General features: G+C 46.4%; 5 protein-coding genes across 21 annotated transcripts; 3 read left to right on the top strand and 2 right to left on the bottom strand.

The window, feature by feature from the left end:
• Window positions 1-1,561: 1,561 nt before the first annotated feature.
• On the bottom strand, window positions 1,562-4,710 carry ZNF408 (zinc finger protein 408; the record flags this gene model as incomplete). The annotated part of the gene is made up of 3 exons (XM_080395729.1): window positions 4,458-4,710; window positions 4,146-4,384; window positions 1,562-3,459 (listed from the first exon to the last, which is right to left on the bottom strand). The coding sequence occupies exons 1-3, from the start codon at window positions 4,625-4,627 to the stop codon at window positions 1,562-1,564; spliced, it is 2,307 nt and encodes a 768-aa protein (XP_080251855.1). The 5' UTR covers window positions 4,628-4,710.
• A 23-nt stretch (window positions 4,711-4,733) lies between these two features.
• ARHGAP1 (Rho GTPase activating protein 1) lies at window positions 4,734-31,147 on the top strand. Of its 2 annotated transcripts, XM_080395774.1 has the most exons (14): window positions 4,769-4,842; window positions 6,796-6,927; window positions 9,632-9,803; window positions 10,582-10,674; window positions 21,326-21,413; window positions 21,658-21,789; window positions 22,289-22,375; window positions 22,980-23,078; window positions 23,821-23,928; window positions 25,144-25,220; window positions 25,615-25,692; window positions 26,241-26,369; window positions 26,531-26,634; window positions 27,323-31,147. In XM_080395774.1, exons 3-14 carry the CDS (start codon window positions 9,665-9,667, stop codon window positions 27,500-27,502), a joined length of 1,314 nt encoding a protein of 437 aa, XP_080251900.1. In that variant the 5' UTR covers window positions 4,769-4,842; window positions 6,796-6,927; window positions 9,632-9,664; the 3' UTR covers window positions 27,503-31,147. The 2 variants fall into 2 exon arrangements, with proteins under 2 accessions (XP_080251899.1, XP_080251900.1); XM_080395773.1 differs by lacking the exon at window positions 6,796-6,927 and having other exon boundaries at window positions 4,734-4,842.
• A 2,592-nt stretch (window positions 31,148-33,739) lies between these two features.
• Window positions 33,740-57,613, bottom strand: ATG13 (autophagy related 13). Of its 10 annotated transcripts, none has more exons than XM_080395744.1 (19): window positions 57,267-57,611; window positions 56,582-56,636; window positions 51,730-51,856; window positions 50,819-50,899; window positions 50,050-50,169; window positions 49,524-49,570; window positions 48,823-48,963; window positions 47,713-47,753; window positions 47,063-47,159; window positions 46,615-46,713; window positions 45,776-45,866; window positions 43,263-43,361; window positions 42,044-42,154; window positions 40,796-40,929; window positions 39,470-39,587; window positions 38,696-38,773; window positions 38,267-38,383; window positions 37,684-37,812; window positions 33,740-36,739 (listed from the first exon to the last, which is right to left on the bottom strand). In XM_080395744.1, the coding sequence occupies exons 3-19, from the start codon at window positions 51,796-51,798 to the stop codon at window positions 36,662-36,664; spliced, it is 1,650 nt and encodes a 549-aa protein (XP_080251870.1). In that variant the 5' UTR covers window positions 51,799-51,856; window positions 56,582-56,636; window positions 57,267-57,611; the 3' UTR covers window positions 33,740-36,661. The 10 variants fall into 10 exon arrangements, with proteins under 10 accessions (XP_080251870.1, XP_080251872.1, XP_080251874.1 ...); XM_080395746.1 differs by having other exon boundaries at window positions 51,730-51,811; XM_080395748.1 differs by lacking the exon at window positions 56,582-56,636 and having other exon boundaries at window positions 39,503-39,587; window positions 57,267-57,613.
• A 205-nt stretch (window positions 57,614-57,818) lies between these two features.
• HARBI1 (harbinger transposase derived 1) lies at window positions 57,819-60,268 on the top strand. Its single transcript, XM_080395781.1, has 2 exons — window positions 57,819-58,901; window positions 59,499-60,268. The coding sequence occupies exons 1-2, from the start codon at window positions 58,232-58,234 to the stop codon at window positions 59,873-59,875; spliced, it is 1,047 nt and encodes a 348-aa protein (XP_080251907.1). The 5' UTR covers window positions 57,819-58,231; the 3' UTR covers window positions 59,876-60,268.
• Window positions 60,269-61,378: 1,110 nt separating this feature from the next.
• AMBRA1 (autophagy and beclin 1 regulator 1) lies at window positions 61,379-198,599 on the top strand. Of its 7 annotated transcripts, none has more exons than XM_080395711.1 (19): window positions 61,379-63,329; window positions 73,905-74,160; window positions 74,402-74,460; window positions 75,197-75,380; window positions 76,047-76,219; window positions 77,000-77,066; window positions 77,656-77,802; window positions 78,961-79,115; window positions 96,829-96,915; window positions 104,303-104,485; window positions 117,507-117,590; window positions 118,127-118,227; window positions 145,838-145,948; window positions 153,921-154,109; window positions 154,540-154,694; window positions 169,380-169,519; window positions 186,706-186,798; window positions 188,417-188,610; window positions 197,035-198,599. In XM_080395711.1, the coding sequence occupies exons 2-19, from the start codon at window positions 74,026-74,028 to the stop codon at window positions 197,523-197,525; spliced, it is 2,748 nt and encodes a 915-aa protein (XP_080251837.1). In that variant the 5' UTR covers window positions 61,379-63,329; window positions 73,905-74,025; the 3' UTR covers window positions 197,526-198,599. The 7 variants fall into 7 exon arrangements, with proteins under 7 accessions (XP_080251837.1, XP_080251832.1, XP_080251834.1 ...); XM_080395706.1 differs by adding an exon at window positions 71,408-71,580 and having other exon boundaries at window positions 77,656-79,115; XM_080395707.1 differs by lacking the exon at window positions 61,379-63,329 and adding exons at window positions 63,370-70,171; window positions 71,408-71,580 and having other exon boundaries at window positions 77,656-79,115.
• Window positions 198,600-207,256: the final 8,657 nt, after the last annotated feature.

Raw genomic sequence — 207,256 nt, 5'->3', positions numbered from 1 at the left:
GGTTGTAAAAGTTTATGGAAAAAAATTGAATGCAGAAACCACAGAGTAGCTTTTCAGATTGCCACATTGCTGCAGCCGTAGTACCCCAAAAGGGAACAGTGTTACTGATGATCCCCCGGTGACAATATACCCTCCTCCTCTGCAGTGGGCATAAAAATATGCCCAGAGAATTTAAGCCCCTGAACTAAACTTTTGGGGAAATGCAGATGTTAGAAAGGTGCAAGACAGAGAGCAAGAACAGCTAAAACTGAGATGCAGCAAATGAAAGCAAGGTTTAACAGGTTAAAAAGGGAGTGCAAAGTGGGCAGGTCTGAAAGACCTGTTAGGTCTCTTTTCAGTCTCTTCCTATGAGGTCAAGTTCATGTGGCATCAGGAACTGTGCACTTCCTGAAACAGGACCAGTTCCTGTCAGCGTGCCTCAGCTGGCAGATGAGCACTGAAGACGGTGGAGTAGTGGGAATACTGGGGTGTAGTGGCAGTGGTGCTGTCTTTTATCTCTTTAGTGCAGGAGCAGGAAAGAAGTGTAAGAGAGGAAGCAAGCGTGCGAGAAAAACAAGGGGAACAGATCAATGAACCCAACTTGAATGTGGAGGAGAAAGACAAGATCTGAGCAGACGAACTGCTGAACCCTTACCTGGAGAGGTGAGGAGTCTGCTGGCTGGCAACAGTGAAAATTACACTGTAAAATGCTACTCGCACAGTGAGACACGAACCTATCCTTCCATGTCCTCAGATAGACCATCCAGTCACCCCAAGGCCAGGAAGCTGACAGCAAGCAAAACAGTAGAGAAGGAACACGCAGCCCTAGCCCCAAGGCAGGACTTCGCTTTTGCTAATTTTGAAAAATGTTCTTCAAAAAACCCACAAGCGACACCTTGTAAACACTTGGGAAGCTTCTACCCAGCAACGTCTGGCATCAGCATCACCTTCAAATGATCAGAAGTGCTACTGAGCTCCAAAAGTGAAAGCCCAGGAAAGTGCTTGAATAGCAACAATTAATTAAAAGAAAACTTGAAAGGAAGGCATTGTTCAAATCCACTGCTTTGAGATTTTTCCTGCCTTCCCTACAGAAGTCCCGCAGCGCCTTGCCACACACGGTGCACAGGTGGGCCTCGCCTGTGTGGGAGATGAGGTGTTGCCGCAGCTCTGGCAGCTTGGGGAAGGCGTCACCGCAGAAGCGGCACTTGTAGGGCTTCTCTCCCGTGTGCAGCCGGAGGTGCTCGCGCAGTGTGTGACCCACTGACAGCCTAACAGAGGCAGAGCAGAAGCACTGCTCGTTAATGCTGTGGGCGTCTTCTCTAAAAAGTGATTTCTACCAACAGCCAGTGCCTTCCCTGCACCAGGACTGGCCTGTGCCACGTGTAGGCTCATAGCTCCAAGGAGCAGCTACTGAAAAGACCTGGGTCTGCACACGCAGTCACCTCCAAGACTGCTAATTCTGCCTGGGGCTGAGCCGCAGGGCCTTATTACCACAGAGAGACAAAAGAGCTAGGTTTTTGGTTGTTTTTTTTTTACCCCACTTTAATAAGTACAGAAGATCAGCCAGGGCAGGCTGGGATAGTCAGGTCCCAGTCTCGACCTCCACCACTTCTGCCACTGCTCCAAAGCCCACCCCCTCCTGGATGATGACCACATCACTCAGTGAGCCCTCATCCTGCACTATAATGCATTTGTCCTCATGCTTGGAGATGGTGATTTCAATGATGTCCTTTGCTGATGGCAAATGTCCAGCGGCCCTCCCATGTGCCCCAGGATCTGGGGGGCTGCTTTGAGATGGGTAAGTAGCAACGCAGTGACCACTGGCTGTGATCAGCAGCTCAGGCTCATTCGCTGGTCCCGGCACCTCCACCATGAGCAAGGTGGGCTCTGCTGCAACCTCTTCCTGGCGGGCCTTCCTCTGATGCTCTTTCCTCGCTGCCTGGGGTAGAGCCACAGCAAGCGGGCCCACCGCAGTGGCGAGTTCCTGAGGGTCTTTTTCCAACTTGTGAGTCAGGACATGGCGTGCAAGGCTCTGGGGAAGGGTGTAGCCCATGCCACAGAGCTCGCATTTGTAGGGTTTGCCAGCCAGGTGGGATTTCTGATGGCGCCGCAGCTTCGTGGCCAGGGTGTAGGACTTGCCACACTGCTCACAGCGGAAAGGGCGCTCGCCTGTGTGCAAGCGCTCGTGAGCACGCAGCGTGTGGGGGTCCCGCAGCGCCTTGCCACACACGGTGCACAGGTGGGCCTCGCCTGTGTGGGAGATGAGGTGTCGCCGCAGCTCTGGCAGCTTGGGGAAGGCGTCGCCGCAGAAGCGGCACTTGTAGGGCTTCTCTCCCGTGTGCAGCCGGAGGTGCTCGCGCAGGTTGCTCTGCTGTCGGAAGTCCTTGCCGCAGTAAGGACAAGCGTAAGGGCGCTCCCCCGTGTGCAGGCGCATGTGGTTGCGCAAGGAGCCAGGGTTGGCCAGGTAGCGTCCACATATGGCACACTGGCATCCCTTGGGACCAGCTGGGCCAGTCCCAGTGGCCAGGTGGATCTTCCTGTGAATGCGGAGAGAGGGGCGGCGTGCAAAGGCCTTGCCACACTGCTCGCAGGAGAAGGGGCGCTGGCCAGTGTGCAGGACCTGGTGCTCCTGCAAGTCCCGTTTGGTGCGGTAAGCCTTGTCACACTGGGTGCACTGGAAGGGCCGCAGGCCCCGGTGGGCCAACACGTGGGCCTTGAAGCTCTCCTCTGAACTGTAGCTCTTGCCACACTCTGTGCACAGGAAGGGCTTGTGGCCAGTGTGGACAAAACGGTGCTTCTTGAGGTGGCAGAGCTGCAGGAAGGCTTTACCACACTCCCCACAGCGGTACCTGCGCTTGATCATCTCTTTCTGGGCCGGAGCTTTTGGTGGGGCGCCTGGGCTGCCAGAATGACCCCCCACCAGTTCCTCTGGCCCCTCCAGTGGGCCCTTCCCCCCATGCTCTGGGGATGCCAGTCTGGAGTCTTTGGAAGCTTTGCCCTCTTTCTCACAAGTCTCTACACTCTCTCCTTTGGAAGGACCGGGCTGCTGGGATTCCTGCCCAGCTGTCCCACCATTGCAGTCTTGCAGGCAATTCTGGAGCTGGATGGCCAGAGTATGCACCTTGCATGGCTTGCCAACCAAGGGAGCACCGAGCTGAACCCTGCTTAAGGGTGCCAACAGATCCACGTCTCCTGGATATGCTTCTTTATGCCCCATCTCCACTTTTTCTGCTGCAGATCCGGGATCCACACCCTTGTCAGATTCTTCCTTGCAGCTGCCGTTGACCTTAACGGTTGAGATGGTCTCAAAGTGCCGGTTCTCAGTCCTCAGCACCTCGGTTTGCCACAGCTCACGTTCAGAAGCTGTGCTTTCCTCATCTTGCAGCCTGTGGAAATGTTTGGCGGCAGGCCTGCTAACCGCAGCAGGGGCATCTAGGACTGAGGCTTCATCAGCTACTGCCTTGGAGACATCAGGATCCCCTGCACAAACACAAAAGCATGGCAGGTGAATTAACACTGGCTGTTGTTATATGACATGATTGCTGGTGGATCAAAGGAACATGAGCACTGGAGACAGATACTCTGCTACGCAGTAATCCTGGGGCTCTGGCATGAAAACCATTGCTTTTATGACCTTTTGTTCTTTTCAACTGGGGAAGGACAAGAGGAAACGGCCTCAGGTTGTGCCAGGGGAGGTTTAGATTGGGAATGAGGCACAGTTTATTCACAGAAAGCGTGGTCAGGCACTGACAGGCTGCCCAGGGACGCGGTGGCATCACCATCCCTGGAGGTGTTCAGAAACCGCACAGATGTGGCACCTGGGGACACGAGTTAGGGGTGGGCTGGGCACTGCTGGGGTCACGGTTGGGCTCGATGGCCTTACAGGTCTTTGCCAACCGGGACGACTCTGTGATTCTAAGGTGGGGGGGTGTCTGTGCTCCCTCAGCACAAACGGCGCCCGTGCAGCACTCCGGCATTCCAGTGGCGGCATTCCTAGGAGGTGCCACCGTGACCAGCCCAAGACCGGGGCCGTTAACAGCGAGGCCGGGCCCGGGCGAGGGCGCACAGGCACCGGGCACAGCCGAGGCCACCCGGCCGCCGAGACCCGGGAGGCCAGGGGGCTCCTTCCCCCCGGGCTGGGCCCCGCGCCCCGGCACGGCACCTACCTGCGGGGGACTCCGCCGTCCCGCCGGGGGCGGCCCTGGGCCCGGCGTCCCGCGCCGCCGCCGTCCCCTCGCCGCGCTCCGGCCGCCGCTCCGCCGCCGCGGCCCCGCGGGGCTCCTGGGGCCAGTAGAGCAGCTCCGCGCCCGCCGCGATGGGCCGCCGCGCCCGCAGCTGCCGCCGGCCGCCCGCCCAGCCCAGCGCCACGTTGGCCTCGGCCTCCTCGGGGCTCCGCTGTACCAGGCTGCAAGGCACGGGGCCGCTGCAAGGCACGGGGCCACAGCGGCCGCCCGCCCCGCCGCCGCCCCGCTACTCACCTCACCCAGCCCGCCGCCGCCTCCCCGGGCGGCCCCAGCGGCTCCCCGGGCGGCAGGGCCCGGCCCACGCACCACACGCCGGTCCCCCGCGGCCGGGACAGCGACGGCCCCAGCGCCAGCCCGGGCGGCAGATCCCGCAGCAGCGGGCAGGCCGCGACCGGGCGCTCCATACCGGCGGAACGGGGCGAAGGGGCGGCGGGCGCGCCCGGACGGCGGGCGGGCGGACGGCGCGGGGCGGGGCGGGCGGGCGGGGCTCCCTTGCGGGGGGCGGGGCTTCCTGGTGGGGGGGGCGGGGCTCCCTGGCGGCGGGCCGCGCTTCCGGCGGCGGCGGGCTGACAGGCGGGCGGCGGCGGGGGCACGGCGGGCTGGCCTTGGCGCGGCCGAGGTGAGGCGGGGAACGGGCTCTGCGGCGGGGCCGGGGCCGGGGCCGGGGCCGAGCGGGATGGCCGGGCCGTGGGGGGCCCTGCGCAGCTGGTGCTGAGTCTCCCGCCCGGGGCGGCGGTTGTTTGTGAGGGAAGCGGGCGCGGCCGGGCCCTCGCTGGGTGCCCCGGGTGGCTGCGGGAGACCCCCGTCCCGGTTGGGCGGCGGGGAGGAGCGGGGCTCGCAGCCGGGGGGGGTTAGTCACAGTTTTGGCGCCGAGGCCCGGCCCTGGCTGCAGGTGGGCTCCGGCCGGGGGCTGCCGCCCCTCAGGGTGCCCCGGGGCTGGGAATGGCCCCCGGTGCCGTGTGCGGGGGAAACCCGGGGGTGTTTCCTCGGACAGGGGAAAGAGCCAGGCTTGGAGTCTTGTTATCCCAGCGGTGGAGTTGGCTCTGGGTTGTCACAGGGGTGAAGGGAATGGGAGAGGCGAGGAGGAGGGTGAGGAGGAGGAGGGCCACCGCCGTTCCTCGCCCGCTCCAGGACGGGTGGATGGATCCTGCCGGGTGCTGACAGCAGCCTCTGTACCGTGTGCTCAGCTCCCAAGAGGAGGCAGTGCGCCCTGTCCGTGCTCCCAGGCCCAGCACGCAGCCCCCTGCGAGGAGGTTCCTTGCAGCTGAGGTGGATGTGCAGCGGCGGCCTTCCGCAAAGGGGTTGAGATGCCTGGGGAAGGAAGGCTGCTGGCTTAAAAAGCTGTTACAATAATGAAGGACCCAAGAGTTTCCCTGAGGAATAGCATGTCCAGCCTGAGTTAGTCGGTCGTGAGCCAGACAAAGCCACCTGGCTCTTGACCTTTCTGCTGTTTCAGGGTAGCACAGGGGTGGTGATGCTCTTGGTGCACAGGAAGACTTGGGCTGGACTCTCAGTGAGTCTCAGTCCTGCAGCTCATTCACGCCACTGGGTTCGTAAAAGGTTGGCTGCTGAGGAGCCGCTTGGTTTTCAGAGGGTTTTTTGCAACGTGCTTGATATTAAGACTCTGGCGAAGTGCAGGGACTTGATGGATATATACAGAAAAATGGTCATTTGTGCAAATGAAACAAAACTGGGAGGAGGTGCGGATGGCAGCGGCGTCAGTAAGATAACACAGGGCTTCCTTTCGGTCTGAGCATTGCTTGTTAATTAGAAAGGGAAGGAGGCCACTTGTCTTTTGTAATTCTTTATTGCATATAAGAACGTGTATTATATTGTCCAGGGCATGGTAATACATGCATGGACATATCTTGATGTGTAGATTTACTTCTGAATTAATAGTATATCTGGAAGAAAAGCAGAAGGCAACTGCTGAGCAGGTGCGGCTTAGAAATAAGCGACGGAAAGTAGTGAAACTGTAATTGTGGAAAAAAACCAGTCTGCGTGAACAGCACCTACTGAGACTTCATAGATAGAAGTGAACTGTCTTCCCTGGGTAAATTCTGGTGGTATCTTGTATAAGGAATCTCCAACTCAGAATCTGTGTGAGAATTGTGTTTTAAAGGGCTGTGGTTTCTTTCCTTCAGCAGAACGTGCTGTTCTCCGGCACATCTCTCTGTTACTAAGAAAGTTAATTTTTATTAGACAGCAGGCATTCAGGTCAACCAGCATAGGTGCAGAAAACATACTGAAGTGCTTGGGAAAATGGAAACAGTTGGGCCTTTAGAGCCTGGCAGTAAGTCAGTGCTTCTGATGTCGAGTGTGATTCTTTAAATGCTTGACTAGGCTTTTTACTTTTTTAACCTAGGTATGTCATTTTCCTCACCTTCTGATTGGCTATACAGGGTGTACCGCTTGCATCTTGTCATGACGTTTATCTAAAACAAGTGGGGTTCTTAAATTGTGTTAAATCTGGTGACATGCTGGTTTTTTGACAACTGTTTCACCCCGTGGATACAGGTGGACATTCTGTTCAGTGGCAGTCCTGCTTACAGGTTTGTTTTTGAGTACACAGGGAGAAATCTCATGAAGCTGCGCTGTTGGGAAGCAAAATATATACCCTGGTACTAAGATCTGCAAGTGGTTTCTTATACCCTAACTCCAGGTGTCTCCTTCTCCGTGCCTGCTAGTTCCCAGGCATTTAGAGGTTTGTATTTCTGAACTGTTCTAGGGTTACCTGATGTGAGACCCTGCACGTTTGTCTTTTGCGCTGTGGGGAAAGGGCTGGGAAAAATTCTGCAAAAGACCTTCTGTGGCTCTCTGGGAGCTACAGTCTGGTTCACAAGAAGGATCTGAAATCTAAGAGGTCTTCTGCTCTGGATCCTCCTTCCATTAACATTTCTGCTGTGGCTGTGAAAGCATGTAGAGCTATCTGGGGAGTCTGGTCTGCCTTTCCAAGGTGTAGGGCAGGTTTTAGCAAGAGCGCTATCCACTGGGCTCTTTCTCTAGCATGGAACTGTAAGGATCTGTAAGGATCCCACTAACAACTTCCTTCTTCCACATGGCGTGCCACGCTAGGATTAATTTTAAACCTAATGGGAAATCCCCCCAGTGCTGTCTAATAACCAGCTCTTCTGCCTCCGATCAAGCGCTGCAAGTTGACTGTGAAGCCAAGTCGTGATCTGTGTAGGGGATGCTTAGTGTCTTGCTGGCCCTGCAGCACTACCATCGCTCGGCTGTGGGAGGGTTTGGATTTAGTCCCCAAGCTCTCCAGGACCTTGCTTTGGGGATGCTGTTGCTACTGGGCATCCCCAAGAATCTCACATGAAAGGCACCTCGGTGGATGGTAGCAGTTGAATGTAGATCCTCTCTCCCCACCAGGGCCGGGAAGTCCCTGGGAGCTGGGGGTACTGAGGGGCTGCACTGGGGGGACGTAGATGCTTCCTTAGCATGGAGTGCTGGGTTGTGGGGCTGCTGAGCTGCAGTGGGGAATGCTTTAAGTGTACTGAGTCATAAGAAGAGTTGGTGCCTGGTGTTACCATAGAAATCGGATCAGCTGCTAGGGGTGGGGAGTCCTTGTCCCTTGGCTCTGCTGCTGCATGCTTCCAGCATAAGCTCACGGTGCAAGGGAACCTGGTTTCTTGCTTCTCGTCCCTTTGAGATTGGAGGTGGTCAGACAGCTCTCGCAGTCCTCACCGGAGGGCAGGGTCTCTGCTTGGCTGCAGTGGTGAGACCCTATATGTTTGCCATGCTGTCTTGGTGATCCGCTGCCCATGTCTGTCTTGCTCTTTCATATTTCAGGAAACTTATTTCATTTGCTTAGCAATAGCTCGCAGCCCCTGGGGAGCCCCAGAGAGGTTCAAACTGGTTGTAAACTGGTGAGTAGTAGATAAGGGAGGGCAGGAAGTAACAAGCATGGAGTGATCCAGAGGGAGGGGAAAACTGAAGATCCAGTTTCCTGTATCTCAAAATGCATCACCAAGCTTGGTCACGAGTGTTGCCCTGAGCTTGGACGTGATGCTGTCCAGTGCTCAGTCTCTCACAGGTTTTGTCCTCTGTGCTCATATCCGAGCAACTGTTTCATCGGCTTCTCTGGATAAATATACACAATCAGGCTCTAGGGATGGAAGATGCAAAACGGCATTGCTCCCCTCCATTCTGTTAAAGGAAATAGCTTTACTATGAATATAATCGTATGACGCAAAGGTGTTGTGCCTCCTCAGATCGTCTTTGAACTCTGCTCTCCTCGTAATGTGAAACAAGCACAAGCCTGTCTGAGAAACAGCGTTACAGAGTCTTGCTGATGCAAGGTGTCATTTTGTTTTGCTACAGTTCCTCTTGGCTTGCTGCCTGTTGGCTGCTGAATTACTGTCCGTGTGGTCTGTGTGAGCGATCCAGATCTACATACTCGTCTTTTCCAGCGTTTCCTTGCTTACTTTCAGGACGCTGACTTTAGAGGATAACAGCTATTTCCTAGGGGTTGTCCCTAAGAATTGGTACCCTTAAGAGGTGCTGTGTGCTGTGTTAGCTCAGTCCTGGGTTTGACACATCTTCTGCTCCAGGTGAGAGGGAGAAGTATTTGCAAGCAGCAGCAAGCACACTGAGCTGTCTGTATCCTGGACCCTCTTAATTCCATGGTCTCCTCACTATTATGGCATGCTTGGTGAAAAATACTCATTCTAGCAATATGGCTTTAAATTAAAGAGGTGATTACTTGCTGCTTGCTGTCGTGTAGGAGAAGGGAATTGCTGGGTGATGCTGAAAGGAGATGAGGTTGTATGTGCATTGTTCCTCCCTGTTTTACTAGCTCAGCCTATGAAATCCTGTTTTAAGAAGCTGTTCATTTCTGCGTTCAGATCCCAGCACAGTGAAGCACCCACTTCAGCGCTGTTGAGAGCTCTGGCCCTCCCTTATGGAGGGGGGGGTGCGGGGTGGGGGGAGAAGGGGGGGTGATTCCTGGGAAAGCTTCCAGCACTGGGCCAACTGTGGAAACAGCTGGGCTTTGTGCCAGCCCTTCGGAGGGAGGGGGAAGCTCAGAGCTGGTACAGTGAGTGTATCAGGCAGGGGCTGGCATAGCCTGTCGCCTTCCTCAGCGTCTTGCTGCTGCTCCTGTTTTGGGAGAGAAACTGCTCTGTACAGAGCTGTGGTCAAGCAGAGACTCACTGAGAGGGTTGGTACAGGCTCCTGATGGCCTTCTGATAGCACTTGGCACAAAAGAATCTGGCATATGTTGGTGCTTCTGGCTCGGAGGAGGAGTTGGCTGTGTTAAGGGGCGGGGGGAGGAAGTATCTCTGGATAAGTATAGATAAGGTAGGATTTGGGGAAAATCAGTGAGGAGAGAAAGAGCCGCTATGGGGAGGTAAACTTGGGATCTCTGTCTCACCTAGCAATCTCTGCTGTCCTCATTCTAGACGCTGCAAAATAAACTGCGGTATTTGGGGACCATGGCTACAGATCCACTCTCGGAGCTTCAGGATGACCTGAACTTGGATGATACCAACCAGTCCCTCAGCCAGCTCAAACTGGCCTCCATAGATGATAAGAGCTGGCCAGCAGATGAAGCCCCTGCTTTTCCTAGATCAGGTAAGTATCCTGCCTGTTTGGGGTCTGGGTTTTGGCCAAAAAGGGATTGTTTGACCTGCAGCGTTGTGGTCATATCTACATATACAGAGAGCCCTAGCTCCATTTGAAAGCTCCCTAGACACATTAATCTTGCACCACACCCAAGCGAATTAGCCCTGTGTTTGAACAGCACTAAAAAGCTCAGAGCCAGCTGATGTAAATATGCTCTTCTCAGTCCTGTAGCTGGCTGCACTTCGGTGCTGATGGTACAGACACGCTCGGAGTCCTTGAGTGTCCTCCATTATGGTCTGTTGCAGGATAGTTTGGCCTTTCTGAGTGGTAGGGTCTGGAACTTCCATGTGGGAGGTGGGGTTGGAGATCTGAGTTGTTGCTCTGAAATCCTGTGCTATGGACTGCTGCCCAAAGAGGTCATGGAAATTTGCTAAAGGGCATATGGGGCGGGCAGCCATCATGAGACGATGTTAAGATTCTCCTGCTCTAGCAAGCCATGGTGATGCCCTTGGCGCTTGGGTTTTGTCTTTGTGAATGAATGTCTGAACAGACATTTTCAAGAGGGTGTACGGTCTGAGGGACACATACAGACCTCATGGGATTGGTGGGTCTCTTCTGAAGTCATTGCTGCTCTTACCCACTCAGAATTTCTGAGGTGAACAGATGCTTACATCAGTCCCGCCCACGCTGAAGAGCCATTTTTTCTCATCCCTCTCTCTCCATTGTACCCCTCACCAGGGTGCTCAGATCCCTTCTTCTGAGTGCTTGTTCTTTGTGTTTTGCGCAGAGGACTCCAAAGGCTCCCCTGAGCCCGTCACTCACCTGCAGTGGGACGATCCCTACTATGATATCGCCAGGCACCACATTGTGGAAGTAGCAGGTAGTGGTCTTTCTGTTTTCTTCTTTAATGTCTTTGCAGCTGGACTGAGGAAGGGTCTTTCTAATGGGGTTGTGGGGGCATCTGCTATACACCAGGCCCAAGTGGCAATGGCAGCTGGCATCGTAAAGAGAAGGAGCACCAGACTTCTTGAATGTTTGCGATATGTGTAATTTTCCGTTGATCTCCGTTAAACTTGCATTCCTTCTGGGCTCTTACTGTCTTGATTATGTTATTAGTGGGACTTGGTTGCTTTTGCTGAATTTTTTTAGGTGGGGCTCTTGACTATATCCTGAGCACAAGATGTGGGTTTTGCATGATAATGCCATGGAATTACGTAGTTTTGCAGTAGAGCTGCAAGGTCCTCAGCTGACTGAATAATCCACGGTGGGTCCGGCAGCAATCTCGTATGGGAAAGACCAGAGCTTGCCATCCTGTCCAGAAACAGCATTTACAGAAATCTGAAATAGGGGCAATAGGCCCATGTCCCACTGCAAGGAAAGACCTGATCATTCAGGGTTACCAGCATTTGGATTTTCCCTGTGTGGTTGTCTTACCCAAATTATTTTAATTACACTAACCCTTAGTGATTTACTGCTGGGACCTCCTTAAGAAAGAGCTTTGGGGGTGTTTTTTAAGTTGCTGTGGTAAGCCTGAGGGAAGGGTGATTCCAGTGTACCCCGCTTTCCTTGTTGAAAAAAAGAGCGCCTCTTCAACCTGTTTTGACTTGATACACACTTCCTCCTTGATAATCTCTATAGCCACCTCCTACCCCTCCTACTGCCATTTCTCTGTACCTTGGTCCCTGCCCCACATACGAATTTGCAGTGAAGCAGAGGCACAAGCTGGAAAGCTCCTGATTCGGGGTTGTTCTGCAGTAGGGTTTGACCACGGAGGGAAGAATCTCAGGCACTTTCCTTGGTAAGCGTTGTCCTGACATCATTCTTTTCTGGGGTGTCTTCTAGAATGAGCTTGCTTTCTCCTGACCTCTCATCTTAGGTCTTTTTGGGAGCTAAATGATAATGGCAAACTCGAAGCTTTGTTGTCCTTTGCCTCCTGTGTGTCTCTGGCTGCTCAGGTTGACAGGCCAGGTGTTTTTAGCATTTGGGTCATTATGCCTCGTCCATCGCCACAAGTGCTTTCATTTGCAAATGTGTTACTAACCTTCTTTTCCATGGGGCTGGAATTTCAGAACTGGCGTTTGTAGAGGTCTACACCCTGGTCTCTGCTACTGCTGAAACTGGGAGGGGACAGATGTTTGGACTCCACTGTTTCAGAGATAATAGCTAGAATATTTGGAATGTGAATGGCAGAGGTAAATGTGTTTCTGGACTCTGGGAGCTGGCGAGTTAAGTGATCCTGTTGTTCACTTCAGACAAAGCTTCAGACAAGGTCCTTAGAAGAGAGCTTAGATCAGAGACGTTGATAAGGCTGGAATGTCAGCCCAAACCGAGGACAGACTTTGTGCCCTGCCTCCTGCCTCAAGCACCAGTCTTCCTGCGGGATTTCTGTTCCGAGGTAACATGACCCTTCTTTTCAGAGCTCCCTGTATGGAGTATCACTCCAGTGGAGGTGTGGCTCGGTGGGTGGAATGCAGCCATTTGACACGTTGACTGGGATAACAAATGAAGAATTCTCTAACTTCCTGAAAGGATTTCGGGGGGTGTGATGGCTGACTGGGAGGCTGCCTGCATTCTGAAAGAGATCTCTGCCCCGTCGGGGTTTAAATTTGTGTTTCTACTGAGCTCTCTGTCCCTATCGTGTCTCTATGGTGCAGAAGTAGCACGAGAAGCTTCTGTCGTTGGCTGCTTCTGACCAGTTTTCCCCACTAACTGGTTTAACTGAAGGCACGTGATGGTCCCAGACACAGAACTGGTGTGATGCCTTTCTTGGCGTTGGAAGACCTAGTAGCACAGCTCGGATAGTGGATTTGCTGCCCCGTAGTTGTGAGACTCGCTGGTCTCTCGTCTCCTGGAAGCAGGATTTATGAAATTGATCGAAGGGGCCCAAGTTGGTGGTCAGGGTTCTGGAGTGAAGCTGCTTGTTCAGTTTTCTTCAATAATTCTATCAATAATTCAGGTCAATTATTAATAACACTAATTGTTTGGAGAATCAGGCAGGGTAATGTTCTCTGGGTTGTTGTTGGGAGGCAAACAATCTGGGAAAATCCGGGAAAATCTTATTAGAAGTAGCCTAGAGAATCAAAATCTCATTGGAGGATTAATATGAAACTGTTTGGATCTGGCTCTACTGACAAGTTGTGCTTGTCAGCACCTTCAGGTGCAATGAACGCTTGCCATGGTGAGCCTGAAACTAAATAGCTCCATGCTGCTTCTCTTGTAAATATTACCAAATGGCAGCAGATCGAGGGTGGTTTTATCCATTTTGCTGATTTATGAGCTTTCTGTTCCCTGTCCTTCCCTGTTCTGCACTTCAGAGCAGAAAGCATATGGCTAACTCTGTTCCTGCCTTCCCTGAAATATATTCTGAGGAGATGATGCTATTTTGAGACAGGAGCAGAAGGCTGGTTCTCATCCTCGGGCTGAACTCCGCGATCCCAGGGTTATCCTGTGTGGTCAGAAAAGTAATTGCTTCTTACAAGATGGGTGTACGGTGTTAATAACTTACTAAAAGCCCAGTTTTGATGACAAAAAGCGCACTCATTTTCTAACTGACCTTAATTTTCATTTAGTTCAAGGCATGCTGGATTTGAATATCCTGGCTGTCTGGCCTAAAGATGGAAAAAAAATGTTGAAAACCATTCTGCAGAATTTGGTAGATAAATAAGGAGTTTGCATTTGTTTTTCACTTAAAAATAGTGCAGCAGTCTCACGGAAACTTTCCTTTGTGCCTTATGGTCCTGTCTCTTCTGGGGACTGGGGTCTCCCTGGAAGAAACTGTCTGTGGGGAAGGAGCAGGCACGTCATTGCTGATGGCAGCAAAAGGCATCCAGGCCACAGTTCTGAGAGAGTACTATGGCATTGTTATGAATCACAATATTTTAGTTTTGGGAAGCCTCTTGGTTTGAGATTCAATGCTTTTCTGAAGGAAAGAGTGATACACTGCCTGTCCTTTCAGACCTGCCTTCAAGTGTGTGTTTCTGGAGTGTTTTACGCAGGCTCTGGAGAGGTCTCCGCGTGCTTGTGCTTGTCTTGGCTCAGAGTTCCTTTTTTTTTTTTTTTTTTTTTTTTTGTGAGCATTGTAGCAGAGAAATTAATCTTCACACGTGGCTAGAAGCTGGAGCAGAGGCAGCTCGATTTCACTGCACAAACCACTTCTGCAAAATGTGGGTTTTTTCCTTCCTCACATCACAGCGTTCGGAGGAGGCATAGGCTTCTGGTTGAAGGCTGTTGAGGAGCTATCCCAGATTTCTGTTATGTTTAAGCGTTTCTGTATCCTCCTACTAATTCTTATATGGCAAAGGTGCTGCTTCCATCTCCTTGGGGGCTGAGGCAGTCTAGTATGTGACATAATCTTGGCCTTGACTTTCAACAGAGGTTGAATTGCAAGAATATGGCAGATTAGTTAATAACAGTCTAAAGGAGGGTTCCAGAGATGGCAGCTCCTACTGGAAACCTGGGGCTGTGTGGGAAGAGCAGGGCTCTTGACGACTCTCTGCCAGTGTTCCTTCCCCATTCTTCTGCCCAGTCCGAAATAGTGGTCTTACCTTTATGATCCATATGCAAACTTATGGCTGTGAGGTGCATCAGCATTCCCATTTAACACAATAACTGACTTTCTTCCTTTTGGGATAAGAAAACTGGGGCTTAACGTGTGGTAGATGTATGAATTTTCCCCTGCTGTTGAGGCTAGAGGTTGGCATAGCAGGTGTCAGGAGAGTGGCCATCACTATTTACTTCAGCTCTGTGGTCTCTGCTCAGTGACTTCAAAGCTTTGCTGAAACTCAGAGTGTGTTTCTGCTAGTTTTTGTGGGAAATCTGCTGCCTCACACCATAAATTGGAAGTCTCAGGGCTGCCCTTGCAGAGAAGGCGTGATGCTATTGTGTGTAAGACCTGTGACTGAAGTGGGAAAGCAAGGTGAAGAGCTGGGGGCGTACCTTCTTGCATGTTACTAGAATGAAGCTGCAGTTTCAATAGTGAATTTTTTTCGTGGTGAATCTGGTACCAAACCTACCTGAAAAGCGTTGTGGCTGGCCGTTGGCTGCAGGTGCCGAAGCTGGAACTAGTGCTGATGATTTGCTGTTGCCCTGTTGGTGATTAACATGGGAGGGGGGGGTGCGGGGGGAAATCAGTCTTGGGGTACCAGTAGCTGTTGTATCCCTAAGCAGGCAAAGGCAGAAGTTGCAGACTGAACTTGTGTTGAGAGTATATTAATGCAGTGTGGGTTTTGTCTTTGGTGGCGAATGGGCTCAGCAAGGTCCTTTGCTAACAAGGGTCCTTTTCCCTTCCAGTACGGTCCATTTTTATTGGCTCCATTAATACAGAGTGCCTGTATTTCTGCTGCTTTTGGATGTAGTTTCTGGCTTTGACATTCTTTTTTTTTCTTTTTCTTTTTTAACGGTATTTGTATGATATAGAATGATGAACGAGTTCTGTAGAATTGGGCCCAACCAAAGCAAGCCCAGCCTGTGCACCATGTTTTGACATGCAGTATCAAGGGAATGGAGAGTTTCCAAAGGATTCTACATTTCTAAGGGAGATCAAGGGAATGGGTTTCTTTCCAGAGCCCTGCTCTGTGCAGGCTCCTGTCTTGATATGTCTTGTATGTAGCTGTAAGAGTGATGGAAAGGGGCTTAGCTTGGTAATAAATGCCTTTGTAGACCCCTCTGAGCACAGAGACACCTTTTTTCTAATTAGTAGTTGATTTTTTTAAATTTTATTTAGAATCTACTTAACTTTTTTTTTTTCTTTTAAAGCTATGGGTGTGTTGAAGATCTAAATTGCCCCTGTCTTCAGCTTATTAGTGAAATTTAGCTTCTGGCTAAACAGTCTTTTGGATATATTATTTATACAGCATGATGCCATTCTCTATATGCTTCTGAACTTGTTCAGAGGACCTTGACATTCAGAATTGTGTTTAACCCTTTTAAAAGTGAAGTGTAACAATAAGCGCCAGAAATTTGACTGTGATTATACAGAATTAGTTGCAAATCAAAGAAAGATTTGGAAACCCTGGGTTGCTGTTACTGCCTCTGATTGTTAGATAAGGTTGCTTTAGACAGGAGCATGGGGGAAAGCTGAAATGGAAGGAGCTTGACTGCTGCAAGAGGGCGACTAAACGCATCCCAGTGGCAATCTGGCTAGGCTCTGAGATTTTATACTCAAGATTACTTTCTGGGAAGGGCTGCGAAGCTTGGCTTGCTATAACTTTGTTTCTGTTCCTCCAGACCAGGGTGCACTTGATGGGGCCCAACCAGGTAGGTAGATTTTTTTTTTTTTTTTTTGTGGCACTAACATGGTACTGTAGATCATGGTATTCTTTTAGCATGACCGTGGCCTGTAGCTGGACTGTCTCAGGGGAGCCCAAACTTTGCTCAGCCTTAGGCTGCACTGGCAAATCTTCAGGAGTCCAAAGGCTACACAAAATTGTCATCTGAGGGCTGCACCTCTGCCTCAGGCACAGCAGAATCATCTGAGCCAAATCTGTCATGTGGGCTTTACTTTGGGCACTTTGGGGCTCTTTGGTCTCAATGTAAATCCCGTTCCTCGTCTGTCATGGTGGTGGCCTGCTTGGACCAATTCAGTTGGAACTCAGATTTACATCCTTGTCACGTGTGTTTTGGAAATTTATCCTAGGATTGCTTCCTGTTCCTTCATATGATCCAGTGCTGCACTCACATGCTAAGCAGCTGGCACTTAAACTGGGATCTCCAGCTGAAAGCAACTGTTACCTATTTCTTCTCCATTTGGCTGCAGAGATGTTGTGTTTTGGTGACTTGTTCCTCGTTCTAGCCTGAAGCTGTGCTAGACTGCTCAGTGCTTGCTGAGCATTTGTTAATACTCTCTGGACTTCAGTTCCAAGCCTTAAGAATTTGGCTGCCAGTGCTTTCACGCTTCTCGATGTACATGAAAACTTCTTTCGGTGTGAAATTCTTTCTGCTGTTTCTGAATAGCAGGTCAAGAGCTTCACACGTTCTGTGGAAATGCTGATCCTCACTGCCTCATGACGTGGGCTCTTCTCCCTGATTTGCCATGCTCTCAGGCATCCTCCCGTATTATGTTCTTTAATCTGACCCTGTAGTATTTTTTGTGTCAGTTAGAGCTGTAGTCACTTGGTAAGGCTTTATGCTTCTGGCAGCGTTTGGATATTGGGAATGTCTAGGTGGAAGATGTCATGTATTAAAATACTTCTACTTTAAGCTCCTTACCTTCTTTTCCTGGGGGACTAAATCCATTTTGGAGTTCAACAGGCAGCTAAAATCTATGATACTTAAACACTACCCAGCTGTATCATAAGCTTGGCTGGAAATTACATTAGAGAATTTTTTTTTACTGACCGTGGCCCTGATAACATCCTAAGATTTATGAAACTTGTGTAGTAATGTCACAAAATTATGTAGTGGTGGCCTCTGCTTGACCTTGAATTCTGTTAACTTTGCTGTTTACCTGTAATGTTATCTTTTGGTGGCAAGTTTTATCCATCTGCCTTCTCTCGGTATCAAAGTACCAGGATATTCTCATTTGAGTCTTTCATGGAGGTGGGCCCTCAGCCAAGGGCACCTGATGAAGGTAGGAATAAACAGGGTCCCTGGACTGCAGTTACGCTGCCGGTGAGGTGTGACAGCCTCCAATCATGGCATAAAGGCTAACGGGTATTATTTCAGAAGAAATACCTAGAAATACATACCACGATTTGCGAGTCAGACATATATTTTCTGTGTTGGCTGTATTAATAGAGTCCTGTCTAAGGACAGTACCGCTACATCGATATGAATTTCTGCTCTGATACGTTTGTATTGCTGTAGGTTTTGATCTGAAACATTAGCCTCGGTATTCAAACTTCAGCCCTTTTAGGAGTATGGTCCTGCACTGATGGTTTGGAACCACAGCAGTGACATTCCTCGCCCCTTGTCTCAGAAGTGCACTGGAAACACTGCTCTTTGTTTGAGAGGAAAAAGAGTTTGGGCCTTAAAAGCACCATAAAAATCTTCAGGAGAATTAGCATGTCCATCTGTGCTGCAAGTCAATATCTCATTAGATGAGCAGCTGTCTTGACTGGAAAGGCTTTGCATATTGGCTGCTCTTTGTTGTTAAAATATATATATATATGTCTGAATTACATCCTATAGGGAGGTAATTTAATTCCAGCATAGATTGAAAATATTTATGTATGAACTTACAAAAATATGCACATTGTTGGGGTGCTCTGTGAGTACAGATGATATATAATTGCCTCTTTGTTGGTTTGTTGTTAAGTATCAAGCCTTCCTCATCTGGGAGAGTAGGAGACAGCCTGAGAAGCTGATTACTTCATGGTCTATAGTTGTATTTCATGGAAACTCGAGCTATTTGCACTTGCAAACAGGGTGAAAACCTAGATACCTAAGATTAATATTGTGAGCAGGAAAGCAAACAGTACAAGGGATGGGGCGTCTGGGAAAGCTCAGACCCGGTAAGAATCTGGTTGGAGGCAGAGAGGCCACCTGCAGGCAGTTTCTTCCTGCAGCCGAGAATGCGTGCAATGGGCTTTAGGTTCTTCTTTATAAATTGGAACAACTGATTGTTCAGCTTTGATGCTGAATTTTGAATTTCATCGTGTCTGGAGGAACCAGACTGGTCTGATGTATGTCAGGTGGAACCAAGATTGGCAGCTGGTTGTACTGAAGGTGTCTGTGCTGACAGGCTGAGCTCGGTGTGATGAAACTGGAGTGGAACCCAGCACTCACTAATGAGCATGCTGGTTCCTGTGTAGGTCTCATGCATAAATTCATTCTGATTTGAAAGGCAAAACAGGCCACTCCTTTTTTTTTTTTTTTTTTTTTTTTTTTTTTTTTTTTAGTCATCCAGAGGACTATAGATTATCTTTCTGTACTTGGTCCTGGAAATTATCCAGGGGAAACATGCCATCTCCCCTTCGGCAGAATCATGGATTGTCCATTTTTTTCTTTACCGGCGATCCCAGACCTTTTCACCAAAGCTATATAAGGAACGAGATTCTAGACTTTGCATAGGCCCTGTCATGGTCTTTCACGTCGTTCCTGAGGAAGGTGTTTAAGCTGTGTTGTTCCTGACTTGTGACTTGTCGGAGCTGGAAATCAGCACCTAGGAGCCTGAGCTGAGTGTGTAGCCACCCACAACATCGCATGAACGTGGTGCTGTGCTGCAGTTTTTCACAAGCAAGGCCTGCTTTGATCAAGCCTGCAGTCTGCTTTTGGCCCTCAGACCATCCACTCTGGCATGAAATGCAGCTTCTCCGTTAGCTGAAGATAGCACCTATTCTGACTTCAGCACAGAGCCATGATCTGCAATCTTTCTGACTGTTCTCTTTCATCACTACAGAACTCAACAGGTTCTCAGATGCTGCCATCTTCTTACTGCTCTCTGCAGGCAAGACCCTTTTTCTTCCAGATGGAGCCATAAGAGTGGCTCAGGACCACTGGGAGGAGTCACGATATGGCATATTCCTTGCCCAGGACTTTGTAGCCTGCACCTTTGTTTTATAGACAGCTTATGTGCATTAGACCCAGCCCTAAAGCTTGTAGCAAGCTACCAAGAAACTCTGGGCTAGGCAGAGAGTGGGCTACCGTGGGATATGCAGTGTGATGTTGGTCTTGTGGCCTGGCTGTGACTGTATCTGGTTGTTCCAGATGAGCCTTGCATCACTCTCTCCTAGTCCTGCATTCTGGGTCATGCGTCCTCCCTAACTGCCCCTTACCTCCGCATGTGTATGTCAATGTGATGGCCTTTGCCCACCCGTTTCCTGGTCTGTACCTAGTGCTGCCTCAGTGTCCCTAGCTTTTGTAGAGGTTCTGGCTTGTGTGCATCAGTAAATCCTGTCTCTTGTGTCGTCTGCTGGGTGACTTGAAAATGGGACTTGCGAGGGCAAAATAGAAGTGAACTAAATAGCAAGAGAATCTGTTCTTCTGGCTGGGATGGGGCTAAAAGAGGATTAGTGGGATCCTTATGTCGTGGCTGGTGTACGTGATTTCTCTGGCTACCGTTTGCAGCACCAAGTGGTATCTGTTGCTGGCAGGCAGTGTTGCCAGAAACCTCAGGTTTGCTGTTCTGGAGTTCAGTTTTGAGATCTCGGTTGCTGCATGGCAAGTGCAACCAAGTGGTAGTTGAGGGCCAGAGCCCGTGCAAAGGTGAGAAAATGGCTGCATGCTCTGAATATTGTAAATCAGTGGGGGAAAAATAATATATTTCAGGAGGAATGATGTACGGCAGGGCTGTCCTGCGTAAGTAGCGATCCTTGCTGCTTCTCTGTGCTGTGGTCTGTGTGAGATGGTTGTGCCGTAGGGGAAGGAGGAGGGTGGTGTTCAGTATAACCTCAGTAGCCCCTTCCACTGCTCCGTGCTCCTGCTTGACAAGAAAACATGGCACTCGGGGCAGGGTGAGTAGCAAGAAAGGAAAACTTTAACCCTTCACACTAAAGGAACCATTTCATCTCCACTGGTGCAAGTCATCCTTATGGAAATGGATTGGGTGTTGTGTCTTTCCCTCAAACTCCATATGTCCAAAAGGTTTGTGACTTTGTTCTTACTTACCTAAGTCTCTCGATTCCCCTAGCATGTCTGCTAAGCTTGTCCGTGCCTATCTGCTTGGGTTTTGTTCATGGGGCCGAGATCCCTGCTGGCAGAAGTCCACTGACGTATGAAGACTTGCTTTGGGGAAAACTTGGCTCGTTGTGTGTGAAGCCTCCAGTGGTGGTTGGGAGTGTCCTCCCCGAGCTGAGGGTGCTTGATGGGTCATTTGGCTGCAGTGGGCTGGGGACCGTTCTCTGCTGGGGTTTTACCTAGAATGCTTTGTTGTGCCGTGCATTGCAGCTGCTTCCAGCTCAGCTGGAAAAATATCTCTGTGGATGGAAGGTCTGGGAAGCAGCGAACAGCTTGTTCTGCAATCCCCCTGGGGAATCCGTCTGTAGAAGAGGCTTATGGTGATGATTGCTTCTCATCTCTGGAGGATGGCTGGGACTGCCCTGGTTCTAGGAATTTCTTGGTTTCCAGGGTATGAAAAGGCTTTGTTCTGCGTGCAGGACTAAGCTTCAGGTGAAGCAAGGAACAAATGCACCAGACCACAAGCAGCCTGGACTGTGTGTAGGGTGGAAGGAGTGGTTATTTTGCCTGTAAGGGACACTTTTTTTCCCTTTGCCTTCCTGGGCACTGGTGCATCAGGAGCAGCGCCCAGAGGCAGTGTTGCAGGATTAATGCTCTGAGCACTCTGCTCTGTACTTGAGGCCTCCGTCTCTGTGCTCCGAAGCATCCTGGCTTCCAATCCTTCCTCTTCTTTCAGGGCTGGAGCATGGACTCTGTTTTCCACTCGCATTGTTGACTTGCCAGGCCCTTGGTGTTCAGGTTTCTGCTTCCATACTGGGCCCATGGTAACTGCTGGGAATCAGATTTAGCTTTGCTGGCAGCTGTGGCAATCCAGACTTCTGCCTGGAAATGGGGTTTCCCATTTTCTGTTACCCCTTGCTGCCAAGACCACCACGTAGCCCTTAGTCTTTCTGTAATCTCTGGCATTTCATCTGCAGGTGATGACAAATATGGAAGGAAAGTCATTTTGTTCAGTGCCTGCCGGATGCCCCCAAGTCATCAACTTGATCACGTGAAACTGCTGGGGTGAGTAGTGTCTTAGGAGGCTGCTGTTAACTTCCTAAGCCTGACATAATTCCCAGGTGCTGGTTTCCTGGGGCCAGATCTATCTGCAGTGGCTTCTTTAGCTGGACCTTTTCCCCCAGAGTGCTTACTTCCATTGCTGGGGATGCAAATCCTCTTCAATGGCACACGAAAATGAGTCCCAAAGGGAGGAAGAGCCTCTCCGTGGCAGGGGCATGAAGTGAGTTCAGCAGCTGTCTCTTCTCAGGTACCTGAAATTCACGTTGGACCAATACGTGGAGAGTGATTACACACTGGTGTACCTGCACCATGGCCTGACCAGTGAGAACAAGCCATCCCTGAGCTGGCTGCGGGATGCCTACAGGGAATTTGATCGCAAGTGAGTAAGGCTGCATCAAGCAAGGATCTAACATGCTGTTCTGTGGTGTATCATAAAAAGATCTTCCCCAGGTCCCCCATGTAGCTTGTTGATCATAATGTACTGTCACTTATTTCCGCTGTTAAAGCGGTGGGTTGCTTTTTAGTGCAGGCTGAATTATGGGCTGAACAGCACCTTCTGTAGTTACATCCTTTAGGCCAACGGGCAAACAGCAAAACCAGGTCCTAGTGCACGTGTGTCAGCTCCATCGTGTAATTGTTACTTCCTGGTGAGGCTGCTCACTGCTGCTTGGTGAATCTTGGAATACAGCGGAGTGTGCCCTTAGGCTGCTGAGCGGCCTGACACAGCTACAAAGCACGGTAGAGCAGAGACCGTGGGTGCTGGGGAGCGGTGAGGCTCCGTGCAAAAGGAATGGAGCACCCAAGGTGCCTTAATCTTGCAGAAAGATTGTTTCCTCTGCTTGAAGTGCAGTTCATCCTTACTTAGCTTCTCTTGGCAGGTACAAGAAGAACATCAAAGCCTTGTATATTGTGCACCCAACCATGTTCATCAAGACTCTGCTGATTCTCTTCAAGCCTCTGATCAGGTAGGAAATGCTATAGGGAACCTCACCTGCATCCTCACGTTGCAGGGGAGTAATGGGGCATTCTCAGTGGGGCACAAGATGAGCCCAGGCTTCCAAGCCTACCTGGAGTCTCTCACCCTGTGCTATCTCCTCCTGTTCCTGAGCCCAGAAACAGTCACAAGAAGTACTGCTTTGGGAACCTACAGAGTTTGCAGCTTTGTGCTGCTCCCTTTCTGTCCAGCCAAGAAGTGATGTAGGCTCTGCTAATAATGAAAAAGGAAGCGAGAGCATCAGTCCAAATTAAATTTAATTCACTGTGGTGATGCTGAAATCCTAACTCTGCAGAACAACTGAAAGCAAAACTTTCTTCAGCCTACTGCTGAACTTAGGAAGGAGAAATGCAGCGGTTTAGGATGTGCTAGGGCTTCTAATGTGACTTGGAAAGTCTTGGCATCTCCTGGTGAAATGCATGGAGCTGGAGAGCTATGTGGGCGACCTCTCTGCTGCTCAGCCATACCTGCCCCCTTGCCCCATTGGTGTCTCTTGCTGACCCCTGCTCTTCTTGCCTGTAAGGTCTGTTCTGATACTGGATTCCTCACATACCTACTTTTCTCTTGTTTTTCAGCTTTAAGTTTGGACGAAAGATTTTTTATGTGAACTTCCTTAGTGAGCTGGAGGAGTATGTGAAGCTGGAACAGTTGGGAATCCCAAGCCAAGTGCTGAAGTGAGAGTGCTGCCTATCTCCCATTTGCTTAGGGCTCTGGGAGAGGGAACTTTTCTGGGGGAATGGCAAGGGGAGGAAGAGGTTGTTCCACTCAGGCAGTGGTTTTGGAGGGAATGGTGACACATTGCCTTAAAGAGTATTGTTTCTCTCTGTGCTCCTTCCTGTATGTCCTTGGTCCCAGTGCCCAGTTCTGCCCTTGAATTAATAATCCTCCGCCAGTGCAGCACCAATCCCACCCTCTCCCACTCATGCATCAGGGGCTTTCTGCAAGGTGCTGACCTTAACACTGACCTGGAGCTCATGGTGCACATCTCCTGAGTCTGGGCACCTGCTTTGCTCCCTCTGCACAGTTCAGCTTGTTTTTTTTGGGGCTTCCCAAAGTTGCCACAATCTCTGTCCTGCCAGATTGATTCCCTGTCCCTGACACACACACATGCAACTATCTCATTACAAGCAGTGCTGTCCTGTCCTGCTGCCCATGCTGGCTGTCATCCTCAGCTACTCCAGCTTCTGATTCCAGTTAGGTATTCCTTTCTCCCTGCTTTTTTTTTTCTGGCAACGAGACATTTGTTCTTGTTGCCCCTGTGCTCCAGAGCTGCCTGTCCTATTTTTGCATAGCTGGAATCAACCATGCTAGGCTGGAGCTATTACCAGTGTATGTGCAGTGGGTCACGTGCAGTGCTGGGTTCATGCTTTTTCTGGGAGGCGGAGTGGCTTTTTACTAGTCTGTGTTTTGCCACAGATACGATGAATATCTGAGATCCCTGCAGAAACCTTCACAAGTGCCCCAGAAGCCAACACCCCCACGCCCACCGCTGCCAAACCAGCAGTTTGGAGTCTCGCTCCAGCAGTGAGTATCTATGGATTGTGTGGCTCTTGCCCTGACTGTGTTGGTACAAGGTCACTGTATGTATAACTGAACAGCAGCAAAAGTGGCTGTAAAATTTCTTGCAGTTCAGACTTCCTACGAAGCTTTAATCGTTCTTCTGAGGAACTCTGCACTCATGTCCAGTTCCTGACTGACTCTGTTTAGTCCTACCCTCTTGATTCCCTGGCTAGATTATATCTAAATTAGGATGAGATCATTTCTTCAGCTAAGGGTCACTAAAGGAGGAGTACAATAAGGGCCGTGGGGACAGCTTTATGCCACTAGAAGCTTCCTTTAAGCAAAGGAAGTCTGTAGGAGGCTGATGGAGGGGTCTTCAGGGCTGTGCTATTTTGATTGAGCGGTGCTGCAGATCTGTTTCTTAGTTTTCTTTCATATCATACATTCTATTTTAAAAGCACTTCTATTCACCCTTGTACTGATTCCCACCCCCCATTCCTGCATGGTGACACAGGCAAACACAGATGCTGGCAAGGGCTAGCGATACTGGCTAAGTGTGGAAGGTATTTTTAGCTTTGGGTGTGATTTTTGCCTCCCCGGGGAATGAGGAGGAGCCAGTACTGTGTGGCCAGACAGATGCTCTGAAGCAATCTGGAAACACATTCCCCAGCTCCAACACAACATTTCCAAATGTAAACCCCATGGTGCTGCATGGCTGAGCTCGTTAGTAGCCTGAGAGGGGTGGTGTAAGCAATCGAACGTGAGGGTGGCAGCGAACGCCTCGGCATCACTAGGTCGTTCCTGACAGGCATTGGGTTGACGTATCTTCCGTTACAGGGGTGGGGTGGGTAAACTTATTCCATATATATTTCTCTCACATGACAGCTTCTTTCTGCCCTTGTTCCTGTGGGGAAGGAAAAAGGAAGCTTAAGCCTTTTCACCTGATTCTTAACTAGCAGCTTTGAGTTCTGGGAACCCCTTTGCCTGGGCATCTACAAGCTATGATTTTTACAGAAGACAGAGAAATATTCCTGTGGTGTAGTAATGAGTTCATACTTGCTCCAGGGAATGATGTGGCATGACGGGTGAGGAGGAGAGAAGGCTGGAGTGATGGCTGAACCAGGGACTGGGATGGCAAGACCCTATGTAGTAGAGCTTGTGTGGACAACTTCGAGACTGAGGAGCTGCGTGCAGGGCAGGGAGGACCAGCCACTTCTAACCTTTTGTCTCTTCCCGCAGTCTCAGGGAGAAGAGCCCTGACCAGTCGCCTGTTCCTCTGGTGGTCAGAGACACCATTGCTCATTTGCAGGAGCATGGTAAGCGTTCAGGGGAAGCTGCAGTCCCTCTTGATTTCATGTCAGTGGCCTCTCCTCCACCCAAGTTCCCATCCAGAGTGTAGTAAGATAAAGAACAGCAGTCTACAATAAGGTGTAAAAGCCTGCACTGGGTGAGTTCGCCTCCCAGAGAAACTGTGCGGGGCTTAGGAGACCTCTTTCTTCCAGTCATCCATACTCCCACTTGTATAAGAGCAGCAAAATGGTCCTTGTGCCCTTTGCCTGGCAGTGGAAGCAGAAAGCATTGCTGTTCTCTAAAAAAGGGACTGGCTGACGTCTGTCTGGATGCCCCACAGCACGGATTTGGGGTTGGTAAGACCAGCATTTTTAGAGACTCTCACATGGCTGATCTTCTCCATCTGCTCTCACTTCACAGCTCTTGCTACAGAGGGGATTTTCCGGAGGTCAGCAAATACACAGGTTGTCAGGGAGGTTCAGCAAAAATACAACATGGGTAAGTGCCCACACTCAGCAGAGCTGCTCTCCTTACCTAACTACTGCTGTCCAGCTGGGACTCTGGTGGAGCTAGTCTGTGGTGGCTCCACTCTGCTGACAGGCCCCTGGGTGAGGCCCCATCAGGGTATGACCTCAGTTGCAAGGGAGAAGCACCTGATAATTCTGCTGTGCGGAAAGCATATTCCTTCCCACTCACGTTACCCTTGCTGCCCTTTTCCTTCCTGAAAATTTCGCTGTTTCTCAGGGTGAGATATACCATCTTAGTCTGGTTATACTGGGGGGACTGAAGGTGACCAGGAAGAAACTTGGTCATCTGTTTCATTTGATGACTTCTAAAGATGTAGTGCTGGATTCAGCAGTGCTTTGCATATGCTTTTGAGACACGTTTTTCCACTCTGCTAGATGCGGTGCTTTAGGGCCATCTTTGTGTTCTTCCTTAAAACACTGCTTCCCTAGTTCGGGGCTCTCACCACCATGTCCCATTCTTTGTCTGGAGGAGGTCCTGCTTTGGCCAGCGAGCACTCAGTCTCCGCTCTACTTTCTCAGGTGTGCCTGTAGATTTCCAGCAGTATGAAGATGTCCACCTCCCTGCTGTCATTCTCAAGACCTTCTTGAGGGAGCTACCTGAGCCCCTCCTCACTTTCGGCCTCTACAGCCATGTTGTCAGCTTCCAGAGTGAGTTGTAACAAGAGTGCACTGGCCAAGGGCAAAGATATCTTGGGGTGGGGGGGGGGTGGCATGCTTGGGATACCCTGTGCCTGCAAACAGGGCTTTCATCAGGTTGGGTGCTGGGGATTCCTCATGGACCTGCTTGTCCTGTCTCCCTTGATTTTTAGGTGTAGAGGAGGGGAATCGTGTGGATGTTGTTCGCAAAACACTCCAGACTCTGCCAGAAGAAAACTATGAAGTGCTCCGTTTACTGACAGCCTTTCTGGTGCAGGTGAGCTGCTGCAAAGGCAGGCAGGTGTTTGCTAGGTCAGGTGCCAGTGTCAGCTTTTTGCCTGTCTGCTCCCTCTTTTTTCCTTTGAGAAGAAATGAGTCTCAGGCTATGAAACCACCTTTCTTTACCTTATGCTCTGGTTATACAGAGATCAAGAACGATTGTGATGAACCAGCCTAAGCAGCTGCTTCTCACGGTGCTGAGAGGTGCAGGCGGGCGTTAAGCCTGTGTGGTCTCTACCAGGGATGCTGAACGCTCCCCAGGGCGGAGGCACAACAGCAAAATGTCTGAGTAGATCAGACTAGAACAGAGGGGTCCCAGACCCGTCCTACAGAACTTTCTGCTGCCAGGAAAGCCACTACAAGGCTATTCTAGCAAGAAGGAAAATTGTTTTGAGCAGTGATGTGGGCTGTAGAGATACTGGCTGACAGTGCTTTTGGTCCTATTGCTACGATACCGGCCTGGTGCTTAAGCCATAGCAGCAAATGGCAAGATAGCGCTCCCCCGCTCCTGCGGGAGGATGCTGCCTGTCGTGTGTGTTTCCCCAGCTGTCTTCTGGCACTGAGCCTTCGGCTCCTCTCCTCCCATTTGCCCGTGGGAGCCTGTCAGCTCTGGTTTTGTGGGGGGCAAAGGGCAGCCACTGTGCTGTTCTGTGGGATTCACAGTGGTCTCTTTCTTTGCCACATAGGTCTCTGCTCACAGTGACAGAAACAAGATGACAAACACCAACCTGGCAGTTGTGTTTGGCCCGAATCTGCTGTGGGCCAAAGACGTAGCCATCACCCTAAAAGCCATCAACCCCATCAATACCTTTACCAAGTTCCTGCTGGACCACCAGAAGGAGCTCTTTGAGGACGTGGAGGCCTGAATGCAGGCCAGCCCACACCAGCACACTGTGCCCACCTTCCCACCTTCTTTCCTACCTTGTCTTGGAGCTGTGACCAAGCTGTCTCCGGTGCAAAGGGACCATTGATACTCTGGGTGATGAGCAGAGCGAGGGCTGTGGAGATGGTGGAGAAAGGATGTAAGTAAGCGAGCAGGAGACCTGCTGCTCCAGACAGGGAGGGGAGCCGGTCTCCCAGCTGCTGCGAGGGGAGTCCTAACCCACGTACCAGCCTGTGCAGCTCCTCCGGGGCTCATCACCAGTCTGCTGCCCTATCAGATGACCTGCCTTCCTTTCTTCCTTCCCTCATATGCGGTTTTTCTGCCCTCCTGCTCTCTTCCTCTTTTTTGTTTAAGCTCCCAACCGCCCCAGCTCGCTCCCTTGCCTCAGCTGGGTTGTCTGAGCTAGGGCAGGCTTGCTGGGTTTTGTGGCAGAGATGTTCCTGCTGCCAGTGCCATCTCTCAGCACTGAGCGCACGCCCTGCCTTTCCTCAGAGGCACCTAGAGCAGGGAAGGGAGCCTGGCAGCCCTTGTGCCAGGTAGCAGCGTGTCCTGCGCTTGCGAACACCACTCCAGACCCCCTGCTTTTGGCAGGCAAGTGACGGACAGGCTCGGGGCACACGGCCTGTATTACCTGTCAGCCTCCGATGCAAGGAAGCTGAATTTAGCCCAACCTCCTCTGGGGTCGCCCACTCCAGATACTACTCGGTGTTTGCCGGGGCGTAGGAGATGAGGCGCCTCCCACAGTTACCCCGCTCAGGCGTTTGTCCCTCCAGCAGCATTTTCAGCCTGGCTGGAAAGGTTCGTGCCAGACCTGGCTGTGCGGGAAGGGGGCTGGCGGGGGGCCCTTTGACAGCTGGGGAGCCTGAATGGCGGGGGGCAGGTGCCCAGGTGGCACTGAACTGCTGAACACTATGAGCATCGCTGCCTTGCCCTGTGGCAGCAGCACTCCTCCGTCGGGCATGTGCGTCTGTGCCAACGGGCACGGGCCACCTTGCCTGGTCGTCTTTTTGAGCAGAACTTTCCCTGGCACAGTGTAACCGAGAGCTTGGCCTTGAGGGGCGGTCTGGGGACTGCGGCTAACCCTCACCCTGGAGCGCACCAGGCCTGGATTAGGAATTTCTGCCCAGGTGCTGGGCATTCGTGTGCCAAAGCTGTGAGGGCACAGCTATTCCATGCTAAGGGCCTTCGCCCCATCTCCGCCTCAGTTCATGCCTGCCGTGCTACCGTGGCAGCCTGCTCAGAGGCACCCTGTGTGCCCTGGGCACAGCTGGAGCGGTCAGGTTGTCCTCGGGGCGGGTCTGGCACCTGCCCAAAGAGCTGCGATACTGTTAGGGCACCCCTGTTGGTTTGGAGTTGCAGCATTCCCGCTGAGATCCCTCTCTTGAGCCTGGGCCGGTAGGGTGTTAGCAGGGAGCTTCTAGCCTTACTTCACTGGTGTGTGTTCCATCTCTGTGACTTGTACCCCGCATGCCTGGGTCGGTCCCCCCCCCGCTGCAACTGGCGACGGGGACAAATCTTTTGGACCAAGCAGAACAGATTTTTAAAAAGCTTCTGGATGTTAAATAGAATTTGCTTTTTTATAATATTTTAGCCTGCCTTGAAACACTGACCGAAGGTCGGTGCCCCAGTTGTAAACAAAATAAGTGACATCTGCTGCAGGAATTATGGAAATGGCTCTTCTCTGCTAAGCCTTGGAATGGGGATGGGCGTGAATATAGGCAGCTCTGCGGGCAGCACAGGTCCAGCCAGCTGGCTCAGAGGAGGCACACCAACACGTGGGTGGGAACAGTCAGCGAGAAACTGAGCATTGCTAAGGCTGGAGCAAGAGATGTTTTAGAAGAGGGCTGGGTCTGGTCCTTGCTGGCTACCGGGGGACTTTGCCCTACAAAGGCTATAGGGCTGCTTAGTCCCCCTCTGCCAGGAGCAGGAGTCTTACCTGTCCGGCCAGGATGTGAATTGTTGCAGCCTGAACAACTGGCAGCGGTAACCACATCAATGTTTTGGAGGCAGAGAGATGCTCAGCTCCTGATTCACCTGTGCTCCCTGCTCGGGTAGGTTAGAAGGGCCGATGTGCTATGGAGGAGTAAGCTGGGATGGACCGTGTGGAGAGAGGCGTACCTGCCCCGGTGTTTGTTTCAAGAGGCAAGGCTTCCCGGACAGCCTGGGAGGAGCGTGGAGGCTGAGGGAGCCCAGCGCAGCCCCTCTCCCTGCAGCCACCCGGCTCTGCGAGGGCTTCAGTACGGGGGAGACGGTGCGCTGACTGTGTCTGCAGCTGACCCTGGCTTCGCTTATATTCCCCCCCCGAGGAAAGGCAAAGCCAGCTCACTTCTCCTGGGACAAACGAGCCCAAGGTCGGCAGCTTGGAACGGGAAGTGCCTGTGTGCCGGGGCACGAGGCCTTGGCCCTGTGTGCAGCCCTGGCTCCCCAGGGAGGGTGGCACGTTCCAGCCCTGCAGAGCAGCAAGGACCATTCCCTGCCCGGGAGAGATGGGAGCAGGGCTGGTGTAGCTTGGCCCCTCTCTGGAGGGACAGCAGGGATTGCTGCAAGTGCCCGTCCTCTTCTGGCTATAGTTTGTTTGGTGGGTGCTCTTTTTTTTTTGTTGTTGTTGTTGTTTTTGTTTGGTTTTTGTAGTGAATTCTTGAAATAATGTTTCCTTTTTTAGCAAAAATGGAGACTGGTGCATCCCCTGCAGGCAGGGATAAAAGCCTGCTCCAGTTCAGTGCCTGCAGGGAGCAGATTTGGAGGGTGTTCAGGAACCTGCTACTGCTCATGGTGGGAAAGTGCTCGCAAATCCTGGAAGGGACCCAGTGTAAATATCCCCTTTCCTCTGTGGCTCCTCATGCTGGAGCTGCCGGGGGCCCTGGAGCAGGCACAGTAACCAGGGTTGCTTTTGCTTCTGCAGTCTGCTCTCCAGAATGCCTTGTATTAAACTCTCCCTCCTGCGACTTGAGCAAGCGGCCTGGGCCTGCCTGCAGCCTGCGCTGGCTCAGTGGCCACTGGTGCCTGCGGCCGCCGAGCCCCAGGGCTACATTCCCTCCTGGCCTGGTCAGCCCGTCACGCAGGGCGCTGGCCGGGCTGGGTTTCTCCGGCTGCGGGCAGTGTCTGGTAACGTGCTGGTCGTTGGTTTTCTCCTTGCTGTAGAGCTGCCCAAGGGTCTCTTCCCTGGCTCATCCTCCGGGTTAGCTGTTAGCCGTCTCTCCCTAGGGGGGTACTTGTTCCACTTCAACCCTCCGCTTCTTAGCCCCTAGCCCATTCCCTCTGCTGAGCCTCCTGCCATCTTCGCGGCCTCTGATCGCTCCCCAGCCCGAGCTGTGTGCAGACACTGGAGCTCTCTGGCGCAGGGGCAGCAGGGGCTGGCTGGCTGCCTTGTGGCAGTGTTCGCTGATTCCAGAGAGAGCTGAGGGGGCCAGGTTGGTCCCCGTTTCCTCTCATGCACAGGGGCTCCTGTGCAAAATTTTTGGCTTTGCTTTTGTTGCTGGTGTTCCCTGCCTTCTTTTATGTTGATGTTCATCAGGTGCAGGCCTGAGGTTTTCACGGTTCACACTGTTTATTTTCTTCTGATCTGCACCAATCTTATATTTCATGGTTTGCACTTTTGTATTTCAATAAAAATCAAGATGTAATCCCAGATCCAGGTGTGTCTGTCCAGTGGCACAGCTGTGGCACGTCTACAAGGAACAGAAGAAAGGCCGGCCACTGCCAACCACAGCTGTGCACCGGGGGAGGAAGGGCAGTGTGAAATGCCTCCTCTGTGAGTAACTCTGGGAAGAAATACTAGTTTGCAGGAGCCTCAGGCTGGAAACAGAACTCAAAAATGAAGTATTGCGAGTTGGGCTCTTTCCTGAACGGGGTTGGGATTCCATGGGACCGCCTCCCTGCGAGGATGAGCCATCTGCCCAGGATTGCCCTTTCCCCGAGGCTGGCCCGGGCAGCCGCGCAGGTTGTGGCGTCTCCAGGGGCCAAGTGGGAGCCACCTGCAGGCTCTGCGGTCGGGCTTAGCTGGCTCCGTGGCTCCGCTTCTCCTGCGGCCGGGTGACTGTGCAGCAGAGGCCTGCACGCTCCCAGCTCAGCTTTGGCGGACCAGTAGCTCCTCCTCTGTGCACAACAGTCTCCTGGTTAGGACCACCGTGCTCCACCCCTTCATCCGCACACAGGTAACCACCCGTTCCCAAGGACGCTGCAGTTTGCTGGTTGCATCAGTAAAGTTTTTGGCTGGTAGAAAGGCTCTCACACCCAAAGTGATTACTACCACTAATAGCACAAGTGTAGCTATGGTGAAGCCAGCAGTGGGTGTGAGGACAGGAGCAGAACGGAGGGTGCTGGAGCGAAAAGCATCACCGTGGGCCAGCAGCCCTGGCATCTGGATGGTGTTAATGCTCATTTTGCACTTCTAGAACTGCGTGCTGCTGCTCAGTTCATAGTGCTAAGCCGCCGAATGAAGGGCTTCCCAGCACTGCCGGTTCTCCTCCCGCGTGCTGATGTTACTCGGCGTGACTCGTGACAAGGTGTCAGCCGCGTACCAGGAGGCAGAGCTGTTTGTGGCGGCTGGTCACAGGTAGCATGATCCTTACGGTCTGTATTAGTTTATTTACCTGCTGGATGTAGCTTAGTGGATGGTAAGTTTGAGAGTTGAGGGGTTTACAACTAATTTCTCTGGGGCTTCTTCACACAGATGGTGCTTTTGGCCATAGTCTGTAATTTTTCCACCCCTTGCACTGTGGTGGCCTCCTGTCCCAGGGCAGCATTGTTAATAGCCGGCTGTAACATCCCCAGCCTGCGAGTGCAGCAGCTGGTCCCAGCTGTGGGACTGGTCACAGTGACCTGCCGTGGCCACATCTGCTGCGGAGGAGCGGGGGAGCTGCGGTTGGCAGGGTGCTGTAGTTGGCAGGATGCGTGCTGTGTGCAGCCACAGGGACAGGACCCAACGCAGCGTAAAGGCCGTTGCAGCTACATGTGTTCTCGTGTAGCTGCCCTGTGGCCTTAAGGGCATTATTCTAAGAAACATTTTACTTCTTATAAACACATACAATCGTTCACAGTTAGATGGTGTTTGATGTTTTGTGACCTTGGTGATTAACCGTCCCGTGACTGTTCACTTTTTCACTTGTTTGCGGATGGTTTTTCCCAATCTCTGGCTTTACGGGTGACACAGGGAAGAGGGCAGATACTGAAGACCCTGTAGTAAGGCCCGGATCCCACAGGATGCTTTCTGTGAGTTTGCCAGCGATTCATCCCTCCCCACATTGTGCGGGGTCTTTTTTTAAGTCCGTGTGAAACGATGCCCGCGGACACGCACACAGGCATGCAGTGCAGGCGGGTCAGCATTGGGAAGGTTGCGGTGGGGTGCTGTTTACTGTGGTACCTCCTGAAGATAACATTAAGGAAGGATTGCTTTTAATAGTAGCTTTGTTCCCCAAGCTGGAATATTTCCGTTCATAGAAGCTTCTACTCTACCCAGCCATTTTCCGCCCCCCCTTTTTTTTTCCCCCCTCCTCTTCCTGCCACTTCATCCCCTGTCTCTTCTTTACAATAACCAGACACCCTTTACACTGCAGCTTAAATCAGCAGTTCTATTTACCCATCAGATTTTTACCGTCTTGTTTTTCCTTCAGAGGAAAGGGGTTAGCACCTGCGTAGGTGTTTATACAGGCTTAACTTCAAGCCATGCTCGAATGCAGCTGTTGGGTTATCAGACAGGCATGGGCTCTGTGCTGCAGCGCTGCTCCTCCACCAGCCCTTCCTGCTGCTGGGACACCCCCACTCCTCCTTTCCACAGCAGAGTAGTTACTTCTAACTCTTCTATCAGATCAAAACATTCTCACGCCCCTTTTAAGCACGTGGTACCAACCAAGTATGATGAAAATTCTGCTGGTGTTTGTGTTCCCTGTTCCCACCCCTTGCTTTTAGAGAAGAGTTAATATTCAGCTGCGGTAAAATATCCAGCTAATTCTGTTTCCCAGCTCACCAGGGCCAAACCCTGTGGGAACATTGCCCACGCCTGCCTTTGGCACCAGCCTCCTCCCGAGCTGCCTTCCAGTAGGGCGGTCTCGCCAGGATCCTACTGACTACTCCAACTGGAAGTGTTTTATTCTCTGGAGGCAGCAACCTGCTCCATCCTGTGCGGGCTGGCGGGCAGCTCTCTGACCATCCCATTTCCCCGAGGAGAAAGAGGGAGGGGCTGGGACCATCCCACACCTGTCAGTACACAAGAAAGCAGAGCGTTGCTTACGTAAAAGTTTTATTGGAAAGTTTTTGAATACTTGAACTACAGTGGAGACTGTTTCTGGAACAATACAATGGAAGAGCCTTCCCCTTCACCCAAGGTGTGTGTCAAGCAGCAGCTACACACATGGTGTCCGTACTACAGGAGTGAGCAGACAGCTGCTACAATAAACAGCCTTCCTAACGCCATCGATGGCAGGCACAGCAGCAGCTACAGCTTTCCTGAAGCAGAGCATTTGTGCAGCGGTCAGGGAACCCTGAGCCCAGATCTAGTGCCTGTGTATTGAAACTGAGGAATGTCCAGGCAAGAGGCACATAACGCAGCCCTAGAAAAATCTCTCGATTGCTCTGGCCGCCCAGCTCAGCGCTAGCGGCTTATACAGGCAGATTTCCAGCCTTTTGAAGTAGAAAAAAAGCGTGCCACGCTGATGTCATGCCTTATGAGATGGGGGAGCTGTAACCATGTTAGGAACTGCACCAACAAACGAGCACCCGGATTTGGCTCTGGGCCCTCCCGGACAGGACCAGCAGGACGGGGTGCTCCCGCCATGCGCCACCCGCCAGCGTGAGAAGGGGACAGCAGCAGCACCAGCCGCGTGCTTTGCAGCCCAGATGGTATCGCTGCCCCGCGCAGAGCTTGGACATGAGGAGAAGGTGACAGCAACCAGCCACCCGTGAGCTACTGCCTACCAGGGAGCAGAGCCCAACTTCCTGAGCAGGGCTGGCGGGAGCCAGCTGGTCCATCCATTCCTTGTGTTCCTGCACCCTTCTGCAACTCCTTCCACCTGTAAAACAAGGTGGCTCGAGTGTTTGTTAAAGCCCACGTAACTGAAACCCTCTTGTGAGTTGCTTACCTTGGAAGCTTTCTTCCATGTTCGTGCACTTGATTTTGCAAGGCCTGCGCAATTTCCGTGTGAGGCTGCTGACAAGGTGAATTGGTTGAGTAAGCTGAAGGGGGTCTGGGGGGTAGTTCTCCTCCAAGAAGGCTCTCGCCCAGAGTTTCAGAGCTCACGTGGCCTCCCACCAAACACATCGCTTGACAAAATATGTGGTTAAGTTCCAAGCATTGTGTTGCTCTGCCCTTACAAGGAGCTCTGTTCTGCAGTGGGTTCCTTGCTCTAGCAGTGGCACAGAACTAGCCTTCTAGAGGAGGTGGGGTCCCCGGTGGCTGCTAGCAGCCTCGTTCAATTAAGAATGCAGCGAAGTTGAAGAAGCTGCCACATCGCATTGACTAGAAGGCTGCTCACTCAGCCACTCTAAGGAAATGGAGATGGTTCCTCAGTGCCGAGGCAACACAACCCCACTTCTGGAGGAAGAAAGAAAGAAAAGGTCTTTTAGGACAGTAAGGGGTCTTGCAGTTGCTCACTCCAGTTACACATGGGAGGAGGAGGAGAGAGAACCACAAGACCACCTGCCTTAGATAAGCTTCTGCTTAGTGTCACTGTTTCTCCTCCCATCCTTACATCAGGCAAAAGACACGCAACAGCCACATCAACCACAGAGCACTGCCAGCCAGTCACGCTGTTGACAGCCAGATCATTACAAAAATAAAGTGTCAGCTAATCAAAAGCCAGCTGATTAAAAAGTACCATAAGCTCCCCAAAAATGTGCTTCTTTAAAAGAAGCTGCCTTCTGAACGGCTGAAGAACACCGCGCATTCACCCGTGCCTATCAGAATACAGCTTTTTACCAAGTCCCTGCCACTCCCCTCCACTGCTGTGTGCATTTCATTCTGTCAGAGGGCCCTGACTGGGTGTAACGGACACTCGGCCCCTAAACCAGAGTACTGTATTAGAATAATCCAGTCTGTCTTAGAAAATAAATATCTTGGATATTCTCCTGCAAAGAGAGACCAGTCTCACTGGCCAGGGTTCCATGGCACACCTGCTGTCTGCCGTGATCCAGGGCAGAATGACCCGCACTACTACATGAAAACGGAACATCTTTTAAATATAGGTTTCTTTAAAAGCAATAAATATTTCTTGATTCTTAAGATCATCTATTAACGATAAAGCAGGAGGGTTCGCAAGGGTTAGAGGAAAGAATCTTAGACTAAGACTCCTAGTTACATAACCCTAAAGAAACGGGATTCCTAGTATTTACAGGTACATTTCAGAGGCAGAGGCTATGAATTCAGCATCGTCACAGCTGCTGCGTGCAGGCGTGCCAACAGTCAGCACCGGTCAGCGCGGCACGGCCGAGTGTCGGCACGCTCGGGCAGGCAGTGCGGGAAGCGCTCCTGCGGTGTCATTCCTGCTGATCAGCCAGGTAACAGTGGCCTCCCCAAACGCCCGTGCAGAGACCCGGCTCCTCGGAAGCAGGAGAACCAAGGGAGCTGTGTGACGCAGGTCCCAAAGCTGACGCCTCTCCCCGGGCTCCAGGCACTCACGCTGAAGTCAGGATGGAATGCCCCGTTCTGCAGAATGGATCTCCTGGACTTAAAAACTGTTGAATCTGCTGAACTCACAGACCCTGGCAATGAGCCAAAGCTTTCTATGCTCTAACAGGGTTGGAGACTGTAGGAAAACGTCTGTTAGCAAGAAGCTATACCTAGGGAAACTACACCACAGGGCCTCTGGAGGAAGAATATGGCAACTCTTCACAAAGCCCCTCCACACAGAACAGAGACTGAGGAGAAAATAAGTTTCATACATCGGAGTCTGACTTCCCGTGTCCCTACCGAAGTCTTAAAATGCAGAACTGGCTGTGAGCAGGAAAAGCGGTCCAGAACTATGCGGTGGTGTAGTCAAGGAAGGTCAGCAGACAAGCTCTACCTGCTGTTGAAGAGAGCAATCTTGGTGGAAGGAGCTAGTCAAGGTGAGACAAAAGGCAGGGCAGAGGCAATAGGGAGAGTTGTTGACGTCATTCTCCAGGACGCCTTGAGGTGGAAGAACTACTGCAGCAAACCTGGGGAGCAGCTTCACTGCAAGGTTTCTACAAAGGCATCAAACTCTTTGACATTTTTCTCATGGACTGCCAGCTTCTCTGGCAACGAGTCCTAGAAGGGTGAAGAAGGGTGCGGATCAGGGCTCATTCACAGCAGATAAAAGGAAGCTTTTAATGCACACTCTAAGGTAAAAATTTTGTCTGGGAGTCACGCAACCCCTCTCCACCGCCCTGGGCTCCCCTTCCCACCGGCAGAAACCCAGGAGTCCTCCGGCAGCGTCCAGCAAGTGGCCGTGAGAAGGGCACTCTGCCCAGGGCGTGTTTGTTCTGCGGGGGCCTCGCCTCGGGCAGTTCCCACCACCAGCTGCAGCACAACCACCCGCCCGTGCCACTGCCTTCATCAAGTCACTCGCAGCTCTTGGCCTTCACCTTTCATTTCTCCCCACGCTGTGTTACAATGCCCGCGAGCCCAATGCAGCACGCACCCAGACGGGACTTTGGCCAGCCACACCAGGACGTTACCTCTGCTCAGGCTGCGAGATCAGGCCTAGTTTGCCACTGTTTGACACGCCAGAGGCAGGGTTAGTTTTGGGGCTTTCACTAACAGCCGCAACATGCATGCGGCAGCAGCAGCTTTCAGCTTGAAGATAAACACACCAGTTTCAGGGGCTTTGGCGCACCACAAACAAACTGGCATTCGTCTGCAGCATGCGGCGATAGGACAAGGGGCAATGTGAACTAAAAGAGGGTAGATATAATTTATTTTTTTTTTTAAACGATGAAGGTGGTGAGATACTGGCAGAGGTTGCCCAGAGAGGTGGTAGATGCCCCATGCACGGAAACATTCAAGATCAGGTTGGACGGGGCTCTGAGCAACCTCATCCAGTTGAAGATGTCCCTGTTATCGCAGGGGGGTTGGACTAGATGGGCTTTAAAGGTCCCCTCCAACCCAAACTATGCTATGATTCTATAAATATACTACTTTTTTCAAACTAGAAACAGGGAGAGCATTGTAAGTATATATGATTCCCACAAACAAATTTCAGGGTTCCATACCAAATCCTCTGCCATGGACTGTGCTCCAATGTCAATGGAAAGGCTGCTGAGTTGAGGGGGGTTCTGAAACTCACGGTAAAATGTCCCCAGGTCCATTGGAAGAATGTCATCTTTCGAAAATGCTGGTTTCTAGAATCAAAGATACTGCTGTCAATTCCCATTCTGAGACACTGCCTCCCCTTTTGCCACAATCTCAGGTAAAGTCATTACCTGCACTCAGTAAACATCATGGCGTCACAACTGTTACTGCAATAATGCAGATTAAATAACAGCCAAGATCTGCTCTTGCCTGAGCACCTAGAAGGGAGCATTTCCTTGGAATCTGGCTCCTTCAGGCACTAGAGGGAGGACACCAAGCCCAGGTGTTGGTAGGGAACTGAAAGAGTGTTTAATTTCTAGCTGTTGGTTCTGCATATCAGTGTCTTTGCAGTTTTGGGGCTATCAAGCTCTAGGTTGGGACAGTGCATCATGGGTTTTTTCCACCCCCGTTGAAAACTGCTCTTACACCATTTGCCATTGTACCGGCACCTGAAGCCCATTTAAGATGCAGGTGTGATGTGAGAACACTGATGAGGGCACTTACAAAGTCAATCATTACAAAGTCATCGTGGGTGTTCCCTGTGCTGCTGCCACTGGAACCCTCCGAGTGTAAGCTGCCTTGTAGAGGAGATTCAGTTTCTGGGGATTCAGGAGGATTGACCTGGCCAAGAAATCAGAGGTGGTGAGTACCGCTCTTGTGATCACATCTGTCTGTGCATTTTGACTGGGGGGGGGGGGGGGGGCGGCATTTAGGAGGTTGGATGATGAAGATACTACGGCAGGGGCAGCAGACACATACTGTTATCTGTATGTCTAGAGAGCCCAAGACTCAGCATGGGAAACTTCTCGAAACCAAACAAATCTGAGTAACTAGTCCTTTGCTCAAAAAACAAAGTGTATTCAAGGTAGGGAATAGCATGGATGTAAAAGGGATGCTGAGAAGGCACGTATTATACCTCTGGACGAGGCTTACCATGGGGTCGTTATCTTCCAGCTCAACATTCTTGGGAGCAAACATGGCAAAAGGAATGTCTAAGTTGGCCATGGTCACCTGAGGAGATTCAGCAAACAGAATTTCACTAAGATGCTCCGCTTACCCAGCACAGAAAAGGATACTGAAAGTCTTTGTCAGGCCTGCTAAAAATTGCCCAAGATCACGTCAGCAGTTACGCAGGAGGCTGACAACCTCATTTAAAGGCACGGAATAGAGAGATTGTACTCAGCTGGCCTAACGCCGATACATACCCCGAGGCAGGATTGCTTATATACATCTTGTGTAATATAGGCAAGGATTAATGAACTGCTGCAGATTCAAACAATTCTCTTTCACCCATCCGAAAGGCCTATAAGAGCAGCCCTAGGAACTGGCCAGACCAAGCTGCCCTAGCTCAGCTTAAATGCTGGCTTACTGGTGATGGGCTGCTCTACTGCACGTCCCTTCGAAAATGGAGCTTGCTACCAGTTTATGAACCTGTGGTAGCGGCAGATCACTGGGAGATTCACGTGGAGCCTCAAGTCTTCCGTACCCAAATAGGGTGTTGGCAAAATGGGGCAAATTCAATGGCTGCCACATCCCAAAAAGGATTTTAGGAAAACAAGCCTATGACAAGACCTCACAGGGAAATGCAGCAGGCAGGAATACACACTCCCAGTCTCTGGGGTTGCCCTGGCACTGGGGTGCTCTTTGCTCCTCTGCGTAGGCACAGACGGGAGATGGTGCCCTCTCAGAAGATCTGTTGCTAGTTACCTGGTTAATGGGTTTGTTGACAAAAGCTCCCACCTTCCGGATAAAGATGGTCTCCAAAAGGTCATGTGGGGAGCCACACTTCCCTTCGCTGCTGTTCGATACTGTTTCTGTGTCCTCGCTGGGGGAGGAAAATCGACTAATTAGTGACTCACGGCACAAACAATATAGACAAATCGCAAGCTTTACAGGACTCCTTGGTTTTTCTGGGCTTACTCCCGGTACTGGAAGAAGGACAACAGAAATCTCTGTCCGTGTACTACACATTCCTCCTCAGTCATGAGCACGAAAGGGAAGTGGGACGCTTGTGGAATCAGGTTTTTGTTTAAAGTTGGATGAAGGCTATTTAGTTGAACAAAAAGCTGCCACCAACAGAAATAGGCTTTTCTTTTTGGAGATGGGACTTTTAACTTCAGAATACGCGTGTTCACAGCAATTCCTGTTCATCACTGACTTTTTCAGTAAGCCAGTAGTCACAGATCTGTCAGGAGGTAAGGGCAAGAACCAGAATTGTATCTGTCGCTCTGTTACAAAGCCAGCAGCCTAATACATTGCAACAGCTGCTGCCACTATGATTCATTCACTGTATGGCTACTAGTTATTTCTATGACCTGGCTTTTTTTCCTCCCACAGCTATTCAGAACTTTAAATCAAACAAACAAACGCAGTTGAATTTTCTGGCAAGAGGACTAAAAGAGCACATCCAGGAAAGTGCTGGTGCTGCTATGATTTTTGGTTTCCTCATAGCAAAATCTCTGCTTAAGGTATTTGACTCAGAACTGTGTGACCCCAAAAGAGACTTCACAAGAAATAAATATGGTGAACAACAACAAAAAAATTCACTAGCTGAGAGGGAGATTTAAGATTCAGGACAGTTTGAGATTGCGTTGTTTCATTTTAAGTAACTTTGTGCCTAAAATTTCTTAGTGAAGCAGTGAACAGATTTGTGGTAACTAGAACTGGTTTTGCTAACAATTCAGGTTATGTGTCTGGAGAATTTAAGACTCACTTGTGAGTTTAGTTCACCGTGGTGTTTTACAATCAGGAAAAACAGTAGAAATATTAAGAAAGATAAAATTGACAAGAAAGTTGACATAACAGAAGTTGCAAGGATGTTACTGGGGTGAGCAGGTGTAAGTAGATGGGCAAGATCATTGCTTGGAGAAAGGCTGAAAAAGCCAATTGGAGAAAGCTGCTAGTTGTTTTGGAGGACGGAAAGACAGTAGTTAAGCTACAAGCAATAGATAAAAATGGGAAAACAAAAGGTTTTCTCTTAACAGCATTATACATGGGCTAGCACAAGTGCTGGATCATCTAAAACCAACCTACCTACTAGAAGGAGTAGCTGCTGAGTAGTGGACTCCATCCAGTGGGGTGCACATCCTCTCTTGGTCAGCTTGAGTGCCATGTGCTGGCTGGCTAGGAGTTGGGGGAACTCCCCCCTCTTTGCCTGGACCAATGAGCTGGGATGGAGAGAACAGTCAAGTTAGAACTCAAAAGCAGGCCAACACCGCCGTGCAACGCCTTCTGTCAAACTGGGCCTAAGTTGTGGGGGTCTGGGCATATGTCTGGGCTCTAGCCTCCACAAGGCTGACAGAGGTGTCAAGTAGGAGGTGATCACAACACAACCCTCCTTACTCCCTTCCTCTTCTACCACTCTCTATTTCAGGCCTGACTTATCCTGCAGAGCTCTCTGGCCACAGGTCCTCTACTGCAAGGAGAGGAAGGGATTAAAAAAAAAAGTAAAATAAAATCATATCCTCTTGCTACAACCTTATTTCTTCCTACAGCTTCCTGAACAGAGGAAGCGCAGAGGGAGGTGCCAACCTCTCCTCCCTGGTACCCAGTGACAGGGCACATGGGCATGGATCAAAGCTGTGCCGGGGGAGGTTTAGGCTGGGCATTAGGAAATGTTTCTTTACCAAGAGCGTGTCAGACACTGCAACAGGCTTCCCAGAGGGGCGGTCAATGCCCCAAGCCTGTCAGTGTTTCAGAGGCATTTGTATAATGCCCTTAACAACGTGCTTTAACTTTTGGTCAGGCAGTTGGACTAGATGATTGTTGTAGGTCCCTTCCCACTGAAACACTCTAGTCTATTCTGCCATCACTGTGTCAGCAAAACTGGCGTAGCAGCAGCATCACAGGCAGAAAAAGACTTGTGTCAGCTCCCCTTATTTGTCTGATGAATGGCTGCGAACAGGCCGACGAGGGCTGTCAGTGTATCTGTCCTACGCCTAGGCTACGGCCGGCGCTGTGCGTGGCCAGCTACGGGGGCAGCAGCTCTGCAAGACAGCCCCAGCCTGGACCGGTGACATGCTGGTGCAGGCCAACAGGTCTGGTGCCTGCTCTCCTGCCACAGTTTTTCCATACAACCCCTATCCCAGTAAAGTCAGCGATGCTGAGAAACCAATTCCCAGCTCCTGTGCAAGCTGTGCTTTCCCTGTATTTACCTCACATTCTTTTCATTCCTGACGGATGGGATACCCATGCATGTACTGGTTTCAAGGCCTCGCTCAGATGCAGAGTGACACACACTGTTGCAATACCGGCCACGCTTGTTCTACCCTCTACAAGTACCTGGTGAGGGTGTGCAGCATTCAAGCCACCAGCAAAGAGTACGGGATACCCCATGTCAGCTGATCCAACTCCCAGGGCAGCAGGCTGATAGGAAAGACGAGAGCTGGAAAGCTAAGAAAGAAGAGAAAAAACAAGAAGGGCAAAGGGAGAGGAGAGAGAAAGGGGAATGCCCCACAGCCTGAGTAGTCATCAGTCACTGAAGGAGGAACAGGAAAAGTCAGAGGCACAGCACAGTGTTTCAGGCTGGCAGAAGGACACTAGGTTTCCATCGGAATCAACAATGAAGGTTATTACTCTAAAAGGTTCTTGTTGCAGGGGACTAAGTCTGGGCCTTGATGAGCAAACAGGACTGGTTTGCTACGTGCACAGGAGAAGGCTGTGCAAGGTGTGACTGACATCCACTCGCAGGGAAGCTCTGCTCTACAGGCCTGTTTCACATACTGGAAAAAGCACAAATGCCATCACCAGTTACTGAAGAGCCAATATTTAATATTTTTCCCCCCCAAGCAACTGTGTTATCAACTGTTCGAACCCATTCCACATTAAATAGCTGATCTCAGAGGCCTGTTCAAACAGCTCTGGCCAAGGACTGTATACAGAGTCCCATAAACATGCTGGGTAAAGAGAATTGGGAAGCTAACCCCGGTGAGATTGCTTTAGGAATGAAGTGCTGGAAGCAGTGAAACCCAGGAGAAGTTCCTTATACACCCCAGGCAGAAATCTAGCTGGTCAGATTAAATACAACATTCCTGTTTTAGCTTGCTTGACCTCAAGAGGAACACTTCTTTCAGAGCTCTGTGTGTGATGCTCCGAGCAGCACCAACGCTGACACCATTTACAGGGGTCTGAATGATGAACAGCACCTTTATTCGTGTGAGGCTAGTTAGGCTGAATGGAGCGCTAATGACACTGCAGGTTCTAGGGACAACACAGGCTGTTGAAACGCTCAGCGCTGTGCCTTCCTACTCGTGCCTTCCACTAACGCTCCTTGCAACAGCCGTCGGTTATCCAGGGGTGCGTGTCCTGCCTCTGGGAGGCCTTCATCTACAAAGGCACTTAAGCAGCCAGCCTTAACAACGTGCCTGGCCCGTTTTGGGTTCACCAGCCTTTCCCATGCACAACACATGTTCCACATTGTCAGATTTGTACTTTCCTGTATTTGTTCTGTCACGCCAGGACTATATCTGGCCACATATAACGTATTCTATTGACAACTCACTTGATGTGAAAAGGCCAGTCCCATCACTGGGACCTTCAAGGTGTCCGTCACCACAGGAGGAGGGGTCTGAAAATGTGCCTTTGTGACAGTAAAAACAGACTGTGCACAGACACAGACACACAGAGGAAACAGGGAAAAGAGAAAGAGAGAGAGTGAGAGAGAAAGAGAGAGAGAGAAGGACTTCAGAGAAGAACTATGAAGAGTTGGATGAACTGAATGCTAGTGAAGAGGTTTTGGCTGCAGCAGCCACACCTACACATAGAGCAGAAGTCTCAGTATTGCCAGAAGCAGGTTCATTTTGTAAAAACCTGACTTTTCCAATCTCAGTGAACCGCTCAACACAAGGTAGTATTTTAGACTCCAGTGAACACTGACAGAAAGTAACTGCCAGAGACTCTGTTCCACAGCTAATTAGAATCAGCACCAGCTAATTAGCAATGAGAGGGCTGAGCAGATGCCAGAGAAAGCCAAGAGTAACTTTTTTTTTCCAGTATGTACAAATTACATATCTTTCAATATTCTCCATCCACCCATCCTCCTAATCTTCCAGCATTCTGAGGGATTGTATCTTGGCAGATCTGTGCAGATCCTACAACAAAGGGGACCCAGACTAAGGTGCAATTCAAACATGTTGATGTGAAGAGAGCCGTGTCAACAGGAGTGACGCTCCAGAAGTAAACACTGTCTCACAGAGGGTATTAATGCAACAAGGGCAATCCAGACCTGGTTCAGTCCCATACCTTCTCCCCGTCATTTTCCTACCGACGGTTTTCAGTTGTAGGAAAGCTTCGCTTCTGGGGATTACCCACGGCCAGACTTTCTCCTGCGTTTTGGGCTACTCCACAACACACAGAGACATACTATGCAAGCTCACAGGGAGAAGGTAACACGTACTCCCTTGTATCATGCAGGTTAGGCCTTGTTTCTACTGGGAAAGCAGGAATAGATTTGGAAAATTTGCCTACAGAACCCCACAGTTCCCAGTATCTTCCTACATACTAAGTTATATATAGAAAGCTGGAGAAAAATTAACCTTTTTTTTTCCCCCCTTCTAATTTACTTTAGAGACTATTCTGCCAAGACAGCCTTAGAATTTTAACTGTGGTAACAAGGACTGGCAGTTGCTTTCTAAATAAGTGCACAGCATATGGCAACTACGAGCCACAGGAAAAGCAAGAATGTGGGCTCATACTTAACGTGAATCCTTAAGGTTCATCTGGTTTCATAAAGCTTTTCCCCTCAGTGACAGCAAAGTTTCGTGTCCCCTGGGGAAATGTCAACTTCAATGTATTTACATACACTATTACCGTTAAGTAACACTGGCACGAGCAAGCCAGTGGAAATTGCCTTATGAAACCTTTTGCATTTAACCCATTTTGTGAAGAGGCAGAGCACGGTCCAGCCACAAACTCATCTCCTGAGCTGTGTATCGCAGAACAAGAAAAGCCTTACTCCACCAGACCAACTGTGAGTGCTGGCTGATTAATTCAACATTGCCTGATACCCTGGCACCCAAAATCCACTTGGCAGAAAAATGCTTCCTAGGAAAAGCTCATTTCTAGCTTATTCATACAGTAGAATACATTCGGCCAAAGCAGTCATACTAATTCCTCTGGAGCAGTGAAAAGACCCATAGAGAATTCCTGCCGTTTGGAACAGCATTCCAGTTATGCTTTAGTCTATGTTTCATACCAACAGCAAAAGAGTTTTAGAATCTTTAGATTGTCTTTAAGGATCAGTAGAGCCATCTGCTTGGCTGGACAACAAGGCAGGACATTCCTGAATATTTAAAGCTATAGGACAACTGCAGATCTGGCCAAGTCTTCAAAATACAGAACTGTAGAGTCAGATATCTAAGGGCAGCAAAAGGAGAAGGAATTGGAGTTTCTACTTTTTTAGATTCAGAAGGAAACAGTTATCTATTTATTTTAAAATTGAAACTTAAATTTGCACGGGTAGGTGGAAGTACAGAGTATTAAGTCTTTAGTTCAATACTGCGACTCTGTTTGTTTGCTAATACTTATTTCTGCTGCCCCAACTAGCTTTAGCAGCAAATACTGCTTTTGTCATTTTCCTGCTTTCCCATTCTGCAATGCAGAGAATATGACCGTGTTATAAGCTCCTTCCTGATATTTCAGTGTTTCTTTCTCAATGTGTCTGTTACCTCTACTTACACTGCCTGGCATTAATCTCTTGAATTCCTCTTCCTGCAGTATCGGTATGTGAATGTATAAGCACACTGCTATCCTCTTCAAGCACATCTCAGCCCAGCTACAGAAGCAGGTTCTTTCAGTCTCTCCCAGTAATTCAGTATTTCTAGTCCCCTAGCATTTTGTTGAAATTAGCATCTCACTAGGTTTTACTCGGAGTATAACAATATAGATAACCCCCACATTAAATTTTAATTAGCAGCAGGAGGCTGCCTGTTTGCACAGTAGTTGATGTAGGAGTATGCACACTACCCTAACAGTGACTCTTCTATCTAGGAGTAAAAAGAGCCTGGTTTCTCCTACCTGAGATGGAGGAGAGGTGGAAAAAGACGTGGTACACACTTCTTGGGAATCTTCTACTGAGGGGTATACTGCACCATTGTCCTCACCAGCTCTAAAGCAGCAAGAAAAGAAAAGCTTTCTAACTGAAGTATTCCTTAAACAAATGGTAAAACACACTGGGACAAACACTGCAGGGAGGTTGAGAGTATTTGGGTGGAGGTGAAAGGAGAATTATAATGCCAGCTCTCATCTACTTGGCAGAACCGAGGAAAACAAGGTGTGAAAACTTGAACCTTCCCCAGGTGCTCCTCTGCTACCCCCACATAGAAACACTTTTTTTTTTTTTTTTTTTTTTTTTTAACTAAAGGTTTTGTTACACCAGCTAATGCTACTGGCTTTGGTGTTTACAGAACAACTGTCAAACACTGCCACCAGTCCCGGTCTGAGTGCCCTCACTCACGTGCATTTTAGAGAAGACAAATGTCTCACCTACAAAGAGAAATTAAACTCTGATCTTTCCCCAGTGGAACTATCTGGAGATGCATGCTTCTGTACACACACTACAGCAGGATTAACTGTTACACTTTTAAATTCCCAAAGGCAGCTAAGGTTAAACATCCTTTGTGTCCAAATGCTTCTGTAAGGAATTGGGGAAAATACTGGGGCTTGCTGCACTCAGTCTTCTAGATGTGAGGAGAAAAATGTCACCCTTCCTCCTAGGCTCAGCCACGTCACTATGACTGACACTAATCCTCCAGGCTCCCTTCCCATGCAGTCAGCACACAGTGGAAAAGGCTCTGTATTTGGGCATAACTGATGCCTTCCCCACGGCCCGTGACTTCAGCTCTGTATTTCCTCACCTGTAATTGCAGGGGTGCATGGGTGAAGAGCTGGGATAGGGACGGTCCACAAAGTGATCAATGATAATCCCCATGATAGGAGGGGTCCTCTCAAACTGCCTGCAAGGCAACAAGCAATGGTGTTATTGGCTTTTTCTCTCTAGTCTCAACCCAATTCCTGGTGCCCTGACAGAAAACCCTTGTGCCTGCTGGTGGGACCACAGCATCTTTACAATTTGGCCCTGCCATTCCAAGCATACATCAACAATCTGGAGTTCTAGAGTCTGGCTCAGGGCTACCCAAATACTCCTCTGGCTGCAAGACTTAAGCATGAGAGAGAGTATTCTCCATGAAGGAGAATCTCAGCAGGAAAGGATAAGCAGAAGGGAAAGACCGAGGGGCTCATAATATGAGGGGTTTAACGGTACATTATTGTAAAGCAGTTTCTAGCATGATCGCGTTTTCTCACCTGGTGGACATGAAAGCGAGGTTGATTCTGTAGGCACAAGACAAAGTGATGGTGCCCACTGGGGTACCCACTGTCCCAACACGGACTGTCTGGAAACCTGTAAGGTTAAGGAATGATTATCTGTTTCACCAATTATTTATGTTCCATACTTTTCTATTCTGAGGCTACTCTATCTTATTTCTATAGTGTTTCCATTATCCCCTGCAATCTGAACTCTAAAGACACAGAGAACCTGTAACAAAATGGCAGCATTAGGTTGCCTGCTGGGGGGCTTCATATATAAAACTTGTGATGTCGCTTCCTATCTTGGTCTAAAACATTACTCTGAAAAGTGCTGCTTGTTCCCGAGTAGATCATGATCTCCTTTACCAGTCCTGCCCCTTATCAGCATGCTTCCATATACTCATTTCAGTTCCGCAACACTCAAGTCACAACAGCGATCACCCAATTTTGTCAATCACCCTATTTTGTTAAAGTACCACCATTATACTGGTCACCTTATGACACGACCCTTCACTGGTAGATCCAGATGAAAAGCATACCTAAACCTCAAACTTAATTTTTCCTTGCGGTACTTAGGAATAGAAATAAATAGCTAGCCAGTGTGGAAAACAGTTCTGCTCTAGTATGTGTGTGTTGCCTATTCATACCTTCTCCCAAGCCACTCAGTTGCACTTCACCAAAATATATCCTGCAGGAAAAGGAAAAAGAAAAGGTATTAGGTCCATTGGAGACATAAAATTAAATAAGCAATAAAGATATGTATAGCATTAAGAGTTGAAAGGCTGGAACCACTTTTCCTTTTTAGGAAAAAAGCGTCTAGAATGCCCACGTCAAAAAAACTTCCAGCTACTTCAGAGGAAGACATGTCAAGTAAAAAGAAAAAGGAAGAGAAAACAGTAGTCCAATCAGAAATTTCTCTTTTAAGTTTTTTAAGCCTCTGAGGCAAGTCTATGGTTCAGAGCAAAAATGTGAAGTGACATAAAACATCATGGACAGGTCTGAGTCTGAAAGCTGCCACTCATCACACCACACAGAAGATTAACTGTGCTGTAAAGAGACCTGCTCTTAAGTATATGCCAAACCAGCAATGGAGGCAAAAATAAATGGCTGGGATTTCTTTTTAAGTCTCTTTTTTAAGTTCTCAGCTGTGCAAACTTAGATTTAGAATCATCTACATTAGCTATGCAAACATGTCAAAGACTTTTCTCAAAGCTAAAAACAAAGGCTGGAAGGTGATAACCACGAACCACAAGCCAGTCAGATCTCACAGGCTAAACAGAGTTGAACTCAGTAGGCGGACGAGTAAACTGCAAGAACTTCATGAAATGGAGCTGAGGACGCATCTTTAAAATGGAATAGCAGGAGAGAGTCTGAAACTATGCTGCAAAAGCATGCAGTACATTTATGGGCAACATGGACAGGCATGTCTCAAATACAGGCCAGACACTGAAGAACTGGATGTGAATAAGCAATTTAACCAGTGCTTGCATGTAGAATTTTTGTGCTCTTCTCAACACAGTTGGAAAAAAACAATACTTGACAGCCTGTGCTTAAGTCCTTCTTTCAATGGCTCAGACGGAGGCTATGAGGTTACACACAGCCCAAAATTCTCTTCTGCCACTCGTGAGTAGTAGTTAAATCCAAATAGTTTAAGTATATTATCACTCATCCCTTTTTACCATGTTTGCAACTGCACTGTGCAAGTCTAGAGTCTCTGCTGTTTCTATTTCAGATGGGGAATTTCATATTCTGTTTACCTGTACAATATTACATATTCATGGCCTTGTTTCCTTGAGAGTCTGTAGGCTGGAGTTACCCTGGTTATAGCAAGCAAAGACTTCAGCAGCAGAGACAGCCTGTTGTATACGGTGTATGAAACTTTGATTTCTTTGTCACACCTACAGAACACAAAGGAAAAAATTAAGTCTTTTGCTCCCAACTAAGTTGTTTGGTTTTGTTTGTTGCCTTTATTTATTTATTTATTTTTTGTTCAATAAAAATGAGGCTGGGCCAATTGTTTAATGTCAGTTTTACTGCCAAAATGATAAAATAAAGCCACAGGGTGGCTACCTGTTATTGACCAATCAGCTGAGAGTCCTATTTCAATCTAGTCACCTGATGTAAAAGTATATGCTGAAAAATGCCATCCAGCCTTCTACTAGACAGAAACAACTTGTATTAAAAACATCTGTTGTTCCTGGGTATGTGAAGTCTTGTATCTGAAGAGGCATACTAGTTGCAATGGAAGAACGGGGAAGGAATAGAATTACTGGTTTATTTTCTCAACATCAACATTGACCAGTTTGACTGCTGCACTGGACCAAGAGATGACTTCCCTCTGAAGTGTCCCAGGACACACAGCCAGTATGGGCTCGTCCATCATCATGGATTGAGCACATTTCCCCATTTCACCAGCTACAACGAACACACACTAAGAAAGTGTGAAGGGTGCGCTTACTTTTCATTCATTTCTAGACACCAAATTTCCAGCTCCATGGAGTCCCCCTGGATCAGAAAAAGAACAACAAACAAAGGTTCATTTCAGAACACAAAACTTTCCACATCTCATTAATGACCAGCAACAGACACACCTCTCAATTAAGATGTTTCTCCTGGTCCCCACTTCCTTGTAATGCAACAACAGAAAAAGATGCAGTGGAAGTCTCACTGCACAGTTAGATGACCTGAGGGAACACCTTCCTCAGAATGGCTAAGCTCTTCATGGTCTAAGAAGCTAAATTGTGCTGCTCTATCATTTGTGCGTTTGGCCTCACATATTTACAGTGTATTGCTTCTGTTAAACAACACATATATTCTCATTTTTTATAGATGAATAAATATATATTCATCAATATATAAATGAAGATATTTTCACGTTGCCTTGAACTAAAGGGCAGGAGCTCTGGTAGGCGAGTTAAGATTCAAGTTAAAAAAAAAACAAAACAAACCAAAAAAAACCGGCATCATTTTGACTCAGTTCTCACCTCTGAGGTTTTGAGAGAAATCTCCACGCACATAGACCGTCCAACAGCGGGTAGTTGTCCTGCCAGGGCTTTCTTTGCTTCATGAGTAACTTCTGGTATATCTTTGATTGCTAAATTGAACTGCAGAATGAAAGAGAAGATTCAGGGGTTTTTATTTCTTTTAAAAACTGCCTAATGGTATACTGCAGACAGACTCATAGGCCCGTATATAACATACTAGGTCAGTGTCCACTGAAATATTTATGAAACAAAATTCCCACATGGGCTCAGGCTTTTCACATTTGCAGACATTTCCTCGGCTGCTAATTCAAACGTTTTTCTTGTTCCTGCCATAAAAATCATGTTCCTTTTCCCCCACTTGAGTCCCTATCTTCACCCACAGAGTATCCTGAGTCTCTTCAGTTTCAATAAAGCCCATTACTACAAAGTCCTGAACTGCAGAGTTGCAAACCTCTGACAGAAAAGAACTCATAGCCCCACCCCCTGCAAATCTTGGAAACGTGCCTTAGCTGGCAGGAGTTGCCGAGAGGTATCATTTATCTCTTCTCTAATCAGTCCCAAAAAGCCCAGACTGACATCTTGCATGTGAACAACAACAAAAAACCCCACACTGCCAATGAACATAATTGAATGCAGCAGTTATTCTATGAATAGTTATTACAGTCTGCATGACTATAACAACTGCATTGTGCTCTCAAAACATGTGCGCAGGAACACACACACAAAACCCCCAACAGTTATGGAGTTGCTTTGAAAAACATGACTTTACCCAGTCAGAGCCTGTTGGGGAGGATGACGATCGGGTACAGATTTTCTCTCCAAGTCGGGCCTGGACAATTACTTGTACCGTCTGGAACAGAAAGGTAAAGACACTCATGTTCTGAGCTTAGCAGAGCCTTCAGTTCAGAACCTGAGCTGGACAAATTCCAAGTAGAAAAAATGAAAGGGCTGACCAGGACGTAGAGAAGTAGAGTTTGCTATGCTAATCTTCATGTCTAAACAATTAAATTTTTTACTGTAACAGGTAAATTTATTCCAGACAGAAAACCATTTTAAGTCGACCTTTCTCTGGAATAACATGAAGAAACAAAGTCAATTTTGTGATCACAAGTTGCATAGTCTTCAGTAATACTGAAACAAAATTTTACAACTACACCCTGAACCTGGACACCTAAATGAAAGTGAATCTGTACCTTTATAACACAGCCGTTGTCAGACTATCTACTTACATCTACGTACCAAGTCAGACCAAATTTTGTAATTACTTATAAACATAACTCAAAAGAACATTCTGGTACTGTTGCTTTTGGATGTAATACAGAAATTTAGATAGGCTGAAAAGAAAGAGTGGAGTCCAACAGAAGGCACTACCTAACAGCTGGATGGTTAGATGTGTGCGAAGAACCCCAAAGCTGACAAGGTATTAAGTCTCTGTAACTGATTCTACAGCCAGATACTCTGGGGAAAGGAAGAGGATTTGAAGGTAGAAAAAAGGGGAAAAGATGTTTCTAGTTATTCTCAGGAATCTCCTAAATTTGACAGCAGCTTTTCTTGCTTTGGTCTTTAGCAAAAACAAAACAACAAAAAAACCCCAAACCCCAACCTTGTTCTCTAGCCACAGCAAGAACAGCTTTTCTTAAACAGGAAAGGCGTTTGCCCATAAGGAAAAGAAAAAGTTACCTTTAAAGCAAAAAATTTGATGAACTTGTCCAGGTCCTTCCTGTCCTGGGAACTGAGATCAGTGTCCATTGCATATGGCAATCTGAAATATAGCACAGGCGCGGCAATGAAGTCTTCCTTCAGGTTTCTGTTTGGATTTCAAGATTTCAAAAGATTTTGCCATTAGAGGCTACAACAAGAGAAATGATAAGCACCAAAGCCCTCTGCCTGTCAAAACCCTAACATGCCAAGAACTTTGGGGTGTGGGTGTGAGGTATAAATGCGCATTAATAGTTTATCTGGTCAGTGCAAGAGATACTAGAAAAGAGACAACAAAAGGGGCTCACAAATAAAACTGGGTATAAGTTCTGCAATTTTGCTAGCTTAATTAAAAAGAACAGAACCAAAAAAATCCAAAACACCCCAACAGCACGGTGACTGGAATCTATACCAAGTTATCCATCAGACATGGCGGCCTCTGCTTCAGAAATTACCTATCTTCAGTTATCAGCACTGGTCAAAACCAAGCCGAACAGTTTTCTTGAGTCTGAAACTCTAAAACCAGTACTCCAGTGGTATTTCAGCAGATATGGAAATCTATATAACCAAGCATTGTTAGAATGGGCTACACTGCTTCTTTACTTCCAACAAACAGTACTTGCAGTAAACCTGTACAGCTACAAATTTACCTACAACCAAATGAAAAGACATTTTTGCCAAGGGATTAGACCCAAATCCTTTGTTCACTTCTCTCGAGAGCTCTGACAACAAATACTTAGTTCCCACATTCACACTGCCTTGTTTTCCAAAATACGATTGTTTCCAGCAATACAATGAACTTGCACAGTGCCCGAAACGAGGCAGGGTGAAGCACTAATTAGATTTCTGCCACCATCGTGTCACATGGCCTAGGATAAATCACAGGTTTTCAGTCTCTCGGTTTCTTCACGTCTAAGTGAATAATCATACAGAGACCTTGGGGAGGAATGCCTTAATTAGCAGCATTAATTGTACTTCTTGCTCATAAGCCTTCCAAGTATTAATTCACTCTTAATTCCTGTCGCTGTTTTTGTTTTGAGACAGCTAATCAGCCCGAAGCAGCTTGTCAAACATCACGTATTTACGGAACGCGCTGCTCATCACAGAAATGTTGGCCATCTAAGGTCAGTGAGCACGAGTAGCTGCCACGCACAAGGTTACTCTACCCAGTGCTCACTTCTAAGCAAAGACTGAACTTGCAGCAAGGTATGCTGTTTATACAAATTAAAGCTTAGCAGGACGAAGGGGCTAATAGCCCTGTTCACACAGAAAAAGATCATCTTTCATGACTACATGCACATCCAGAAATTCTATTTAAAATATCTCACTTAATAGCAGTTTATGCCTACTTTATGTAATGCTTTAGAAGCATCATCCAAGAAGGGCTGCTAGATAACAGCACTGCAATTTATAGAGCATTTTGTAGAGAGTGTTGCTTTCTAAATGACTCGATAAAAAGCAAGCTGGACATCTAATACGGTTGCAAGTTCCTAGACTACATTCATACTGCATCTCCTAGCGCTGTACTGTTCTCATTACAAATTGTAATTTAATTTGAGAACTAACAACACAAGTGATTCAACATTAGATGCACTATCAAATTATCCTTTGGCTGTTTTAACCTCCTCATGAAAACCATTATACTTTCTTTCCTTGCCTTTACCTTCACTAGACAGAGATTACAGATCTTTTTCTACTGGGGGGGAGGGCTGTAAAAGGAAGTCAGCACTTAAAGCACTAGATACTTAACTGATGTGCCACTCAAAAAAAAAAACAAAAAAACTTTTAGTACAGATGCTTCCCAGTACAAAAAAAATAGGCAAGAATGACCCGTTGTTATTCTTTTGACTTAAACCAAGTAAAGCACTGTAAAGGTTGAGGGGACCCAAGATTTACAACAAAGCCTGACTGATATGGGCGATAAAATACTGCATTAAAAAAAAGAAACTTTTTCTCAGCGAAGAGAATGCTGACATTTAAATAGTACAAGAAAGCAAATTAGCTTTTAATGTGAAAAGGAGTGAAAGGCTATTTCTATGCAATCCCTGGAGAAAGATGCAAGGAAGTATATATAACCTGATGGTATAGGACAGCTGTCAAATGAAGCACCTACATTTGCCTTATAGGGCTGGAAAAGTATTCTGGTATCGACTACTGCAAGGCATTTGCGAACTAATGGAGGCTCACCGGTCTGTTAGGAAAGGAAACGAAGCAGATCATCAACGTGGTTCTCTGTGCAGTACAGGAATTAGTTCTAATGATTATATACCCAAACAATTCTAAAGAGGAGAGAAACAGCCACCAGAGCCACATCTTAGGTTCAGAGTTCAAAGCACGAGTGTTTCATCACTCTGCCCTGCTGCAGCACAATCGGGATTCTCCCTGCAAGATCTCGAACTATCTGTAACATTCATGAAACATTTGGAGATTCATACTCTTACCTCTCAAGCTCTAAATGCCAGCAACTGTTGACTCACCAGATCCTAAAGCAGAGCAGAAAGTATGAGGCAAGTATGTAATTTCAGGGGGAAACTGGGACCTTGGAACTCAGCTCCCTGACGTGTCTAAGGGCTGTTATTTGACGACCACCATCTCGTTTTTGCAGGAGAGCCTCTGGTGATTACCTGAGATCTGCTAAGGCTTAGAACAGTGTTCACCTTTAGAATCATTCTTGCTAAGAGTCAAGACATTCTTGCTAAGAGTCAAGATGGGCCCAGAATTACAGCAAACGTTTTATTTACAAAAATGCCTCAGTACCCTCACGTTAGCTGCCACCAGCTGGTCTGAACAGGAAGGAAATTCTTTAAACTTAGTTCCACCAAACTCATTCAGCTTCTCAGGTCCCGTAGTGTGCAGCACCAGCACGGCTCCTTGTTAAGTGCCAGTATCTGGGCACATGCTTAGCTCAAGGAAGACACTGTCTAATTTTACACCGAGTAACAACTAGAAGGAAATAACCTTTGGTCTAGGTTAGAAACCCACAGATGACTGATTCCCCCTCAACCACATAATCGCTTAAGTAAACTGATAACTCACTGCTTTAGCCTTACATGTAAGCTGTTCATGTAAACACAAGCACCTTGGCCACACAGCTTTTTGCTTTGTCTCCCTCTTCCTGCAACATCCATTTTCATACTTTTGCCTTTTTTACATGCCTGTCTCCACTTTCCTCCAAACAGAAAGGTCAGAGACAGATGTTCAAAGGAGAACTGCCACGTGTGACTCCTTCCGACTAAAGCCTTATTCTTTCTCACAGGCTCAGGAGGCAGAGAAGAACAGCAGGCTTATCCAACAGTTTAACATCTAAATATTGTGCCTTATATACTCTACCGGTATTTATACTCTCCTTCTCCAAGGAGGAGGACACATCAGCACAGGCTGATGGCACCGTTTGCATGATGCAATGAACTGCCAAGAGCCCTCCCCTTCATGCCTTGGTACAGCCCAGAGAAACTACAGCTACCAGCATGCCACGCTCAGCCCGAACCCGCACACACTGTAACACCTGCAAACCCTTGCATTACAGTACGCGTTTCATACGCGGGAGTTTAGCATGCGTGTCGGTTTGACACTCACGTACGTAAATGGGAAAGGAGCAGAAGCACCTCACACGTACCAGGCATTATTGTTGCTGCTGGGGAAAGTATATACAGGCTGCTTCCATCACTTCTCTCTGCGATTTCACCCTGAGCCACGGCAACTACAACTTGAAGTCACTGTGCTTTCCTTTCAAACATGTATTTACCAATGCAAGATAATTATTCGTGCTTCCTATCCCAAAGTAAAACTAAAAACCAGAAGGGCTGCAGCTGTAAGGAAAGAGCCGTAGGCAGCTCTCATCCCAGCTGTACATTCCTGGTTATCTGACTGTGACCCCAGACCTGGCTCCTTGTCCCTACTCTTCCAGAACTTCTTTGTTAATACAGGATGCAAATCCAGTCTCTGGGGATGTCTGATGTGAAGCTCCAGAAAATACTCATTGAATCATGCAGGTAAACAAGAAGCACATGGAAGTTCTTGAAGCTCTTAATAGAGTGCATTTGATAAATAGGCTCAACTGCCAAGAAAAGCTTTCCTAAAATAACATCCCCTTCAACGAGCAAGGAGCTTCACTGCAAGCAGGTATTTTGAGCACATTAACAAGCAAGCATAAAAAGTTCTCCATAAAGACAGTGCTCTGTTTTAAGGCTGGGCCTTACAAGTCAAACTCCAGTATCCTACAATTACTTAAAATTAATCTCCATTTTGCCTTCTTAGTAGGTTAGTCAGAAAACTGGGGAGAGGGAGGGAACAGTTCTAAATTTTAAGGTGTGCCGCTCTCATTCTTCAAAGTGTATGAATATTTTTTTTTTCAAGGAGAAGACTAGAGTAGATTCCAGCAGAAAAGCTGTTTCACATAACTATTCTCATGAAATCAAGAACTCTGTAGTTCACTATATGGTTATATTTTGACTGATAAAGAGGTAATTTTTCCAGCTGATCAGGAAATAGATTTACTTCATAACCAGTGACTTCCCAGCTTAGGAAATACCTTACTGAAGCCAGCACTGCCAGCTCCACTGGCTTAAAAGCAAAATTAAGTAATTCCAGTTGACCGGCAGTAACATCCTGTACTTCCCCATGGTCTAAAAATGGTGTCAGTTCAAAGGTCCATCCTCTTACTTTGTTTGTCAGACTGAAGTATACTAAGACTAAACCAGAATCTGCTTCTACGTACCCTGTACTACAACCACCAACATAATCACCAGGTCTCAACTTTTGCGTGAATACATGTTCAGAAAAATAAGGTGATCCTCTATGATCCTTCTATACATCTAAATACAGCCTGGCTCACCTGAACGAGTTATTTCTTGCCACAAGAAGGAGGGATCCACCAGGTCAGGCCACTCCTGCAATAATTCAGAAATGCTCTAAACTTCATTTGCGCAGTCAACTAATTTTCAGCTGAGGCTGTAATTTACCACCGTTCTCCTCCTTACAACACGCCTAGTCACACCACTCTTGAGAGTTTTAGGTAGGCGGTTTGTAGGCTTAGGCCAAAGCATCCCTTTTGCACCTGTTCACAGCCATGGAAGGTCTCAGCTCCCACTGAACAGGTGGGAATGACGCTGGCGATGCCCTAAGAGCCACAGCTCCAGCCGGAAAGCACGATGTGATATTTGCAAACCCCTGATCTTTCCTAAGACAGCAAACTGACACATTACGGGAAAGCTATACAACAGACGGTGGGGTATGAAGGTCTACCATTTCTAAGGGGCTCTGAAGCACTTTAATTTTAAAGGACACCACCTGAGCGGGCCGCATCCCCCAGCGGCGGGGGGGGCACGGGCGGCCGCTAGACGCCCGCACGGCTGCGGCAGGCCCGCACACAGCCAGCGGCCAAGCCAAGCCACGCGGAGACACGCAGCCGCGGATGAACACCCGATCCCCTCCCCCGCCAAGGGCCGCCCGCCGCTCCCGGGCTCCCACCGCCTGCGCGCCCCCCCCGGCCCCGGGACCACCCCCCCGGCCCCCAGTACCTTGGCGGGGGCGGCAGTGCTGGCGGCGCGGCGGCTCATCCCGCGGAGGCCCGGCTGCCCGAGGGTCCCGCCGCCCCGCGCCCCCGCTCGGCCCCGGCGTCTCCTCAGCGCCTCGCCCGGGCACGGGGGGCCTGCGGCCCCGCTACCGGCGACTCCGAGCGGCGGGGGAGCTAGGGGTCCGGCTAGCCGCCCTCCTCCGCTTCCTCCTCAGCCCCGGGGCCCGGCGGGGGTCAGCGCCGGTGGGGACGCGGGGCCGGCGGCGGAGGTTGGGGCTGCCGCCGCCTCACAGTCGCGGCCTGCTCGGCGCCGCCATCGCGGCCGCTGTTTGTTTTTATCCGCTGCGAGCGGGCGGGCGGAGGGAGGTGCCTGCGTGTCCGCGGCGGCACTTTCCACACGGAGCCGCCCCCCACGCCCGCTGGCCGCGCCGCACCGGGGCGGGAGCCCGTGGCCGGGATAAGCGGGAGGCGCTCGCCGCCGCTCCCGCCGGGAGCCCCTCGCTGTGGTGAATCTGCCGCCGCCAACGCGGGGCTGGGGCGGCGGGGGCCGGGCCGAGCGGCGGGCGGTGAGGGCTGCCTGCCGGCGGGAAGGGCCCGGCGGGGCGGCTCCGCTGCCCGCGCAGCGCGCCGGGGGGCGGTGAGGGGCAGGGCCCGGGGGCACCGGGCTGCCGACGGGCCGTGGCTCCGCGGGGCCCGGGGCCGGCTCCCCAGCCCGGGCAGGCCCCGGCAGCGGCAGGCCCGCTCCCGCCAGGCAGGGCCGCAGGGCTGCCGGTGCCGCAGCGAGCCCTGGCCGGGCTGAGCAGCAGGTACAGAGAAATAGAAAGAGACGTGCTGGGGAACGTGAGGGGAGCGGGGAGGCTGCCCGGTGCAAACCGCGCTGAGTGAGGCTCCTTCTCCCTTGGCTTGGCGCAGGCGAAGGCACGGGGCAAGCCGTGTAACGGGGGCTCCACGGGCCCCCGGCCCCTCGCCATGGCCGTACCTATCGCCATTCTGGACTGCGACCTCTTGCTCTATGGCCGCGGACACAGGACTTTGGATCGCTTCAAGCTGGAGGATGTCACTGATGAGTATTTAGTATCCACGTATGGCTTTCCCCGACAGTTCATTTACTACCTGGTGGATCTGCTGGGAGCCAGTCTTTCTCGCCCTACACAGCGGTCCAGGGCCATCAGTCCGGAGACGCAGATACTTGCTGCCTTGGGTTTCTACACCTCCGGCTCCTTCCAGACTCGCATGGGGGATGCTATTGGCATTAGTCAAGCCTCCATGAGCCGCTGCGTTGCCAATGTAACCGAGGCGCTGGTGGAAAGAGCCTCCCAGTTTATTCACTTTCCTGAGGATGAAGCTACAGTCCAGAGCCTGAAGGATGACTTTTATGGGCTGGCAGGCATGCCGGGAGTGCTGGGGGTGGTGGACTGCACCCACGTGGCAATCAAAGCACCAAATGCTGAGGACCTATCCTACGTGAACCGAAAGGGTCTCCACTCTCTGAACTGCCTGATGGTGTGTGATGCCAGAGGAGTCCTCCTGAGTGCAGAAACACACTGGCCAGGCAGCCTGCCCGACTGCACGGTGTTACAGCAGGCGGCCCTCACAAGCCAGTTTGAAACAGAGCTACATAAAAATGGCTGGCTGCTTGGTAAGTCAGTTTTTCATCATTGTTTTCTGTGGAAAGTCTGTTGGCTCCTTATTGAGTCTAGAGCCTCTGGTCAAAAGCAATATAAAGTAAATCAAAATTTACTTTTGATTGCTTCCCTGAAAATGCCTTGAGATTTGTGATTCAGTTTGGACCATCATTCTCTTAGAAGTCTAGAACGGTAGCTTCCAATCTGTGTTTTATGCAGTCTGATTATTATGTATTAGCTTAAATTCATTCTGTTGAGCACCTGTTTTCAGAATCCTATGCCTTTCTAGGCTGAATTTTGCAATTTTTAATTCTGTGTTGGGTCTTAGTCCAGCTGTCTTTTGCTGTGTTATGTAGCAAATGGATTATCTTCAAACTCTTCTGTGTTCTTCCAGCATTTCCCTGCGTGAATTTGAATGCCTTTATTTTGGTTTTTGTGACATTTATAAATGTGTGTTATTGTTGCTCTTTCACGCTTTCTCATGCCTCCTGTTTTAGTGAGAGATATAAGTTATTTTGTGTCTGCAGTAGCAGAAAATCAAGGGTCAAGAGCTGAAATCTGTGGTTCACTCTAGGTGTGTAACCTGTCCTCCTTCTTTCCACTGCTAATAGGTGACAGCTCCTTCTTTCTCCGAACATGGTTGATGACCCCGCTGCATATCCCTGAGACACCAGCTGAGTATCGTTACAACATGGCACATTCTGCCACTCACAATGTCATCGAGCAGACATTCAGAACCATTCGGTCACGTTTCCGCTGCCTGGACGGGTCCAAAGGCACCCTGCAGTATTCTCCAGAGAAATCCAGCCACATCATTCTGGCCTGCTGTGTGCTTCATAACATCTCCCTGGAACACGGGTTGGACGTGTGGTCTTCACCGGCCACAGGACACATGGAACAACCAGAAGAAGAGTACGAGCAAATGGAATCAATGGACTCAGAAGCCTGTCGTATTCGTCAGGAGCTTTTACTTACTCATTTTAGCTAATGTTGTGACAGAGAGAAAGCTTCTGACGGTTCATCTGGGAGGATATATGCAGCAAATATGCCCCTTCCTCTTCTTTAAGTTTGTAAAGACTAAGGAGAAATTTTACCCTCTTCATTTCAGGCGGTATTCTGAACTTCTCTCAATCTCTCCAGAGATGCAATTTAATAGCTAAATTTTTACTGTCATGATGCTTAGAAACTCCCCTTTCTTCTGACTTGGAGAGCAATGTCTAATGTGAGAGCAGCGGAGAAACTTGGGAAATTGAGAATGATGTAAAGCCTGTAAGCCTTGCACTGTTTTACAAAGCAACAATTCTTTGCCACTTGGTAACCCAAGCCACTTATGATTGACTTTTAAACAGTAATTCACACAAATTAAACTTCCTTGTGGGCTCATGCTATGAATTCATAAGCAGCAAAGCAAACATTTACCTTTTTGTTTGCAGGTAAAAATTCTTGCTAAAAAAAAAAAAAAAAAAAAAAAAGACATTTTGCAGTTTTGCATACCTCAGAACCTAGCGATTCCTATTGAAAGCTGACAGCTGCATTCTGGGAGGGGTCTGGGTTTTTGCTGGTACACACCAGTGCTTGCACGTAGCTGGAAGGTCAAGAAGGGCTGAACATTTCTTCTTTCCCAAAGGGATGGGAGAAGATGTTAAGCTATGTTTGACTCTGCCAGTTACTTAACAGATAGCAGGAAATAGGCTAGTGAGTGTAAATCTAGTTCTTGCTAGATACGTCTGCCGTGACAGAAAACTACGTATCTTGTTGGCTGCTGTGAAAGAAATGGCAAGGGTCACAAAAATGGAACTGATTGTAAAAGTTCTCCATCTAGATCGGAGCTGAGGTACGGAAAGGCTGCTCTACCACTGCTGGCAATCTACCTGTTCAGTGGGAAAAGATGACTAATGCACGCAGTGGTTGCTGCCACAAGACTGGGAAGTTTCCTGGCAACATTCGCTTTCCAAAATGTGTGGGTGTTTTCCAAGGGTCACTTGACAGCAGTCTGAGAAAATTCTGTTTCTTAGATGTTGTTTACTAGGCAGTAAATGAAACAAAAGTGGTTGGGGATGCAGAATGCTGCAAAAATGTAGCTACTTAAAGTAGCAGTGCAACCATCTGGCACAGCAGTTCTGTCCTTTTAGAAGAAATAAGCCTGGATCCTGCCCCACGTCTGAAGAATAAGAAAGTATTGGACATGTTCTTAAGTGTAGGATGGAGATGCAGGATTAGATACAGTTTTGCCAGGTTTGCAGTGGCAGTAAGTGCTTACTGTCTGCAGAAAACCAAGCATGTGTTATGATGCATAACCGTTTTTGTAAGCCTTGATGAGACCTGTAAAATATTATGTACAACAATCGAAGATGCAATTCTATTTTCTTTACACATCTTCCCATGAGGTATCATGTAAGAACTATTATTGCTCACTGTGGCAAAACCTCTGCTCTTTCACCTAGGAAGAAGCATACAAGCATTGTTTTCTGGGAAAAAAAACCCAAACACCCCCCCCCCCAAATATTTTTAAGGTAAGAGTTGCTGCCATATACAGGGCCTGATGGCTCATAATCATATCTGACGGTCTATGCTAAAAATACTGATCTTTAGATGTAAACACCAGCGGACACTGAATGAGCTGCGTGGGTGACGCTAAGGTCAAGTGAGACTTGGACACATGTAGGTACAAACACTGTCTCGTAATAACGAGCTGGAGTTTCTCAACTTATGCTATGAATAGCTCTTCTCAGCATGTGCCGAGACCAGAGTGAACTCAACGTGGAGGCACTTCCCGGAACATGTTTGCTGCTGGGTTTTGTCTTCCTTCTGCCACCGTCACCCTTGGTAGAGTTTAATTTCAAAACTGATCTCACTGCCTATCAGTTTGGGCAAAACCTGCATCAGGCCACACCAGACAAAACCAATCCGCTCAAAACTACTCTTTTTCCTTGAGTCAGATTTAAGTACCCTTCAGTGCACTTGGGAAATGGAACTTCCTTATCTAGAGAACAGTTTGCCCCACGTACTCCTAAGCAGCTTCCTTCAAAACAATTCATCCAGGCTTCTCTCTTTTCTCTCAGGTTTAGGTAATATTTAAATTTGACAGCTGAGAGTCATGTCTCTTTTCTGCTTTTTGGCTCCTCTGTACTTTCACCTCATCTTGCCAGCTACATCCCGGAGTACTTACAAAGTCTGCGTATTGTCAGAGCTTTGAAAAATAAGGTCTGCCCTGACCATACAACATCTGATAAATTTCAGTCATCTGTTGGAGGATGACAGTGACTGACTGTCCAAGGTATTGCAGTTTTCACTGCTTGACTAAATTCCTTGTAAAATCCCATCATCGGCCCTTTCTAGTTTTCCTTTAAAATACCGACCTCCTTGAAGACTGTGCTGCAGGCTGCCTTTGCTCCCTCCAATCCTGTGTATTGCAGTAAACCTCAAGCCCTAAACATCACCTGTCTGGGCCTTTTGACTCTTCCTTTGCTGATTTACTGGTGCAAAGTGCCCTGCCTTGCTTAGATTTTCCTCCCACATCCAAGCTCACCTCCCTGGCGAGCTCTTACCTCTCCGATGTGGAGGGCAGCTCTGTGGGGCTTCTCCCTGTCGGGGGCCTGTCTTCAGGTGGGGCTGTGTACACGTTCTGTGGCTTCACTCTCTGTGAAGTTGGGAGATTAATATATAACAATAAATATTAATGCTGTCCTGTTGCAGAAAAAGGAATTTTTCCAGTTGTGTCTCATCTGATTGCCCTTCACTTTCTCTAAATGCGATTCACTCTGATCCCAACTCTTTTCTCGTCTGTTTTTAATTACATTTTTTCCCGCTCTGTATCAGCCTGAAGAGAAAGACAAAAGGGACAGACAGGAGGTGTGGAGGGCGGGCTGCCGGTGTGCTGTGAGCGGCACAGGCCCGGCAGGAGCGGGGTGCTGCCCCGGCGGCCTCCCCGCCCGGGGGCGAGGGCCAGGGCCAACCCCCCCGGTGCCAAGCCCAGCCGCAGCCCGGCCCGGCTCCGAAGGGTTTTGGGGGGCAGGCCGGCACGCCGTGATTCCTCCCGTGGCCGGGTGCCCGGCGCAGCGCGACCGCCGTCCCCACTGCCTGCCGGCCCGGCCTCCGCCCGCCACCGGCGCCAGCCTCCCATCCGCCCCCCGCCGCGCCTCCGCGCTCGACTGGTCTCGCCTGCTCTCTGTCGCCCCCAGGCGGCCGCGCGAAGAGCCGCGCCGCGGTGGACGACATCGTCGCTCGGCTGGCGAGGCCTGGCGGCGTTCTAGCCTCGGCTGCTCGGGCCTTGGTACCGCTCTCGGCGCCGCTTTTCGGGCTCGGCTCGGCGCTCGGCTGGGTCGCCTGGCCGGAGCTCGGAGCGGCGGCGGCGACGACCGAGCAGCGGGGGCCGCTCCTTCCGGGCCCGACCCTGGCCCTGGCCCCGCTCCGCCCGTCCGGCCCCGGCCCTTCCGCACCAGGTAGGCTCTGGGCCTACGCGCCCGGCCCGGCTCCAGGCCCGGCCCAGCCGCCGCGCTCCGGGCGGGCGGGCGCGGCCGGACCCGCGGCGGCGCCCCGGAAGGTGTCGGGCACCTGCCCGTGCAGGGCCGCGGCGGGCGGAGGGGCCGGGGCCGGCTACTGGGGCCTTTGTTTGGCCGCTGCGGGCCCGCGGCCTGCGGCGGGGGGGAGCGGGGAGGCCGCCGCGGGGACGGTTGGGCCCCGCTCCCCGCGCTGCCCCGGGCCGGCCGCAGGCGGGGGTGCAGCCCGCGACGGTGGAGCGGGGGGTGGGGGGGAGCTCTGAGGGGAGCTGCCCGCCTCAGCGCCCCGAAACCCGGGCTTACACCCGGGCCTGGGGCTTCCCTCGGCTCCCGCGGGCCGGTGCTGCCGTGCGCCCTCCGGCGCGGCCGGGCCGGGCCGCGTTCTGGGGCTGCTGCTCGGCGATAGTCGGTGCTGTCGCTGTTTCCCGGCTTCAGCCGAACAAAATGGGAACTGAGCGCTCCCTTCCCCAGCTCTCCTTCGGGTTTCCCCCGCGTCTGGCGGAACGCGCTTGTGCGCGTAGCGGTGCGCGCAGGATTATCCCCCCTGCGAGCGCTCCCGGCCGGGCGCCGGGGGTGGGACCCCCGTGCCCGCCGCCGGTGTTCGTCCCGCGGGGCGTGGGTTTCTGGGGTGGTCCTGGAGTTTGTTGGGATTGCTGGTCGTGTCGGTGCTGTGGTTTCTGCTGCCTTTGGAAAATAATGTTTGCAACAGAACCCCTGCGCCTAACGTGTTCCATCTTCCAGAGGTGCTCTAAGTGGTTACCAATAATTTTTCCCGATATGCACTTTTACAGGATTATTCTGGTGTAGGAGACCGATGCAACGATAGCTGTTATTTAGGGGCAAGCTAGTCCTTGGAGAATCAGCTGTATGAATGTGTTCAGCAAGAGTGCTCGGTGCTGCTCTATTTTCTCCTCTCTATGAAATGTTCTTAGATCTTTATATAGAAAAACAATCTCTTTTTTTGTATTTGTCCTTGTTTACTGCTCCACCCAGTTTGGTGTCCTCTGCAAATGTCATCTGGCTTCTTCGCCTTTGCCACTCCCATCCTCTTTCAAATTGCTAATGGGAATGTTAAAATGGGACCTAGGAATGACCTGCCGGTAACGTAATGCTCACTGCCAATCCAGTACCGGACTGTTTAATTTTGTTGTTGGGTCAGTTTTCAGAATGTGGTACGAGGTTAAATCCGGGCAGATTTGAATGTCTTATGGGTGATGTAGGCAGCAGTACCTGAGATTCTCTGCTAAATTTAAAACGCTTGTTTGTGTTCTGGAAGGCTGCTGAAGTGCAGTTTATAACATTCGTAACTCTTCAGTGTGGCTTGCTTACTCATTCTGTAGTCCGTACCTGGTTTTGCTGTAGATAACTTTTTTTTTTTTTTTTTTTTTCCAAATTGGTCCGTTTGTTTCAGCGGTTACAAATATCTTGTACTCATCTGTTGCTTTGCGGCAGCGTGGATGTTAATGAGTACAGCAGTCCATTAGCATTTAGGTTTTTTCTAATACTTGGCATGAAGAATGTATTTCAATCCAAATGTCTGGACTTGCCTTTTCAGATTTAGCTGCTGGGGAGTTGATGCTGAGTGTTTACTTTGCTGATGACTTCTTCTTAGTTTTCTTTCTTTTGCCCTTTTCTGAGTCATAACTGACCATCTGGATTGTTGTTTGGTTGTTTTCTACTCTTCCATTTTCTGTGCAGCACTTCTAACTTTTACGCAGCTGTAACAACGAGTTGTAGAGAAGGCAGGTGATGATACAGTCTGCTGCTATTCCCTTGCCACAAATTAGGCATTTCAATACTTCCCCCTTTTTTTGTGTCATAATTTCTTATGGAACTTCCGGAAAGTAACTTTAGTATCTTTTATGCCATGGTTAGCAAGCCAACTGAATTCAGGGCTCTTACAAGTTATTGCTGATGTTAATACTTACTCGTGCTATTAATACCGATGGCATTAAGGCACCTTTCCCCCCACACACACACTATTGAGTTTGTATTTTTGGACACCTGATACAGGGCATGCCTTGTGTGTTTCGGTGTTAGTGGCCTTGCACTAACCTAGCAAGGACGGTGATAAACACAAAATATTAATGAGTTGAGGGCAAAAAATTTGTGGTTTTCAAAAGTCAATAACAAGGTGATGTGCAGTGGAAGAGGATTAGTATTAGGGATATTTTGATGGAAAGTTGTTAAATGATAGTTGCTTAAAGAAAGACCCGTTGATTGGGTTGCTTAAAACAAGAGATCTTGTCTGCCTCTCAGGATTTAGGGTTGGTTGGTAAGAACTCTGACGAGGATTGTTGTCTAATAACTGTTATCTCCAGTTTTTGTAAACTGTTTGAAGGCGCGTGGGACAATGCGGTGCCAGGCCTGAGCGTGCTCCTAATCTGTGTTCGCCCTGCTCTGCTTTCAGTGCTCTGTGAGGTCTTTTGGGCTGTCCTGGCAGGGTGGTGGTTCCTGCTGCCCTCTTCCCGGCACGCAGCACGGATTCTCCACCTTGAGCAGCGCAGAATTGCTGAGAGGAGTCTCCAACCTGTTTTTTGGACATTTTCTCCTCTCGCTTTATATTTCTCCCACAGCCTCAGTCCAAGGCCGAGAAGGGAAAGGGCATCAAGAATTGGCTATGTTTCTTTGTCAGAGTCTAAATCTTCTTTGTCTCCCACCTCTTTAGTTCTGATATATCTGTGTGTGAAGACTTCGGCTTCTGCGTAGATCACTTCTGCTTTTTGGCTTGTTAGCTTATTTGATTATTTCCATGTGAGCAGGAAATTATATGAACTGCATTTTTAAAAATATGTTCTTGCTTCCAGTTGCTTTTTCTTTATTACTTGGATAAGGTATACATGCCTTGAGCGCAGCCTTGAACACATAAACAACTTTGTCTTTATCTTGTGGATACCCGACGCTGTTTCTGCAACCGTGTAGTGTTTGTGCTCCCAAATTTCTCGTGGGCGTATAATTTCACTAGGGGGCACTTGGCTGTGGCTCTCGAGCTGGAGGAACCTTGATGTGACTTCTAATGTAAATGCTGGCATTTTGAATTGAAAATGCCTTCACTTTCCTGCCTAAGTGAGAGTAATTCTCTTAAGAGGTTAATCTGAATTCTGTGTAGCTCTGTTTCTCTCTCTCGCTGCCCCTCATTTCCTGCTGTGTATACACTACTTGGCAAAAGGTGCCATGGTCTGAGTAGAGAGCTGGGGAAACCAACTCTTCATCTTCTGGATCTCAGTTCAGCTGCTTGTCTTACGTTACACCTTCGTGAAATTATATTTATTCGCTTCCTGTCATCTGGATTGGAACGAATCTCTCTCTTCTCGAGAATTCATTAAGTTTATGTGGCAGTTGTAATAATAGTCATGAAAGTGCTCCATATTCTCCTTGGTAAGTGCAACTGTCAGAATCCAGACACAGCTGATCACTTAGTTTTATTTTTATTACTTCCCTTTTTACGTTTACTATTCATTTTCTGACCTTTAGGAGTTGATACCTGCACATTTCTCTTCCACTACTTCATCATTTTGCCATAAATAACTAGCAATTTAATGTACTTTTTTTGACCGAAAAATTCTCTTAAGAGTGTTATAGCTCATTTAATCCAGACTGGGAAGACAAATTACGATTCTAATGGCAGTCAGCTCCTTGTTGCAGTCGCATAGGATCTTAAAGTGGCAATGTACTATTGACATCTTTGTAATGTAGTTGAATTTCCTGAGCTGTTTATAGTTCCAATTTGAAACATGACATTGAATTTTTTAATCATGAAGCACTAATGCAAGTTATTTTTCTTTAGGAATCCTATTCTGATTTATATGGAAGTGCTTAGAGTGTGGACGCAACTTAGAGCAGTGTATCTAGTGCATCTGTAGACGATGTGCTTTGGAATTACTTTCCACAGCTCTCTGGCCTTAATCAAGGGAAAACTTCAGCTTACGGAATAATACTTTGGGGAATATCTTTATAACTTTGAAGTCTAAAGCCAGGGCTATGTGATGAAAGCGCCTTCATGGTATTAGTTTTGGACTCTTGCACAGTTGCATCATAAACTTACTTTCTCTCCTCCTGAAGCTTTTTTTTAGTGGGTGTTTTTTCCATATGTAGGGGCACGTAGTTGAAGGGTGTGCTCTAATTTCAGGAATCTACATGATTCTAGTGTCTTAAATTATTTTTGCTTTTTTAAAACCATAATCAAGGATACAGAAGTAGAAGCAGAGTGAAAGAATGGATTCTGGTTTTGCATTTTTTGTTGTTTTGATTAATCATGCTTAAGATAATCTTTTGTTACACCTCTGTGAACTTTTTACTTTGTGGGTTAGCCTTGTTCAAAGATTCCAGTGCTTTATTTCCAATTTTCTATTCATTGAGATATCGCTGCAAGATAACTTAGTTGTGTCTGCAAAATGTTTTCTGGGTTGTTTGTTTTTAACCCAAGAAGGGCTAGAACCTCTGAGAACAGCTGATGTAGAAGTACCACAAATTTGAGAAGACAAATCATGTTGTTTGAGGAAAATTAATGCTCATCAGGTACATTGTCAGACATGCGTGTGGCCTGGTGGCTTAACACTGAACGTAGTCTGGTTCTTCCAACGCTTGTTTTAAGCTTTGATCTGCGGAACTAATCTGGATATGAGTCATGTCACTCATTTTTTACTGATTTTGTTGTTGTTATAGCATTATTCAAATTCCAGTGCTACGTAGTTCAGTTGCTTACCGAACTAGGGCTCTTTGCTTGGTTAGCTGAGTTGATGCAGTGCAAAGAGGGCAAATCAGCATTTTTGTTTTGGTTTTGCATAAACTTTTTTATTTTGATCTGTCTTTCAAGTAGAGACATGAAAAAGGTTAGTGGGAATGGCACAACACTTGGTATAAATTGCATCAATATTTTTAATGAAATTGTTAGTAGAATTCAGGTCTTCTATCTGGGATAGTGTTTCTGGGGCTTCTTACGTGGCAATGATTCCATGCAGCTTAGGAAGATGTTAGCATTGTAATCTCTGTTGCAGAGTGGGGGGGGGGGAAACTTGGAGTGTAAACAAGGAAGGGAACTAGAAAGTTCCTGGAGCTATGAGACTGCTCACATATATTCCAAATGATGTTTTAGGCATGTGGGTTGTCCTTAGAAATCTCCTGTCCGTGGGTCTCAGAACCAGGTTTTATTGCTGTGTCAGTGAAGCTGCTGTCCCAGAAGGAGGGCCTGTGTAGTCTGCAGTCACTGGCAAGATGACCGCTTGGCTGTCTTCAACATGCACAATCTTTTCTTTGCTCTTTTGAGCTTCTGAAAGACACAGGCGTCTTGATAAAGCAGTTTGCCTCAAAATTGAACTATGTAAAACACAAGGGAAACTGTAGAAAATACTTTGAGGAAATAGCATGTCTTGTGACTACAGCCTGGGTGAGGATCGCTGGTGGTGGATTCAGGTAAAGCGTTTGGCTGTACTGCTGCTATGCTCTCTTCACACCTGTCTGATGATCTTCTGATCGTTCCTGGAGAACCCACCCACATGTACAATAGTGGGAATGCTAAAATTATTGCTAATATTTATGAAATGACTAAAGCGTATTAAATACAATACAAAATGCTCTTGAACTGTTTAACATTTTGCTGATACTCAAAGCCTGAGAAACTGCAGTTTAATTTGGAGTAAATGAAACGGCATGCTTTGTTGTTAGTGCTGGACACTTCGCTTGAGAACAGGCATTTTGAAAACAGAAGTTTCTGACTTACACAATAGGTAGGCCCCCGGCCGGAGCTGGGATAGTTCAGAGTACTAATAATCTGTTTCTTGTCTTTTCTAGAGACAAATTTGCTTGTGGTTTTGCAGGTCAGTGGTGTGCCTCGTTGTTCACAGCAGTTTTGTTTTTGTTTTGTTGGGTTGTGGTTTTTTTTCCCCGTCTGTGTTCTTTTAATACAAAGTATACTGGTCCATAACCTGTGTGGATTATATCCATTTTACAGTCAACGCATTTGGGAAGTCTTAAAACTTGATGAAGGGACTTTGAGACAGAAACCACCAGCGCATGCTTTTCTCCCCTTTGGTCTTTTCTAGGGCAGCTTATACATGCATCCTCTCTGTGGATCCCAGATTGCAAAGCCAGAGACAGCTTTTATATTTCACTTCATGTTGCCTCTTTCTTCATCAGTCACTTGAGACCTCTTTGGGCAGAAAATTGTCTGAAATCATTGGGACATTTGTGTCTCTTGGATAGAACTTCTGTTATAAATAGCATTTACTGATGGTAGCTTTTTTTCTTTTCAAACACTGGTAGAGCTGTTTACTCTGTTTCTGTACACGCACATCAGGAAAGGCTTTTAGTCTTGGACTCAGCATGCAGCCAAGAAGTTCTTTGGAGTGGTAATAGATTTGTAGTCTGAGAGCTGAAGGCCACATGAAATAGCTTCTTTTCCCAATCAAGAATTGAATAACAGGAGGTAGTACTTTCGATACTATTCTTTGTATCAAAGCCAGCTGTGCTTCCAGAATGGTGGTACCGCATCTCCACAAAATTAATAGCACCAAAGATGTTGGGGGAGGCAGGGCATGTTAAGAGATGGGACCACCATCTCTGTAAAGTGGTAGAGGTTTTAACTGGATTGGTAAACCACTGCATGATGCATAAAATATCTTGATATCCTTTCTGTATGGCGATTTGAATGTGCTTTTTATTCCTCTTCTCTCCCTATCTTTTTGTCAGTGTTTTCATGGAGTCCTGCACCACTATGAAGTATCACCAGTTTGCTGCTTCACTTCAGTTTTCTAGAGGTTCAGCATCTGTAACAGTGACAATTACAAGTGAGCTTGTATTGCTTTGAGGCTGGGAGTTCTTAAGGCTTCTTCGAGGGGAGCTGGCACAGAGCAAGTAGAAGGCTTGAGGCTGGGCTGTGTAATGCTCTTTCCAAAACTGTAAACAGCCCAGCATGCTGTCCTGAAGTGCCCTGAAGGGAGAAAACTGTTGAGGAAAGCTGCCAATTATAGAAAAATTTATGACTCTCCCCTTTCAGAATTTCTGTGGTGCCCTGGACCACATCCAGGGCATCAGCTAATCTTCCAGTTGTTGGACTCCGCTTTTGGTCTTCCTAATTAAAAAAAAAAAAAAAAGAACCAGCCCCATCCCAGCCCCCCAACAAGAAGAGAACAGAAAAATACCAAACCCTGAGCAGTTCCTTGTTTTGGTGGTCAGCTGTTTATCAGTTGTGATAGCACGGGTATTTGTAATAGAAGCTGTTACTGAATCAGTCCACCTCTTGCCTGGACAGGTTTGATCCAGTGAGCTGCAAGTTTTCTTTATGCTGAGGCCTGAGAAGTATTTTCAAAGTTAGTCAGGTGGTTACCAAGCAGCTATAAATGTGGTTGGTACTGCCGTGGTTTATCTGCTAATGTTATTTAATAACATGCTGTCGTTGTTCAGTTGCTTATATTTGAGCAAAGTGTTTGGTGTTGGTGGGTAGCTTTACTAGATTACAGAAGGAACTGGCTCCTTAAAACAAGCTCCACCCCCCCCCCCAAAAAAAAAAAAAACCAACCAAAAACAAACTGAAACAAAAAAAACAACAAAAAAAACCCCAGCAGCAAAACAAACCGACCAACACTCCCCCAAAAAACCAACAAACCCAGCAAAAGAAAACACCACCCAAACCAATCCTGAAGGTATGATCCAATGATAAGGTTAAAGGCTTCCTGCAAAAGCGAGCAAAGGTAATGCCTGTGTCTGCACTGCATCTCTTTCTCCATTTGAAGGTTCTAATTTTTTTTGCCCGTCTGACATGTTGCTGAACGTGTCACCAGCTAGGGGAGAGCAGTTACTGCATTCAGGCTAATTCACAAAAAGGAGTAAGCTTTCCCCTTAGGATGCGTAGATATGGCTTGGCCCCCAGAGTGATCCCGGGTAGTGCTGGAGTGCCAGCCCCACTCAAGGAGGATACATTCAGTGTTCTCTAAAAAGATCCTAGCTTTAAAACTGTTGAGCAGGTTAGCCAGGGTGCTGTGTAGGCATTGGAGCCCTGAGTTTCTTTTGTTTTCTTTTCAAAGGGGATAAAGAGGTGAGTCAGAGGAAGCTGGAAAAATGAGGGACGGTCCCGGAGGGAAAAACATCAAGTTCAAACATGCTGGCTCAGGAGGTTCACATGTGAAGTGTTTGCTGTAGCCAGATTAGCTCAAGAAATTAGTATACATCCGCAAAGATTTAGATAAGCTGTTTCAAGGTAGGTACTTGATTTTATATAGTGAAGATGACTTGGTCTTTCAATAAGGTGAATATGAGAGGTTCGCTGACTGCAGTTGTAGTTGTTATCTGTTTCTTCGTTTTACAATAAGCAAACTTGCCTGTGTCATAAATAAACATAAAGATATTTGCTAAACTTCTTGATTTCCTTGTTGCTATTGTACTTCAGGGAACGTTAATGCTGATAGGACTGAAATGTTGCCAAGTTGTCAGAGCTTGTTCTTTCTCATGAGTAACTGGGTTATCCTGCTTGTAAATTATCAGGAACTCGTTAAGTTGGTTGTCCTTCACAGTTATCAAAAGGCTATTCCAAAGCTTAATGTTTGACATCTCCTCACACTTCCAGCTTATTCTGTCAGCAAGTCTGGTCTTCCGTTTGTCTGGTTTATATGTTTATTCTGGCGTTGTTGTCATCCTTACTTCTTGAATGCACCCATATAGAATATTCAGCTACTGTTTGCTTCATTTTACTAAATGAAACTACACTTAGCATTTCCTCCTGTAAAATAGGTTTTTTATTGCCTGTATCACTCGAAGCTGTCCTTCCCCTCCACGCTGTTTAACGTCTGAATCCAGTTATGTCTGAACATGGGTGTCTGGAGCTGTTTGCAGAATCCAGATGAGGATTTATTTGCGTTTAGTGATTCCTGTCTTATACTGTGCTTTTGGCTGTATCTACTCCAGCTATCCTTGTTCTAGCTTTTTTGGGTGTGGACTTTTTTAATCTGTACAGTTGCTCTTAAGAATCCGCTTGTAGCTGACATGTTTAGGTTTTGTGTTGCTTTTCAGAAAGGCTTTATTTTGTAGAATAATTCCTACTTAATGTTTGGCTGACTTTCACAGATTCTCGAAAGAAGGCTTATTTTACACTGCAGAGTTCAGCTTCTCTAAAATAGATGATCCCCATGCTGTTCACATTAAGCATCAGGGAATTTCCAGCTTGCTTGTATTTCTTTGTGGTGAATTTCTTTTCTAGGAAGATGGATGCCTCTACTTGTTCATCACTTGAAGTACCCTTTACTGTACTTTCACAAATGAAAACGGGTGTGCTTTATTAGAACTCATTTTCCTGGCTTATCTCTTCAGGCAGCTCCTCCCTGTAAGCAGCAGCTGTCTTAAATCATCTGCTCGGAAAGTTTTTTTTTGGGGGGGAAGAGCGGAGGGAAAGAAAGATCTGCTGATGACTGTTCTGAGTTCCATCATTTCACAATTCATCTCCTCTTGTGTAGGTGAACCTTTTTTCCCCTGTATGTGTGTGTTGCTTTTGTAAGTTGCCACTTCCTCCTCTATTGGATATTGATGGTTTTGTTCAGTGTAACGGACTGAGGAGGATTTCTCTTTAGATCTTTATGTTCTAAAGAGATGGCAGAGTAGTAAGGGCACTCTGCTGGGATCAGAAGGTAATAGCGTTGTACCAACGTGTCTTCACTCATGTGTTCTAAGAAACTTCCTATTTCTGGAGAGCTTTTGGTGGCAAACTCTGGTGTATGAGACCATTCAAAACCTGTGTAACTTGGTTGCTGTTAGGGTCGCTATATTTAGTTCTTTTAAAGAATTAACTTTTTTTTTTTTCCCTAGAAAACGGGTATTAATGCTTTCCTTAGCAGCTCAGAGTGTACCAAAAACATTAACATTTGGCATTGTGCTTTACTTGGATGAACTGTTGTTCTAAGAGCGCTGTAGATGGAAAGATAACGTGCAGACAGGCAAAGTGAATCATGTTGATGGAGTTGGCCAAGATGGCACTGCAGTGTAAGGTTTTGGTGTGATACATGGTTGTTTTTGTACACTGTAAGCTATTGTGATGGAATTGGAAGTAATTTGGACTTGAGGTCTATGATAATAATTACTATTACTGAAGTTTGAATAGTTTCCCAGAGACTGTCATATTGTCAATTTTTTTATCACCCTTGTCAGCCAGGACCTAAATCTTCAAGGTGTAAAGATTGTCTCTTCATATTTTCCTTTTTAATTTTTATATATATGTGTCGTTTTTTTTTCTTACAGAGTAAGAGGTAGAGGGAAGGGAAAGAGTTTCAGGGCAAATTTTCTATTCTCTTTTAAGTGTGGCATGCCTAGGGCATGTGTACAGGGGAAGGGCTGGATGCTTTTAAAAGCCTTTCAAAGTAATCTTTGGCTGCAGAAATGTCAAAATTGGGCCTTGATAATGGAAGAAAGTAGCGAAGTCTGCAGGAGAGGATAGATTTGTATTTAAAATCTAGTCTTTTGGGATTTAAAGCTTTTCATCTAGGTGATCAAGGTAAAAGCTGCTTTCCTTACCATTCTCTTTTCTTCTCTTTCTAGGTTTCCATGAAGATAAACAATTGAAATGTGGATAGCCTGTGTTTAGCTTCGTGGTGGTTCTCATCTGGAACCTGCTGGTGTCTTCTCCCAGTAGCTGGTATAACGTTGGCCACTGAGAGCCATGAAGGTTATACCGGAGAAGAACGCTGTTCGCATCCTGTGGGGTAGGGAACGGGGTACCCAAGCCTTGGGTGCTCAGCGGCTCCTGCAGGAGTTGGTGGAGGATAAAACTCGATGGATGAAATGGGAGGGCAAGGTAAGGTTGTGGGATAGAGGTGCATTGCTCGATCTTGGAGTGGGGGGAGGCAGGGATTTGAAATAAATTGTCTCGTGATTGTACATTTGATGTGTTGATATGCTCTCTGGCTCTGTTCAGTTCCTGCAGTGATGTGATACTAGATATGTTCCTGCAGCGGGTTCCCCTTGTCTGTGTGGCTTACAGTTAAAGTATGATCATATGACACTTGCAACACTTCCTGCTTTGTTGGCTTTTTCAGAAAGTTGAGTTACCAGACAGTCCACGCTCCACCTTCTTGCTGGCGTTTAGTCCAGACAGGTAATTAACTCCTAGTTCGTTCCCTGTTTCAGCAGTCTCCTTACACTTACAAAAGTGATGGAGGCTTGTGCCCATTGAGTTGTCCAGTCCTGAATAGCCAAGTGAAACTTCTGGTTCCTGACATGCATGGATGGAACGTGTGCACCTTCCTAATCTCACAGCTTCGAGCATAGTTGGTGTTTAATTTCTGAGGTACCCAAGCGATGCATAGTTCGAAGGAAAAAGGATCTGTGCCGCCACCGTGGGATTTCATAAGAAACTTGAGGGAGTAAAGGGTGTTTTAGCACAACGTGCGGAGTGATGTGGCACGCCCACTGGGATATCTAGGACTAAAGAACAGAGCAGAACGATGTGTGTATTGGAAACAGAAATGGAGGTGGGATCTCTCCTAGTGTCACTTGATTTGGCAGTGGTTGAGATGGTGTGGAGAATTGGGAATATTGAATTGCCCCAAACTGTCACTCAGGAGTTCCTTCTGAGCTGCACGTTCATTCTGACTTTCAAGGTCAAGTTTGTGCTTGCAGATCGGATGAGCTCATGTTTGCATGGACCCTGAAATCTGGCTACAGGAAGCTTTGTGGCCACTGGTGAAACAGTAGCCTCTTACCCTTTGAGCTCTGTGTGGGAGAGCTGTTGGGTTAGGTGTGAACAGACCCCGTTGAGATGAAACCAACCACGGTCTGGTTTTGCTGTACTCTTCTCGTGCTAATGTTTGTCCTACCTTCTGCATTCCCAGGACCCTGATGGCTTCCACACATGTGAATCACAACATCTACATCACAGAGGTGAAAACGGGCAAGTGTGTTCATTCCTTGGTTGGACATCGCCGCACTCCCTGGTGTGTCACCTTCCATCCCACCATCCCGGGCCTCATTGCTTCAGGATGCCTAGATGGGGAGGTTAGAATTTGGGATTTACATGTAAGTCTTTCCTGAAACGTACGTGCTTTTGGTATTTGGTGGGTGGTGACTTTTTTTTGGTCTGAATTGGTTTCCCAAATGTTGCCTGGCAAGAGAGCTGTTTGGAAGCTTTGCTGGGACCTGTCTCTAAAAACATAGAACAGATCATAGCCATCCTCTTCTGTCTAGAGAGGAGGTGACAGATTTTTCGTCCAATCCCACCAGGTAGGTCACGCTGCTTAGCTGTGCCTGTTTATTTGATTAGAGTGGCACAGATAGTGCTGGAGAACTTTGTGCAAGGTGCCTGTTTAGCTTATGTAAAAAACGTGCCATTTTTCATTCCACTGAGCACATCTGAACTCTTTATTAGAGAAGCTGCTGCTCTGCCAGCTCTGCTATTGGCACAGAGGCAAAACACAACATACTTACCTGGTCACTTTGAAACGCAGCGTTTTTACAGGCTGCTTGAGACACACTTGCCTACAACAATACGTCTGTGGTTATTGCTGCAAATAGTGTTCTGTTCTAGATATGACACGTGACCTCGTATGAGCGCAGCTGTTGTTGCCAAGAATGCATGTCGCTTCCATGCTCTAGGCAGAGTCTCGGAGAGATGGCACGTACATGGAAACCTAATGATCTCAAACTTTATGATAAACTGCTTGTGATTCTTGACTCCTCACTCAGGGTGGAAGTGAGAGCTGGTTCACAGATAGCAACAATGCCATCGCATCACTTGCTTTTCATCCTACGGCTCAGCTCTTGCTGATTGCAACTGCAAATGAGATACATTTCTGGGACTGGAGTCGTCGGGAGCCTTTTGCAGTGGTGAAAACAGCTAGTGAAATGGAACGGGTCAGGTGAGTTCCTGTTTCTGGGGGAAGAGAACGCTTGTATGTGAAAAACGGTCACATTTGGGGAATGTGGCGGGGTCCTCTGGGATGCTGCACCCTCCGCACTTGAGGCAGTGGAGAAAAGTGTTGCTTGCAGCTCCTTGACTCAGCTGGTAGAGAAACAGTTTTGTGGGTGGGAAGGCAGGCATTTGGACATAATAGATTAGCTTGGTGGTTCATATTTGTAATCGAACCTGTGCCCGATAAATGCCCAGAATCTGCTTCGTGTTAATTTGTAAGCTTAGTAATTAAACTTGTTAGCCATAAGGATGAGAGAACGCAGAAGCTGCTGGAAGAGAATGCTGAGCTATTACTTTGGTGCAGTTATAGAGAAAACTGGAAACTTGATGCCTACCTTTGAGCAATTTAAAATAAGACAATGATGTAACATTCAAGGCAAGTTAATCTCTCCCTTTGCACCAAATTCCCGTTGGTTATGTATACGTACATATTCCTTAAAATTTCATGGCTATTTCAATTGATACAGCAGTACTTGTTTCTAGCTTTTAACTTCTGTATAGTATTGCTGCGGACTATAAAATAGCTACAGCCTTTGCCTGGATAAGTATGTTTGCTTCTTAATGCATAAACTTTTTTACATGCTTCAGAAGATGATGATGGTAACACAATATTGTTTTCATTGCAAATATTTCATGTGGGGTTTTCTTTCCCGATGTGTCCAGCTTCCTGTGTGTCAATGTGGAATGTGAGCTGATGATTGATACTCTGGCTCTGCTTTTGTCTTAGGCTGGTACGGTTTGATCCCTTGGGACACTACTTGCTCACAGCAATTGTTAACCCTTCTAACCAGCAGGTAAGGGAAACGTCAGTACCTGTATATATAGCCTGGCTAATTACAAGGCACTATAATCATTAAATCTGGTCTGTTCCTAAGCAGCCTCGTGCTTTTCTGAAAACCTGAAGTCCTTCTAAGCCGAGTTCTGTCTTACCTCTGTTGGTCACTTGAATGCTCTCGTGTTATATGCAGGGCTGTTAAAAAGCTCTCTGAAGCATGTGGGTTTTTTGCCCTTGCTGTCTCATTAGTGGTGGGACAGATGTCCCCATGGCCTTGCTTTTTCTGTTCTGTTGTGACATTCTGTTGGATTTGAAGCTATGGGAGGTATTAACAATGCTCCCCACAGCTGCTGACCCTCAGATGCTGATGCTTCTGTTCATATGAACAGTGTATTGTCAAAGCTCACTAGGCTGTAGGCAGAGGGTGTCTGCATCCATGAAATGAACTTTGAAATAGTCTCAGCTGGTTCCCTGCAAGTCGAGGCCCCCAGGAAGGGACTTACCGCATCCTTTCATCTGTCTGGGGTGGTGGCTGGCTTTCTGCTGGTCTTTTGGAGGTACGGGATTTTGCTGTGAGGTGATTGAACTTTGATCGCTTCCTTCTGCAGAGCGATGAGGAAGTGGAAATCTCCGTGGACAGCACAGAGATGCCACATTATCGCCAGCGTGCTATCCTTCCGTCTCAGCCTGTGAGGCGCACACCCCTTCTCCACAACTTCCTGCATATGTTGTCCTCCCGCTCCTCTGGCATACAGGTGGGAGAGCAAAACAGTGTTCAAGACTCTGCTACCCCATCCCCTCCACCGCCTCCACCACCACCACCTCTGCCTCCAGCCAGTGAGAACACAAGGGCATCTGTCTATAACAGGCTCCGGGAGCGTGTCAGCTATCCCACAGCAGAGTGCTGCCAGCACCTGGGGATGTTGTGCCTTTGCAGCCGATGCTCTAGTGCAAGACTTCCTTCTTCTCTCTTCCCACACCAGGAAAATGCACCCTCCACGTCTTCTGGGGCCACTGGCACTTCCTTCTCCTCTGTGCAAACAGAGCCTTATCAACCCCCAGAGCAGGCATCCGTAGCGCAGGAGGAGCAGGGGATACTTAACAGGCCCTCTGCTTTCAGCACAGTTCAGAGCAGCACTGCTGGCAACACCCTGCGCAACCTTAGCCTGGGCCCCACGCGGCGGTCCCTCAGCGGGCCCTTGGCAGGCCACCAGTCCCGGTACCAACAGTCTGCGAGAGAGATGGCTTCGGGCTTAGGTGGGTCTGACTGGTCCAGGACAGTGCTGAACATGAGCTCTCGGTCAGAACTGGAAGCCATGCCCCCCCCTAGGACCAGTGCCTCCTCCGTCAGCTTGCTGTCCGTGCTGAGACAGCAGGAGGGAGGTTCCCAGGCATCGGTCTATACCTCTGCAACAGAAGGGAGGGGCTTTCTGGCCCCGGGGGCTGAGGTGGACAGTGGTAGTAGCGCTGGCCCGAGCAATCCGGCCAGCATCCGTAATGAGCTCCAGTGTGATCTGAGGCGATTCTTCCTGGAATATGACCGGCTTCAGGAGTTAGATCAGGGGATTGGTGGGGAGCCCAGCCAGGCGCAACAGGCTCAAGAAATGCTCAACAACAACATTGAGCCTGATCGGCCGGGTCCCTCCCATCAGCAGACTCCACACAGCAGTGAAAACAATTCCAATTTGTCCCGGGGTCACCTGAACCGCTGTCGCGCTTGTCATAACCTGCTGACCTTTAACAATGACACGCTGCGCTGGGAGAGAAGCACGCCTAGCTACACACCAGGGCAGGTCCAAAGCACGTTTGAGGGTGTGCCTCCAAATACCAGCCAGGTGCAGCCTGCAGAGAGAACCGAGGGCAGGGCTCCTGCCTCTAGCAGGCTGCAGCTGGGCAGCTCTTCCACCCCGCAGGAGGAGAGGACCGTGGGAGTGGTCTTTAACCAGGAGACGGGGCACTGGGAAAGAGTTTACAGCCAGTCGGCTTCAAGCAGACCTGGGAATGTATCACAGGAGGCCTTAAACCAGGAAATGCCTGAGGAAAGCTCAGAGGAGGATTCACTCAGGAGGTAAGATATATGCTTGGCCTTCCTCCTCTATTTTTTTCTTAAACCTTTCCCATCTAGTCTGAGTTTTCCAGTATTTTCAGAGTTGAAAACCTTTTATCAGCTGTTTATGTCGATGAAAACGGAGACCTTGCATTGATGTCCTTTCTAGCTGCCGTTGTCGCGCTGCAGATAGGTTGTGAAGGCTGTAAGGACAGAGACCAGACCTCTCAATGGGAAAGGAGGATGACAGTAGAGAGAGGGAAAAGGATGGGTTCTAGCAGCAGATCTCTGAGGTGAACTGTGCTCCTGGTGTTTACCAGCCGCTGCAGAAGGGCAGGAACACAGGATGGGCTACGCTGTCCTTTGGGCCCCCATACCACACACGTGCTGCACACAGAGAATCTGCCCAGGCTAGCATGGAAAATTGGCCAGGAGTAGCGAGAATTGCTTTCCCGAGTGCTGTGTCTTGTTGAAGCTGTAGTTGTTAAGCTGGAAGAGTTAACAGCCATTTCCTTGGTGTTGCTATAGAGGGCAAAAAACAGTCAGAGCTTACTGTCAGTGGTTTGTGCATATAACGTTGCTGTGAGTGTGTGGTCAAACCCATGCGGTTTGTTTGCCTTTTGTAAAAGAGGTATATTTTGAAAGCGGATGCTATTGACCTGAGTCTAGGGGTGAGCTTGTTGGGGGCAAGCTGATCACTGAAAATTTTAGGCTCTGCTGTACGTCTTGGTTTTAAGGGTTTGGGGTTTTTTTGTATACTTAGGTCTATTACAAGAAACAGAATGAGCCGAATCGAACTGGCACCACAAAGGACCTGTGCTTTGTGCAAAAGTGTCCCTGCTGGCTTGTATGGATGGTTCAGCTACACTGGTACTTTAGGCAGCGTTTCCCTACTGGGTTTCAGTTTGACATCCTCCCTGTCGAGTGATTTCTGCTCTGGTCAGAGGAAAGGTCCAGTCTTGCTGTTTTGTGGAAATGGATGCTTTGTGCTGTAGGAAAGCAAGGTTTCCAGGTTGGATGCAGATGTAACTGACTGAGAAGGCCTTGTACACAGGAGCGCCTGAGGAAAGGGAATTCTTTCCTTCTTCGGGCAGATAAGCTGATTATACTCAGGCTAGAACAGTAGCTGCCTTTCTTGTTGCTGTAGTTGCGTAGCAAATAAGTGGTGTGGTGGTCATGAAATTATTCATCTGCTTCTAAATCCTTGCCCTAGTTTTTTTTTTATAGCCTGCCATAATGAGAGTCCCAAGCTGATTACATGGTAACTACTTCTTTCTTGGGCCTGAACTTACCTGCCTTTAATTTAAATCAGATATCCTCTAGTCCTTTATCAAAGGGCAGAGAGGTGAGAAGGAGCTGACAAATTTAGCTTTAAAATGGCACTTGAGTGAGTCTCGCATTATCTTTCTTTTGAAATAGCTGTACACGCTGATGCCATCTCCACTGTGGAGCTTGTTCTCTGGGCTGAGTCACTGCAGTGTCAGAAATAACGAGGGGGGGGGGGGGAGCAAATAGCCTTTTTATTAATCAGGCAGTTGGCACATATTACTACAGTGAGGTGTAGTGGGATTTGTAGATGTGATCTTTTCTGTGACAGTTGTATAATTTAAAACTGCCCTGGGGTATATAACTCAGTCCACCCAGGCGTGCAGGAGCTGGACGCATTGCTGCCTAACAGCTGGAGTCCTGTGACTAAATCTCTGGGTCACTTCGTCGCCCATGGTGGTTGCTGCTGTCAGCTCTGTGGCTGTAGCATCTGTGCAGGGTTGGTTGCCTCCCTCATCGCCTCTGCAAGCAGGTGCTTTTTGCCGAGGCATTAATTTGGAGTGCATGAGCTTAATTCCAGAGGAATTCCTGCGAAGGTGAAACCTCTGGTGAAATCCTTTTGGCAGAGTTTGCAGAGACTCTCATAGGGACTCTGCTTCTGTTATCAGGCCTTTCTCAAGAACATGCACAGCATGTTCTAACTTTTAACTGAGTTAAGCTAACTGTGGAGTACTGAGGTAAGGGGGCTGGAAGCAGCGAACAGTCAGAGTTAAATGCTCGTAGCAATTTCCTTGAAGTAAAACTTAATTCCCTTTCCTGTTAAACACCTTGGGTGACGTTGGGAACTTCATGAAATCTTTCCCCTTGAAAGGAACCCTGTGTGTGGGATAGCTGTGTCCTGTGGGTGTAATTTTCTGCCCTTCTCAAATTAGCAGTTGCATTTTCCCTTATAGAGCACTAACAAGCCAGCGAGCACCTGCTGTACCTAATTTTTGCATAGAGTGAGCATTCTCACACCAAGTTGTCTTGTCTCCCAGACCTAGGGTGTGCTCCCGTAATGGAAAGTGCTGGAACCACTCCTGCACAGCAGAGTCCAAAATGTCTGTTAACCTTTGCTGCTGCAGAAGCGTGCAAAACTGGTGGCTAAGGCTCATGAGATGTAGGCTGTGTGATGCTCAAGGTGCTGGGGAAACAGGAGAGGGGAGGGTAAGCCTTCAAGCCCGGGGGTACAAGCAATAACTGCATACACACAGTCAACGTAGTTTCATGCCTGTGGACCTCAGGTTGGTTCTTAGCGTTGACTGTCCGTGTATCTGCCTGTGACCTGTCTTACCTTTTGTCCTTTGTCTCTCCGGTAGATGTCCTCATTGGGCAGCTGAGCTCTGTATTCAAAAGCCAGCTGAAAAACTTGGGATAAAAATTGCATCTGGGAACTGTGTGTTGTATATCCGCATTCCCTGTCTGTGGGCAGGATCCACTCATTGACCTGTCTTTCCTGGCTGAGAAGTAGCTTGCTGGGAAGACATTGCCAATTAAGTTAATTGGTAGTTTAATGAAGGCTGTTCTTTGAATTCCGTTGATGCAGCTGTGTCAGCTGGGTAGAGAGAGAATTCTGCTCTTTCTGATGGTGCTGGGCTAATTACCTTGGGCTAATCACGAAGACACTAATAAGCGTGTAATGAAGCTGTTCCTGACTAACAGCTCTGGCACCTCTTAGGAGGAACCTGTCGCTGGGAGCTTCGGCAGTACAGCAGTCTTGCTGCATTCAGCTTGGCCCGAAAGCAGCACAAGTGTTGAGCTGCGTGTTTCTTGAAGCTGTGTGAAATTGGGAAGGTTTATGGTCTGCCTTAAGCAGAAGCTGGTGAGACAGCTTCGGCTTCTCTGAGGTTCTCCAGGCTGATCTCATTAATTCAAATGTAGGGTTTTTTTCCCCCTGTGGATCTATCTTTGCCTCACTTTTAACATTAAAATGAAAAGAGCCTCAGAAATCCCTGAAGTTGCCATGTGAAATGTGCTGCATAAATTTGGTGAGAGGAGCTATTGGCATCTGTGGCTGAAGGAAAGATAACTGAGCAACAGGTGAACTAGTTTAACTTTTCTCTAACTTCCTGTTAATTAAGAAACGGGTTGAAGAAACATTGTGTTAATACTGTACTCTTAGTGAAGGAGAAGATCCTCTAAGCTGTTGTTGCTGTGTGGGCCAATTCAGGTTGATAAGGAGAAGCTGAACAGGGAATGAAAGAGGATTCTCCTAGTCAGCTGCTTGTTTGAGATGAGCTAGTGCCACTGTCTTAAGAAAATGATACATCGAGTCCTAGCAGTGGTTGCCACTGAATTTAGCTCATCAGTTAGTGACAGGTACAGTGCAATGCTGACTAATAAAACCGGTCCAGATCTTCAAATGCCACCTCTATGGCTATTTTAATGACACAAGTGATATCTACAGTGTGTTATTTCACAAAAAAAGAAATACCCTGGTTTTAAATCTTGTGGTGTTTCTGAGTTCTGGCATGGCAACCCAGGCCAGAGTCTTTCTAGAATGGATGCTAGGGGCAAGTAGTGCCATGTGTGTCCCTGTTGACATATTTCAAACCTTACCCTGTGAAACAGTCCCTAGAAAGGGGAAAAAATAAAACGCACAGGGGGAAGCTTGTCCTTTACCCATTCAAGATTTAGTTGCTCATAATATACTAAGTGGGCAATTCTGGTAGTGTTTACCTGCCTATTTTGACTAGAGATTTGAATGAATTACTGCAGATAAAAGATGAGCCCTGTCCTATTGCCAGGCAGGTTTGCATGAAACATGAGGAAATGCGTATTATTCTTATTTTTCCATTATGAAGCTTTGTCTGGCAATTATGTTAAACTTCTCTAACCACTCCATTGTACTCGTTCCAGAGGTCAAATTCTGTAGGTGGTGGTATGAGTAACTTCTGTGCCTGTGTTTCACGAATACATAATGTTTTCACCTTGCCTCACCTATTTAGTTTGGCAGACAAGGTAGACTATTGAAGTTATCTGAAAATCAGAGAAGTGTTTTAAACTGGCCTGGGTGATGGTTTTGCCCTGCACGAAGATAGGAAGGAGTGTATGTGAGGTGGGGAAGTTTGTATTGTCTGGGAACCTTTGTGTTTTGTATTTATCCTTTATTTTGTTTGTGAGGAGATAGAAATGTGGATTCCACAGTGCTGTGCAAATAATTGTCCTGCCAAGACTGCACAGCTTACTGAAGGCATTGCTTTTTTCCATGTATTTTAATCTGTTGGATGCATTGTGCACAAGTGATATGTGCAGACCAGCTTCCCTGGAACCGTGTATCAGGGTCCAGTGTCAAATTTCTGTCTTTCATTTTGTCAGCTCTCGTCTGAGGTCTGCGGTCCCTCCTGCCTGCATTCTTGCTGTGTGACGTGAACTCAGCCTTTCCCTGAGCTCGGATTGCGTTGCTCTTGGTCTGGATGAGAAAGCTATACGCGGGGTTGTGTGATCCAGGTGTCGGTGTACAGTGCAAGTGAGTTTGGCTGTGCTGTGTTACTCTTAGAAAAGCTTCAGTGCTGTACCGGTGGCTTCACCTATTAGCTGAACGCGGACCTTTGTGCCCTGCCTTCGACAGGGATAGAGGGGCCTGACAGAACCCCAGGTGCAGCAGTGTGAAGCGGTGGTACCATCCTCGCCTGCCGGGGCAGAGCAGGTCCTCCAGCTCTTACCGCTCCCTCTTCAGTCTTGGTGGCCTTTCTGACAGCACGTAGCACTCCATACTTGCCGCAGGTATGGAAAGAAACACCTAGTCTGTTCCGGTTTGAATTTCTCAGGATTTATTTCCATATTGCTTTGCTGCCACAAGAGGGTAATGTTGCTTCTGCTCCTTGCTTTCCCTGTCTCCTTGCGGAACCAGAAAGTTTCTGAGTTCTTGTATAAAAAAACAGAAGGTAGCTTGAAAAGCACCACGTGCAGACACACACACCTTCCCCCCCCCCCCCAGTCCTTAATTGCAGCTTATCTCCTTAGTTACCATACATTTGCAGGTTCTTCAGTGTTTGGAGAAAGGCATGAATGGGAATCGGAGGGGAAATGGCTCTGGTACAGAACGCAACCCAGGGAGGAGCTTATCCTCTTGGCTTTCTTAAGGGTTTGAAAGCTATACGTGTGGATCAGAGGCGAGAAGGTATTTCGCCTTTCTGATGTGCAAATGTCCGTGAGTTAGAGCTGTGAAAGACCTTACCAACTTCTGCTAAGCCTGAAGCAGACCTTTCCTTGGGGTCTGCCTTCTCAAAGGTTTTGTTTGCATTTAAATGGCTGCTCATCTGTCCTCAGAAGACTTCCATAATATGGGGCTTATTTTCTGGAGGAATGCTTTGCAGACGTTGACTGGAGACTTGGGCGGTCACCTTTTCCACGGGGTTTTGTTTATTTTCTTGTTCAAGTATGCCTCGAGCTATGACCTAAATTTTGGGCTTTTCCATAAGGAAGCTGTGAATATGTTTGGGCTTGTTTGGCTTTTTTGTCCTGATGCAAATAGGCATGGTTTACTCATGGCCACGAGGGGATGCCTCTTGTCCTACATTGATGACACATCAAAGCTGTATCTACAAACCGGGGGCCAGTCTGTCGTCTGAAAAGAGAGTTTGTTACCCAGTGTGTGAAATCAAAAAGTCTAAGAATATGAGATACTGCTTTTAATACAAAGTTGCATAAGTTTAGGTGCTTGGTGAACTAGCACGCCTTGGTAGTTTCTACAATCAGATTTATACACGATGACATGAATATTAATTTGTTAACTTCCAGCCCTCTAACACTGATTGGATGGTAGTCTACCTAATGGTTTGGTTAACTGTGCGTGCTCATTGAGGAAGGGTCTCTGTGGGCCAGGGTATCTGGTGTAAGGGGTGTCATTTTTAGTATTCTAATGAAGGTAGTTCACTTAAGGACACATCTTTGGCTATTTGTCCAACAAATATCAGATACATCTTGAATGCAAGCGTCTTCTGTTGCCAACTTTCCAGGATGTAATTATTCTTCAGAGTTGCTTTGTCCTCAGCAGCAATTACTTCAGTTAATCATTCTTGGTAGTGCTTTGCGTGGGACGTCCTGAGTCGAAGTAATTTGTGTGTTCTGTTTCTTCAAGATTATGTGCAGATTGTTAAACAAAACCGTGTGTCCGTATAGTATTTGTTAGTTAGCTTACGTGTTCTGGTTAAAAAATTTGATAATGTCTGTGGTTAAAGTAGATTGACAGGGTGGGAACACCCCCATTCCTGCCCAGCAACAGCAACTGCTGCATGTGAGATGGAGAAGAGTCCTGTCACTCTTACAGCTTGTTCCTGAGTTCGTGCTGGAGCCTGAGCTTCTGAGGTGCTGCTCTGGTTTTTGATTTAAATGACCAGGCTGCTCAGATCTCTGCGTGTATTGGCTTCTGATAGCTTTCTCGCTGTGTACAGCACTGAGTGAAAAGGTGCATGTCACTCATATCCTAGCCTTAAAAACAAAACAAACAGAGCATTTCCTTGCCCCCTGCTGCGGATTCAGAGTTACCTACTAGGAGACAGTTCTGTGACTGAAATTTACTGTCAAAATAAGGGAAGAAGGTAGTGCTACACCCTTTACTTTTTTAAGGGAACTAAAGCAGGAGGGCATTGCCTTACCTAAAGCTGCAAAATGTGTATTGTGGTGGAGACAAAGCACATACCTAGTGTATTCCGCCTTGGTTTGTACCATATTTCACAAAACCCACGTTGTTACTATTTTTTTCCTAATTGCTTACAGCAGTTGTGGCTTGCTTATTCAAGTATTTAATATCTGTTGCAGTGGTGACGTGCTGAGTTCACTGGAAAAGGGGGGGACTTGGGCAGGAGGAGGGCACAGCTCTTTGGTGTGGAGAAGAGAGGGGCAGCACGGCCGGCTGTTCGGGGTGCACGTCAGTGGGAGCACGGCCTGTGCCATGTCTGAATGGACCCACCACATTTCCCCTCTGCCCACCCCGTTACATTCAGGCCCATTACTTACGGAAACCTTGCTAGTCTGTGTCCTGGCATTTGTAGTTTGGGCTCACCATTTTGTTTAAACTTACGGTGTGTAGGCCTTACCTGTGCTGTGGGAAGAAGGATTTCTCTGGCAAACCTCTGTAGCCTCTGTCTGTAACGTGAGAGTTTTGGAACAATTTATGCTGTGCTGTTTTCAGGCTTAGTAAGAAATAATCGCAAAGATGCTTGCTACAATTCTTGAAAGTTGATGGTGATAGAGGTAAATATTACCTCAGTAGTTAGTGAGGAACTAAAATAGAAGTTACGAAGGGCTTTGCAAGCAGAGACAAGAGGTTTGGATTTGTGGTTGGGAAAGAGGTGCTTGAGGGGAGAAGGCCAACATCGTGGGGTGGTGGAATGATTTCTGGAATTGTTAGCCTGGCTGTATAGAAATGAACAAAGACCTAATTTGTCAGTGCCAAACATAATGTGAAGTGATAATGGGAAGGTGACCTGAACATTTAGACATGATAATTAGCTATTTTTATGGGTGAGATGTGCGGGCTGTGGACAAACGACAAGTATTGTTTGGCCTTTTCTAAAAATGGGAAATAAAAATTAGTTTTATGATGAGAATTTAACCACGTCCTGAACTGTAGGAGAGGCTGCCGTGATGCCTAAGTGGTCAGTTGAGTCTACATGAGCTCTGAGGTTATTGCTGCCACCCTTCCAGCTTTGTGGGTTTTTTCCAGATGGAGCCTGCTGCCTCTGTGTGGGCAGGAAAGACTTTTTTACTGGTGTGGTAGAAGTTTGAGCTTTTGAATTTGCTGATAGTTGTTATGTAGAACAAGTGAAAGAGGTGCCTGTTCTCTTGCACAAATTTTCCTCCCCCTGCCTTTGCTGGTTTCCTGATTTAAGAATAATATAAGGTTGCTAGAGCCCTTTTACTTCCTTACTGAGAGATGGTGGGGGAAAAAATTATGCCTTGTGCTTTCCTTCTTGCAGTGACTAATAGAGGTCACTCCCTGTTGCCGAGCTTCCCCAAGTACTTCGGAAAGCTGAGCGTGTGCAGTCTTCGCCAAACTTCCAGAAAGGATTAAGCTGCCTTTTCTTTTTCTTGGCCTGAATTTAAATGTAGAGCAATGACTGTAGCACACAAAATGAGATTCTTTTTCCCATGTTACTTTTGGAGCAGCTTGACTTGCAAATTAAGCAGGTATAGAACTAACTGCTTTCTCAAATACCATCATGGTGGTTCCCCAGTCAGACCACGGCCCTTCTCCCTCCTCTTTTTTCTCTTTTGGTAGTCCAGGCCTAGTAATGAGGAGTTCACCTATAAAAGAATCAGGTAAACTTTGTTTCTCTGCAGTCTCCAGGAAAGAGAGAGCTGTTTCCCTACAGGTGTGTCTGTCTATGGGACTGTTCTGGGACTTTGTGTTCACCTGCTCCAGCATGGCAGCAAGGGAACTTGTGGAAACTGGATTCCAGTGACATTAATGAGGGTGGAAGAGGTACATGCTTCCAAACTGGCTTACTTTTTTGCTTCTGCTCTAGAGTTGGGTGGGCTGTTTCAGTTTTTGGGATTTTTTTTTTTTTTTTGTTTGCTTGTCTGTTTTTCATCTTGGAGTTTTTTTGGAGGCAGGCTTGTATGAGATGACCATACAACAAAGATCTTAAGTAAACATAGTTTGCTTAGAAGTTGAAAGACAGCTGGCTTCAAACAGATAGTTATTTGAGGATACCATGAAACATATCAGTTCACACCTTTCCCACAGACCGGGAAGACCGTGAATAGCTTTCCTTGCTTGAAAGCTCTCCTTTGTTAGGCTGGCCGTCTCCTGTGCTGTCCGCAGGTGGCTTCCCTGCGGCTTCCCGACCCAGCTGCTGCAGGGCAACATGTCCAGACAAGCTGCCTTGACCTGGAACAGTTGCTCCTTTTCACATTTATTATTTCCATGCATTGAGTTCATGTACTTGTAGTATTCTGTCTAGGGGGTGATGCTCAGTTTATGATTAATGGTGGTCTTTGATATGTTTAAACTATCTAACTGTGATTCATAGAGCTTGTTGTCTGTCTGCAGATAAGTAAAGTTAAAGTTTTGGTTTGGTTTTGTTTTTCCTTTTGCTGAGAAAGAAACGATGGGCAGGCCCTCAGACCTTCTATTTCGGGACTGCTTGCTCAGCTAAAAGCTCTTCAGCTTTCCTGGATGTGGGGAGGAGCTGGAGATTTCGGCAGTAGAGCGTGCTTCTTTTTTTATGCTAATACAAGCCTTAATCATTAGATGTGCAGTCACTTACATATATTGCGTGCGTGCGCTCATTCTTCACGCTCTTCATAAAAGCACGCAGCATGGTGTGCCTGGGGACAAAGTGCCCTCATCCAATTATTCACTCCTTATTATGGAATCTGGGCTGGAGAACTTGCAGTAGCATGCATCTCCTCTGGGCCTGGAGCAAGAGGAGAGGGAGGGACCTGTGATCTGACTCAGTAATACAACTGTAACCAAAACAGTGATGACTCTATAGATTTCTCCAGTTGAGCTGTTCTGGTCTGTTGAATAGCTAACATGCATTTTAAACACTTTCCACATACATATTTAACTGATTGAGCCAAATGGCTGTTTGTGTGGTGATGTAACTGACCCCCTCCCTTGCTCTTCTTGAGAAAGCACCTGCTGGAACTGAAGGCTGTGAATAAACAGGGTTCATTATCTGCCAGGAAACTGACTCATTTTTCGGCTTGAAATGCATTAGTATCAGATCCTTCCCCTGGCTTCCTGATGTAGGACGGCTGGGGTAAGTGGCTGAACTACCCTGCCAGTCATCTGCTGACCTGACTCTCTTCGTTACTCCAGCCTGAACAAGAGCATTTTAAAGGAAGTGATTGATGTGTGGTGAGACCTCTGTTTTCAGAGCCTTAGAAGCCTATGGAGATAACTGTACGGCTTCTGCCCCCTCAGGAAAGACACCTCCTCTTCAATTCCCTATGGAGAAGCAGGAGCCCTATGTAATTATCCCAGAAGCTGACGCAGATCTGCGTGCGTGGGTAAGCAGAGATTTCTGCTGTCCACACAATCTGTGGAGCTGGGAACTCCCGGAACAAGGAGAATTTGAAGCAGACCTTATACATATGAAGGTAGGTAGAAGAGGCCTCAAAAGACTAAAGCTGTCTGCAGGCTGAGGGAGTGCAGTGTGGTGGCTCTCTTTTGGCCATGGTTTCAATTCGCTTATTATAACCATGATGACTAGGAACCAATTCCCTCTAGCTGAATTTCTGATATAATTGTATGCCGTTAAGGGTGCATGCGATTCCTCCTAGGTGGAGGAATGTGATGTCAGTTTTCAGCTTGCCTGTGGTGCCGGTCCCATTCTGAGCACTGGTATAAAACTGCCACTGTAGAGCAAAATAGGACATGCAGTAGCTTGAGCTGATATAAATATCTTCTTCCCTCCCTGCCCCTCAAGTTTTGCCCCTGCAAAATGAAAGTGCAAGATCTTTGATTGTTCTTTTCATGTTGGAGTTACTGCCAAAGTAATCAATGCTGCCAGAGCTGCTCTTGACCTTTTTTAATGTCTATCATGGATGTATGCTTCCTCTCACCTGCTGAAATAAGGCATTAGTCATTCCCTGGTGCTGTAGGATGAGGACCTCTGCATAATGCTCGCTCATCTCCTTGCATGGCCTGTGTCAGCACGTGAGGTAATAGATTAAGCGTGTGAGCTTGGGTCAACTTAAAAAAAACCTAAATAATTTGTCACTTTCCTCAGAACCACTGACCTCCTCTGTGATGAGCTTCAAAGGTGATGTGTAGCTCTTGTGGCATCAGGTGGTAAATGGAGGTTGAAGTTCCTAGTCCAAGAGCAGAGGTGCATTAATAGCATAATTAGTCATGTGATACTACTTTCTAGTTGAACTGAAGTAGGTAAACTTTAAAGGGTTAACCATGTTCTTCTTGAAACTGGCTCCCTGCTGTGTGATTAGGAGAAGACAATTCCCAATGTTTGTTTCTGCTGTTGGAACTCTTACTTGCAGTTCTTTGTTTGTGTAATTGTGATCCTTTTCCCTGCACTCCTTCCCAAAGGTACTTCCCATCCTGGCTGAAGACCTGATGTGCTGTCTGTTTGCTGACTGAGAAATCCTTACAGCTAGTTTTCTAGGTGATTCTTGCCCAGATTCAGTGAAGGGGGGAAAATGTTCTTTGTGATAACTTCTGTCCTGTATCAAACCTGCTTCTCTGACAGCTTCATATCTCCAGCTGCGAAGGATGTCTCCTCTGTCACCGATTGCTCTTCAGTTAGTGCAAGTTCTTTCTCAAGCTGGCCAAAGTGTTCTACAAAGGCTGTATTTGGCACGTATCTATGATCATGTATCTCATCTTTGCTGTTATTGCTTTCCCTAAAGAACAGAAATTTTCTTGCAAAAGGTGTTCATTATGTGGAATAAGTTTTTAAAAAAGAAAAGTGATGACAAGAATGCCTAACAGGGCCTGGATACTCGTAGGAAAGGCAGCCTACCCGCCCTTGTTCCTCACTGAGGGTAAGTTGTATGGCAAAGATACAAACAAGGGGATAGAGGAGCTAACTCGGAGAACTGCACAAGTGGGTGTTTTCATCAGTAGTTAGATCATCAGGGTATTTATCTCTTGTAGATGATCGCAACTGTCTTAAGGAAAGTTTCACTATTTTGTTTGACTGTTTCTTCTTTTCTGATCACCTGCTTCTGACCTGTCTTAATTCGGTTTTGATGCCAGGCTAAATATGTCTAACCATGTGAAAGCTGAAACAGTCTAGAAATGTTAGCTTAGAGGTATCAGAGCAGATTATGTTAAGGACTTAATTTTAGAAATCATTTTTTCAGGCAATCTTTAGAACTGCATACTGATTGCTTTTTTTATTTTAAGCTTGAATGTGAAACTGGTGATAGCAATAGTGTGTTTCTGTTTGACAAGAACCACAAAACTTTTATGGAAAATGAAGCTATGGAACAAAATGCTTGATGGTTTCTGCTTACGTGACTTCAATTTGCTCTTAGAAAGTAGGCAACACAATACAGACATGTTGAAATAATTTTTTCCCTATTCTTCTGAGAAAAGGGAAGGAAAAAAATCCCAACCCTACAGTCAGTGGATTGTGTTGGTTGAGATTTTTGTTTAGAATAGTTTTCCAGTGTTCTGTCAAGGCTTTAATTGATCTCCAAGAATTAATTGGGTTTGTTAACAGTTAATAATTGAGCCTCGGATTTGAGAGAGGGTAGCAGAGTTACTGGGCAACTGGAAAAAAATCAGCTGTCTTTAAGTTTTGGCTTTCTTCTTATTTTTAAGTTAAGTGTTGCCTTGCTGTAAGAGGACGATGACTGAAAGGAATTTGGTTTTAAACTGTTGCTGTTCATTACATTCATATGAGGAACCCCAGGAGCACTCGGGAGAACTGAGTGCTGGCTGTAAACTGGGGGGCTGGAAAAACAATGTATATGAAGCAGTGTGGTAATTTCACCTCCAAATGGGCAATATGGAATATAAAAACCTTTCCAGGGAAGATGGAAAACCAGAGGAGGAAGCTTGGAAGCTGCCAAATTTGTCAATATAACTTGTGCTTTGAAGGATAACTAAGAATTGCTCTGTCTTAAGCTGTTTTCATAGCTGAAGGCTGAGACTACGGAAGGGGTACATGTGCTTGCTGTCCTTAAGAGTGCTTCATTTTACTAGTTTGCTCTGGTGGCTGGTGTGCAGCAGCAGCTTAGGAGGATGGCTGCTGACTGAACACCCTTTTGGTTTTAAGGAAAGCAAGCCCTTCCCTCGGTGTCACGTGGAGCAGTGCTACTCAGTAATGTGCGTGCTGTGACAGCAAATTTAAGATGTGGTGTAGGAACTGCATATCCTTAGAAACTGAGAAGTTAAATTTGCTGCATTTAATGCCTTCTCAAAGCCTGTCGAGATGAATCACTCGGTCCCAAGAGGCTTTGGTGGTGATCCTCACCCCCGTGGGGAGAGTGTGAGTATAGTCCAATGGCTGATGTGCTGTGAGGAGGCTGCTTCATGGCTTCTTTCCCCCTCAGGCTGCAGCTTCTGGCATTCAGCTGCTTCATTTCTGAGAAATTTCCCTTTTCTGCTTGTAGTGTTTTGCGTGCGTGCACTCTCTTTCTCTCTCCCTTGTCTAAAGGTGTCCTGTAACTTGGACCTTGCTTCCTTTCCCCCATCGCTAGTGATTGCTGCTGTTTTCAGACCTGAGGTACCAGGCTGAGTGTAGAGCGGCAGTTCCATAGCTACTGGTGTCTGGGAGAGGAATCTGCTGAGATCTCTGTGCTGCTGAACAGAGGCAATTTTTATCTTCTTGCTTGCAGTAGTTTTAATAAAAAAAATAAACCAACAAAAAAGTACAATCCCCCTCCTCCTATTTTAGCAAGCTGGGCCAGAAGCATCTCTCAGGGTGAGCAGAATTAATCATCATGCAGCATTGACTGACAACCTGGAGGATGATAATGTGTGATTATTATATTATTTTTTTTTAATTTTTCCTGGTGAGCGGGGGAGGAGAGTGGAAATTGCAGTTTCTCTGCTAATTGTAGTTCAGATGTCATTTGTGACAATTTCATATTGTCTAGACAGAGATAGTGGAGCAATTGCTTCCACAGAGCCTAGTGTTAGCCTGTTACATATCTGGGTAACAAAAATGGGGGGGGATGTGAGAGGAAGAGGGTGCTGTAAGCTGCAGAAAGGATTCAGGAGTCAAACACCCTACTGAAATGTTTCAAAAGGAGGTGCAAGCGATACGTGTTTCTTTCTCTATTTGCATGCTTCTGTTGGAAACATAGATGTTTAGTGGCTAGCAGTTCCCTTTAACAGAGCTGCTTCTATTCGTCAGTGGATTATGTTTATCTTCCCTAAGAATTGTTCTCAGCCTCAGCATTTACTGTGGTAGGGTGTTGGGCTACCTTACGCTTTGGGCTTGCTGAAAACAAATAGTCTGTGTCACTTCTGGGACTTAAGTGGCAAAAGCTACGAATGTGGCACCTAAGACTTGATCTAGTGCAGCATGACTGACTTTAAAAACATTTATCTGCATCTTCCTGGGGGACAGTAGGTTACATTTCCAGTGTCACAGATGGGACACTTTATTGATGATTATAACAGTGTATCTATTATTGAACCCATTTGTCAGTAGCAAATGTGTTCAGATCTCTAACTTGGGCCTCAAGGGCTCAGTCTAGAATGAGTTAGTTAAATAATAGGTTTTATTTGTATTCAGTTGTACTGTTTTCAGTACAAGTATTGCTGTTCTCTGGAGCATTAACCACAGAGTTGGTCCATCTGGATCTCATGAGATTGCCTGTTGCCTTGTTTTGGTTTTCTTGCCTACTATATGTATTTATATCTACCTGTTTGTTGCTCTCTGATCTCAGAGGACACAGTTGTAGGACAATTAAGAGCTACCAGGCAGGCTTAAAATCAGCTATAGCTTTTAGCAGTTACTGTTAATTGAATTGTCTTTGTCCACCTGATCTGAATGTGGCCTTAGTATGTGGCTTGTGTGCCTTGATGGGAGGTAGTGCAGGGGCCGAGTCTGGTCTTGGCAGGCTCTCCTGGGAAGGCCGTTCTAGCTGAGACTGTTCTGCTCGGGCAGCGCAGCCTTGGAGAGGGTCCTCTTTAACAGAATGTGTTTGTCATCCTGGTCCCCACAACCCCATAACTGCTTGTCTTCCTGGGGAGCCCGTCTGGTGAAGGACATGCTCCTCAAACAGCAGCTCCTGTTGCTTCACAGGGTGGAGTTGCAGGCTGTTTAGGTAAAATCAGAGGGCCCTGAGGCTCAGGTAGCTCTTGGTTTGTATTTTACTACAGTAACATGTTATCAGTTCTCATCTGAGGTGCCAGGTACCTGGTAGAGCAAGGCTCTTCCAGTATTTGTTTCAAGGATCAGATGGGGTGGTGAGAACTATAGATTCCCCAAAGTGCTGTTCCCAAGCCAAGCAGACGGACTGCTGGCAGACCCGCGCCAAGTTACTGTGATGTGTCCCTGCTCCTGCCTCCGCACCCTTCTGGTGTCCTCTGGTTGGTATATATTTTGATTTTTCTCCAGTGCAGCTGCTGCCAGCTTTCTGAAGGTGATCCCTCTTAAGTCAATGCTGCTCTTGTGCAATTGCCAGCCTTTGCAAAGTTGAGGAGAGAAATATGGCTGGAGAATACCTGGAGATTCCTTTCTACCAGAGCCTGGCTGAGCCATGCAGCGTGTACTGGTCACCTTCCCTTGTGGCTCTGATTTTGCTGTGTTGCTTAGTGGATAGACCCTGAAAGGCTGGGAAAGAGGGTGGCATGTGTATCGTATAGGCAGCAAGACTTTTGACAAGGATGATGAGTTTGATGATTATTTGTGTGTGCACATTATCAGGACACCATAGGCATTGCAGGGAAATGGCATCAAACTTGCCACTTGTGGTGTGTAGGTTGCTCACATCTGTAAGGAGGCAGCCGCTCTTTCTAGCGTTGTGGCTTTGCCAGGGTCTGTGTGCTGTGGGAACTTCTTTCTCTCCCATTAAGCCCAGTGGTTAGGCAGGATGGTCCAGTAGGTTGGTAGCCTCAGCACATCCAGGCCGCTTGCGAACTGCTGGCTTTGCAGGGCTCTGCAGAAGCAGCTCGGAAGAGCAGACTTCTAAAAAGCATGTTGGTGTTGTGGTGGCCAGTAACCCAGTCCCTGAGCCAGTGGTTTAGAAAGGGGTGAGCTGATGTAATAGGTAGCATATTCCTTCTGCTAGCTTTATTCTGCCTACCTTTCCCTCTAGAAGGAATAAAACCAGTTTATATATGATGCAGGTGGTAGGTATCCCTTATAGGTGTAGGACTTCAGGGTATACCTCGTAAAGCTGTTGCACTGTTTGTTGTGGATTAGCTGCTTTTGCATATATTGATTTATGTATTTGGAGCACGAGAGAGGGTTTGGTAAAGCAAGATTGAAGTATGGTACCTTTCTGGGGAGCCAAGGGATTCCTAATATCTGGCAGTGTTGAAGGTTAGAGCTTTTGACTCAATAACCTGGGGAATTAATTCATCTCAAAGTCTCAGAGACTTATAACTCTTCTTGAATAAGACAAATGGTTGCCAAGCAACTTTGTGCCAGAGGGGACAGGATTTCATGCCTTCTGTGGAGTCCCAGTGCTTTTGCGGCCAGTATGGAGTCTCTCAAGATGGCACATGCCTTTCCAAGTAACTGGAGCGATCTCTTGCTGTTTTCGGTAGTCTAGATTTATAACACAAAATTGAAGTAACAAAAAATATCTCCTTTTGATTACTGGAAGGCACTGAAAATTTGTCTTGAGATCCTGATGGGGGGTTGCTGCTGGAAAAGAACATGTCTCATTTGCATTTCTACTGTCTTTAGCTAGCTAGAAATAGGGAGCTGAGTGTGGATTATATCTGGTCCTTCTTCCTGCTTCCTGTGTTGATGCTTGCTGTCCTGCCTTGCAAGTGCTAACTGCAGATTAGGAGTGTGGGCCTGAGGCTGATGGGTTCAAATCTTCCTCACCAATTGTGTGTGGGGGTGAATAGAACAGATGTGGTGTTGGGTGCCTGACTTTCAAACCACAACAGTTTTCATTAGAGTTAAGAAAGACCAGAAAACAAAATTTAGCAGGAGTTCCAAAGCAAAAAGACTTGAAAGGGAACTCAGCAGCCTTATAAACTTTGGCAGTTGATTTTTTTTCCCCTCTCCACACCCACCCCAAATCATTTCTCTTGTGTTAACCTAATGGCTGCAACAGGCTTGAATGAGTCAGTCTTGAAACAATTCCATCCTCTGCTTTATGACGCGAAGCTAGATAGGGGTGCATGTAGAAGCCAGGGTGGAGAACATGTTCCTGCTATATACTTTTGATTCTGCTGCCTTCATGACTCAGACTCACTTCTCGCATATTCAAGCTGTCTGGCTGCATTTGCATACATTTACTTCTTGCGTGAATATTTGGTATTTCTCCCTGTGGCTGATCAAGCTACAGAGGAGATGAACTTTTTTTTTTTCTTTTTTAGCTGAAAACCTTTCTTTCTGAGCCTTGAGACTAAGACTGAATATCATACTGTGAATAAGCACCAGCAGTGCCCTTAAGGTCCATGGGCTGAGATGTGTTCTTTGTCCCATGCTCCTTGGCCCATTCCTTGCCTAGCCACCTTTGAGTATGTAAGATTTTGACAAATAGCCAATGCAGCATTAGTGTTTACGGACCTGACAAATTGGGATGACTTGTCTTCAAAGGACTAGTATCATCTGCATCTTTCTCTTGAAACTTGGAAGCAGGTTTGGGACTGCTCCTCTTTCTTGAGGTGTTCTTTCTCCTGTGCAGTGAGAATATTACACTTTGAATAGCTGTGTGGTGAAAACACTTATGCCGTCAGTGAGTGATTCAGTGTGTTGCAGAATTCTCAGCACTGATGATAGAAATAGCCTTAAGAGACTTCAGAAAGTAGGGCATAAACAGGGGGGTTGTTCCTGAACGGTCTTTGACCTTGTCATTTGTTTTTACTTTCTAGGAGGTTACTGGAGTCTTCCCTCATTTCATTATCCCGCTATGATGGAGCAGGGTCCCGGGAACATCCCATCTACCCAGATCCAGCCAGGTAAGAGCTAAATGCAATCTAAAGGCATTTAAGTTTCATGGACAAAGGCACGACTTCGATATAACTCACTGAATCCCTTGGGATGGTTTTAATATTGGGCCCATCTCCTCCTCAATGCCTTGCCAGGGGGCAGGGTGCAAATCAAATGAGAAGATGCTGTTAAGTCTGGGGGAGAATGAGGAAATAAGAAAGAAATTGCTCTTATGGTAAGCACATAAGGATTCCTGAAAGCATTTGGGATGGAGAACACTAGGTGGCAAGCAGGTCCAACAGTAAATGAGATTATATCAGTATTTAAAATCTCTTTTGAAGAAAACTGAAGAAAAACCAGGGAACTGGGGAATAAGGGAGAATGCAGTAAAGGCAGTTAGGAGCTGGTGTGAGCAGACAATGTGCTTGAAAGAACGCAGTGTTTCCTTAAGTGTATCTGTATGAGAAAGCGTGTAACCAGGATGTTATGTATACTTAACTAAGAACAAAATACTGACAGTTATTTCTGAAGAGTCATGAATCATTGACGTTAGGCATAGAAACACCTGTAGTGCTGCTTAATCTTCAGAAGAGGTGGGAGTGTTTCAGAGGACTAGGAAAAGCAAACATGGCAGTTATCAAAAATGGAAAGGAGTGATCTTTGCAGTTTCTACTTAGTGTATTAAGAAAGCAACAGATGGGATAATGTGACCCACAGACTCTGTCAGAAGAAATGATAGAATCGTGAACAGCAAGCAGCTTTGAAAGCTTTCAAAGAATAAATTGTGACAAATAAGCTTTCTTTAGATGGATTTAACAAAGCTATGAATGAAGAAAATTCAGTAAGCGTAATATATATCTGATTTAGCCTCGTAGGCAACTCTGGCATAGCTGCATGAATTGACGGCTACTAGGATTTATCATAAAGGAGAGTAGAGGAATACCAGTACTGAAGTATGAATACCAGAATATGAAAATTAAATATTTAAGTTGCTGGAGGAGGTTTGTTGTTGTGTTTGTGGGATTTCTTTAAATCTCCTTCTTTTTTACGTCTTTAACCACAAAATCTGCATTTTTGGACAGATGATGTTCTAAGTACAAGTTCTGAAATGAAAGACTATGTTGCAAACTGGCCAGATGGTACAATTATGCTGGTAAATAACTCCTTGCTAACTATCTCTGTAGATAAAGCCTTGCAGAGGTGAAATCTTATGTTAGGGTTTTTTTCCATGTATTGCAAAGACAGTTGCTTTGTAAAGATAATTCAAAGGCTCAGGAGTGATGTAAATAAAACTGTTTGTAGCAAGTTGAAAGTAAGATGGAGTGTGTTGCTTTTATGTAAGGTCATTGGGAAACTAACCCAGGTGACGGCAGAAGGTCTGGGCAACTGCATGTCAGAATGATGCTGATAAATGTAAAAGCTTTCTAAATGGCAATTGATTAAATGACAGGTAAAGGGATTGATTTACCTGGAAAGATGAAAATGATATTTTACAAATGTTAATTAGAAGGTATTACTACCTGAAGGTCAACTTATGAATGCCACAAGTTGCTAAATGGCTGGAAGTACGTCATTCCTTATTTCTGGAATTTGTAATCCAAAGCAGTCAGATTTACTGAGCAGTGAGAACTGATTCTGGCTCTGGGAGCTGCCTTTCAGAAAGAAAAGGAGGAGGCCTGCCTGGGTTACTGAATTCCTCCTTTTAATTCTGTCACATCTGTGCTATGACGAAACTCAATAAAATGTATGAAAAGGGATCAATGCCCGAGTCATTTCCTAGCATAAGGAGCATTGTCAAAAATATTTGTCTACTTGAAGCCATTTTGAGCTGATACGATGATCTTCATGTGACAGTTCAAATGTGTTTAGGTTGCCGTAGCAGCTGTAGTAGTTTGAGTTTTTAAGCAGCTTTGGAATAAAAATCCAGTGTTGAAACCTCTTTTAAGAAGGCTGATTAGTTCCTGTAAGTGTCACTGCCCTTTTCAGAGCATAGAATTGTTTAGGTTGGACAAGACCTTTAAGAACATGGAGTCCAACCGTTAACCTGGCACCGTGAAGCCCAGCTCTAAACTGTGTTCCTAAGTGCCACATCTACATGTCTTTTAAATACATCCAGGCATCATCGCCTCTTAGATACTGAATCAGAATAAGCTGGAAGTTTGAGTGGGGCAAGGTTAGAGCATTCCTCCATAAACCTTACTGGTGTGCTAGGCGAGTAGGATCTTTTAAACTGTCCCTTTAACTTGTTAGAAACCGGGGATGTGATGAAAAGGAGTGTTACTGCATTTTTAGTTGTTTTTGTAGCATTGTAAGTTTGTAACAAAAAGTATCACTTGCAGATATTCTAAAATAACAACGTGGAAAAGTGAAACAGGTAAAATAAACATACCTCTGCATAGGTCTGGGTATGTGTGTTTACATATATAGTAAAAATACATATGCCTCCTTAAGTCGAGGCTGTATCCAATGCAGTCTTTTTTTCTTTTTTTTCCTAACTACATGATCTGAAGAGTTTTATTTTTGAGAGATGGTATGTGTGTGTTAGTTTTGTCTGTAATGGTGCTATATTTGAATAACCTAGGTCAGGAGTAAGGCAGGAAGAATATTTTTTGAAGTTCCCCCAGATTTAGAATTGGTATTCTGATGTAGAGTGCAGCAGTCTTTGTCAGTGGCCTTGCTGAACTTCTCTAAGGTCAGCGTGGCGGTTCTGTCATTCTCCACAGTTTGCATATGTACTAAGCTCAGAAAACAACTGCAGAGGAATCAAATAAAGCTGTCAACAAAGAACACCAATAAATATATATAAAAAATAATTTTTTATATTAGAAATACTCAAAGATGCTCCTAGACTGCATATAGAAAGCATCACAAGGGTGTTTGGTAGGTACGTCTCCAGAAAAAAACCCAAACCTAAGCTGCTAGAAAGTTACTGGTAAAGAGACCTTCAGGCTGAACGTTGCCTGTGAGTTGAAGGCTTAAGTGGAATTGAAGCAACCAAAAAAGTTAGTGTCTGCTACCAGCATTGCCTTCAGCTCAAGGATTGGTGGTATGTATGCCACCATAGGTACCACCAAGGAAATTAATGGAACCAGTCGGGTAACCCCTTTAAAATCTGTCTGCTGTTTAGAGGTGTGAGCTGTAATAATGTCAGTAAATGTCCTGGCTGTCGGCATCAAGGCAGAGTTGGTGAGTGGTCAGTTCTTCTGAAGTGTTAGGAAACTTGGGGGTCTGTGCAGCAGTATAGTGCTCTTGGATGCAGATGTACCGGTTCTTGTAGCTGTCTTGGGAACTGGAACTAAACATTCTCCAATTGATGTTCTTGTTTTTATGTTGGGTTTTTTTTTTTTTATTTACTTAGAAGTTAGTAAAATGGGGGAGGGTGAAGAGAAGCAGCCTTTACGTAAAGATTTTCATGTTGTCCATAAATAAGGCCAGCTGGTTTGGGTATCTAGCTGAGGACAATGCTGTGTAGTAGCTTGCTCTTCAGTACTCGTGATGCCATATAGAGCAAGATACTTTAACTTTACTAGTGCTAGCAAAACATTTATTTCCCTCAGTTCTACTTCTCACTGGCCAACCAGCAGCACTGGATGCCTAGAGAATGCACTGCCTCATGATGACGTGGTTGTTGGATGAGGCAGAAGCTGTTTGGTTCTGGTTTTTGCACTGCAGCATTTCTCCCACTCAGTGCCGCCTTCTGTGGCAGTCGCGTGTGGCAGCACGGGCTCTCCTCCTCTGAACTATCTGCTCCAGTAAATGGGGTCCAGTCACCTCAGGGACTAGGTTAGTGTAGCTCCTGTGGTGGTGTTACATAGAGCCTACTGTCCTGTGGGTGCAAACTTGGTTTCAAAATTACTGGATAGCCTCTATTTGTGTTTTGCCACTGCTTTGTCAGAAGAACAGGTGAGAAATAAGCACTCTAGGCAACCTGCTGTGTGTGACTGGTGTGTGTTCAGCCAGCTGGCTGACTAATTTGGTCAGGGGCTGATTTTAGAGTTGTGTTCAATAGCTGAATGAAGAGGTGTGCTCAGTGTTAACCAGTGTTTCTGATGCTGCTTTGCAGCCTGCTCTTCCCTCCAGGACAGCTAAGTCTCTTACGCTGGTTCTCAGCTCTGGTTCTGGTTTGTGTCAAAACTGTGTTCCGAAGACAGATACAGCCTGCAAATACAATTATTTTCTTTTTTTGCCCTGCACACACTCATCTGGAAATACTAATTCTTTAGCCTGTTGCTTTAAATACTTATCCCCTAGCCCTTTTGTATTTTATCCCTCACACCCTTTTCTCTGTGTATCAGACTTAAGCTTCTTGTCTTGTCTTTGGAAGGTTTTTTTCACAGTCTATCCATTCTACATACCATATGCTGTCAGGAAGGTGAACCTGGCATCTTGTCATCTGTTATGGCCAGTCTTTATTGCCTACTCTTTCTTGTTCTTCTGCATAATTTGAGAAGACTTAATGTCTGCAAACCTCATTCTTCACATCCTTCTGTAAAACTCTCCCTTGGTGTGATATTGGAAAAAAAAAGGTTACAGTGATTACACTGCTGGACTGCTGAGCCCACTGTTCATGCTTTCTAGTGTTGCCTTGTTTCCATGTTCCTTTCTTTATCTGTGTGCACATATTACGCCATAAATTTATTTTTAGGCATACACGGAGGCTTTGGCTTATGAAAAAGGCCAAAGAAGAGAACAGCTCCTCATTTATGAGTGCACTGCTGTAATGCCTTGCTTTTTTATACTTGGGCTATTAAGTCTTCAGGGAAGTAGAGAGAAGTGCTGTGTTTGTACAGCGAAGCCTCCTATGTTATATAAGCGTGAACAGCTTTAACTCATCAAACAGTGCATAAAAGATCCAGGAGGAATCCAAAACAAACTGTGTGTGTGGTTCCCCTTAGCCTTTTGCTGCTTATTGACTAAGTTTTTAGACCCCTGAGCCTGTAGCCTGTTCTGCTAAACTTGCCTCTTTATCGTGACGGCAGCTTGGTAGGGTACAGGGAGCTCACCTTGGGGAAGATGCTCTCTCTTTAAATCTGCATGACTTCTTGTCATGGTTTAACCCCAAGCAGCAACTCAGCCCCATGCAGCTGCTCGCTCACTCCCCCCGCATTGGGACTGGGGAGAGAATCAGAAGAGTAAAAGTGAGAAAACTCATTGGTTGAGATAAAGACAGTTTGATAAGTAAAGCAAAAGCAGCGCACGGAAGCAAAGCAAAACAAGGGATTCATTCCCCACTCCCCATCGGCAGGCATGTGTTCAGCCTTTGCCCGGGCAGCGGGGCTCCAGCACGCCTAATGGGAAGGTATGCCATTGCTGCACATGCCCCCCTTCCTCCTCCTTCCCCCAGCTTCATATAATTCAGCATGATGTTCTATAGTATGGAATATCCCTTGGGTCTGTTGGGGTCAGCTGTCCTGGCCGTGTCCCTTCCCAATTTCTTGTGCCCCTCCCAGCCCCTTGCTGGCAGGGCCTGAGAAATTGAAATAGTCCCTGACTTAGTATAAACATCACCCAGCAACAACCAAAACCATCAGTGTGCCAGCAGCATTCTCACAGCAAATCCAAAACACAGCACTGCACCAGCTAAGATGAAAATTAACTCTTACTTCAGCCGAAACCAGGACACCTCTAATTCCTTCTTTCTTGCCACCTTCTCTTTCACTTGCATGTCCTGAATGTGTGGCAGAATGGAAGACTGAATGTCCTCGACAGGTGTCTGCAGCCAAAATGACATTAATACAATCTGTACCTTGAAGAATTGGTACATTTTTCTTTCATGCTGCTCTAGAGAGCAGTCTCTAGAAATACTATTAAATGTAGTTTTCCACTGAAATACGGCTTTAGGGATAGCAGCAGAGCACTTTGAGACCTAGTCTGATTGTTTGCTGCTTATGCTGCTGTCGATGTGAAACTTATCCATATAGCAAGTCTTATTCCTAGTACATTCTCACAGAATCAGCACAGCTGTGGAAGGGATGAAAAGTAAAGTCTTCTAACAATCATATTATCAGAGGTGATGGTGGAGTTGCATTTTTGTTGCTGGTTGTCATGTAACACTGAAACTGTGTGGTATTGGTCACTATAAAGTTAAACATATCCTTAAAGTCTTCATGGCTGACAGCGAGGTCCTCTGTAAAATGAATTTAGCTTGAAACTCTGTTCTGAAGATGGGTAGCATTCCTGTAAGGCACACTGGCCACCTCTCTTTGTGACTACAAATGAGTATGTTTTCATCTCTAGACCATTCCCTGAGATTCACTGTTCATTTGAGATTTTTTTGTTTTGTTTTTCTTTGTTTAAAGGTGTTCACACTTTCATTTGTAGATTAAAAATTCAGGCTGCTCTCTCCGTTATTGGTCTCTTGCCCACGGTGCCTTTGCAGGAAATGAGATTGTATTGTCATGACCCTGGGAAGTACCAGTCTGGTAACTTGAATAAAAAAGAACAAAATCAAATGCATGCATGGAACGGGAAGCAGCAGGGAGGAAACTAGAAGTTAAAGGCATAGGCATCTTAGTATCTGATTACTTGGGGGCTGAGGGTGGGGTTTGTTTGAACCTCCCCTCAAATTAGACTTCAAATCTAATCCAAGAAACACTGAAGAAATTACTATTCAAGCATCTGATGTGTCTGGACTTTCATACTGAGTAACTGTGTCCCAGAAAGCATGTGCTAGGAGCTGTGGATGTATATGTATGCGGGGTAGGAGAAGAGAGCATGGATTTTGTCTGACGTCAAGGATAGCTGGTGCAAACAAAGGCAGAGTGATGCAAGAGAGGGTTAAGAGTTAATTGCAGAGGAAGGTTTTCCTTACAGGTGGGATGGGAGGCTTTTAGCTGCTCCTCTTAACATACCTCTAGTGGATCTGATGAAATTGCCACTATGTGAAATCCCTAGTTTGGATTACCGAGTAGTTAAATGAAGCTGTTTAACTTTTTTTTATTGATTTTTTTTTTTTTTTTTTTTCTTCTGCTTGATGGTCAACATCACCTTTTTTTCAATGATTATTGGAATGCTGCTGCCATTTGGTATTGCAAGTGGAGTTCACGTGGGGAGTGGGCTTGATTCTTGTCAGGGATGCTTGCTGGGGTTAGTTGTGTGAACTGGTAATAAATGAAACTATTGCCTCCAAAGAGTCCCGAGGAGTAAGCCTCTCTGTGCTGTGGGTGAGGTTATTGTCTGTAGGTGCTGCGTAGCGCTTCTGTTTGCACAACAGTGGAATCACGTGGGAGTGTAGCATATAAAGAGAAAACTACTTCTACTTGCTTGCTTTATTTACTCTATCTTACAGATATAATGCCAACAGCCAGTTTCGTGATATGCTGTTACTGTCCTGGCACTTGGAGCTCAAAAGGCAAAATAGGACTGGTTGTCACTCTATACATGTGTAACAAGTGACTGTATATCTCCCTTGCTCAGGTTGTCTCCTGCTGCATATTATGCTCAGAGGATGATCCAGTATCTTTCCCGGAGGGACAGTATTCGACAACGCTCTATGCGATACCAACAAAACCGCCTCCGCTCTTCCTCCTCCTCTTCTTCCACTTCAGAGAACTCAAGCCCGTCTGTAGAAGGAAATGATCTGGAATTTGAAGATTTTGAGTAAGTGTGCATGCTGCCTTGCCCTCTTGCTTGAGTCTGTTGTCAGTACAAGACTGCATTGTGGCTTGCTACTGTTTACCAGAGACACCTGAGGCTTCCTGTAGGAACAGGTTAAATCAATAATTAGAGCAGTGATTGCTACAAATGGGTCTTGTAATTTCTGTTACGAAAATGAAGGATGTTTTAGCCTACCTCCAACACATCAGGCTATCTGAGACAGATTTAAAAGACCAGTTAAATAAAGAAAAGGAGAATCTTTCTCCCATGGAACAGATGGAGAGCCAAGAATTTATTGGAGCTTTCAGATCTTGAGACAGAACAGGAACCACTAAGAGGCTTTGCTGGACTTAGTTCTTTGGTCTAGGGCTGTAGGAGAGAGCCAGACGTGTTCTGTTACTTGCATAATCTGTACAATTTTGTCAAATCAGCTGAAGTTTGTGGAGTGGTTTGTTTTTGCGGTTTGTTTTGAAGACTTGGTGATTGTGAACCTGTGTTAAGTTCAAGCTTAGTTTCCTGTAAGGAGAGCACAGGGCCTCTTGTATCAAAAAGTGAGGGATGACTACATCCAAACCTTAGAAGAGCAGGACTCCTGTAAGCCGCTATATTTCCTTCTGAGTGGTTCTCCTGTTCTAAAGTCTGCTCTCCAGCATCTGCTTTTGGACTTCTAGTGATACCTGGTGTAATCCCAGCAAACAAATTTATTGCAGTCTCTTTCCGATGAATGGAAGTATAGTAATGAATTCTTTAGATGGCATGGGGACCAAAAGCCCAGGAATTTAGATTAAATCCATTTTAGCAGAGAAGAATATGACCTTTCTAGTTTGTCTTGAGTAATTTCCTTTTATAAATGTGGGATTTTGCCTGGGTACTTCAGATATTTCACTGAATTTTTTCCCCCTTTGTGTGTATTGTGATTAAAACATGGGATGATTCTGAGCATTGTCATGGAAGTTGTCTACATTGGTAGTGTAGGTGAGAAGTGTGTTTGATGGGAGTTGTGAACTCCTCAAAACTCTAGGCTTTTATATTGCTGCTGCCAGCAGAGGATGCTGTCAACTTTGCTACTGTCATAACTTCCACTTTTACTCTTGCAGTGGCATATACTTGAGACGGCATGTTGTTAAAGCTCCATGCCCTTTGTGACAGGGTGAGGACCCTTTATGAAGGACACTGTTAACACTGGCTGTTCTCAGGAAAGCAAGATATTTATCCCTTTCTGACTTTTTTAGTGGTGGTAGACTTTTTTTTTTTTTTTTTCCCCCCCCTTAGAATGTTATTCTGTGAAGCTGTCATTTCATGCTCCAGCAATTAAATATTCAGAAGTGCAGAGTGAGAGAATGTCTTCCCCTGTCATTGTGGCCTTGTTTGTGTAGGATGTAAATGAGGGGAGATAATGCAGAAGAGTCACTGTCTAGTAGCTTTTCCCAGTCAGCTTCGTGGTCTGGAAGAGCAGAAATATGGTGGCTGCTGGGCCCATTTTGTGAGGTGGGAGCGTTGCAAGCATAGACCTTAATATTTCCATTATTCCATTTTATTTGTCTGAGGCAGCTTGTTCCGCTGGGAAAATAAAAGATGTTAAGTTGTTCGTTCCCAGAGCCAGGCAAATGCCTGCTGAGGAATGTGTTCCCCTGCAGATAATGTTCACATAGTAAGAGCACCCAGTCAGGGAAGCAATTCAATCAGCCATGCTAAGGTTGTCTTTCATTTCATACTGAGCAAAAAGAAGTGTTTATTCCTTAATGTGCAGTGGTTGAATTTATTGGTTGAATATTTCATGTTGAATTCTGGTCTGTGCACTGAAGACATGCTGTCTTTTTTCCTTCTCTGCTTCATTATTTCTCCTGGCTGATTAGAGGGAGCTGCTGTGCAGGTGTCCTCAGAGCTGGAACTTGTCTCACGATTCATTTGATTCCTTCTGCTGACGCTTCACCATTAAATCTCTTATACAGAGGTTTTGCCTCTCCTTTTGGCTCCTGTATCCCACCTCCTTTGTTTGCTCACCTGAGCAGAGTCCTGTATTTCTTCATGTGTTTCTTTCTTGCCCTGGTCCAAATGCTTTGGCTCCCCTGCTTCTCCAAATCTGGCACAGGACAGGGAATTGCTGTTGTCTAGCTGTCTGCAGCTCGTGCTTTTCTCCTGGAATCCAGTGAATATTTTTTTTAATGCAAAAGCCATAGCAAATTGCCTTGCTGCTTTATATTTCTAAATTGGTTAATGTAATTGGTGAATATTCTCTGTTCTTTCATTTTCCTAGAGACTGGGAGAAAGATGTAAGGGGCATTAAACGCCAGCTGGTTTTACTATACATAGAGCTCTGGGCAAGGAGCGAGCCCTGTGCTTGTGCAGGGTGCCTGGGAGACGAGCCTTCCCCATCTTCTGTGGGGTTCTGAGGCTTTTTCTTCTCTGAGATTAATTTTGTGTCTTTTTCAGCTTTGCTTACCTGATCATATAGAAGGGGTGTGAAAAATTTGACCTCTGCACTGTGTGCATATGGCTTCTGAATTTAAGCTAAAGCCTGTCCGCTTGTGTGTCAGTCTAATGGTGTCATTTTCCTCATGCAGTTTCTCCAGAATCTTATTTGAATTCATTCATAAATACATGTAGTTTATGATAGCAGTAGCAGTAGTGTTGGCCTAAGAATGTGAAGTAGCGTGTTTTTTTAAGTATTAGTAATATTCTTCTATTACACCAGCTTTTTTATGGACAGAGGAGGAGGGAGACGCAAGCGATACCTGTGTTACTTGGTCTAATAAGATGTTATCTCTCTCCATGTGCTGCCTGTGTTTAACCTGTCACTGTTGTCATCTTACTGCTTGTTGAATACAACTGACAACTGTAAACTTGGTCATGTCTGCATGAAGGCATTTAATTTGGTTTCTAATATATATACAGTTTGTAATATTAGGTTATTAACAGATAGATTGATATGAGTGGGCTTGAAGGTTAGCTTTAGCAGAATGCTAAGCTAAAATGAAAAGGCTTCTTGTATTCTGGGGTAAGACTCTGAATGGAGAATGATGTCACTTCAGTCTCCCAGCATAACTGGTAAAAATAGATTCTTTATAGACAAGTCATAGATGTTGAACTTTTTAATCAGGGTCTTTTTTTTTTTTTTTGAGTGTTTTGTGTTTGGATCACATAGTAAATTTAGATTTTTAGAGCAAAACTATTTTTTTCTTCTTCAACAAGCAGATGAATCTTGGCCTTCAATGTCCCTTTTTGTCTGCAGTAAGTGTGAGAACAAATGCACAAATACAGGTTCGTTTTATCTGTCAGACTCAAAAGCAGATATATAGGACAGCTCGCTGTCTGAAAGCCTTGCTCAAATCCTTCACTACGGTTCTGTAAAGACTTTCAAACCAAGGCTAAAGGTGTGACTGTGGCTGACTGCTTTGTCTGCTTTTGAGAGTGGGCTGCCTGGTAGAATGTAGATATGAAGGAGCCTGGAGATTACGCTGTTCTAATGTCTGCAGCTTTTCCCCTTCCTAGCCTGTCCTTTTTCCTTTCTCCCAAGAGGATCTGTGCTGGCGTGGATCCATTCAGTTGTGCCCTTGTGACAGACTGGGAAGGTCTTTATTGTGTCTCCGCACCAAGAAGGGCTTTACCTCACAGGCCTGAAGTCTTGTTTTAGTGCTTTATCTTTTCAGTTTCTTTTGAGACACCACTGAGCACCCAGGGAAGTGAACGTGAGTACTGCAGGCACTGTTTTACTGAGGCTGTAACGGGCATTCTGGTTTTGTGGAAGCAGGCTCTTGCTTTGCAGAGTTGATGAATCACTTACGGGAAAACTTACAAGATTCAGGGTGACATTATTTGGCTGTATTTGTCAGTTTAAAATCCTTTCATTTAAGGTGTGTTCTGGACCAAGACTTTTGGTTTCTTAGATAGGCATTTTGCAGGGGTCTCCTGATAAGTGTGTAGGATACATGAGTATCCACCATGCCTGTCTTCTGCCATTTTTGGCTGCTTTATTGACACTGTCACAGCAAGAAGTGCCAAATCGAAGTTCTTCCAATAGCTTCTCACCTTAAAAGGTTCTAAGATCACGACCCGCCAGCTGACTGCCACTGTGCAAAAGCTGTAAGCCTTGCTTCTGTTTGCTTGAATATGATTTTATTTGGTTTGAGTCTGTTTTGTTCATGGTCAGTGCTCCGGTTCAAGCTGGCACTTTGGTTTAACTTTTTTTGTGAATCAAGGCAAAACAGCACACAGCCGATTAGACATTCACGCCAGATATCTAAGCAATCACCCTTCTTGTGGAATGTCTTCATTTAAAGCATCTTTTCTTGTTGGCTTCTTTAAGAAAATTGACTTGTGCATTGGGGCCTGAAAATAATAATTGGGAATGGGCAGGAAGCGATTGTGCCTGGCCTTGTGCACTGGGGGAGCAGGGGAGGCAGTGGCTGCGGAGGTGTGGGTTACTCAGTAGTGTGCACTGGGGGAGCAGGTTTGGGTTTGGATTCTGTTCTCCCTGTTGCTCCTCAAGTAGAACGGTGGAACTGGGTTTTGGGGAGGGAATTGTGTGTCACGGTGAGAACAAGCACGTGGTTTGGTTGGTGGCTGAGACAGAAAGAGATTTTAGGAAATACTGAGTAAGAAGAGAGAGAGGTTGGAGATTACCAGTTTCTGAAATAATGTCCTCCTTACCCTTGTGAAGGAATTCCACGCGTGTGTTTAAATCCAGTCTCTACCTTTTCAGTCTGATTCTTTATCATTGTTTGCTAGAGACACAAAGCGACAGGAGCGCTAATCTGCAGAAATGCAATCGGTTCACAATACGCAGGCAGTTTTCTCTTAGCACACCAACTATTAAGAGCACAAGAGTAGAACCTGGAGTCTGTACAGCCAGTCTTGGTCTTTCGTGCCCTCCTTCCCAGCTGTTCACTGCGCATTTGTGTATTTCACAGCACTTTTTCCTTCCTGGGGCAACCTTCAACTTCTACATAAGAAACTCCTTCAAAGAGCAGCCGGGTTTTCTTGGCACAAGAAAGGAGAAATTAGAATGGCTGAAGTTTTTTGTGAGACTTGAAGTGTATGGGGCTTCTGATCTACAGCTCCAGAACAGCAGGACAAGCTCTGTCATTGTGGAGAGAGAAGCGCGGGGGGAATCCCAGAGATAAGGGAAGAGGTTTACTCTGTAGGGTGACTATAGCTTAAGCTGACACCTCAGGATGGATGGGATGCCAGCTGTTAAGTTCTGATATGGTGTAACAAAGGTGGGTAAAAGAGAGATTACTTGATCAATGGTGGCCTTTTGGTATAGTGGTAGAAAGGATGCATATCTGAACTACAAGGTTTTGAAAAGCAGTTAGGCTGAGTGTTTCAATTTTTCTCCTTACCATCCTGATGTTTACATTTGAGGTTAACAAAAGACATGGTAGGTATATGAGAATCTATATGAGCTCTTAATGTCATTTAAATGCCAATGGAAATGGATTTTTAGGATCCATGTCACATCCGTGTACTGCAGAAAAAGTAGCAGTTTCTTTCTGGAAGTCCTGGATGGGACAGTTTGTTATCTCTCTCTCTTACTTGAGCAGCTATAAATAATATTCTTGTTAGCAGTTTTCTGTTTGAGTTCAGATAAAGATATTAAAAGCAGGATTGCTGTTTGTTGTACGTACCTGCTTTTGTTGTTTTCTTCCCAGAACCCCTTTATCTGTGGTTTTGATGCTGTTTCCTCTGCCTCTGTTTTTTTGGATCACATGGCTCTGCATCGTTGTTTTGGATGAAGATGGACCTTCTAAAAACTGGCTTTCAAGGCAGACCTGAATTCTGTGGAACTTGGTGGTCACTTTCTGTTGGTATTTTCCCCGCCTCTTGTAGGTTTGTGAGCAGTTAACACTGGGATGTTGCTTCCTGATACATAGCAATTTATGTTAATTATATTCATCATCTTAAACACAGTTGCAGGCTAAGAATGCTAACAAGTCCTGGATGAATGGAAATGATATTGAATCTACTCTTTGAACTTCATTTTTCAAGGATTAGTGAGATTCTTAGCTCGGCTTGTGATCTACTCTAGTAGCCTGCAGCTTCATTTTCCCTATTCTTTTTATCTTTATCTTTTGTGACAGTCTTTTATATTCCCCTTATCTTGGTCTTAATGTCTAATAATGCTGCCTGGATGCAGTGACAGGCAGTGACCGTTTCCTTGCAGCAGTTCTGCAGGATATTGCTAACCTTTGCATCATAATGTTTCACCGTTAAGTCACATTCCAGCAAGGCAAGTGTCTTCACAGCAGGGCGGTGAAAGAATGAGTGCCTTTTGAAAGCTGACAGTTGCCAGAGAAGCTCACATCATATTCCGTACTGTTGGTTGCCTGGGCTTGTAGAAACAGTTTTGATGGCAGGATGGTACATCGGAGTTTTTCTGCTACTTCTGAACGGTGGTCTTTGTTTTCCTTTTAAGTGATCAGGAAGCAAGCCGTTACTAGTTTGTTGCTGGCCATGCAGAGCAGGCAGTGGTTAACATTCTTCAAGCCTGTAGGTCTAACAGATGAGTGGTGTTTGTGCAGTTTTTGCTTGGAAGACCAGTAGCATGACAGTGCAGTATAGTTGAAAAAGCTGGTGCTTACTTTTGGCTCTTTATTCCTGTATGGAAGCCTGATGGAGCAGCTGATTCCATGTTTGCACTACAAATTGTGCTCAATGAGTACCAGTTGTGAGGTTTTCAAGTGATTAGAATTAGCCTTAGTGATGTTTTCCCTAGTTGTGTTCACATGAATGGTTGAAAATGGCTAATTAAGGGGTCTCAAAGGAAGGGTAGTTGCAATGCTGGATGTCCTCATTTTTTATAAAATACTGAATACAGTGGTTTCTTTAATACCCAGGTGCCATGTCTAGGCTGGGGAGTAGGGATTTGCTACCTTAGTCTGGCCTCTGATGTTTCTGTTTTCTAGTGATCCACTGCAGTGGAGTGAATCAGTCTTACTCTAAATCGTATCATCCATTGGTGAGCCCACCACACGGTGAGGTAATTAGGGACGACTGGATACTGTGCCTGGATAAGAGTCAGTGCTTCATTTTGGTTCTGAAGCAATTAATCCTTGGCCTTTAATGGGCAAGTACAGCTGTTTCTCTTGACCAGGTAATAAATCCTTTCTTATGTGATGCTTCTCTGAAACACATGATCTTCTGAAGTGCCGTTTTCAATCTTGTAAATAAATTTTCCCCTGAGCAGCCCTCTGAGAGGTAATCAAGGCTGGCAGTTTGTTTCCCTCTGGTCAGGAGAGCCATTAGTAACTCAACAGTCCGCTGTTTTATAGGAAGTTTTAGCTGATAAATATACATAAGCTTTCCCTGGTGTTCCTTTGAAAAAGCTGCTAGTGAAGCCTTTTGAAAGAACATAGGAAGATGGAAAGGCACCATGTCTCGGGTGACTTATTCAACTTCTTCATCAATTGTTTTATTAAGTAGCTATGTTAAAAATCTATTCTTCCTAGCTCCTGTCTCTCCAGCTGGGCAGCATTGGTCTTTGCAGTTTCTCTAATATTTTTATTCAATTTTTTTGGCTTCCGATGTTATACTTGGAAGTTTGCTCTACGGTCCTAATACATTTAGTGTCAGGAACGGCTTTTTGTGTAGCAGATGCTTCTTTTGGCCTAAAATTTCTTGTTTCTTGTTGTCTCCTTCAGTTCTGCCTTAAGTACTTCTCCTTTGGTAATGGTCATATCCTTCAAAGATGGTTAGTTAAATTTATTTTTATACCTTTCATTTTTACCAGATTATGTATATTCTTTTTAAATCTGGTTATTTTTTCATTTTAATGTCTGTGGATGTCTGTGCTTGTACGCTTTTTGATAAGACCAGTGCTACTGGCTTGCTTATTTGTAGCTACTTGTGGAAAAACATCTCTGCTTGGAGATAAGTCAGCTGTCTTGAATCTTTTCTCTTAAACACGATCCTGGTTTTAGGTGACATGCCCTGTCCTCAGAGCCATAAGTAGGGTGGTCCCCTTTTCCTGGGTTGAGCTTACAACTTCTCCAAGTCTGAAGGACTATGAGTAAGGTAGCATATACTGGATGGAACCTGTATGGTTTTTGATTGAGACTAATCCTGCTGATCCAGGAGGTGTTATTCCAGCTACTGTGTGTTTCTGGAGAGCTACGATCATGTTGCAGTGTGACTTTTCATTTTGTCTTCTAGTATACCTGTATCTCACTGAAATATTCAGAATGTCAAGATTTTATTTTATTTCATGTCTACACCTCTATTTTGAGAGGCTTATTTCCTAGAAACACTCCTAGTTTTTCCTAACTTCGTTTGTAGGAGGTGCCCAGGATCTTGCAGGATCAGACAGAAGGAAAACTAAGGTTTTAATACCTTCTGGTATTTGCTGCTCCTTCACTTGTAAAGTTAGGAGTTAACTTTGGGTCATAGTGTTCCCACTGTATGTCCCTTACCCACCAGGATGGTGCTGGAGAGTGATTGACGTTCCTAGAATCACCAGCAAACATAATGTTTCCCTCACCACCTCTATGCTACTTCTGTACCCTTTGTAAAGCATTGTACACACTGTGTCTTGGAGTCCTATGCAGCTCTTGAGTGTGCCCTTCGCAGGATGTCATCTGTTTTCATGTAAATCAGCAGTAAATTCTGTGAAGTGCAAGATTTCAGGATCTGTTTCTTCTTTAGTATGGCGAGTTTAATATGACATCCTGCAGGGTACCCTCTTCAGAGGACCTGGGGTCAGACTTGACCAGTCTCTAACACAGAGTAAGTTTGCGTTTTTTGATAACCTCCTCTGAGCTCCTGATATGATCTTTGTGCTACTCCAGCCCTTCTTGCTTTGTGTGATTCCTGCCCTCTGTGCTAGCTCCTCTGAAGTAACCTCCTGCAGTCTTAAAAAATTGATAGCAAGTAAGTGGAGATAGTTAATGTTTGAAGTACCAAGAAAATGTTACTGTTTGTTAATGTTACATCAAGATGGTGCAACTGAATCCGGTGCCAGCCCTTAAGGGTATTAGTAGATGCCACTTAACCAATTATTTAGCATTTCTATTGTACGTAAGTGTCTAACCTCTGCAATAGAAATTGATTTAGCATTTTAAATTGGCTTGCATGAAACACGATAAAATGCTGAAAATAGGGAACAATTGGCTTGGTCTGATATAATTTGATTCTTACAAACTTGCATGGCTTACTGGTGCTGGCTCTGGTAATTAAATGGCTTTTCAAAATGGTCATTGTTGACCTAATTCTGTTGGCAGTGTGGTCAGTGGGAGTTTTAATATTGACTACAATGAGAACAGTTAGACCAACAGATTGCCTTAGAAATCCCATGCTGTGTGTTTAATTTCACTTCCTGATACAACAATCTCTAAATATTAAAGAGAATTCTTGCCAAGATAGAAAAGCAGAGCATAGCTGTTTTACTTTCTGACAGTCTTGACTATATTCTGTATCCACTTGGTTACTAATGTGCTAGCCAAGTTACTGGATGAAAAAAATGCCTTTTTCTCCAAACTGTAGGATGCAAAGTTTTGCATCTCCATCTCTGTGTTCAAAGCTGGCGTTGCCGCTCCATTATATTTACATTGGTCAACTCTTCTCTCAACAAGCAAACAAAACAAGAGCAGAAAAATCCAGGGAGATTTGACTGTCTTACCCAGTTTAGGATAATAGGCGTAAGAAGGATGAAAGTTTAAATGTCCATAAATCACGTGAATGTTTGGGAACACCTTTCTTCTCCTGCGCTGTTCTGTGTTAGCGTTAATGCTGTTTTTCCCCTACCAACTCTTATTCTCCATATCGCTGTTTTGATTTGTCCCACACTGGTATCTGAACAAATTATGAATAACCTGGATTTTGAGCCAGACCCTTAGAGTTGTTTTGACCATTTGTTGGTTCTTGCAGTTTTCCTCCTGAGACAAATTAGTCTGTTAATAATTATAGTATTAAGTCTCCCTTGTCACCTTACCTGCTGATTATTTCTGATTCTTTCTCTGCATCTTGCTCAATGGCTTGCTTAGTTGCTTCATTATTATTTTTTCCCTGCAGAAGTTTCCCTGTGCTGTTCAACTTTGCTGGTACACTTAAAACAAAGGGCATCGCAGGATGACCTTTTAGCCCTGTTAGAGCACTTGCTGTGGTGCAAATTTGCTTCATTTACTTTTGCAAGGTTATTGAGTTGCTTTACAGAAGAGGCTTTTTTTTTATGTAGAGAGGCACACTCTGAGTGATCCACTTTTGCAGGTTATGGTAATTAAACTATCCAATGCAAATAATTAGCTAATGAGCCTGTAGGTAGTTGACACTAAATAGAAAGTAGAGCATTAGATCTTCACCAGTACTTTAGAGAACTTTGGAAACTTTTCATCTCTTGCTGGAGTGCTTCACGCTGGCACTGCAGCAGTGCTAACATCTGCTCTCCTCCCTCTGTCAGCAGAGGCTGTGTGTGGTACAGAAATAACACAAAGTGCCACCCATCTTCACTGATCTGTAGGTTGGGTTTTTTATTTTCCTTTTTAGAGGGTGCAGAAATAATCTTCAGCTGGTACCAGGTTAATATCAGCTGTCTAGCTTTTCAGCACTAGATGCCTAAAAAACACACTTCCATGTAGTTGAGCATGGGAGTATAGATATAAATGACTCTGTAAATGAGTGATTCAGAGTAATGTTAAAAGACACTGCCCTGTGCTAAAGATGAATATATCTTATGCTTCCATGACAGTAAATAGGAATTTTAGCATTCTCAAAGGATAGTCACTGTTTCTCATTCCCAATTCTGCTGTTTGTGTTATAGGGCAGTGGGTGTGGTATATTTTAAATTTATTTCCTTTTTTTTAAGGGGATGTTAAAAATAGATTGCTGTCTCTGGAATCAGTAGAGGCTGTGTCTGTCATGGTGAAAACCAAAGATGAGTCCAGGCTCTGTTTTTTCCCTGTAGGCTTTTTGTATTGGGGAGGGTTCTATGCATGGTGAATAGGACAGTACAGGATGGAGTTCTTGCATCGGAAAGTTTCATTGATTAGAAAATTTGTGTCCTAGAATGTTTTTGTGGATGCTAAGAACATTGACTAGTGGCATTTTAAAAACCTCAAGCAATTAGTTGCTTTAGTTCTCTTGATTTGGACTGTGGGAGACTGCACCTTTATTTTCTTTTGTTTGCTGGACCTAATTGCTCATTCCTTTTGAAACCGGCTGCAGAGAGTGTCTTCAGCTGGAGAGTTCTGCAGGGTGCAGTCCTGCTGCTCTTCCTCTTGCTGGTATTCATCCCTTTCGAAAGCATCTTCTAATTCTAGTAATGTGCATAGCAAATGCCAATGCTGAAGACTGTTTTGCTGCATTTCTCTCAGGGCTGCATATCAGTATCATTTCAAAAACTGATACACGGACATTTAAAAAGTGTATTTCTTGCCTGACTTTAAATAGCTCTTACTGTGTGTGGCAGGATCTGGAACATCCACTTCTTTTTCCCTTTTGGCCTTTTCTCTTTAGCAGGAAAAGTTGATATGTCAGCACTCCGAGTACGCAGGATCCCTTCTGTTATTGATCTGCATCTTAATAGGTTGGAGGCCTCAGAGAAAAGAACAGCATCAGCTTTTACATTGCTGATTTCAGGAATCCTGCTGGTTGCACAGAAACCTCAGGGCGAGGTGCGGTTTTGGCTGTGAACTGCAAATGCTGCGTCTGCAGCAGGAGAAATGGAAGCTTTGAGCTTGGATTTCGATTTGGTTTTGGTGAAATAGCTTGAAATGCTAACGAGCTTTGCAGCACAACCTCTGTTTTCATGTTACTGGTTCCTCAAGTGTGTGGGAAAGAGCCATGTAATGGACTTTCTTCTCAGCCCACGTTTCTTGCTCACTGACTTTAAAAAAGCAAAGCAAAAAAAAAAATTTGAAATTGCACAGCTTGCTGGAGTGGGTTAGGAATGTGCTGCTAGTGTTGCATAAGGAATATTTTGTTTCCTAGTGATTCTAAGCCTCTGCAAGTAATATTATCCCCACAACTGCCTGGGAAGGGGACAAGTAGAGCTGCAGTTACAGATGGGGATCTGGAATCCGGGAAGAACAGACTTGCTACTTGCACAAGGTCACACAGAGTGAATTTCTGAGTGGAGAGTAAGGCACTACAGAGGTCTGTTTCAGAACTTCAGTCACCAATACTCATTATTTTCCTTGCACTTTTAATGCTGTATAATTACAGGTCCTCTTGTGACCTATGAATGCAATATCAGGAGTTTTGTTTGCTGGGGACTCTGGCAGTCCTCCGGTTTGCCCTCCTGCTTGTTGTAGAGTTGTTATTGCCAAAATCAGACTGGGTCAGTCATGGCTTTGTCGAGCTCCTGTCTTGAGACTTCCAAGGACAGCAGCTCTGTGACCTCTCTGGGTAACCTGTTCAGTGTTGCACTGCCACCCTGGGAAAAAAGACTTTCCCTGTGTCTGCTGTAGGGCAGGAGTTGTTAGACCCTTTCTCCTCCTTCCCTAAGGCTCAGACACTTATTGTGAAATAGAATTAGAGGTTTCTGAGGAGGTATGGTTTCGTCTGATACCATCTAACGTTTCTGACTTCACTGGGAAAGCTTGTGAAAAGTGAGATTATCTTAAACTGTGATGGTGCTGGACCTTGAGAGAAGGAGCGCAAAATAATAGTCTGCAGATTATGCTCTTTTGTTCGCATTAATGGAATGAAAAAGTGAAACTTAACAAATGTGACTAACAGAAAGTTCTCAGCTGTGCTTGCTTTTGCTCTCCTGGTCCAAATTCTAAGGTTTCTCCTTCATTTGCTCAGGTGCTGATACAGATTCATTTACTCTCTGTGGTTTTGTTGATACTTTTGAGACATTGTCAAACAGTGAAGACAGTGGATATTAGGCTGCCCATATGCAAAAGTGTCAGGGGCCATTGGGACAGTAAATTGTATCAATCTGGAACATTAGAAGCACATGACTTATGCAAGAGAACTATTAAATCTGTGCCATACGCTGGATGACTAGGTGATGTTGGGGTTTTCTTTTCTTGGAGAATGCTTTATTGCATAGTATTTTTAATGTACAGTAATTTTCTTTCTTTTGCTGAAGGGACAATGGAGACAGAGCCAGGCACCGAGCTCCCCGAAATGCCCGTATGTCTGCACCATCGCTGGGGCGCTTTGTCCCAAGGTAAGGCTTTACCTGTAAAAGGGTATAGAAATCCTGGAGGTACCCATTGCAGTACAGCACTCTGGTGCTTTCAGAGGGATTCCTTTTCTTGCACGGGGCTGCTGTATTCTGGATTTGCAATTTCTGGGACCTCCGAGATGACATGTCGTTATGATCAGCTCATCCTGTGACATTTGAAGGACAGCATGTTAGTGCTTTTTACCTGCAGGTTAGGGCTACGGTCTGAAGGCAGAATAGGAGGAAAAAATAATCTGGTTGGAGATTCTCAGTATGACACGCTGGTTTGAGATTAGGAAGCTATTGTGGGAAGTAAAGGATTTGGTTAATGCTGATCTTCACAGGCACGTTGATCAGAGGAGGATCTATTCCGTTGTTCGAAGCAGTGAGGTGGTTGGCTAAGCAGAGGAGTCCAGCCTTCCCTCTACTATAGTCTACTTTGAGGAAACACAACTATTCCAGCAATTGCAGTTGCTGTCCAGGGCTGTAGTATACTGGGATGTCTTTCTCCATGTAAGCTTACCCGCTTTGTTTTGCAGACGCTTCTTGCTGCCGGAGTACTTGCCTTATGCTGGGATTTTCCATGAACGGGGACAGCCTGGCTTGGCCACTCATTCCTCTGTCAACAGGGTTTTGGCAGGTAATGAGATTTCCTTGTTTGCAGTAGTCATGTATATTAGTGATATTTTTCTCATGAATCTGAGCAGAGGAGGATTGATGAGAAACAATCAAATTCCAACTTCTGAGGTTCTATTTAAGTTGTCCGAAAGAAGAGAAAGGACTGTTGAAGTGATGCGGTGAGCTGTCATTCAGGTGCTTGGGCATTGCAGATTCCCCAATTTGACGTATATGTATGGGACTGTCTGCATGAATTGGGGAGGGGTGCTGTTAACAGTTCTTTTTGTTTAATTTTCTCCCCTGTTCCTAAATGTCTTTTTCTTAACAACCTGACAGACTAATGATCAGCTTGCTGCAGGTCCTTCTAATTGAATTATAGGGTGCCTTGTTCGTGTTCCGGCTGGCAAGATGCATACAAGGCAATGCGGGATTCAATTAGGATCTTAATAAGTGCATATTAAAAAACTCAGCTGCCACCACATACAGCGCACAGGCATTTGGGAGCCTTAAAGGGCAGGCGGAGGTGGGAAGGGAGGTGGAAGGAAGAGGGGGAGTATGGCGCACTGGCAGTTCATGACTGAGATGGTTATAGCTGACACGTACTTTGAGGGTGGGTCTTTTTTAGCTGGGTCTGTGTTGCTCTGTAATTAACCCCAGTGCAGGGGAGACTTCTTGGAGCTTGGAGGAGGACAAGGGATGGTGTATGGACAGGTAGGTCAGGATGTGGTCCCTTCCTTCCTGTAGGTAATCACAGGACCACCGCTGAAAGGAAGGAGTGCTAAAAGCTTTCTCAAGAGGTTGCAAGACCCTTTATCTCATCCTAAGGCGCTATCAACTATGCCTAAACCATTTTGGACAGGATTTATATCTAACCTGTTCGTAAGAGTCTTCACTGGAGTTTTCCCAGCTGTTTTGGGGTGGAACTGTTGTTGGTTTTGCATGGCTGATGTAGTATGGCAGCGGCCTTGTCTTCGATTGATAACGGATTTCTGGCATCTCCTGGACTTCTGTTTCCCCGGACATTGTGGTTTGAGTGCATGGTTCATAGACCTTGCTGGTGCAGTAGTAGCAAGAGCTCAGCCAAAGGCTAGCCTCCAAAGCTTCTCTGCTTTTTTTTCCCTGGGGGAAAGAATGGAGCTAGCCTATAGCTTTAGCTGATGCATGTACTTTCCCGTGCTTGCTGCCTGTGTGGGCTTTGGCTGTTGGCACGTGGAAACAGCACACTGGCAGATAATTATTTGCTGCCAGGCAACACTGCAGAACTCTTGTGTGGCCCTGCTTTGCTGGAGACACCTGCCTTCAACCCTTCTCCAGCCCTCCTCACAGTTTGCCTGTTTCTTAGTGGCTGGGAAACAGCCCGGCTTTTTCGCCTTGCACGTTTTAGGGAATTTGAGCCCCAAAATACACGTGCTTGCTGTTTGTTGTGTGTATGCCAAGATTAACAAAAGAAGGCAGAAACTGTAATCATGGGACTTTCGAAAAACAAAATCAGTCTTTTCTGCGCGGAGCTGTGCTGAGCCCGCTTAAGGTGAGGTGTGTTGGCTCCTACAGTGTTGTGGAAGCTCATACTGGAATAGCTGGGACTCCACAGTAAAGGCTTTTATTGACTTAAATATTAAATTAATTTTCCTAATACAGCAGCTGCTTGTGACGCATCATTTTAATACTCTGTTTATTTTAGTCTGTACCTACACTTCCAGCTTTCAAAACGTTTCTTGCATCTGTGCTCAAAAACATGTTAATGTGTTGTAGAAACCAGGAGAGTTGAAGCTGTAAATATTAGGTGGAAGCATGAAAGATGAGAACTAGAAAATGAGGTTGCAGTTGTGGAATACTCAGAACTTCTTGTGTTCATTATGTTGGTCAGTAGCATTGTAATTTTCAATATTTTATTTCAGAGGTATTGAAAGTTGCATTGCTGATAGTATTTATATCCTTTTTAGTCAGCCTGTGCCAAAGCTTATAGTAGTTCACTATCACAGTGAAAAACCTCTGCTTGAGCTTAGAAGTACTTTAACCCTGGCTGGGTGGTCATGGGTGAGGTTCCCCATCTTGGCTGAGGGAACAACCAGTCATCTGTCTTCCTATTAACACAGACTAATCTAAGCTTGAGTGCCTTAAATTGCTTCATCCTTCTATGTATCCAAACTGTCATTTTTCAATTACGTTTAAATGCATAAATGCCAAATGTATTTCTTATGTAACCTCTACAGCATTTGAGAAAAAGATGCCTTTTTGAGAAAAAAACCCTGTATTCCTAACCTGACAGCTTTCTTAAAAGTGACAATAGACTTCTGTGGCCAAGTATGAGTGAGAGCTGTTGTTTGGGAAAATATATCCAAGTACACTTCTGCTCTTGTCCCCTGCCCCACCTACTGCTGTGTGCTGAGAGTAAGTCAAAGCAGCAGATGGGGATCTTACGGGTGTGTGAATTACTTCGGTGTAGTGACTAAATTTCTTAATGCCAGAGCTCTTGCTGTCCATGTTTACTTTCAGCTCTCTGCTTTACATGAACAGCTTTCTGTTTAAGTATCGTTCTCATACAACTGTTACAGGCAGTAGCTCCATGCTAGGGAAGACCACCTTGTGGTAAAATTCTTAGAGATGTCTGGTTTAATGAACAACTAAAAATTACAGGTTATCTAAGCAGACGGGCTAGTACGGCAGTGCAGTAGGTTTGGCAGAATGACGCTGACGTGCCAGGCAGGGCTTAGGTCAGGATTAGAGTCCTTGGTACCAGTCAGGGACTGGTGGCCATCCCTGCACCAAGGCGCTCCCAGGCAAAGTATAGGAAAGGTGGCAACAGATGGGTAGAGTAGGTGGGAGTTCAGGGGGAGAACGAAGCGATACTAGTCAACATGACAGACAGAGATATCTCCATGCCAGCAGCCTGATTTGCATGTAGCACTGCAACAACAACAACAAGTCCCAGTAGCACCTTCCTGCCCGACTTCTCATCTACTGGTGCAGTTTAGACCTATCAGCTGATACGATAATGCTGCATCACTGTGCTTTCTGTCACCAAGTAAAACACCACCTGAAAATATATTACATCAACATTGTTACCTTTTAGCGTTCAAACTTGTAATCACACCAAAAAGTGTTGGTAGTTTGACAAGTTATATTTTCCTGTAAAGTCTATGTTGATTGGCAGTAATTACACTGTCCTCCTTTAATCCTTTATTAACTGAGTCTTATATCAGCTTTTTCATTATTTTGTCTGGAATCAATGTCAGGCTGACAAGACTGACATATCTCATCCTATTTCAACCTTTTAAAATACTGGTATAACACTAGCATATTTCTCAGTCTTCCACATTCCCCTTTTATTTCAAGACTCATCAAAAAGCCTGGGAGTTGGTTCAGCAGCTCTTCTGTAAGGCTCTCGGTGTGGGGGCTGGAAGCTGCCCTCCAGGCTCTCCTTGGTGAACTGCTGGAAGTGGTGGGGTTGTGGTCTCCAAGGAAACATCCATGCAGTGAAAACTAGTTGAAGTAGCTGTTTGCTAAAGTGATGATGAAAGCGGTAAATACCTTTTGGCTTCTTGCTCGATAGGACTGGCTGATTGCATACAGCAATACAAGTGGAATACGGCATCTTGGGGCAGTTTCAGTCTTCTAGGCTCTTGGGTTCTCTGCCATTTGCATTTTTTTTTTTTCCTTTTTCCCTGTGCTTGCCGGGAGATACCAAAGAGTTGTTCTGTAGGATGAAGTTTACACCTTTTGTAACGGAAGTTACTACTTCTACAAAGTTGGGCATTGTTAACATGCCTGGCTCTGGAGGCAATGAACACACAGCTCAGTGTTGTGTTTACCACCTCCTGTGGTTGGGGGGGGGAGGTTTGTGTTCTACTTTAATATTTCTCCCACTGTTTTGTGTGTGGATTTTTTTGTTTATTTGGTAAGTTTGCTTGTTTATTACTTACGGTTTGGTTTGCGGATATTTTTTTTTAAATTATCTTTGTCCTAAGTCACGTTGTGAGCAGGACACTGCTAAGTAGTTTGAGGGCCAAGTCATGGATATTTTTATTGGCATCTGGCAGTAGGCAGATGTACACTTTAACTTTAATCTTTTTAAAAATCAGTAAGTACATTTTTTAAAAAAAAATCCACTTCATTGCCACTGAAGTGCCTGTGACCTCTTGTTCGCCTATGTGAACTTTTCCTTTAGGCTTTATAGTAATTGACTACTTCAGGATGGACAGAGACATGATGGTATGGTGGAACAAAGGCGGCTTTAGTTTCAGTTCAGTGGAAGCTCAGAGGAAGAAGAAAATCAGCGTTGCCAAGGAACTTTGCGGGAGGCTTTAAAAATTGACACAGATGCCAGTTTGTTGACACTCCTGCTACCCAGCAGCAGACCTGCATGTGAAATGTTACTGGCTGATGACAGTTACCTAGCTTTGTGAGATGCTTCTGTCTCACCTGGCTTTGTTTTAATGGGCATCGGTTCAGTTATGTGCATCACAGCAAACAAAATATTTTTCCTTGCATGAACACAGATCATGTTTGTCTGTTCTGGCTTTGCCACCAGACTTTTTCCTGTTGAAATGCAATCCAACACAGTTGCTTCAAGTCTTCCATCTCACGGGGAGATCCAGACTCAGCATGACTTAAGGGCTGAGTGGTACAACACTCGTACATGTACAGTTTTTGAGTGATTTTGTCGCTATTTCAGGGTAATAGATTCAGATCAGAGACTGAATGCTTACATGGGTTCAAAGAATGAGCTTGACATTAGAGATTTTTTCCATAGCCCACGCCTATTCAGAGTATGTATGTCCTGCCACAAGAGTAATGATGGTGCAGCTTTGGATATCCCTGCTGGGGTTGCCCAACAAAGCTGTCTGTGGCCTTGCTGCATTGGCTGCATTGGCATATAGGGCTGAGGCTATAGGTGATGCTAAGAATCAGTTGGTAGCCGGCCCTTAATTGGGATCTAGGACTTCAAAGTGTAATGTTCAGCTGCTGTTTTCCCAAAAATCACGTAAGCTATCCCATTCTTCAAAGCTTGGCTCCCTGGGAGAATTCTAGGTTGCGTATCTTCCAGTGAATTTCCATGCTTCAGGCAGAAACTGCTAATGCACAATTGTTAAAGCATTTGAAGTTTCTTCAGGATGAAAAATCAGTTAAGACGGTGGATAAATGCTGGTCCTTCTGTGACATGAAGATTTGTTTGTATATGATAGTTCTCCTAATCAGAATTAGGGCAGTTAGCTCTCAGTGGTCCAAATTTCAGACCAGACCCGCTAGCTGAAGTGCCTCCTGGTGCACCTTCCCGATCTGTTGATCACTCTAGCTGTGTTTAGGGCTAATGTTCAAACACAAGTGAGTGGCTCTAACCTAAAGCCAGTCAAAATGGATGTTGACGAGCCTGATGCATCCAACTGATAGAGTATTGGTTGCTGCTGCATCTAGAATTAGCCCAGTAACCTTTCACTTCTGCTCTAATAATGAAAGTGATAATGATAAGAGGCTGCTTTGTTGCCTTGGAAACCACATTGCAGGCAGATTCTCCAGTTCCTCTGGCGTTGCAGGTGTGATTGCCTCCTGTGCCCCAAGTCATCTTGACCTAATCCTCTTCTGTTGGGTACACTGTCAGTGAGCTGTGAATTCTGTTCTGAGATGCTCCCATCCTTCAGATGCGCTCATGGTGATGTGCAGCTGTACAGAGCAGGACTAAGATGGCTTGAGAGCTCTAGAAGACCGGCAAAAGTTGATAGGAAAACACATCTCTGTTGTCTCTCATGTACCCTTGTTTTTCTTACTGTTGGTACATATGTATTCTCTGGCAAGGCTTTCTGAGAACTGAGTGTTAGTTTTGAGTGTGTACCTTCAGCTGTCCATCACTGGCTTTTTGCTGTTAGCTTGCCTCTGCTTTTTCATCGAAGGCAACTACGTGAGTTTGGATTAGTATCCTGATCTAATCCTGCTTTTCACAATAGACAGACCTGGAGGAACATAGCCGTGAGGGTTTCTGTACAGTGTGTTTCTGTTATAAATCTGTGGGTACTGCTTAATACGGAAATATGTGAGTCTTTGAGTAACCTCATTTTCTGTGGTCTTTCTGTGATCTATGTCGGTGGACACCAGATGACGTAAGAGGCTTAAAATATGCCTCAGGTGCTTCTGCAGCTTGAGAGCTATAGATATCTGTCATCTTCATCACAGACTTCAGAACTGTTTATAATTTCTGTGTAAGTGCAGCCTTTCGTGCAAAAACGTAAGGAAGAAAAGAGGCTGTAGTGTTGAGCTGCAAAGGCACAAAATCATTACAGTCGGGACTGGAAAGTGCCTTTATGGAACTGACGAAGAGGTATCCTCAGAGCTGTTGGTTTCCTCAACATGGTGCTTAAGCTTCTGAAGACAGTAGGATTTTGGAAGCATGGAGAAGACTTTAATTGTGTGACATCATCTAATTTAAGTGTTCACTTATAAAATTGCTTTATATGTTCTAATAACACACTTGCAACCTGTGAGCTTTCATGAAGGTTAGCTGCTGGACCTCAGCTCTCATCTGCCTTCGCCCCCTCTCCAGCTGCTGCTCTCCTAGAGCAGCTTTCAGCTATGAAGGTTTTTAATGTTTTTTATGTTGCTGCTTGATCATAGTGGATTGCCTCATAAATAGAATCTCCTGAAAGTTTGGTGGTGTAGATGGATTTGATGAAGGCAGAATAAAGTGAGTTAACTTCATCTTAGATCCATTGTTGACTTCTGCTTCAATAGATTCTATAGCTGTTGCTACAGGGTTATACCACTTCATGGCTGTGGTCAGAAAGTGAACTTCTTGGCAAATGTTCTTCAAATGAAATACCACTCCCAGAAAGTAGAAATCAGTTTATTATTGCTTAAAAAACCCGCAAGCCTAGAAACCAGCTGGCAATACATAACTTCTTTGTGGCTACACGAGGATTGGATAGCTGATCTGCAGATGCTGCATTCTCCCTACCAGGTCTGTCTTTATAGTACATCAGTCGTTTTTCCACTGTATTGCAAGACACCCGTGAGTTTGTTTTTTCCGGCTCTGTGCTTTAATTGGCAGTCCAGCTGCCCCTTTTCTTGGCACAATGGAGGCTGATAGGTATCTGATGTCGTTAGCATTTGAATTACCTACAGGCCATCTCTTCTGAAATAGGAGTCCTGTGCAAGGACCCCACAAAAAAATCCTAAGCTGGGGGGATCAGTTTTGGTGCAGATAGCATTTAGTCTGAGCTCAAGTGGGTTTGGTTCTCCTGAAAGTGGGTGGTAGGTGGTGTTGAGAGAAAGCCATTAACATGTATTTATGTGATGGAAAAGATTGTGTGTTTTGTTTGCAGTTAGCCTTTCCCTCCCATCCCAGATATCAAATTCTGCAACGAGAATCGTTGCAGTTACTCATGCACATTTTGATGTTCGCTCCTGCTGTACACTATTGCATACAAAAGGCATAGACAGGTAGAAAACATCAGAGTACGTTGTGTGCTGGAATGGAAGAACGTTAATCTGGCTGGCTGCTTATAGTGCCCTGCTTGCTCTATGCCTCTGTTCACTTACTTCTTCCATTTAGCAGAACAGGTGCTCTGTGGGCACAAGCACTTCTCTGTTGCCGGCTACGGACAGATGCAGCTTGAAGTCTTCGGTTGGGATGTTAAGCATGCTAAGCGCTGGAGGTGGAAGGGCAGAGGGAATGAACATGCATCAGAACCCTTGCGAGATGATATCCCCTATTTGATTCTAGAGATTAGAGTACTCTCAAGGTTTGAGTGACTCAAAAACCAGTTTAATTTCAAAGATAAATTTTAATAATATTTTGTGTATCAATTTTTTTATACGGAAGGAGCTGCCTCTTCACACCTGAGAGCTGGAGATGGTCCAAAAGACTCTTGAGTACTGCACGATAAAAATGAACTTGAGTCATATTAGTGCTATTAGCACTTTAAAGTCCGCTTTTGCTCAGTCCTTGTTGTTGCTGTCTCCTTTACGCTTTTGCAGCTCAAGCCGTAGTTCATCTCAATCTGCTAAATCTGGGAATGTGTTAATTGAGAGGGATGTGAGTCAACTGGAAATAAGAATCCACAGCTATATGCACTATGGGGGGTATTTACGCTGTAATTTGGGGGGATTTGCCTGGGGAGGCTAAGCTTCCTGTATAGTTAGCAGAGAAAAAGAAGCTTCTGCTCTGATTCATCACCTGAAGTGAGCTGAACTTAGGTGCTCTGAATCTTCTGTGGAGCTGCCAGTATGTTTATCACTCATTGTATAGGGAGCTTTGGAAGAGTACCTTTCTGCTGTGAATACCTTAGATGCCTAAAATTAGGCAGGTTGTGTCCTGTCCTGACAGCTGAGTGCAGAAGGGGTGATGCCTAGAAGAGGAGCCTGAGCAGAAGGGATGAAATGAAAGCAGCAAAGGTGGTATAAAAACTAAGAAAGCAAGAACTCTGAGAGAAGGAAAAGCAACAGCTATTTGGTTTGTACGGAGGGTGTTCTTTCATGTGTGCTTTGCTTCCAGAAGTAAACACTACTTGGCAGAGGCTGTGCCAAGGCAGCATAGAGCTTTACTGTTCATCAGTGGTGCTGACTTGCTTTATTTTCTACATTTATCCTCTGAAAAGGTAGAGCTGCTCTCCACCTCTCCCCCTCCCTGTACACAAACTCTACCACTGTCTGCAGCAGGTAATTAAGTGTTTTTAGGAGGGGCTGTACCCTTACCCTTTCCCTGTTTCTGTAGCTTTGTTTTCTAGGTTTTATTGAGATTTTCTTAAAAAACTTATTCTGGACTGCAAGTATTAATGGATATTTTGAGACTAATCAGACAGCGTGTGCTTAACTCGCTGCTCAAGATAAATGAGCTCTGTGTGATAGGGATTTTGTTTTTCTTGTTTCAGTCTGTGCAGTCTGAAGCTGGTACTGCCACCATCATTCGGTGTGCAGCGCTATTGTAAATTTAATTCTGCTAACCAGGAGTAAGGAACTTGGTTTCACAGTGTGAGCGAGCGTGCCTGCTGCAGGAGCCCTTTCTCGGACTACATCGGTCTCAGATACTCAACAATAAGACTCACGTGGCTTCCTCCTGTGTTAAGCTTCTCAATGTTTATGCTATGTTGTGCAGTGCTGTGATCTCTCTATTAATTTCTTCCCCTTCCTACTCTGTCCCTTCTTGCTGTGTTATGCATTGATGTGATGGACTGTGGACCTGTCAACAACCTGTATGTAGCAGAGCAGGCAAGAAGCTCCAGTACTTGAGCAGAAGCTGTGCTAGATGTGATACAAAGACTTGTTGTAGGCGCACTCCTTGTTGCTACTCGGTGCTGTGTCTTTTCTCTATTTCATACTCAAAGCAAGGCTGCAGGACTCAGCAGGCAGGATTTTGAGAGGTTATTATGAGAATCAAAATGTAATGCCTTGATTTCCTACATGCAAGATGGTGATGCCGCAGGTTTGTTGATGCAGCAGAGCTTTTGGCAGCCGTTTTGCTACTCCCGGGTGCATTTAAAATATTGTTTCTTGTGCCTCACAAACATGTTAGCTAAGCAAATGCATGAGTACTGTAATCCAGTTTTATTTATAAGTGAATTAGCCTTATGTCTTGTAACTCAATGTTTTCTGGATCTTTTATCATGCCCTTGCTCTTCTGGTTTCATGACTCAGAATGGTTAAAAGGGGCCCACTTTGAGCGTGTGCAGATAAATAAAGAAGTACCTACAGGACAGCATTGTGGGGAAAGCTCTTCAGGAAAGCAGACTTTGGCCTGTTCAGGGATCTGCTTGGGGCCAATACATACTATTTCACATCTTCATTCATCACCTGGGTGATGTACCCTCAGCAAAACTGGGAGGAGTAGGTGATGAACCAGAAAGTTGTGCTGCTGTTCAGAAGGACTTTCAGAGTCTGGGAAATGGGCCAACGAATCTCATGAAGTTCAGTGAAGAAAAAATTCCAAGTCCTGCACCTGGGGAGGGTTGACCCTGTCCACCAGTACAGGCTATGGTCCTACTGGCTGGAAGCAACTTTGCAGAAAAGAACCTGGGGGTCCTGGTGGGCAACAAGTTGAACATGAGCCAGCAAATGTGCCCCTGCAGAAAAGGTCAGCGGTGTACTGGGTTGAATTAGGAAGAGCCTTGCCAGCAGATTAAGGGAGGTGGTCCTCTTCAGCCCTGGTAAGGCCACATTTGGAGTGCTTTGTCCAGTTCTGGATCCGCAGCGTAGGAAAGGCATGGACATACTGGAGTGAGTGCAGCAAAGGGCCACAAGGTTGAGTAAGGGCTTGGAGACTCTGACTTGAGGGGGGGGCGTGCTGAGAGAGCTGGAACCGTTCAGCCTGGAGAAGAGAGAACTCAGGGGTGGATCATGTCAGTGTGTTTAAAGAACAGAGGGAATGAAGACAAGAGATCCAGGCTCTTCTCAGTGGTGCCTAGGGAAAGGACAAAAGGGGGTGAACACAAACTGAAATTGCATTTGAACTGAAGATATATTTTTTATTGGGTGGTGTTTTTTTTATTTTATTGTGAGAGTGGTCAAATGCTGGAAAAGGTTGCCCAGGGAGGTTGTGGAGTCTTTTATATTTGGATACATCCAGATTTGACTGGAGATAGTCCCTGGTAGCTTGCTGTGGTTCACTTGGCTCTGAGCAGGGGGGTGGACTGGGGCATCTCCCGACATCCTTTGCACCCACAGTCTTCAGTGGTTCTCTGAATTGTATGAGTGCACTGGAGCACTGACATGATGTTTGGGTTTAGTGTAGGTGAAAATGGAGTTTGTAGTTGAAGCTGTGTTAAAGGCTGTATTTCAGCAGTAGGGACAGCTGCTTCTGGTTGCAAGTAGTGGTGTTATCTGTTGTAAAACCTTGTGATGGCTGTTACTGCAGAGGACTTGTGGCTCTTTCAAGGTTTGTCTGAGAGAGCAGATGTTACTGGAGAATGCTTTGTTCCTAGCTTTCCACGAGGATGCTTATTTTGTGCAAAGAGTCTCATTTCCAGTTCCTTTTCGGTAAGCTAAACTGAAAACCCCTCAATCACCTACTTGTGTAGCTTAAGTGTCCATAGAAAGCGTTGGTGTGGATCAGCGGCTGTGCGTTATGAGCATAATTTACAGTTTTGTTTGGAAGTGAGATTAGCATGAGCGTAACTTTTCTGATGAGGGTGAGTGCAGACCGCTTTGTTTGGCAGGATATGCTTGATGAGGTCTGAGGTGTCAGGGGATTTTTGGCTAGTGTCTGGAAATGTGACTGCACTGAGATTAGCAGTAGTTGGAAAGATCTGCATTTCCTCAAGCATGCCAGACGCTGTGACTGGCTGCATTTCAGGAGTTGTGGAGATGTTTGCGCTACGCTGTCCTTGGTTATGCTGCCCCATGAGAGAAGTTTGTTAGAGAAATGTTTATGACTTTGTCCTCCACATGAGAAAGTCCTGTTAAAGGGTTAAGAGGTCCCAAACACAGAGCCTTGAAGTGCTAATTGCACTTATACCATCATGTTTCCCCCCAAAGAGATGATGGTGGAGCTGCAGGGTGATTGGTACCAGCCCCTGTACATAGCCTACTGTATGCATTTGTGCATCTGTATGTTCAAATGGGAACAGAGTGGTACTCAAAGCTTTGAATTAAGCCGAAACAATAGGGAAAATTTTGACGGTTAAAAGAAGCAGTTTTATGGGATGACTCTATGGGACCAGAGGCAAGAGTTTCAAACAAGCCAACAGTTAAGTACTCTTAAAAGCCTGGAGTTCAGTGTTGCCAGTCCATTGCTGTTGGCCTTTCAAAGAACCAGGTGTTCGGGGTCTGGGGTCAATCCGCTTCTGTCTGTAGGCAGTAAAATATGGAGTGTGACGGTGGCAACCTCCAGGGTTTATTTGGAGGGCAGATCTTCCTGCCGTCACTTCATTCCCAGCGATGATGCAAGCACGGTATGTTGTGGGTAGGGGAATATTCTTCCAGCCCAGAGTGAGATTACATACCTTGGGACAAGTAATTTGCAGTTTGTGAAGGCTTGTTTTGGGCAAAGTAGTGACTCTGAATATGCCTTTGGGGAGTCACACGTGAACTAAGGGAATGTGAATTTCTGTCATGATGGCATAGCTTTAAGACCCTGTACAGGCAGGCAGTACCAGGGAGTATGAAACATTTGTTATCTTTTTATATGATCTCATTAATGCCATTCCAGCTGGTGCGCAAGTCCATGTGTGACTCTTGTGCCTACACTTCAGAAGGGCTTAAAGTAGCTGAGGAAGACTTGAGCTGTAGAATGATATAAGCTTAATGTACTTAGCTAATCAAAGAAGTAGTAGGTAGTCATAGTTGCTTCATTGGTCTAGATGTATCTCTGTGGGCGAAAAATTTCTGATAGAGCAGCCTTTAATTCAGTAGACAAAAGGCATGGAAGGGTGCACAAGCTGATGTCAGACCCATTTAGACTGGAAACAAATGGCAGATACTTGAGTGGTGGTGTTAGGGGTTGGTTTTTTTTTTATTTCCTGAAATCGTGCTGCATAAAGTTCACCACTTAAGGTAGCTAATTGCTGAAACAGGTGGGTTTCTTCTACTATAAAGAGCATTTAAATGAGCAACGTTGTTGCCTGAGCTCAAGGGGATGTTTATGAGCATAGTACAAGTTCCACAGTTTCTCATAGATGTGCAGGAGTCTTGATGTCTTCAGTGGTCCCACAGGAGAGGTCCCGCTAGCCGTTTGCATCATGTCACAAGTTGCGGTCTGTTCCAGTGTCACCTGATGGAAGTGAGCACTGAAACTGAGAGAGTTTGTATATCGTATTTGCTGATGCAGACTGTCCCAATAAGCCTTTCTTTGTGCTGGTGGCTAGGAAGCTAAAGCTGGCTTTGAGATTTAGAAAGGCATTGGAGAGAGATGATGATGATGTTCTTAAAAGTGAGGGGTACAGGCTGATGCCTTTTGTGTGCATTGTTAAAGCGATGAATTTCTAGATATCATTATATCAGAAGGGGTAAGGCTTTGCAGAAGTGCTCATCTCTTTGTGGGCGGTGAGGGCCCCTTGGGGACCTGTCTCTTTGTGGGTGGTAAAGCTCACTTAGCCATAAAAGTATTTTCCCACAGCTTGCTGCCTCCTTTTTAAAAGGGGGGAGGGGGGGGAGAAATAATTAAGAAGTTACCCACGCTCCAGAGCGTGGAGAGGAGGCAGGGACCCATGTGATCTGCCACGCGGAGGGGTGGGAATTCTTAGCGGCCTGCCGTGTTTGGCTGTCATCTTTGAAGAGAATAGTCGTAATTTTTGCTTATGTGTTTTACATGGGGGAGAACCTAACACCAGCACAAAGCAAACCCTGAGCCAGATTTGCTACACCCCATATAGAATACCTTCATTAATGATTTTATAGCCACCCTGGCATCAAGATGGAGGAAGCTCTTGCTGTGGCAGCGTAGTTGTATGTTGTATAAGGCACCTTGTAAGGATGCTGCATACTGATCCCCAGCTCCCATTCCCAGGTAAATAGGATTGTACCATTGGATCCTTCTGCTTGCTGCCCTGGAGGGTTTTTTTTTCTGTAACTGAGCATTAATGTATCAATCTGTTATGTATACGAATTGAAAGTTGTTGCTAGCTATTAGACTCTGCAGTGATAGTTTTCCCTCCACGGAGTATCGTTACCTCAGCTTGCTGTGTTGGTTTTGTGCTGCTGGCATTCCTTGATTATGGGGGAAGATGTATGGGGAGGTACTGTAAGGTTAGTCGTGACACTCTTTTGGAGTTACACTTTCGACTTGTGGATTTGCTCATCCCACATGGGTTTACTTTATCTCTGTGTTTTACCTTAACGTGAGCCACACTGAGAAATTGTCCCCTTTTTTCTGGAGGCTGGAGAAGTTTCGGGACATGCCCTTGGCAAGGGCAGAGCCTAGGGGAATAAGTTTAAGCTGTGGACTTTTCCCAGCATATAAAAGCTGCATTTGTCCATGGCTTTGGGGTGTTGAACATGTGGAAGATGGTAAGTGTCCTGCATGAGACGGAGAAAATCTTAAAGAAAACCAAGCAGAGGATCCAAAGGATATTTGTGCAATAGCAAACAGGCCCTAGTCAGGATGAGAGCACTGTATAAACCCATACCAGCTTTTTAACTCGTTGCCTGAGAACTTAATCAAAAGTAAATGCAGACAGCAGGAGGTTTTGTACACTAGCAAGTATAAACAGGAACCAAAGGTGGAGGTACACCTCAAATATGTCTTAATGTTTTCTTAAAATTCATATACCACCACCTCTGGAGTGGGGCAGAAGAGGGGACAGTCTCCAGTGCCTGCAGGAGCTCAGCGAGTTGGTTTTGAACTACGCAGGAGCTGCAAGGCAGTGCTACAAAAGGAAGCTGTGTTTTGCTTTCTGGAGCGGTAGGTTGACACACTGTCCTGCTGAGCTCGGTGTGGGCTGGAATCCAGCACCCTGGCACGCAGGACTTACCATGCCTCCGAGAACTCAGAATCAGCGGGAGCTGTGAGCCAGCCTCTACAAATGTGATTGCTGTGGGCGCTCAAGTCCTGCTGTGTTCCCTGGTAGCCTGCCTTCTGAGTCCAGCTCTTGCTGATCTGAGAACCAGGTTCACCTCTCTCTTTCTCTTGCTTTGATCGCTGCCTGAAACTGCGTACAATTTCAGCTGTATCAAGCTGCTTCAACCCACGTGTTTTTGCAGCAGTGGGTTGGAGGGTGTACATAGGTGTGGCTTATGACCCATTAGATAATGAGATCAGCGTGGAAGTAGTTGTGGTGATGTTCATAATGGCTTGGTTGACTCCTTCAGCATCCTTGGGGGTGGTGAGAGTGGAAGTGGTGGAAGTTGTTCACAGAAGGCAAGGGAGGAGTAATCCAGGAATCTCAAATGTTACCACCTTTGCTAAGTAACAGATAATGGTGGTTAAACTACTAGTCCTGAGCTTTGACCAGTAATGTGGTCACTAGAAGTAGAGCAGCTTTAGTAGTATTTGAGAGATGGAAGGTAGGCTGGAGAGGATCCTGATTGGACTTGGCTGAAAAAGAAAAATGACTGCCGGGAATTCACGTGGTGCAGTTTGAGAGCTGGAGATGAGAGGAACATGGGGGTGAGTGCATTTCCCCTTCTCACCCTAGACATCCAAACAGTGATCCAGAGTCTCTGAGGAATTTAGAGGTGGAAGGAGTTAACATATTTGTGGCATGAGAGGAAGGAGAAGAACATACAAATGTGTATGGTCAAATGGCAAGGGATGGAAATGGGCACGGAGTAGGGAGATGGGGATAAAACCATGGAGGCAGGTGGAGTGTTCAGAAGGGCTGGGAAGATGCTTCTGTATGTGATGGGAGGAATTGCGGGAGGGGAGGGGAAGGTTGAAAGGATGGAGGAAGTAATGTCACTTTGTAATTCTCTTATAAGCAGCTGCGATTCTGCACAGAGAGAAAATGGAGGCTGGAGGAGGGGAGAGTTTGAGGAATGAGTCGAAGGTGGTGACGAGGCAGCTGGAGTTGCAGGCGTGGGTTTCAGTTAAGCTGGAGAAACACTTCGTCTTCTTTCAAACAATTGTTCTTATTAGCATTCCTGGAGTGGGCATGCATGCACCCATCCATGTGATGTCTCCTGGTGTGCTGTACATACAAGTTGTTTGAGCATCTGTCTTTTGGTTCCTGATAGACCAACCCAGCGGGAACTCTCAGTCTTCCCTGAAGTGCCATAAGTAGTAGAAATAGAAAAGTTGTGTAGTGGGGGGAATTGGCCTGGTGACAGTTTTCATTAGTCTGGCGATAGGTGAAGGAATGGGAACTGGTATCAGCGATGGACCAGGCTCAATATCTAGTGGGGAGCATGGCTGGAGGAAGGGGGCAAACACCCAGCACACATGTATGCATTCATGTATGAACCCCTGTTATGAGGACACTGAAAAGCATGAGGGGAATCCAAAGTGACTTTGACAGAGTGGAAGGGAAAGAAGACACAGGAAAAAGAGGGCTGAGAGCAGACAAATAACTAACTGTGCTTGTAGGGTGGGAATCATGGCAAGGTGGCATGAAAGAGAAGGGCTGATGGTAAATGCTGGAAGTTGTGGTGGGGTGGGAGTCAGTAACAAAGTTTAGAGAAAGAGCTTACAGGCCCCATGAAAAGAACAGATTTGTAAGGATTTTAAAAGGAGAGAAAGCATGTCTCTAAGGATTTGATTGGGTTCTCTACGTGGAAGGCACACAAGGGGTGTGAAGGAAGTGTGTTTCTGTCTTTTCCTGGCCCAGCTTGGCCACTGAGGTTCTGTAGAAGACCCTTCGTTCGCTCGGTACATGCCTGTCTGTTGACACAGGGAACAATGAAAACAAAATTTCTCAGCTTGCATAGAAACTAGCTATAACTGGCTATCGGTCTCCCCACTCCTGTGATTTTGGTGAGCTGCTGCCTAACTTCTGCTGTCCTCTGACTCGAGACCTAATAAAATTGTCCTTTGGGACTCTTAATTTTAACACTAAGACCTAGGACTAAGAGGCTGACTTGCAGTGCTCATCGTCTAGGCTGTACCACTGCTGATTCTTTGATCTGGTAGGAGCTGGACCTGTGGCTCTGCTGCTGTGAGGATGAGATCTCGGAGCCTCTCACCACAGGTTGTTTGTTTTTTTTGTTTGTGACCCCTGCCTTCAGTAAAGCGTGGCCTGCTCCAAATCTCGATCATGTATAATCTCAGATCTTACCACAAACCAGTACATTTTGATTCCCCTACTTTCATAGTCTGAGTTTCCCTCCACTCTGGCTTATAAATGCTGTGTGTGGAGTAAGCTGTGGTAGTTATATTGTATAGCAGCTTCTTGGACAGGACTGCTTAGTATCCTCTGGAAGTATTAGGAGCTAATTCAAGCTGGATTAAGGTCAAGTCTGCCCTAAAAAGAAATAAAACCCATCTGAAGTGCGGCATAGGGCTTGCATGCTGAGTAGCTAGGATGTATTTCTTATCTTGAGCTTAGGTCTTAGTTTTACTGTGTGTGGCTTTGAGTTTGACATTTAATACTCCTTAAAATAACGAGATGAAGTGTTAGTCTTTTTTCATCTTGTAGTCACTTCTGTAACTGTGGTGGATTGGACTTGTCTGGGTTGAGCTCAGCCGTGGCACTGATTTACAGAAGTCACCACAAGGTGATGAGTTTGGCTGGACCCCTTGGTGGAGTCCTGCTGCCCTCTGGGAGCTCTGACGCTGTGTGGCTGCTCTGCACGTCGCACTGTTACACGTTGTTACACAGTGGTCCGTCAGGGTGCGGACCAGCGTGCTTTGTCAGTCCCGCTCCGCGTACGCTGGGATCAGGGTCACCCCCTGAGCCTGAATCTCCACTCTGGCTCTATGCAGAGATCCCTGCAGATTTGCTGAGGTGCTGGAACCTGCTTTGAGCATTAAAGCTAGTAGTGATAAAGGATGAGTCTTGTTTCCATTGCTGTCATCTAGATCATGCAACCCACCCTCAAAAGCTCCTCCACGAGAGCCAAGTGCTTTGTTTGCTGTAGGTTTCTTTTGCTTTGTTCTTTTCCAGTTGGAGCAGCGTGGTCTCCCCATTGTGTTCTTCCAGCCTGGGCTTCCTCCTTTCCATCTCACCATGCTTTAAATTTAAACTACCTTCCCATTAGTTACACTATTGTTAGATTTTGTGTTTTCCCAGCTTGCTCATTTTCTGCTTTATTTGGTTGTCTCCCGGTTGACTGCTTTACCCAGAAAACGGTGAGCCCAGCTGCCTATGTCCCAGTTCTTGTCCTGCCTTCCCTTCTTTGGCTTTGTTAGTTTATTATATGGAGTTTATTTAAGTTGTCAGGACCTGCATTCTTATTAATGGAGGTGCATTTCTCTCTGAGTGTCTGACTTCATCTTAATCTCCCTAGACGAGTACAGATTCAGAACAGACAAGTATTTCCTCAACAGATCTGTTCAGCTCGCAGGGTATTATAACTACCGAAATATAATCAGCCACTGAGTGTGTTTAGCTTAGTGCTCTGTATTGTGGTGGCATCTCAGTCCGTGTCCCTAAGCTGACACAGCATTTTCATTTCAAGTTTTGATGCCCAGGGGTTGTGCTGTAATATAGCAGTCCTGAAATGTGTTTAAGGATAGTAAGAATATTTGCAAGTCTTCAATTCACTGCCAAGTACAAGGCTTTGAATGTGTTTCTGTGCTTGGAGCTTTTATTAATACTGCGTACTGCTATTTCCACAATGAAAAGTGGCTCCAGTGTGGAAGCTTGGTGTCGTACTGATACACAGTTAAATCTCAGGAATTCAAACCCTTCTATGGAACATACTGCTTCTTGGATTAGTGAAAGTTTGTATTATTGCAATGTGGTGGTTGATAAGGCATGCATGTGCTCTACGAAGATACTGCTGAGGTTTTTTTCCACTGCAGATGAGTGTTTTGGCATAAGACACGCACATTTAAAGTTGTGCTAAGCACACATTCTTGCAGTAAGAGCTGCAGAGGCGGTAGCAGGCATTTGGCTTGCTGATTTGTTTGGTTTAGGAGGATTTCATGTAGTTAAAATGCACACTCACAATGAAAAAGGCTCTTCTGTGTAAAAACAGTTTCACTCATTATTTTTGCATCTATTCTGTATCTCTCTGTTGGCGTAGCTATATTGGTTGGATAGGAGTGCTGTTACAACACTATCTGAGCCTGTGCTCAGGAGAGGAATTACTCGCTGTGAACTGAAACTGTGGCCGTGCTAATTTATGAGCGATGGAGTTGATGATAAAGTGTAACCTGTGTGGAGGTATGGGCTACAGTTGGCAAATGTCTTGGCAAACAGCCCTTAAAAGAAAATCTCAAGAAATTGCGGTAGCTCTGAATTATCTGAAACCACATGCAGCAGTTTTGGCAAGGCTGGATTAGTCTGATATTACCTCAGCGTCTGCATTAGGCGAGGGGACTGCAGCAGACCTAGTAGGCAGTGTGGGCGGTGTGACGGCTGTGGAGGACCCCAAGCATCAGCCCAGGTGTAAGGACGTTCTGGTAGGCAGTGACGGCCATCCTGTGAAGGCAGGTTTTGTTGCTGCCGTGGAAACATTCCTCTGAGTCCAGGCACTCTCTGCTAGACCAGAAAGTTAACTTCTTTAGTGACTGTTGGAGGCAAAAGTGACTCAATAGCATAACAATTCGGTTTCTCAGTTCCTGACGGAGGCACTGCTAATGGAAGGGCCGGCTATGGACGCAGCAGTGGGACCTTGCAAAGTTTTTCTTTGGTAAGAGAGCTGGCGCCGGGATGCAGGCAGGCAAATGACCCTTGAGTCAGGCCTTTAGCTTTTTTGCTTTGACATAACGCAGCAATATTTAAGGACTCTACCCACTCCGAGTCACGTCGCACGAGCTCAGATGGGCTCTTGTGCTGGGAGGGCCATTTAAGCGGGAGGGGGGAGGTCTGGGAAGGCAAGTCCCTGTTCCCGGTAGAGCTACTTGGGGGAGTTTGTCCTTGCGTTCTTCAGAAATGCGGCCAAGTGAGATGGGAACTCTGGAGACTGGAGAGCTGAGTCCGGTGCCTGCTCACAGCTGCCCGGTGGAAGGCTGCCCCCTTTGTCTGGTCCCTGCAAGGCTCTCCATCAGAGGCAATTAGGATTAGCAGGCACATTTCATGCTCTGAAAAGTCAGAAAGGGAAAGAAGAAGGAGTTTTACAAAAGGAAATGCCTGCCAGGCACAGATTTCGCTCTGTTTTTGTGCAGAGGATAAACACAGACGTGAAGGTTAAAAAGCAGACTTCCAACAGCATTTAATGAAGGGCTTGGTAATGATGCAAGGGACTTGGTGATGGAGAGGGGAGGCATTGCGAGGGGCAGAGCTGGCAGAGGGAGGAGCCCGAGCGACACAGCACAGATTAGCTGTTGAGACCTTCCTAGTTGACCTTCACAGGGATTTGTGAAACTTAAGCTGTGGTAGGAGAGATGTGGCGTTTTGATACGGAGAGTCACCTACTGTTTCTGGAAGCTTAGAAGGGAGGAGGGCTGTGAACATGTGGGTTCAAACACGGGTGAAGGAAGAGAATACGTGTTTCCTCAGAGACTGCAAAGTTCAGTGCTCTTCTGCTTTTTCATCTAGCACCGTGTCCTGGCCTCATTCACTCCCCGCCCCCCCAGTTTAATTCTGAAAAATACTTTTCTCTTGCAGTGTCAGTTGTTTGGGAGCTGATTTCCAATGTATTCTCTCACTGATTTCTTTAGTAGGTTGTTACCATCCTCCAGATGGAGAAATGACCGTAACCCAGATTATTTTTTCTCCTTCCACTGGCAAGGTAAAGTTATGTTTATTTCCCCAGTATTTTCCAATAAATAGGTTTCTGACTCCCATGCCAAGGCAGTAGCTGGTGGCTCTTCTAGCTGATTCTGCAAGCTTTAGAGGATTTTACGGTGTATGGAATAACAGAAATTAGGAAGAAAGCATAAACCTATTTCTCCAAACCTTTGCTCACTGTTTTTTGTTAGGGCTTCTTTCTGCATACAGAGAAGCTCATCTAAAAGGCTGAAAATATGCCGAAAATGTTGAAACAAACATTAGTTAAATAAAATGCAGATTGCAGATTGGAATGTATTTTTAGTGCTTGAATATTTTTCCCTAAAAGGCTATACTGTAGGAAACATGTTCTGCTGCTTGAATCATATGGTAGTATGAGGCATGCTTTTAACACATGCTGCTGTCACATGGAAATAAAGAAATGGTCTCAAAACAAGCATCAATGTCTGCAGAAACTTCCTTTAACAGCTCGAGCAGTTAGCTGATCAGAAGACTGCAGCCTTGACTGCCCTTACCAGCAAGGGGCCGAAATGAGAGAAGAGAAAGCTTGTATGCCCACCCACTTCTCAAACAACTTGTGAGTTGTTTCAGCCAATGGTAACAGCTGTTTCTTTCTGTTTCCATAACCTTTTCCTGTCAAGCTCTTTTAATGATACAGCATCTCCATTTGCAGGAAGAGCTCTCTTGACTGTCTAGCTTGGTAACATCTATTTCCACCCGTGTGCTTTGTGGAGCACCTCAATCTCTTTACACACCATTCTAGTAGTGTACCCACTATCAGAATTACAGGAGTCTCACGGTGGTCCCCAAACAAATGGGGGTTTGCTGTTTAAAATATGTATATATGTATGCATGCTGTTACATAGTGTAAAGCAATTAATATAGTAGAGACCTCCCACGAGCTTATCACCCACTGCAGCTAAAAGCATCATAAATGACAAATGAAGAAACAAAACAGCTGAGCCTAAACAGTCCTGGTTCATACGGGTTTTCTTACAAAGAAGAAAATCACACTTACTGGCTTCATTTGAGTTGTACAAATGTAAGAGCACCACAAAGGCTTGCGGCTCTGCTTCTTTTGCAAGCAGGATTTGAGGCTCCAGTTCTCTGGTGACCTGTACTTTTAAGCTATGCAAACGAAGTATCCTCTGAAGCATAAGCTAAATAATTACATATTTAGGAGCAAGATAAAACCATTACTTTGTGTTCAGTTGCCAAAGTTGGGCTCTCACTTCTGTCATTGATCCCTTCTCCTTCCAGCAGTTGTTGAGCAGTATGTTGCTCTCCACTCATCCTGAAGGTGAGGCACGAGTAAGATGCTCTGGTATGCCCACGGTTCAGATGATGTTTCTCTTTACCATGTTGGTTTTGATGGTGGTTTTTTTGTTTGCTTTTGGTTGTTTGTTTTTTCTTTTTATGGCATGAGAGATTATGAATCTTGAAGTAGTGTGCAAAAATTGTTTTAAATCCTGTCAGGCTTTTATTGTGGCAATGCTGTACTTGAGGTGATGATTGGTAGTGATTTAGGAGGTAGAAAGAAGGAATTCCTTCCAATTTATTTGGTTTGATTTTTTTTTTTTCCTGTTAGACAGTGCATGTATGGTACTGGATGGTTGCAGAAAGTTCTTGGCAAGTTGAAGGCTTAGACCACGTTCTGTCACTAGACAGTTGTGGTAGCTACAGCAAGGAAATGAAACTGCTTGTTGCTTATCGGTCACGCCGAGTAGGATGAGGACTTCCTAAACAGTGATGTTTGCTTGCTCCAGTGTATATATGCAAAGGCTGTGATAAGGTACCTTATTTGACACTGGGAAGGGTACAGGGTTTTCCTCATCTGAGAGGTTCTATGCGAATATTGCTGGCTCAACTCTTGCTGGTTCTGGAAACTCACCATGCTGTTTCATACCCGATGTTCTAACTTCCATGTGTAGCAGGATGACATAAGCAGGAGCATCTCTATGGGGTGAACAATAACAGAGAAGCGGGAATCTCTTTCTTAAGGAGAAAAATTATCAGCTTGCTTGGCGAAGTGCAAACAATTCTGATAAGAGAGGAATGCCTTTGAAAAGGACCTTAACCTCTTCTAGTTTCCCTGAGGGAAAACTGGACCCTACCATCAAAGACAAATGCTTTCCAGATGCATTTCTGCATTAATTATGGTATGATCAGACAAAGGAAGATGTCTAACATCAGGAAGGTAAGATGTCAAGGAGCCATCATGACTGTACTGGAGATGGAGGCTTTGGGCATCTGTTCATTTATTTGTGTTTCTTGGAAATAAACTGATTTCCTTTTAAGTCTGACACTTGTGGCTGGCAAATTCCCTTTCCTATATGATGCTTGCATTGCTCACAATGTGAGTGAAGCCCTTGGGCACTTGACTGAGCTCCTATTAGGATGGTCATCTACACGACCTGCAGCTGAGGCCTGCTCAAATTCCCATAGCCGATAGGACTGTGCAGCTAAGCATTGCCCCCTTTCAAAGGAAATTTTGCAATAGGAATGAGCACGAATGGGAATTTGCATTTTTTTTTTCTTATTTTGTACATCCAGTGTAAAGGAAAAATAATAGCCTTTTGAAGGGTTCAGCTTTCAGAGAGCACAGACCTCTTTGAGGCTTTCTGAGTTGACATCGACTCTTAAGATCCCTTCAGTGCTTAGCATACGCCAAACTACCCTTAGCAACATTTTGTGCATCCATTCATGAAAGTTGTTTTGCCTACTTTCTATTTACAGCTTGCTGGTACATTGAAAACCAAGCAAAATAAATCATTGAAAGTACCAGGTTGCTATGCATACTGTTCCTTCAGCATTAGCCCAGTTTTTACATAGGTAGCTCGGCCACTTCAGAGGCAGCGTCTTCGTGGTAGCCTGGAACAGAGATTTGCTGGGCCTTGTCAAATTCATATTTAGGATTTAATATATTTACTGTGATCAAAGGCAGTCCCCAATACCAGGCTGTCCTATAAAATACTTCAGGGTCGGAGATGTGGAGGAACCTGTTGCATCTCCCCTAGGCTTCAGAGATCAGTCATTGCATTCCAGCGGAATTCAGATTTCTTCAGAACTGGTTGAGAGACTCTGGTATGTTCTTGCAGCAAAGAACTTTATCCTCGGTTTGTCAAATAGACTTTTGTCCTGTGTTTCAGGCTTCCTGGAGCCTGGATTATAGTAAGTCGGGAACTAGTAAATGTAAAACTCAGCTGTGAAAGATCCTTTCTGCATGTGTAGGATAACCTCAATATCATTAGCCACAGTTACAAACAGGCTCATAAAGAGGTAATTACTTTTCTAAGGTACTCATGCCTAAAGGCGCAAGTACTAATCTAGGGGGAATTTTATACCAGGGCCTAATCACTTCTCAAATTGAGTCACAAATTAGCTCAGGGACTTCTCCAGCTTCCTCAGGCTTATCTGTAAGTGTCTTAATAAATTTTTCTCTTACTATGAGGGGACCTGCCAGACACTAAAAACTTAAATAAAGGATCTAGAGTAGAAAAAAAAGTTGAGCTCTGTTTTCTGTTGGATACATTGGAAAGAAATTCCCATGATATGTAGATGTTCCATGTTCTTGAAAGGCGTACCCCAGAGCCTGTGTAGCTCTGGAGTATTAGCTCTTCATTGATAGCAGTCGTCTGGAATTATCCTGCTCTTCACCGAGGGAATGCAGGAGTGCCCAGGAGAGTGGTTTTGTGCTGCTTTTTTCCCCTTTCAGTCTAAACTCGGACATTGGCTTGCATGCCTTGATTCATAAATGAGCAGTAGCTGACTGACAGAGTTCATTTCTGCACATGCCAAGATGAGTTGGACCCTCAGAGGGGATTGAGACTGACGGATAAATATCTGTCACGTGTAGGTGGCCTAGAAGAAAAGAATTGATGATTTTTATTTTTTTTTTTAAGTCTTTGTTAAGACTTCCCCCCCAACCCCCCACCTCTTTAAACTCTCCTGTCATATGCTGAGAGGGGGTGGATGGAGATTGGGGCGGTGGGGGGAGAAAAGGGGGCTGCTGAAAGCATTTGTCTTCATTTCTGCCATCACCCAGTGTTTATTACGCAGTGATAGACAGACGCAGGAAAGCTGCCAATCAAACCTACATTCACTGCATTTCAATTGGCCTTGGCTTTGGATTTCAGCATTTTGAAATCTACATCATCTTTGCAGTAAAAGGGCGTTCTGTTTGTGGGGCTGACAAGCCTGAGACCCTCGGGTACCTGCCGCAGTCACTTGTGATCCCATCAAACACTGGAAGACCCAGGAAGCAGGACAGACTGTCAAGTGCTTAGTGAGAACTGCTGCTTGTAAGAGCTGATCGGCTGCTGCCCACGTTTAAGAAGCTGAAGCGTGTTGTTTGCCTCCAGGTTACGCTAGAGCTTAAGAGGCAACAGCGCTTGCTTCTGCTCTCACCCTGGCTGGGCAAAGCCAGCTGAGAATGAGTTTTCACACCACACAGTGAGCAAAAGCTCTCTAGCAAGGTTTTTAACTTGCTTCAGTTTTCCACCTGTGCTCTCAGATCTTCCCGACAAAGCAACGGAAAAAGAGGACAACAAAGGTTAGGATAGCAGAGTTGTGTGCTGGGAGGTATTTTTCTCCCTAAATTGAATGTCTGAAATGTGTACGTGCTTTTAATCCTCTTTACTTTGGGACAGTGCATGTGGGAGGCTTCTGGCAGGACTTGTGATACAAATGTTATGCCACTTCGTTATATGTAGCTAGATATAACTTAATAATTACACTTCTCAATTACATAATTAGTATAAGTAGAGGTAATTACTTAATAAAAACATGTGGCTCATGGATTTACCGTTAGTGTTAGGCATACTGGTTTGGAGCCTTTGAGAAATGGATCAAATCCTTCTGAACATGCACCTTTCACTCTGTGAGCTTTGTTCCCTGTGTCCCAATTTTTTTGAAAGGTATCTGTTACCTGAAGCGCTAGCATTAGTGAGTTGATAGCTTTTGCTGGCTCTGAAACTGGTGCAGGGCTGTCCTGCAGGTGGGGAGGTGCTGCTTTTTCCCATTGTTAGCCTTTCGGTGTAGGATGTGACTGCCTTTGGAGGTGAAAGAGGTGCGAGGTTTAAATGAACACCATAACTAACCTCAAGGTTCAGGGGAAAGGGATGAAAAAAACAGAATCTTTACAGAAAAAAAAAATCAAGCCCATTTGCCAACAGCTTTAAGGTACTTGTAGCAGTAGGTGCAACAGTTGTATGAGCCAGATGAACTTGCTGTTTGTGGAGCAGCTAGTGATGTTGCTAGGCTTCTGTGATTTGGAGGGAGCACATGATTACTCTCCCTGGGGTATGATATTTTGCCGTTTATATATTACTTGCTGTGCCTACAAAGGTTATTCTCCTTGCAAAACAAATGATGACTTTGTAATGTTCATCTGTAATAAGATCAATGTTCTGGAATTATGTGCCCTGAGTAGTACTTCTCTTGCCTGTCTTTGCAGAGTGTTTTCCTTCTCTGACTCAGTCCTATAAGGCAGCAGCTGCCTAGCTGGTGATGTTAGTTGCTCTTTCCCTGCAGCAAGTCCCACTGCTTGAAATTTGTACAGAAACTAGTTTTCTGTTCTCCACCTGGTGGCTGGAGGCAAGGCAGCAGGGGAGCCACCCCTTGGGTACCAAACTCGGGCTTGCAACGAGGAGACTTCTAAAGAAGAAGCAACATGAAATCTAATTGTCCTTCTTCCACTTCTGGTTACAACATGTAATTTCATTAATGCATTGAATCCGCTTTCTGCAGCGCGTATCTTTTGTTCAGAGGAGCCCTTTGATTTGGGGGAATATGGAGAACAAGGCCTTGGGCATATGTAAGAGCAATGGAAATATTCTTAATTCTGCTCTCCAAGTGATACGTGAGCATCTGACAGAGGCAGATAGAGAGACTGAGCAGACGCGCGGGGAAGGTTTGGTGATTGCTGGAGGCCTGGCACAGCTGAGTGTACAGAATAAAGCTGTCTGCTCGGAAGCCTTGCTCTTGGCCTATTTTTTGAGCTTTCTCCAGAACCAAAAGTCAGGGCTCAAGACAGCTTATCAATGGAAAGAATACTAGCAGCAGCTTTCTTGGCATCGTTCTGTTTGTTTATCAGCACTGGTCTAGAGTTTCCTCCCTCACTTTGCCCTGCCTAGCTCTTTACTTTGCAGAGAAAACATAAACCCTGTTATAGTGTGTATTTTCAGGCCATTTATTTTGCAAGCCTGGGATTCCATATGAAAAGTAAAAATCTAGTCTCCTTATCTTCTTCTGCACCATTTTCATTTACTGGCATTTAACAAGCTTTTAGCTCTCTGTGCAGACACGGGCCTGCTGCGTGCTGGAATCGGAGCTGTCAGAGTGGCGTCTCTTCCACGGTTGCGCCCGGGCAGAAGAGCACTGAGCCAGCCCTTCTGGGAGAGCGAAGCTACTGACTTCGCTGTGCGCTTCCCGCTAGAGACAGCGTGGAGATGCTGAAATCCAGACTGCGAAGGCTCTGGAGGCTGTGCTTTCCCTCGTTTGTGCTCGGGGATGATCTTGTTTTGCTCTCCCTCATCAATTTCTATTACCTTGAGTTTCTCTGGGTGCCGGCATATATGTGTACTACAAGGGCTGCATGTATACGAAGACCTTAGAGACTGCAAATAGTGTGAGATTTTTGACTCTAGTGCTATTACGGGAGAACTGTTTCTTCCCTCCACTCACCTCCCTAAGGATTGCGTTTAAAGCCTCTGAGGTTTCTCAGATGTATGCCAACTTGAGTTACCAGTGGCAGTTCCTTTCTGCCTGGAAAATTACGGTTTCTGTGCTAGTTCCTGAAGTGTTCTGCCTAGGCGTCTGCTTTGGGCTGTTGCCCAAATCCTGGGGTGGTTAGCAAGGGTCACGTCATTTGCCTGGAGCCACCCAGAGCAGCAAAGGGCCAGGTTGTAGGTCCTCCTTGCTAATGTTTTGTGACTGTCCTTACTGCGTGGCAAATGTTGTAGGCAGTGTGTATCTTCTGAGTGACGTTTGCAGTAGTGAGAGGGATTATGTCCACAAATGCATGTGATTTGCCAGGGCAACGCTTTTCCTTGGTATGTATTCTGGTCTGCCTTCATAGCTGTAGTAGAAAATTGTGATTCTGTGAAAATACAGCTTCACTGGTACCAATAAGTAGAATGCATTTGCACTAAATGAATTTATTAGGATTTTTGCCTTGTGAAACTGGGCAAATCTTACCCTCTCATCAACTTTCTTTTCTTTCAGAAATGTGTTGCAGGAAGGTGCTTTCCTATTAATTTCCTATGCTCTGTGACTTATTTAGCAGGTGTTGCCATTTCTGAAAATAAGTGGGGGTTTTTTTAAGGCTCTAGAGTTTTGTGTGTTAGATTTTGAAAGGTTTTCTATGATTTTCTCTCCCCAGCTCTTTTCTGGATAATCTTCTGAAGGTTAAACTGCTAATTATTTCCCCCTCTTCTGTAGGTGCTGTGATTGGAGATGGACAGTCAGCTGTGGCCAGCAACATTGCCAACACCACCTACCGCCTCCAGTGGTGGGACTTCACCAAGTTTGATCTGCCTGAAATCAGCAATGGTAAGCTGGAAGGAACACCAGTGCTTTCTTTTAAGTCTATACCAACCAGAGCTATACCATAAGCTCTAGAATCTCCCAAAGGTAGCTGTATGTTGCAGGCCTTGGGTTACTTGTCATGTTGCAGTGGGAGCTGTAAAATGTTTAGCCTTTTGAGGCTAAAACTAAAAGCATGCAGAGCTGTTCTTGCTCTGTCTAGCTTGTGTATTCTGGCTATCAGCAAATCCGTGCATAAATGGAGGGCTTTTTGGTGAGCGTCCTCATGGGAATATACAATCTTCTTTAGGTACAGAGTTGTTCTGTCTCCTCATTCTTCTACCAACATGTTTCTAGAGGGATATTGTCTTCATACCTTTACATAAGAACCTGCTAATTAATTGGGTCTGAATTCTCCAAGTTATTCACATCATTGTGGGTTAAAGTGCTGCAAAACATTTTGGGAGTCATGGGTCTGCTTACCACAGTGTTGCAAGCCAGGGGAAGTAGATACAGCTTCTAGCCATTTGCAAAAGCAGTGGTTTGTCCCGTATCTCGGGTGAAGGCTGATTCTGGGTCAAGAATATGAGCAATATTGCTGATTTTATTTATTTACTTGTTCTTTCCTTTGTGAAAAGTAGCCCATAGTTTTATATGTGTTCTATGGCATAAGCTAGCTGTCATGTTGGAAGAGACTTCCTTACGCAGGCACAAGCATATTTGATGCTTGTGGTCAGCTGATCAAGGAATGACTTTTTGGGGGGGCTAAACTAACTCGTCTAGAAAGGCTGGTTTTAACCCAGAATGGTATCCTGATAAAGCTTGCTGCACAGTTGCAGAAATGTGTGTGGCAGCCTAGGATGAAGATAGGAGGTAGGTATTCATGAATACGTCTCTGTACGGTGATTTTTAGCTTGGGCCCTTTCAGTGCATATGTGAAATTCGTTGCTTGACTTCTCAGCAAAACCGGATTGCGTTCAGCTTTAAGGGACCGACTTTTTTAGGGAGAACAGGGATTCTGTTTTCAGAAAGACTTCTGCTTTCACAGGTAGCTATTAAAATGAATTAAGAAAAACCTTCTCTTAGTCCTAGCCCTGTCTGTTCTGCAATCCTAGAAATTACATATCTGACAATAGAGGTCTCTGGGGGATACTGTCCTGTTGCTTAAAGAACCCACCAAAGGAGCACATGTCATGACACCATAGCAGCAGAGATGTGGGGAGCTGACATCGTGCAATCACAGAATGGTTTGAGTTGGGTGGGAGCTTTAAAGATCATGTAGTCTGCTCCCCTGCCATGGGCAGGGGCATCTTTCAGTAGATGAGGTTGCCTAAAGTTCTGTCCACTCTGACCCTGAACACTTGAAATGATGGGACATCCCCAGCTTCTCTAGGCAGGCTGTATGGGGCCGTTTACCTCCCAGTCTCTGGGAAACAGGAGGAGCTAGGGCAAAGTCACCAGTAGTCCATCCCATTACAAAAAGTTTTCGTACTGTGTCATTCCTACAGATAAAGTATCTGCTGTTTCTGTTTCATCTCCTTCCTTCACATTGTGCAGAATACTGTGGTGTGATGTTTATAGCCTGGTGGGAAATAAAAGCCCTGCAGTAGCCCTGGACATTGTAAAGGGGGAAGATGTGTTATATTTTGTCCTTGAGAACCATTCTGCCTCTTGGGAAAGAGCACACAGTCTCGTCTTTAAAGCAGAATACTGTGTTAAACTCGTGTGCCCAGTACTTTGATGTGCGTTAAGTGCCAAACTTTGTAGTACTAGTGTAAAGTTGTAGACTGAGGATCAGTGCTGAAGGCAAAGCTTTGCCATGTGGTAGCAATATTTTCTGTTGATCCAGCCAGACTCTGGAACAGAATAAAGATGAAGTCAGAGCGGGAAGCATCTTGCTGCTGGCTTAAATTCTTTGGGACTTCTCTGCAAGCTTGTAAATTATTTGAAGAGTGCCACAGCTGCTAATAGTGGTTTTATTTTTTGCTTCATCTGGCTGCTGAGGGAGGAGAAAAATTTAAAAAAAAAAAAAAAAAAAAAGGCATAAGATGTTTGTTTATAATTTATGGAATCCCATAGAAAATAAGAACCATCTGCTCCTCAAGACATCAATATTTCAATCTTCTCCTTCTCCCCTACCAGGACATTTCCATTCTGAAATGGCTTAAATAGCTTCCAATTAGCTGGAAATTGGGCTATGGTTTCTGTTGTCGTTGCGCCCTTCTCGCAGGCAGGGTTCCTAGTACAAGCCCATCCCCAACTCTTCTGACTCCCCACTTTGTACTTAAATCAAGATGGCTTGTCCATCTGGGTTTATTACCATTTGGAAACATTCAGTTTTACTGCACTTCTTCCTTGTTACACGCTGAGCCCAACTCTGGCATTTCTAGATGGTTAGCTGTATCTCCCTCTGCCAAGGTCTAGGAAGGATGTATGAAGATGTAGCAGCTGTGCTCATCCTAAAACAGGTATTTGTCAAGCTTGTCTGGGCACAGAACAAAGGCAAGCTGCAAGTTTTCCAGGGTGCACAATTTGTAGAGATATTGTGAAGCTAAATGGATGACAGCGGAGTGGTGGGTTGGAGGAGTTTTTTCTGACTCTTCATGATCTCAGAAATAAACTGTTTTCCCAGTAAGGCATGTGATCTCAATAGCTCCTTTTCTTTCCATCGTTTCCTATAAATTAGAGGTGGTCATGTGAGAGAGTCTGTTTACAGAGGGGGCTGTTGCACTGCCTGGGATTGACTTGAGCCACCAGTGGTTTGGGAGTTCAGGCACATGGAATGATGCAGCCGAAGTTCGGGACTGCCTGCCAGCTCCACACTCCATCAAAGAAATGACTCCGCCGCCAACCTCCGTGTCTGAGCAGCTCTTCTTCCTGTTACAATTAAACAAAGAAAAGAGTTCGGAAGTAGGATGTTTTCCACTGAAGCGGACACATCTGAGCAAGTGACAGCAGCGTGATTAGCGCAGTCCTGTGATCTCAGCAGCTGGATCCCAGCACCCTTCGGAGCCCTGGGCTCAGGGCTCAGCTCCCTGGCAGCGACCTCACTAATGCTCAGTCCAGCAAGAGCACAAAAGAGCACTCCGGCAATCCTGGGGAAATGGCTTTGCAGGGAACTGGGGGATTTCGGTCTCCTCCCTGTCTTTCTCAATTAGTTGCAAAATGGAAGAAGATGGCTTCAGATTTCTCCTCTCCTTTTGCCAGTTTTGCTTGTAATAACTGAAATGAAAATGACCCATTCTTAAACTGTAATTGTCAGTCATATCAGCATTGGGGTGGAGAATTTATTTGGCAGCAGAGACAATGCTATCTCTGGCATTTATTTAATATTCTTCTAGTAAGTGTTGCATATCCTTAAAATTTCCTGCAGCTAATGGGTAAGTATTGAATCAGCGAACAGTGTAGGAGATAGCCTTTCCAGAGGTAAAATATTTGGAGGTTTTATCTCTTGTTTATATCCTTTGAATACAGTTTCTGTCATGCTGCTCACTGCTCATTATTTCATTTTCTAGCCATTTTGGCTGTACTGGTCTAGTTCTTCCATATTTAGTCACACATCAGGAATTTGTCCAGTTCTAACCCTGGCTGGGACTTGAGGAAGGTGGTTTAATCAATACTTACTGATCCACAGTGGGATGCAAAAGGACTTAAAAGAAGAAAAGGGGGGTGGGGTGGGGAGGAAAGTGCACTAAATAACATAAATAGGAGTAGCTTTTAAGAAAGTGTCATCCTTAAGCATGGCTAGGAGCGGATGGTGCAGCCAGCACTGTTTTCCTTTGGCAAACAGTGCTGTTGCTGCTGGCATTCCAGGCCTTCCCCAGTTTCAAGCGTAATTATGCTGTAGGTGTAAGCACTCCAAGTTGGCACAACAGCTTGATTAATTTGTTCTCTGATGTTTCTTTTGATCTGTTCTGTCAGCTCAGTGGCTGCATTAACAACAGAAGAAAACAAGAGATGAAAGGGCAGCCTTGTTGTAAATGGCTTTCCAAAAATAGCAATTTTTTGTCCCTGAAATCTTCTGTATTGGCTTCATTTTCATAGATCAGGCCTGGGGTGCAAAGAAATCAAATAGCCTGTGGCCCTGTCAAATGCATGTGTATCTTCATCCTCCCCACGCCTTGGGAATCTCTTCAATGCTATTCCTTAAAATGAAACCTTGCTGAGAACTCCACCTCTCCTCGCATTTCAACTTTTTCTGCTGGTTCTAGGTGTAAGTGCTGAGTCTCTCATCCTTTGTAAATGAGGGAAGAGCAAAGAACCATAATGCCAGCGTGAATCAGATACTGAAAGACTGAAAGAAAGGGCGCTCTTTCTTGTTCAGTGCAACTTGCATCTGTGGTGTTTTATGTTCCAGGCACACATCAAGGGGGAAAGATAGTTTGCTTCTGGCAGAGGAGCTCACAATCTGTTTTGCTAAGAGGCATTCACCATATGCAACAAACTTTAAAAAGAACAAGACACGCAGTCATGTTGGCCATCATTGTGGACTTGTTCACCAAAAACCTCTGTGCTGCGCTGAAGGAGGGGCAGGTGGCGGGGGGGGGAGTGTTGATAGAAAATGAGTGAACGTGTGCTATATGATTCTCAGTGACTGGTGGTCCAAACCCAACATTTTTTTAAAAAGACATATAGTAAATGCTAGATGAGGAAGAGGATTAGAGATCTGGAAAAGAAAAAAATAGCCACGGAACTGCGAGGATATGTACAAGGCTTGGCAACGTCCCTGAAACTAAGTGGTACAAAAGAAATACAAGCATTTCTTACCTTCCAAAAATCAAGATGGGAGTTTCTTATGAACATCCAAGGTTGCATTGGATTAAAAACCCCCAAACTTTAAAAGCTGAGAAGAGGCATGGATGCTGTAGACTGTGATTTTTCAATAGCTGTAGGAACAAAGATGTAACATCACCTGTGCCCAGAGAAATCAGTACCTGTCCCCTCTAGAAGTTCTTGCACTTCTTTGAAAAGCACTAGGGGTTCATCAGTACAGAAGGGTCCCTGGGCTAAATGGCACCCGTACCTTTGGACTGATGAAGCAAGTATACAGTCTTGCTGCTTCCAACATTGGGCATCAGGTGACAGTAGTTAACGCTGTAGGGAAACTGAGGCTGACTCCCGTAAACTGCATCCTGAGCCCAGAAGTGCAGGACAAAAACTTAGACATCTAGCAGAACAGGAATGAGAAAGGACAGTTCTTAGACCCCCAAAGAAAAGGACTGGACTATATATTTCTCTTCTGATAATCAAAGTATTTTTGCACGGGTAGTGGTGGTGTGTTTCATAGCTGTATTTTGGCAAATGCTTTCCCTGTGTAGTGTGTAGCCTTGCTCTGTTGCTGGCCTTCTCACTTGGCTCTGTCTCAGGTTTGGCTGGGAGAGTCCCAGTATTCACCTGTCCAGCCATCTTCCGAGCTCTCTGCTGGACTTGTTACCGTTTAGGGTTTAGTCTGTCTTGAACAGGGCTGACCAAAAGTGTGCCCAGTATCCTGCATGTGGTCTCAGCACAAGGCTGTATATTAGCAGAGATTCCTGTTGTAAGCAGGCTCCCCAGCAGTTCAGCATTGCGCTGTTACGCTGGGAGGATGGCTCGCTCTTTGCTGCGATCACCAAAGTCAATTCTCTCTTGTTGCCAACTGAGCAGCTCCTAGGTAAAGCAGAAATTTTCTAAAGGTTAATACACTCTGGCATTCTTTCATTTCACTTCTGTTATGGCTCTGTGTACTTCTGATTATGCTCTGTTAATGAAATTACCCAACTTTATCAAAAGAATTCATCAACTACTCCACTCTGTGCCAAGCTAATAAAGCTAATAAATAGGACTGGTTTTGAAATGAGTCACTGAAGAACTCTGCAGGAATTCTCCCCATCTGACAGAGATGACAATAGTACAACCTGTTGTCATGTATCCTTTAGGTAGTTTACAGCAAAGAATATAAAGGGGGGTGGGGGCAAATTTTTAATTCTACCTTTTTCTTTTTTAAGTTAGGTACTATAGTCTTTAATCTTTATTCTGTTGTTTTCCTGTTTAGCTGGCTTTGGACTAAGCACTCGGGAATTTTGTTATCTTTTGGACCGTCTGTTCTTTGAAGGGCCATGTGTCTTTTAGATTCTGTTATTACAGTGCTGACAGTGACTACCGTTATTTACCTTTTCCTGTTCAGCACCTTTCTGTTTATACTAGGCTGAAAATTACTGTTTTTAGCAGCTTTGACACTGAAAAAAATGATTGAATAAATTTAGAGTACAGGTGTAGGAGGTTTGGTACAGAATGTAATTACACAGTCCAGTTTTTATCCTCATCATCTTTTTCATCCGAGTTTCTTAAGTGGAACAGTAGCAGTTGATACTCAACCATGCAGGAAAGCAGTTCCCAGGAAAAATATCTTTGAGACCAGAAGAACTAAAGGGGAGGTTCAGCGCTGCTGGAAGAAGGAACAGTCCTGTCTTTTTGCCTGTCATGACTTCTCTGCTGCTGCAAGTGTCTCTGTGGCCATGTGGTGTGCCACCCTGGCTGGGAAACTGTGCGGCTAAAAAGTGACCTAGACAACAGTCAGTAATTTCTCAGCCATATCAGTTTCCAGATGTAGCTTTCTTTTCACAGAAGTGTTGGAAACAAAGGGCAGGGATTGTTTCTTCTGGCAGCAGTGCCAGTTTGTTAAAGCATTGAGTTCCAGCCTTAATTTGATTTGGAAGTTCAGACCTTCAGAAGTATGCACAAAGCATTCTGGCACTGTTCTTTTGTTGAACTAATAGGGAATCTAGCCCAAAAAGTGCTTCATAAGCTCAACTGCAACTTTAGCTGAACAAATCAAAGCCGCTTCTAGGCTGGGCACGGTCTGACAGTTTAGAAGAGAGTTTCTGGACTGTAGAAGTTGACACAGTGCTCCATATGATGCTATAGCTTGAAGCATGCGAGATGGGGTGTTCGGTCTTCTACATGCAAAGTTTCTGTTTTGAAAATGTGGGCTTTGTGTCTATTTTTTTTTATTTCTATCCCCTTGAGTTTGAAAATACTAGAATTTGAAATTTCCCCATCCCCAGAATACTGTATGCAGTTTCAGCTCCAAACCTCCTGGAATAATTGCAGCGGTTTTAATGAAAAAACTGGAGCACTTTAAGGCTAGGCTGAGGGAGCAAACGTAACTCCAGCCTTGTCTTACTAAGCCACCACTGAACTGTTGGTGAGGACGATGCTAAAAGGCCCCGGAGCCTGATTGTTCTAGGAATGGCACAAGTGCGTAGTAAGATACAGGAGCTTGTAGTCTGCCTGTGCAGGGTACAGAGGGGAAAGGATTTGTACGAGGTCACCCAGCAACTCGCCAGCAGAGACTAAAGTAAAATTTCTGTGTGTGAATTGCTGCTCACTACCCCGTCTGCTGAACAGTTACTTCACTGATTGTGCGAGTGTCTCACATACTGGAGTAATTAAATGGAGGACTGGCTGGAGACGTCTCTGCCCTTTCTCACTTGCTTTATCCAAGATTGTTGTAAAAATCAGCTGTCAGAAATGAATGTATCTCCAGGGAGGAATTTTTCTCTTGTCTCCTGTTTATTGGAGATAAGAGGAGCTGGAACTAGGGGCTCCACAACAGAAGGGGAAATGAATTCAGGTGTGCTGTTTCTGATGCTGCCACTGCTAGAGTTTGACAGAGTCATGATTTGAGACTCGTTTAAACTGTGCTGTCCTTTGCAAAGGGTGATGTTATGCTCAGCAAAGGAGGGGTTTGATAAAGTGCAATTGCCACTATTTCTTGGCTGAAGGCTCCAGGACACGAGTAGATTTCGTTTCTTGGGCTCATTGCGGTGTCTTATCTCCGTTTTGAAGCAAATTTTACATTAATCAGTGTATAAACGTTTCATAAACTTCTGGAGGAAGCTAAATGTCTTGAGTGCCTTTTGCATGTACTGTCCAGTCTCCAACATGAGATTTAAATCTTACTTTATTCACTGTTGAAGCTGAGTGTTCTAATTGCTGTTCCTTTCTTTCTTCTTTGCAGCCTCTGTGAACGTGCTTGTTCAAAACTGCAAGATTTACAATGATGCTAGCTGCGACATCTCTGCCGATGGGCAGCTGCTGGCAGCCTTCATTCCCAGCAGTCAGAGAGGCTTCCCCGACGAGGGAATACTGGCTGTGTATTCTCTGGCACCCCACAACTTGGGCGAGATGCTTTACACAAAGCGATTTGGTAAGCGTAGAGCTAGAAGTCCGGGTGGGTGGGGGTGTGAGAAGTTACCTCAGAACTCAACCTTCAGTGAGAAACGCAATGGTCTGAACAGCAGCAGCAACATTGTGTGGCCTTCCAGCCGGTCACAGTTACGGTACTGCTGGGGAGGGCCTTGTGGTGTGGTCTGGACACGTGAGGTGCTGGTATGGGGAACTGCTAAAGGATAGATTATTTTATTTTTTTTTTATTCCTTGAAGAATATTCTATTAGTGGGAAGATGCTTGCGGCGAGGAAGTGTGTACTTGTGCCTGTCTCCTTATTCTTCTCTACAAGAATAAGCTTAGAATGCAATACGCTATGGGAATGCTGGAAGGGAACGAAGAAGCTGTGAGGATGTAGCGTGGGGAGGGATGTCAACCTGTGAGAGAAATAACCCCTCTTCTCTTCACAGGCCCTAATGCCATTTCGGTGAGCCTGTCTCCAATGGGCAGGTATGTCATGGTGGGACTGGCTTCCCGGCGTATCCTGCTGCACCCCTCCACAGAGCACATGGTTGCTCAAGTCTTCAGGCTGCAACAGCCCCACGGTGGAGAAACCTCTATGAGGGTGAGCATACATGTAGTCCGTTTCTGTGTGTTTGCATCAGTGATTTTTGTCTTGCTTTGGCTCTAGGCTAGTGGTTAGTTGCTGGGTTATAAGGGCACAGAAGCAGCATGCTCCAGGCCCGGCGAATAATAAACATGTCATGGAATTTATTACAGAGGTATGCAAACATGGCAGGAGAATGTAAATATAACAGAATTGTGAAACTTTGCTCTGGTTTCAAATATGATGACAAACAAATACATTCCATGTCATAGAACACATTCCTAAATGTGGGTACCACTCAGAGTACCTAATAGGCCTTTTGTACTACTTGGGGTAAAACACATCGTGCTTGTGGTACTGCAGTTGGTTTTGCTGAGGGAGTTTTTCAGCTGAGGCTTGAGGATCCTTTCCTAACATTCCTAAAAGCAGCTGATCCCTAGGAGAGCAGCCACCAGCAGTTTCAGGAAGGGTCAGAGCCAAGCTTCATATCATACTTGCAGGCTGAAGGTAAGCCTTGCCATTCTTTTGCCGAACAGGCTGTTGTTGGCTATTTATTCCTGAGCTTTCCATGTACATGTAGGTATATTTTGGCAATGGAATTATCTTTCTGTACTTCTGCTTTGTGGGAGGGCTGAATCATGACCCATTCTCTTGTTCAGTACCTGAGGGAAAACCTTCATCTTTTTGCAAACTGACAGACAGAATTAAGAGAACATGTGTGTGTTGCTTTGTTCGTCAGCGGAGCACAGCAGCTGTTCAGTGATAGTTCAGGATGGGAAAAGCCATGTCTAACTGATAATGCACAGAGCTGAGGAGGCAGAGCAAGGTAATTTCTAATGCTGAAATTTGGGTGGATTCAAGTTTTAGGCCATGTATTCAAGTGGCTTGTTGCAGGAGAGGAGAAATAGCTGTTCAAACCTTTTCACTTTGGGGGATAACTTGATCATAGTGGAATAAGCTTTTTTCCCCTCTAGTTCTTTTTTTTTTTTTTTTTTTCCCTTCTCTCCTGTCTTTATAAATTCTTCTTTTTTAAAAGGCTCCTCTTACTACTTTTGGCAGAGCTTGCCCAATGTACAGGGGTTGCAGTGAGCCATTTGTCTAGTGGACTGGCACTGGGGAGAGACTTGTCTTTGGGAGAAATTGCTTGATTCATCTTGAGGCTCTGTAGTTGCTCTCCAGACTGCTCATGATTCAGAGAGGGTCATCACAGCTGTGTCATTACATGAGCTGGTTTATCAGCCGATACCAAACTCTTCTTTATTGTCATCATCTGTTCATGTCATAAGGCAAGGGAAGATCAATGATGAGGATATTCTTTGGTGTGCCAGTCAGCACTTTTTCAGCCCTCGTTCTGAGCTACCATTCTGGTACGAGCCTCTTACCTTAAGAGACAGAAATTTAAATGCATTTATGAAAAAAGCACAGTCTGGTTAGCAGGTACGGTTGGTGAAAGCTGTCTGGATATGGTAAGATCACTAATTACATGGATTCAGTATCCTGTTAGATCCTTTTAAAAGTGTGGCTTGCCCTAGTACTGTTTCTTTTTTCAGTTATTTTAAGATCCTAGTGAAATACATAGCTTTTCCTGCCAGATACGGGAGTATCCCTTCCCACAGTCTTTTTACCATATCATAATAAGTTAAGATAGAGAAGTCCTATTAGCCAAAACCGTGTTTCTTCCTCTCATCCATCATTTACATTTGCTCTAAACTCCAGTTGCTATGGCTTCTAGCCCTTCCTTTTGGAGACTTTTTTTTTTTTGTAGCTAGCTAAATCGGTAAGCTTCTGTCTAAATCTCCCATTTATAGTTCTTCATCTCCATTTCAGACATATCTTCTTTCCCTGTGGTGTGTTATACTCTTCAAATGCTTGTACCCTTGCTCTTAGTCACCATTTAGTGAAGTAATGCTTTGTATTCCCTTAATCTTTCCTTGTAATTCAATCTTCCAGCTTTGGGGTTTTTTCTCTTTTGAATTCTCTCCAAAATACCCTTCTTCTCCCCACCCCACCCCCCTCATTCTGGGATATGTTTAAATTTATGTAATGTGATAAGCATAGTCTTACCAGAAGCCCAGAGAGGGTATTTTTTTTTCTGCTTTTTTTGAACTACAGGGCTTTACTTACGCAGTTGAAAACTGTTGGTTTTTTTTTTTCTGTTATGATGCATTGAAAATTTTGTACACTTTTTTCCACTGTTGCTTTTCAGACTTGCTCCACATCACTGCACTCCCGTCTCTCATCTGCTGTAGTTCTGGATTATCTTTCTCCAGATGGATTGCATGTATTCTAAAGGTTGCTTTTTTCATCTTTCTTGCACATGTATTTTTAGCTTCCAAAAAGCTTTCCCCCACATTTTAAAATCTATCCAGTCTAGCAGGATTTGCTAACTAATTTGCTGTTTTCCCCTTTCCCACGTCATGTTTAAAGATTTCAAAAATGTCTCATTTCTGACTGCTTTGGACTTCCAGCTTTCTGCATAATGACAGGGTCACAACTAGACCCGTTTGAATTAATTTGGTTAAAGAGCCTTCTTGTGGGATGATGTCGAGTATTGTTTCAACATTCTGGTGTGTCGTTGGTCATCTTTGTGCAGTTTCTAGGGCCAAACATAAAACTGTTAATCTCATAAATACTATTCCTTCATCTAGTTGTAAAAATTAGTAGAACAACTACAGGTATTTCTTCTGTCGAGTTTTGCAGTAAGACCGCTCTGTAAGTGTCTAATACTTTTCAAGACATGCAAAACCAAAACAGAGCTTTAAGTAGGAAACTTGGTAATATTCTTAGCACACTGTCTTTACAATGGATGATGAATTCCTATTCAGTTGAGTAAAACCCTGTTTGCAGTTTGGCCAGCATGTGGTCGAAAAAGGTTTAGGAAACCTGGTGAAACTCTTTTCTTCAATGTGCAATTAGAGGGAATGAGAAAGCATCTTTGTTGCCTTTGTGCCAACAGCTTGTAATACAAAGCAATTGTTACTAAACTTCTTAATTAAAAATTAAGTCACAGCCATGTTCTGAAGCATTGCTTTGTGGATATTTTAATTTTACATCACTCGCAAAACTCTCAAGAGAGAAATTAAAGAGAAATGCTACATCAGCTTCTATGAAAATTCTTGTAAACTGTCTCACAATTGTTCGTTCCTTCACTGATGCCTTTCGATTTGCAATCCATGACCTGGGAGAGCAAGGCTTGCCAGTGTGGCCTGTAGAGTCACCTGAAAGTGTGGCAGATTCTGAGGAGTGAAATACAGTGATTATCTCTGCTTCCAGTTAACCCCTCCTCCACATCCTTGACTAGTAGTCAGGGAACGAAGGTTTCTGTTCCTTAGAGAATTTCCTCCATTTCACTCTTGAAATAGAGGCTTTAAAGATGCAATTAATTAGTTTTGTTATGTGAAACTTAATACATTTAATTGCACCTAGAAATCCACTGGGTGCTGGTGTAATTTTCAGAGCTGGAGAGAAAAGTTCTCTCTGAGAACTCCAGCACTTCTGGATTGTGCTAAGGAGCATCTTGGTTACACAAGCGCGCATTGTCTATACGCATCTTACTCTTAGTATTTTGGAGAGATTGGGTAGAGTTCTACAGGTCAGGGCTGACATGAGTTGACAAGAGTATTGTTCAGAAATGGAGTAAAAGTAGTGAACTGTCATCAGATCTGGTAGTCATGAGCTAGAGGTTCCTGCTCTTTCTATTCACTCCCTTCAGATTGATCTGCTTAGCATTTCAGATGGAAATCTGGCTTTGCGAAAGAGCAAGTTTGTTTTTCAGACTGAAGCTTAAGAAGCTCTCTAGTAGGGCTGACTTCTAACAAGTGGTATGCATAAGCTTCCTTTTTTAGTGTTTGTGGTTTGGTTTTTTTGCAAACCTAGCTAACATTTCTGAAATTTATCTGTAGCTGGACAGTACAGGGAAGGAATGGCTTTTAGCAGATCTCTAGCTTGGGGTGGTACAGGTAGCAGTGGTACTAGGAATTGTCTGGAAATATTTGAGTTTCAGAGGTGGGAAGTTGGGAGAAAGGGCTCCAAATACTGAGTACAAATAAGTTTTGCAGCCAATGTTGAAAGCATTGGTGGAGCTGGTCTCCACATAAAGAGGACCCGTTTTTGAGCTGCTTGGGTGTTGGGTGATTTCTGACTTCCATGATTCCAAGTTTATACAGAGGTTAAAGAACTTGGAAGAAAGTGAAATTAGAAACTTGGTCAGACCTGAAGGTTCTTAGAAACATAAAGTAGTAAAGGATCATATTGCCCTGGATCTGTTGACTGTGGATATTAGTGAGAAAGGCAGCCAGAAGATAGTTTTATTTCTGGCATTCACAAATTCTGATGCCCTTGCAATGTTTAATGGTTTTCATTTTACCCAGAGGAAGCGAACTTTGAGATATCAGAAAAACACGATTACTGTAATCCAAATTAAAATAAAGCTTGGAAAGGAGCTTTTAAGCTGAGACAAAAAGCGAGAGGGGTGATAGAAAAATTTGATTGACACGAAGCTGAAGAGCAAATCTTGCAATTTCTGGGAATAAGGTGACTTAACCAAGCCCCTTCTCAAATACTGCATTGTGCTTTGAATCTGGGAGGAAACTAGACTGTGGAGATCCAGAATTAGCTCTTGACAAGGAAGGCTACTGGTATTTGGGAAACATTCTGAAGAAGTGGTTGGTCACTAGCCTGGATGGAGCAGAGTTTGTGTACGTTTCCATTGTAAACAGATGGAGAATTCCAGATACTGCAGGAAGAAGGGCCTGAAGCAGAAAAGCATGTGGAGTTTTAGCACAGAGCCAAGCTTTTTTTCAGCATATTAACTCTTAATGAGGACAGCACACAGAGTAGGTGAGAAGATGCACTATTTTATTGAGTACTTTGCCTTCTAAGCTTCATGGAAGTGTCAGTAGAATATATCCAGTGTGGTCTGCAAAGGTCGCTGCCTCATCGACTCCCTGGATGAGCTGTGAGTGCTCCTGCAGCCATAAGTGAAGGGACTTTAAGCCTGAAAGCAAATGGCCGTGAACATTTGCTTCACTAAGGTGCAAATTACAGTTTGGTCAGAACTATTGATAATGAGAAAAGAAAAATGATTAGGAGAATGTGGAATTAGGAGTAGGAATGGATTAGGAGATTGGAAATGTCTTACTGCGACACGTTACCCCCAGTAGAAGAGTTCATATGAACCAACATACTTCTGAGAACAGGAGTAGTTTGCAAGAAAGTGAGTACAACCTCTTGCTGTGTTACTGAAAAAGCATGCTTATTGGTGTGCCTCCTTTCTGAGAGAGATTTTGACATCTTCAGGTCAACAGGGGCAGCTTCTGACAACTCTGAGTAGAACTGCAAATAATACATCCAATTACTGCCCAAAGAGATTTTTCACTTCTGGCAGAAGTTGAACAAGGTAGATGTTTCTTAGACTCCCAAAAATCCAAGCAGAGTCACAGACTGCCTGTACTTGTTGACACTAGTAAGAGGGCCTGGGGACAGAACCCTTGTCTGACTGACAGGGGAAATCCCTTCATTTAATACAAAGCAGAACATGATTCTCGTTGAGATCAGACGGTTTTGTGTGCTCTGTGCATTGGCAGGTTCTGGCAGGTATCTTTAGAAAAGCAGGGCATATCCAAAACACACTTTGGTGAGCACTGCTTACGTAGGGTGCTGTAAGAAAGAGCTGTATTCAACATCACTGGCAGATGCAGTGGTACCGTGGGGTTGCAGATGACATAAAGATTTGCACATTCAAGTATAGGTGCAGGAATGGTATGCTGTAAGGGCTGGTTCAGTTGCTGTCTTGACTGATTCACCCATGTCTACATGAAGGCTGCTAAGACAGAACTTGTAAGAAACTGTAAAAACTTGTTAGGATCCCGCCATAAAACACTGTGTTAATGTCTCACGTAATGGTTAAACATGGGAGCAGTGTCAGTCTGAGCAAACTGGTGTGAAGAAAAGGCAAATGACATCTATTTGTGATGATTTTATTTTGTGGGACGTGAAGCTGAGCGCCAAGCCGCCTTGTTGAATTATGGGGTCAGGTATTAGGAGAGCCAAGCTCTTGCGGTTTGGGTGAGGTCTTGAGCCCATTTGCTCCACCATAGGTACCGTTAGCTTTGGTGCAATTGGGTAGTGTTAACTAGATAGAAGAAATTATGGTAAAGATGGTTCCGTGTCTGAGATTATGTGCAGTCGTCTTGCCCAAGTCAGGTAGGGGGAAGGGAGCAAAAGGTGATTTGTTCCCAGATCTGCACTGAACTGGCCATGGGCTGAGAAGAGGTTTGCAGTTTCACGAATACTTTTTTTGGTACCTCTTCCTACCATCTTTCTCAAATTAAATTGAAGCCAGCTCTTTCCTCCAGTATTTATTCCTTCCAGACATGTAGGCAGCTGGATGACAGCCTCTTTTCACCTAGATGAGGATGCATGTAGCTCTGTCATCAACATATTGTTGACATTTGATCTTGTATGCCATTTTATTGAGGCTCAGCAGATGGGGAATAGCAGCTGTGCGTGAATCCTTGTCATTAGATCTTTAACATATTATAGTTTTTGCTGTTACAGTCTCAGCATGCCATTAATAGGGAATTCACAGGTACTGCTCTTGATTTGCAGCCTGAGTTAAGGGCAAAAATGAAGAACCTTGTAATTCCTTTTGCAATAAAGTGACCATATTTTTCTTAGATTGTTTAATCATTGAGAGCTGTTAGTGATTTTTGCGAGAGAGAGCAATAGCTGGGGCACAGTTTGCACAGTTCAGTTCACTTGTGCATCTGCACCAAATATATACGTATCTATCTTCTGTCATGCTAACACCCCCTTTGGCATTCTTGTTTCTCTCCTGTCATCTTGTACCCACCACACGCGTGCAGAATTGAAAGAACAGTTGTTTTTGTTTAGCAATTTCTTGCTTACTCAGCCGTAGGTTTCAGATCTGGGTTTGGGCCAGTCCCCTAAAGGGCTTTTTGTGGAGGTATTACCCTGGGGTTTGCAGCCTTTGGGAGACGAGTAGTAAGGTAATGAGCCACTTCGCTGCAGGTGCGTTATTTTCCGGAGAGCTTTGTTACCTGAGGTGATCTGTTTCTTTGTAAGACATAGTTCTTGTTTTGAAGTTTCCCACTAGTTATTTTAAAGCTCTTTCTCATGTAGTAGCTGCATGGCAGGCTTGTCAAATAAAGTTCCAGCTGGTAGTGCCAAGAGCTAGCCTAGAGAAAGAAAGGGTTAGATGTGCTGTAATGAGGCTTCTCCGGAACTGAAAGATCATCAATAAATTATGTGGGCAACTAGGGTCAGGAAGAACCAACAAAGTTTCAGCTTTGCAGAAGGTTTCTCAGTCAGTCCAACAGAAACTGTGGGTGCTGACCTGTTTTAGGAATTGGATCAAGTATCCTCAGATAAGTTTTCAGTTGCTGCTGAAAATTAAGGGTTAATTCTTGTTTAATTCACTGTGGCTCAGAAAACAAAGCCACGATTTTCTGCGGTGATAACAGGTGCAGAAAAAGGCAGAGAGGTTTGTGTATTGGTAAAGTCTGAAGAAGAATTTCATATATGATCCTATTGCATCCAGGGAAGATAAATGGAGTTGAAAGAAATTTTATTTGTGCTGAGCCTTGGATGATAAGACCCATTTGAGGATTAAGACTGACAAATCCAAAGAGATAAGTGCATTATTTTTTACTTCTTCCATTTTAACAGAGAAGATCTAATGGAAAGACGTGTATGTTGTTAGCAAGAATCAACTGTGGAGGAGGGGCTGAGCGCAGCACAGACCAACCTGCCTAATAAAGGGAGACTGGGAGCAAAAAAGCAAATTTTTTTCCCCTGTCTGATCATGGGAAATGCATGCCTTTCTCTTTGTATCAGTGTATGGATATAGGAAGGAGACTTTCTCCAAACAAAGGGGATCCTTGCCTTGTTTCAGAATGCTGATATACATTGTCTTATGAATAAATGTATTGAGCCATCCATCAGTTATCCCAAGGAGTGTTTGTTTTGCTTTGCTGTCATGGCCCTCTGCTTTAGGCAAGCTAGACTTGAATTCTGCTGCAGAGGGCTCTGGAGTTTGTGGCTGTGCAAGGCATAAGCCTGAATTTCAGCAGTTTTTGTGAAATTCATTATTAGAAGGCAGAGTAAAGAATGTAACATAAGCAAAAAAGAGATAGCGATATTTATTAAGGAGGTCAGGTTAGGATGTCTGTATCTTATTATGCTTCTGGACCTTAAAAAGCCATGGACTTGTTTAATTGGCAGCATCATAGAAGTCAGTCATGCATGTGGCTTCCTGGCAGCTAAGCAAAGGGCGTATAGTGCTTTCAGTAGAGTGGTAGATGCTTTATAGTAGTTTATCTGATACCCTGGTGTCAGAGGTAAAAACTAGGTAACACATTGACATTAAGAAAAACAAAATCAAAACCAAAACAGGTAAGATCTTTCGGTGGCAACACACCATTGCCATGAGTCAGGCAAAAAAAGATAATTAATTGATTTAGGTGCTGTTCAGTCTCAGTAAGATGCTTGTAATCAAAAAAGGATGAAATGAAACTTCAAGTTCTTGTTCAAGGTCAGATTGTGGAGCAGAAGATGAAGGGCAGGTGAGGAAATGCAAAATGTGTGCAGCCCTAGTTGTACTGCTCTTGGTTTTGCTCTGCTTCTACCTTCCTCCTGTTGCTGCACCTCATCTGCTGCTCTGGCAAATACAAGCGCAGTTTGTAGTTTTCTACATTTGTTTTAATGCTCTGAGTAGTTTCAGACTGTGCGTAGGCTTTGCTTGGAGGTGTGCTTTCAGTGAACTTAGTACAATGTGGTGGATTGGCTGTGCTTTTCAGGCTGTATCTGTATTACACACTTCATGTAGCTTAGTTTGCTAAAGCCTGTTCCAAAATGAGGTACCTGCACTGGCCAGAGGCTCTGGTATAGCTGCAGTTATGTTGGCAAAGCTGTGCACCCTCTGCGATTATTTTGGTGGTATAACCTGTATCCGTATGAGGAGCACTTTATTTACCAGCATAAACTTTACATCTGGGCAGGCACAAGGTGCAGATGTTGGCTGCCAGCAGGGCTATACCCATCCAGCAGAGATCAGTACTCCTTTCTGAAGCTCTGTTCTCTGCAGCCCAGGTTAGAGTGGCTGTGAAACTGGATTTTACCACTCCTCCCAGTAAGGTTTCTGTTGGATTTAGCACATGAGATGTTTCTCCTGTTGTGTGTTTTCATGGTCAGTCAGCCTCTGCTGACAGCATCCATTCAGTTGAAAATTAATAACTACATTTTAGGCTGGTGCCTGATAAACCCACCCCATCTGCTCCAGCCTTTCCTCCCCTTTTACCTGTCAGGATAGAGCTTCATGGATGGCAAGGTTTCCCCATGTAAACAAGGGAACATCTGCACCTCCACCCCATGCAGCCTTTATCAGGGCTGATCTAATAGCCCAGCTTACCGCTTGGGCTAAGCGGAGGTAATGGCTTGAAATTTATTGGCATCTTGAGAGGCGATGCATCTAGTTGAGAGCAGAAATGTCTCTATTGAGTTTAAGAAGATAAAAAGCAAGAGTTCCTGCTGAGTTTCCCTACCAGCTTGTGCCAACTTTCTCTTCTCCTCCAGCTTCAAAACATGGTTGTTTTTTTCTTCTTTCTTGAGTGCCAGAGAGGAGAAGACAGGTCTTGCTCTGCCAAACAAGTAGCAGTCAGCACTCCCCTGCTTTTCATTGCTCCCCTTCGGGGTGGGAAGGCCCCGGGCAAGGGGTTGGCTGGTGATGCCTCCGCTTTGGCTGGGCACGGCGCTGCTCGGACCAGGCGAGCGGTACAGCACTGATGCCAACTGGCAGCAGCAGCATAGGCTGGGGGCAGCCCGCTGCTGCTTTGACTGACAGGATCCTGGCGATTGCCCCATCCAGCTTTTTAATGTTGGCACACCCCAGAAACGGAGGGCAAAGGTGGAATTTAAAGAGCATAATTAAATAGCAGCAGCTTCCCTGAGAGAGCAGGAGGGGAAGAGGGAAACACTGGGTCAATAACTAGGATTTTGCAGAGCAGAGGCTTTTAGCAAAAAGTTTTCTTAGCCCTCCAGGGCAGGTACAAATTAACTGCCTAGCTCTGTGCTTGTGTGTTGTGCCCTGAGCGCCTCCTTCCCACAGAAGTACAGCAGCTTGATGGGCGAGGAAGAGATCATCGGGAAAGATTCCTTGAGGCTGTTGACTGTCACGCAGCCTCTCCTGGCACACTGCCGTAAGTAAATACTGAAGCGGTGGCTGCAAGAGGTGCTACAGCACTGATGTGCCAGCACTGACAAGTTGGAGGGGGAGCAGCAGCCGTGGGCCCGAGGTGGCCTCTGCACTCCACATGCAGCTCGTTTGCTGAATGCTCTGAGGGCCTGGGGTTTCTCACCGCCCTGCTGTCTCTGAGCCCTCTTCTCCCCTGCTGAATTCAGTGCTGAAGAAGCGGCTGTGATGTGATGAACTGAGCTGTAGGGAGGAGTTCAGTAGATGATGTATGTGTCCACTCCTGTTCAGGGAGGATGGAAGAGGCACATCAAAGAGATAAGTAGTCACTCCTAGTGCAGTCTTTGTGAAAATAGAGAAGTGCAGATTCAAATTACTCAACCAAATCTTTCCTCACACTTCATGGTTACAGGGATGTAGAACGGCAGCAACCAGCTGTTTCTTCAGTGACTGTTTCTTTCCCTTTGTATGAGAATCATCTTTTGTGTGCAAGCTTAGCTACCTAGACAGGTTTTATATCTCTAAAGGAAGACTTTTTATCTTGCCGACATCCCCTGAACTCAGAGGAGAGGTGGACTCACTGAAATGGCAGAAGACTTCTGGAGTCTCCTGTGAAGATCACCAGAGGCACAGTTTTCTACAAACATAAGCATAGGTCAAGCAACTGTTCTGTGTAATCCAGGCTGTGCCATGTGGCCCTAAAGGGAAGGGTTAGAACCTTTCTTGCCTGGTGAAATGACATTTTATATGTTTATATTGCTGCCAAGAAGGGAACAGCTTGCTATACTTACGTTGCCTGTTTGGGCTTAAGCTTCCACAGGGATGTTTTGAAGCTCCCACTCCTCACGTTTCACAGCGTTTGGAAGTTAGGGAAACAAACCAGTCAGAACTCTTACTTCAGAACTGCATCTGGAAACAAATGCAACTGCCAACTTTATAAAATGCTGAGTCGCCACATCTAATGGTGTGGCTGCGTATTACTGAATTAGCACTGTAGTGATGATTCTAAGGGCAAGTTTGACATGGATTATGGTGAAGAACCTGGAAGCTTGCTCTGACTGCTGGCAGTGATTATGGGCCGATAAAGTGGGATGCAATACAGTATGTCTCCTAAGGAAAATGCCACCCTATTAAAAATAAACCCTCTGGTGGCTGTGGTAGAGTGTGGTGGGCACCTTAAAGATCAGTGGACTTTTACAACAGTGGTTCTAAACTGGTTCCTGAACCCTTGGCCATCAACATGGCTGTTACACATAGCCTGCAACTAGTCTGTGGGCCAGCCCTAACGAAAGGGAACTGGTGAATTATAAACTTTATGCATTTGAATTCGTGGTTTCAAAAGTCTTTGAGGGTTGGTGGCAATCTCTTGACTTAGAAACTGGAGAATCCTGTTTGTGTAGGATTCCTGTAATAACTTGAATGTTATTCCTAGAAGTTTAGAACTACAAAGCATGGACAGTGCCACTGGCAAAGAAGTGTGTGTCTCTGATATGTTTTCAGGCTGGCTACTAGGTTGAAATACCTCAGTGACTTTATAAGATTTAGCAATGGAAGCACAAAGACCAAAAAAAATATATCTGAAAGGAATTAGCTGTGATCTATGGAGAATAATGCTTCCTGGCAGGCTTCTTGACCTTCTTTGAAGAGAGGGACCTGCTGATGTTGAAGGAACTTTTAATTTTTTTTTTTCCCCCACTCAATGGATAGAGTAGGGGGTCTTGCTAATGGATGCAATTGCAACAGCCAGTCTGTATGACTGCATCAGATTGATTAGCTGGGTCCTGGTTACTGCTGCGACTGGTGATTATGCCAGTACAGCTGCTTTCTCTTTTTATGTACTAATTACCACACGCACGGATGTCATCACCCTTAACACTGCATGGAGTTGTCCCATTAGCGTGGGAGTGGGAAGCAGCAGGGGAGGGGAGCTCTTCGGTGTGACGAGCTGTTTAGAAGTGAATGGAGTGGAGTGATGAAGCAACTATTCTTATGCAGAATTTTTAAGCCATCCTGTCTTTGAGATTCTGCCCTCAGCCAACATTTTTGCAGGCTGTCAAAACCAGACCCATGTCCTTGGCAGCACTTTCCACGGGGTGCTATTTACTGCAAAGCACCTGGATGTTCAACAGGAGCTAGCAAGGATGCTGTAGCCAGCAAGTCTCCCTGCTTGGCGTGGCAGGTTGCAGAGCATGTGAGAAACTGTGCAAACTGACCTGCCATGGAGGGGAGCTTGCAGCCAGCCCAGCAGGGCAGCTTCTCAAGCAGTGATACCTTGCAGAGCCATTCCCAGGAGAAGACAAACTGTTTGTTTCTGAATAGCTGAAGAAAGATACAGTGGAAAACCTTTGCAGTTCATGAGAGATTTGGAATGCTTATTTTATAAATGTATGCTCCCAGCTCTGGCAGACCCCTCCTTTTCCCCTCCTTCCTCCTCCTCCTCAAAATCCAGTGTTCCCATCTCAGAGTGCACCATAATCTCCATGGTAACAGGTGCTACCATCGTACATCTGATTATATTTTTTTCCTCTTCTTCTCCCCCTTGCCCGCCGCCACCCCCCAGCAAGCAAGGCAGGGAGGGAAAGGGACAGACATGACAGAGATGGGTAAGAGCTAGATAAACCCCTGAGGGCCTGCTCCTTCCATCCAACCACCCAGCTCCTTTGGGGGTGCACTGACTGCTGACTGATAGCCAGGGTGATGAGTGACCAGCTTCATTCAGAGAAATCCTTAAGGATGTTTTCTCCTCTAATATGGCCACCTCAGAGGAGAGCTTAAACGTGTTGCTGATGACAGGAAATAATGTAGCTATATCGTTTTGCTCTGACTTAACTTTGCATTACAGTAGTCAAGATGAAGGTTCTGGGCACTAGCTGTTGGAGGACGTACAGTTAAGTGGTTTCTGCTTCACTCTTCTCAAGTTAAATTTCCAAACAGACAAGATGTGGGGTGGGCAGTAGAGCTATATAGAAAAACAGCCCCAGTTTGTTATGCTAGCTGATGAGTCCCACCATAATGAATTCTAATTATTACTTCAGGCCACTTTAGCAGTGCAGTAGTGGTTGATCTGCATCCCCATCTACCTTTATCCTGTTGTTCCAGCACATCGTCATTCCCTTCCCTGCTTCCTGCTCCAGCACCATCCCCTTTTCTAGGGAGTCTGGAAGGAGGGGTTTATGATGAATGAGTGGCTGCCCATCAGAAAAATCTAATGAAGTCTATCTTTCACCTGAGACATATCCCATTGAAAATCTAGATTTGAAGTCTGCTACCTGCAGTGGCTGCAGGTTTAAACTCTAACTAAATTTCTACAGAAATTCTGTTAGTGACTTGGACTTGTAAATGCAGTCTTTGGTCCTACCCTTCTGAAGCCATGCTGGAACATGGTGAACATGGTCTGATGGCCCAGTACACTGAAGCAGCTTGTCCCTGTCTATTCCTGGTAACCAAACCAACTTGTTATCCTTCTTTCCATATCTCATGCCTTTGTTTTTGTGATCTACCTGTGTCATTTTCTGGCTAAACGGAGTATTGTCAGCGATATGCAGTTCTGGCTGCTGGATGGCAGGGTGCAGGAAAGTGTTGTGCTGTACAAAAGACATTAGCTTCTTGGAGTAGGAGAGTATGTACACAAGTATAATCTGTTCCGCTTCATCGTTCTTGCCTTTCAAGCTCATAGGCTTCAAAAACCAAGCTAGTGCAGACTAGAAGGCAGAACTTGCCTTCATGTGCACAAGGGTTTCCATTCACCCGCATTAATGCAGCGTTTGGGAAGCACCGGCTTGCAGCCATACTAACTACCCGCAGTCTTAGCAGCTGTTCAGCTTCTTACCTTACTGCAGGTAGGAGGGACGGTGTTGGAAGGGGACCTGAACTGAGGGATTTGTTACTTGTGTACTTTTGTTACTCTCATAATCTCTAGATTTTTGTTTTCTTCTGTGCACTGTCGGTGTGGGTGTTGGTTAAACTCTAAAACATCATCAGGAAGCTGTTTAAATGTTTTAAAAAAGGAAATAATCATGTATTATTTTTGCTTGAAGTTTGGTTTGCTTAATAGAAACAGTAAACTTTTGATGCTGAAAGCCCATCTGCTTGCCAGTTTCCTGTTCCACCCCAGTGACCCAAGATGAGAGGTGAAGGCCAGAAGCATCCCAGTTGTCTTGCTTTCTAATGACTATACCGCTTGTCCCAACCACTTTGTTGAATTAGTTTGAATAGAAGGACTGTGCAGCCCGCTGAGTGACAGGCAGCTTTTCCTGGGGGTGGAATTTCTCCTGCTCTGTAGCTGTGTGCCAGTTGATCTGTTAAACACTTAGGGGCACATATATGTATGTTTCTGGCAGCTGCTGGATTAGTGCTTTCTTGTAATGTCCTGCAAAGTGACAGGTCTCCTTGGGCAGCTGCACTGCTGCAGGGAGATTGGACATTTGTTTTGAGCCTGTTTGGCTCTCCCACCCTGTACTGTCCTTTGAAGTAATCTCCTGTTATTGTTTCAGAGAGTGTTCAACGTTCTGTACCCCATGCCTGCCGACCAGAGAAGACATGTCAGCATAAACTCTGCTCGCTGGCTGCCCGAGCCAGGCCTGGGATTGGCATATGGCACCAACAAAGGGGACCTGGTGATCTGCCGACCAGAGTAAGTGCTTGTTTTACATGGGTATGCAACTGCTTTGGCCATTCTCTTCCTAGGGCCGTGGGGATAAGATGGCTTTTTGCTGCCTGAGGCGTTGTGATTGAGGGACGCAAAAAAACTAACTCTTCATATCCTTTTGGACTGCCACAGTGTTTACCCAAGCCTCTTACAATCAGTGTTTGTTTTGCTGATTATAACAGCTGAGGCTGTTTGAAGTGCATCTCATAGCTCATTTTATTTCCTGTGTGTCTCTAGGTTTTCTGGATCCTTTGTTTCATGTATGTCTAGTGCAATGTCTTTCAGTCTCTTTGGATTTATGGACTTCTAAAAGTTACCAATGCCAACAGCAAATGTAAGCTGTTAGTGCTATGCTTGCTTTCCTCAGCTTTCATGGACCCCTTGGAGTCCACCAGCTAGGTTGAAAGCTGCTGAGCTAGAGTTAGCAAATACTTGTTACAGTATTCAAACATGAGAATCTATGAACTGCAAAGATTTTTGTCACTTTTACGAGCAAGCCAGCGAATTGTTTTGGTCCTCGCTTGAAAGCCCAATGGTGCGACGTGTCTTTTATTTATACAGTGCCATGAAGGGTGTAACTGTCCCTTTGTAAACTTGCAATTAAACGCTAGCCAATTTAGATGTGGTGTGACATAGGTGATGACTGGGTGTCTGAGATGTGAAACATTGCTTTCAGTGTTCTTGGAGACTCTGCACCACACTTTGTTGAGACCCTTTTTTCCACGGTGTTGTGCAAGTGCTTCTTTTGGAGCAGTGTTTCTTCTGTGATGCAGGAACACTTCAGGGTTTTCTTCGCTTCAGTTATTTCCTGGTACTAAACCACCTTGATATTCTTTTGGGTTATGCTTCACATGTTGAAGTGTCTTGTAACTTAAAGGCTGGCAGCTAGAAATTTGCAGCACTGCTGGTGATCTTACCACATGCATGTGGACTCCATCTGTCGTGCCTAAGATCAGACATGTGGTGCTTGAGGAGAGTCATATGGTCAGTGTAGAACCACTATCTTAAATCAGAATAAATATATAGACAATTGTAATACTGACTAATTCAGTACAGCCTTCTGGTGAAATCTGTGGTTGGAATTCAGATTGGACCAATTTCAGTAGTACAGAATGCCTGCACTCTTCAAACAGCCCTCTTGTTCTCTTGAACATAATCTTTCATCAAGGCCTTATTTATACATGAAGTTCTACAAGATATTATTATGGAATAAGCTATAATCACTCTCTTCCAGGATAAGTGCCTTTCCTCAAGAATATTTGCTGTACTTTCTAAGCAGAATTATTCAGGAATAATGGCTCTCTTATTCTCGAACTCACAAGAGTAAGTTATTTTCAGTATAGTGAAGTGATAAGATCTAGTCTACTGATGAGGGCTCATGAGATGAACTTGGACGAGAACCCAGGGAAATGAAATCTCCCTGAGGGTGGATGCTTTGATTGAATACTGTGGAGCCTGGTCTGGCTGTCCTGGCTTGCCGCACCTCATGTTAGGTATCCATTCTGGTGTTTGCAGTAGCCCCAAGCCAAGTGGCATGTCTCTTCTTGGCACCTCACTAATTAAAGACACTCTCATGGGATGTTATGGAAACGCTGTCAGCCCTTCTGCAGCATCTCTTAACTTTCTTAGCTCACCATGTTGCTAGGGCACTCCTCTATCTCCTTACTTCTGTCCCAGCAACAATCATGCACAACTCCAGCAAATATAAATTGTTTGTATACAAACATAAAACAGGGTGGCTATAGAGGTGGAAGATTTATTGGTGGTTTGACAGAAACACTTCAGTGGGTTTCCTGCTGGTGGATTGGAGTGACCAGTGCTTCTGGTGATTATTGTGGACCTCACACGGACTGGTGGTTCTTCTTGCAGCAGAACACCTGATACGTTCTGTTCTTGACTGCACCATTTTATAAACCAACAGCAGCTGGAGTGACTTACAAACCTCTGCATGAAGGTGTAGGTATTCACAGAGCTGAATAATTTGCACTGAGGCTCTAACATCAGAACACACAAATGAGTGAGGCTCTGTCAGAGCAAAGTGGCTTGCGGCTGTGATATCTGCCCCAGATCTACTTGGAAGATCCTCAGAGAAAGGAGAGTTCCTGACATGTAGATGCTGTCTCAGTAGTTCCTGGCTTAATAGACTTGGTTTGAGGTTGGCATTTCTGTTGACTTTAACTTGAGAAGCGAGGGAGGAAGATGAAAAATATTTGTATAGTTTCCATGCACAGTAACAGAGAGGAAGAGAAATAATAAAGGATTCGGCAATTGATGGAGTACTATGTGGCGGGTAACCTGGCAAACAGCAGGGATCACAAAAACACTGTACTGCTGAAAACACCCCCACTGTTCTAATTTGGCAAAGAAAAATGTGGTCAGTAACAAACAACAAAGATGGTTGTAATTCCCTGGGTCTTTATTCCCATGTACAATAGAGGCATTTGCAACCAAGTACTATAGGGTTCACATAAACAGGTTGAAATAGCATCTGTGCCTCAAATACAGGATTTGAAAAGTATGTGCTTACGGAAAATGAGATGAGTAAACTGGAAGTACATGCTGACCGAAAAAAAAAAAAAAAAAAAAAAAAGCATAACTTGAAGTTCCATGAGCTCATAATGAGAGGCTATGCAAGTAGTCCTTCCAGAGTTCTAAAGAAACAGTAATTAAAATCAAAGGGTTTGGGCTGTATTGCCAAGTTGGAGTAGCACTGATGGAGTTTTTCTTGCAGATGGCAATGGGGAAGGTTATGTTATGTTGACAATCCATAATGTGAACTCAGTACACAGCTTTATGGGGTATATTTTGAAGGAAAGGAAAACTAAACCCATGGAAAAGGGGATGGAATGCGTTGTGATTTGACTAAGGTGGAATATAGCAGGTTGGATACATGTCCTTGAGAATTTTATGTATGTGTTTTTAATTAAAGGGTCAGCTAAGGTCTTGCTCCTGGTCTAATACGTCTGTGTCTTAGTAAGGCAGTTGCTGCATTGGAACTAAAATAAATCTAGTTAATTTGTAAAGAACTATGATTACAACAAGATCTGGTAAAGGGCGGGTGAAGGCCTGGCTAAAGGAAGGAATACAGCGTGGCTGAGAGCTGGACTCTGTCCCAAAAGAGGTCATTGATGGACTCTCTTAAGAACCTGTTCTGGGACTGGTTATTAATACCTTCACACTAATGTCTTGTGGGGGTGCACGGAATAAATTTGCAGAGGATGTGACATTAGCCTTGTCATTGCAGAGAAAGATCAGAGTGTTGCACAAGAATTGGATTGCCTTGAAAGTGACTGGAGCTATAGAAATGAGAGCTTAATAGTATAAAGTGCACTTAGTGACTAATAACACTGAGCTCAGTAGTTAAAATAACAGAGGAGGAAAAAGACCTGAGGTTTTAGTTGATCATAGGTGATTAAGCCATCAATATGCGAGGCTGTAAAAACAACAAATTTAGTTCTAGGATGAGACGCAAGATGCTTAACAGCAGAGATAGCAAAATGTTAGTATCACTGTAACAGAAACTAGATAAATAAGCTGGAACAGTTTAAAATTTGTATGCCCATATTTCAGACTGCCTTTAAACGAGTACAGTAGTTAAGAAGAGCTGCTAGTGGGGTCAGTGGAGCATTTTTATGTAAGAAAACTTTCAGCTTGGGGTCTTCAGCAGGGCTAAAAAGGGGAGGATTAAGGAGGGGTTGATCCCAATAGTTACAACGGAATCTTCCCTAACTTCTTCCCTTCCTAATTTTTATATTATTTCTTTGCTTCTAGGTGGAGCTTGAGTGACTCTGGTAGTACAAACGTTTGTTACTGACAGTTGTAAAATTCTCTCGCTTTGCCTTTAAAGGTACAGTCCATACAAACAGAAAGCACATGCTCAGTGAGGGGTGGTCGTACCTTGGAGCAAGGTAGCTTTGAGATGGAGGTGTGCTTTGGTGTGACGGTGAGATTATAATGAGCAAAGTTCATCCAAGGAAAGCAATTCTGCCAAAGTTGCTGGCTCAAGAGCTGACATTATATCCTTTACCTTCCTTGTTCGACAGCTACCCTGGGGTTTTTCGATACCTGATACCATCAAGTTCCCCATCCTGCAGGGAGTACGAGAGAGCCTGGCCGTGGTGTCTCCACACTTCAGCCCTCCGTTAGGTTCCTCCTGGTTTCAGTTCCTCTTAGCATGTACTAAGGTTGCAGGTTGTGTTGCCTGGGGAGCTGCAGAGGAGTAGATTCCGTGCATACCAGCCGCATTCCACCCTGGAAGTAGCAGCTGCAGCACTACTCTAAAATTTCCTTAATGTTATAACTAGTCATTTTTCCACAGAGAGGGTTATGTAGCCTTCCATAAATCTCTGGGAAAGGAGAACTATTTAAATGTGTATCTTTTTTATTAGAGAACAAAGAAGCACGAATTGCCCATGACTAGGTCGTGGCTGCGAGCTAGGGGACGGTGGCTAACCAGCTGCTGCCAGCAGTAGCCTGTAGTTGGTTGGATGGCTGCAGAAGGCTTAGCTGTTCAGAGATGCAACTTGGCTGGCTTGCAGAGACAAGTGTATGACTTGAATACTTGTGACTGGGGCTGGGACTGGCCTGCTGAGCTGTGAAGCAGTTCTCAGTATTTTAAACCCAAGGTTCATGTCTACACAGGTGTTGACAAGTTGGCTCTCAGTGCTGTAGGGAGGTGGGGTGATGACAGCAGTATTCATCCACACTTGGAAATGCACCTAATGAGCCTGAAAGAAGCCTGTAAGGGACTGGAATTTGTGAGCCAGTAGCTCTGAGGATAAAATGAAAGTTTTTATTAGCCAAAAATATAACCCCTAGCAGGGTTGCATTCTGGTGAGCAAAGGAAAGAAAGGACACTGTGTACCTGCTTCCTTAGATTTAAGAATGACACCCAGCTCACAAAAATCATCAAGTTGTTTGCTCTGCTTCTTACGTGAATAAGTTGGAAGAAACTAAATTTTAAAGTAACATCAGGAAAGTTCCTCCTTTCCCAAACACTCAAAGGCCAACCACCTTACGTTGTTTACTGATACGTTAGATCGAACGTGCAGTATCAAATACAGACTTGTATGGAAAACTCGGAGATGCCAATTGTCAGTGAGTAAGTACTATTCCGAGTAAGGATAACAAATAGCAAAGGTGGTGGAGCTGGTGTTCAGCATGTCCTTCATGTGTTCTTTTCATTTTGCTGGTTTCATTTGCTTGCAAGTAAACAAACTATCCATCATAGAGCAGGTCTCCAACCTGTTTATAATTTTGTCTCCTTTTCCTGATGAGTTACGGTCCTTTTGAGGAATGGTCTGTGTAAACGAACCCAGGGGACAGCGTTCCTGTAGGACAGGAACCCAACTTTTGGAAACAACTTCTCTGCAAGTGACCAACAAGACAAGCCATTTCTTCTCATAAGTCTGAAAGTGTGAGGTTTACTTTACATCGTGAGGCAGCGTAGGTGTCTTTGGGGGATGCTTCATGCTTGTCTTGTTGCTCTTTAACCAATTGCGGTGATAACAGGCTGGAGTAAGGCTTCACAGGTGAGTTTTGCTGATAAGAGTTTTGGCCCTCAGATGTGGATTCGAAACAGGTTGCAGTCTGTATGAGGTTGTGACAGCCTGTTCCTTTGCTGAGGGTCTCTTCGTTCAGTGTATAGATGGGCATCAACTGGCATATGTATTCAGTCACAAACCCGCTGTCTGCTTGCACACGCCTTCACGTTACTACGTGGCAGTCTGCTTTTTTGGGTGTGAGATGGGTTTGTGTTCAGTCCAGCAGCGTGGTATTGAAAGGCTCTGAGCCTGCCATGTTTTAAAGGGTGGGCACCACTGAGCTAAATCACGACACCAAATTCATGCCACTAATACTTGTTGGGAGAGCGGCGCCACGTGGAAAAGAGAATCCCTTTAGGCACACCACTTGAGGCAGGGTACTCCACGTAGCAAATGAACTACCGTGTACTACTCGCTGGCCTGGAGGCCTGTCGCAGGCAGTGGTACAGAGCAGCATGAATTCCCCCTGCTCTTCTGCTATCCTCCTGCACACTGACTTCTCCGCCTGGCTGCTAGTGCTTTTCCAGCCTCCCCAGGGCTGCTTCGCGTGCTGCCTGTCATCCTTTGTAACTGTGACCGGTGCTAATGCTCTCTGAAGATTTTTTTACATCTTCTTTGGCTCTACGTAGTTCAAAGTTTGATTCTGTTCCTGAATCTTTGGGTTTTGCTGCACTGAATGAAATCCACAGCGTCTTGTACCATAGAAATACCTCCACTGAATTAAAAAGGAATTTGTTTTTTTAGGGCCCATAACCTTTCCTATCCTGTGACATCCAAACAAGAGCTTTCCCATCCCTGGTGGGGCTTCTCAAACGTTGTCTTGTAGAGCATGCGCAGGTGAGACTGAAAGTGAGGAGGCACAGGCTGTGTGCTGCCCTTGCGGAGGAGTGCCCTGGGAGAAGGGCAGGGGTCTGAGTGTCACTGGTATGTCGTTTCATCTTGAGCGCTCAGGAGCAGGTTCTGGAAGGGCTCAGCACTCCCATGCTTTGGAAAATCCTAATCCAGAAACCTCAATGTTCTGAGAAAACTGTTTCAAAACCAAGTACTCGAAGTGCCTAGTCCAGGGCTAGCTGTGTAATGCAGGCATCTGCGAGAGAGGAGGGATTTCTTCAGGACAGAGCCTGTGGTAATGGACTTAAAATACCCCCTGAAAAGATGCCTGTGGTTCAGAGGCAGCATCCCTTGGAATTCTTCATTGGGAAGTAGGCGTGGGGAGCCTCAAACTGATTCAGTGCTATGCAGTGTGCATATTTTAATTCTTTGTGGTGAGATCTGCCTCTAACGTGAAATTAATCTGGGAAAATAATCTCCACAATAAATTCTTGTGCTTTGCAGAGGATCATTGCAATTGTCTGTCCATGCCAATGCCGTTTTGTATTTTTTTTTTTTCCTCTGAGAATTGCGTATCCTCTCATTAGTAATGGGGAGAATGTGTCTGCCTCTGTTTATCAGCGTTGGTGAAGAGGTGGTGATGTCTCTAGCTGCCTGGCCCGGCTCTGCTGGCTGGCTCCATTGCCGGGCTCTTCAGCCTCTGGCAGTGATGCCCCCCAGCAGCACAAGCCCTGCTGCACTGTTTGCCTTTTAAGAATAACTTCTGAAGGATGGAGTAAACAGAGACAGAAGAAGGAGCTGCCTTTCCTTCTTGTGTAACTGAGGGATGTTCGCAACCCTGCACAGGGAATGTTCTCACAGCTGTTAACTGGTGGCTGGTATACTGGTTATGTCTGAGTCCTCCCTGAAAATGGCCTTTTGCAACAGCGTCGGTACAGTGGCCTTTGACCGTGGCCAAGTAAGGGAATGCATGTCATAGACCTACCAAATTGTTCAAGGTTGGAAAAGACCTTTGAGATCATCGAGCCCAACCGTTACCCCAGCACTGCCGAGCCCACCCCTAACCCGTGTCCCCAAGCGCTGCAGCTACACAACTTTTAAATACCACCAGGGATGGAGGCTCAACCACCTCCTTGCATGTCACATCGTTTCTGGGGACACTGCAGTAATTTTAGCTCAGACCCAGATAAGTGTTGGCTGGCTGGAGCAGGAGTTTGCCAGGGCTGGCTCAGTGGGGTACTCATTGGCATGAGGTTTAATTTTGGGAATTCCACTAACAGCAGGAGAAGGTGAGATGATGTCCTGAACTTCTGCTACATGTTAACCATAAGATGCGTTGAATTTTCTAAATGAGGATGAAAGAGGATTTTGATTGATAAAAGGACTGAAAAAGGGGGGAAGGCAGCCAGTTTTGCACTAAAGATGCATCCTGAAAGCTTACATTTGGATTTTGTTACTCATGCATTTAAGAAAAAAAAATGAAATTAATTATTTCCAAACTGTGCAGGGAAGCCTGGATATCCTGAATGCCAGGGGGCTCAGTCATTGCGGATGCAAAAGAAGTAACATGGTAATGTGGAGGCTTGAAACAGTATTTCCATTCTGATATTGGGTTTTATTCCATTTCTATTTCCATTTCTGTATGCGAATTTGATATCCAGGATGAATGATGGCATTAGGTAGAAGATGCCCTCATAAAATTCCACTTAATATGTCTGTGAATCCTAAAGATAAATTTTCAGAGCTGCTTTAAGTCTTCAGTTATTAGCAAGTTCATTTCCCTCACCCAATTCTTCAAGATACAGTGAAACACTGACTAGTTAGTGACGTTTATTTTCCACTGTGAGAAAGGGAACTTGGTACAGAGCTCTGTGCTAAAGAAACCTAACCTGCTACTTACCAGTTTGTGTGCTGTGTCCCTGGACTTCTGCAGGTCCTTGCTGCTTCTCAGACTGGGTAGCAATCTTTATTTTAGAGTTTGGCCACGTACTCTTAAGAACAGTTATCAAATGCTTCACTTCTATCTATTCAGATCACACCTGCTGTCTTTTCTTCCTTTTTTTCTAATTGTATCTACAAAAGCAATTAAATTTCATACAAGCAATTATTTGACTTACTGCCTACTGCATGTAGCTCACTCTTTCATTGTTTTCATGTATCTTCTTTTTTCTCTTTGTTATATTACTGTCTTTAAGGACAAAAGTTGCACTTAGGAGAGAGTAATTGCAAATTTAAGCATGCCTTTCTTTTTGAAGAATGCCGCTAAGTTGGCTTTTTTGACCTTTTGTTACTTCCTCAGTTTTTTGTAACATTAAAAATCACGTGTGAATGGCTCAAAAAAGTTAATTTTTTTTCTTGTTGTTATTTTCTTAATGAGTGCAGCTACCTGCTGTCTCTGGCTTCTTTTCGTACTCCCTAATTGCATAAGTACCCTTGGACATTTTGTAAGTGGAGACTTCAGAGTGAAAATTCAGTATCACGTCCGCTTTGATTTTTGTCCTTGGCCTCACTGATGAATAGACCTTTTTTCATTCTAGTACCATTTTCCTCCTGTTTATTTTTAGAATGTCTTGTCCCCCTTTGGCAGCACCAGTCCATCCTGCTTTCTTATAACGTTTCTTTTCTCTGCAGGTCTATACTAGACCTCCTCGTTCAGTTGTTTATTCCCTTGGCTTTCCAATAAGATCATCCTTAATTTTCCAGTCTTTGGTCCAGTTTGTGTGATCTAGTTTTATTTGTTGTCCCTTATGCCTGTGTTTTCCAGTGGTACTGTAGTGAATCCAGCTAGGAAATAAAACAGCTAATTTTTTCTTCATTTTCTTTTCCTCTTTTAAATCCTTGAGCTATCTGGTTCTGTAAAGGGTTTCAACTCAATGTCTACAAACTGTGAGTAATTGGAGTAATAATTGTGGATTTGGGGGTTTTGTTGATTTTTTTTTTTTCCTTCCTTTTTTTTTGGAGCAGGTTTCCCCTGTGTGTTAAACAGAGCACTTTTTATTTGGCTAATTTCAAAGCTGCTGAAGATTCAAAATATAAAACTTGGCTTACCAGGTGGATCTCATTGAGACTGGAACAAGCCAAGATCTTGGTTCTGGAGCTTGGCAGCTTTGTGTATGCACATTGCAATGCTCTATTAAAAAAAAAAAAAAAAAAAAAACATTTGCTATGCTTGCTAATTTTAAACGTTTATTTTGAAGTTGATTTCTCCTATTCTAGATGCATTTTCCTGGTTTAGTTTGTTGGCGTAAGATCTACAAAACAAGCCTACTTCAAAGTCACTTCTGGATCAACATAAATGTTGAGGTTCTGCTGAAATGCTAATGGAAGTTCCGAGATGACTAAAGAGTGACTTTGGCTCTCAAGACTTAACAGCAGTTTAAGATGTTTAAGACCTTAGAAGGCTTAAGCAGTTTGCGCTCCCCCAAAGACTCCTAACATCCTAAATTGTCTAAGCCACTGGAAGAGCTGATAGATCATGAACAGCTTAAGATATTCTGAGGGTTCAAAGCTTATCTGGAGTATAGTCTGCCTGTAATCACTTTAAGCAATTAACAAGGCTTTAGGTTTTTAGAGGACTTTAAGCAAGTTATCCATGTTTAGAGCTTGGTTTAAGGTGATACCAAACTAAATTGTCCTTCTTTAAGGAACTTAAAGCTCTGCATACTGGAATCTGTTACTTACCTTCCAGAGGACCCCTGCGTGCTACTTGGTGTCACTGGAGCCAGATAAGTGAAGGATACCCTGGAATACTGGCAAGATTTTGAGTGAGAACAACATCAGTGAAAATTCAGGGAATTCTTATTTGGTCTGTTTCTGCCTTGTTTTTTTCCAGGCTATTTGGCCTGGGTGGGATGTTCTTATTCACATAAACACGGGCCCTTTTTTTTTTTTTTTTAATAGTGCCAAAACTACTGTGTAATGCAGTTGTATGATACACAAAAATCTTACGAGTGTTGTAGGAGCAAATGTTAACTCTGGGTCTTCCTTGGACCACGAGTGTTTTGTCCATCTGCTTACAGTAGTGCACTAATTCAATTATTTTGTGTTTAATGATGGCCTCAGTATCCCTCCTCCAAATTGGGATGCATCTCTTCTAAATGTCGAAGTAGCTGATGTCTAGTTACAACATTTTATATCATACTTATATATTTATATATATAAAGTATATATATATGCAACAGGTAGCGCAGGAGTCACGTTAGGGATTAAGAAGGTTCCTCTTATTCTTTCAGGCACAAGTTGCAACTTCCTATGTCACACTGTGTGGTGTAAAAAAGCTCCAGGAAAAACTGCTTTAAAAAACTGTTGTGGCATTTTGGTAGAATTGATAGTGGCATGAAGGCTGACTGTGAGGGACTTCTCTTGTCCTTATTCTCAACACAGGTTTTGCTGTGTAGCTTCATGTCCTGTAAGGGCAGTGCTCTCGGCCTCAGTATTTGTACTTGGGTCCCAAGATAATCGAACATCCAGATTTTCGTGCAAAACTCTCCTGATCTGTCGTTGTCTTAGTGCTTGATTTCCATCTAGTGTTCCGATTGAATGTGTTGGAAGACCAGTTCTTAATTCAAGACTTTCTCCCTGGGAATGTAAGACAAATTGCTCTTATGTTTTTTGTTGGTGTGCCCTCCGTTTCAACTCATTCTATGAGCCTGCTCATCTGCTGCACACAAACTCTGGGTAGGTCACAAACGCTGACTCCTGGCAGTCACTTGGGTTTTTACTGTCGTGGCCCTGTGGATCAGAAGAAACCGTTCTGCTTGGGTTCTTCCTACTGTGTTAATCTCTCTTTGCTTTCTCCCCCGCTCTCTCTGAGGTATCTAACAGCTTAGCTGACTGATGACTCTCATCCTTAGCTGAAATACCACATCCTTGCCCAGGGAAGATGACAGATGGAAGGCATACCTCTAACAAAGTCTTACCCACTGGCCACGAGAGCAGGGATTGTATCCAGCTTTAGTTGCCCAGTGGTGGGCAGAACAAACTTGTGCATATTCACACTGTTGAGACAGAAGAGTGTTAGTAGCTACTGGTGCCTCCAACTTTGTAAGGCTGACCTCGTGTAAATGGTGTGAGTTTGAATAGAGCCTCTTCAAAGATCCCGATATTTAACCTAGCTGGCAGGACTACACAGTCAAATGGGCGGGGCCAGTCATCCTGCACAGTATTCTGAGCAGAGCTGGCATCCTCCCTGAAGCAGGCACGTGGCTGTTTACTGTCCTGCTTCTGCAGCACCTTTGGCAATTCAGGGGCAGTTCAGGTAGGTGTCAGGGTGTGTTTCTGCAGAGCTGCTGCTTTCCAGGCAGGTGAAGCTTGCAGGGCTCTGGAAAATGAGCAGGGTGTAACAGTATAGGGAGTAAAAATGCACCTGCTGCTAGTTATGGAGAAGGGGTGATCTTTCCATTGTTCCTCTGAATGTGATAAATAGGATAATTTCATACGTCACTGAAATGTTTGTGTGGTGGTTAATCACAAACTGCAGATCTTGTGTCCTGAATGACTTACCTTGTTAGGATTTCCTGTATTTGGCCTCATGCTCTTCCCCTGGCTGGTCACACACAGGCTGTACTGCAAGGGGATGGTCTGGAACAGGCTGGTGCCAGTGAAGCTGCCACCTCTTCCTTGGTCAGGGGAATTACTGCCCAGCAGAGCTACTCCAGCAATCCTGTTTGCTGGTTCCATACAGTTTGCCCTGCAGCCAGTTTTCACTTGAATTTGTCTTTGCATGTGGCTCATCTACTGCGCAGAAAGCTAAATATTTATGAAGTAGGCTGTTAGAAATGATTGTTTTCCTATCCAGGCAGCTGCTGGGAGTGCCAAACTTTGCCTTGTACTAACAATACCGTTGCCTAGCTAATCACGGGCGTCAGGGATGGGTTTGCTGTGCTGATCATCACACGACGGCAGAAGAGATAATGAGCTGCTGGCAAGGATGCATCTGGAATCTGGCCGAGCATTGCATTGCGTGAAATACCGTGTGCTGCTGCTTCCTTCCCAAACCAGGACAATGGATTCCTGTTCCTTAGCACAGCATCACCTTGCCCTCTGTAGCTCGATTGGTTTAAGAATGACAAGTTTACACAAAGGGAAGAAAGCACATCTTGGGGAGTTCAAATCCTTTGTAAACTAACCTGGTTTCGTATGCCTGCTCTTGGTGATCTTGAATGGACAGTATATTTGAGAAATCAGCTTTGAAGTGTAATTTCTTTTGTGGAGGAAGCGAACCTTGGCAGCATGAAAATCCGATTAGCTGTGTGCGGTATGGCATAGCTTTGCAACTAGTCTTCTCCATGTTGGGCTTGCCACAAACTTCATTCTAGTAATGAGGTTGTGCTGATATTTTTAGATGGGATTGCAGGCAGCAAAGTCTTAATAAAACTTTAATTTGCGGACAAGGGTGCTGCTGTTGGGCCTTTCCATGTGGCAGCATTTGAAGGAGAGCAGTGCTTTTTCCCATTGCTGCTACATTCTTCAGTGTTGGGGATGGTTGAAGTGGAAAGACAGTAAGCGCTATTTATGCCTTCCTGGACACACATACCCTACTTGCAAATTACAGTGATGTTTTGTCTTGCCATCTTGCTCCTGAGCTGTATTGTTATGGTGGAGTTGGGGAACTTTTGTCCTAGTCCCTCCTCCTCTTCAACTTCCAGGTTTGGATATGCCAGCTGGAGGGTTACCCAGATGTCTGTCAGTTTGTGCTGACCGGTGCTTTGTTCATTTACTTTTCAAATACTGGTTAAGCCAAGGCAGTAAATCATATTTCACCTTTCTTGTCCCGTATGAATAATTTTGTCATTAATTCCTAGAGCTCGGCCCTAGTTTCTTCCAGGGGACATACGTAAGCTGTGTAGATAATGCCTCCATGCAGAGGGAGAGGCTGTGTAGCCCAAGTTGTTGGCTCTTGGTACTTAACAGGCTCCACTCTGAATCCTTATTTGACTTTCAGCAAAGCATGCAAGCCTGCCCTTCATCCTCTCCAGGCTCGTTAATAATGTGAGCTGGACCCAGGCGTGAAGGAAATGTCTATCTCAGAAAAGATCCCTGCTGGGAAAGCCAGGCTGTGAGCAGCTCTGCATTTAACAAACCTAATGGAAATTTACAGGAAGGGCTTAGAGAGCTTAGTGACAGCCATAAAAAGGAAGAAAATAAAAACTTGACTAAGTGGACTTCACTGTCCATGACTGATGCAGTGTGGAGAATTGCAATTTTTCACCCTGAAGCCCTGGGCAGCAAATGTCCTCCTTACTGCATCCACATCCAAGTAGCAACATGCTCCATGCTACAAAGAGCTTCTACCTTATGCACTGGAAAATGTAAAGTGCTTCCAGCGTTTCCATGTCTAGAGTTTGATGGAGCAAAAGTTAAATGCTTACATTACCTGAAAAATATTCAGTTCTCCAGTGTAAGCTCTGCTTCTGTGAAATGAATAGTCAGGCCTTGATTTGCAAATCTCCTGGGAAACATACTGTGAAAGGCTTGCTAATTTACCAAATTCAAGCAATATTTTGCAATGGGAGTTAAAAAACCTTTAGGCTTTCTGAAAAGGGAGATTGCACTGTTTTAAATAGGTGTGGTTAAACCAGTGCTAATCTTAAGCTTTATTGAAAATCTGATTTAAACCAAGGTAATTGTGGTTGCTACACGCATCTTGTTGTGTACTTAAGTTGGTTTAAGGTGTGATTATGTGACCAAGTTTCTAATGCAAGCATGATCTTAAAACTGGCACTTACCCCATACAATAGCAGCATTTCTTTGATGAAATCTTTGCTTATTAAGAAGGGAAGTGATGATCTTCATATAAAAGGTAGTGCCCAACCTGTCCTGTCTGTTAACTTCAGATATTTGCTTTCCTCACTGTACCTCGATGCACTCTGCAGCATCTCTTCTGTAGCCTCAATCAATCATCCCAAAGGCTGGAAGACTAATGGGGAGTGAGCTGGATGTTGATCTTAGGGCTGCAGAGAGGCAGATGTGGGTTCCAGGTCAGAGAGATGCAGATGAATGCAAAAGAGAACAAAGATTGTGCCGAGGGCTTTTATCGCCTGAAGTCTTTTGCAAGAGGTGGAGTTGGGAGAAGGTGTCGGTTCGCTGGCTGAGGGAAGAGGCTGCTGAAAGGTAGCACTGAGGGTGCGGGCTACTGCAGTAGGGAGTGCCAGCTGTCTATTCTGAGCCAGTTTTGTGGTGCTGCAAGGAGGTGTGCTCAGTCCGGGCTAAACAAACAAGTCAGAGCGGTGCTGAGGATGCTGAACTCCCATCGTGACCAAGTCTAGTGACCTTGGCTTAAGCCCATTCATCAGTGTTCCTGGGGTCGTCAATGGGAGCGGTGGCAGCAGCTGCTACAGGTCCTCCTTTTGGGAAAGGAAGGCAAAGTCCTCGGTTCTCTGGCAGTAAATGAGTAGCTAATAGGACTCTGGCAGTGAAACTTGGTTGATAAATGGCAGCGTTTAAAACCAGTGTGCAAAGTCATGTATTAAACGGAATGGCTATTGATTTCGCCATCCAGGGAAAGGTGGAAATTGACAGTGTGGAGTTAGAACAGACTTTCCTGTCCAACAACCGGACTGTACAGTAAGTGAGCCTCTGCAGAACAGGTAAGGGCAGGGACAGGAGATTGTAAGCTGGCGTACTGTGTGTCAGCTTGGTGCCATAATGCTTTTGTAGAAGTGAGATGAGTCAGACTCAAAGAAGCACGCGCGTGTGTGCGTGCGTGCACAGGAGTGGAGCTTTCTGGGTAGTACACGAACACAGCATTTGGGGGCAGAGAGGAAACACAGCATTGCCAGCTCATATTTTGGCCTAGGGAAGGCTTTGCAGTCTTCTGGTTTCTTGTCTTGGGAGCTGGCAAAGGCAAGTAGGGCACAGGGAGCACCTTGGCGAGGAATTACCAGCAGTGTAGGTGGCGGTGGGGACCATGCCTGTACTTTGGAAAGCTTGAAGACGGGTGGAAGGACAGGGAGAAGAGCATGGGTCTGTTTAGCTCTGTTGTGTAATAGCTGCAGATACCAAGCAAATTAGATTATTTTTTTAATGGAAATTTTGACTACCAGGTCAGAAAGTCTCACTTGCCGAGGGAGTGTGCCACTTCGCAGACAGCAAGTATGACAGCTAAGTCGCAGTATATTAGGCAGGGGATGGAGTAGCCAGAGGGCCTGGCACGGTTTTAGTGACAGGTTACCATCTGTCAGTAAACTCTGAAGCCTTTGTAAATCAGCATCTCCCTGGCAGCTGCTTTCATGGGGTATAATGCAGCTCAGGCCTAGCTCAGCACAAAAGAAAAAATAAAAAAAGCGATGACTGATTGCTTCCTGTAGGCTCCATGCATGGTTTTGTTGACCTAGTTTTCTGCAGCTCTCACCCTTGGTCCCGACCTCGGGTGCTGTCACCCCAGCAGCCTAGCCCCGTGCCCCCAGCACACATGGCTCTCCTCTTGCAGCGTGTCTGACCTGCAGCATCCTCTAAGCTGGGTTCTGGCATCTCATCACAGGGACAACAGCTTTTATATGGACATAAACCACCATATTTCTGCCCAAGCCATAACCAGCTACCAACTACTTGCCCTGAATCCTTCGTTTAAGATTATGGGACTACCCGTAGTTCATGCCCTGGGACCACCTGTGGTGTGATGCAAGTCCAGCTCTTCAGGTGTGGTTTCCTGACCGCTGCACAGTGCTGTTAACTCTCCACCCGGCACCGTCGGGTCTCTGCGGTCCAGCAGCCATCTGGTGGTACCCAGCACCATTTTGAAACCTCCAGGCCAGCTCACAGGGAGCTGGTGGGTCAGCATGGTGTGGCAAAACACTGTACAGAATGTCTTTTCCACAGTAATGCTGCCTGTAGTGCTTCGGGAGGCAGGACACAGCAGTAGGTGGGAGATCTCCATACCACCTGGGGCTGCACAGCGCGTGCCTGTCCTCTGACGCTTGTGTGGCACAGAGTAAGCTGGATTTGCTCTTACCCTCTTCCAGTCTAAGAGCTGTTGGGCCTTAGAAAGAAATAGGCGCACTTAGAGCGTTACGATTATGGCGGTTTAAATTCTGTGATCGCTCGTAGTCTTCAGCAGTGGTGTGATGATTAGCTGTGCCTTGTTAACCTCACCTGTTTCTGTGAAGTGACTAGCCAGCCCTGTATGTTTTGGGGAAATGCGCTGTGAAAGGTTGCCAGAGCTTTGGCTGTTCTGTTAAACTTAGTAGCATTAGCTGTAACAATCAAGTTTTGAACTTTTCAGACACACACACAGTTGATCCAGTACGAACTCTTTTGTGGAAATTTGTTAAAATATCCTCTGCATCTGCCCTTGCTCTGCAGTGACTGTCAGTGAGAGGGCTGCACAGAGATTTATTTATAGGCAGAATGAGAACCATTTGTGAAGAAATTATATATCGAATAAGAGCAAGGTTTTACTTAGCATTACCTAGTGCAGGAAATGCTGATAGGCATCATAGAATTGGCCTTCCCATTCCAATTCTTTGTTTAGTCACTTGGAGTTAGGGTAACCTGATTTTATACGCACAGTTGTATGTCTTCATTTCCTGAAAATCCCTCTGCTCCTGTTGCTGTGTCTCAGTGCTAATACTGAATTGAAATGAATGGAATATTCCAGGGCAGTCTGGTTAATACAGTGCTCTGTGTTTGCAAGGTGGTTGATGGTGGTGAGCCCTTTTAATGAAAATGTGAATTGAGCTCGATCTGCAGTTTCTGTGGGACAGGAATCAACAGTCCCTTGTGCTGAGGGGACATGATATATGTTGGCTGGAATGCTGTCCTGTCATGCTAATATTTTTCCTTCTTTGGTGTTTCAAGGGCCTTAAACTCTGGAGTTGAGTACCACTGGGACCAGCTGAATGAGAATGTCTTCGCTGTGCATTCCAGCAGCAGGAGCACTGAGCGTCCTGGGTGAGTCTCCTGGGTATGGGTTAGAGACCTGACCCTTTCTGCTACTTTCCTTACACCTGACAGCACCACTTCATCTTCTCCTTTGTTCCCTGAGCACTGGCAGCTTTGAATATGCAATTTTTATCCCCCTTTGACACTGCCTAGCTGGGTCACCTGGCCTGCTTCCAGCAAGTGACATTCAGTGCCCAAAAGTGCTGCCAATGATATTGAAGTACTTGTGTCATCCATGGCTTCAGTAACGTCCATGAGCAAGCTGTTGGGAGGAGCAGGTGGGGCTTGATGCATCAAAACCACCGTGCTAAGTAAATGGGCTTTGGAGGATAACTGAGGAACGGGGAGTTTCACAGGGATGAGTGCAAATCCATTGGGCAGACCTGGTGACTGATTTTTCATCCCTTTAGTTTCTGGTCATGGGACAGTTGTTTCTCCGCAATAAACTCTAAAACTAAAGCTAAATCCCTTGACAGCCCTGTTGGCTGCTTCACCCAGTCTGTCCAGTGATGCACACATCAGTTACTCTAAACACAAGGGTGGTGCTGCAGTCCCTTGCTTCTTGCCCCAGCGATGAGTACTTCTCTCTAAGCCAGCTGCTCTCAGCAAGAGGGTGACAGTCTTGTTTATGAGTTGTGAGCTCCAGGATCCCAAGGAAGTTACACAGTAGTGTACAGGGCAGTGTCTGTGCTGTCTTCCAGCCTTGGTCTGCTGGAGGGTGAAAAATAAGCAGTATTCTTTATTCTGCCATGTGAGTGGATATTGCCACTACTCGTGGTTTTTGACTGCACATATCGGTCTTGCATGATGGGCTTAGGAGCAGCTTGAAGGCAGAAATACTGCTCAAGAATGAACTAGCTCAAAGAGAGAGCAAGAGAAGTACGGGAGGTTTCAAAACCTTATGAAAAAAGGTTGTGAGTGAGGCAGTCTTTCCTAGAATCTCTTTACCTTTCCCAGCACTTACAGCCAGAGGTCAGTTTTGGAAAGCACATTCAAGCTTTGTCAAGAGTCAGCTCTTGTAACGTCATACACGTCAACTATTTGATTCTGAGAAGCTAATGAGCCTTGGGGTGGTTCCTGTTATTTGCTTTTGAGAACAGAGAGTTTCTCTTGTCCGACTGGAATGGGCAGAAATGCCTGCTGGAGTGCGTTCATGTGTGATGCTGACAAACTAGGAGGTCCAGAGGAGGGAAGGGGGGTACAGGCGGTGTCCTCGGGAGTTAAAACCGCCCTGCCGATGTGCAGAGGGAGGTTGTGTGTGTGTGTGGTCCTGCGCTGCGTGTCGTGTTGCCTACTCAACTCAGTGACCCTGAGACAGAGGAGTTCTGCAGGCTTCGTGATGCTGCAGGGATACCTGTCCGTGCCTGGCAGACATGCTGCTTCTGTGGAAGGGTGAGTGGACTCCCTTAGCTTCGAACTCCAGAGACCAGCCAGCTGAGGCTGGAGAGGGGTATCTCTGTGTGTGTGTATAAGTGCAGGTCGTAATTCCCTCCAGCCCCGTCTGCATAGTGGCTAGCAGGTGCCTGGTGGGAGTGGAGGCAGGAAGAGGCCCAGCTGGGTGCTTCAGTCTTGCTGGAGCACATAGTCTCCAATGCTCCTGCTCTTACTTGTTTTTCTCTCTTTTCAGAACCAGCAGAGCCACATGGAGGACAGACAGGGACATGGGCCTGATGAATGCCATAGGCCTGCAACCCCGAAACCCCCCCACCTCTGTGACTTCGCAGGGTACACAGACCTTGGCGCCTCAGCTGCAGAATGCCGAGACTCAGACAGAGAGGGAGGTACAGGAGCAGGAATCCGCCTCTGCAGGGACTGGGGAAGGTAGGAGCTCAAGCAGTGATCTGTCTGACGGAGCTTACCTGGTGAATGAGGAGGTTCCGCATAGGTTCCACGTCCTGTCAGTGCATTTGGACACTCCTGTTACCTCTTCGGGAAACATTTCTCTAGCCTGATTTGCCAAGATCAGGAGAGTGAATCTGTCCGCAGGAATAGAGAAGTTGTCTGTTTCACATACTTTCAGAGGGCTAAATGAACTCTTCTCCAGATCATTGTTGTCTTTGTAGAATCAGCTGTACCAGCATCACTCCTCACGTATTTCCTGAGCTCTAAACACCAGTAAGGCTGCAAACTGTTAAGAATTATCCTTTCTACCTCTGTGTTAGTTTAGCTTGATCCTTCAGCCTCTGCATCTACAACCTGTGGCAGGCTTCACAAGCTCAGCATCTGGATACAAAATGAAATACTGTAAATCACTTCTGAAAAAGCAGGTATGAGTATTCTGTTTAGTCTGATTGATGACGGCTGTGGTGGGTGTCCAGCTCAGCTATTAAAAAATGTCTCTGGTGTTTTCCAGTCCAGGAAAACTTACCAAGATGTAGGAGCTGGAAGCAGCTGATATGTAATTCTTATGCGATGATAAAGTCAGTGATCTTTTGAAAGTGCGGTGATTTTGTCCAGGTTTCTTGTCCCTGTACTGGTTGAATCAACTCTGAAAGCTTGGCTAGGAAGGAGTTGGGCAGTATATCCATAGGAAAGACAGAGAAAGTCAAGGAGGCAGTTTTGAAGTTGTTGCTTCGTGGTGAGCCCACTTGGCTTTGGGAAGCAGCCCATGACGTGCCTGTATGCTTGCTTGTGCTCTGTCACTCTGAAAGATGCTTTTTGGGCATGTGGCTCCTCCACAGTTTCTGCTGTGCAGCATCCAGCACATGTGATAAGGCTTTGTGTTTCTCTGATCTCGGCTCTTCTGTTCCAAGTTAAGTGGCAAATTCCTGACGTGTGGGGTTTCCCATCTGCTTATCTCAGCAGAGCTGAGATTAACCCCTCTGGAAGGTTAGTACAGTTGAGGGCATGTGAATAAGGCTGCAGCTAGGATGTCTGGACAAATGCTGGACTTGTGGGAACTGGTTCTTCCACTGAACGTGCGTGCAGGCTGAGAACAGGGTACAGGGTGGGACCTTCCCGCATCGAGGCCGTGATGGCTGCTGCTGCGTGCTCCGTCAAACTGCCCGAGTTCTCCAGTGCTGCTTCTCTCTGCTGCTGTTCCGCAATCATCTGAAGGTTTCATTATCTCGTGCTCTTTAATTAACCTTTCAATTTTCAGATCTAGATCATGGTTTTTAACTAGACCATTAATGAGATGAGGAAGGGTTGCCCTTCACCAGTGCCTTGGGCAGGGTATCTCTACAAAGAAGCAAAACATGTAGCATTTGGAAGAAAAGGAGTGTAGTTAAAAAGCTTAGGGCAGAGACTTCACTTTGTCTCCCTTTCTTGCTTGGAAGAAGATTGGTGGGTTCCACATCTGGTGTGATTTCTGGCTCAGATGCTGACTTGGCACATGTCCCCTTGCAAGTGGCCTTACCTGCAAAATGGGCTGTCACACTCCTGTCTCCTGTACAAGGATCTTAAGACCAAAGGAGTTACTCCAGGATGGACAGATGCACTGGTGATGAGCCAAGCGGTCTTAACCTGTAGTTGATCAGTTCTTGTGCCAGTTGCGTCCTCGATGGAAATCCCTTTGCAAAGGCTCAAATGCAGCTCAAAACAGGGAGCTATCAAGACATTAACTACCAGGAGCGTGTAGGATCCAAAAGACCAACTGTAATCCATGACAGAGGAATAGTACAGGGACCTACCATGAAGCAGAAAAACAAATTTTCAGCTGCTGTTACCAGTGACACCTCAGGTAGCTTGCCAGGGACTTGGGGCATCAGTGGTCTGGCTCATCCAGGAATCCTCATGCTTTGCATTGCACTTCAGCTCCATTGTGCTGCTTGTGGCATTAAGGTTACTGTTTCTCCAGCATCATAAACTCAGGATGTTTGTCCAGTGTGTTCAGGCAGGCTAGGTTAGATGCAGTATTTCTAATGGATAATTTGCCCACTGTACCTACCATAACTCTGTGCCTGTTGAAAGGGAAACGGTGTTTCCTAATAGCAGGATCTAGATGTCAGGGACAGGAAGGAGGGGGGGGGGGATGAAAAAAAGGAAAAAATGTGCTACCGCTAACTTGAGGTGTGACCTAGGGCAAATTATTAATCACCTACCAAATGGGAATAAATCCTCCCATAGTACAGTACACCAGGGGCTGTGAAGATTAATTAGTGTTTTATGTGGAGCTTTGAAGATGTAAATCGCTACGTAAAGGCTTAGCAGTATTATCAGCAGCAGAATGGATAAATCAGATGTGAATCTGAGTAATGTAAAGGAGAGTGTTTTAGTTATCACCTGGGGGGGGGGGATGACAAACCAAACAAAAAAAAAAAACACCTCACAAACCAAAAAAACCTTGAATGTTTAATAAAAAACAAAGACAAAGAAAAAGAAAGGCTAGTGCTACCCCTAGGACTGGGTTTCTGTCCTATGTCCTGCCAGCCCCACTGTTGTGGGGAATTCTGGCTCAGGGCATTTCTTGCAGATATGTGCTTACTGAAGAAAAAGAAAAAAAAAAGTATGCAGAATTACATCAGAAATCTAATTAAGCTCTGTGCGGGTATAAATAGTTTCCTTTTCTCATGCAAAGCTCTGCGGGGACTTTGCTGTTCTGATTATCTTTCTACCTCCTTTGGAGGAATGAGTATATGATGACTTTATTAGAAGTGAATCCCTCTAATGTCTGTATTTTTTTGTTTTGCAGCAGTTAACTGCCTTGTGAACTCTGCTCCCAAGCCACACATAAACCAAAGGAAGTTATTGTTGAGAGGAGAGGTACCAAGAAATGCCTTAAACAGTGTTTCAGCTGTCTCCTGCTTCCTTTTAAGCTGACACACACAGTGGAAACAGCGATGGAGTTGTGACTTTGAGGCACTCTTAATTAGAAACAATCTGTTGGGAGTTATACTGTACTTTCCCTTCCAAATGGGCAGGCGTGATGGGGGAGGGATCTGCATTTTACTGGCAAATGAAATCTCACTTAAAAACCAACAAAAATTCCTAATGAGTTTAATGGCCCAAAGTTCTAACCTTTAGAAACTGTAATTCCCAGTCCAGACTGGGCCAGGCTGTGGCTGCTGCTGGATCTGTGGAGTAGGGTGCAAGTGGCAGTAAGTGTCAGGGACTGCAGCTGCGCAAAAGGTGCTGCAGGAGACTTGTTTGATTGTGCACCTGCGCTGTCCCCTGGCTACTGGCAGTATATCAATACATCTTTCAGGTAATCCAGTTGATCAAAAAGAAAAAAAAATAACCCACACTCAAAACCAACTTGATGGAAATAACTGCAAGGCAATTGTCATCTCGGTTCCTCTCACCTGCATTGTCTTTGGGGGCTTAAAATTCAGATCGCTAGCTCAGTGTTCAGTGTGCAAGTAGGCACGTGTTAGGAACTCCTGAAATTGCAGCTGTTGGAAGACGTGCTGTGCTGCCAGGGGGCTGCTGCTTTGCCCGTCTTTGGGGGAGCAACGTGTTGACCGCTGTCACACCATACACAGTTTTTAACCTATTTGGTCCAAGCGTTTCTTACGAGCCGGTACAAATTGCCTTCACGTGCAGCTGCTTTCAGAGGTTGTAGCAGATGCTTTTGAGAAGGAAAAAGGTGGTAAAACGAAGGCTTGAGTTTGTGGGATTCAGTCTGCTCCAACTGTTAGCAGTGAAAGGAGAGCACACGCAAGTGAAACTTCCCTGGTGTGAGCAAAGCATCCTGAGGATGCCTAAGGAGCATGTGTAAGCAGAGTCAGTGTGCCTGCACGTGATGTCATTTATTTAATCTGAGGCATTAGGAACATGTGTTGGGGGCTGCACAGGCAGGAATACCTTGTCCCCAACCAAGCCTTACGAATGCTAAAAAGAAACATGTTTTACGTTAGCTGAACATGTTCTTGCAGTGCTGTCGTCAGATGTGATGTGACTTTGGTGCGATTAGCGTGGCAGTGGGAACCAGGATGCCAGGGATCAGCTTCCCGATCTGCTTCTCATTCTCCGAGTAGAAACGTGGGTAGATCCCTTAGCCTTTCTTCTGCCCATCCATCTGTAGAATGTGCGTCATATGTCCTGTAGAACTGCACATTTCAGTTTCTCTTTAAAGCCCTCTGAAAAGCACTACCTAAAAACCAGAATTAGGCTCTAGAAGCATGTACTTTGTAAGCCTTTACAGTGTGAGCTGCTCCAAGTACCTGGCTCTCTTGGGATTAAATTATGGGGGCTACTTTTAAACTGTCATTACAAAAACAAGTTTCTCTCATACAAATCACCGAGATAGTGCTATGAAATGTGTTACAAGTCAAAGCAGTTGTGCCTTTTCTGAGTTTAGTGGAGTTGTTTGCATTAGCTACCGAAGAAAGGAACTGTGAACGTGCTTCTGAGCTTGGCTGGGGAGAAAAGTAACTGGTAGTATTTCTTCTGGCACTAAGGGAGATGTGATTATTCATAGCTGGTTATGCTGCGCCGTGACCCTCCCTTTCCTGTTCTTATGCAAGGAGTGAATTCATTTAAAAATGCTGATATTTTTATCTTTGAGCATCTGAATTAGTGGGTCAGCTCACACCTCAGAGCTATTATTCCATGTTCTCTGAAGACTTCGATATCTCTGCAGTGCTTACTCTTAGTTCTAATTTTGATGCTTTGTTTGCAAGCGTGGCTACTAACTACTGCTGGTTTTAGTAAGGGGAAAGCTGAAAATAGGAAAAAAATTGAAGAGCGATGTCAGTGCAGCCACAGAGGAGCCTGATCTCCTCTTGCTTCTGTGGGCTTTGCAGTTTATCAGGTGCCTGCCGTCCATGCCCAGAGATAAACAAGTTGTGCTCCCCGTAAGGACTGCAGAGACCGCTTTGTTTAAGAGTGGAAACTCTCCTGCCTCGTGCCCAGCTCCACTGAAAGTTTGCCAGATGTTTCACCTTTTGTAGTTGTCTGTGTCAGACTCTTGTCTTGCTGCCATAGCCTGGCAGAGGGCTTCAAACGAGATGCATTAGCTGGGGAGTATTTTGTTAAATGTTGGAGCCAGTCAGCTAGATTGATAGAGATCCCCTGGCCTTTGGGATAATTACTCTCAAGAGTAATGTTTTGTGTCTGTGTTTGGGATAGATGGGGTTTTGGGCGTCTGGAAAGGTCACTTCTGTTAAAGTAGGAAAGGTTTGTAGAAACTGTAGGCACAGCACTAGTACTTGTGTTGTGGGTGGGGGCATTCCTGCCCTGTCAGGCACAGAACTTGTGTCCCTGTCCAGAAAAAGATGTTGACTTGCGTCTTGCTCTGTGGTGGATTCTGATAAAAGGACAGCTGAGGTGGAGGGTGAGTTGGCAGGTGTTAGGCTTACGTGGGCACTTCACGCGCTGGAGCTGGTTCGCTCAGTTTTCTAGATTATGCCTGTAGTGCTCTGTGAGGTTTTTCTGTTTTTCTGACCCTAGAAGGTAGGCTTTTAGAAGAACGAGAACTTAAGATAAAGGACTTGACAGAGCCTGGGAGATCAGAATGTAGTTTTGAGTATAAAATGAGAAGAGGAATTGCCCTCTCCATATGGTGAGTTAGGGGTGCTGACTTGGCCTGCCCCCGCGCCAGCTCGGGCTCACGCTCTGGGTGTGCCTGAACCCTTTGGAGCCTGAAAAAAGCGTCACGAGCCGTGGGTTTCTCTCCACCCTGGGTTTGTTCGGCCGGTGCTGCAGGGAATGGCGCTTGGCCACTGCAGCAAGTTGAAACTTGTAGCAGCCTGAGGTGTGGGGTTTGCAGCGTCGCTGCGGGTTTGGGTGAGTGCCTGTGTGCGGGCTCGGAGCCTCCCCCAAGCAGCACTTAGCTTGCTTCGCCTGCGCCGAGCACTGATGTAGTCTGCACCGGCAGCCTGGTGAAAGAACATGTGTGGGAGTCACCAGGCAGGAGAAATGGGCTGTACGTGAGTCTGTGCTGTAGCTCAGCTCAGGGCAGTGGCACAGGGGGCTTTGCTCTGAACCAGCCAGCCAAAGTCACTGTCGGAGCCTGAGAGGGAAAAGGGGGCATCAGCCCCCGAAGCAGATGCGCTTGCTGGCCGCTGGCGCGGCGAGGCTCACCTGGCGCTGGACGGGCTGGCTTTCTGGGGTTGCCAACACTGCGTTACCTCTGTGCTCGTCATCTGAAGGCTCGTGACTTGCTGATTTCTGCTGTGGCACCAGCTCTCGCCTGTTTTCTGAGCGAGCAGCTGCCTCAAGTGGAAATTCAGCCGTGGCACGTGGTAATTAAGGGGCAGGGAAGAGCAGTGGGTGCCGCGGTGTGTGCTGCCTCCGTGGACTCCTGGTGAAGCACGTTTGTAACGCTGAGGTGCGTTGGTGGGGGATCCTTGCTGATCTGCTGTTCCAGTGCTCCTGTATCGGGCTAGTTCATAGTAAGTGATCTGTCAAGAGCTGAGTACCTGCTGTCTCCAGCCTTGTGTAGGAAGGGCTGGCTGGCGTGTCTCTAAGCCAGGTTGCACATCTTGGCTTTCTCAAGCTTCCTCTCTGGCCCGGCCACATGGTTGGTAACAAAGTGCTTATGACTGTGCCCCCAGAACTGTGCCCCAAAACTGTGCTTGTCAAACCTTCCACTTGCTTCTGCTCGTGATTAATGCTTCAGTATCCCCCTGCATACGTGTGTTTCACACGGCAGCTTCCAGTCTCTTAGCTGCCTCTGCTCTCAGCCTTTGTGCTGGTCAGCCAGGTTCCTGGCATGACCTAGTTCATGCGTCAGCTGCATCCTGAGCAGGATTTCTCTGCTAGAGTTGTGGGTCAGGCTCTGCCCAGGGGCTATTCTTGCTCGCTCCTCTAGGCTTTGCTCCAGATTCTCATGTGATTACTGTTGTCTCCATGGTCTCACTGATGCTCTAACCAAGGAGCTATGTAATTGCTGTATGGATAGTGGATGTAACAGGCTTACTACATTCCTAGCAGAAAGGGACTTATTCTACTTGAGAGAATTAAATTTGCCCTTAATGTCCATAGTATTTCGACAGCAGGGCAGTATGTCAGCAGACTGGCTTGAAGATTAAATTAGCCGTACCCTGTGGTGGAGGAAGCTGGTGGTGTTTGATGCAAGTACCACTGAGCTGATGAGGAAAGGGAATAAGCTGTCACTGACTTGACTGCACAATGTGTTAACAGCTTTAACTATCTCACTTTTTTAAAAAATAACCTCTACGATGGCATGGTGTAGACTGCTGGATACCCCAGCTCTCAAGTTGGATACATGAGCTCTACCCCACAGCCCCAGGCGTTTTTCTCTTCCTAGTCAGTGTGGCATTTTGTTTTTTATTGTGTTTTAACTCCTGCCTACATCTAGCCTTGTTGACATTTGTGTTCATTTCCTTGGTGCCAGGAGAGCTCATGGCTTTCTCCTCTCCTCTAATCAGCATTGTGATAGCTTCGTGGAGCTGGGAGTGAGATTTATCTCTTTAATAAGAATCATCAGGATCCCACTGTGGAATGATTCTTGCAGTTTATGATTACAGATTGTTTTCCCCAGACAGTCTGGGTAGGGTTTGTAGCAGAAGGAGGATGCTGGGAAACAGAACTGGGCTGGACTTGCCTGCCATGGGGATTTAATCTCCTACGTGGACTATTTTTCTGCGAGATTTTGTTCTTCAAAAGTAATCTTCAGCAACCAAGGCATCTGATGACAGTTCCCTCAGAGCTCAGTACAGCCTGACTATGAAGGGAAGGCTCAGAGAGTAGACAAAGATGCTGGATCTTAAAAGATGCTTTTTGCTCTCCTCAAAAGATACCAGTCAAGGGGAACAGGAGCCTACACACTTGATCCTTCCTTGAGCATAGGTGATGTGGAAGCACACGCAGACCATGTTCTGTAGCTGCTGTCTGCTCTGGGCCACCTGCCTGTGTCCTCCCTGATACTAGGGAGACTGCCATCATGTCGTCTGCCTGGGGCGTTCTCAAACAGGTGAAATAGGAAAGGCCTCAGGACTCTTTAACGCCATGGTGAAATGTTTGATTTGTTGCAGTGCAAGCTGAGGTTTTTCTTCCTGCCCCTGTGGCACTGGCTGGGTGGTCGCTGCAGCTGTGAGGAAACTCCCTGGCTGCCCTCATTTTCCCCACCTGAATGGCCAGATAAGAGCTGCTTCTGCAAGGCTTGGACGTGCCAGTTTGGGGGGGATACCTGTGGGGGGTGGCCAAGGTTTTCCTGACGGAGTTCAGTGCCTTTGTTTGGCATTTCACCGAAAGTTACGGAAATAAAATGTTAGGCCCCCTCTGGAACAAAACCCATCTTCTGTCCCAGAACCTGTGCTGCTGCATCTACACAGCGAGCTTTCCCTTTGTGTTGTCGTTTGCCTCGTGCACCAGAGTTGCTTCTGCTTTCTCTTGCAGGTGAAGGTCCAGAATACGGGGCCAGTGGGGAGGATGCCCTGAGTAGGATCCAAAGGCTGATGGCAGAAGGTGGCATGACCGCTGTGGTCCAGCGGGAGCAGAGCACCACCATGGCGTCCATGGGTGGCTTTGGCAACAACATCATCGTGAGCCACCGGATCCACCGCAGCTCTCAGACTGGTGCAGAGTCCACCGGAGCTGAGGGCACGTCAGCACAGCAGTCCACCTCACAGCAGCTGGCAGCTGAGCTGGAGGGACGGATCCTTTCAGAGTCTATGCAGCTGTCAGAGCACAGCCTGAGCCCGCGGACAGCCCCTAGCAGGAGTGAAGGACAAAGCGATGGTGACCTGGACCTGCCAGAGCAGGCCCAGTCCTCCATGGACACTGAGGGACCAATGGAATACAGTGACCTAACTAATAATAACCATCTTCCTGACAGTACCAACTTCTATAGTAATGACAGCACCAGTGGGGAGTCGCAGAACAGGTAGAGATTGAGTTGTGTGTTGGTGCTACCCTTGTACTGCTCAGCAGAGACCTGTACCTCACAGCTGGCCAGGAGCTGGAAGAGTAGGGACGTGTAGCTCGGACAGGGTGCTGGTGATTCAGAGGGCTTCTCCATCCTGGGTGGGCGGGAAGGGATAAAAACTGCAAAGGAGGCCACGGGGAAGAAAGCGTATTTGACTTCCAGCGTTCCCACTGCTGAAGAGTTAACAGGAATACGAACCGTACTGGCTGCACATCACCTAGATTTTGAAGCCCCATGGGATCCCCTGCAATTCGGTCATTGTCATCCTTTGTAAAGCTTCTTTCCTTTTCTCTTTCCTGCCCTTTTATGCCCAGGGGCTAATCAGTAGAGTGGAGAAAGGGAAGGGGGCCTGCTGCATCCTTCTGGAGACAGGCAATCCTACTGAGCAAACCTGGGCGTGATGCTCCAGCTCCCTTGCTGGAGTGGAGGGGTCTTCCAGGCCACGGTCCTGCTCCCCTCTCAGTGTGTGGTGTTCCAAGACCCATCCTGCTGTGCTGTGGTCTTTTCTGGGAAGAACTGGCCTTTGCCAAAACCTGTGTGGCTTGGGATCTGCTCACAGGTGGAGATCCTTCCTTTTTAGATAGATAGTTTAGTACTTGGCAGGAACCTGAGCAGAGCTGCTGTATAGATGGGTAGAGGGACAGGGGCTCCTGCACTCTAGTCAGGATGCAGTTCACGCAGGGACGTTCTAAGCTGTGCCAATATTAACGTGAATGAGCCATCCCAGTGGTTTCATGGTGCCAGGACTGAGCTGCACCTCCTTGGCAGGGGGCAGGAAGTGTCTTGCAGCTCCAGGCCAGGGTGTGAGGTATGGGTCTGTGATGTAAGGTGTTGCATGTGAAATCTTGACCTTGTACATGTAGTTTCTAGTGGAGAAATCAAGGTTCTGATATTTTGTTTTTAGTCTCAAATGTGATTTTCCTTTTCGTTTGTAACTCTCCATCCCTAGCAGGCTTGTGGAGGAAGGACGGGGAGAGCGTGAGTGCTAACGAGGGAAACACCAAAGATCAATGTCATTAAAATATGACAAACCCTTGCTTGACCTACTGTCTTCATTTGTGTGACGGTTGTCTCTGCGTTCGGCCCTGGGACAGGTACAGCCAGCTCAGAAGCTCAAGGTAGCTTAAAAATGTCAGATGGTGACCACCCCCTTCCCAGAAGGAAAGCAGGTTCAGCCTTTGAGTTGAAAGCCCAGAACTGGGAAATAGGGAGGAGCGTTTGGGAGTCTGGACTGCAAATCACCTTTTAACCAGCCTGGAGATGAGCAGGTGCTTTGGCTTTTCCCATCATTCAAGCACTGCAGTAGGGAGAAAGAGGAGCGTTTCTCCAGTCCCACTTAAAAAGGTAGGTAGAGATGCAGCGCTGTCCGTCTTGGGCAAGTGGAGGATGGTCTGTCTTGCTGGCCTCTCCGAGCAAAAAAGGGGTGCAGCATCTGGCTGTTCTGGATAAAGGGACGCGTCCCCAGCGTTACCGCTCTGCGGTGAGGGATGCTTCCCCTGCTGTGTGAGCACCTGCCGGCAGCTGGTGCACTCCCGCCTGGCTCCTCCAGATTCTGTGCTGCAAAAACATTACGATAAATAAGGCTGTCATTAGGCAGCACTCAAGCTCCCAGTCAGAAGAGTCTGTTAGAGAACATTAGGCAAATCTTTTAAATCACAGCCTGGAAATGAACCTTAAATCAAATCAGCTGCTGCCAGGCCTCATTGCAGAGTGTTAATGAGGCTCTAAAACCTGCCCTGAGCCAACCACATCCCTGATCTGACACAAGAGCAGCCTGAAAAATGGGATTCCCTTGTGTGGTGAGGAAGGTTTCATGCATCCCTGTGTTGCCTCAGTGTGGGGTGGCCTGAGGATGTGCTGGCGCTCGGGAGCTGCGATGCCTCAGCTGAAGGCTGGGGCAGACAGGGCGGTGCAGGTCTAGGCAGAGCTGTTTACTGCTCTGCTTGAAAACAAACTGAAACAGACCCTGGGAAAAAAAATGCTTCAGCTCAGCCTGGCATTTCATCTTCCCTCTCCCTGCACAATTCCTGGAAGAGTCTTGAGGGCCCTTTCTTGGTAGATGTGTTGCAGAGCATTTACAAATGTCCATTTCCATAGCGAGAGCCAAGCCACCTACAGAAAAATTTCCATCGCGGCTGGGGAAGGGTATTCTGGGATGCCGCACTTTAGCGTTGGCAGGATCTCAGAGGCCTGGCATGCACGTGGCTCTGCGTGCCGGCTGCGCTGCGGTGCAGAGCCCCCAAGCCTGCTGTGCCAAGGGCTTCCCCTCGCTCCAGCCCTGCGCCCCCAGAAACGGGGCCGAGCTTGTGGCGAGCTCCAGCAGGGGCCAGAGCAAACCGCAGCTGCTGCCTTTGACGCCGACTCAGGACATCTCTGAAGCAGCTTTTCATTTGATGCTTGTAAGGGAGGCTCCTCCAGATGAGGTAAGGATGGGTACCTGCTCAGAGCCGGCAGCTTTGATGTTTCTCCTAACCTGCTCTGTAGCTCTGGGCTGGTGGCTGGTACCAGCTGCAGCCTGGTACCTGTGCTGGTACAGCCTTCGGGCAGGAAGGGTCTGCAGGTGGGCTGTGGGTGGGCTTGATCTTCAGGTGCCGCCTTGGACGTGCTTTGTGGGTGACCCGCTGTGGCCACATAGCTAAGCGGGTGCTCTCGGTGGTGGTGGGCTCGCCTGTAGGAACAGTTTGGGTTTAGAGTTTCAGACCTAGAATCTGCCAAGCTCAAGTTTCTGTCCCTGCCTGAGACCTGAGGGAGGGATGGGGTGGGAAGAGGAGGGACAGGATGGAAAATTGAGCACACTTACGCCATGGCTCACTTCCCTGCCGCCAATACAATTTTCTTTCTTGTGCTTTCCATGCCGCTTGGTGGAAAAAAACTCTCTGCCTTGGACTACCCTGTCGTGGACGAGGCATCTTCCTTGGTTGGGTTGGGCAGGGCTGAGCTGACCTGTACCCAAGCAACACACCTGATGAGCTTGCAACATCCGTATGATGCCCTGAGGCCTGGAGCCCCCCCCCGCCCCCGTGCAGGACTGCAGGCGGCGGGATTGCCCACGTCCAGGACAAGCGCAGCAGCGGCACCAGGCTCCTTCCCCAAACCTCGCAGCTCACCCGCTTGCTGCGGTGTGGCAACGCAGCGCTGAGGCAAGCACCCTGCCAGGAGCAACGTGGAAACAACGAGAGCTGCCCGAGGAAACCAAGCCAGAGCTGTGCATGCTTGCTGGACCAATTTAGGAGGCAAAATGAGAGCTTTGCTGCGTAGGAGCAGGAAATAATCTTAAAAACCAAAAGCTTTTCTCAGCCTTAGCCTGTCAGGAGCCTTTAAATGTGCTAACAAAATCCTGGGGAAAGGAGGAATACGGTGCAGAGAATTTTATTTAGCTTTCAAAAGGCTTTTGATAAAGTCCCTCACAAAAGGCTGTTAAAGAAACTTGGTCACCTCAAAGGTGAGGGGTAGAGTCCTCCTGGAATGGAAGCTGTTTGAGGTGGGAACTGCAGTCAAAAGTAACAGGCGGCTCTTGGCATGGAAAGAGGTTAGTGGTGGGTTGGTCAGGTTCCGTAGGAGCCAGCGTTCTCTGAAAGCCCTAATGAGCTAGAAGAGGAGGGGAACAGGTGAAGATAACAAGATTATTTAGGTTAGCTAGGAAGAGAGAAGGTGCCAGAAGCCTGGGGCAGTAGGAGGAGGTAATGGTTGGAACTGCTCTGCTGGCTTCTGTATGAAACCTTCACAGCGCTAACCTCCATGGGCACTGCCAGCCGGTGAGCACTGCCTGGCTGGAGGGGAGACCTGGGGTCCCACGGAGGGTTGCCGAAGCCCTGGCAGGTGGTACAGCAAAGGAGCGAGACCCACTTGTCCCTCCAAGCCCTGTGTTTGCTGCCCTTTCTCCTTCGCTGGCCTGTCGTTCCATCTCCAGCACCTCTGTTTGACTCCACCTGGAAGTCCCGTGCCGTCCCCACGCTGCGGGGTGTCTGTGGGGTGTCCCTGTCTCTGGGTGGTGCTGGGACCTCTGCTCTATGTGGTGGCCAGGAGCTGTGCTGGGCGGGAAGGAGAGGGCAGGGAGCAGGGCACAGCTGGATGCGCGCAGGGAGTCCCTCTCTGCGCTGCCGATGCCAAGCCCCGTGGCCAGCCCCTCTGCCCGCCGCTCAGGCCGCTGGCTGGGGAGCAGCTGCCCTCTCCGCTCGATCCCAATCTGTCAGACAAGCTATTCTCCAGCAGGAAAAGGCGAATTAATTAAAGCGTGCAGCATGTGAGCCATCCACCTCTAATTGGGATTTCGGTGTGCAGCGCGTAAATGTCACGCTGCTGCTGCCTCGGCGTGGAGGGGGCCCTTGGCACGCGAGGGGGCCGGGGGAGGTGGGGGCTGGCAGCCTTTCATTTCCAGCTGCCACCCTCTGCCAGCCAATTAATGTCGGTGCCCCTTTCTCCTCGCCGCCGGGAGCAGAGGCTTCTCTCCTCCTTGCCTTGCTGCCGCTGTGTGGCTCCTGCCGTGGTAATGGGCGAGAGGCTGGTTACAGCCCGATGAGCGCACGCCGGCGAGCACGGGGATTTGTTTCCCCACGGCGTCTCGAACAGAAGCGCCTCTCATCTGTTCTCGGTTAGCTCCCTCGGCTCCTGTTTGTTTTGCCTTTCAAGCAGTTGTTGCTGGCGCGTAGCACCAGTAGAAGCTGGCAGGGATCAAGCTGTCCTTCCCAGGACGCCAGCCCTGGGCATCAGCTCCCTCCCAGCCAGGAGCTGGCGTCACGGAGAGAGCACCGTGAGGCTTCCCCGCTACCTCCCCATCCAAAAATCAAAGCGCTCCTGCTTGGCCTCCGAGCATCTCCATGCCGGGGTCTTGCCTGCCAGTTCAGACCAGGCTCCTCCAGCTCGGTGGTGCCATTTGGGGGGGGGGGGGCACTGGGAAGCCCAAACACTGCACGGCCAGAGCTCAGATCACGCAGTGGGATGGGCAGGGTGTGAGCGGTGGGAGATGCGAGCCCAGCAGGGAGCAAATGCCACCGCTGGAAGAGGCAGCCAGGTACTGAGGTCTCCTGTTGCTGAAGCTGGACCAGTGCTGGTGTGGGAAGATGCAGTGGGCTCTGCCACCCCAGCGAGCCTTCGCTTCAGCTCTGCGTGGCAGGGCAGTGAGCTGCGGGCTGGTACCTGGGGTTTGGCAGCCGCTGAGGCTTCTCCTGCTGTCCTTGTGTCCAGCCCTGCTCCAGTTGGACTCTGGAATCCCTGCTCTTCCCAAGTGCAGGAAACACCCAAGGCTCCTTGGTCCTCACTTCTACCCTCCAAGCTCCTAACTCCAGCTTTACAGAGGCTGGGGTAAATAGCAGATGCTGTGCAAAAAAACGAGATCTCATGGTAATTTAGGCTCGATCCTTTCTGTTTCTTAGGCTCAGCTGTATTTCCAGGCCAATATTCCCACCCACATGGGTGCCGTGGGTACAGCTTTCCCCAGACCCCTCCTCTGTGCTATGGGAATGACAGGCCAGCAGCGCCCCAGGTCACCTGGAACATTGCTTGGCACACACGGCAAGCGCTGTCCTCATGTCTGCACCGCTCGTTGCAGCTCCTGGGGGAGAGGGGAGCCTCGAACAGCTGGGAGAAAACAGGAGACCAGGACACGTTATGGCGGGGCTCTGTGCATGCTCTGTTCTGAGTAAATCAGGGAAATGAGAAGAGGGTAAAGGGAGCAGGAGGGGTTCAGCCAACAGCTCCTGATCATGAAATCACTGAGGTTGGAAAAGACCTTTAAGGTCATAAAGTCCAACTGCTAAGCCAGCACGGCTTCCCTTTCCCTTTCCCAGCACCACCCTTTCCATGATTATTTTTTTTCCCTGATATCCAATCTAAACCCCTCCTGGTGCAACTTGAGGCTGTCTCCTCTTGTCCTACAGTTACTGGGAATCTCTCTCGGGGATAATGTGGATGTTCCTAGGCCTGTGGGGGAAGCCAGAGTAAATGACCAGTAACTGCCTTCCCTGCCCTTCAAGCAGAGCACCAGCCTTTCTGCAGCCCAGGAGAGCAGCCTTGCCCTTGGGCACCAGCCCCCAGGCGCATGGGGGAGCCCCAGCAGCACAGGGCTGCTGCTGGGGGGGGCACGGCGAGAGCCCCCACGCGGGCACCCTCCTCCCCAACCTGGAAATCACCCCAGCAGCTGCCGGCTTGGAGCAAGCACCACACACAGTTGGATGCAGGGGAAGGGGCCACCCGTGCCCTGGCTCTGAGCCCCCAGGCAAGGGGCAGGACAGCAGCCCACCGTGCAGCAGGTCTGGTGGGACTTGATGATCTTAAAGGTCTTTTCCAACCTCAGTGTTTCTATGCCCAGCAATCACGAGCTTATGCCCCCCCGCTGATGGCTTCTGTGTATGAACCTGGGTTAATTTGGTGCAGAGATGAAAATGTTTTTATCCCCAAGAACTCTGTGCTGTGCGATTGCTGCCTCAGAGCAGGGAAAGCACGCGATGCTGTGGCCCTTCCTGGAGTTTAATGCTGGACCCCTGATACCATCGTAGCTATTAAAGACTGTCCCTCAATCCCCAGTTCAATAATACAGTAATATCCTGATAGGATCAGGCGCTGGCTCTGATGGCAGATGGGCTCTGTCCCTCCTCCGGCACAGCGCAGGGCCCTGCCACCCCATCCCGGGGAAAGTTTAATTTGCAGATTATTTGGTTTTGCAGCAGGCTGTGGAGGGGGGGTGGAGCGCCCGTTATCAGGGTGCTGGCTGCTGACCAGGCACCGCTGAAACCCTTTGCTGGACTCTGTCACACTTCGCTGGCTGGTGCCCAAAGCCAGCTTCTCTCCTTCCCCTGGTCCTGCTCAAACATCCCTGGTCCAACATCCCAGGGCGATGCAGCCGTGGCTCTGCCCTTGCCCTGGGGGTCGTTACCCCTCGTTCCTGCCGTACCCCTCCCGAGGTGGGCACCCAGCACAGGGTCCCCCGCCGGTGCTGCAAGGCTTCGGCCGCAGGCAGAATTCCGAAAGGCTTGAAGGGGCTAATGAAGACTGACTGGCAGCCACGGGCAAGGCTGATATTAAAGCATTTTAAGCGCTGTGGCAGAACGGAGGGCTGCACTTATCTGTCTGCCCGCTGTAAAAGTTCCCCAGCCCTGCCAGGAGCCCCCTGCTAATCACCTGCATCAAAGCAAACGCTAATTAAAACAATTATTTAGGGAGGGATTGAGCCTGGTCCTGCTGTGTTGCTGAGGTGGGGCCAAGCAAAGCCATGAAACAGCAGCTTTTGGGTTCTGGGACTCGGTGTGGAAAGGACGAGGTGTTTTTTTAACGCACAGTGAGTGCTTGGGCCGCGGCACACAGGCTTGGAGGAGGAGGAGGAGGAGGAGGAGGAGGAGAGCTGGGCATGCAGAGGCAGCAGGAACCCGGTGCAAGATGCTGCCCTGCACCCAGCCTTTCCCACCCCGCTTCGTCTCTGTGACCGCTCACAGGGAGGGAGTAAGGCTCTCGCTCCGGGGACCCTTTATCTCGAAGGCATGTGAGCTCCTCTGCGGTGGCACCAGCTCTTGGCAGGGGGGCTCGGGGGGCTCCCCGCAGAGCTGCAGCCCCGGGCCGAGTGGTCGGCAGCGCTCGGGGTGCAGTGACCCAGGAGAAGCCCCGGAGATGGGTTTGCTCTGAGGCGCTGAGGATGGCTAAACCTGGCATTGTTTTTTTGATGAGACCTCAGATTTGGTTGACAAAGGTAGCTGTGTCGGCATAATATGCTTAGGCTCCTGTAAGGTATTTGACATAATACTTCCTGACAGCCTGATCGGAAATTAGCCCTATACAGCACTCTGTGGGTTTAATGCAGCTAAGTGCAATGCCGTATGTTTGGGGAGGCAGAATGTAGGTCGCAGCAGTGAGATGGGGCTGCAGGCAGCCAGGGGAAGGTCAGGGTGGCCAAGGTCCCAGGGGAACAAGTGGCACCACTGGGTCCCATCCCACGGAGGGGCTGAGCACACTGCCTAGAAGATACTTTGGAAATCGGACTTGGGGAATAGCTCAGCTAAATTCTCAACCAAGCCTGAGGTGCCACAAAAGAGCCAGCGTGGGGACACCAACAGCCCGTAAACCACCAGCGAGTGAAATTCCCATCCAGGTCCTGTGCGCTGCTCCCCGCCTCGGTGCTGTCTCAGCTTGCGTTCACTCCCTGCAGTCCCTTGCTGCGGGGCTCTGCAGGACGGGGCATCTCCTCTGCCCTGGGTTTCTCCAGGCTCCCATCCCCTGCTCCCTTCCCTGCCCTTTGGCCCTTACCCCCCTTGATTTTTTCTAGCAACCTCCTCCTGCTCTTTTTTCTTTTCACCCCTCCTGAGCGTTATCTTACACTCATCTGCGAGCTCGGGCTTTCCTTTCTAGGAGCACTGCCTCCCGTGCAGTTAATGGGACCGATGGGAGCAGGACAGTCTGGAGATGATGCTCAGATCCATCCATGAGGACACTCCAGGGTGGTGCAGTGGTGCCCATATCCCACCCGTGCCATGGTCAGGCTGACACATCGGCCACCCGAAGTGCTGCCCTCAGGCAGATCCGCTCTGCATGGACCCACCCCAGCCCCACTGCCTGCATAAATATTAGCTTAAGGAATGGTGAATGGCCCTGGAACCACCAAGATTCCTCCTGCCTCGAGCAGCCCCTGCTCCATCTTCATCAAGGCTGTTTAAGTCCATCCAGATGGCCTAATGGACCTCATCAAAGTACAATTTGTATCACAGCACACAGCTATTTGAAGCATCCCAGCTCAGGGCTGGTGGTAACACTTTGGCTGGGCCAGTGGCATGTCTGCCTCAATTCATTGAGGAGGTGATGGATGGAGGGACTGGGCTCTGGAGCCCGGGGGGGAAGCTGCCCCAGCCCTGGGGGGTGAGGACGGACCCGGGGAGCTGTTGTGTGGAAGCTGGCGCTGTTTGGGTCCCCCCAGAGGGTGGACAACTACTGCTGTAGGGATGGATGCAGATACAACACGTCCTGTCCTTTAGGAAACAGCTGCAAAAGCCCTTTGAACCCCTGCAGGAGCATGGGATCTGTCTTGCCAGCTGCCCCGTCCCTTGCTGGCAGCCTCGCCGATTTGGCACTGGCGCTTTGCAATCCCAAGGGGTTGCTCCTCCCTGGCAGCATCTTTAGCTCTTTAGGGGGATTTTAAGCACCACTTCGCTTTACTCTGCGCTCTCTGAACAGGCTCTGTGTGCTGCAAGGGTCCTTCCGCAACATCGCCCACAAGGGTGACGTGCTCCTGCCCCACAGCCGAGGTGGGAAAGGTCTTGTCCTCTGTGCTGGGGGTGCTGTCAGGTTTCCAAGCAGGGTCTCAGGCCCTGAATAGTTGGAATAAATACATTTTCATAAAACAGTTCTACCCTTCAAACAAATAAGACCACAGATGCTTACTTTCCTCTTTTAAAATACTATCACTGAGATGATGTATCCTTTAATATCAGTGATAAAACCTGTTTAGCGTCAGGTACTCAGCTGGGGATGAAATCAGTGCAGTGTCCGTCCATTGAAAATTTACCCTCCAAATGTGTTGTTCTCACTCAGGTAGCTCTGAATATCTATGAATATAGATTTTCCCTGCTTTATGATAGCAAGAGAACCTAATTCTAGTTTTTTTCCCCCACTGTATTATAGGAGTGCCTGCCATCCCACTCCACAGCAGCACCGTGGGATGCTGGCACATCCCGGGGGACCAGGGCGAGAGCAGCACCAGCATGAGCAACTGCC

Source organism: Falco punctatus (assembly GCF_963210335.1).
Source record: "Falco punctatus genome assembly, chromosome: 7".
In the NCBI taxonomy this organism is placed as follows: Eukaryota; Metazoa; Chordata; class Aves; order Falconiformes; family Falconidae; genus Falco; species Falco punctatus.
Note: the sequence above shows the minus strand (reverse complement) of the source record. Positions and strands in the feature narration are given on the sequence as shown.

Excerpts from the sequence above, each read along its gene's own strand:
- ARHGAP1 (XM_080395773.1), top strand. The coding sequence starts at position 9,665 with ATGGCTACAGATCCACTCTCGGAGCTTCAGGATGACCTGAACTTGGAT. Across the intron at positions 9,804-10,581 it reads CCCTGCTTTTCCTAGATCAG|AGGACTCCAAAGGCTCCCCT; the intron begins GTAAGTATCCTG and ends TGTTTTGCGCAG. Across the intron at positions 26,635-27,322 it reads TGACAGCCTTTCTGGTGCAG|GTCTCTGCTCACAGTGACAG; the intron begins GTGAGCTGCTGC and ends TTTGCCACATAG.
- ATG13 (XM_080395744.1), bottom strand. The coding sequence starts at position 51,798 with ATGGACACTGATCTCAGTTCCCAGGACAGGAAGGACCTGGACAAGTTC. Across the intron at positions 47,160-47,712 it reads ACTGAGTGGCTTGGGAGAAG|GTTTCCAGACAGTCCGTGTT; the intron begins GTATGAATAGGC and ends TTAACCTTACAG. Across the intron at positions 42,155-43,262 it reads GACTGGCCTTTTCACATCAA|CTTTCCAGCTCTCGTCTTTC; the intron begins GTGAGTTGTCAA and ends CTTCTTTCTTAG.
- HARBI1 (XM_080395781.1), top strand. The coding sequence starts at position 58,232 with ATGGCCGTACCTATCGCCATTCTGGACTGCGACCTCTTGCTCTATGGC. Across the intron at positions 58,902-59,498 it reads TAAAAATGGCTGGCTGCTTG|GTGACAGCTCCTTCTTTCTC; the intron begins GTAAGTCAGTTT and ends CACTGCTAATAG.
- AMBRA1 (XM_080395705.1), top strand. The coding sequence starts at position 74,026 with ATGAAGGTTATACCGGAGAAGAACGCTGTTCGCATCCTGTGGGGTAGG. Across the intron at positions 76,220-76,999 it reads AGTGAAATGGAACGGGTCAG|GCTGGTACGGTTTGATCCCT; the intron begins GTGAGTTCCTGT and ends CTTTTGTCTTAG. Across the intron at positions 79,116-96,828 it reads GAGGAGGATTCACTCAGGAG|GAGGTTACTGGAGTCTTCCC; the intron begins GTAAGATATATG and ends TTTACTTTCTAG.